Source organism: Lissotriton helveticus, chromosome 5_1, assembly GCF_964261635.1.
Source record: "Lissotriton helveticus chromosome 5_1, aLisHel1.1, whole genome shotgun sequence".
NCBI classification, from domain to species: domain Eukaryota; kingdom Metazoa; phylum Chordata; class Amphibia; order Caudata; family Salamandridae; genus Lissotriton; species Lissotriton helveticus.
The window spans coordinates 1,937,366,412-1,937,654,769 of NC_136065.1; the positions used below are offsets into that span (position 1 = coordinate 1,937,366,412).

Consider the following 288,358-nt stretch of genomic DNA (forward strand, 5'->3'; position numbering starts at 1 on the left):
ATATATATATATTTTTTTTTTGTAATTCAATAGTGAAGCAATTGTAGATTAATAGTTATGATAAAAGACTCACTTATTTATGCAGCCACTTATATACATGTTACCATAGAATAATGTAACTATCAGTTATATGTAAAAAAAAATTCGCAGAACTAATGAATATCTATATTTAAAACAAATATTATTCTACACGTTTATACAAAGCAATACACATATATAGGTACAAATAAATGCTTATGTACAGAGAGATATGCTGTATATTTCTGTTTGCGTATGGTGCTTATGTGGGGAAGAGCCAATTGTTGAGTAGTTTTCCGAACGTAAGGCAGTTATCCGTGGATCTTACGTTGGGGAGGTGCGGGGGTAAAGAGTTCCATAGTTTGGCTGCTTGAATAGAGAAGGATGTGCCACCCATGTTTTTTACTTGTATCTTGTGATTTTGAGGTGAGGTGCCACTCTAGAGTGGAGATTCCTTTGTTGAATATGTTTAATGATTGTATTCCTGATGAAGAGTGGTCCCGTTCCATGTATTGCTTTGTGGGTGATACAAAGCAGTTTGAACGTGGATCTTCTGAAAACCAGTATACAATGCAGGGCTTTCAAGGCAGGGGAGATGTGGTCTTGTGGTTTTATATGTAAGAGTATTCTGACAGAAGAGTTCTGAATCCGTTGTAGTCTTTTCATGGTTGTTAAAGGAGATCCGTGGTAGAGGCTATTGGCGTAATCGAGTTTGGACAGAACAAGGGAGATGGTAGCTTGGACCTTGTGTGGAAATCCCAAATGGGGGAAGATTTATTTCAGAGTTTTTATAGTAACAAAGCTTGGTCTTGCTAGTTTGTCCACTTTGGCATTCATCGATAGCTTGGAGTCCATGGTCATTCAAAGGTCTTACTTCTTTCAATACTTTAGGCAGTGTTCCCAGATAATCAGGCCAGGCGGCGAGCTGGTCATAATGTTTCCAATCACCACACATCAGTATTTCTGTTTAGGAAGCATTGAATTTCAGATGGCTCCATGTCATCCATTGATTCATGGCTCTGAGACAACTGAAAATTGGTGAGTTTTCAATGTCTTTGGGGCATTCCAGTTGAAGGAGTATTTGAATGTCATCTGCATAGTTCTAGCACGTGAGGTGAAATTGATTGATAAGTGCCGGTGATGACTTCATGTTGATGCTGAAAAGCATGGGAGAGATGAATTAGCCTTGAGGGACCACTGCTTTTGTGGAGTACGGCTTGGATGAGAAAGATGGGGTATGGATGACATTAGTTCTGTTGCGAATGCAGGATGCGATCCAGTCTAGGGCAGTCACCTATATGGCGGCTTCGTAGAGTCTTTCTATTGAATGTCATGGTCAACCATGTCAAAGGCAGGAGAGAGGTCCAAGAGAAGTAGCGCAGCAACCCTGTTGCGGTCAGATGTGTTCCTCAGTTCATCCCCGATGGCAAGGGGGGCAAAATCTGTGCCTCTTCCTGGATCGAATCCTGTTTGGAAGTCTGAAAGTATGGCATTCTCTTCAATGGATTGTGACATCTGGGCTAGCGCTGCTCTTTCCATTCAGTTTGCAGAGGAAAGGTCAATTTGTAATTGGTCTGTAGTTGTCAGGGTTCAGTGGGTCCAAGTTTGTTTTCTTCGATAATGGGCATATGTATGACTTTTTAATTTCTGCTGGAAAAATTCCAGTAGTTAAGAAGTTGTTGATGATTCCTCATACTAGAGTGGCAGCAGAGGTTGTTAGAAGAATTGTCTTGAAGGTTTGTAGTGGACACAGGTCAGAAGGGCTGCCAGCAGGTCTGCTTGCTTTGACCAGGTCCATAAATTCATTGTGTGAAATGTGTTGGAAGGAACGGAGAGGCTGGGTTAGAGTATTCTTGTTTTGTAGAAGGGTCAGTGCTGCTGCTTTGTCTTTGTTATGAGTCCAACATGTCTGCTTTGGCCGTGTTATAATTTGCCAGTTTGTCTGTGATATCTTGAGTAACGGGATGAGCTCCTTCTACGCAATTTGATTTACAAAATTCATTGAGTATTTTATAGAATTCTTTATTTGCACATTTAGCATTTTGAATTCTGTTTGAATAGTATCTTTTCTTAGCTTTTTTGATAGCTGACTTGTATAATCTGTTAATTTTCTGCAGGCGAAGTTTGTCTTGATTGGCATTTGTTTTGAGCCCGGCACATTGCAGCTATCTAATTTGTTGTTTTAGGTCTTTTATCTCTATGTAGTTCTCCAAGCTGCTTGTTTTCTTTTGTGTTGTTTTTAGTAGTATCAGGATATCAAAAGCTTCCTGTAGCCACTCATAGTTTTTTTAACAGAATGTATTGTTTCTAGATCTATACTGGATGTTAGATGTGTTTCTAAGTGTTCCAAATTGAGTTTGTTCCACAGTCAATAGGTGGACGCATGTAAGGTGGTTTTAGGTGCGTCGGTTAGTGTTGTTTTATGTTGGAAAGCAAGCAAATGGTTGTCTGACCATGTGACCGGAGTTATGGGTTGAAAGGTAACTAGTTTGGTATACATCCTCCCACCACAGGCCCCGGAGAAGTGCATTCTCATCATATCCATGTGGCTCACCTGCCAACTGGGGAGGGGGTTCGGGGGGGGGGGGGAATGATCGGGCATCCCTGTTGGGTTCTCCTATTTACGAGACAGCAGGACCATGAGCTTCCCCACCTTGTTTTGTGACTGTTTCATACAGTCCACCCTGCTATGCCCACCCAAAACGTATTCCTCACCTCTTGTTGGGTGTGTGCTCTCAAGTTTGCCCTTAGCTTCTCAATCTTGTGTGCCAGTCCTTGGGAGAGAGAAGCCACATATTCGTCCTCCCATTGTGTCAATGTGGATTTATTATCCCTGGTGTCCTTGTTCCTCTTTTATTTTTCACCAGACACATGTACAATAAGTTGGTCCCTCATGACTGCCTTGTAAGCCTCCCAAAGGACTACCTCCGAGTCTGATGTTCCCTGGTTATCCTTAAAGTAGGTAATCATGAGAGCAGTCACTAGATTCTTGGTGTTCCAGTGAGTCTGCTCCCACAGATTGAGTCTCCATTCCCCCTTCACTCCCGGGGTGTTTGTTTGTATATATGTTATTATGGGACAGTAGTCTGGGATGCCCTTCGGCAGAAATGTTGTATGTGTGAAGCGCCCCTGCTGATGACACAGCACCAGTAGGTAGTCCAATCTGGACATGGATGGCATCATGTTAGCTGCAAAGGAGGGCTGGTGTTCCCCTGGGTGTTCCTCCCGCCACAAGTCGGCCAACCCCAATGCTTTCAGGAACGGAGAGAGATGGTCTGTTAGGAGGTTCTCCCCTGTAGCTGTCACCCTGTCCAACCCCCCTTGTTCCATCAGATCAAGATCTCCTCAGATGACTAGTAGGGTCTCCGGAAGCCTCGCTATCCAGCTTTCAAGTTTATTCAACCCAATCCATTGATTGCAGACTCCTGGGAAAATAACACAATGCAAACACCAGCTCTTCCCCGTTGCACCGCCCCCTCACTGCGTGGCGTCCTAGGTCATCCACTCAGGACCTGTTGAACTGTAGTAGGAGCGATGCACAAGCCAGGATTCCCACTGCCCAGTAGCCCCTAGAGAACCCTGTGTGAGCCACTAGTTTGTACCCGCCTCAGTTCATAAACCCGCCGCAGTTACCAACCAGATGGGTTTTGTGTAGAAGAATTATAGCAGGGTCTTGTCTGAATAGATATTTTCACACTATCCCCCTCTTGAGTTTACTGCCCAGGCTATTCACATTCCAGGAGAGTATTTTCAGGGTTAACCCCTGGGTTACCTGATTAGGTGCATGTCCCGTCATTACAGAAATAACACCGAGCTGAGTCTCTCAGCCTATTTGAATGTGGCTCCTGAACAACACACCTCAAGCAAACATCCCAACACCACCTCACCTTGAGCTGCAGATTGAAAATCACCAGCCACTCCAAAGCCCGAAGGGTCTGGCACCCCAAAAACATACACCTGTGCATCTTTTTAGCAACCATTAGCAGCGTATCCAGTCATAGTGCCAAGGCAGGGGAGCATGACCCAAAGGAGTAATTACAAACATCAGATAAATAGCCCATCACCGTGGCAGGAACCCTGACCCATCGTAGCAGGGGGCTATCAAAGGCTATCAGCCCTTCAGCCCGGTGTGTGCGCTGTTATCGGGGTGACGATCTGGCAGGGGGGTAGGTCTCTCCCTTTAGGTCTCTGCTGGAGTCTTCTGATTTTTACGTGATCCTCTGAATCCTTCGTTAGGTCAAGCCATTGGTTAGCAGAGTTCAGGGAGTGGTGGTGCTGGATGTCTGCAACCACCTTGGCTCTCTCCGTCTTTGCCTGGTCCTTTGAGAGGACAGCATGCAGTTGCTGGCGAGGCCTCCGCTTTGACTTCTGCCAGCCCATGATGGTATAGTCCTGATAAATACTCACTGTATCTCTGCCGAGTTTGCATGGGGCGTGTGCACAGGCTACTTGTAAGATACTGACCTGGTCTCGGAAGTCCAAAAGCCTCGCCACCACTGTACAGTGCGGCCCATGGTGTAGCCGGTTTGCCCATCACTTGGTAGGCCCTTTCAACAGTAAATAGGGTAGATGCTTTGTCCCCCAGCACCATCAGTAGTAACCAGTTTTTCAGAAACAGCTCAATACTGAGAACCTCCACACGTTCTGCGAGCCGCACTAGTTGTACATTATAGTGAAGAGACCTTCCTTTGGCATCCTCCATGCGATCTAGTAGGTGGTCGATAGATTTCTGCACATAGCTCAGTTTGTCATCAGTGTCTGAATTTGCAAGTTGTAGTTGGACTAGCTAGGATTCCATTTCTGCCACTTACTCCACCAGCGTTTTGGTGTCTGCTACTAAGGAGTCCCAGGTGAAGGGCCACCTCATCAATTTTGCTTTGGGTTTCCAACACTGATGTTGTGTTACATGTAGCCTCCAAGATTGCTGCGGTGTAGGCCGCCAACCCCTGATCCTCCACTGCCTGAGCGCGGCCATCGGCCTCCAATCAGGGATGGAGGAAAAGGGTAGTGTGGGTGGGGTGCGTGTGGGTGGGGTGGGTGCGAGTGAGTGATGGTTCTTCTCTGTGACTTCAACTACACCATGACAAGGCGGGCTGTCTCCAGTGTCCACTAGGGATTATCAGCGTCCCTACCTTCCAATCCTTCACCACTGCGGTCTCTTCCATGCCGTATAGGCCACCTTATATGAGGTTACCCCCGCCCCCTGGAAATCCACACCCTGCCCCCCCCCCCCCCCCCATCCCCCCCAACAACTCGGCCGGAGGAGCCACCCACTTAGCCCCCTGCAGACCTGAGCGACAGAGCAGGTCAAACACCAAGCAGACAGTCACAGATCCCCGCAGAAAAGAGCACCGCCGGCTCACCTCAGCCTTTGGGTAAGCTGCAGTCTGCATCAGTCTCCCCTAGGGCAGTGCACACGCCGCTTCGCTCCCCCTCCCACTTCAGGGTGTGATGTGGCAGTCAAGTTTCCCTCCTATGCACTGGAGGGACGCAGTATGTTCTCTCTCGGCAGCCTAGTCAAACCACTAGTCGTCTATGCTGCTGGCCCGATCACAACCGCTTATGGAGGCTTTGTGTGTCACCAACCACTCCTCAGGAGCACTCTCTCTGGGGCCCCCACGTCAATCCCCTAACTCGAGGGATTCAGCCCTTGTATTTTCAGGCCCCACCGCCCACTTTGTTGAGTTACACAGTCTTCCTGGCAGGCCGCAGCGTCTGCTGCCATTTTGGCCTGCATCGGCCGTTGCCGAGTTTATGGTCACCGCATCGCCAGGCGCCATGCCGCATCAGGTCTGCCTCTAGGGACTGGGGCCCTCCCACAGCAAGTGTTCTCCCCTAGTTATGGTGTTGAGACCTCAGGATAAAGGACTACGTAGGGCCTGCCACCAGAGCTCTAGGTGAGTGCAACCTGTTCCATGCGTGTCTAGGGGTACATGTTTTGATTGGGCAGAAGTTATCTACTTCCACTTTAGAAGTGATTACTCTCTGCAGCTCTGATCATTTTATTTATTTATTCAGCCGCCTAAGCTTGAACTTTCAGAGACACACACATGACACTGGAATGCCATTAACGTGTTGTAGATAACTAGATATTATGTAGTTTTTCTCTGGCGGCAGCACATTTGGGATTAGAGCAGTCATTAACCTACATGGATGTTTAGGTCTGGCTTGATTGCAACTATCACCGGACCTTTTAACCTACACCAATAATTCTCTTTACGTCTACTGAAATTCATATCTATTCGCATGCTATTTATTTGTAATGCTTCACATTACCGTACACCATTCCTTTAAAGCCAGACTAATTGGCACTTATAATGCTTGTTAAGGATGTCAGTACATGTGTTCCAAGGTGGTGGTTCATGCACACCAAGGTATGGAAACGAAATTCAAATATTCCTTTGAAGCTTCGATAGGGTGAAGCATGCAGATTGGGTATCGCTCTCTGATCCACGGGCATCAGTGAAGATATTCTGGATACGAGCCACCACAGGGGTGTCGTCCCCCAAATGCACAGCGTTGCGTCCAACAGAATGGAGTAATCTAAATTTGATAAAAACAGATTGATTAAATTCCACTTCTCGGAATTGAGCTATTGTCATAAATTCAGCATAAGTCTTTTGTTACATGTTGTCAACAAAAAAGGAAATCCTAAGATGAGGCAAATGGTTGCATCAGACGCTGCTGCATGAACTGTTCCAACCTGCCGAAAACACCGGTTTTAACATTCCCTTGATGAAGGGCCCCTTTCAGCCTGAAATGCATTGGGATGACTAATAATTTGGGAGCAACCAATTGCCTCATCTAAAGATTTACTTTTTTGTCAACAACATGTAAACAAAAGACTTATCATGCTGAATTTTTGACGATTGAATAAATTCCACTTCGGAGAATTGATCAATCTGTTTTTTACCTTTGATCAAATTTGGACTACTTCATTGTGTTGGATGCCATGCTCTGCATTTGGGGGATGCTGTCCCTTGGGTGGCGCTTATACAGTACATGTGTTCCGCCACAAGGTTGAAATGCCCTTTGCGCTGCTAGTATTGATATGTCCTAAGTTTACTTGCTATGTTTGCAGTCAGTATTGAAGTCATGCAATGCTCACTGCAAACGTAAACTCTTCAAGTGAAACAGCCATCACACTAGGTACAACAGCAAACACAGATGGGATGGAAGAGCAATTATTTACCAAACTCAGCCCTTCAGGTGATTCTGACCAGAATTTGGCGCCCCGACCTTTTGGATAGGGGCCACACTGTCCATAGTTAAACAGCAGAAAGGGCAGGCCATACAGCTCATGGTGATGTTGTGGAAAGGATTATCATTCAAATCTGAACTAGGAACAGTGTTGTTTTAGTTCCAACAATGCTGAAACAAGTAACAAAAACAAACTGAAAATGTAAATAGTGTTTATAATCCAGATTAGGTTTAACTACCACTTGGTAGTACTTACCAGGGGTAAAACTAGTGTGCATGCTCATTGTACAGAGCTCAGCAAATCCTCCTTCCATATTAAAGGGAGTTTATGCCTGTGGACATAAACTCATACAGCGACGCAAGAATCCAGTTGGGCTCTGTTCCCCATTTACTACAATAAAAACAAGCATGTGCTTAACCCAAATATGTTGAACATCCTTACTTTTATGAATTTCCACAAACATCCTACTCTTCCCGCACCATAAGGAGAAGCTCACATCTGCTGGGAAATGTTTATATAAGCACCCTTTCGACATTGGATACAAAATACAAATCTGTGGTTTCAACATTATAGAAAATGTTGGAAAGCCAAAGGATACCATTTGTGATGGCCCTGTGACCTGTATTTTACAGACATGGCATTTTTTAAATGTAAAAGCCAGAGGAAAAAAACACAGTTGGGATAAATGTCAAAAGCAGATTTTTCACTCACTGCAATATAATATCTAAACAGCAAATACAAGAAGAAATCATTCTAAAATATAATCTAAACTATTCCTCAGCATTTATTAATGCAGAGGCAGACTTACTAGGGAGGACTTTACACAAACTCCTATTCAAGTACCAGATATTGGCCCTTTCATATTCTCAAAACAAATAGTTTATATTTTTGACTGAGGAAGGTGGCAAGCCTGATGTCATAAACCGTGTAGCTGGACCGACACAAACGTTGTCTACGGCCAGCCAACACTCAAACATCAACAAACGGACATTTGCAGGAGCCTACAACAAAAGAACGGGCAGACAGACCCCCAAAGCATTGCATACTGCTAAAGCGAAATTAGACAAATGTATCCTTTTTTTAGGAACTCTGAAATTACTGCCCCCAAACTAGCCTACTCAGAAGCTTTTCCAAAGTTTTCTGCAGCAATGAGAGTGGTACACAAATTCCCTATGATACAAGAAATCGCAAAGCGCATGTTTTTTACTTTGTTGGGTCTGTTTTATTGATAAATTAAAGTGAACGGCAACAGCATCTATCAGGAGACCTCACACATTTAACAGAACCAGACAGGATACAGTAATGTCCAGTAACACGTATTGGTTGTGGAAAACATGCTGGCACAGCTTAGATTCACAGCATTACTGTTCACCAGGCAGAGTGCTCTCCCATCTTATGTATAACCTACTATGTCGAGCAGCAATATCAGGTTAAAACTTTACAACTGCAATAAAAAGTACTTCAAGGGGGCGGTGGGTCAAGTCCAGACAGCACAAGTGGGTGACAGGTGTGGAGATAGAACAGAGGAAGCGTTGAAACGACCAACTCACTGCAGAACACTGCGATTTAGGAGAACTTCCCACTGTTTCTGGAACTACAACATGGGGATGACCAATTCCCCACCACCAAAAAGTGAATATACAGTGCAAACTACAGTATGCATCAGCACCTAGTCGAGCCCCAGAGAAGCAAGTCAAGGTGACTGTAAACAAACAAGCAAATGATCCGTTACAGCATTCCCACGTGCTGGAGGGATCACAAGTCTACCGTCACAGCAACAGTAAGTTCCCAGGATCCCACAAGGAGCACAGATCTCTCTCCAGGGACTTATCTCCGTCAGAATCATTGCAGGCAATATGCTGAACAGAGAACGGACTTGGTTAGGTCACCTCGCACTGTGGTCCCACGCACAGGCAATTATCCTGCCCTCCAGCTTGCAAACAAAGCACACATCTCAAGTAGCTTCCTGTGCATTTTCTTCTAGGTCATGGTCAGCCATGGAGAAGATGAATCTGGGCTTTCCGGTTGGTCTTCTCCTATCTTGATGTCATATGGCTCCAGGTGGCAGTTTTTACAGGCGGCATCTCCAAGACCAAAACACCTATAAAAAGAGAAGTGATTTTTAGCAGCTGATTTCTGCAACAACCCTTTTAGCTGTACAAATAGTAGAGAGAATCAGGGTGGCATGTCTCAATGCAGCCCTCAGAGGTTTATTTGCCGACGAAAGTGGAAAGGCGGCTCGCCTTGCCCTTGACACCCTCCTGTTCCAAGTAAATATGTTAAGTCTTGCTGTGGGGAGGTGCTATTTTCAGCTAAATATAGCATGATCCCTGGTGAACAGCTACAGTTTTATGCAACCTTGTTCGTTGTATCACCCCTCTTTTCCCACTGGTTTCTACCAACTACTACCATTCATACAACGCCAATCCATTGAATGCCAATCTTACACAGAACACACCTTTGAAATCGGATCTATTCAGTTAGCCCTAATTACCTGCAACCCATCCCTCACATAAAACATATCTCTGATTAAACAGCGCCTACTAGAAGCTCGGTCAAAATACCAACAACAAAATATTGTTCTGCAAAAATACCAACTACCACAATATTGTGAAAGAACGTCCAAATTAGTAAAAGTGTACGTGTATATTCACTGAAAAAAAACAAAGGTTACAGGGACGTTTTAGTTCAGAATTAGCATTTAAAAAAAACCTTAAAAATGTACACAAAAAACAAAGGGTATGGGGATGTTATACTTAGGTTCTCAATTTACATGTATAAAACATAGAAATTCTGCTGTTAATTTTTATTTCAAGTAACTATAACTTACGCCCTAAGGTAACTATATCTCGCACCCCCGCAATGCAGTTTTCGCATCATTTTATCAATTTTACCTTTTCTTCTCCTTTCCCCCCTTCTCCTATCTCGATCTACAGCCTCCCCAACCTCTCTTAAATCGTTGTCTTCTTTAACTCATGCCTCGCTTTCTCCTTCATATCTATATTTTGTAGTCACTTCTCTCATGTCCTTCCGCCTGTCCTCTCCAACATCCTTATTTCTGCCCACTTACCATCTTTTGCTTGTTATTTGTTTACACTCACATTTCTATTTGTTCCCTCTTTTTTTCCTCTCCTTGCTACATTCCCCGTTTGTTTTTCCCCTTTCATCTGTTCATAATTTTTGATATAACCTACCTTCTCATATTCTTCTTCACCCAACTACTTCACCATCCTTCCTGTTCTTTTTTCTTCTCGATATCTCCTTCCTCCCTCTCACCCCGTTACCATTATTTTTGTCCATCGTCATTTTCCTTTCTTTTCCCATGACTGCTCTCTTCATTCAGCCTTTCTCATCTTTGTTCTTCCTCGCTTGCTATTTTGCTGTTTGCATATGTTCTTTCCTTTGTATTCCTTAGTTTATTTTCAGACATTCTCTACAACTTCTAGAAATTGCATGTGTGACACTGCCCAGTGCTACGTTACGTTACTGTTAAAGGGTCTTGATATAGAGCAACGACTCATTCCTGAAGAGGTATCCGGGCGCCCCACTGAGTCTGGACAGGGCAACCAGTTAAAATAACTAGGTCTTCAAGAGTTTTTAAAAGCTTTTGAAGACTGAACAAGATTGAATGTGAAGAGGAATCTTGTTCCAATGGGGGGCAAGGTAAGCAAAGGACCGGCCACCATATCTTGATGTATGAATACAGCGGGGCACAGTAGCAGTTTATCCTTAGATCTAAAGTTTCTGCTAGGGCAGTAGTAGGTAAGTTTCTCCTATAGATAAGATGGGCCTTGCTAACCAAAGATTTGTGAATGAGACAAAGAAGTTTGAACAAGGATTGTTTTCTTACTGATTTGAACGACCTGCAAATTAGAGAGGAGTGACACATTGGGCGCTACCAGCATGGCATTCCACTAGTCCAGACGACTTATAACGGCTTGAATACGAGCTCTCCTGGACCTTAACAGTAGAAACTTAAATACAGGAGCATAATGCAAAAGAAGACATCACAAGCAGACATAACTCGTTCCCTCACAGATAGGTTCTTGTCAACAAAAACACCAAGATTTGTAACTGCCGTCCTGGGCAAGGGGCTGAATCTAACTCAGAAGGCCACCAATCATCTGACTAGTAGGCCTGTGTCTTATCAAAAAGCAAGATCTCTGTCTTGTCTCTGTTGAGCTGTAGACAATTCAGTGTCATCCATGTAGCAATTTTCCTCAACCAGTCGGTAAACCTATTTTTGACATTTTCGATGTTATGTTATGTTATGTTAAGTGATTTTGTATAGCGCATGGCTACCCCAGCAACGGGGCGTCCCAGCGCTCGCGGACATATGTGATATGGCAGACACGTATAGAGAGAGTAGAGAGATGGAGGGTAACCGATGCTAGGGCTGATTAGATGGAAGAAAATAGCCAGGTTTTGATTAATTTGCGGAAAAGCTGATGATTCGTAGTAGACCGTGCCTGTAATGGAATAGAATTCCAGAGTAAAGGAGCCTTGTGCTTGAATGAGCGTCCTCCCGCTCTGCTCCTGCGAACCCTAGTGGTGCAGGAAAGATAAAGATCTGCAGACCAGAGAGTACGCATAGGGGTGTAGAAAGTGCAGAGTCCCTGCAGTATTTGGGGGCCATGTCCATAGAGAATTTTATGAGCAAGGCAGAGGGTTTTAAATTGGATTCTCTCTTTTACAGGCAACCAATGCAACCGGGCTAGAGCATGTGAGACAGAGCAGTATTTCGGCAGGGCAAGCAGAGTGCGAGCTGCCGCATTCTGAGCCCTCTGCAGTCTTTTAATGACCGTCAGATTGGAGCCTAGCAGGAGGATGTTGCAATAGTCCAGATGTGAAAGGACCATGGATTGTACTATTATCTGCCGGGTGGAAGGCTCAAAGAATCCCAGGATAGGCTTAAGGGAGCGTAAACGCCCATAGCAGATACTTGCCACTCTTTTTGCATGGGAGGCTAGAGCATTGTCCAACAGGACCCCTAGATATTTTACTTCCTGTTTCGGGGTCGGGGACAGGCCTAATGGAGGGGGCCACCAGTGCTCATCCCACTTCTGTGGATCCCGACCGATTATGAGCACCTCAGTTTTAGATGCATTGAGTTGAAGGCAATTCTCTGACAGCCAGCTGGCGATGGCCATTAGATCTTCACCAAATTTAGCTCGGTCTGACTCAGCATTGTTGGAAAAGGTGAAAATAAGCTGTGTGTCGTCAGCATATGATGTTAATTTAATTTCCCGTTCTCTGGCTAACATAGCCAAGGGGCGGACATACACATTCAACAGCGTAGGGCTGAGAGCTGACCCCTGAGGGACCCCACAGCTGAGGGGGAACCTGCTGGACGAGTACAGAGGGCCGTGCACCTGGAAGGAGCAGTCAGATAGGAATGACGCAAACCAATCCAGGGCGACGCCCCCGAACCCAAGACGTTTGAGCAAAATCTCTGTGGGGACCGTGTCGAAGGCCGCACTCAGATCCAGCAGGATAAGGGCAGAAGTATTTCCCAGATCTTGTACCACCCTCAGCTGTTCAGTGACTGCCTGGAGGGCAGACTCCGTGCTGTGATTAGTTCTAAAGCCATTTTGGGATTTGGCCAGAATATCATAAGTCTCCAAGTACCTGGTCAGGGCAGCGTTCACGTGGGATTCCGTCACCTTGGCCAGATACGGCAGTAGAGAGATAGGCCTATAGCTGTCCGGCCGTGAGGGGTTCAAGGTGTTTTTTTTAACAAGGGGACCACCTTGGCATGCTTCCAGGAGCTGGGAACCGTGGCTAATTGGAGAGGTCGGTTAATCAGCTCCCGTCCCTCCAGCAGAATGGAGTCATGATATAGTCTGAACGCCTCAGGTTTGACCAGGTCATCTGGTGACCCGGACTTCACTTTAGCGGCCAGAAGCTCTAGATCGATCTGAGAGAGTAGTGGAAAAGATAGAAGAGAGTGGGAGAGTACGGATGAAACTGTGGTTTCACCGGGGGCGGGGCCGATACGCTAGAGTTTAAGGCGTTGTAGATGCCTTTGACTTTTTCTACAAAAAAGCAAGCTAGCTCTTCGCACTGTGCATTGGAGACTATTGCATTTTCAGTTGCCTCAGGGATTTTGGACAGATCCTTTATCAGGGAAAAGATGGTTTTCGAACGGTTAGTGCTGGAATTAATCAGATTAGTGTAGTGAATGGCTTTAGCCTTTTTTATCTGCTTATAATAGGCTTTGGTGGCAGATCTGTAGTTGGCTTTTGCTAAAGGGTCATATAAACGCCTCCACTTGCGTTCGAGGACTTTACAGTGTTTCTATTCACTTGCTAGTGCCTCAGAGTACCATGAGTGGGCCTGTTCACGTTTGGGCCTTGACATTTTCTTGGGAATGAAGTGATCCAGTGAGTCAACAATCCATTCCCTATAGACTTCATCAGCCTCCTCCAGATTGCTAGGCCATTCCGGACGTGAGGCTTTAAGTCTGGATTCGAATAGGGCACCGTCAAGTTTGTGCCAAGGACGTCTCCAATGAGGGGTGGGGGGGGGGGAAGCCTTAGCCTAGGGCCAGCTGGTATCCTGATAGAAATATGGATGAGAAAGTGGTCCGACCAGCTTAGAGGAAGGGGAGTGTAGACAGTAATGTCCTGGATGTTGGAAAAGACGGGATCCAGCAGGTGACCTGCTGAATGCGAGGGCCCCTTGACCAGCTGAGCTAGTTGGCAAGCCTCCAGGTCACCCAGGAAGTTCAGTATAACCGGGGAGTCGAGACACTCAAGATGAAGGTTTAAGTCCCCCAGAACACTAAGGTTGGCTGACTGAAGGATTAAGGTCGAGATAGTCGAGGCCAGGGATTCTTGAAAAGTGCTTGCCGGCCCAGGGGGGCGGTATATCAGAAGGCCTGTGAGAGTAAAAGTGTCAGAGATCCTGATCTTAAATAGAGCACTTTCGCAGTCAGCGATATTAGCAGGGGAAAGGGTACAGGAGAAACTTGATTTAAGGATTACAGCCAGTCCCCCACCCCTCCCCTTAAGCCTATTCTGAACACGAATAGAATAGCCTGGGGGAAGGGCCAGTGCTGGAATGACCCCTGACTCATCAACTAACCAAGTCTCAGTTAGACATAAAACGTCAGGAGTTTGGTCCGCAAGAAGTTCAAAGGCGTCTTCATAATGCTTGACCAAAGACCTGCAGTTTAGGCCAAAGACCTGCAGTTTAGGCTGAAAATCTTCAGATTTTCAATTTTTTCTGGTATGAGGGTAGGGACTGGGGGGGTTTTGGGGACCTCAGTGGCCTCAAAACCGCAATGCTTACACCACAAACTTAAGGTACCAGGGTGCCAGAGATGGGTTATGCAGACACCCTTGCCGCGGAGGGTGAGTAGCTCCTCTCGCATGTAAGGGGCCATTTACTATGCTTACCAACCAGTACTCCTGGCGTCAGGCGACGGCCCGGCGCGGACGGGCGCAGACGGGCTCGAGCCTTCGGCGATCCGCCGGCTACCAGCCGCGCGTGTCCGCTGTGCGGGAGAATGTGGAGCTGACTAAATAGGCACCGTCCCCGCCTCTGGCGGAAGTGTGACACCCTCAGGGGGCGTGCCAAAGTCGGAAACCGCCCTCCACAGCAAACGGCACTTGCCGCGGTGGAACCGGGCGCCGACCTGAAGTTGAGCAGGTAAGAGCAAGAGGAATTTAAAATACAAAAAAGAGTCATAGTTTAAAATTACAGGCACACTTCTCAAGCAGCACCGCAGCGCCTAGTGAATCAAGCGCGTCTGCTGCGCGGGAGAATGTGGAGCTGACTAAATAGGCACCGTCCCCGCCTCTGGCGGAAGTGTGACACCCTCAGGGGGCGTGCCAAAGTCGGAAACCGCCCTCCACAGCAAACGGCACTTGCTGCGGTGGAACGGGGCGCCGACCTGAAGTTGAGCAGGTAAGAGCAAGAGGAATTTAAAATACAAACACGAGTCACAGTTTAAAATTACAGGCACACTTCTCAAGCAGCACCGCAAGCGCCTAGTCAAACAAGCGCGTCCGTGCGTTATGCCCAAAAGAGATGATGATTTGGGTGTTGCCTGCATAGGATATTATTTCAAAGCCACATGGCTTAACTATCTGGGCAAGAGGCATCACACAGATGTTAAAAAGAGTGGGGCTCAAGGAAATCATTTGGGTCCTGTTATCCAAACAAATCTTTAATTCAGTCTAGGGTCTTCCCTATCTCAGAGTCTTTGAAGCAAAATGGAATGAGAGACCGTGGCCAAAGCAGTTGACAGGCTGAGTAGGACCAGTAGCCAGCATATAAATATAGCATGATGGAATCAACTACAGCCACCAGTGCTGTTCCCTTGCTTTGGAAACTCTTCTAAATAGGAGAGTTGTTTATTCATAAGAGCTTCTCGAACCTTGCCTAGAAAAGGGAGAAGCGAAATGGATAGTTGGTAGGCTCTTTAGGGTCAACATTAGGTTTCTTTAAAATAGGTGAGACCTGTGCAGATTTCCACTCCAGTGGCATTATAGCTGAGTTCAGTGAGACATTGAACAAAGATGTGCTGGTGGGTGTAAGTCTGAAAGAGCAGCCACTATATGAGGGCGACAAGGATCAGAGGGGGATCCCGAATTGAGTTTGATCAGCTTCTCCGGTGCTTGTTCATGTGTAAGAGACTCAAAGTTCTCAAGCAAGGCTAGAGAATTTCGGGGACAGAGGTTCTTGGTAAATAAACCATTAGGTGAATTGCGTTGTGAAAGTTCTGATAAATGTTCACGATTTTCCCCTTAAAGTGGTCCACAGAGTGTCACGCAAAGCTTGAGAAGCTGGGATGACAGGCGAGAGGCTTACTGGATTGATTTAGCACCTTAAACAGTTCTTTAGAGAGTTTCCAACTTGGTCCATCCTGCTAATCGTGTAGTCTTAGTGCTTCTATAATTTTCCTATTGTAGAACCCTAGGGCTAATGTTTATGCCTTTTTGTCAGAGGCGGATTTTGTGACTATGCCATCTCCTTTCCAGTCTACTACAGATAGTTTTTTTCTAATCTCAGTTCTGTTGAGTATCATGGAGTATGGTGTCTGAAGGCATTTGGAAGAGCTCTGTTAAAAGGGGTAACTATGTCTAAAGCCTGAGAGAAAGAATCCTGGAACTTAGCTAAGGTAGACTTTATGCCCTGAGAATAGTTTATTTCAGGAGCTAATTTTGATGCAGTCCGGAGTTACTCGCTTCCAGGGACTCACAGTTCTGCCTGGCCTCTTATAATTGTTGGAGACACCCTTAACAGCGAACTGAAAGCTGATAAAGTCATTATCAGTCCATATTTCCATATTAGGGCTGTGGTGGGGCGGGGGGGGGGGGGGCGGGGGGGGGGGATGCGAAAATGCAAGAAGTTAGTTAACACTAGGTCCAGGGTGTAGCCAGCTATATGAATAGGGCCAACTACTTTCTGGTGTAATCCTAACATTTCAAGATTATTGAGCAAGTGAGATACCTCCGTATCTGAGGCAATTTCTGCATGATAGTTAAAATCGCGCACCAGAAGGAAATTGTCTGTGGCAAGTACATGTGGTGCTAGATGTTCTATGAGCCTATGGCTAAATTCTTTCTTAGAACTGGAGGGTGATAAACTATCACATCCCTCCAAAAGTCACTATGAGTAGTCTCCATCTTAAAAGTACATAGCTCCAGCAAGTCAGACAGAAAATCTATTAACTCAACTTTCAGGGAGTCCCTGAAAGAAAGGCAATATCCACTCAGCCTCCCAACTGGAGTTCTCTAACAGTCTAGCCAGCCTATATTCTTCATGGAACGCCATTGGGATACCAGGAAAGGCAAAAGGGTGAAGCCAAGTTTATGTAATGAAACAGATGTCTGATTGTTGGGAAGAAAGAAAATGCCATAGCTTGGTCATGAGTTTAGACCTCGCATTATGGTAAAGGCCTTTTAGAGTAGGGGGTTCGCTGGAGAATTCAGAGTCTTTTCCCACAGCAAGGCTAAGTTGGGCCCTCCCTTCACACCACATGCCAACATCAACGGATTGGTAACAGAAGAAAAACCGCAGTCAATACATGTGAACGAGCCCTTCAAACAAAGGGGGAATTGAGAGGTACAAAAAAAATTAGTGACTCTATGTGATATTGCCAAGTCATTAAACTTTTTGAGCTCATCATTGGAGTAGCAAATCATGGGGAAGAAACTTGCCTTTAGTGAGAGTTGCAGGGGTCCTGGTGACGTTCAGGCACAGATGGGTTTGCCTTTATTGAGCCCGCACAAGGCTTGCGTTAAGTAAGGAGCCGATTCCAAAAGCTGCACACACTGAATGGCAAACAGACCTAAAATGGTGGCCGCTGTGGTCCACCCAAAGTAGCAAATGTAATGTATTTTGCTCCCTCCGCACAAACTGTGTTGACTGGTGAGTTAAAGGAAGAAGTGAAGTAAAATAGCCTGCAGTAAGCCCTAGTTTCGCCAGAAAGAGATCTTCTGTGCCACCACCCCTACATAAAGTGTTTCAGCGTGCACCCAAGAGCATCAGAGTGAAAAAGTAAATAAAAATATAAAAGTCAATAAAAACGGGTTAATAGTTAAATTAACAACACAGCTAAAATTAAGTAGTAATGCGAGATAATGAGGTCCTGCATAGTCCTATAATACCCTAGTTTTATAACACCCATAGTATTCCACCTAGGTGCTGGCAGGAGCTGACCTGCTTTATAACTAAATAACTGACATTTCAGTCATCAGATTAGAAAGACGCTCAGGTCATGACGAGCCCCACTACACAGCATTTCAAATAGGCTTGCTACGTTTCTGTGAATGCCATTGCCTTCCTGTGGCCTGTCCTCCTCTCCATGAGAGCTTGGCCCTTGAGACAATTGCAAGAAAATCTAAGCAGGTGACCTCTTCATTAAATTACACAAGTTGCAGGGCAGTCTGTGTCCTCCCCTTGCCTCTCAGGGCCCTAGAGGGACAAGTCACCAGTAATAGCTATTCCCTGCTGTCATCCTCTGTCTGGCGTCAGTCTCATCATTGTGCCGCTCTCTCATTTTTTCTTCTTAAATTCCACCATTACTACTGGCCACATACATTCGGCTCACAACAGCTGCTCCTGAGGACATCCCACTGTAACTAACACATCGCAAATCCCACCTTCGCAACTGGCCAATATGCACTGCACTGCAAAGGTTCTGACCAGAACTAAAACACATACCCCAGAGAGCACCCTGTAGCTACCTACACCCACCAACCCCAACCTCTGCGCTCCACTCACACAAGCTCACAAAATCTCCATAGAACAATACAACCAGAAACTATTGCTCAATATCAGCTCACCATATACAATAGCATCCACCTTCATACCTACCCATGAGCAATAACACTGAAACAGCAAACCCAACATCATAACACTTCATTTCACCATACTTCACACCACCAAGTCTTCTCAATCCCAATACAAATCATAACTCTTTTCCTCATATCAAGTCTATCCATCAAATACCAAATGGCCCAACCACAACACCTCAAACTTCACCGTGATGTGCACCCTAGAAGGCTCATCTGATACTTTATACCCAATCACCCCAAACTCAAATAATGAAATGGTTTCTTACCTGTAGGAGTAGTTTTGCAGCTTGAAGAATGTTCTGGATTCATATGCTCTGCATTATTCAGCTGTCTAGTTGTTGGTTCCGGAATTCTCCGTTCTGTTAACACCTTTTCTCTTTTTGGTCTCGCCTAGGCAGCGATGTCTCTTCGAGACATGCTGTATTCAGAATATGGGCTTTAAGCTCCACCTATGTTCCGCCCATGTTTTTAATTGGCTCCTTTGACTATATTTTGAAAATGCATTCTGTTCTTCAGTTAATGTCTTTAGTAGTCCCTCCTTAGTACCTCCTTTTCTCCTGTTGAACCTTCCCATAAGGAGTGTCTCTGTTACATGTGTTGTTACTCAGGATCTGCTATTTACACTTTGTGAGCATTATTTTGTTAATGTACTTTTTCTGAGCTGCTGTTACAGACACAACATGCTCTTTTGCTTCCAGAAAGAATAGTCCACATGTTTTCCTGGCTGTGCGTGGTGTTTATTCTCCCTGTGCCATCCCCTCCCACAACACTGCTTGCCCCTATCACACTGCTTGCCTGCCCCCACCAACCCTCTGAGGTTGCTGCTTTTTTCTTTTCCTGTTTTTTTGTCAAGTTTAAGCACAATGTAGTTTGTTAAGCTTTTATGCTTTTACTACCGAGTTTCATTTAAAATGGCACAGCTGCCTCCGTGGTGCAGCCGCAGCGCCCCACTGTCCCACCGACATGTTTATTGAGTGAATCGAACATCCGATCACGGCCTTTACCTGGTACTCGGTTGCAATGTGCCCCTCCCCCATGGTAGGAAACATTATAGGACCACCCACTGCCACCTTGGCAGTAGCTTAGATCGCGCCTGCCCGCTCATATTTGTCAGCTGCAGCCACATCAGCCTCAGCCCTGGGAGCCACTAGTAACAGCAGCCGCCCCCTATTTTGCCAACAACAGGCAGCTCTCTGAATGTTGTTTTGGCTCTGAATCGTTTCAAATCGAGACTTGGCAAAGACTGTTTCTGTGTCCTTGAAGTGTTTTGCTTCCACTATTAGCGCCAACCACAGACCTACAGGTTACAACTTACAAGCAGCGTTTTTCTAATTATTCTGCTCGTTCTGGACGCATGGCAGGTATCCCACCAGATTCATGGCAGCCGCCCAACGTGGTGTTAGAAACCAGGTGAGATTACCACCATCATGCTGCTTAACGTTATAAAATACCCATGAGTAAAATGATCAGGTGACTCCTGTTCTCTTGGACTCTACATGTCCATACCCTGCATTTCCCTTTACATAATAGAGCATTCCTGTGTCCTTGATGACTGCAGAGTATCAATTTCGAATGGAAATCCAGAATTTCTTTAGACTGTATCCCATTTGAATGCAATAGGTCATGCATTACTGAACGTTTGAGCAATTGGTGTTGCAAATAATAATGTTTGTTAAAAAAATGTTTTTTTTAACCCCTTCCATGCTCATGACGGAACGGTTCCGTCATGAGCGTCGGTTGAGCTGTGCTCATGACGGAACCGTTCCGTCATGAGCCCATAGGCTCATCAGAACCTTCAGCACAGCGCGAAAATTCGCGCCGCGCTGAAGTGGTTAAAAATATCCCAGCAGTAGCATCAGTAAAGGTGCAGTACCTTATATGGCTAATATGTTGTCTGGTTACAACTCCACAGGGACACCTAGTAACAGTCTGTGTTACTGCACCCTTTTCTTACTTCATTGACTTTATTTTATTACTTATGCTACTGCTGGGATATTTTTTAACAAAAAACCTAACAAACATCATTTACAATGTCAATAGCTCAAACTTTCAGTATTGCGAGGCCTATTACATTGCAAATGCTTGTTTTGTTGTTGTTGGGAGCTGACTGTCCCACCATTTAGTGACTAATCCTGCTTCTCCTGATTTTATATGCCCTTCAATAGTAGCTTCCACGCGTAGTTGCCATTTTAAGACCTTTTTTTTTTAATCGCATGAGCTTCTGGTTCTTTGTTTACTTCTGCTCCCTCATCTCTCGGAGAAGCGGGTGGGTCGCCTTTGAACCTAGAAATTCTTCAAGCTGCTAAACTTCTCCTACAGGTAAGAAACCATATCATTTTGCAACGTGAATCTTTTCTAAATTCACAAGCTGTGCATGGATTTTGTGGCTTTTTTTATACTTGTGGAGGCTGGGTTGGAGATGAGTTTGAGAATAAATGTTTTAGTATTCTCGGTCCCATTTGTAGGTCAAGCCTGGGCAGCGCATGCGGCTCTGCGAGGCATGCTGTATTTGAGTGTGGACTTGAAGCTCCGCCCACTCCACGCCCATATTTTTCATTGGCTTGTGTCATTGTCCTTTGTAAATACTGGCTTCGGAGTCCCTAATAGGATTGCTAGTCCCTCCTTAGAATGCCTTGGCTTCATTTGCAACCTCCCATGAGGACAGTTGTTATACGGTATGTCTTCTTTAGTCTGTAAGCACTATTTTCTTTAATGCATTTCTCCTGCTGCAGGCATGACATACTTTCCTGCAACTTTCAGCGCTTCATGTGTGCTTTCACTTTCCAAGCGGAATGGGACAATCGCTGCTGAGTTCTCGCATTTACAAGAGTTTGAGCTATTGCCATTGTAAATGACAATGTGTTTTATTTATGTGTTAATTATAAAAACAGATAAATAAAAGGCATTGTCATTTACAATGCCAACACCTTAAACTCTCGCAAATTCAGGAGCCTATTGCATTGCAAATGCTTGTTCTTCCTTATGCATCTGTAGGTCGATACAGAAGTGATTTGTGTACGTGTTCACTGATGACAAAATGTCTACCATGCATATGTCACATAACAAGATATTTGCCAGGAAGGCTATTGTAGCTCGTTTCTTACGTGTTCAATGTGCTCTTGGTTTGATCAGTAGTTGAATTCCAGCCGCTGAGTGACACATCTGTATTGTCTGCGTAATCCACCTTGCACTGGTGTTTTTAGTAACTGGTTTTGCTTTATTATTCTCTGCGAAAGACACAAAAAGTTGTTTTCCTTTCCTTACTGACTGTTTACTCCAAATAGTACATTAATGCTCTTCTTGCGTCAAGTGTATGTAGTGTTCTTTCAGCCTGAGTCTTTGGCTGCTGGAAGAAAGTAAGCATTTGGATTGTTTGGTTAATGTGAAAGGGCCTTTAGTAGGAAATATGGGTCAGCATCATGACTATTCTGTCTTTGTGTATTTGCATGTATGGTTCTTGGATGGTGAGTACTTGTAACTCACTAACTCTTTGGAGATGTCATTGCGTTCAAAAATGCAGTTTTTAGTGTGACAAATTTAAAGAAGGCCTTGTATAGTGGTTTAAAGGGCTTCTTCATGAGTTGGGTTAACACTACATTTAAGTTCCATGTATGTTTTGGTACACTTCTTGGAGGGCTGTTCTTTTTGCCCCTTGTAGAAATATTTTGATTACAGGATTTCTATGTCCTCAGCTGCTAAGCTCAGCGAGGTTGGTTCTAGGTGGAGAATCATCCCCTTTTGCATGAAGAGCAGGTCTTGCAACATTGGTAACTTCAGCACACTGTCGTGAGCTATCTCTATTAGCTCTGAAAACCAGGTTTGTCTCGCCCACTGTGGGACGATATGTATTAATCCAGAACACGGCGGCTCGCCTGGTTCTGAATGCTTCTCCGAGAACGGCTTCCAAACCTCTCCTGAATCGCTCACATTGGCTTCCAATCCGACAGAGGGTCAAATTTAAAATATGCTGTCTGATCCACAAATGTCTGAATACACAGGGACCAATTTATCTAGAACGGAAATTCACTCCTTATGTGCCAGTACGATCCCTTAGATCTAGTAATAATCTCCTTCTTGTGATCCCTCACATAAAAAAAGTAAGACACGGAGGGAGAGCCTTGTCTACTACTGGCCCTAAGCTGTGGAACAAGTTACCTCTGGCATTAAGACAATGTAAAGAACATCTGACATTCCGTAAACTTTTAAAAACCGTTCTTTTTAAAAATGAAGTCTAGTTCATTCCCGCATTATCAATGTGTTGCTGATTTCTGGTCAAAAAAGCGCAGAGATACTCCTGTGGGAGTGATTCAAGCGCTATATAAACTCATAAATAAATAAATAAATAAAGGTCATTTGTGACTGTCTGCATTTGTTGATCACTAGTGATAACAATGGGATCAGGTTGAAAGGCGTAAGCAAAGCTCCCTGACCAGTCTATTGACAGAACATTCCCCAGGCAGTGATGGTGTGGATGTCTGGACGCGAAGGATCTGCATTTGTGTGCTCTGGTGTTGTGAAAAGGTCTATTTCTGGTGCTCCCCATTTTCTGAAGTTCTTTTCCAGTACTATTTGATTCCGTTACCACTCGTGAGAGGTGGATGCTGATCTGCTCAGCTTGTCCGCTTCTACATTGTCTTTCCCTGGAAGATGTGTTACTGTTATATTTGTTTCTGGATGACCCACTTCCAGATTTCTTGTGCCTGTCCTGAAAGTGAAAAAGCTTTTTTCCTGTGCTTGTTGAGATAAAAGGTTGTTGTAATGTCTGTTTGAATTAGTAATAATTTTCCCCACAGCTATTTCTAAATAGCTTTTAAGGCTAGGAACACTGTTTAGCTCCAGTACGTATATTTATGTGTTGTACTGCTTCCTGTACACCCCAGATTCCTCTGATTTTGAGTCTTTCCATATGTGCTCCCCATCCCATATGCGGGGCATCCGTGGTAATGGTTACTGTTGGAGTTGGTGACATGAAGGGGCTTCCACTTGTTATATTTGTTCTGTTCCACCACGCTATCTCCTGCTGTACTTTCGTCCCAACTCTCCGTGGCTCGGGATCGTTGACTTTGGACCCATTTTTTAATTGGTGTCATATGTTGCCGTGCATATGGCGTTAGAGGTAAGCAGGAGGTCATTTTTCCAAGTATTTTCTCCACAGGCTCACTGTCAGAGACTGACCCTTCTTGTACTGGTGAGTTTCGTTCAGCAACAATAGTATTCTCTTCTCCCAAGGCTATGCTTTTGCTTCAGTTGAGTTGATCCTCGCTGCCAGAAAGAGCTTTTCCTGTTCTGGTTTGGGTGACAAATTATCTTAGTTTATGGAATACCCCAGTTTGTGGAGTGTTGATATGACCATATTTATGTAATTTCTGCATTTATGTAGTGAGTTTCCTTTTACCAGCCAGTCATCTAGGTAGGGACATACGTGTATCTTTTGCCTCCTAAGATGTTCCACACCAGCTACAAAGCACTTTGTAAACACTCTGGGTGCTGATTGCATTCTGAATGTCAGCAATTTGAGTTGATAGTGTGTTTTATCTACAACAAAACCGAGAATTGTCTATGTGATTCGTTGGGATGTGTACATATGCATCTTTTAGATCTATTGTTGCCAGATAGTCTCCTTGCTGCAGCTGCGGAATGACCTACTGTAGCATTGTCATTTTGAACTTTTGCATCTTAATGAAATTGTTTAAGAAACAGAGGTACTGTATAGGTCATAGAGATCAGTCTTGCTTTGGTATCAGAAAACATGTCAAGTAGTTTCCCTGGTTGAGCTCCTTTTGGGCAATCTTTCTATTGCCTTCCTTTGTAGAAATTATTTTATCTTTTGTAGTAGTCGTGTTTTTTTCTGTCTTGTGTGGACAGATTTTTTTGGTCCCTTTGTTCGTGGGTATTTGACCAGTACTATACAATAGCAGTGTTTGATAATATTGAGTATCCATTTGTTTGAGGTGATCTTCCTCCACTCCTGGAAGAAGTCCCATATCCTCCCCCCCAACAGGTGTTGTGCGTGAAAGGGGATGTTTGTCTTTTGAGTCACTTACTAGTTGGAGCTGATGCTCCTTTTGGCTGTGATCTGCTCCTTGCTCATCCCCAAAAGGGTTGACGGAGTGGATGTGGTACTGCCATTGTTCAGTAGGCATTTACGTCTGGCTTGCACCTTAAAAACTCTGGTGTGTGGTGGTATCTTTGAAGCTCCCTCTATCTACTGGTCTCCTTGTAAGTGCAGTTCCTCACCTTAAATGTCCCTTAAACTGCAGAGCTAGGATCGATTTGGATGTATCATTGTCTTTTTTAAGCTGCTGCAGGGTTTCATAAACTGCCCTGCCAAAAAAGTTGTTTTCTATTGAATGGGGTGTTAATGGTGTATGCTTGGACATCATTTGTGAAGCAAGACACCCTTAGACAGGCATGTCTTGTAAGGGTGGTCACTGCCATCATCTGTCCACTTGCTGCATCTGCAGCATCTAGTGCAGATTTAAAGTAAGCAGGTGTTGGCAATATTTTCCCCTCCTCTGCAAGGGTCACTGCTCTTCTCTGGTACTGCTCAGGCAGATTTTTCATCAGCCTTGCCATCTCCTCCCAGTGCAGAGATGCATATCTGTTGAGCGGGATATTAGAATTGGCTATGCCCCACTGAGTCGTAGCTCCCCTCTCAAACTTCCTCCTCACCATGTCCACCTACTTACTTTCTTTATCCGGAGATGATCCAGAGGCTGTGGGGACATTTGCCCTCTTTTTTGCCATGGTGGCAATAATAGAGTCTGCCGGTACTGTCCCTGAAATATAATGAGGGTTCTGTGCCCTTGGGTGTTACTGACCTGAATGTTGCAGCTTCCTTCAAGGCCTTGTCTTCCCTGGTTCAGTATTCTAGGGACCATTGGTTGACACCGACTTCTACTTTTGGAAGTTAGTAATACCTCTAATAGAAATCATGATTGAGATTTCAGTTACATGGCGATGTCATCTTGAGGCCTTAACGGATATGTTTCTATCCCATCCTCTGTGGAGTCAGTATCCAGGTCCTGCCATTGAGTTTCGAGATATTCTGAACATTCGGTATCCTAGAAAATGCCCTGGGATACTCGATACTCTTTCTCGAAGATCTCTTGTTCTCCCTCCTGTGGTTCTGGGGTAGTTGGGGGGGCTCTAGTTCTTCTGAGTCCCTGTCCCTTTGTGTCTGGTCCGTCTTAGTTTTCAGAGGAGTTCTGAATTATCAGAGAGAGATGTCCAACTCCTTTTTCTTTTGCAGGTTCACAGCATTTTGTCTTCAAGACGCCTGCTCTTGGATTTGATCTTGGCCGTGAGTTCTTCGGAGTCGAGTGTAAGTGTCACTATTCTTTTCTATCTCACGGCAGCTTCCGTCTGGGTGTCACTATGCCCTTTTTTCGCCATCTCTTGACTTCTGTGGTCTTTAGCCGCCGTTGTCCGTCTACGGTGTCCTTGCTATGGAACCCCAAGGTTTTTTTTCGGATTCTGCTTGCCTTCGGTCAGAGAAATTTTTGACACTAAGGCAGCTTTCTGTTTTAAGTTGGTTGATCTAGACTCGCTCCCAATCGGTTTTTTCGACTTTGTCTGTGAACATTTCTCTTTTGGTTTTCGAAGTACGTTTTCTGATATCTCTCCTTCAGTTATGTTGTCTTCATCCTCACTCAACAACCCCAGATCTGTCAGTGACAGTGTCTCCTTCTGTTCTTGCATGGTGTAGTGTGCTTGCCCCGGTTTGCCTCTCGCCTTTAAGGTAGTCAGTTTAATGTCCGTGCAGGCCTCACAGTTGTCGCTTCTGTGGTCTATCGCAAGGCAAATGTTGCACATCTGGTGTTTATCTCTTTGTGCAAACTTGTGATGGCACTTGGGGCAGAATTGAAATGGTGTGTTTTTCATGTCACATGGAACAGGGGGCACCCTGCTCAGACATTCTCTGGTCTTCCCTTGATGTGAAGTCTTGATAACTTTAAATTGGTACCCGTTTTAGTAGTTTTCTATGGAAGTACGGCATCTTCCTCAACAAACTTTTGAGTAAATCATCTTCTTTTCGGTGGCTGGAGAGCCTTCAGCAATGCTTCCAGACACAATGGCGGAAAAACAGAAAGCTTACAGGGAGGGGCGTACAATGTCAGGAGAGGTGGAATTAAGCACCAAATGGTTGGACAGTCAACGCCATCAAAACAAAATAAACAACAAAAAAGAAAGTGAAAAGGCACTAACACAAAGGAGAATTCCGGACCCAAACACTAGATGGTGGAATGATGCACAGCATAGGAATCCAGAAAAGATTCAAGCTGCAAACTAGAACTAATCAATGTTGTGCATACCCACACATACACAGTTCTCAATGATGACACCTAAAAACAACACACCACTCCACCTGACTGCTTACCAACCCTGTAAATACTCCCTACATTCAACTCTAAACCACCCACACCCTAAATCAATAACCACCGCTTCTAAACTACAGCTAGAAGTTCCAATTGGTGTAGGAATGCCACATGGGAGAAAACTCTTGGATGAATAACAAGGATAGGCCAAAGTCTGTTAAAGCTTCAAAAGAATTGTTGGCAAATGCTAAACTTAGTAACATAATATAATACCATGATGGACTATTTCCAGTGTCAAACATTCCAGGGATAAGTGATGAGATGGGTGAAAAGGACTGACCCTTTCAATAAGAAGATGTAGGGCATTACAGCAATGAGTGAACCAAAGAGAATATGTGGACCTGGGGTCCTTATCCACCATCATTTAAGCACAGTCACATGAATAAGCAAGTGTACAACAGCCTTTGGTAAACAGCTCGACCAATTACCAGTAACCAGACCCTACTACGAGCCAGAAAGAAACAAAATAGTACCCCAACAACTTATTTTAACCCCCCTTGCAGCTTGCATTGGAAACTTCCACTGCATCATTTCCTAGGGTGTGCTGAACTCAGTATCTAGTTCTATGAATGGGACTTAGTCCAGACACTGCTCCATGCCCACTGCTTTGTGAGGCCCAGTGTCCACTCTTCAGAACCTTTGAAGTGATTTACTGTTATATATTTAACTCCCCACATAATACTACTGAGCTAAGAATTTACTCTTGCACTCTCCTTACCGGCTGATGGTCCACACTCTTCACAATGCAATATTCCCATAGTGCTGCTGGGCCCAGACACTGGACTCTTGCACTCTCTTTACCTAGTGATGGGAATTGCTCTTGGTACGCCACCCTTTCTCTAGCGCTGTTAGGCCCCAAACCTGAACTCCTTTTCCCTTCTTATTTACCAATGGAACATGTTCTTGACACTACACCATTCCCAATGTACAACGGGGGACACAGCCAATGCTGCCTACTTCCATTAGATCCGATTAACTTCTGAGGCTGCTGAACATAGATGCATTTGCCCTACCTTATTTTCTAAGGTGACCGCATATGGCCTCTGTGTCTTCACTCCCACACCCTCTGAGATGACAATCTTTCAGCTTTGTATCTTGTCTCCCAACACTACTAAGCCCACAGCTTAGGCACTCCACACCATCTTGTCACGCTGAGGCTCTTGATAATGCACACTACCCTTAGGACTACTGAGCCACCCTTATGCCAGGGTTCCCCAATTTCATGTACCTGCTGAGATGGCTCGTTCTGGACATAGTCTCCTCTTCCTCCTGCACCCAACCCTGGTTGGATATGGCATAGCCGAGTATGACATCAATCACCGGAGGGCCACGGCCTTGGACACAAGCCTCGATTTCTGGCAGTGAGAGCTGACTTTGAAGAAAGAGGTGTAGCTGACTGTCGGACAGCAGTACCATGCTGTGTACAGTTCTGTGGAGGCAAAAACGTGATAAATACCTATTTTCAGTCAAGCTAAATCATGCTGTTCACTGTCCTCCGCATCATAAGCTGGTTGACCATGGTAACCTAAGATTGCCCTCTGAAATCATCCCCTTACTGTTATTCAGGTCAGTATATTGGGTCACTTGGGTTTTTATGGCATTACAAAATTATATTGGCATTGAGTGGTTACATGTAAAGGAAAGAGAGAGCTTAGTTAATGAGGGATGATAAAGTACAGCAACAAAACAATACATATCTGCATAATACAGGGGTGGAAGCAAAAGATCCGTGGACATAAATCATTTCAGTTTTGAGTTACATTAAGCAATGGAGGGCCCTGCAACAACAGATAGCAATGACAGATTTGAAGAGGATGATGAAGGGCACAAAGAAGACAAATAATTGTAGATAGCCTGCACTGAGGTTTTAAACTATGCCACACAAAGATGATTGCACAGGGGGAGGTAGTGTAATCGGGAAAGAATGTTGGGAGCTAAAGGCTAAACTTTTCCAACATAACTTACTTCCTCACCATGCTGTCTTCCTTGTTGTGATTTGAAATGCTCTCCCGCTACCTTTCTCCTCTTGATACCGTCCCATCTTCCATTTTTACTTCTACCTTTAAACTCTAAATGACTAAAGCGCCCCTTTCTCCAATTTTTCTATATGGGGACTGAAATTCTAAAAGCATCAGCCACAAACACAGTAATGAAACAAGAAACAAGTTCTATTCCACAAAGTTAAAACCTAAATATCAAAGAAAACTCCAATCAGAACATTTGACTGCCTATCACTATACAATATCTCAAAGCAGGCCAGCTGCCATGGTCAGGGGCAAAGCAAATTATGGATGTGAGCCAGTAGGCTCTGTTCTTGGGAGTCTGAATGCTTCAGACATCCAGCATATTTGTTACAGGTCGTCCACACCACTTGCTACTGTACCCAATGATACATTAATTGTAGTCCCCGCTGAACAGCAATGGTTGGGTGATGCCCAGGTTCTCAATATCAATTGGAGAACTCTAACCTCTGGGAAAATAAAAGTAAGAGTAGGAAAAGGAAGGAGAAGAAACAGTGGGTATTTGTCATTGTTTGGCATATAAGCCCCAAACCACTTTTAAAGACAAATATTATATGCAAGGGAGCAGGTTAGAAAACAAGATGAGACTACTCCATTAGCTCATTGTCTGTATTTTCAGTGGGACAAAGGGCTTATCGACTGGATGGTTCTGCAGACATCTGGAAGCCTTCTGAAACATATTTTAGTCCCACAATCTTTCAGTGTAGCTTTGCTTAAACTGGCCCACAGTCATTTATGGGGAGGTGTTAGACTTGGCATCTTTAGGCGTGTTTCCCCTGAGTTTTTGCTTTCTGACCTCCCGGTTTTTGCTGGCGTAGTGTTTCTGCGCACTTTTCTCACTGCTGATCAGTGGTAAAGTGCAAGTGTTCCTGTGGTAAATTGTGTTATGGACTGCGGTTTCTGTGATTGGATATTTGATTTACTTGTTAGTCCCTAGTAAAAGTGCACTGAGTGTGCCTGGGTCTGTGAATCAAATGCTACTAGTGGGCCTGCAGCACTGATTGTGCCACCCACGTGAGTAGCCCTGAAAAGGTAACTCAGACCCGCCATTGTGGAGTTTGCGTGCAGTTTGTAACTGCCATGCCGACTTGGCCAGTGCACACACTTGCCAGTCCCTCACCTTCCCCTTTTCTTACATTTCAGCCACCCCTAAGGTAGACCTAAGGTACCCCTGTGGGCTGGGTGCAGTGTATGTGAAAGGTAAGACATGCCTGGTGTGTGTGGAATATCCTGATAGCGAATTAAGGCCAATTTCGTTTTTCGCTATTGCAAGGCTACTTGTACCCCATAGGACAGAATGGGGAGTTTGTTTCTAACATCTTATAAACATCACTGGCAGGGGGAATTTGGTAGGAAAATAAAGTTTATTATGCCTGAACTCTGAATCTAAAGATGTATCTTTTAGTGAAGGTGATTTTTACATTCTGTGTTTGGTAATACCACTTTTAGAAAGTAGGTATTTTCTTGCTCAGTCATCCCGTGTGTCTCTGCCTCTGTTGGAATGTGGATTGCCTGTCTGGGTTTTGGGTGACAGAAGGCTGGGGAGCAGGAGTGACTCCAGATAGTCTAGGTGGGTCAGGAAAGGGCAGAATAGGCCTGGCCTGCAATTGGGGAAGGGGAGGAGATTTACTTGCACTTCAAAGGGCTTTATCTGCCTCTGACCATGCCGTCTCCCCCTCCTGCCAGGAAGTCACACCAGAGAAGGCAGAACTGGTTTTGGCTGGGCACAGACACTCTCTGCCTAAGAGATCAAAGGATTTTGGGATATACATATTGGGGCCCAGACCCCTAAACTTTAGAACTCCTTTGGATCAAGAAGACTGCCAAGAAGAAAAGCTGGAGAAGCTGTGAGGAGGAACTACCACTTTGATGTATTGGCCTACAGAGGCTGCTTCTGTCTTGGGCAGTGAAAGGACTGGACTGAACTTTCTGCAATCTACTTTTGTGACTTTCTCCAAGGGCTTGAGGTAGAGCTTGCCTCCTGTTCAAGAAGCCACAGGAACAGCAAAGACTTCAAGCTCTTCTGCCCTCAGCACTGGGGACCGTGTGTTTTGTGCTGTAACAGAGGGAAAAGCAACCTGACGCCGTCTACGACACCGCTGCCGACTTCTTGTCCTGAAGGTAATGCAGAGGGCCTGCCGAAACGCCGCACCGCGACCCTGGTATTACCGACGACGCCTGCTGACGCCGCCATCGAACCGCTGCTCGCAACACGAACTGTTGGCACTGCACTCCGCATCCCCTCGCTTCACGATGACGCCTTGGCCTCCCCGACGACGCTCCACGCAGAAATCAACGCCACTGCTTGCACCATGTTTTCGAGGGCACCGCTCGTAAAGTTACACAACGCACTACCCAAATCCCGCAGCGCAGCCTTGGCCTACCAATGCCGGCGCCATCTACTCCAGACAACAGCGCTCCAGCAACGACACTGCTTGGACCGCGACCTGCCAGCACCGCAGCGAGCACCGTATTCACTTCGCACCGCGACCCTGGTCTCACTGGCGACGCCATCTGACACCGACGAGCCGCTGCTCTTGCCGCGGCTTGAGGGTACCTCACGCTGCACTTCGCCCGCAGCACCCGAAGTCTGCCGACGCCAGCGCTCCTGATTTACACAGAGCGGAGTTCGATCTGCAACGCGTGTGACTTCGAGGACCCAGACAACTCCTGCACCGACCTTCGGAACCGACGTCTGCGGACGCCATGCTTTCGGAAGCTCAACAAGATGTCGCTGACGCCCTGCATTTCTAAAAGGTACTGTTTGTGGGCCTTCCCGACACCGTAGCTGGCCCCGACACCGCGGTCAGCCAGAACTGTTTGGATTTGTTTGTTCACAATGCCGTGATAGCCCCAGACGGAGCTATCGACTTCAAGGAGCTGTTTTTCAAGGTTATTTTGATAACTGAAGATTTCGAAGTACTGTATTGTGGACTTTTATTGTTTTTGGTCTTGTCTTAAGTATATAAAAGTTTGGGATAATTTTCTAAACTGGTGTGGTGTCCTTTTGTAGTGCTTACACTGTATTACTGTTGGTTATGTGCACATGCTTTACACACTGCTTCTACAATAAGCCCGACTGCTCGCGCCAAGCTACCAAGAGGGTGAGCAGGGGTTATTTTAGGAGTGTAACTCCCTTATCCTGACTAGAGTGGTGGTTTCTACCTGGCTTTGGCACATGCCCTAGCCTACCAAAAATACCATTTCTAAAAGAAGGCATTTAGGAATCAATAAAGCGAGCAATTTTACAGAGTTACTTTTGACCAGCCATTTACCTAGAAACCGCCTGATATTGTTGTCAAAGCCCTGAATGTCAGCTGACCAATCCTGGCTATATCTCTCCAACCACTATCCTTAATCACTGAAGCATTCCAGCACATTAGAACAGATCTTTTAGGCCCCCCTGAGCCTTCTGGACATGGCCATAGGTATGTACTGTGAATAGTGGATTACGCACCAGGTACTCCAAGGTGTTTCCATTAAGGGGCACCCCAGCTGATCACATTTTCTGAAGTTTTACTCACTTTCTTTGACCAAGTAGGTCTGCCAAAAGCGATAGTCACCAACAAGGGAACTAATTCTACATCCTGTTTGATCTCCCAGGTCTGTGAGCATCTGGATATCCCTCACATAAGAACATCAGTATATCTCTGCAGACTTACGGCTTGGCAGAAAGGTATAACATGACCATAAAACAAATGGTGAGGACAATTTGTAAGAAAGGAGTCAAATGAGTGGGATACAGTTCTTCCATGGTTTTGTTCTCCATACATAGCATTTCTCAGGCCTTTATAAGGTTTCCCCTATTTGAATTACTCTTTGGGAGACAAAGGCAGACCAGCTTAGATTTTGCCCTGAAGAAGGACGACCAGACCCCACTATCTATGGTAGAGTACATACTAGCTCTACCAATAAGAGATGAGCAACAGAATATGTGTGGTAAGCGCATGAAGCTCAGTAAAGGCAATATAACAAATGGGCCAAGCTTTGTACCCTAAAGGTAGGCATGAAGGCCTAGCTGCCACTGCCCACATATGAAAATACACTCTTGGCAGTTGACAGAGTGGGTGCTCACACCTGCAAGTAAGCTCATCTAGACATGAAACACTCCACATGATTATCACATTATCTAAAGGAGTGGGAATCCCTAGTACCGAATATTCTTAGGAGCATAGCTAACAACCCTACCACCTTAGAGAAAGACATGCATCCCATATTGGATCCAGGTTGTTGGGAGAAATTAGTTGCAAAAGAAGAAGTAAAAGTGGATGAATGGCTGCCCTTAAAACAGCTAATACAATGGGTAGGTAGTTTGTCCCTGACCACACTGGTCATAAAATGGAGATGCTCATCTGGGACCTGTGTGAAAGTACAAATCTACTGTACTTGCAAGGGATACAGAGAGGCTCTGAGTAGAGAGACTGAGACTATGTTGCCCTTGAATGCCACTGAACCATCAAGAAGTGAATTATTTTCTCCCACTGTGCTTGTCCAAAAGCCTGAGCGTTCTATTCACCTTTTAGTTCAGAGAAGTCTCTGCCTTTTGAAGCCATGCCTCAGGCGAATAACTTTATTGAACGACTGGAAGATGCTTGCTATATTTGCACCACTGATCTCAACAAAGGGCACTGGCAGGTGCCTGTATTTATGAAAAATAAGTAGGCAGTGTTCTCTTCACCTCCAGCACTTTTCAAGTTGTGTGTTGTTTTGTTTGGACTTGATAGGATGCCTTCCATGTTTCAGCTATTAATTGGTGCTGTACTGGCTTCTCATCAAGCCTTTGTGGTTGCATACCAGGACATTAGTATCTTTAGTCCGGAATGGTAGACCCACTAGTCTTATTTATAGGTGGTCTGCCTTTCCTTATTGGAAGCAGCTCTGAAGGTGAACCTTGCAAAATGTTATATTGCAGCAACTCAGGTGTAATATTTAGGACAGAAGATTGATAAAAGTGCTGTTGAGCTTCAGATTTATAAATAAGAGCCTCTGGACTCGATTCATCATCTGCGGATTAAGGAGGACTGCTCCCACCTTGGTTTTGTTGGCTACTATCAGAGATTTGTCCCTTACTTCTCTAATACAGCTGAACTCCTCAGCGCCCTGTTGCACAAGTGCATTTCAAATCACTTTCCAGTGGGATCTTCCCAGGAAGCAGACTTTATGGCATTAAAGGGGGCCCTGACCTCTAGACCCATGTCGATCTGTCCCAAATTCAATTGTCGAATTTCTTTTTCAGTCTGATGACTCGTACGTGGGTCTGGGTACTTCTGTGGTCCAGGACTTTGAGGATGGTCTTCAACTAATCCTATGTATTAATTGGAAGCTCCTGTCCCATGAGGAGTGGAACCGGTTTATTATTTGCTCAGGTGCTATATTTTAGCTCAGGACAGGTCATGCTACTCTGAATTGGCTGGCTCATAATAAGGACTCTACCATTTGTATTCTGTGCGGGTCTCTGGCCACGCTATCTTTTAACTTTTTGTATCCCACCTTCTGGAAAGTTTTTGTGTAGTCCTTCAATTTTCTCTCCTGTCTCTTGCTTTTATCCCAACCCAATTGTGAGGGATCAGGGGCAGCGTATGTGAGTCTATGAGCTCAATTTTAGGGAGTGAAGACCCCCTTCATGATGACCATTCCATAGGAGCGTGTACTAGTCACCTTCTATATCTTTTTTAGACACCTCGACTTGTCGGACCACTATCTCCTAGCGGTCTTTCCATTTGGTTGTTTCGTATTGTCCTCCCCATTTGCAGGTCATGGATGAGTGCATCAGTAAGCACCCTTCCACTTGAAATGTTACACCTTGGCAGATGGACAGCAGTAACTGAACCCATCTACCATATCGAGTGGTTGGGTAACTTACTAACTTGTGACCTTACCGGTCTTTAACCACCTCTCTCTTTCCGTCAAGCCCTTTGGCACACTATACACTGACCCTATCCGGGACCAGTAATGTTAGCAGCCCCACTTCCAATATGGCCGCCCTGTTCTCCGTGACATTTACCACGCTTACACCCATGTGTTACTTCCGTTTAGACCACCGACATGGAGGTCATGCGGAATGCAACAAAGTGAGTCGATGGTCTAGTGCACCAGCCGATCCCGCAGTTTAGCCACGTCCCTTCACTTCCAGTGGCCGGGAACATAACTTAGCCACGAGTAGGATGGCAGTTACCTTCTGGTCCCGGCAGTGTTTGGTGTAGGTTCGTCGACGGTCTCACTTGAGAGCACGTGAGTATTGATGCCTGCACAGAGTACAAGCATTCTTTAATCCTTGACTCCCTCTTTTGGGTGTGTTTTGTCTGGTGTACCACGAGACAACAAACACACTGGGCACGAATATGATGGGTTTGACTTCTTAGTGACATTAGCAGATGGATGATGTGATTACCGAGATGCCACGATGCAAACACAATGGGCGCCAGTATTTAAGCGCAGTTTGTCGCTACGCTGGGGACAGTGAGATCGTATCGCACTTATGGCATACCGTTGGGGTTGCCCTTGTGCATCCCGTTTTGGATCCGCAATTCAGCCTGACTACCGCATCCCTGGGTGATGGATTGGGATCCAATTACTTCCTCTCTGATTGCGTACCCCTTGTACTCCCACCTCCTTTAGGACACTATAAAACAAGGTGTCTTTACATGCCGGGAGTCGATGTATTGAGTCAGTAACCCAAGAGGGGTGAGTTCTCTATTTCTCTAGCTACCATAGGGGTACGGGTGCCTTAACCGTTTTTACCCATATCCCCTTGCCATCTCCTTGCACGACCATTTCACAAGTGCGTGATGCATGTCTTTAGACACCATTATTGTTTCACCATTGTAATATCATATGCACAGCGTATGGTGAAATTTAGCAATGGACTGGCATTTTGAAATTTTACAGCGTCCACTTCCACCTAACCACTGGGTTTTGTCTTATTAGGTTGTTTGTTTATTGAGTTTTATACAGCGCTGGCTAGACCCGGAGGTATCAGAGCGCTTTACATGAGGAATAACAGCGAGTTACATGTACAATAATTTAAAACATTTTACACAGAAATTACAAAATAATTGACAAATCCTACGAGGCAGAGTAGAATGTGAGTATAAGAATAGGAGAGAGGGGGAAAGGAACCTGAGGGGGGAATGGAGTAAGGCAGTCTAGCAAAAATAGAAAAACATTCCGTACAAAAGAAGCCAGTTTCAATAAAATTGTCTTGATCGGACTTCTATTCCTGTTTTAATCCTCACATGGTCTATCGACCTACATTCCACACATCTACCGTAGTAGGTCCCTCACACCCACGGCACCAAACGGCATGAAATACAAGATCTTCGCCAAGGAGCCCCTCATAGGGTGCCCGTCAGGTATTGCATTGCCGACCTGATGAGGAGCATGCACTATGATGAAGCATGACACCCAGCTGTCTGAGTGTGTGAGGGCACTAGTTCCGAAAGGAGTAATTCCCCCTTTTTCCTCCCGCCATATATTGGACATTGTCCCACATATAGCCAACCTCTTATTCCTCTTTCTTTGGTTACTGTTAGGAACTGCATACTGTCTTTCTAGTTTGATTACTTATGGGCATGTATGTTGGACCTGTGTAAAAGCCCTAAGTCCCCCTCTCTTGGTTACATACAATGCTTCTAGCATCACATTTGTTTGTCACAAGTGGCCCACAGCACTTACTATTGTACCCTACAGCAACTGGAGTCGCAACCTAGTGTTTTTTGGTGGATCATGAAAATCTAAGCATTAAATAAAGATGCCTTTACATTTTGTATATATCTTGTCATATCTGCTGCGTTTCAGTGACAGGGGTCAAATGTCATGCTATGGCTTCTGTTATACTACTGCTTATGTTTTTAAACCTGTGAATTGATGCTTACAAACTCTTTTTTGATTTTGGAGTCAGAGGAAAAAAGGTAATGTGAATTATGTGACAATCTTGCTGAAGTACAGAGAGTCTGACAAGAAAGGCTTTAGGATGTCATTTTTTGTACATCACCACAAAATGTAAATACTTGTAGATAAACTGTACATATGCAGCAGTTCGGAAAGAAATTCTGAAGTGTGATGAAAGCAAAGATTTTAATAGGATCAAAACAAATCTAGAGACTTCCTTGGTGGTGCGCGAATGAAAAATATTCACTGAAACACAATTTCCATATATTTTCATTTGCGTGTGATATAGTATCAGTAAAACCGTATATCTGTGCAAATTTAGTGAAAATTTCAATGGAAAATGTCCTCTCTGTCAATTACAGTGCGCTACCACATGATTAGATTAATAATTTGCCTGCCTCATGTCTATCAAAGCTAGGTGGGTTGCAAAGGTTTGTCATGCTAAAACGTGGGTCATGGTTCTAAAAAGTTTGGGAAACATTGCCCTACAGTACATTAGTGGTAGCTCCGGTGGAATGTAGGGCAAATAGTTATGGTTGGTTAAAGGCTACTGGGATCGCAAGGGTTCCTCAGTTCCCTTTTAATTCTCCCACCATTATCTGCCCATCAGTTACCATATCCCTGCCATGCTTATGACACTGTTTCTTGGTCTCCTCTCCCTTGGGCTTTCACAAGTCTGATACAGACAGACCTGAAAATTTCATGGATGCCTCTTATGTAAGGTGCCGGCAAAGAGTGGGGTCTACAAACCAGGGGCTTTCATGTCACAGAAGCAAGGGAAAATGCCAGAAAGGGCGGAGGATCCCTCCTTCTTGTAGTGGGCATAATGACCACAGGAAACTAGCCAATGAGGAGGCAGGAACACTCACAGGGTTGTGATCTTGCAGAGACAAATAAGTTACTTACCCTCAGTATGGCCTTACCTGGTAGAGACTCCATCTAGCGGCAGATTCCTTACCTTAGAATATTTCCCAGACATCAGACTGGATATGGAAATTTGTTTGCATTCCCCTTACACTCTGGTAGGTTGCGTTGTTTGACAATGAGTGGTGTTGTTGGTGACGTCTGCGTGGAAGAGACTTGTGCAGTACCTATATAGGCGCCACCCCAGTGCGCTGACCTTAGTTTTTGACTGTTTTTCTGCTCCAGAAGCACAGAGCCAAAATGAATAGTGTGCAAGGTGAGGTATTGAAGGATCTCTGCCGAACGGGGAAGATGGGAGGGTCAGCTGTGAATCTGAAGCAAGATAGAGTATCTACCAGATAAAGCATTACTGAAGATAAGTAACTTGTTAATCTGATACAGACTTCTAGCTGCAGATTCCTTACCTCACAATAGATACCAATAGATACCAAAGCAATCTCTCTCCAGAGGTTGGTGGGTGGACAATGTTACACTAAGAAGTTCTGGACAACCAAAAGGCAAAATGACATTCACACCGGACCTGCACGTCTTGACAGTAGTGTTTGTCAAACATGTGCAGCGATGCCCAAGTGGCTGCCTGATAGATATCTAGAACTGGGACCCCTCTCGCCAATGCAGTGGTCGCAGCTTTAGCTCTGGTAAAAAGAGCTCTTAAGCCATCAGGGGGGCTGCTTGTTAGCCATTGCATAGTGCATTTTAAATACAAACAACAATCAACAAGGAGACAGTTCTTTTGTGAAGTATTTTGCCTTTCTTCACACCCATAAAACCACTAAAGAATTGATGTTTCACCAAGAAGCCTTTGGTGCGATAGATATGAAAAGACAGTACTTTTTTCAGGTTCAGATGGTGGAATCTTTCCTATTCCTTGGTAGGGTAAGGGTGAGCAAAGAAAGAAAGCTGGGTGATAGACTGCCAGACGTGAAAAGGTTTATCTACCATTGGCAAAAAGAATGCTTGGGTTCTAAGAACCAGCTTGTCTACGAAGAGTAATGCGGGAAACAAAGTGCCTCCAACTCGCTAACCATCCTGGCATGGACGTCAATTCACCAAAATCCCAGGGGTAGCGGAAGTGACATCATACATCATATACCCTTTGACCTTAATGAGGTCACAGGAAGTGACATGACATGTCTAACTAATGAAACCTGACAGTCACCATGAGCTCATCATAATATGCCAGTGCCAGAATTCCCCAAATACTGCTTCTCTTGCACTATGGATGTTTCTTATGTCAAAGGCCGAGTTTAATGTTGTGGACTACACTTTGTAATGAATGGCCCATGACATTGCCACAGTTGTCTTCCCATATGTCAAGAATGTATTCCAATGTGCCATCACCAGCCATTTGCCACAGGTGCTACCAACGCCAAGGATTTCCTCCAGTAGGCCAGCGCTGGCATTTTTCCATGGGTGCCCCATGCCAAAATGTACCTACAGTGTGCCAGTACTAGCATTTTGCTGAGGGTATACCATATGCAAGTACTGCCTCCAGTATGTCAGTGTCAACATTTTGCCGTGGGTGCTTCTACACGCCAAGAAGAATGCCAGGTCCAACAGTGGACTTGCAAGCAAAAAACCACAGGTTCACTTACATTTACTTACTCATTCTCTCATTAGAACTCGGTTGCACTAATTTATTTTCACTGACTGTCTTGCACTTGCTCTCACCCTGAATCACTCATTCACACTTATACTGACTGACTTATACTTACTCACTGATTTTGACGCACATCCACGATCTCACATGCTCACACGTATACGCGCTCTCATACAAACTCACTGTCAATAACATGTATGCACACAACATACATTTAAAGCAATTTTCTTTTTCTTACCTCAGATGCCAGTGAAGGTCCAGATCTTGCTGCTCCACTTTTTATTACACCAATAGTGAATAATAAATTATTATTCACTATTGATGTAATAAAAAGGAGCAGAAAACAAGGTTAGAGTCTGACTCTGATAATGCGAGACTAAATGGCGTCCATGCCTCCAGGCAGGTGTGATCACCACAAGAAAGACAGTTTTGATGGTCTGCAGTCTTCGAGGGCAGCTGTGCATCAGTTAAAGTAGTGAGCATGTGAGGAGGGTAAGGTCTAAATTCAGGTCCCACTAGGGCATAATGAAGGGCACAGGAGAAAACGTGTTGCAAACCTCTAAGGAAACACGTGACAACAGGTGACTTGAACAGAGAAAGTTTTTCCGGCAACCACAGGAAGGCAGAAATAGAAGAAAGGTACCCTTAACCATACCCAAAGCAAAGCCTTTCCAGACTAAGGACAGAACAAACAGCAGAACTTCAGACAAGGGTGCAGACAAAGGATCAACAGATATGGTTGCACACCAAGCCAGAAGTGTGTCTCATTGTCAGGCTTAAATCTTTTTTGTGGAGGGATGTCTGGCTGTCAAGATGACATCAAACACTTCGGGAGGGAGGTCAAACACTTAACTGTCTCTGCTCAATCTCTACGCATGTAGGTGGAGAGTGGACAGGTTTGGGTGCAGAACACTGCCCTGTTGCTGCTACAAGAGATCACCCAAAAGGGGCAACCTGATAAGAGGACAGATGCTCATGCTGAAGAGTTTGGGATACCAGACTCTCCTTGCCCAGTCCAGGGCCACTAAGCTAACTATGGCCAGGTCATTCTTGATCATGCTCTCAACAGTTAGCTGTCGAGATAGAGGGAAGACTAGAATCCGTAACCTCCACAGATGTGCTGCAACCACTGTCATCACCTTGGTGAACACCTGAGGGGCGCTGATAAGCCAAAGGGGAGCAAAGCAAATTGAAAGTGCTCACGCCCTACTGTGAACTGCAGGTACAATCTGTGGGCAGGCAGGACATATATATAGAAGCTTCCTGCAAGTCCAACACTACCATCCAGTCTCCAGGGACAATCAAGTGCAGATAAGACCTGAGCCAAGGTGAGTATTTGATTTTTCCTTCTCCAGGAAGTAGCTCAGAGGGCGTAGATATCCATCCGTCCTCAGCATCAGAAAGTAGGGGGGAATAGCAACCACGACCTACTTCTGAGGCCGGTACCCTCTTGATGACTCCTTTGGCTAGAAGAGCCAATACATCCTGTCGCAAGAGATGGTATTCCATTAGCCGATTGGAGGGCAGTGGCAGGGTCTGTTGGAAAGGGAAGGCATTGCCCTACTGGACAATTTGAAGCGCACACTTGTACGAAGTTATTTCCTGTCCGTCTCACTAAACATTTGTGGAGCAGTGAGCGGTGTGCTCGAATGGCATCTATCCCGTGTAAACGGAGGCAACTTGGTATTTCGAGATTGCCCACTTTACACATTGCAGAATAATAATTTTACAACATATAAGCCAGATCAGAAGGGTTTGGGCATTTTAACAGCACACAAGAGCCCCAGGGACCACTATCAATATAGTGGTGCTGATTTATTGTCTTCTTCATAGGCTCCTAAGGTCTAGCTCCCAGGGGACAGGCATAGCCATGCTCCTGATTGGAGCTCGCTCCATAAGGGCAGGACTGGCAGCCTCACTGCACCTTCAATGGCAGCGAGCAGCGTGGATGAGTGGCATCTATCCCTTGAAAACGTGAGTAGTTTGGTGTTGCGAGGGCACATGTATTGAGGGCCGTATACGCCTGCACAGGGTGCTACTTCCTAGAAGCACCCCGGTACATATGTGGCAACAACTGATTTTGGGATATGTGGAGGCAGGATCAACCAGTAACCCGTGTGTTTCATCATTTTCGTTGCCTACCTTAACACTGACGTCCTCCCCCTGTAAGTCCCTTTATAGGTAAGTGGATTCGTATTCTTTATAGGAGAAAATGTCGGTTGTTTTCATTTCTGATATTTATTCCCGCTTTGCCTTGGGGTGGGAGCACCGTTCAGGGTCCTGGTAGGTCCCCTGTTGACCCGGTTACTCAGTAGTGAATTTGCTTCCACTAAGGTTGTACAGTCAGGCAGTTAGAGGATCGCCATTACCCTCTTGTTCGGTTTCGTTTTAGGCATCTTCCCTGGACTTCTGGTGGCCATTAGCTAACTTTAAACTCAGGCGGGCCCCACCTACCCTTCGGTAGGTAATTGTGCTATGTATTCCTTGGGATAATTTTGTTTATTATTTGTTCACCTTTTATTTTTTGTTTTACTGTGTCACGGACTTTACGGGGATTTTTCCTTCTGTCCCCAACTCTATTTTGTTGAGTTTTTCTTCTCTATTTAGTACATTAGTCCCCATTCTGTGCACATGGCCTATTTTTTCTCTCGGTCTTGGTGGTGGTGCTCCAGCAGCGTATTGAAGTTCTGATTATTGTCTTGTATTTCTGACATTGTTTTCATTGTCCCAACAGAGACTGTATTCATTCACTATTTCCAGTCGCAAGAAACAGCCCTACGATGCCCTGGTTTCTTCTTTTCAAAAGATTTAATATTGTTGAAATATTTGAAGTAATCCAATTAACCCAATTAATTGTATATATGATATTGTTTTCCTTGCGCCCTGACGAAGGAACTGTGGATTATTGTCCTTTCCGAAACGCGCGTCGGCGCTTTCTTTTGCTTGCTTATTTTATGTCTTTCTCCCTTTTGCTTGTAACTCTGTTTGTCATGATTGTTTTGTTCCTTTATTATGATGTATGGTGTTGTGGTTGCTTGAGAGGATTCCTGCGAGTATGAGTATGATTGAGGGCTGTATGATGTTGATTTAATTGAATTATTTTGTACATATTTGTATATATCTTGTATGAAATTGTTGCTATCTATGGATCACTAAAAATAAAAATCATATGTTTTTCTAAAGAAACATGCTTGTGTAGGACTATGATGCTATATATAAAGTAATGGATGTTTCACCTATAGACTGATAATGTTCTAGGAGAGGTTCTTTGTTTTTTTATGGCAGGATCAACCAGGTCAGAGTGTGTCATTTACATACAAAGGTTCAGTATCATAATGTGGACCGAATATGAATAGCAACACAAACCTCTCCCTAAACAATTTATTTAAAGGTAGTACATCCAAAATAGAAATATAATTGCCCCACAAAAACTGATTTTCGAATGTTTATTATGAAAAGATATAAATCATTTAAATATTTTCATTTTTTATAAAAATCATACATGTCTCTTATAGAGGACCCCCACCAGCGTGATTTCAGACACATGCAACAAATAATACATTGTGAAACCACATAACACAAAAACAACAATAGAACAATGCACAAGGACAATCATAACACACAAATGTGAACAGACAACATTATACAAATGACAATATTATACAAAATGAACTCAATATGAAACATCAAGGGAAGAAGCGCAGACGCGCGTTTCGGAGTGGACTGTTAACAAACAGATCCTTCATCAGGGCGCAGTAGATACACTTTCTTCAGTAGCCAAAGACAATCTGTATATCGTGCATATTTTACATATACATAAAGGGGGCTCTGTGTCGGAACACATTAATAATCTTTATGGGCAGTTTTCTGGATAAGAAGCAGAATGGATTCCACAAAAAGTGCGAAGACAAGGTTTGACCTACTTCAGACGGATGCAGAGACTTGTCTTTGCATTTTTTGGAGGACGTTACCGCACTCCCCCTGGGCCTGCTTGATATCTAGTTCCATTTTTGGAACTTGGAATTATCCACTGTGACGCTGAGCCCTGATTGGTATGCAATATATCGGGTGCCTCATGACCTGTGATTCTTACCTGCCTCTTATGCTTACTGTGGGCCCAGTGATATCGAAGGAGTATATTTGATTGAGGACCATGTGGTGGCTTATTTATCCATCATACTCCAATTGAACTTCTAATGAGCCCAAAGGTGATCCTTTCAACTCTATACACGGATATCCGTGTATTCCATGGTACTTACATGAAGACCCGTACAAGTCATTTTGGGATTCATCTTTTTGTGGAATCCATTCTGCTTCTTATCCAGAAAATTGCCTATAAAGATTATTAACCCCTTGGCCGCGGCGCTAATTCCGCCGCGGCCATGGGGGGATGAGAGGGGAGGGCGCGTGGCGCCGTCATGCTTGTGACGGAACCACTCCGTCACGAGCGCGCTGTGCTTATAACGGAGTGGTTCCGTCACGGCTCCGCCCACTCACTAATTCGCCCGCACAGGCGTGGAATCAGTGCCGCGTGGGCGGAGCGGCTGCGGCGTGACGGAACCACTCCGTCATAAGCACAGTGCGCCCGTGGCTCGTGACGGAGTGGTTCCGTCACAAGCATGGATGGAGTTAAGGTATACCGACACAGAGCCCCCTGCATTATGTATATGTACAATATGCACGATATACAGATTGTCTACGACTACTGAATGAGTTGTATCTACTGAGCCCTGATGAAGTAACTGTTGGTTAACAGTCCACTCCAAAACGATTGTCGGCGCTTCTTCCCTTGATCTTTCATATGGAGTTCATTTTGTATAATATTGTCATTTGTATATTGTTGTCTGTTCACATTTGTGTGCCATGATTGTCCTTGTGCATTGTTCTATTGTTGTTTTTATGTTATGTGGTTTCACAATGTATTATTTGTTGCAGGTGTCTGAAATCATGCTGGCGGGGCTCCTCTATAAGAAACATGTATAATTTTTATAAAAAATGAAAATATTTAAATGATTTATATCTTTTCATAATCAAAATTTGAATATCCGTTTTTGTGGGATAATTGTATTTCTAATTTGGATGTACTACCTTTAAATACATTTTTTAGGGAGAGGTTTTTGTTGCTATTCATGTTCTGTTTCCTGCCCTCTTCTCCCTAGATTTAGTTATTCAGGGACCCTTTAGTGTATTTTCAGTATCATAATGTGCCCACATCGAACAGAGGGGTGATCCGATTCTAACTACGAGCATAAATGAGTAGCATTTGAACTATTGAAACTATGCGCATATACTCTGGTTTGCCATAGTGCTCACATTCTATCATTAATGCACACGCCTGTTATATGCTCAAGAAGGACCTGTCGAACAACTAGCATGGGCCAGTGGATCCACCTCCCACCTTTGAACCCAAGGAGATCATGTCTGGTGTCCCCCAGGGCACATCCCCCAACCCCATGATCTTCATCACATATATGACCCCACTGGTCAACATCATCAGATCCCAATGTCTCAATCTAATTTCCTATGCAGACGACACCCAATTCATCCTCTCACTCACCGACAACCCTACCACCACCAGAACCAACTTCCACAGATGCATAACAAACCTCGCCGACTGGATGAACAACAACTGCCTGCAGCTAAACACAGAAAAGATAGAAATTACTGATCTTTGGCAACAGCAACTCATGGAATGAATCCTAGTGGCCATTACACCTAGGAACCACACCCACTCCCTCCAACACTGCCAGAAACCTCGGACTCATCATTGACAAAAAGCTCACAGTGAAACCACAGATTACTGCCATCTCCTCCGCCTGTTTCTTCATTCTATGCATGCTACATAAGATCCTCAAGTGGCTACCCCTACACACGGGATGCACCGTGACACAAGCCCTCATCACAAGACAACTTGACTACGGCAATTCCCTCTACGTAGGAATCGCTGTACACCTTCTACAGAGACTTCAGACCATACAGAACACTGCATCCAGACTCATCCTCGGTCTTCCCTGAAGAACCCACATCACACCCCACCTCAGGAAACTCCACTGGCTCCCCGTACAGAAGAGATGCCATTCAAGCTACTGACCCACGCACACAAGGCTCCACACACCCAGGCTACTGACCCACGCACACAAGGCTCTACACAACCAAGGACCCGCTATATTAACCACTGCCTGAACTTTCACAAACCATCAAAAAGACTACGCTTCACCTCCCTTTCACTTGCCTATACTCCCCGCATCTACTGCAGCAGAAGTGGAGGACGCTCCTTCTCCCACATTGCACCAAAGACCTGGAACAGCCTCCCAACACATCTCCGGATCTTCACGTCACTTCCTTAATTCCATATGGCCTTCAAGACCTGGCAGTTCGAATAAGCCTCCGGGACCTGCATGAGCCTGGTAACCCTATCGGGTGATTTGCAGCGTTTTATCAATCCTGATTGATTGATATACATGGTATGGTATGGTATGAAATGACTAATGCCGAATTGCTGTGTTGACGGTTGTGAATTACATGTTTTTACTCTACACAACAGTGTGTGACTACAAGGAGATGCTCAGGCTCGTACCCCAGTTAGAGAAAAATTCTTATTGAAACTTGCTAAGCCTTATACTTTGCATTCCACAAACTATTCTTTTGCCCCTCACGCTTTGGGTGGTGTGTATGTGGTGATGGTATGCTCGTTAAAACAGTAAGTTGTGGACAGCACTAGATTTTGCATATGAATATTTTGAAAGGGTATAGTCAGACACAAGAAGTATTGAACCAGAAACACATTGGTTCTGACTTTTGCGTGGCTGTATGGCACTTGGTTATACTGTGGTTTTATTTATACAATTTCTAGTGTCATTTCAAGATCACCCCGAGTGTGATTTGCATAGGAGTGACAAGTAAGGTCACTGCATGTTGGATAAATGTATCCCTGCCTACTTAATGAGGTCTAAATATAAGGGGTGGAAAGGTATGTGGGATCTTTAGTCCTGAGGAAGGCTGAAAGAACCAGTTGGGCAACAGACAGCGTCCGAAACATATCAACAATATAGCAGATAGTAGATTTGAAGGGGCACTAATACCTCTACTTCATCACCTTTACTGATTTTTAATCCCATTCAGGGAACCCAATATTAAAGAGAATTAAGGATGTCCAGAGGTAGTTTTACTAACATGCTGTTATGTAGAGTAGATCCCTCTTTATCTGTGTATTGTCTCCCCCATTTCCCTTTGAACCATCCCCGGAGTTGGTCTGCGTAGGGATTTTGTAGCAAGCATCATGATGAAGTATGCCACTAATAGTGGGTAAGGGCATTTTTAAAGAACCATGCATTTGTCCCATATGATATTCTTCATTTGATAGAGTATTTAATGTCCTCCTTTTCCCTTTATGTGTGAAGTTATTTCCCATCAGTGGTGCAGATGGAACAGAATTCTGCCACTTGTCAGGTGCCCGTGGTGGAACAATAAACTAAAGAGGCCTTTGAGTTGCGTTTGCCGGGGGAACAGATTGGGTAGGTTCCCACGAGATCTGTAGGAGCTGCTGCCACGAAAGGATTGAAACCTGCTGGCTGTGTTGGCTGGGGGGAAATGGGTGTGGCTGATGGCTCCTATAGTAACCTCGGGAGGGGTGAAAGGTGTACTGCGCCTGTTGTAGGGTCATGGTTAGCCCCTACTGTCCTTAAATCTTTCCAGAGCCAAATCCGCCTTGTCACTGAAAAAGCTAGTCCCATCGACAGGCATGTCCATAAGGGAGGTTGATATGTAACAATCTAGGCAATCATAGAAAACAGATCAATTCTCAGTAATAATAGAATCAAGGAAATTAAGCTACAACAATATAGAAAAAGTTACAGTATTTTATTGATAATTAGACATGAAATCATATTTCAAGACCTTTAAAATTCATGTTAAAATTTCTACAATTAGAGAAGTGACATAATAATGAAAACAATTAACATATTAAAACATTCTTTTTGTTAAACCACAAGTTAAAGGGGAATAAGTGGCAGGTTGGTATCCTTTATTTGTACTGAAAATTACAAAAGATGGAATAAGTAAACCTTGTAGATGTAAGGATCAGATTACAGATATCTTATTGTTTTACATGTCTATTATTAATTTATACCTAGGATATCCAAATGACTTCGTAGTTTCTGTTCATGTAGATAGATATTATCTGTTCACCGATGTGAATTTTTCTGTTGTAATAGATAGGAATATTTATTAAAATTTCATGGTATATAAAGGTCTTATAAGTTGCGCAATTATAGATATATGGAGGGTTCAGGAAACTGTTGTATTTTATTTGGTTATCTGTTACCCTGCAGCAAATTATTGAGAATAAGTAATTTGACAGTTTACCTGATAAAGTAAAAAGATTTTGAGGTTACTCCCGCCGTCCGGAACCTTTAAATTATTTGGGTCAGTTAAGGATGTCTTGACCAAACTTGAAAACAATGAGATTCCACCTGATATGGGGATCTTGCTTAAAGGAGACTTTCTTTTGCACTAAAATCAAAGATCATTTAAAAAGTATTAAATTAAGGAAAGGAGATTTTTACATAAGTCTTTATTAGATGCAGGCAAGTAAATAGAGTTAGTATCTCCAGATTATTCAATATTTTTACCTTGTACTTTGGTTTTGGCACAGATGTAGTTTTGTGGCAAAGATGTAGTTTTTAAAATAACTCCCTGTCTGAAAAAAAGGGAAGAAGAGAAAGGGGCTATAACTGCTCTGTTAAAAAAAGGGGGGGGGGGGAAAGCAAAAGGAGACTGCTATCATTGCATCCGCTCGTCAAAACACTTACCCAAAAAGATATGACAGGGCTCCAAACTTCCGGCGGCGGGACAGCGGGTTTTCACGTTCTACGCGGTGATGGAGATATTCGAGAGTGCCCGGAGTTGTCTTTAAATAGTGTGTGGGGCGGGTGAAATTGCGGTCAGGTGGGAGAATTGCTGAAAGCAAGAGGGGACTATATCTACCCTGAAGGTAGAGAGCGGACTTGTCAAATACAGGAAGAAGTGGATTAGTACTTCCTGTTAGAGTAGAGAAGAACGGACTGATCAAATGAAATAGAAAGGGGACTTACACCTCGATGGAAACAGTATGATGTGCTTCCCAATAGATATGATAAGTAAGAGGTCATATTCAAGGTTTAGACAAGCCCTCATTATGCGAAGCAAATTCATTGAAAGAGGATATCCCCACCGACTGGTACGACATTCATATAAACGCGCCCGTTATTATGACCGAGACTGTCTACTTCAACCAAAAAAAAACAAACCGAATGAACAGGTTGTCTGTATTACTAAACACTCTACAATAGATGCAAAAATTAAAAGAGTGATAAATTCCAACTGGCACATCCTGAATAGCAACTGCTCCACTGAACAAAAAACAGATAACCAAATAAAATACAACAGTTTCCTGAACCCTCCATATATCTATAATTGCGCAACTTATAAGACCTTTATATACCATGAAATTTTAATAAATATTCCTATCTATTACAACAGAAAAATTCACATCGGTGAACAGATAATATCTATCTACATGAACAGAAACTACGAAGTCATTTGGATATCCTAGGTATAAATTAATAATAGACATGTAAAACAATAAGATATCTGTAATCTGATCCTTACATCTACAAGGTTTACTTATTCCATCTTTTGTAATTTTCAGTACAAATAAAGGATACCAACCTGCCACTTATTCCCCTTTAACTTGTGGTTTAACAAAAAGAATGTTTTAATATGTTAATTGTTTTCATTATTATGTCACTTCTCTAATTGTAGAAATTTTAACATGAATTTTAAAGGTCTTGAAATATGATTTCATGTCTAATTATCAATAAAATACTGTAACTTTTTCTATATTGTTGTAGCTTAATTTCCTTGATTCTATTATTACTGAGAATTGATCTGTTTTCTATGATTGCCTAGATTGTTACATATCAACCTTTGTTTATCCCTGGTCTAGGAATCTGATTCTTACTCTATACAGGGGGTCCTTGTTACATATACACTAATTTTCCCACAGCTTGTCTGTGCAGGGCTATTCTTGTCTGTTCTTTTATGAATTTATTGTACTTCATTTCCTTGCTTCACTCATCAATTTAGTAATTAGCCTCTTTCAGTGCCTCCGTCAATTAACCACTATCCCCGTAAGGCATAAAAACCATGGCACTCCAAAAGACATTTGGCTTCACAGACGAAGAGTTTGAGATGCTTGTTGGTACGTCGAGTTCCTTCCACAACAGCTCAAATGAATCAAGCCATCACAATGAAGATTCCAAGAAATTATTAGAACTAAAAAAGAAACTTACACGCATTGAGGCCCATGGTGAATTTATGCTGGCATATTTACGCCTCGGCATTATTCCTATGGGTCTCCGTGTCAAAAACATTCCGGGTCTCTTCGTTCACTACCAGGCATTCCTTGACAAATGGAGTCGTATTGCCAGTAGATGTTCGAGAGACTTGATGATGCTAATTGTCGCAACAGCGAAAGATTTGGCAATAGAAGTGAGATCTGAAATCGAGGATCTCGAGGACAAAATCAAAAAGATGGGAAACATTGAAGATGCTATTAAAAAGATTGCAGATTGCAACAAAGAGCTTGAGTCATTTTCAAGTTATCTTGACAAAAGAAAAAATGACAAACTAATGAAAGATAAACGGTTCGCTACCCTTGAGAATATCTACCCTTACTTAAAACCTGATTTTTATAAACAAAACCACTACACAGCTGAGAGTAGAAATGAACAACAGAGAGTTAACACGTTCTCACAAAGCTCAGATTCGGAAAATGATAATGAGGGGTATTATGAACCTGAACAAAACTATAATCAAACACAGAATAGAGGGACCCCGAGACAACCTTTTTTAGGGAACCGAGGGATGGGGCGGGGCCGTCCCAGAGTCCACTTTCAAGGACAAACGAGGGGGAACTACAAACCCCAACACCATCAACAGCAACAGGAAGATCCCCATTTTATACGCGAAACCAGAAGCAGGCAGTACTGGAAACAAGGGATATAATTCCAATTTTCAATCTCTCTAAATTTGAACTAGATACCTCCAGTATTACACTATTATCAAAGGGTTTGTCTTATGTGCCTCATTCCACACCTAACTTATTTGAACTCCATTGCGACATCATCTCATTTTTTCGTAAAATCCGACTAAAAAAGTTTTTTGAAACTATAACTAACAATGAAGAAGAAACAGTACTTATTAAACCTTTAAACCTGCCCTCCACCTTTAGTCCTTCATTAGAGCAACTAGGACCAGAGGTCGCAACCTTCGAATTGGTGGTATTGAAAAAGCTAGACCAAGCACTGAAATTCATCCCTAAACCCATATATAATTTAAATAAAGAGGAACATCAATCCCTGCTAACTATTGCCTCTAATAAAGACCTTACGATCAAAAATTGTGACAAAGGAGGTGGTATTGTTATTTTAGATACCAACTCATATGAACTAAATATGCTGAAAATGTTGAGTGACAGAGAATTTTATTGTCCCGTCCATACATACTCCACACTAAATCTATCTAAAAAAATTAGGTCTATGACCAATAAAGCACTAGAAGATGGAGTAATAAACATAAAGGAATTTGAATTTCTCAATTTTAACTCAGGCAAAATTGCATGCATCTATGGACTTCCTAAAATCCATAAGAATCTTAATGACCCTCCCTACCGCCCAATAGTTTCAACTATAGGCACTGCTACGGAACCTCTGTCAAAATACGTAGATAACTACCTACGCCCATTTATACCAAGAATTGAATCATATGTGCGAGACACAGGTGATATGATTAAAAAGACAGAGGGACTAGCCTTTAATTCCACCCATGACCTCCTTGTGACTATGGATGTAGAATCTCTCTACAGTAACATCCCAATAACAGAAGCACTGAGAACTACTGCGTGGTTCATTGACTTGCACAATATCCCTTGTCCAAAAACATTTCTTTTGGACTGCTTGGAAATGGTATTAACAGAAAACATCTTTGAATTTGGATCTAATACTTACCGCCAAATCAAAGGTGTAAGTATGGGTGCTTCGGTAGCTCCTTCAATTGCCAATATATTTATGGCGGCGTTCGAAAAGAGATATGTCCAAAATGAGATGGCCCCCTTCTTCGAGTCTGTCTCCCATTGGTCCAGATACATAGATGACATTTTCTTTGTCTGGACCGATGGGAGGGAAACTTTGGAGGAGTTTATGTTATGGATTAATGCAGCTGATCCCAATCTGCATTTTACCTCAAACATTAGTTGTGACAAAATAGAATTCTTAGATATAGAAATTATGAACGCAGATGGTATTTTGAAGGTTGACCTGCATGTTAAGCCTACGGCGAGAAACACCCTGCTCCACTACAGCAGTTTTCACCCCAGGTCGCAAAAGGACAGCATCCCCTTCTCGCAATTCTTGCGAGTTAGGCGCAACTGCAGCAATTTAGCTGACTTTGACCGACAAGCCCTCATTATGCGAAGCAAATTAATTGAAAGAGGATATCCCCACCGACTGGTACGACATTCATATAAACGCGCCCGTTATTATGACCGAGACTGTCTACTTCAACCAAAAACCCCCAAACCGAATGAACAGGTTGTCTGTATTACTAAACACTCTACAATAGATGCAAAAATTAAAAGAGTGATAAATTCCAACTGGCACATCCTGAATAGCAACTGCTCCACTGAACAAAAATTGGCAAAACCACTATTTGCCTATAAAAGAAACAAGAATATAAAAGAACACATTGTCCATTCACGTTTCAAAAATTTAACAACTGAAGGAAATTCGACTCAAAGGTCGATTATAACAAATAACCCCATCAAAGGAACTTTTCCTTGCTCTTCCTGCTCTTCCTGCACTAAAATCTTGAGAGGAGAGGAATTTACTCATAATGGACACAAAACACTTGCTAAAGAAATGTGTAACTGCAGATCGTCGAACGTCATCTACTTTATACAATGTCCCTGTCTCTTAGGATATATAGGCGAAACTTCGCGTATGATTCAAACACGCCTCAATGAACACCGCTCTGCAATTCGGACAAAGAAAATTGCTGCCCCAATGGTCAAACATTTCTTAGACAAAGGCCATAAAGCAGAAGACTTTACATGGCGTATTCTCGAAAAAATTCATACCCCAGACACTCAGGGAGGATCAGCCATCAGAAAGAAAAGGGAGGTGTTTTGGATTTTTGTCTTTGACACCTTCCGGAGAGGAATGAACAGCGAAATTCCTTGGGAGCACGCTATATGTTAAAATATCGAGTTACATGTCACCGGTTCCCTCTCCTGATTCATTGGTACTTCCCTTTTTATAATTAATAGGTATTGTAAGTCTTATCCAGACTGCCTCGAAAAAATATCTATTTAGGCAAAATATCTGTGATATCATATATGACACAGTCTCCTTTCCATCCATTGGTAATACACAGTCATTTTGCCACTATTACCTATATTGGCCCTAAAATACCACTTAGGAATTTAAACATATGTGGGATCCCCAAGGCGCGACAGTCCATCACTCATCTTGTGGAAACAAATAGTGAGCCCCTTTTATTTGACTCTACAGGTAGTTTTGTAAAAATATTTTTGTCAATAGTATGATTTTATCCCTTTTTACAATCTATAAATTTTATAATTCATTTTTGATTGTATTTTTCTAGTTTTATTTTCATCAACTGTTATTAGTCTCATTTTAACCTCATTATGAAATACATTAACAAACCCTAAATATATAACATAATACCCACTAAGAATAACATCTGGCTGTTATCACTATTGTCAGAGTCTAATTTCTATCTTGCTGGACTTTAAAGATAGTCTTATTTACTTTAACAGGAAGTACTATCATATCACTTCCTTAAATCGAAATACATTAACAAATCTGGAATATGACCTCCTACTAATAATATTTATTCCTTAAATTGAAATACATTTCTAAACCTTGAATATGACCTCTTACTTATCATATCTATTGGGAAGCACATCATACTGTTTCCATCGAGGTGTAAGTCCCCTTTCTATTTCATTTGATCAGTCCGTTCTTCTCTACTCTAACAGGAAGTACTAATCCACTTCTTCCTGTATTTGACAAGTCCGCTCTCTACCTTCAGGGTAGATATAGTCCCCTCTTGCTTTCAGCAATTCTCCCACCTGACCGCAATTTCACCCGCCCCACACACTATTTAAAGACAACTCCGGGCACTCTCGAATATCTCCATCACCGCGTAGAACGTGAAAACCCGCTGTCCCGCCGCCGGAAGTTTGGAGCCCTGTCATATCTTTTTGGGTAAGTGTTTTGACGAGCGGATGCAATGATAGCAGTCTCCTTTTGCTCCCCCCCACCCTTTTTTTTTAACAGAGCAGTTATAGCCCCTTTCTCTTCTTCCCTTTTTTTCAGACAGGGAGTTATTTTAAAAACTACATCTTTGCCACAAAACTACATCTGTGCCAAAACCAAAGTACAAGGTAAAAATATTGAATAATCTGGAGATACTAACTCTATTTACTTGCCTGCATCTAATAAAGACTTATGTAAAAATATCTCCTTTCCTTAATATAATACTTTTTAAATGATCTTTGATTTTAGTGCAAAAGAAAGTCTCCTTTAAGCAAGATCCCCATATCAGGTGGAATCTCATTGTTTTCAAGTTTGGTCAAGACATCCTTAACTGACCCAAATAATTTAAAGGTTCCGGACGGCGGGAGTAACCTCAAAATCTTTTTACTTTATCAGGTAAACTGTCAAATTACTTATTCTCAATAATTTGCTGCAGGGTAACAGATAACCAAATAAAATACAACAGTTTCCTGAACCCTCCATATATCTATAATTGCGCAACTTATAAGACCTTTATATACCATGAAATTTTAATAAATATTCCTATCTATTACAACAGAAAAATTCACATCGGTGAACAGATAATATCTATCTACATGAACAGAAACTACGAAGTCATTTGGATATCCCTAGGTATAAATTAATAATAGACATGTAAAACAATAAGATATCTGTAATCTGATCCTTACATCTACAAGGTTTACTTATTCCATCTTTTGTAATTTTCAGTACAAATAAAGGATATCGACGCTGTCTCTGTTTTCTCCCAAGCAATTGGTCTACACTCCCAAAAAAATCTTGACCATGTAAGTGCCTCAAAACTAACAATTCTTTGTTGCTACTAGTAATAACATATTGAGCTCCTAGGAAGCGCTTGCTCTGTATTTCCATTCAATTACAAAATTGGTGCACCTTTCCCCAATTTGGTATCCCTCACCATTACTCATGGGTCATTGCACCTTTGGAGATAAATGACAATGGCTAGTGTCGCAAGGAAATGAAAATGTGAATATGAATGTACCATGATATGTTATACGTCCAGTAATTTGACAAGGTTTTAGGCTACAAAAGAAATTGTTAAAATTGTATTTCATGATTTTTTAATCTAGTATTGCTGGTAATTTCTCTCCTTGTGTATTAATTTTATTTTGTAGAATTATTCGTGGCTGCTCCAGAAGAAGGCGCTGGTCGCCGAAACGCGCGTAGAGTACCAACCTGCCACTTATTCCCCTTTAACTTGTGGTTTAACAAAAAGAATGTTTTAATATGTTAATTGTTTTCATTATTATGTCACTTCTCTAATTGTAGAAATTTTAACATGAATTTTAAAGGTCTTGAAATATGATTTCATGTCTAATTATCAATAAAATACTGTAACTTGTTCTATATTGTTGTAGCTTAATTTCCTTGATTCTATTATTACTGAGAATTGATCTGTTTTCTATGATTGCCTAGATTGTTACATATCAACCTTTGTTTATCCCTGGTCTAGGAATCTGATTCTTACTCTATACAGGGGGTCCTTGTTACATATACACTAAATGTCCATAAGGGAGGCCTGGGCATCCCCAGAAAACCCAGTATTTCTCAGCCAGGCGCGGCGTCTAAGCGCCACAGTTAAACCAATAGCTCTACCTAGCGAGTCGGTCTTATCCAATCCGTATCTTATTGTGAACTTCGCCGCATCTCTCCCGTGAACAATAGCTTGGGAGAGTATGCACCGGGCCTCATCAGAGACCATTGGCAGCACTTGCACAACCTTATCCCACACTTTGTGGGAATAAAGGCCCAATACGAGCATTGTAATCACATACCGCTGTGCCAGGCTGATGGAAGAGGAAATTCTCTTAACGAAAGCATCCAGCTTCTTGGATTCCCTATAAGGTGGAATGGCAAGGAACATGCTGGGATTGTTCTGAGAAGTTAAGCCCTGGACCACCAAGCTCTTAGGGGTGGGTTAATGGGAGAGGAAGGTTAGGTTCCCAGGAGCGGGCCAATGGTCCTGTGCACAGGAGTGCGTGTGCAGGACTTGGCGCTGGTCCCAAGTAGGGCATCAGTAAGAGATTCATTAAAGGCGATTAAGGGTTCTGATGAAAATACTGGTCTTAAACTTGATCATGGGCAGCAGCAGGTCTAGGACCTCAACCGATGTCAGGGGCACTATTGTAAAACAAAGAAAATTTTCTCTGTAGGCACTGTAGGACGACAGAGGAGTCAATGTTAGAGAGGGAGCTACCCTTTTGACAGGAAAAGGATTGGGTCAACAATATAATGAAAGCAAAAAACTCCTTCTCCTGAGTTTGGCAGTTGATAAATAGTTGTTCCTTATGTTGAATAAATATGATGTACATGTAGACTTGTGTATTTATGCCCACTGGCATTTTTTATAAAAAATTGGAGTTTTTATTTGAGCTGGCCAACAGCAAAGACGAATGTGCATAAAATTGAAATTGTTTTGTAATAATGTGTCATTATTATTTTTAAATTCTTTTTAAATAAATGTATGACACTTTTAATCTTTGTGTTTGCAATATTTTCACGCTAATTTTTGGTCTGATACATAGTACGGTGTAAATTTGGTAACCCACGCAACAATCTAGTCCCCCCCCCTACCCCCCCCCCATTGATGCAAATGCCCTCTTGGGCATTTAGGACGACAGAGGAGGCCAATGCCTGGTGAGGTGTCCAGACCACTGTCATCAGCCAAGTCCTCGTACCAGGTTTCATTGAACATGGTCTCTGCTACGGGGTCATAGAGATCCTTAGATCCCCTCCAATCACATCCCTCAGAGGGCCCCTCAGGTAAATAGGGGTCCATCTCCCATTCAGGTTCATGGTCTGGCACTCAGCACAGGCCACAGAGTTGTGGTCCCTCTCCAGGCACCACAGACACTCAAAGGCGAGGGTCCATCACCGACATTTGTCGATGACAGGCTCCACAAGGCTTGTTCCCAGTCTGTTTCTTCAGGGACATCTCTGAAAGAAAGTTGGAAAAGATTGGCACACTAGACTAGAAATTCAGCAAAAAAATGACTGACGGGAGCAAGTCAGGATCCGCACTCTTGGTGTGGTAAAGAAGGAACTGTTGTCCGTGTGTTGCGGTGGCGCCTATATAGGCACTGCGCAAGTCACTTCCAGGGCGGACAACATCATGCAGAGCGAACAACGCAGCCTACCGGCGAGTAAGAGGGATTACTGAAGAATTTCTGGATTCAGTCTGAGAAGTAGGGAGGGTTTCAAGGTAATGAATCTGTGGCTGGAAGTGTATTAGAAGGGCCAAGCCAGAAGCATGACAGAGCAATGTGGAAGTTTACAGGGCCAAGCTCAATTCGAAGTACAATGGTTAGAAAATGGTTGACTGGGGTGTGAGCTCTGATCAACCAGCGACCACGAACCTAGTCAGGGTAAGGCACAAGCAACCTCACATTAAACTGTGCTCAACCCCCTGGTATTTTGGCAGCCAGACTTAACTTAGAGGCAATGTGGAAAGTTTCAGCAACACTTCAAACAGTAAAAGAGTGAAAACACCACACAAAAAAATCCCAAACCAGGTTAGAAAAATAGATCTAAATTTAATAAAACAAGAACAAAACAACAAAAATCCTATCAGTAGAAACAGAGTTGTGAGTTTTACAGACTAAACTGTAAAATAGCGCATAAAAGCATAAAGAGCCAACCCCTGTTATCTGGTTGCGTTGGACTGGGTCAAAGTCAAAAGTTCAAGCCAACCGCAATGGAGCATGGGTCGGATGCAGTCCCAGATTAGTCCAGCAGAAGTTTAACCTTCTCAAGTTTTGTGCCATGAGTCCCATTCGCATTGGAGAGGGTGACATGGAGCAAGGAGAGCTTCGTGGGTGGTAGACGGCAATGTGCAAAGAGCAGGCCAGGTGTCAGAGTTGGGCAGGCTAGAGCTTCACTTTAGTGGTCCTTCGCGGGCTGTCAATGCTGCTGTGAGAAGAGACGGGCTGGAAGGCGGCTTGCGCTGATATTTGGTGCGAGTGGTGTGGTTTTGGTGCAAAGGGGCCCGTTCATGGTCACAAGCTTGAGAGCCACACTAAGGGTTCATGCCCTGAGTAACACCTTTGGTGGTCAGGAATGCGCTGAAGATGGGTCAAGGAGCTGATGAAAAGCCTTTGATGTCCCTGAGGCTCATTTTAGGAGGCCAGCAGAATGGCACTTTGAAACACTCTGGGGTCCAGGGTACAAGATGAAGTTGCAGGTCCAGTACTTCTTCCCCAGGCAAAATGGCAGCAGGTCAGCACAGAAGGGCAGCAGTTCCTTTAGAGTGGCAGCGTTTGTAGCAGCACAGCAGTCTGTCTTTCTGGTAAAGTATCCACAGGTCCAGAAGTGTACTGAAGTGGTGGTGTCCGAGTTCCTTCTTTTATACACAGTAGTGCCTTTGAAGTCAGAAGAAGCTTTTAGATGCATGCCTATGAAGTGCACAAATACCCTGCCGTCCTGGCCCTGGCTCTAGACTCATTACAGGGGGTATGCAGACTTTTGTGTGGAGACAGGACACAGTCTATTCAGGTACAAAAGTGAGGCTGAGCCCAGCTTCTCCCTCCCAACCAACCAGGGATGGTCCATCCAGTCACACCTAAGCTCCCATTGTGTGTGACTGTCTAGGAAGGAAGCACAACGCCAAACTGCCAACTACACTCAGTCATGTGATCAGAGACAGGCTGCAGGTACCAACTGGCTAAGGCAAGAAAATGACAACTTTCTAAAAATGGGATTTTCAGTACTGCAATTTAAAAACCATCTTCATCACAAGTTAAGATTTTAAATTGTGATTCCAGGGACACCAGACAAACTGGTGATCTCTTCCCATTTGAAATTACACTTCTAAAATGTAATAAGGTAACCCCAATGTTATCCTATGAGAAAGATAGGCCTTGCAGTAGAGACAAACTAATTTAAGAGTTTTTCACTACCATGGCACACAAAAAAGCACAAGTACATGTCCAACTTTTGAAATACACTTCCCCCAGCCCTGGGGTTGTCCAGGGCCTACCCTAGAGGTATTTTATATGTATTGAAAAAGGTTTATTTGCCACGTTGAAATGGCTATTTAAAACAGCACACACACGCTCTGTAATGGCAGGCCTCAAACATGTTTGAAGGGTTACTTACATGGGTGCCACAATCAGTGCTGCAGGCCCCCTAGTAGCATTTAATTAACAGGCCCTGGGCACATGTAGTGCACTTTGCTATGGATTTATAAGTAAGTTAAATAATCCAACTGGGTATAAGCAAACATTACCATGCTTTAAGCAGAGAGCACAATCCCTTTAGCACTTGTTGGTAGTGGCAAAGTGCATAGGGTTCTAATGCAGCAGCAACATGAGGTCTAAAGGCAAAAGCTTAGGGGGAAACCCTGCCAAGCATGCCAGATGTAACACCAACATTACAGGACACCCTTCTAATGTTGCCTCACTATTCTTTGCAGGTAAGTCGGGGGATTAAAGGGAAAGGGTGGAGTAAGGTCTTCCTGTAGCGGGAGGTTGGGTTGGGAAACTGGCCCCTCACCCTAAGACTTCATAAAACCCTGTTCCTTTTGGGAGAAAAAGCCACCAGAGAGATATGGCTTAAAGTCCTCCTATCTAGATTAAACACATAGCTACAAGGCACTGTGAATGGAACAGGCTGCACCACCAGCCACTCCTGACACAAAAGGATTGTTGGCTAGGGTAAGACTGTCAAATCCCTTTATGAAGGAATAAACGGCAACTCATGGGAAAAGACACTCTCAGAATTGGCCATTTTAGGATCGAGAGACTTCCTCCAGGGTATGTGACATACAAATCAGTGTCATCAGTCAGACCCTCCAGCATTTTGCGATTCACAAAATAAGCGCAAAATCAGCTGAACAGCGCAATGACTGCGATATTGACCTTTTTGGCCGTGAAAAAGGTCGCCGGTAGGCAACAAAAAGTTGGTGACATATTATTGGCTGTACGGGCACATGTCACAATGTGGCACCGTACAGCCGTAACAGCTGCACGTTTACTCCTGCGGCAATAAGATTCTATCATGTTGTGCCCTAGCTTCATTCACCGGCCAGAGGGCCAGCCACGCAATGTTATCATGCGTGCGCTGGCCCTCTGCATAACCATGCAGTGCAGAATATGCTCTCGTAACATTTTTGCAGAATTGACAAATTCCTTTCTCCTTGCAACTGTTTTTAAATCAATGTGAGCATGTTTCTTGTTTTTTTCTTTACCGCTTTCCGTGCATTCTTTTTCTTTCACAGAGCTATAATGAAATAACAAGCGAGTTAACGCCCCAGTGAGGCACAATTAGACACCACCAGATGTCTTGCAGAGTTACCTGCAATAACGGGCAAACACGCACTTGTGCCCACAATCCTCATATAATGGTTGACCAGGTCCACCTGGGCGATAAGCATTTTTTTGGGTTTTATTTATTTTCACTTGAAAATCAAAACTAGGTTTACCCCCCTTTCACAGCTGCACAAGTGGAGAAATCGATAATTTGAAAGAAAATTCTTAAGGTATTATTGGGGGTTTGATTTCCCCTTCTTCTGAAGCAGGATGAGATCGAGTGTTTTTGGCGAGTCATTTCACTGCAATCAACGGAGAAGGCAATATCTTTCCAGTTTATGGGGTAGGATGTTGCTTGTTTGACTGGTAAAGATGAGTTCAAAGGTGACAACCTCTAAATAAATGAGGGTGAATTGAGAGGATTGATTTAGAAAACACATCTCAATTTTCTTTGCAAAAGAACCTCTAGCTTTTCATCCAAATACCACTGCTGCTGGTCGAGAAATTCTGCTTTGTTCAATCATCAGCAGCATCACATTACAAATAGTTTGCGGATTCTGTTTGAAAAACAGTAATACCTCTCTGAAGTAGCTAGGTGACATGTTGACAGTACATAAGTCTCTCTTGCCTTTTCTCTCATTCTCTTTATAGCATATATATACAACAGTGAGCAAGGGCGGCCACGCCCGAAACGCGTCTGTTCGATGTTCTATGATTTGCACCCCCGCACTTTATGATTAAATAAACAATGATGATCTGAAGACTGGGCTTGGAACTTCATTTTGCGTCTGTGCACTGGAGAAAGTGCTTGGGAGGTCTCTTTTGCACCGAAACCAGTTGGAGGCACATATACATACATACATATATATATATATATATATATACATACATATATATATATATATATATATATATACATACATATATATATATATATATATATATTAATATATATATACATATGTATATATATACATATATACATATATATACATATATACACATATATACATACATATATATACATATATACATATATATACACATATACACACATATATATACACATATACATATATATATATATATATCCTACTGGCGATAGCCAGTAGGTATATATAGTTAGGACCTAGCTACCATAGGATATCCGCAACATTCTATTGGGAATAACTTTGGCGCCGGTTGAGGAATTTGCGTGTAATTTTCCAAAATTTTGGCCAGCACCGCTGCGCTCCTTCCTTGAAAGTTTCTGGGGGATTCGTGAAGTGGGGGCTGAGAAAAAAGGGGGGTCCCAAAACGTGTTTTCCCCATGTTAATTTCCATAGGACGTTCTGACATGGCTACAGCCCGAACCGCTGAACGGAATTACACGAAACTTGGCAAAATTGTAGGGACTGGTACGCAGAAGTGCCTTTGCTATATTTGGTGAAAATTGCTCCAGTGGTTTTTATGAAAATTAACTTCAAAAACACATATATATTTGGGCGGAGCCTAACCACACATCTCATCGTGAGATCTGATTGGCTGTCAGCACTTCATCCAAGAAGTGTTGGCAGCCATCTTGGGACCAATATACATGATAGCACCTCATTACAAAGCATTGTAGTTAATAGAGGGTTTTAGGACTTTAGTTACATTATAAATCATTTGTTGATGGTACCGTACTCATTTTAGGAATTGTGGTGTGTTCTAAGGTGATTTTACCATGTGAAAAAGCTTTCTGCTGGGATATCATGAATCATGTTTGAAAGAAAACTATTATCTCATGCTTTTCCCACAGTGGTTTGAAAGGGGATCTACAAGCTAAACTGAAAGCATATTTTCTGTAAATTCACATTATCTTTCTCAGTCATGTGAGCATGAAGTCTGACATTCTCAGTAAAACATGTACATCCAACAAGGACAGAGACTCTCAGTTGATTCCTTTGTGTTCTACTCAGCCTCCTAGAGTGTTCTAAAGAACAACTAGAGTGCTAACAGTCCTACTTATTACCAAGGTATGGCACACCTGAAGCCATCTTGATTGGAATAAAGTGGTAACTCTTAAAACATTTAATTTAAAAAGGAACAAAATGAGGAGGTATATTTTGCCATAGAAAGTATGATTAGTGCTGCAGAAAGAAAGATTAGGGCACATTTTGAGTGACTTCCCAAATCCTCTTCTATTTCATTAAAAAATTCTGACATGCAGTCTCCCAAGATGGCCACCAGAGACAAAAGAGCCCAAATGTAGCCCAAATATCACCCAGATGTAGCCCAAGTATAGCCCAATGACAGAATGTCCCAGAGTGTTCTAAAGAACAACTAGAGCGCTAACAGTCTTACTTATGACAAAAGTATGGCACACCAGAAGCCATCTTGATTGGAATAAAGTGGTAAGTCTGCCAACATTTATTTTTAAAAAGGAACAAAATGAGGGGGTTCATTTTGCCATAGAAAGTATGATTAGCAGCAGACTTCCCTGGTGAGCAGTAGCTTTACTACAGTGATCTAATGAGCAGCTAGAGTGCTAACATTCAGAATTTATGGCAAATGTGTGACACATCTGAATGCCTTCTTGATGGAACCAAAGTAAACAAGCATTGAAAATGCAATAGATCTCGCCCTCGTTTAAGTTAAAGCCATTCTGTTTGTAATGAGGTGGCTTTTTAGCTTTGCTTTTATTAGTGTTTTTAAAACTTTCATGTAAATAACATGCATATGTATGCATATATGTATATGTATGCATGCATTTATATTTGTATTTATATAGATATGCAAATTATATATGTATGTATATATATATATATACACATACATAAATGCATATGCATATATATGTATATATATATATGTGTATATGTGTGGGTGTAGAGAGAGGTAGAGAGGTAGAGGTAGAGAGATAGAGACTAGTAGAGAGAGAAGTAGAGAGATAGAGACTAGTAGAGAGAGAAGTAGAGAGAGGTAGAGAGGTAGAGAGAAGAGAGTGAGTAATAGAGTAGAGAGTGAGTAGTAGAGAGTAGTAGAGAGCAGCAGAGAGAGTAGCAGAGAGTGAGTAGTAGAAAGTAGTAGAGTGAATAGTAGAGTGAGTAGTAGAGAGTGAGTAGTAGAGAGTGAGTAGTAGAGAGTAAGTAGTAGAATGAGTAGTAGAGAGCAGGAGAAAGTGAGTAGTAGAGAGTAGTAAAGAGTGAGTAGTAGAGAGTGAGTAGCAGAGAGAGAGTAGTAGAGAGTGAGTTGTAGAGTGAGTAGTAGAGTGAGTAGTAGAGAGAGAGTAGTAGAGAGTGAGTAGTGGAGAGTGAGTAGTAGAGAGAGAGTAGTAGAGAGTGAGTAGTAGAGAGTGAGAAGTAGAGAGTGAGTAGTAATTCACTTTGAAATTCACTGAAAAAACCATAGGTTTCAGGCCTTATATAGTTAGGAATTAGCATTTAAAAAACCTTTAACATTCACTCAAAAAACTATAAGTTTTAGGGGTGTTATAGTTAGCTGGACATTTCACTCATACAAAACCATTGAAATTGCTCCTATATAGTTAGTTGTACTAACTATATTTCGCGCACCCGCAATCCACTGCTGATGATGTCACATATTACATCATTCATGACATGGTCAGTGACATCACTGATGACATCTCAAATGACATCATCCACGTGACAATCACATACACATTTTCATGTACTAGTAAAATCTTTCATCACTCTTTGTAAAATAAAGAGTATCATATTTGAATCCATTGTTACAGCAATACAAGTATCTAAAAACCCACTCAGTGATTTTAGATGTATACACACATCTAATCACTTACCTGTAGATTCACTCATACATGCTGTCAATGAACAATAGAACACTATCAAAAATACTTATACACCTAAATCGACATTACACACCAGCACACATCCTATTCACATATGAAGTCATCCTACTCACGTATGCAAACAATGGATCATACTTACATATTTACTTAGCTACACACTTATACAAACACAACTTAATCTATTCATTTAGATAGTAAGTCATACTTAGTGAATTATAAAATCATTATTACAAGTATAAAGTTATCCATACAGTCACTCACACAATCATTGAGTCTTATGTATACTTATTAATATACAACAACTGACACATACACTGCCTTTTATTTTTCTAGTTTGTTGGACATTTAACCATTGAGAAATATATTTGCTCATCACCACACCCATAAAGATATTCACTCACCCAAACAACTGTTAGAACATGTAGTTTTAACTTCATATATCTAGTGAATCAACTATTCACACATCTTTGGGCAGTCACACACCCCCCACCGAACCACACACACATTCACTCTCCCATACAAATACTCAGTTAACTAATCAATAACTAATACAGACTTTCACATAGCTAGTAACCAACTGGAGAACCAGTTTACACAACAACTGACAAAGTGATACAGATATTCAAACAGTTTAGTCACTAACCACTATATTTAGGGAGACACTATAAATTGGTCAAGTAAACAGTCAATTACACTGCTACTAAATCCTCCATCCAAATATTTATTTTTATATATCCACACATTCTTCAATGCAAATTGCTATATATATAATGCATATTTAAATAACGAAGCAAACCACATTCACTGGATGATGTCATCAGTGATGTCATCAGTGATGTCATTTGAGATGTCATCAGTGATGTCACTGACCATGTCATGAATGATGTAATATGGGACATCATCAGCAGTGGATTGTGGGTGCGCGAAATATAGTTAGTACACTTAACTATATAGGAGCAATTTCAATGGTTTTGTATGAGTGAAATGTCCAGCTAACTATAACACCCCTAAAACGTATAGTTTTTTGAGTGAATTTTAAAGGTTTTTTAAATGCTAATTCCTAACTATATAAGGCCTGAAACCTATGGTTTTTTCAGTGAATATGTATATATATGTATATATGTATATTAACTGTAGAACTCAGGGCGGGTGCTTTTCTCCGCTTTACAGGAGGATGAAAACATGTAGAAATTCCAAGGCTGCAAAAATGCGGAGCACTCTCGGAATTTTGTTTATATACGGTGATGCAATCTGGAAGAACTCCAATATAGGGCCTGACTGGACAATTTGTAACACCCATTTGTCTGATATTATATTCTTCCATGTAGGAGCAAAAAGGGACACCCTCCCTTTTCTCCCCAGCTTCTGAGGACTAGACAAAAAAGGGGGGACGAGCTGGGAGTCAGGGTCTTTTCTGATTATCATTGGTTCGTACTTGTGAGGAACCTTGTGAGGAATCCCTCTTCTTTTCTGCAGACTTCCCATAAGTTTGCCTTTTGTTTAAATTAAAGGAGTATCCTTGATCCTATCCAGACTGTCTTTGAGGATAATAAGGGTGTCCTTGACTTTCATTGTTATCTCCGTGAGCCATGAAAAGTAGAAGTCCCAAATATGCGACACTGTGTCAGCCCTAACACCTTTGCTGTATCCGTGTTGGTTTTAAGGCCTTTCAGAACTTCATAAACATGTTTACCAAAAGAGTTAGCCCATCAAAAGCCATATCTAAGATTTTAGATAGGACATTAGTACGGAAGTCTGTGGATTTTAACCAGCCTTGCCTCCTTAGTACAATCTCTGCTGCCAACTAGCAAAAACCTGTATTTGGAGCATACATTGCTGCATAAATAACTAAAGAAAAGGTTAGTTCTCCTGCCGTTAGGATAGTTCTTGACATTTGTCTCTTATCCTCAAGGATAAGATCCAGTAATGGAGCTATGTCATACCACATATGGCAAATCCTAACAACCTAGAATCACCAGGGCATTGGCCGTCTTTATTGAGGTTGCTGTCATAGAGGAAATTCTCATAGCCAGATTGTCAATACATTTGCTATCCTTGTGTGGCGGACGAGATGCTGGTGTTATTGGAGTCTTGGTTCTTCTCTGAGGTGCTGAAGCAATAACTGAATCCAGTCTAGTCTGACCAGTGAGGCAAGCCAGAACTGAATCCGGGGCTCGGTATCTCTTTTCCAGAAGAGGTATCACAGCTGAAACGGTAGCAGGTGTCTTCATTAATTTCAGACCTCCTGATCAGACACAATCAAGAATAGGTATGGAATTAACGAATTTCCAAGGTTGCTCTTTAAATTCATTTAGAAAATATGGGTGATCTACAAAGGTCATTAGTAGGTTGAATTTCTCGCTGCTCTTTCAATCAACAAAAGAAATTCAGAGATATCATCTGTAGCATCTAGTGGAATTGAGCCATCGATTCCACTTGGGACAATAACATCTCGACCATCATCATTCCTTCCATCACCGTCTGGTGGTAGCTCACCTTCCTTTCCTATTACATCAGAATAGGTAGAACCATCAGAGTAAATATCATCCATGTCTTCTCCATGGACCGATCTTTTGGCGTTGGAGGGGGTAGCAGTGATGGCAGCCTGTGAGGTTAAACTGGTAAAGGAACAGGTTGAGGAGGCAGGAGGATGGGAGCAGCAGGTAATCCCATGTTAGGCTTATTAGAGGGCTGCTGCAGCATTAGTTTAGGAAAAGTATCCATCATTTGTTGCAACCTTGATATCATGGCAATTGGGACTTGGACCACATCTGGCTCTCCGTAATATTTAAGTGGATTCTGCCTTAAATCCATTCAAGTACTTTCAGACTTGTACTTCTGTTGACACACATATTCCCTGAAGGACTCCTCATCATCCACTGCGTCCTCTTAAAAACCTGGGATTTATCTCACAGCCAACTGCGGTGGGATGTAAGCTGTCATTGATGCATAATCATTACAATTGGGGGTGGGGTCGCACACTACTCACACACCAGCGGGATCGCCCCAAAGGACTGTGGTAAGTGTAGTTCGTGTTCCGCGATGCATCTCCTTTCGATTCTCTGCTATCTTCGCTATCTTCGCCATCCCTGGACACGTGTTTCGGGGTATTTACCCCATATCAGCAGGGATTAGGCCGTGTTCTGGGGTTGCCGGTGGCTGACAAATATTGCCAGGTTTAGTACCACTCAGGCGCGCAGGCGCGGGGTCCCAGGCTCGTCAGCCAACTGCTCGAGGGATCTTTAACATTACAATTGGGGGTGGGGTCGCACACTACTCACACACCAGCGGGATCGCCCCTAAGGACTGTGGTAAGTGTAGTTCGTGTTCCGCGATGCATCTTCTTTCAATTCTCTGCTATCTTCGCCATCCCTGGACACGTGTTTCGGGGTATTTACCCCTCATCAGCAGGGATTAGGCCGTGTTCTGGGGTTGCCGGTGGCTGCCAAATATTGCCAGGTTTAGTACCACTCAGGCGCGCAGGTGCGGGGTCCCAGGCTCGTCAGCCAACTGCTCGAGGGAGCTTTAACATTACAAGTGGGCATAATCACTAGCCTCTACTTCTTGATCTGACTGCAATAATTGTATTGGAGGCACATCCGTTATCCTTAAAGGTGAAAAAAAGTTTTCAACCACATTATTGACTTGGTGGTTCCCAACAGTGATGCCATTGACAGTATGTTCATAGTCATCAACTGTATGGTCGTCGACGGTAAGGACACCGTTGTGGTCGTCGCCGATGGTCTTATCGCCGTAGACGGAATGCTCGACGTAGACGATGGTGTCATCGCCGACAGTATCTTCATCGCCGACGAAGGAGCTAAGATCCTTAATGTCAACAACAAGGTTTCTTTTGAAGATCTCTTCTTTTTTGTCACAGGTGAATCTCTGTAGCACATACATTCTGGTTTATCGGCAGAAGAAGTGGCTGCAAGCATTGTACCAAATAGATCTTGCTTAGGAAAATGTAACAGTCTACTCTTGTGCACTGCTTTCATGGAAGCACTTGGGGGGGCACGTTTCACAGAATCTTCCCCTGAAAACGGTGCCTCTCCTTTAGAAGGAGGAATATTCTCTTTATTAATAAGAAATAATTCCAACCTCCTTTCTACATCCTTAAGAGTCTCTGTGGAGAAAGACTTACAGATCTTGTATTCTGCTAACTTATGCTTAGGATAAAGACAATAAATCCGCAGAGAGTGTGGGTCAACACTGTAAACTGAATTGCTGCCAGAAGATGAACAGGTTTTAAAAAACAGAGATCTCTTCTTTATGTCAGCCATGGTTACTGTTGCCTGTCAGACCAAAAGGTCTCCCTGATCCAGAGATTGTAACAATCTTCTCTAAACACAACTCACAGTACACTAGTACTGAAGATAGGGCTGGTTCAAATCCAATGCAGACCAAAATGGACACAATTTCAGGTTCACTAAAAGGTTAGAGCAGAACTCTGATAGAGGACTTCCTCACACATGACGCGTGGAAGAAGTTTTAGCTATGGTGGCCTCGAGGGGAGTAGAAGTGCTTAAGCTTCCACCTCACTGACTGAAGTTTGGGTTCTTTCAGATGAGGTGGATGTGCTACTAAATAAAGTATGTACTTTCAGGCCAATGGACATTTGAAACGACATACTGTTTGTTATATATTTTACACTGTATACTGCTATTTTAAAGTACCGAGATTCCCAGCCTGACGATGGGGAATGATCCAAGCACGTGAATACAAAAAAGATCCAATGTTGGAGAAGCTACTCAAGCCTTTATGGTGAATGTCTCTATGCAAAACAATTGTAGTTTAGAAACATGATACTCTGAACACACTTTCACGAAACACTTGTGTATACCTAAAGTCACATGAAGCAGTACTGAGAAATGTATATGCATCCAGTACCTCTTCTAACCCTCTTTTACAAAGAAGGTAATACAGCTAAATAGTCTGTGAAGAACGTAGATTTAGAAGAGATTTCATGCTGCAAATTAAACCAGTTGGTTACCTGTAAAAAACATTTTCATCTTAAACTCTTCTAAATTCACATGCAACTCTCCCAGCTCCCCATCGTAAAAAACAAATCTAAGATGGCGGGTATGCACTGAGGTGTTGTGAGCTTACGGTTTACATTATACTCTGGCTCAGCCTATGTCAATGCCCGCTCACAATAGAAACGTTTTGAGAACAAACACCACCAGACTCAACCAGAATAAGGCAGATTTGCGGAAAGCATGTGAATCTAGAAGAGTTGCAAGCTACAAAACCATTATTGCAGGTAACTAGTTTCATATGGAGTAAGTTTTAAACTTTAAAATTGTACACTAATTTCCCTAAATGTACCAATTTTATCCAAAAGTTTAAAAGCTGTTTTATTTAATATTTAATAAAGTTAATAATAAAGTTACAGAACGTTTGCTTTGAGGGTATGTATGCCTCTGACTTCATGAATTTAACTTGTTCAATGTAAGCTGAAGTTATATCACAAAATAAATGTTATGAAATAATTAAATTACCTCAATTAAGAATATCAAAAATACCATCTCGAACAAGTCACAAAGGGCAGTCACTCAGTAACACAAAGCAGAGAATGCCATAACTCCCAGGTGCAAGGAGATCGTGCTGATTCTGCTTTATGAGTGAATCGAGTTCTGCAACATTTACATATGCTTAATTGAAGTTATCTTGTCTCTAACGGGTTTAATTTTGTTACAGAAGGGAGGTGATTGTAAACATGGAATACGAATCTATTCATACATTACATTCTACAAGATAGCTCGTTCTAACACGAGCCTTAAAGCAACACACAAGAAGTAAATAAAAGTACAACATAACACATCCCCCCCCCATACAATAATAATCAAAGAGTTCCAAAGAAGGAAAACAACAAAATAAAGGAAAAGAAAATTGAATTAATTCTTAATAAATTACTTAACGTAGTCCTTTAACCAATATGGCAATATACGCGTCCTATTGGAAACTTTAACAGCAGGTAATGTAGGTGTTTCAACTACATCACTATTAACACTATTTTCATACACACAACTGGTGTTAATAGAGCTGGGTCCTTGTTCAGCATTACAAGGTTCATGCAAAGATTCATTGACTTGACATCCAGGAGAAACTGGAGAACCAGTTACCACCTCTCCCTCTCTTAATTGAGGAAGGGAAACACTAGGTGAAAGATGGGACTGCAATTCGCTGCCTTGAAAATAATCTTCCACCCAATCAAAGTCAGTATGTTTGTCCTTCACTACCTCACTCTCCCCATGATTTTGAACAATATCTAAAGCTACATCTTTCAAATTCCATACTTTGCCATCACTTAACCTGACTGAATTCCTAAGAATTTCGAGAACCTGTTTAGGCGAATCAAATTTATTCTCCCCTTTCAAAACCTTGTAAGGTTTTTTAATCCTGACCCAATCTCCAGTCTTTACAATGACATCTTTCACACTATGGCGCTGATCATAGTAAGTCTTACTCTTGTCATGTACCAATTCTAAATTCCTTTTGACTTCAACCGGTGACCACTGTTGTACACTGTCTTTAAATAACCAGCTAGGATTAACCTTACCCCTGGGTAACCTGCCTCTCATCATTACAAAGGGAGAAACTCCTGTGCAATTATTCAAAGTCACTTTGTAAGACCAGACAGCTTTCTGTATTTCTACTTTCCAATCTAGTCCCTTGTAATTTGCAGCTTGTAAAATACCTTTAATCACCCTGTTGAAGCGTTCAACAGTTCCATTCCCGCTGGGATTATACAATGAGGTCGTTTTGTGTGTAATACCACATTTCACAAAATAATCTTTCGCAATTCTAGACATGAATTGTACACCATTGTCTGTCAAGATATTAACCGGTAAACCTTCCGTTACAAAAATCTTATCTAAAAATTTCAACACGGCTAGAGTATCTACTTTGTCCACGAACTTAACCACAGGCCACTTGGTAAACAGATCAATAGCAACTAACCCATATTCCTTCGGGTCTCCTACCGGACCAAATATGTCTACAGCAATGGTTTCCCAAGGCATGCTAGGAATGAGTCCGTCACTCATAGCTGGTCTCAAAGTCCTCAGAGATTTGTCTGCAGAACTGCAAACAGGGCAACTTCTGACAAAATTTTCTATCTCACTGTCAATCTTGGGCCACCAAAACAAACTTTTTACCGCCAACTTAGTCCTTACTATACCGAAATGTCCTTCGTGACATAACTGTAGGATATTTCTTCTCAACCCAGAAGGTGGGACAATTCTATCTCCTCTCAATAAAACTTCCTTCTCCATAGATAACTCAGATCGTATCTCCCAGAACAACTTCACAGAGCCAGATAACAACTTTTCTTTTGGCCAACCTTGACAAATGAATTTTGAGACTTCTATTAATACCTTATCTGCATTATGTTCTCTTATCCAATCCTCCCTGCTAATTGCTGGGAACCCAGAATCATGTATAAACGCCACACTAATGTTCCCCCAGGGATCGTCAACGCATTCTTCCAGAGGGGAAGGAAGTCTTGACAGACAGTCAGCAACAACATTGTCTTTCCCCGGTACGAATGTGATATTGTAAATGTATTCTTTCATGCGCATAGAAATTCTCGCCAACCTAGCAGAAGCAGTAGCAGTGCCATCAGTGGATAAAATGTGTACTAACGGTTTATGATCCGTCCTGATGTGAACCATTTTCCCCCAAACAAATGCACGAAAGTGTTCCAAAGCCCAGGCGCAAGCCAAGGCTTCCCTCTCAATTATAGGGTATCTGCTTTCAGCTGGTGACAAGGCCCTGGATGCAAATAAGATGATTCTGTCTTTACCTTTGTCATCCACTTGTGACAACACTGCGCCCAACCCTTTATCGCTTGCATCAGTAGTCAGGCAACAGTCCAAATTAGGGTCAAAACTAGATAAAGCATTCACTTTCTGCAACTCCCATTTGATTTCAGTAAACTCTTTCTCACATTCTCTAGACCATTCAAATTTCACATTTTTCTTCAGCAAGGACCTGATGTTATATACTTTAGAAGCGAAGTTCTTAATGAACTTGGCGCAATACTCAGCCATACCTAAAAAGGATTTAATCTCTTCTTTAGAATCAGGTGCAGGTGAGTTAACAATACTTTCTATCAGTGAAGTTTTTGGTCTGACACCCTCCTCACTAATTATATGGCCCAGATATGAAACACTCCTTTCGCCAAACTTGCATTTAGACAGCTCAACTGTCAACCCAGCTGAAGTAAGTGTGTTAAAAACTTTCCACAGTTTCTTGTCATGATCTTCCTTGTCATTGCCTGCAATCAGAACATCGTCCTGAAAGAAACAAATGCCAACCATATCACCAAATAACTTGTGCATTAAGCGTTGGAACACTGCAGCAGCCGATGCAAGGCCGAATGGCATCCTAATAAATTGAAAACAGCCAAATGGTGTAATGAAGGCTGTTAGATGCCTAGACTCAGGTTCCAAAACTACTTGGTGGTAGGCAGCGGAAAGGTCTACTGTGGAAAACCAGGTCGCTCCCCTCAAGGAGGAAACCATCTCGTTAATTTTCGGCAAGGGAAAACGTTCAATCACAATATTCTGATTAAGGTGGCGTAAATCAATACACAAACGGATTTTACCATTAGATTTTCTTGCTACTACTACTGGACTAATCCACTCCGATGAGTTCACTTCCTCGATAACACCTTTGGCTAATAGGCCCTGAATTTCTTTCTTTACTTCGTCTCTTATTAATAAGGGAATAGGTCTAACCTTATGCACTTTGGGTTGTGCATTCCCTTTGAGCACGATTCTATGCTCAAAACCCTTAAGTTTGCCTAACTGTCCACTCACCACACTGGAGAATTTTCTCTTCACTATATCCTCCAATTTGCTACTCTCATCTACCACTAGTACCTTTTCTTTGCTATTAGGATCTAAAATGATATGGAGATTCTTTTGGTCATACCACCCCAGGACAGAAGGTCCTTTTTTAGATATGTATAACTTGCCCCTTGTCACCCTACCTTTAAAAATGAAAGTGAGCCATCTAAAACCCAAAAGGTCAATCTTACCTCCTGTATAACTCACCGGGTTAACATCTGAGGCATTTAACTTATTCCCTATTTTCTGTGTGAAGTTCTTTTTCCATATCTCTTCGTTGATAATTGTATATGGAGACCCTGAATCTGCATACACTTTAACTTTTATACCACCAAAAGAGACTTCACATATAGGTTTGCCCTCCATAGCTTCATCAGTAATGTTCAACATGTAGTTACCTTCCTCAGTAATGTTTAACATGTAATTTCCTCTTACATTTTTTACACAACTCTCCTCATCCTCACTACTCTCGTTCACGCACTCGTCCTCATTCCAAATGCATTTGACATTAGTGCGCCTACGGCACATTTTGCTAAAATGGCCAATAAGACCACAAATACTACACTTTTTCCGTAGGGCAGGGCACGATTTGTAGTAAGCCATATGTTCTTTGCTGCCACACCGGTAACACCTTTTATCCTCCATCTTATTGTCCATCCCTTGACCCTTGAAGGATTGACCAAAATTTCTATTCGGAATTTGCTTATTCTGATATTTAGGTGTTCCTTGGATTTTGAAAACAGCAGATGATGCCTTGTCCAAATCTTTAGTGGTATCTTTAACAATTGTGGCACATCTCCCCGACATTTCCGATTTCCTCATTATTGCAAGTACATCATCAAGAGGTGCGTCGCCATTCACCCATAGGCGGTCTTGAATTGGAGAATTTTCATTGTGCATAACCAGCTGATCTCGAATAAGTTCATCATGTAAGTCTCTGAACTTACAGTCAATTGCAAGTTTTTTAAGGTCATCAACCCATTCATCCACTAATTCATCCTTCTTCTGTTTTCTTTGGAAAAATTTGTGTCTTACTACACCTATGCATACTTTAGGCGCAAAATACCTGTCCATATCTGCAATGGCATTGTCAAATTCACTTGAATCAGCATCAGCTAACTTCTGCATACGTGAATATGTCTTTAATCCTTTAGGACCCAGAGAATGTAAAAGTATTCTTTTCTTTTGTTCTGGTTTCATTTTAGTATTTTCATCAATTGCACAGATGTAATTATTAAAATACTCCTTCCATTCCACCCACTTCATGTCTGGTTGTGAACCAGTAGCCCAAAAAGGTTGTGGGGGGCTAATAACAAAACTTTGTTGAGCCATTACCTCTTCACTTTCACTTTGGGTTTGATCCCCAGAATCCATAAATATAGTACTTATATATATAGTACTTATAGAGTATGTGAAAGGGTTTAATCAAAAATACCCTATTTTGCAATAAATATATTTTGTTATTAATACAAAACGAGTGCCCTGACAATCTCACCTGTTTACTTTTACCCTCTTCAAATGAAGTAATTTGTCCACAATTACTCGTCAAAAGCTCAGCATCGCTTCGTCAAAGTTCGTTTTCGTTTTGTTATTGTGGTAAATTTTCCTTGCGTCTCGGTGGAGGAAACGCTAAAAATTCCCCGACCAATTCAAGATGGCCGCCACGTAGGGTCACGCAGCGTGATCTGGCGTGATTATGTCATCACGCGGTCAAGGAGAATGCGTGAGTGACGTATGGCAAGCAGTGGTCGCGCGTCAGGAGACTGTTAAGAATTCGGCTCCCGATTGAAAGATGCCGGCATGCGCAACCAATGGAAGTTCCAAGCCAAGTAAGTCCCAGCCACAACAAACGATAAACAAACTTACAGTTCCTTGGATGTCCCGACACTTCGATGATTCGGATGAAGGGAGAAACAATAGATTATGCTTCCCCTTTTTTTTTTTTTTTTTGATGGTGAAAAAAAAAATTTCCACGAGGTTGTAGGCTTTAAGGTGCCAAATCCCATCCAATCGTCGCCAATTGTAAAGTATCAAAGAAGGCAGGTTTCCTTTCCAAAGGAGTTTATTCCAAGTACAGGGTAAAACAGGTGGAGTCAGGCAGCACAGCTGTTCAGTCGCTCAGGCAGGCTACAACTGTCCCCACATGGAATACGAATCTATTCATACATTACATTCTACAAGATAGCTCGTTCTAACACGAGCCTTAAAGCAACACACAAGAAGTAAATAAAAGTACAACATAACAGTGATTTAAATGGAAATACAGATTTACGAAGAATCATACTATTTGCGTTCAAGTGGGAGACTATAGTTGTATAAGTAAGGCATCCTGGCTGTCTCCACAGTTGAACATTCAGTCAGTAGCCCACGTCTCCTGCCCAGGTGCCCTTTTAAAAAATTAACTGGAATCGGGTAACTCACTGTTCCAAGAACTGTTGGAGGCCCTGGCGGCGCTTCTCGATAAAGTCCTCATTGTTCCCCAAGAAGAAGGTGCCTTTTCCTGGAAGCGGCGGCACTGGCCTAAAGGCAAACAGGAGAGTAAATGGGTGAGGCCAGACAACAGAAAAATCCCAATACTAACGAGAAAAACATCCTAGCTGGGCTGAAGTGAAAGCAAAAACAAATTGAAGAATGCAAGAATTAGAAAGAAATAGATGCAACCCCCTACCTGCCACAATCCCCGTGATCAATTCAGCATGCAAACAAGAAATCAAGTAGAGAGGATCACTTACACTAAACCTGCATTTTTCTGCAGCTGCTTCCTCAACCACACAAACTCTCGGTAACGCCGCCGGACACAGGAAGTCTTGGCAGTGAATGCCTTGCTGTTGGTCTGAAACACGTGTATCAGGGTTAGTTTGTTTTCTCTGGATTCATCCTTGTAACATATACTCTGTATCCATGTGTCTTTTGCTCTTTATGTGTAGTGTGTAGGTGTAGTTTGTACACAACGGAAATGATAAATGACAACTCATATGTGCTTCACCACTGCTGAGACGGACCCCCCTTATTCTAAGTTTTATACTGTACCCCACCTCCCCTCCTGACAGGGTGTTCAACTGCTGACACTGTATCAGACACATCTTCGTTTCATGACCTTTTCTGAGACTGGCACTGTATAATCATGTGCCAAAGGAGTGCCAACAAATCCGTATCATCTGCTCATCCAGCTGCTGACACTGCATTGTCCTGTGATGTTTTTACTTTAGTTACTGAGGAAACCAAAATGATGACCAGTGGACGTTTGAGCTAATCTCTTCCACTGGCTGTTATTGTGTGTATTTTTTTGTGCAGTGTGCACTTCAGCAAAAAACACCATTATGCAAATCAGTGAGTGTTGTCACAATCCCTTCAGATGCTGTCAGCATTGCCTAGTACTGTATCCCCTCCACGTATACCAACGTTGCCTTTCCCCTCCAAATTTACCAACATTACTGTGTACTTTTCTTCACCTCTGCTCTCATCTGTTGATTGTATGTTATACTATGCCTGTTGATGTTTATCCTGCCCTGTCTTGCACTCTCCTGGACTGCCAACACTGCATCAATCTGTATCCCTGCCAAAATGCATCTACTCATGTACCCCACATGCTGCAGACAATTGTTTGGTTCAGGTTTCCCAGCTACTTGGATCATCTGGTCTCACAACCCTGCTCATAGTCTTTGGCCACCAACAGCTGATATTATATCACTATCAATAATACCAGAGAATGCCGACAAGATCACCCCAGTGATGCTCAGGGTACTGCCACAGAGTTGTCATCAGCACCTCCTCGCTCACATTTCCTGCCTCAGTACCCTTCCTAATGTCTAACCTGCAGACACCGCCTCAAGATGTGGCTCTCAGATGATGGTGCTACCTCGATGAGCACCCAGTTGCTTCATCGTGTACCTCTCAGCTGCTGACAGTCTTGTCCTGTGCACCCCAAGCTGCGATCAGCGCATTATCCGCTACATCCACACCACTGCCTTGCCCTGTACCTCTGGATATGACCACTGCTGTGTCTTGACTTTACACCCTCGGCTTCTGACACAGTCTTGTTCTGACCCTCCCTTCCCCTCCTATCTTCCATTTTCTTACACTTCACCATCCTAGTGCACACCTCTGCCCCCAGACTCCTTGGGGCAGTGGTCTCAGAGGGATATAGACCGGCATAGCATTTGTTACTTACATGGAGGAATATTTTATAATCCAAGTAAGAGTTCCATGATCCTTCATTCTGTACCCGCGGGTCCTGTACACGCACAGTGATAAACTCCTAATATAGGGATGGAAGGTAGACATTAGAGGGCTATTCCTTGGATAGCGAATAAACTTACAAAAGGTATCTGCAAGAGTTGAGTCAGTCTGTAAAAATATGAAAATATACTGGCTCGAACACAGCCACTTACGCTGGAACAATAACTCAAGGAGCATTACACGAGCATACCACAACCCAGTCTGAGACTTGTATTGTAAACACGTGTATAACCAAGCATATCAGACTAGGACAGACAGAAAACGGGTCCATTTGTCCTACCGAGTATAATCAGCAGCTTTGAAAATATTTAACAATTCAAAATTGCAGATACGTTTATTTATCCCTCCTAAAAATTCAATTGAATACATGATAACAAGCATTCTATGTGCAGTCTGGTCTTCATAAAAGTGTAAAACTACCCACAGTGAGAGAGACTTCGAGGGGCTTTGGATCTCGCCACCCCCCCACTTTCACACTTAAAGTGGGGGGCAAAAACATTACTAATGGCCCACTGACACTTTACTTTCTTTCACTAAAAACACAGCTCTGTTTTTCGGCATGATATTGGTCTTGTTTCTTTAGGGGCGCAGTAAATGATGCCCTAGCCACAGCCTGTATCCAATCTACCCTCCTCCGAAATCTGATGTAGATGCTCCCCATCCCCCAGGGGCTTTAAATCTATTAATTTGGGTAACTACAGACGTGGCAAGGCGGGGATGCTTTTTTCTGAAGTGAAAACTTTTGATAAATCTGCCTGTCCTAGATGGAAGAAGGGGTCACCCAGGCAGTATTTACACAGAAAAGAGAAGCAGCTCTATAACAGATTATGTCTTTCTTTTTTTGTTGAAATCTGTTTATTAACTTTTTTTGTTTTAGGCAGAACCATACAAACATTGTACATGACATGAGCTTGATGTTGAACCAGTTATTCGTTGTACACAACATAGAACAAAAGTGTGTGAAATTGATACCCACGGGTTTGCAGATAATAATATATACGGAGTGCATAGGAAAAATGCTTCAAGAGTTGTCCATACCTGTACCATACAAGGCTGTCACATATCAGATGTTATCTGTGTGTAGCCACTACAAATGCATGTTTTTATTTCTGATGTGGGTCATGAACACTCATAGTGAAAGAAAATATCACCACTTTTCCTACTACCGATCACCTCTAAAAATGTTTGGAAAAACTGTGTGATGAGGAGCCCTGCGCGGATAAGAGCTGTAATTCTGACTGAAGATTATTTATAATGTTGATCAGGGTATAAAAATAATTGTAGGCATACTATAATCTAGCTTGATACAAGAGAAGATTGGAAAAATCTCACCCTTCTTGGCAGGGTACTTTGACTGTTTCTTTTGATTGAACTGCTGGCACTTTGATTCTGCCTATTGAGACTTCATTAAACGAGTTCTTACTGCATGAATTCCCCATTAAATGTGAATGGAGATTAAGGGCCACATGCATCAAAGGAAAAACCGGTCGCAAAGGGGCAGATTCTCAGAATGCCCCTTTGCGACCGATATTTTTGCATTTGGGATCCATCATCTCAAATTCAAAAATCGCTATTTAAGGAATTGCAAAATTTGCGATTACTTAAATTGCAACTGCATTTAAGGAATCGCAAATTGTGATGCCTCAAATGTAATGCATGATGCCATTGAAAATAGCAATTTCGCTATTAGGGGACGCAAATTACCATCAAATGAAACTTGATGGTAATTTGCAAAAACTTTGAAAAATGCACTATGGGTGTCCTTATGGCACCCTTGATATTGCATGTGCAATTTGCGAGTATCTATTGGGTACCCGCAAAATGCGCATGCAGAGGCCCATAGGAATGAATGGGAGCAATTCCTTAGTTGCGACTTGCAATTTGCGAGTCGCAATTGAGGAATTTGAAGGAATCACAATTTTATTTGCAATTCCTACATGCAAAGGCAATAGCGATTCTTTAATCGCGAATCCTTAAAAATCGCAATTAAAAAATTGCTATTGGCTTATTTGATGCATGTGCACCTAAGACTCCCAACGTGTGACTGTAGTTGTATGTAAATGCGCCGTATTTATTTTTTCAGCGGCTGAATACACAACCTGCCTTTTTGTATAAAGATATCTCAGCTGAGCATTGGGGAGAGGGTGTGGGTTGAACTTTTGCACAAATCAGGACGGCTGTAGCACAGAGCTGAAGATGTATGTACATGGGCAGAGAGGACTTAGTAAAAAAATGTGTAGACTTCAAAGTGCAACATGGTGAGGGGGTGGTGACTTGAATAGAAATACAACTCGAGTCGGTTTTATAAAATTGAGGTCTGTTCTCAAGAGAGGAGCATATGACCACAAGTCACTCTACAAGTTTAGGTGCTGCCTTGCTTAAAGCGGAGGGAATACAAGTGGGCTTTACTGAGAGCACCCTCTCTTCATCAATTACGGGTGTGTTATTTTGAAGGCCCCGAACCGATCACTCATCAGACTGGGTTATAGACTTGAATTGTCTGATGTAGACAGGGGAGGGAGGGTTTGAGCATTGAGATGAGAGCAGGCACATGTCCACCTACCGCACATCAAGGAGAAATGCCAGTAATCTTCACCTGCTATGAAGACTTAACAAGAAATGCTTGGAATCTTCACATGCAGGGGGATTATCAGCCTGGGAGAACGTGGTCCAAAAATATTGAGGAGCACTCACTGGACCTATGACTCTGTGGTCAGCACCCGTACTGAACTTGAATCTTGGAGGGGGCACCATTTGCTCACTTGTACTGGGAAAGCAGGGTTACAATCAAATGCTATAAAGCACGTTTAGGGGGATTTAGAACTCTCTCTGCCCTGGAGACTTTAGCCAGAAACACCCCCAGATAACTTCTGTGGAAATTGTAAGCTGTGCTCGACGGCACAAGGTGGGCTATTATACATCCCCTTTGGCCTGACTGAAGACAAAAGGCAGCCTGGAGCTGGGAGTCATGCTGTGCTCCTGGAGTGGGTGGAAGCCTCTCACGGCTACTTGTGACTAGTGTTCTGTACTTTCATGGCCTGTACATGCAGAACTGAGACACGTACAGTGAGTGGAACTGTTAACTTTGAAATTCTTTGTTTTAGCGACTGCATTTTGTTCTGGTTTCACTAAGAATTCTTTTTTACATGTTGTGTTGGTACTCCTTATATCTCACGAGAATGGTCTAAAGTACAAAATCCAAAAAGAAGGGGGACACAGGGAGCTACATGAAGGTCCAGTGACTTGTGATCCCGAAAAGTACTTTACAACCAAAGAGAGTCACTGTTCCTATCAGAGAGAAGCAAAGACAGAAAGCTGTTTTTGTTCGACTACTGTGGTTGATGGGGACAGTGTGTCCTGTTCTTGATGCCCTCACACACCCAGAAGGATGTCATGCTTCATCATTGGGCTATGGCTCCTTGTTGGGCCGGCGCTGCAATGACCTACGGGCCTCCACAAGGGTCACTTTTTCAGAGACCTTTTAGATAAAGCCGTAAAGATGAGTGGGGGTGAGTGGCAGTGGTGTCCTAATGTGGGATTAAAAAAATGACTGGATGGGTCCTTGGAGAATTTATTAAAAGAAAAAAGAAAAAAAAAAAAAAAAAAGAGTCCCTCTGTCATTAATAAAAACCAAAAAGGTGGTGCTGCTGTGAGAGATGTAATGGCCCTCTGTAGCTAGGTTTGTGACACACCCCTAGTGGGTGTGTTTCTTAGGTCGACATATTTCGCACAATATAAAGGTCACAGGAGGAGATCCCATCCGCTTCTTCAGGACCAGAAAACCATGTAGTGATAAATAGATAAATCTGATATGAGGCCTTTAGTGATTAATCAAGTGCCACTAAGAAAGTAAGGAAGAAGTATTGCAAATTAAGCTGTAAGAAATCCCCATGAGAATAGGCTGTGGGTCCCTCGAGGCAGTTCCTCATAGGAAAGGGAGCCCGTACACCTACCCGACCTCACGCCCTCTATGGTCTAAAGTAGCCTTCTATCTCACTCATGCACTATTATGGTGGTAGAGAAGGCTGCTTTAGAGAAACAATGTTTGCCCGGCTAGGAGCTAGATTTGCATGGTGTGTGGGGGTGTGGGGGAGAATTTGCTCCTCCAAGTAACCCCGGTTCCTACAGAACATATACAGGACTGAACAACCAAGTAGCAAGATGTTTGTACTTTATTAATTGCAGCCTAAATGGACAAGTTACTTCGGTAACGCCTTATCTGGTAGAGACATGATCTATCCGCAGATTCGTTACCTTTGAACTTCCAGGAGCCTGGCTGGATCCGGAATATTTTTCTCAACAGTACCCCTGCGTGCCGGTAGATGGCGTTGGTCGACTGCGTGTGACGTCGTCGTGACGTCCGCGTAGTCTATAACCGCGACTCCGGCATGCTAACGTCAGTACTTTTCACGACTTTCCACGACAGAAGCGCGAAGCCATGAAGTGACTGTCCATCGTGTGTTAAAAAAATGAACAACTCAGCCCTGAATAGGAACGTCCCTGACACTTAAAACCAATTCTGCAGTATGGGGCGTATGGTTGGATCAGTAAGGAATCTGCGGCTAGATCATGTCTCTATCAGAGAAGGCGTTACCAAAGGTAAGTAACTTGTTCATCTGATAGAGACATCTAGCCGCAGATTCCTTACCTTTGAACAGATACCCAAGCAATACCATCCCCAGAGGAGGGACTGCAGAATGACTTAAATCAGAAAATCCTGTAAAACAGAGCAGCCTAACAGTCCTTCTCAGCAGTAGGCAGTAGTGTCTGGCCAACGTGTGCAGATATGCCCATGTGGCAGCTTGAAATATATCAGAGACTGGAACACCACACTGGAGGTGGTCGCCTTTACCCTGGAGGAATGGGCCCTAAGCCCTACAGGGGGATCCTTCTTTGCGAAGCCACAACACATTTTAATTCAGAGGCTGACCCATCAGGATACAGTCCTCTTCTGGGCAACACAACCTTTCTTTGCACCCACAAATCCAATAAAGAGTTGGTCATCCACCCGGAACTCTTTGGTTCGATCAAGGTAGAATGATAACACACTTTTTGGGTCCAGATGATGGAGACGTTCTTCTTCCTTGGAAGGATGTGGGGTGCATAGAAGGTGGGAAGAGTAAACAACTGTCCTAGATAGAAGTGTGTTACCTCCTTAGGCAGAAAGGATGCCCTGATCCGGAGTACTACCTTGTCCGGGAGGATCCTCAGGTAAGAAGGCTGAGAGGACAGTGCCTGCAGTTCACTCACTCTCCTGGCAGAGTTTATAGCCACCAAAACAGCTGTCTTGATGGTGAGAAACCCCAGAGGACAGTTATGCAGTGGCTCAAATGGTGTTCACTTCAGGAAAGTGAGCACCAAATTAAGGTCCCACTGTGGCATGATGAAGGGAGAAGGAGGAAACAAATGGGTTAACCCCTTCAAAAACCTCTGCACTAAAGGCGATTTGAATAGGGCTGATCAGGCAGCCGAAGAAATGAAGAAAGGGCTGAAAAGTAGCTCTTTAAAGTGCGCAGAGCAGAGCCCTGCTGGGCAAAAGAAAGTATAAACAGAAGGACTTGAGATAAGGGGTCAATAGACTAGTCTGTACAATATTTACAATACAGATTTTGTGATGGGAAGCCTGGCTGCGAAGATAACCTCGCAGACTTCGGGAGGGAGGTCAAAAGCAGTCAGCTGTCGTTGCTCTCCCCTGCTGCTGTGACAGAAGATCCTCCCGAAGAGGCAGCTTTACTGAAGGATCGATGCTCATGCCTAGAAGCTTGGGATCCCAAACTCTCCGTGCCCACTCCATGCACAGGAATAACTTGTGCCCGGTCGCTACGGATCTTCTTGAGCACTCTGGACAGGAGTGGTATAGGCGGAAAGGCATATAGGAGGCCAGAGCTCCACTCGAGATGAAAAGTGTAGCCTAGCGAGCGCCGCCTTGGAAACTCTAACGCGCAAAACTGCTGACATTGCGCGTTCTCTTTGGAGGTGAACAGATCTAACTAAGGCTCTCCCCACTGCTGAAAGAGAGCCTGTGCCATCTCGGGATGGAGACACCATTTGTGATCCACAAGGCACCTTCGGCTGAGCTCGTCCGCCCTGACATTCAGAGAACTGGCCAGGTGTTAAACCACCAGGGATGTTCCAGCCAAGTACAGAGACGCAGGGCCTCTTGACAAAGGGTCCACAACCCCACCCGCCCTGTTTTTTTCAGTACCATATGGCGGTAGTGTTGTCTGTGAACACCTGTATGAGCCTTGCCTTTATTGATGGCAAAAAGGCTTTCAGTGCCAGCCGGATCGCCCAAATCTCCAACAGGTTGATATGAGGTTTGGCTTCCGCCGGAGACCAGAATCCCTGATCTCGCCTCCACCAGATGGCCACCCCATCCCAGAAGGGACGCATACGTCACTACAATGAAATCTGGATGGGGAAGGGAGCGAGATCTACCCTTGCACCAATCGTGGTGCGTTAGTCACCACTGTAGGTCATTCGCAGTGTCCTCTGAAATCTAAACCAGGTCGGTGAGATTTCCTCGATGCTGCGCTTCAGGTCCCCCTGCAGAGCCCACATGTGCCACCATGAATGGGTCACTAGCAGTATGCAGGAGGCCACGAGGCCCAACTGCCCCAGAGTCATTCTCACCAGAATCCAGGCTGAAACATCGTATCATAGCCTGAATTTCCTGGACTCGCCGTTCGGGAGAGAGGCCCGAAACTGCACCTTGTCCAGGACTGCCCAATGAAAAGGAGTGTCTGAGGGAGAGTCAGGGGTGACTTCGGCAGGTTGATAGTGAACCCCAGCGAATGCAGGTGGTTTGCCGTAGCCTGGAGGTGGGAGTCAACTGCTTGGGACGATCAAGCCTTCAACAACCAGTCGTCGAGATAGGGGAGTACTGGAACCCCTGATCTCCGCAGGTGATCTGCGACCACCGCCATCACCTTTGTGAACACCCGAGGGGCGCTGGTGAGGCCAAAGGGGAGCACCACAAATTGAAGGTACTCTTGACCCACCGTTAACCGCAGGTAGCGACGTTGGGCCGGCAGGTTGGGATATGAAAATAGGCATACTGCAAGTCCAGTGCTACCATCCAGTCACCTGGGTCCAAGGCAGACAGGACCTGAGCAAAGGTGAGCATCTTGAATGTTTCCTTCTTGAGGAAGCGATTGAGGGCTCGGAGGTCTAGGATAGGACGAAGGCATCTGTCCTTCTTTGTGACCAGGAAGTAACGGGAATAGCAACCACTGCCTACTTTGGGACCGGGAACCCTCTCTATAGCTTCCTTGTCCAAGAGAGTTGAGACTTCCTCGCGCAGGAAGAAGAGGTGATCCTCTGTCAGCCGATCGTACACTGGAGGCATAGATGGAGGGGTAGTCTCGAAGGGGGGGGGGGGGGGAGTAGCCCCTTCGGACTATTTTTAAAACCCACCTGTACGAGGTTATGTTTTGCCCGGTGGTGGAGATGATGGTGTATTCTGCCACCGACCGGCCAAGAGTGATCCTGGGGGATCGACTAGGAAGGTTTTGTGGTGGAGAAGGGGGATGGCGGCTTGGCTCGACTTCAAGGTGTCCCGATTCACGAGGCTGGGATGAGCCACGCCCACGGCCCCACAGAGGTTGCTGGACTTGCTGGGCCCTCTGGCCGGGATATTGTTTGTGCGGTTGATAGCTCCTTCCGAAGCCACGAAAGGAGGAAATATTGGATGAAGCCCTGGTGCAGTAGTGAGACCCAAAGACTTGGCAGTAGCCCGTGAGTCTTTAAAGCGCTCAAGAGCAGCATCTGCCTTGTCTCCAAGGAGACGAGAGCCATCTATGGGCATGTCCATGAGGTTATAGCCAGGGCATCCCCTGAAAAAACAGACGCTCTCAGCAAGGCATGGCGACGAATTGCCACTGTCATGAAAATCGCTCTACCCAGCAAGTCCGTCGTGTCCAAGCCACATCTGATGGCAAACTTAGCTGCGTCCCTCCCGTCTGATATAGCTTGGGAGAGTAGATCCCGGTGCTCCTCCGAGACTCTGGGCAGCACCTGCGCTACCGTATCCCATATGGAATGTGAATAATGGCCCAAGAGGCATGCAGTGTTCACCAACTGCAATGCTAGGCTGGCGGAAGAAAATGTTTTCTTACTGAAGTTTTCCAGCCTCTTGGATTCCCGGTGCGGGGGTGCGGAAGGGAATGCGTCACCAAGCTTTGAGGGTTGGGGTGGAGGGTGAGGAAAAGTGGGTCGCCCGGTGCAGGGCGATGGCGGCGGGCAATCGCTGTATTCACAGGAGCCCCTGTGCTGGGTATGGACTATGTCCCCAGAAGGACGTCTGTCAAGGCCTCATTGAAAGGCAGTAGCGGTTCTGAACTTGAGACCCCAGACTGCAGTAAACGGGTCCACCCGGAGACCGTGGTGCTGGGTCGGAGCTGTCGGCATGGGAAGCACGGGGCTTATTCATCTGCCGGGCCAGCGGGGCCCGAAGGTGCCCCGGCTGAGTCAGGCAGTCCAAATATGACGCACATGTCATCATAAAACTCTTTCATTTGGGCAGGGGTCGCTGCTAGCCCCGCAAAGGAAGGGAGACGCGGAGCCGACCCATGCTCCCGCTCCGCGGAGCAGGGCCTCGAACGCCGGGGTTCCTCCGCCTCGGCACGACATGGCCAGGGCAAAGTCAAAGCACGCTTCGACTTCTTGTGCTTTTTGTGGTACCTCTTAACTGACTTCGACGAAGAGGATTTTGATTCACCAGAACGGTGCTTGGACCTTCCTCTCGACCGAGGCCTAGACTGGTATTGAGACCGACGAGGCAACCTCCGCGGTGCAGGATGCCGGGCAGTGAGAAGATTTAGGGACTGCTACCTCAAAGCCTTCGGCGCCCTGGCCCGGAAGTCGGAGTACGACTTGGAGTTTTGGTTGCACTCCAAGCACCAAAGATAGGCCTCTTTTTGTGAACAGATTTGGTTTAGGAGCATGGACACTGGTCCTTTATTGGCTCCTTGGTCCCCCCCTCACTTTTGTTGAATTGATTATGCACGGCTGTACGGCCGCGGGACCTACCCTATTTCCTTCCCTTTTCAAGTGGGCACACGAGACGGGTCCTTGGGGTCGTTGGGTGCTGACTTTATGTTAAGCCTTGAATTGGTAACTTCGGATAATTCCGGGGGATTCATTCTTTGCATTAAAATACGTGAGGACTTACAATACTGTCCTTGGTGTTAGGCAATTTGGCTGTATTCTCTTAGTCCCCATTTTATGGCCTAAGCGTCAACTATATGTTGATGGTTGTGAATTTGGAAACATCCATATAGATTTAAGTTAATTTTCAAGGGGTGATCCAGTCACGACATCAGGACATGTCACAAACGGGAAATTCCTACATAGATTGAAGTTAATTTTCGAGGTGTGGTCCAATCATGATACTAGGACCTGTCTCATACGGGAAGGCCTGAACTAGTGAGGAGTAACTTAAACCGGATTAATTTTGTAGACTTGTGTGAACTCTTAATCATTACCGGCATTGTTATTTTCCTTGACTATGAAGCCAGTGTGCAGAAGCGAGGGAGCAGTGTGCAAGGCTAATACGCATGCGCCGCTGCTGCGTTGTTTCGCACATGCGCAGTTTAACACTTCCTTGTGAGGCTTCACCGTAAAGAGTTACCGCCTCTCTTTTTTCCACCCCCCACCCAATCCATTTATTTAAACTCTGCATTTCACCGCCTTTATTTCATTCTCGGCGAGCGTTTGGACAGGGGTAGGTGTACTAGAGGCTACACCCGCATTACTTAGTAAGTGCCATTTCAATTAATTCCATCTTACTTCACCGGTACTTTTTCCGTTGTGCTTATGTACCTGGTTTGTGTCTATTGCTTCCACAGCCCGACTTTTCGCGGGCGTCCATTCCCTTGACCACTGGAGGAGAGCTTTAATTAATATTTGGTAAGCACTGTGATGTGAACTACCCACCTCACGGTTTGGTACTTTTCACCAATTTTCAACATTGGCAGATTTCTGCCCTATAGTTGTTATACGTTTAATCAACCTTATACAGCCAAGGTTAGTTGCCTTTTAACACCATTATATGCGTTATTTTGAGCCTAAGGGCTCCTTGAACTAGCAGCTCCCGATCTACTGTGGACCAGTCTTGTGTGCCCGCGTAATCTTCCTATTTGAAGCGCTGTGTACACATAAGTGACACTTTGTGATGCATCAAGTTGTTGCTGACGCTCACATGCGGCTTACTTTCCTTTTTCTCTTTCTAGGTATCATCCAGGAGCAGCTTCAATGTAACAGCTACAACCACATAGTGGGGACACAGGTCTCCTGTTCCGCCCTGGATGAGATAAGAGGGTTCTCATTTTAACTTTTATGTATTTTACTCACGTGCACTTCACTTTGTTTTTGGTCCTGACGAAGCGCCAATGACCTACGGGCGATAGAGGCGCGAAACATGTTGACCTTGGCTAGTGACACCCAGGCATAGTGGGCCTTGTGGGGTCAGTCATTTTTAAGCAGTACTTTTAACTGCCAAGGGTTACCTAGACAATCTTGTCGCTGCTTCCATACCCTTGATTTTATCACACTATCATGTTTGCACGTAATTGATTTACCCTCCCTTACCCTTCCCCACACACCTGCATGCAACATCCGGCTAATCCTCTAAAACATCTCAGATAAAGTGACCCTTCGGGTACCCGTAGAGAATTGCAGCGCCGGCCCTACGAGGAGCAAAATTGCACGATGATGAAGCATGACATCCTCCGGGGTGTGTGAGGGCAGCAGAGGATGTAGTATGTCTTTCCCTCTCCCATCAGGGTATTTTTTACCTAGGATTACTTTTCCCCATTCTTCCCTGTTTTTAATGTATGGGTGACTATTTGCACTCAGATACGTGGGTGACTTTTGCACCCTGGTATAGGAACTTTGTCCTCTTTTTGTGAACAGACGCGGAGCCGACCCATGCTCCCACTCCGCGGAGCAGGGCCTCGAACGCCGGGGTTCCTCCGCCTCGGCACGACATGGCCAGGGCCAAGTCAAAGCACGCTTCGACTTCTTGTGCTTTTTGTGGTACCTCTTAACTGACTTCGACGAAGAGGATTTTGATTCACCAGAACGGTGCTTGGACCTTCCTCTCGACCGAGGCCTAGACTGGTATTGAGACTGACGAGGCGACCTCCGCGGTGCAGGATGCCGGGCAGTGAGAAGATTTAGGGACTGCTACCTCAAAGCCTTCGGCGCCCTGGCCCAGAAGTCGGAGTACGACTTGGAGTTGTGGTTGCACTCCAAGCACCAAAAATAGGCCAAATGGGGGTCCGTGACCAACATGGCGTGATGACAGTATTAAAAAAACGACAGGGCATACATAGCTCTCTTCAACGGATCGGCGCTGATGGCGCAGAAAGAAAAGAAATTATGTCAGCGCGTCAGAGTGGCGGTTATATTGACGACGCGGACGTCTGACAACGTCCTGCGTAGTTGACCGATGCCATCTACCGGCACTCAGGGGTACTGCTGATAAAAATCTTCCGGATCCACCTGACGCCTAGAAGTTCAAAGGTAAGGAATCTTTGGCTAGATGTTACTATCAGATAAAGATGGATGCAACCGAACACTGTTTGGTTGCACTCCTATTCTTTACCATGTGAGAAAGTATTCCGAACAGAATGCATGGTCTCATGGTAAAGAGCTCAGGTGCCGTTCATCCCTCCACCCGGTAATAGGCACCTCATGGTGCCTACCACCAGGTGCAGGGATCAATAGGGGCACCATAGGTGAACCCTAGGCCGCCATCTGGCGGCCTTGCACTCATAGGGGCCCTGATTGGGGTTCCCAAATTTGGATTCCCACAGCCTTTCTCTGTCGGAAACACCGGCACAGAAAGGCTGTGGGAATCCACCATCGTAATCCCTCGGCCGGAAAGAACGGATCGAGGGATTGATGGAGGATTTCCAAATGTCAACCGGGCTCTCCGAGCCAGTTGCAAGCCATTCGGAAATCTTGTTCGGATTCCTTTCCAACCGACCCTATCAAAATGGGCCGGTCAGAAACTAATCCAAACAGCCGATTCCAATGCGGTCGGAATGGCTCCGACAGACAGTCGGAGCCGTTTCCGACCGCATCGGAATTGGCCCTTAGTAGTTCAGTGCACGGACTACTATGGCAATCAGGGCTTTTTGAGACTAAAAAATATTTTTGCATTTAGTGAATGTTTTTTATATATACATATGAGTGAGAGCCCAGTAGCTCCCCCCAACAATAGTTTTATAAAAAGCCATGAGAAAGCCAAACAACCAGCACCAAGCTAAAAAGCTGGCAGTCAATTCCAGACCTATTCGCTCTGCCAATGCTTTTTACTATTTCAGCAAAGTTGCCATATTAATACTGAAAAAGTCCTTGTAGGAGGAGTTGACTAGTGATTTTCAATCACTAGTCTAGCCTAGATGTTTGAACTATGCTTTACAAGTTTTAGGTCTGTCTAAAAGGGAAATACTAGGTAAGCTTACTTATGCAAAGTTAAAATACTGGTTTAAAAAATACTTTAGGAGTAAGGAGTTATGACCATGATGTGCCATACGTCTCCTAGAAAGATTAGATAGAACTGTTGTAAGATAAAATAAAGCTTTTAGAAATTTGAAAGTTATTGATTTTCTTAAGATTTTGTTTGGCCAATAGTATTTTCTAAGGAATTTTACCAATGTATAAACTGGTTAGAAATCTTCTTGTGTATGTCAATGAGTATAATATTATGACGGAAAAAAATACATTTAAAATTCAAATATGTTTTCATCAAACCCTGTTGTCCTACAGGGCCCGTATTTCAAATTATAGATAGTGAGAACATGTGTCTACTCCAGCATCCTTCAGCTCTAGCCTTTGTGGAAATATTTCATACACCACAGAAACGACAGGTGAATGTTGTGGCTATTCATTTTAATGAATAATGTCTACATGCCTACTTTTAATAGTCCCACTGTTAGCTGAGAATTACCTAAATGAAAAAGACTGTCAGTTTATACATGTCCATCAACCAGAGACAGACAGATGTCTCATCGGGATGTTCAATCACAGATGTGTCTGAATGAATAAATACAATTCACCTTAAATGCCATCACTGGTGTGGTGAATACTTATTGCGAAGAGGGATTTTGTGCTTCTAGATCATCCCCAAGACCACCACCAAAGCAAACCCCTGATAATTATGTAAAAGATCGACACTAACCTCAGGCTCTAGGCTCTGTAGCATGCTGTGAAGGTTTCAATGGAGTGAAGCATCTGAACAGAAGAAAAGAGGGTCTTGTGAGAAAAGTATGCATTGCTATGACAAGGAAAGTACACTCTTAATATTCTATACTTGTGCATGGCCATCATCTAGTCACCACAACCCAAAAGAAGACACATCTAACCGCATGTGACAAATAACACACAAATACACTTTTCACGTTATCTAATAAACAAACCAAAAAAAAGTATGCCAATACACCAAAGCCTAGTGTGAATAATTAAGTGCACCTTTACAACTTCCTTTTTTAGGTCTCGCCTGTCAATGCGCATGCGCATTGAGCAGAGCGAGACTATGGGGGCTTAAACAAAGCTTACCTACACTGGCGATTTGATGAAGTGCATGTGCACTTTTAACTCAATGCGCAAGCGCAATTAGTTAAAATGCGCGTGCACAGCATCAAATCGTCAGCTTAGTGCCGCCAGCAGCTCTTCCCGCTCCGCCCCCTGCTGCATCAAAGGCTTGGCGCTGTGCCTCAGCCCAGCCATTCTCCTCCCCTAATTACCCCCTGCGGCATCAAAGGCTTTTTCACGGCCGGCCGGCCGTGCTTTCAGTTCACGGCCGGCCGGCCGTGTCTCCTTTTCTTTTTTTTTTTTTCATTAATTGAATGTCTTCCAGCAAGCTCTCCTCATCCGTAGCTTTAGGTGTGATGACAGCATTTCCTTATAAGATTACTGCTCTCTTGGGAATATATGAGGGCAGGAAGCCTTCTGAATTCGGCTGATCATTATCAGAGAGTGTTTTGGTGAAAATACGGGACTTTTCTTATGCGTGCTGCTACAAAAAGAGCTCAGCTCTCCTTAGCTACGGGAAAGCTGTTTGGCTTACTTCTGCTCGCTCAGCCAGCAATTGTGCCATGTGGTGTGTTTTTAGCTTTACTAGCTCATTGGTGTGTACTGGCTTGCCACTTTGCTGGAATAAAGTACCGGCCATAACGCTGAATACGACTTTCTTTTAATTAGTTCACCAGTTTGCTGCCAAGTGAATTTGAGAGTAATAATGGCAATCATGTTTGAAACTGCATAACGTGAGCGGAATAAGCTTGCAAGCCGCAATCACCCCACATCCACCACATCCACCACCACATCCACCACCACCTCCACATCCACCACCACCTCCACATCCACCACCACCGCATCCACCACCACATCCACCCTCACCCTCACCCTCACTCACCCTCAACCCCTCACTCACCCTCACTCACTCACCCTCACTCACCCTCACTCACTCACCCTCACTCACCCTCAACCCCTCACTCACCCTCAACCCCTCACCCTCACCCTCACTCACCCTCACTCACCCTCACCCTCACCCTCACTCACCCTCAACCCCTCACCCTCACTCACCCTCAACCCCTCACTCACCCTCACCCACCCTCACCCCCTCACTCACCCTCAACCCCTCACCCACCCTCAACCCCTCACTCTCACTCACCCTCAACCCCTCACTCACCCTCACTCAACCCCTCACCCTCCCTCACTCACCCTCAACCCCTCACTCACCCTCACTCACCCTCAACCCCTCACCCTCACTCACCCTCAACCCCTCACTCACCCTCAACCCCTCACCCTCACTCACCCTCACTCACCCTCAACCCCTCACCTTCACTCACCCTCAACCCCTCACCCTCACTCACCCTCAACCTCACTCACCCTCACCCTCACTCACCCTCAACCTCACTCACCCTCACCCTCACTCACCCTCACCCTCACTCACCCTCACTCACCCTCAACCCCTCACCCTCAACCCCTCACCCTCAACCCCTCACCCTCACTCACCCTCAACCCCTCACCCTCACCCTCAACCCCTCACCCTCACTCACCCTCAACCCCTCACCCTCAACCCCTCACTCACCCTCACTCTCACTCACCCTCAACCCCTCACCCTCACTCACCCTCAACCCCTCACCCTCACCCTCACTCACCCTCACCCTCACTCACCCTCAACCCCTCACCCTCACTCACCCTCAACCCCTCACCCTCACTCACCCTCACCCTCACCCTCTCACCCTCAACCCCTCACCCTCAACCCCTCACCCTCACTCACCCTCAACCCCTCACTCACCCTCAACCCCTCACCCTCAACCCCTCACCCTCACCACACATATTGTGTTACAATAGGTGTCACATTTGCGAAAGATAAAACTATTGGCATTGTAAATAACAAAGCTATTAATTTTGCTATTTTCAAAACAAGCACATAAATAAAAAATGTGTCCTTTACAATACCAATAGCTCAAACTTTCCTAATGCGAGACCTATTGCATTGCTGTGCTTTTCTCCCCTGCTGCACTCTCCTGCTCTCTAGAGATGTGGCCTAACGACCAGAGCTGCCATCTAAGTCACGTAAATACAAAACATGTTGCATTCCAAATGCTATAGGTGTCACATTCGCGAAAGTTATAACTATTGGCATTGTAAATGACAAAGCCATCAATTTATCAATTTTAAAAACCAACAAATAAATAAAATATGTCATTTACAAGACCAATAACTCCAACTTTTCTAATGCGAGACCTATTGCATTTGCAATGCTTGTTTCTATTAGATAATCTGCCTCAGCAAGGTTACATAAATACATTAGATAGAGACAACTTCATTAGTTTGATTATAAATAGAATTAATCAACAGGAGATCGGCATGGGTTAATAATACATTACGGGCATTAAAGCAATACCGCTTGGACATAAAACCCAGCAACTATGATTTATTTAAACAAAGATACCCAGATCGAAAACAGCCCCAAAATCCTTCTCCCTTTAACTTTAGCCCTCTTGCCCTTTCGTTCATTAATTGCTTTTTCTAAATCGTAAACATATAGGAAGCGCCCCTTCCATTGCTGAAAGGTCAGGGGTGAAGGATCAAGCCGAGGCCACACAGAGCTTAAAAATGTAATAACTTGAAAGATTAGATCAACCCCAACACCTATATTTAATTCATCCACACCCAACAACATAAGCTGAAGTGATGGGGGTATATTCACTTTGAGGACTTCACCTAAAAAACCTAGGATTTCTAGGCCTACTGTTTTTAGGATGGGGCAAGAGGAGAGCATGTGGACCAGTTCTGCATTGGATGCGCATCTTCTAGGGCAGCGAGTCCCAGCCACCCCGCCCCATTTAGCAATTTTAGCTGATGCTGTTACAAATCAAAGATTGTTTTATAATGTTGTGTTCGCAGGTTTGAAAAACTGAAACTTGGCCCTCCCAGCTCAAGTGATTTCAAGAAGCCAGAATCCGACAGGTGTAGCCTTGACTACCATTGTCCCCTACTGCAGAACACATTTGGTGATGTTTCTTTTTGGGAGTACTTCTTTGGCATGTCTTCCCCCAGAAGTGAGGGGGGGGGGGGCAGAAGAGGTGGCGCCTGGGGTGAAAATAACCTGTGCTCTGTAGTAAGTATATACAAGCGGATGCTGTACTTCTTGGATTAAAGTGGGACACTAGGTGTTTCATTACAGCTACCAAAATGTAGAGTATGTACAAAGCATGGTGTGCATCAGTCTCTGCAGGGCTGCTGAGGATCACATATGGGCAGGTCAGAATGATTTCATCTGCCTCACCTACTGAATAAATATAGGTCAGTGGGTGAGTGGGACATAATGACATAAAAAGAAGAGGTCTATGAATAACACAGGGAGAGCATCAATCCAAAAGGGCTGCCAAGGATCACATCTGCTGTTCACTGTGAAAGCAAACATCTTTTTATCGTATTTCTCTTTGTTTAATGCAATCACTGTAGAGAGGTTGTGTGAAATCAGACAGAAACAGAACTGAGTCCAGCTTAGTGCACTGGGAAATATTGACTTCTGTATTATAGTGCTACAAAGTAACAGCCTACGACTAAAAGAACTGTCAATACTCACATTGTTTAAAATTGTATAATACAATATAAGACAGCCACAAACTGTGCAGACATTTAGAGTTCAATAAAAAGCTAGTGTTACAGTCCATTTCAAGGGCTTTGCAGCAGTTTTCAAAATATTTTTAGAACTTCTCATTGCTCAAAAGGGTGTAATTTCTTATATTTTTCGTGTTTTATGCACTTCATTGCTTGCTTTTACTCGCAAGAATAGGTCATGCTAAGTGTTACACATTTGAATTTGAATGTCACTCATACCCGCACTTAAGCCATGAAAAATGTCACACAAGCAATTTGAAAACTTGGCAGCTATGGTCATAATGAATATGCACTTATCATAATGCTACAGCGGCCCAGCTTATGTTGTGTATGTGCACATGCCATGACACTGTGTCACCGCTGCATTATGATGCATTACTGCATGTGTGTGCGTATGCATAAATAGGTATTTTTGTAGACAGAGATCAGAATAAGAAATAGCCATTTTTTAGGTCTCGCCTACGCAGCGCGCATGCGCTAATTAGGAGGAGACCTTTAGGAATCGATTCACTTTTCTTGCCAAAAACGTGCACGCTTTGTATTACTTTCAATGGCAACGCGTGCACGTTTGGCGAATCCTATGCGGGAGCGAGATATGGAAACCATCTGTTTGTAATTAACTTTTTAAAAAATGGTGCCCCTGCTCGCTCCCACAAGGGAAACAGGCGCAGGCCCCCTCTTCTCTCCCCTCCATCTGCTGCCGCCTCCTCTCCACGTCAAACTTGTTTTGTTGGTTTCTGTCCATCTTGTTTACTGTTGATTTAACAGATAGAGAGTCGCTCTCTCGCCTACTTTCTAACATGGCTGGTCTCCGCCAGCTCGGAACTACAAACTGACAACACCAGGTTGTTATGGTATACCTTTAACGGCCATCATGCAGTGGTAAGTCTTGAACTGTGGACAACGCTATCACAAAGAGATCTAAAACTATGTTGCAGAAAGGCATCCAATTGATATACCCTTACAGAATCCGTAAAAAATATGACAACGTGTAGCAATAAAGCATTTTTTCCTACTTTAACTGGAACGTCTATAAAGATCAATATTGTCTTTTGTAAAAGAAACTGACTAAAAACATACTGGCGGGTTTACTCGAAAAGCGCTTAATCCGTCAGTCTTTGTCGACTGTCTTCGGCCGCAAACAGCACTTTGAAGCAGTAATGTTGGAACTGTTAGTCCCTCTTCAGTTTCTATGGCAGGCTGGCCCTCTGCTTCCTGGTTCTCACACTGCATTTCTATGGACACCAGTGTCTCGGTAGACACAGTGACGTTGCTCCGAACTGAATTGTAAGCAATCTTCTCGAAAACAGAGCTGCAGGAAGAGAAGGGTGCTACGTTGCAGAACCGTTGCGCAGACTGGCATCCTAGTCACCGCTTTCATATGCGACTGAGTTCTGTGCTCAGCTCAGTTTGCAGATGCGCATTGTGCTGAATCAAGTTGAAATATGAATGGATTTCCTGCTTCTTTGGCTGAGGATGGAAGCGACGAGACAAAGGTGCTTGCTGCGGGTCTCGAACTACCCGCCCCTGGTCCCAGAGCGGGGCAGATGTGTTGTCTGCGGGAGGAGAACGCTGCTGTCGTGTTGCAGGGAACGCAAGTTTTAGCAAGAGGATCCAGAAGAGCACGGCACAGAAGGTCAAGATAGAGCTGGACAAGAGCGTGAGTGCACAGATTTTCACTGCAGCTATTTGCGCAAAACCAGAGCGCTGCCACCAGACACTGAACGTACTGGTTGTCTAGCAGCTACCCAACACACTTCACAAGTACTACCAACAACCACTGCAGTTTAGCCTCCTTCTTCTAAAGCCCATCCCAAAAACGGTACTCTGACTACCCCAGCAACACCGAACATCTACTGCAAAATGTCACTCCCATTTATGATTCAGCAACCAAAAAGTGTTGTTCGTCATACACTCTGTGCCCAAGTAACTACTACTTCCCGACTTAGACAAATGCTGGCAAACTGCATTGGTTTCCAACCCAAAGCCACCAAGTGCCATCCACCGCACCAGCCTGTTCACAGTGCTAGCCAATAAGTAGTGGTTAATGGACATCCAGCAACTACAGCCCTTCCACAACACAGTGATCAGTTAATGCATGCCTTTCAACCAGTTACTTACAATTTACAAGTGCCGTAAGTCAGAACCAACATATATTACCCTACCTATAATCACACCTACATCTGCTAACACTCAACCCTGAACACACCACAACAATCAAATACTGCCCAACCCACAAGCAACGGGGAACTTTGCATAATGTACTTTATATATGACTAAAAGATACATTTCATTCGGCAATGCAAACTTGTAATGGAATGTATAATGTGCTGCATAGCGAAACACTTATAAGGTCCCAAAGGCGAGACCTATTTGGCTATGCCAATGCTTGTTTTACCAGCAGCAGCAGCAAAAATTATTGACAAAGCCAATAGTTCTGCATTGGCAAAGCCAGAAGGCGTGGCGTATTGGTTTTGACAATGCTTTAAATAGTACTTTAACAACCCCCCTGTCTTGCATTATTGCCACTTACATTAGATAACCACGACCGCTCATTCCTCACGTTATCCCACCTCCCTTCGGTCCTTTCGTTATATAATTTCTTTGCCTACATTACATTATTTATCGGTCCCTGCGTCCGATGTCAACTCCTTAGGTATGGAAGCTCTATTTATCATTCGAAATCAATTGGGTTATCCACCTTAACTGTCGTAATGCATCACCGTTTGCCAGGTTCCCAAATAATATCCTTTTCCCGCGGTTTCTTACATTATTTTAGTCTCTCGAGCCTGGTATGTTACATCTTGCTTACGCAGAGCTGCTTTGGCTTGGGCGTCTGGTCACTCACTGCGCATGCGCGTTTGACGAGCATATGCACTTCCGGGTCAAGAGAAGCCAAGTACTTCATGGTATGGTATGCGGTGTTTGGAACAAAAACCGGATTCGTAGCGCGTCTAAGGAATGACCTGAACTGAAGAGGCTCGCGTGAAGGCAACTGGTTGCTCGCAGTGCTGAATAGAGCCTTCTGAATCCATGTCGGATAGGGGCAGTGGCTTGTAATCTTACGACGGAGATAATTCCTGAATCACAGTACGCACTTCGAGGCAAAACGGTCACATTTGATACAGTAGATATATCTGCAATTTAGAACGAGGTCGGTTACTCGGTCGTCGGATTATGTAGATGGGTGAGAAAACACTGTAATGGCATATGTAGAGGTGCAGTCTTAGCTAAAGATCACTTTGTATTGGGGACGCTCAGTAACTTCGGAATGGACTACCACACTTACATTTGCAAGGGGCCGTGTACGCCTTAGAAATGTTTGGGTAGCCATGTGGACCGAAATGGCCCTTTACTCTGATTGGGTGATACGTTTTGATGACTTGCCGGAAACATCTCTTCTGTTTCCTGGTACACCGTGCGTGCTGTGATGGGAGGTGTGGCCACCGCTGTGTCTTCGTTTCCGTGGTAACGGCGCGCAGCCTTCACCTCGCTACTTCAGTGCAGGCAAGCGCGGGGAGCCATGGGAGGTGTAGTCTTCACAGACCATGGAGCAGCCGAATCGCGCATGCGCAGTACTGAGTGTTCGGTGGCGGCTATAGACGGTTTTACTCGGGCTCTATTGTTCTGAGAGGCGGGAGCGGGGACCCAGCAGAACCACCCCCCCTTCTTCAGTCCCATCGAACCGGACCCAGTCACCGCTGCCCGGCCAGGGCCCAGCACCGACGCCGAAAATTGCTCTCCAGGGGTGCGAGGCTGCGGGTAAGGGTCATGGAAGGGGAAAAGTAAATAGGAGAGGGGGCTCTGAGTTGATGTCCGAAAACGAGGGGTGAAAAGCGCATCCTGAAATGCAAGGGGTGGGGAGCTAAGCTGTAAAATGGGGGAGTAGTTGAGCCCACTAATGGAAAAGGAGAGCCCCCCACCGTTCCCCGAAAATGGCAATTGCATTGAAGGCAGGACCTCGCCCATACCACAGTTATAACAAGAGGCTCCTCGGTCAGACTTAAATCGTTGCTTTCCAGTAAGAGAGAGGCAATGTTGATGAACCGGCCTCCACCCACGAGAATGTCAGCCACCGGGCATACTATTACAACTTGACTATATAGTGACTTGCAAGCACAGCCCCCCCCCCCCCCCAAAAAAAAATTACATCACATTCACAGGTGTAGCGTACTGCCACGCCCCCTACCTAAAGGGACATATAGGATAGAGACACTCCACACAATCGCAGTGATAACATAATTTGAGTAAAGCTGGGGTGTCTGTGAGGCACTCTTTCTCACCTTGTTAACCGCCTCGACCTATGGCATATGAGCACAACTCTGGTCAGTCATGCATTACTCCTAAACATTACCCCCCTCGACCCCGTAAGCCTCACCTCAAGTGCACACTCCTCCAACCGAATGCTACCAGTCTGCTGAAGCGTTCTTCCTCAGTGGTATATGCGTCAGCGCTATACTTTCGTAATTACAATACAAATTGAGTTCTTGAATACTGATACATAGCCTACTCTGTAAGTGACATCAAATAGACAGTCCCTTACTAAGGGGAAATCTATATTTCCGACACTCCACCTTTTTTTTTCCTCAGTATCTACAGAAGTGACAGTCCCGTCCCAGAAAACCTGGAATAAGGACCTCGCTGCCCACAGTGTGGCCTTGAATACTGTAAGCAGATCTTGCCCAGGCAGACCTACGATATCAACCCGCTGCTGGCCCAGTGACAGATATAAAATAATGCCCCCCCCCCCCATTCTGTGAGAAAGAACTTGAATTCTGACTTATTGCTGCTGATAGATAGCCCTAGAACAGTTGCACAGCTCCTGCCCCAGGGAATACCCAGGATAATGATATTATGCTACCTTTACAGAGTCCAAGATTAGCGGCTTAATGTTTTCCCAGAAGTAGTGGCCCCGCTTCTGCTTAGAGGGAGACCTTGCATAGTAATAACCCATCTTCCCAGAGATTTCAGTTCTTAGCAGACTTCCTGCCCCGCAGCAGGCATCATATACTGATTCCCTGCCCCGCTCCAGAGACGTTATCAGAATTTTGACACATCCCTTGCTCAGAGAGTGAAACCTAGAATACCGACATGCAGTAGAGCATAACTGCCTTTCTAGAGAAAGTCCTACTATACTGACACACACCCTTCCCAGTGACATCCATGATATGTTGACACATAACCCCATGATATCACCAAAGATGCACTTGAAAATATCCTGGAAAACCTGGAGGATATCCCAGGTCAGCTGCCTTCGACACGGTCTGCCACCGCACCCTATCAGCGGGACTCCACGACGCCGGAATTTAAGAGAAGGCCCTGACCTGGACCACATCCTTCCTCTCCGGCAGAACCCAGAGCGTCTGCCTCCCACCCTTCCGCTCAAAAACCAGAGATCACCTGCGCCGTCCCACAGGGATCCTCCCATAGCCCAACGCTGTTCAACATCTACATGACACCTCTTGCCCACGTCGCACGACAGCACAACCTCAACATCATCTCCTACGCCGACGACACCCAGCTGATCATATCTGATCATATCCGTCACCGAAGACCCCCACACTGCTAAAGCCAGCCTCCACAGAGGAATGAAGGCCGTCGCCGACTGCATGAAGGACCGCAGACTGAAGCTGAATTCAGACAAAACGGAGGTCCTCATCCTCGGACCCACCCCATCAGCCTGGGACGACTCCTGGTGGCCCACATCGCTAGGCACAGCCCCGGAACCCACCGACCAACCACGCAACCTGGGGTTCATCCTCGACTCCACCCTCTCCATGACCAAGCAAGTCAACGCCGTCTCCGCGTCCTGCTTCAACACCCTCCGAATGCTCCGCAGGATCTTCAAATGGATACCTCTCGACACAAGAAAAACAGTCACCCAGGCCCTCATCACCAACAGACTCGACTACGGAAACGCCCTCTACTCAGGAACAACCACCAAGCTCCTGAGACGACTACAACAAATCCAGAACGCCTCGGCACAACTAATCCTCGATGTCCCCTGACGCAGCCACATCACACCCCACCTGACTGAGAGGCCTGCACTGGCTCCCAGTCAACAGGAGGATCAACTTCAAACTCCTCATCCACGCATACAAAGCGCTACACAACACCGGACCAACATACCTCAACAACCGACTCCGCTTCCACACCCACACCCGTAACGTCCGCTCTGCCACCCTCGCCACAGTTCCTCGTATCGGAAAAACACTGGCGGCGGCAGATCCTTCTCCTACCTCGCCACCAAGACCTGGAACGCTCTCTCTACCAGCCTACGACAGACCCAGGACCTGCTGGCCTTCAGAAGACATCTCAAGACCTGGCTCTTCGATCAGTAACAGCCAACCCCCCCCCCGACGACGCCTTGAGACCCTCACTGGTATGTAGCGCGCTGTACAAATGCTTGATTGATTGAACGGTAGTCTCAGAAAAAGAGACATCAAGCATTTGCAGAGGCCATCCGGAGAGGTGGTGCGCCTGGGCCAACCGGTACCTGGGAGCATCTTTAAGGAGGATTAGGAATTCTGGACCCCTTGTATGCATGGGCTGTTTCACGAATGCATGTCACTATTGGTCATCTCGGATTCATGGAAATGCTCCATCTTGCATCCAGTACATAAAAAGTGAGACCACACCGACCAGCTGACCGATGGCCCTATTTGAAATAGATGGTGAGGCCTTTGTTAAATTGCTCTTCCATGAGCTGGAGGCCTGGATCAACGAGAATAACATTAGACTGGGTTCAGGCCAACTCCTCTATCATGGATAACATTATTGCTTTTGTCTACCTGGGTGCAAAGGCAATTGAAACAACAATGCCCCCACCTTTTGCCTGCTTTGTTAATTACAGTGGTGCATTTGACGGCATTGATCTAAACATCCTTTGGTCAAAACTCTGTACGTGGGGGCTACCCAGAAAATTACTCCCGACTCACAGCTCTGTATACGGATACATGGGTCTGAACTAAGATCACCCAGAACCACGTTAGAGCAATCACTTATACAAACCAGGAGCTAAAGCAGGTATGCATTATTGCTCCCACCTTGTTTTACTTATATACTGCAGATTTAGATGTGGAACTGCTGAAAGGGAACATCTTCCCGCCCAAGTTAGTCCGTACTAGACTTCCCATTATGCAGTACACGGATGACCTGGTTCTATTGGACCAAATTTGAATTCGGATGAAAGGGGCCCTGGACATACTCCTTCAATATAACGATAAGAACGCCTTACATGCAAATGCCACGTAAACCAAGGTCCTTGTATTCGGTCAAAGCCCCAAGAAACCTCAGCTGGACTGGCATCTGGGCCCACCAAGCAAAAACACCACCAGCAAATACAACAACCTGGGTGTCTGGCTGTCAGATGCAGGCAGATTCACCATGCAGGCCAGGGCTCTGGCAGACAAAACTGCAAAGACAACATATGCATTTAGCAAACTACATCATAAGTTACAAACCGATTTGGCTGAGGGGATTTGAAGAGTACTGCGGGTGAAATTGTTACCAACTATAATATATGGGCACCTGCCTTTCCCAGGCATGGTCACTGAGCCACTAGAGCCCTGTCACACAGCAGCTGATATATCAATATATTCAATATCCCCAAATCTACCCAGCGCATATTGATGCGGTTAGAGTTCAATCTCGTGAAAATGGGTATGGAGTGTAAATAAGATGTAATTAAGCATTCTCATAGCGTGTCCAAAGCGGATCAAGAGTTCACGAGAGGTGCACTGAATGTGTTCTTCCAGGACCAAAAGAGCAGCTGGCCAAGGTGTTTGGGCAGCCTCAAACTCCTATTGAACCGGTCTTCAGTGGGCCTTTCAGAACTACTCACAACAACAGGTCTCCTGAAAAGGACTGTAAACGTGCAAGGTAAGCACATATTAAGGGAGCAGGACATAGAACAAATCAGAAACATCCCGGGCACAGTGGGTCCCGCCATATTGCATGAAGTCACTTCTTGCCAACCATATCTCAAGGCAGCTCTGCGCAGACAAGCCTAAAGAACCTTTTGCTGACCAGGCTCCTAACTGAAAATAGGTCCCACTGGAAGAAAATTCTAGCTGGCCATGGGCAATGCATGCTGTACCAATTTCACTCTGAATCGCCAACGCACATTGTCTGCTGCTGCCCTGCATTGCTCCATCAGAGGCAATTCTACCTGAGAACTATTTTTTTGCAAAACGGGATAAGGAGGCTCTGGCACACATCTACACTACAGCTGTCCCAGTGGACCTAGTTTAGAGTGGGAAGGTCTTCGCTGAGGTTGGAATGCGCCTGCATGGCATATGCCCAGAGGGGGACAGACAATCAAAAACACTCTGCGCTATTGTAGGAATATCAAGTTAGCTATCATAACCCAGGTTAATCTTTTGTGAAAGTACATGGAAAGAGCTTGTATATCATGGCACTGTGCACTTTATATTCCACATGCTCACAATGCGTTTGACCATCTGGTCTTCTCATGCGGAAGGAGTTCGAAATGACTTTCTTTGAAAATTTGTTGCAGTACGTGGAAAAAGCTTGCATATCTGGGCTATTTGCACTTTATTGTTCTGCATGCTCACAATGCTTCATACTATCTGGCCCTTGCACGTGGAAGACTACCTCTTCAGGGCACCTTGCGACTTATCGAAAGGCATGTTTACAAAGTGCTTTCTAATTAGCATGTGGCACTTTAGCGTCCAGTTCGTCAAACCATGTAGGTGCCTGACCTAAAATGGTTGTATAATCTGGTTTTAGAATGTGAAAGAACTTTCTGTAAGGGCACACTGCACTTTATTGTACTACAGTGCACCCTGCTCCAGCACGTGGAACTTCACTGAATAGTTTGTTAGTATTTGGTGATGTTAGCCTACAGAGCAGAGTTCTTGGCTGCCTGTAGCATCATTTATGCATTGTTGCTCTCAAAGCATTTATTTTATTTATTGAGTTTGTAAAGCGCTACAGCTACCCAAGCGGGTTTCCCGGCGCTGATTGTCACAAGTAACCTGACACCCAAGAAAAGTAAGAATCGACTGGTTGAAGAGCCAGGTTTTAACAGCTCTTCGAAAGCAAACATAATTGACCTCAGCACGGACAGCCAGCGGGAGGGAGTTCCACAGTCTGGGTCCCAAGTTGGCAAATGCACCGCCCCCCATTCTGGACAACCTATACTTAGCAGCTCAGAATAAGTGTTGAGAGGAAGAACGGAGCAAACGGGAAGGAGAATAGGGCTTAACAAGCGACTGAAGATAGAGGGGAGCCACACCCATCTTAATCTTGTGCATGTAGCATAGCGCCTTGAACTTTATACGGCTTTCCACACGGAGCCAATGAAGTTCCCTCAGGCGTTCAGTAATGTGGTCAGATTTACGACATCCACAAAGGAGTCGCGCGGCCGCATTTTGTACCAATTGGAGACGGCGGGTGACCGCCTTGGTGGACCCCAGATAGAGTACGTTGCCATAGTCCAATCTGGAGGTCACCAAGGCGTCAACCACAGATCTCTGGGTGTCCGAGGGGAGCATCCCAAAAATTTTTCCAAGCCACCGTAAGATGGTGAAACAGGTGGCAGACACTCTGTTGGCTTGGTCCCTCATAGATAGCCCCCTATCAATAATCACTCCATGGTTACGTACATACGCAGACGGAACTGGCAGTGCACCCATAGCTGAAGGCCAGTGACACGGACTCCAAAGGTCAGGTTTATTGCCCAAAACCTCAGTCTTCCCACCATTTAATTTAAGGACATTCCTATTCATCCAGTTAGCTATATCGCTAAGTCCAATTTCCAGGGGAGAAGGCAAGGTAGGGTCAGTTTGGGATAGGGAAAAAACAATCTGTGAATCATCAGCATAAGTAAATAAATTAAAACCGTCTCTTTGAGCAATATAAGCTAAAGGAGTGACATAGAGATTAAACAAAAGAGGACTAAGAATGGAACCCTGGGGTACACCGTGTGGGGATAGATAAACTTTAGAAGTGGAAGGGTGAGAAAAATTTTGTAAAGTCCGGTCTTTAAGAAAAGACGAGAACCAATCCAGAGCCTTGCCACCAATACCAAGGTGTGCGAGGGATCTGATGAGTATACTGTGTGATATAGTATCAAATGCTGCACTGAGATCGAGCAATATCAGTGCAGCAGTTTCCCCTCGATCCAGATGTAAACGTAGATTTTCTGTCACACCTAAAAGAGTGGTCTCCGTAGAGAATCCCGGGCGAAAGCCAGACTGAGAGGGATGTAGGAAATTAAGCGCCACATACTGAGATAGATGCGTGTGGATATGTCTCTCCAAAACATTGGAAAAAATAGGCAACAGAGAGATGGGACGATAGTTTGAAGAAACATTAGGGTCCATGGTGGGCTTTTTCAGGAGTGGTGTCACCATTGCATGTTTCCAACAGCTTGGGACAGTTGCCGTATTTAGGGAGTGGTTTAGCAGGGTGCAAATAATAGAAAGCAGGGGGGTTCCAAAGATCGTAGAATGGAAACAGGTACCGGGTCCAACGGCGAGCCCGACTTAACTTTACCCAAAATCTCTGAAAGAGTAGAGGGGAGAAGGTCTGGCCAGGACAAAAGTGAAGCTGAAGTCGGAGTGTGAAGAATCACTTCGGCAGCAGCGGGGAGCAAGTTGGCAGAGGTGTTACTGATGTTACCAGCTCCCTGCGCAGTAATGTCCAGATGGATATTCTCAATCTTGGAGATGAAATACTGAGCGAGCTCGTCACATTTATCATTGGATAAGGGAGGAAGTATGGCCGTAGTTTTAGAGCCAGCAAGCTCCTTGACAACACTAAACAGTGTTTTAGATTTATTAGAAGCTTCGGAAATCATCTTATTCACATAGCTAGCCCTAGTCTGGGCACAGGCTTTGTGGTATTGCTTCAGTTCAGTTTTATAGATGAGACAAGCAGAGGGGGAATAATCTCTTCTCCAAAGCATCTTGGTTGGGCATTTTGTAGCAAGTAGTTATGCGTATTAGGGCACTTTTCCCACACCGCTATGCACATAGTGGTGGGCCCGCCTGTCCATGCTCCACCCTAGCAAGCATTTTAACAGTCTGTTTTATTATCTATTTTTAAATTACTCGAAAGGCTAGTTTTAATACTTGTATCCTTGAGGGCACCGGCAGTTTCATTTACGGTGGACTCAACCACTCTTGTCAATTGGCGTATGTTCCTACTGTTAACCATAGGTCCCCAAAACGGCAAGAAACCCTTAAAGAAGTCTCCCACTTCTTGTCCAGCGATGTCTTCCTGATCAAAGACACCTCTAACAACTCACGTTCTGTGGTAATCTGCAGCAGCAGTGTACGTAGGGGGCAACAAATACGCCACATAACATGTGCCTGAAAAATCAGGGGCCAACCGTGTATATGCTCTGTTGAAGCAGACAAAATACGTGCCCTTAGCTGCTAAAAACGGTGGGGAAGATTGAGACGCAGAAACGTACATCTGAGTACATACACTCTTCCCTAACTGAGCTCTCGAATTCTTGCCATTACCTTGCAAACAAAAATTACCTCGGTGGGGTACGATCCAAATCGGAGGTGACCTCTTCCGTCTCTACTTCTCACCCAGACTAATACTATATCCGGTTGCATTCCAACCAACATATGCTAGTAACGATGGGTGTACGAGCCGTACCCCATGTACGATGGTACCCATTGTACATGGGGTATGGCTCGTACACCCATTGTACATGGGGTACGGCTCGTACACCCATCGTACATGGGGTACGGCTCGTACACCCCATGATCGCAGGGGTACGGTGCGTATCCCTGCAATCATGAGGGGTACGCCCCGTACCGGGGGAAAGGGGGGGTCATTCCGTACCTGTTTCGACACGAACTCTGCTTTTACGGCTGTTTTCAGCTCCCGTAGAAAAAGGGTCGTACGCTGTGTACCCGACACGTATCGTACTTGCTGGGTCGTAAAAACCAGCCGCGAACCGTACAGATGTCGCGTACAGCAGGTTCCGAGGGAGAATCGTACGGAGATTAGAGTTGTACGGTCTCTGTACGACTCGTACGGAGTACGGCTCCTGGTACGAATTGTACTTCGTCGTACGTACGGGGGACGTTGCAGGGTACGATTCGTACGGGAAAAACGCTCCGAACGGCTATTCGGATTGGTTTTTCCCGAATCTGAATCGGCCCCAATGTGTCTTTAATTCACTGTTAAGCTGTGTCTGTGAACATAGGAGAAGGGCACTCTCTAAATAATTGTTCTTTGAAAAGTGCAACATCGCACCTTTGTGGAAGTGTTTTCTAACATCTGAATAATGGGTGCAAAACGCTTGTTTTTGAGAAAGAAAAGGTGACTGTGAGGAAAATGAGGGTTTGCCAAAAACGTACATTTTCTAAGTTTAATCTTTCTTTGCCCTCATTCATTACTAAACCCTCTATTTACAACTCACATTTCTGCAGCAGCAATTTAGACAAGCAGCAGGAGGGAGGATTGTTGGTGCTAATTAAAGCTGGGTGGGGGGGTCAATGTTATACTTAAAGTGTCAATTTAAGAAGCAGGAGGGAGAAGAGGGAGTGGGCAAAATTGTAAAGGGGTTGCAGATTGCAGAAAAGCATGTCCTGTTTGCGTTTGGAGAAAGTAATTTAAGAAAATAGTGCTCAGAGTGCCAGTCCTCATGGGCGGTTACAAAAGGAGATAAGGAGATACTAAGGAAGGACTACAAAGCCTATTGATGAATCAAAAGCCATCATTTACAAAGGACAGGAAGAGGAGCCAATTGTAAAGGTGGGCGGAGGTTAGTGCCCATATACCAAATAATGCATGTCTCGAAGAGACCACGCAAGCGCTGCCTAGCCGAGACGTAAAAAACAAGCACTGACAATGCCAATAGGTCTGGCTTATAACTGAAGTGCCTCTCTTCATACACTCAAGTTTAGGCATGCATTAAGTCAACCAACAAGCATTTTATCATTCATCCTTGGACTCAAACATCCATTCTTTCACCCACTGACTAACTCTTGCATTCACCCATTTAACCCACCACCATAACAGACACACAAATTGACCAGGCATATGGAAAATGCATTCAAAGAATAAACGTAGAAAAAATAATGCAACAGCCTAAACTTGATTAGACATCTACTTTCAATTCAAAAATACAATTCAACCTAGCAGTGGGTGGTCGTCTCGCAATAATAGTCTACATTGTGTCTTTGTTTTAAAGTAACCACACAGCTGCCACATTTTGAAGCAACTTGCCCATCTTGGAGCGAAAAAGTAACGATACGCTATGAACTATACCATTCCAAGATGTTCGCACAGTAAGCAGTGCAGTAGGTGGCCATCTTCGAATGCTAAAGTGTATAGTCTATCACTATTGTACTGATCCAAGATGGTCAACGTAATGCTTCTGAAATCGATGGCTATTTTGGAATGGTAAAACAGTAATTTGCTATGAACAATACCATTCCAAGATAGTAACCTAGTTTAAAAATTTTGACCACACAGGCTGCATGTAGCACAGTGCGGATGAAGAGACCAGCCTGGTAGTACTGTCGAATGAGCTGCAGGATGCTGTGGGAAAAAAGGAAAGAAATGCAAGAGGACCTGTTAACTGTAAACATAGAAAATTAGTGACTGGTCACCAAATAAAAACACTGAAACACTCTCATTTTCAGGTAGATGTGGACTTGTGATGAGTCAAAATACTGCTGTTCAAAAGGCAATAGAGCCAGTGGCAGACACAGGCTAAAATGCAATATGTTCTATTGGGAGAAGCAGGATGTAAATTACTTACAAACAATAGAAGAGGGCGGATCAAAAGACCCTCTACGAATTTATAATTGTAGAGGTTTTTATTTTTATTATTTCTAGGAGCAGACGCACAATGCCCTCTGAAGAGTCAAGCAATGATTATCACAGTACAGACCTTCTACCCCCAAGGTTTGTCAAAGAAAGTAACCTGTACCAAATTCCTTGCTGACTCCAGTAGTCTGAGATTCCATGTAAGAAAATGTTTGTCTAGAGCATGGGTACTCACAAACTTTCTCTCGGGGGCCGAATTTACAGTGTGGTTTGTGGCCGAGGGCCGCACCGGTGGGGGTGGGGTCATTTGGGGGCGGGGTCATTGGGGGCAGGGCTAGAGGGGGTAAAAAAAATCACTGCTGTTTCAAAACATTACTAGACAATGCTGTATAAAGAAATACCTAGGCTTATGGCCATTGTAGTCATGAATGGGTATCTATAAGGGTCATTAATGTACATTTAAGCCAGCAAGAAGGACTCACGCCTGGGAAGAACATGGACGCTAACATGCTGAAGGGGAATAGGGGGGGTGAGAATTCGTAAATTCTGTGATGTTAAAGGGCGCGCTTTATAGCTGCCATAAACGGCACATTCAACCTGGAGTATTTTCACTAATAGGAAATGCAGATTTGTGTTGGTTACTCCAGCAGGCATTACATGGGGGCGCAGAAAAACGCAATAGGAGCTAAATGACAAATGGGTGTGGTACACATCAAGTGCCTTCTGTGGGCTACAATGCAAGTACTGTCCTCGCCACACACAGGGTTAACTGGGTTGTGCGGTAAAGCAGTCAACAGACAATAAGGTACACTTCATAGTACTTGCAACCACAAACCCTCGAGGATGGCATCATACTCATCATAAATCCTTATGATAAATGCAAATGTCGGAAAATTGGTAAAAAAAAGGGCGTTTGCATGTTCTCAACAAAAATAGAAAAGGAAGTGGGACAGGAAGCTGGAGTGGAGGTGGGGATGAAAGGACAAATAAACATACAGTTTCTATTATTCAGTGTCGCTCCTTAGTCAACATCCCCTTAGTTATGTTTGTGACCCCTTGTGTGCCTTCACCTGATAAGACTTTTAGAGAGGTCTTCTGCACTTGGTATGTATTCTTGAATGGAAAAGTATACCTCTGAGTATTTTTCAAATGTTCATTAAATTATCTTATGTATACCCACTCTGCTGCCTGAAAAGGAAGCTGTACATCACATAACTGTCTGCCTGCCCCGGATCTTTACATGGCATCATACTCCTCATAAATGCTTATGGTAAATGCAAATGTCAGAAAATTGGTAAAAAAGAGCGTTTGCATGTTCTCAACAAAAATAATCCCCCACAAACGTACATCTCTTACCCCTGACACCTACAACTAAACAGTACAGCTGGGACTTAACAAAATTAGAGCTTGCCGGAGAGATCACACAAGGAAGGGAGAGGGGGGCAGCTTTAGAGGAGGACAGCGCGGCACCCCAGCCAGGACCAGGGCACGTAGATAACAAAAGGCAAGACAAAAAGGTACGAATAACAAACGGCAGCATTACACTATGCTGCCGGCCCAAACGCACAGCTTTAAAGAGTCCATGCACGGCTTTTCCATTTTTTTCATTTTTAACACGTTTATTCAACATTTATCTAAATTCTTCAACTTCACTTTCTTAATCACGATAACACTGTCCAGAAGCAATATGGGCTTCTGGACAGTGTTATCGTGATTAAGAAAGTGAAGTTGAAGAACTTGGATAAATGTTGAATAAACGTGTTAAAAATGAAAAAAATGGGAAAGCCGTATATGGACTCTTTAAAGCTGTGCGTTTGGGCCGGCAGCATAGTGTAATGCTGCCGTTTGTTATTCTTATTTGCACACGTGCAGCGAGGCACATTTAACCTAGTCTGCACGCCAAATGGAAACAAATTGAGAAATAATAATTAAACGTACAAACAATGATGTGCAACTGCGACTTATTTGCGCAAAGACAAAAAGGTAGCCATACATTACAAAAGGTAAAAGTGACATATGCCCGCAGTTACACTTACTTGAAGGCTTTCGGCTGCAGTGAAGATTCTCCGGGGCTGGGGGCTGCGAGGACGTCAGTGAAGATTCTCCGGGTCTGCAAAGAAGTCAATGGCGATTCTCCGGGGCTGGGGGCTGCGGGCTGCGGGCTGCAAGGACTTCGTCACCACGGACACAGGAAGCTTCTAAACAGGTCTTTTAAAAGTCCGCTGTAAAAGCACTAGTTACAGCTGACTTTTAAAGGGCCTGTGCTTCGCGCCGGTGCCGGGTGTGACGTCACAGAGGCCTAGTCCAATCCGAGGCAAGCATAAGCAAAGAAGATGGCCGCAGGAGCAAACGTTGTGAATACGTATTCACAACGTACGCGCCAGCGGCCTTCTTCTTTGTTTAACTGTAAACTTTACCCATGAAGGACTTTTATGGCTACGAGGTCCGCGGGCCGCCAATTAAGTCTGGGCGGGCCGCCAGCGGCCCGCGGGCCGTACTATGAGTACCCCTGGTCTAGAGGCTTAGTACAGTGCACCACCAATCTACCCTTTAAAGCTTATTGACATATTAGTTTCCTTCGATCTCTTATTTAATATTTCTTTCTTTGCCTTATGTCATTGACTACATGAAGGTTATCCATCAGTGTACAATATCTTGTATCAGCTGGCACTTTTTATTTCCGCTTCCTGTATATTGCTTGTGATAATTATTCTTGTTTTTCATATTGCTGTATTTGCCATGTTTTTTGCCAAGCTGATAAATAACGTCAAAACTTATATTTCTGTACACCGCATAGCGTATATTATTTTTTCTATTTTCTTATAAAAAGCACCTAATAAAATTATTTGAAATCAAGCAAGCTTATTGACTTAAGTATATGATTTTCATAACAAATAAGTCAGACCTACTGTCTTTGGTGTCATTTTTCATAATAATCAGGTGTGTGGCATTTGACTTAACCTTTCCTAATGACACCCTTTTTCTTTGGCTCATCATAACAAACTCATTTGTACTGTATGAAGCATATGCTTTCTTACTATGTAACCATTAACTACACTGTCATCAAATATATACAAAATTTGAGTTGGCATAACAGTATACAACCCCTCTAAGACGGCCTAACAAGGAATATCACAGTGCAAATCTTATTCACAATCTTTTGTCAGGGAGGTAAACTGCACCAGACACCTTGTCTATTATAGTAATTTATGATAATATACATAACTCTATGCCTTTCTAAAAGCTTTAACACAGTGTAATAACAATCCACTCTTACAGGACTAGTGGCTTTAGCATTTCTTTCTACAATAAATAAGGCAGGTATACTGTCTCGACTAACGATTCACAGTAAATAAATCCGTCCTATGGCATCTAACGGAACTTTTCCAAATGAACAGGTCAGGCCTATATCCCCAGGGCTCGAAAAATCATAAAAAGGTTTACTAGACCTGCAGTTATGGTAACCTTAATAATCAACTCGACCTGACTGTTATGTACTTGACCCGTGAACTGGTCTCAAATTGTTTGAGCCCAGGCAAATATTTTGTCTTATGGAACCGCCTTTTTCTGTATTATCAAATAAGAGAGCACCTTCAAATATACAAGTTTACTATTTCTGCTGTACAAAAAAACTATTTTTATTAACTAGACTAAATGTTTGATCCTTGTATAACAAGAATCACGCCCATATATGGGGTACACATGATTCCTGTCTTGCCTCTTAGTTCGCTAATAGCATTGTCATCTGGGCAGGGGCAGTAATAATTGCCAGTTCATGGCTAAAAACTCACTTTTTATTTATTTATATATATATATATATACCAAAGCATTATGTGGTAGTGCATTGTCATTTACAGATAGCTTATTTTCCATTGTAGTGGCCACAAAACGTTCCCACTAACATGTAGTTATACTGATAATAACACACAGATATTTTTAGAAAATGGTTTTCGGCAAAAATATTTAACATTTGCACATCACCATGTTAAGCCTTCTAATTTGTTTTGATCCAATAAAAAAATATTTTCACCACAGAATTACAAAAATGGGTGTTCATGACTAGTGAAATATGTTCACTTAGCTGTTTCATTGTAGTGTTAGAAAAACGCCTGACCTCTTACAGCCTTTCATTTAACATGCTTGTCACAGTTCAATTGTTACACAGTTCACTTTACACAATCCTCTAACTTAAGTCACAGAAAAAAAATAAATGTAATAAGATAAGCTGACTTTTGACTTCTGACTCTGAAAGCCAGCAAGTGTGACAAGATAACAAGATGTTATAGCATTTTTATTGCTCTTTCACTTTTTTGAGCATTAAAGATGCCTTTAAGTCTCGTTATGTTGTCACATATGCTCTGCTTTCAGAGACTGAGGTCAAAAGTCAGTTTGTCTTCCCTGAAGTTAGAGGATTTTCAACTTGCCAGAAAGGGCCAGTAGTCACTAAAAAAATAGCTCCTCTTGAATAAATCTTACTCGACAATGCAAGTGGATTTTCTGAGCTCTGAATCCTATAACTTTGGCTTGTCACCATTATCCATAGGCCTGCTATAGTGAGCATATGCGTTGTCTCCTTGCAGGCAAAAGGCAAACCGCTAAATTACAAATCCAGATGAAATTACAATTGGAAAAAATATATACGCCACCTCACAAGAAGGCTTAATTTGGATTATCACAGCGCAAATTGTCTACTCTGATGGTATATCCAAGGGGGAAACACCACCAAACCCCTTTCTTACCTAGTTAATCTGTGAGATTCCATGTAACCATACCAACTACAGCCTTGAGCACAATGTGATAAGTCTACTCATAGATTCCTGTTGACTTTAATAAGTACATTTTTATTAACACAAACTTTATTCCATTTACAGTATGCATACAATACGATATTCGCATATCATAGTTATGGGATAAAAATAGGTACCATAAAGTTGTTCTAGATACCTACAGTTTGACTTCCGATATAGTGGACTTTGTTAACCAAGAAAATAAAAATAGAACTACAGAGATTCTCCAACATCCCTTTACTCCCACCAAAGAACAGTGGGTGATCTTGAAGTAAATAAAGTTATATTTGAAGAGGGTATGTGTGCATCCTGGTGTGGTCTCGTAAGTATATGTTAGGATGTGGCCTTCTCACCCTGTGATCCCTCATAGAGGCTACTTTGAAATAGAGAATGAAAGAATAAACTGAAAGTGTGTATAAGACATCTGTATAACAAACCATTCTAGGGTGAAAACTAGAGTCTCATCATGCCTCTCCCCCACTCAGGCCTCGGACGTCTACACTCAGAATTGTTCCATTAATGTGTTCATATCTAATGAGGTGGGTTTCTTGCTTAAACCCCTATATTCTTCCTGCCTTAATGCTTGGCAGGCCCCGTTGTAAAACCTCTTCAAGCCATGTATCTACTCCGGGAGCTTTCCTGCGTTTGGTAAGCAGTCTCTTGGACAGTAGTAGCGTGAGGCCTGTAAAGCGTTGCATCACTTTAGAATTTTTGGGAAGAGGAGATAACCCCAATATGCAGTGCTCTAGCGTGTTCCAGTGGTGTAGACCAGTTAATGCTGCTGAAACCCCACCCCAGTACCCAATCGGAGAATAGCAAGTCCAGAGCATGTGTATCAATTCAGTGTCCGGGGCACGCCAAGGGTGCTGCTGGGAACATTGTGTGAATTTTGTGTGGAGATAAATATGACCTCTGTGATACAGAAATTGAAGACATTTGAATCTAGTATTATGTGAGATTTTCTTAGGGTATTCTAATAGCCAGGACCACTCGCTCGCTAGTCAAGTCAGCTTCCCATTGTGCTTTCAGGGATGTGATTGGTATCATGAGGTGGTCCTGTAGGCCTCGATGAAGTCATCGTATTAAGTGTCTCCCATGTCCCATTGTGTGTAGTGCTTGGAGCAATTCATAATTAATAGGTTCTATATCATCCAGCTCCCAATGTTTGCCTACATAACGGAGAACACTATCATGAGTCAGAAACAAAGATTTAGGCAGGCCATGAGTTCGTACAAAGTCTGCATTGGACATGCGGGTGCAATCTATAAACAGTGAACCAACCGTCATCACCCTGGCCTGTTGCCATGGAGTCCACCTATGTGCCGTTAATGTGCCTCGGGATGAGTGGGCCACAGAGTGGGATATTTGGCGTGTATGGCACTCGTGTGTTGGAGGATTTCAGCACCATTTTCCAGTAGGTTAAGGCTATACGTAATAAGAGTGGATCACTGTGTAGTGCTGAGGACTTGGAACATATGAGTCTATGTAATAACCCTTGATGTAGTTGTGCGGTTGTGTATCCTATTTCGTTATGCCCAGACAGCCAGTATGATAACCACTGTGTTTGCCCGGCTATACAGTATGCTTGGAAGTCTGGAGACCCCAAACCTCCCCAGAATGTCGTTAATTGCAATTACGACACCCTTTCGCCCAAATGAGGTCAATCAAAATGGTGTTCAAAAGTTTAAATACCAATGTCAGAAATACCATTGGTAGATTCACAAAGTGATGCAGTAAACGTGGTTACATCACCATTTTTGCCCGTGCCAATCGGCCTGCTCTCGATAGAGGTAATGTGACCCAAAAGGACATCTGAGATCTCAGCTTGTTAATCATGCGTACAGGGTTACCCTCCTATAGGTCTTGTTTTTCGCTGTATACCTGAATCCCAAGGTAGTGAAAGGTACTAGGCACTAATTTGGAGCATAGATGCAGAATAGGCATTAAAGAAGGAGTAAATGCAAGTCTTGTTTGCATTAATTTGTAGCGCTGACAGTTGACCAAACTGAAAGAGCAATTGGGTTTATTCTACAGTGTTATTCGGGATATCTTTGAGGTAATGACACATGCCTTCAGTGTATAGGGACACAGGTTGCACAACCTGATCTAATGGGATCTCTTTGTGGTCTGATATTTGACGGATTCACTGTGCGATGGGCTCTTCCACCAGCACGAAAAGTAGTGGGGACAGGGGGTAACCCTGACTGGTACCTTGGGATACCTGGTATGATTTGAAGATATGGGGACCAGCTTTGGATCTGGCTATAGGTAATGAATATAGTAGTTTCACCAACCGCATTAAAGCTGGGAGGATCCTGTATCCCTCCAGGGCTGAAAGCATTTAATCCCATCTTAGAGATTCAAAGGCATGTCTGATATCTAGGGAGAGGCAGCCAGCATATGTTAATGGTTTCGAACTACATCCATTATTCCAAAACAGGTGTCTTATATTGAAAAAGGTATTGCTACGAGCAACATACCTGCTTTGATCCGTGTGTATCAGTTGTGCGAGGAGCGATAGTAGGCGGCGGGCCACGATTTTGAGAATTTTATATTCAGTGTTAAGGATTGACAGTGGCCTATACAAGGCCAATCCAGTAGGTGGCTTACTGGGTTTTAAAAGGGACATCACAAGTGCCTCCCTTGTAGTGAGGAGTAGCATGCCAACATCAAGGGATGAATTATATAGTTTTTCCAGTTGCGTCACCAGTTGTGTGGCAAAGGAGAAGTAAAATTCTATCAGGAGTTTGTCAGAGCCTGGCATTTTATTACAAGCCAATTCCTTGATGGCACCCCAAAACTCATTAGTCTTGATAGGAGCCACAAGTTCCTCCCTCTCAGGTGCGTATCTTGATGTAGAAAGTCAGAGCTTCACTGCGTCAGGGGACGATGGACCTGTGTATAGATCAGTGTAGTAGTCTTGGACCGCTATGTTGATCTCTAACTGCATTGCCATTGGGCCCGTGTTGGTGTAGCAAGTGATAAAATGGGCATAGGGATGTTTATTTATTTGTTTCGGTGTTTTATATAGCGCAAACTTGACCCAAAGGTATCGGAGCGCTTTACATGAGCACCAATTGCCTTACAGACTGACAAATTCATTTTTGTTAGGCACAGGGGGATTAAGTGATTTGCCCAGATTCACAGGATGTTAAGCGTCTTTGCTGAGACTCTAACCCGGTTCCCCGGTGTTGAGGTCGAGTGCTCTAGCTGAAAGGCCACATCCTTATGGTTCCAGTCTAATTAAACCAGCTAGGAGGGTGCCTGTGTGCATTCTTTGAGTATAGGCTGTCTGGTCAATCAGAAGCAGACGTACTAGAAGTTCAGCATGTGTGATTCTGGCTTCCCGCAACTCATCTACTTTTTCCCCATTCTCAATTACCTCCACTTCCAGGGGGCCCAGCTCATCATCTAGGCATGTGAGTTCCCTTGTGACCTCATGTTTAGCGCCCATCACTGCGCCAATCGAGGTGCTGCGCACTACCACTGTAAAAGCTTCTCATTCCAGCAATGGCGATGAAGCCTTATAAGTGTTTTCAGATAAACATGTGGCAATGGTTGTGGCTAACATTTCTTGAAACACGTCATCCAATAGTTGTGGCTGTAGGCGCATGGTTGGTATTGGAGCAGGAATCCGACCTCATGAAACCGTGATCTCAAGAGGGTTGTGATATAATACCTTTTTGCTGAGACACATGGCATGTGTGATGGAGGAGTGAAGGTGTTGTGGACAGAGGAATCTGTCCAGGCCAGAGTGTAGGGTATGAGGGTACACATAAAAGGAGCATTCACGTAAATCCACATTATGGTCACGCCCTCCATCAGACAAACCACATCCGTCCACCCAACCCTTTAGCCTGCCACTGAACCCGCACCAGGGAGGGGTGGGTGTGAGCGATCCAGGCTTGTGTCTAATACTGCATAAAAGTCCCTACCCAGAAGCCAGGGATAATGAGACCAGTCCCCTAATGCAGTTGACAGGTGGGCCAGGAATTCGACTTGGTCCTTACTAGGTGCATATACACAGCCTAGTACAATCGCTACCCTGTCCAGTGTGTCCCTTAGTAAGACATAATGACCTTGAGAGTCGACCTTGGATTCAAGCACGTCAAATGGAACCCCTGCCCGCAACCAGACCACCACATCCCTAGCGAAGCCAGAGTAGGATGTGTGGAATAGTTGTCCTTTCCATCTTTTAAGCAGTTTGTGAGCTTCGGAGGACACCAAATGGGTCTCCTGGAGGAATATTATCTGTGTGTGGAGTCTGTGCAGCTGAGTTAATATTTTATGCCTTTTATGTATTAACTCCATACCCCTAACATTCAGGTAATAATGTTATAATCTTTGGTCCCAGTCGACATGAGGGATTTGAAAAGTTCATGGTGTACATATTAACTGGTAGCATTCCGGACCCCTCTGCACAAGATCGTTAAATGATCACCTCAAACAATTAGAAAATTACCACAATACTCAGTCCAGTGATTCTCCATCGTTTGACCAAACCTTAAGACAAGTAAGAAAAATGTGAACTGTGAAATACCATGTGTATTCGCCATAGGGGCAAGTAGCATTCACCCAGCAAGGGGGTCTAGGTGGGCTTAGAGCGTATATGGAGAACCACAAGTCAACAGGATCCAGGACCCCAGCAAGTGAAGCATCCAGGTGCAAAGTTGCAACTAAAACAAAAGTAGTAATATGGAGAAACAGACCTGCTATATTACTTCCAACAATACAGAAGGAAGAGTCCTGCATGGTGTAGGCACTGGCCGGGTGCGTCATTACCCCAGTTACCGCCGGAGATCATCATACAGGCATAACTCCATCTATAAGAGTTTCATGAGCGGGCATGCGTGTGTTAGAGATATTCCCGGCGTTCACCTCAAGAGGTCATTGCTCATCTGGGGAGTGATTGATGGAAACAGTGCCATGTTGCCAGTTGAGTGTGAGTTGTATATATTATTCTGTGAGGAGCTGGAGCTGATGGGTGGCCGGGCAGTCTTTAGCGCCGACACTGAACGGATCACTGCTATTTGGCCCTCCAGGGCCTGTTGTGGAGAGGGGGTTCCCCTGGCTCTGTCCTGAGTAGTGAACCCTTGCTGTGGCCATCTTGGTGCACCCTGGGATCATGGCGGGGTTTTGCCCCAGAGGTCACGCCTAGCGGAGTCCGGAAAATGATGTCGCAACCATTCCCAAGCACTTTCTGGGTTATCAAAAAACTTGGACAGTTGATCGTGTATTAAGTTTTGCTGGGAATAAAAGACCATAAGTGAGGCTGGCAGTACGTAGGTGTCTTTTTACTTCCTGAAAGGAGGCACACTTATGCTGTACAGCAATTGTGTAATCCGTGAATATGGAGATCCTCAAGTCATTGATGAGAATAGGTGCTTTTTCTCAAGCCACTTTTAGTAGCACATCCTGGTCCCTGAACTTGAGGATTTTGTCTACACTCGGTCGTGCAGATGCGCTGGGAGGCGGCTTTCTCGTGGGGACTCAGTGTGCTCTTTCGACGGTGAACATGTCAGAGAGACCAGTAGGGGCCACCTCCCTTCTGAGCCAGTCCTCAATGTATTGTGCTGCTCGGGGACTCTCCGTTGCTTCAGCGAACCCACGATCCATACATTGTTTTGACAGGACCTCCCTTTTGGATCTTCAGCTCGTTCTTGGAGGTGCTTTACCAGTAGGCACTGTTGCAAAATCTGTGCATTATGATCCTTGTTGCTTGGGGGTCGAGCGGCCAGCGTTTACTTTTTATTTTTGACCCTGTCTGCAAACTTATTGTGGTCATCCTTTAGTAGGCTAATACCTGTGGTGATTACGCCCAGTTGCTGTGCAATGGCTGCTCAGGAATCACGAATTTCCTGAAGTTCAACATCCAATTTGTCCATGGGAAGTGTTGGTGACACATTGCTATCACTCAAAGAGTGAGTTGGTGAGCATTCAGAGGGTGAGGAGACCGACTGATATTGGCAAGGAATGAAGACAAACGAAATGATGAACCCATGGGGATCCGCAGAGTGTGTACTAGACAGGGGGAAGCAGTAATACACCTTACAGGTAACGCAGCACAAGGGTTGACAACCATTAGGCTCAGCTGCACTCCAAGTATCGCCTTGCACACGCCTGTGCCAGACTTTGTGTCAGCCCTCCAGTCGGTGGTCAATAGGAGCCTCACTTCACACCAACAAGCAGGTAGTTGTCGTGCTCTCCCATTAATGGCCTGCCGGGGTCCATGTGGGGAACTAGTGGACTGCCCCTCCACAACACATAGAGCGTTTTGACAGTCAGCTGGCTCACTCTCCCCTCCCCACCACAGGCGCCTTCAAATTATCTCGCCAAGTAGGGAAGGGGGAAATGTATTTATTGTAGTCTCATACAGGAGGGACAGAGGGCACCAGGCAGGCAACCAGAGCCCTCAGGATTTTCCTCCACCTCAGGCGCACCAAGGGCCTGCAAACACAACCTCAGGGCTGCTCCTCATCTGGAGTCCTGGCAGCTGTACAGTCAGGTAGGTTGGCCCTCTTGAGGCAGCTGAGATGCTCTACACGTGGTCGCCCACGTTTTACTCCGCCTTGTCGGCAGTGTGGCATCAATGGGGGAAATCTAGCCACCTGCCCAGGGGCTCACGGGGAACCCAGGACTGCTACCAGACCACTAGAGCACACCAACGGTCCAGTCTCCAGTTGCTGCCCGAGATATCCCCATGTCCAGGGCAGTGCACCTCAGCAATTGGCTGGCCCACAACAGGCCATCCGGTGCAAAGGGAGTGAGGGCCCTGGGCCTGTATTACCAATCATTCCCCTGGGTGCCCTACTCAGCTCCTCCACTCTATCTGCGCGGCGGTCAGGTGCACCCACGGCCACAGGGAAGCCCAGAGGGCAGAGATCCGCATCGAACCCAGTCTTGGTTGTTATCGGCCCCAGTAGCATGTCCCAGCCAGCAACAGAGACAATGCATGGTAGATATTGTCATAAGCGCTCACCTGCTGCCGCCTCCGAGCTCACTTACGTGCCCGCCTCCCAAGCCTCACCCCTTTGTCCGCCATGTTGCCAGCTTGGCGAAGTGTAGGAGTTTCAGTTGCTCTGGCTATCATACTGCCACCAAAATACGCACCGGGAGCACCAGCTCACACCCTGGCATCACCCCGGGGCAGATTGTAAGCAGGATGCTGCAGATTTTCAGGATTGAAAGGAGGATATTCGGGTCTGAGAATGTAGAGCTTATGCAGCCACCATCATGGGCAGTTAGCCACGCCCCCCGGCTTTAATAAGTGCGTTTAACAATAAAGTCAGTATTAGTACCTTTGTCATAACTTTTCATAATAAGTTGATCTGAGCTATCTGACATAACTTTTCCCAATGAACCAATCAACCCTACAGCCTTCATCATTGGCATGTCGCCATAACCAACTGAGGTATCTTGTATTGTATTTCAGCAGGCAACCATCAAGTACACTATCATTAAATTACAAATGTATATAAAATTGCAGTTGACAACGCTCCGAAAAGGGCCTGATGAGGATTGTCACATTGCACCCCTCCTAAGAGGGTTATCCAAATATATCAAATGCAGACCTACTACGTGCAGGGTTTATGAGAGAGTCAGAGAGGGAAAACCAGAGTAGGAAACCAACACCGTAATGTTTACCTACTACAGTAATATATGAGGATCCTTATAATGTAATGTCTGTCTTCAAGCTTAAAAACATTGTATTAACCACCCTTAAAGGACCTATTGGTGTGTATGTGTATATATATATATATGCTGCCACTAAAAATAAAATAACTTTCACCTACTTGATCCTGTGGTCTGTCATATATATATATCCCAAGCAAGCTTCTACTGGACTCCACGAGACCCGTGGAGGGTGGCGCGCATGCCGGTAGAGCACCCTGCATAAATCGTAAAAGCAATCCACAAATTAGCGTGCTCTCGGAAAAGAAACTAACATGAAATCATCAGAGTGTCTATATATATTCTATTAATTTGGTTGTAGGTGGAGGCCACTTCAAGGAGAGGGGGCGCCATCACCGGAGACAACCAGCTTCCGTCGTTTACTTCGCACCGAGCATTCTCTCCAAACTATCACTTCGGGCGAAAAAGAGATACGGACCACACCGCTCTGGCAGGTAGATGTTTTATTTAGACCTCCTCTCTGCGACGTAGACCTCCTCTCTGCGACGCGTTTCGAGCACGGTCCGTCTCTATCTTTTTCGCCCGAAGTGAAAGTTTGGAGAGAGTGCTTGGTGCAATATATATATATACATCACAAACAGCCTGCAGGTAGTGTTCTGCGATTGGTACTTACCTGGAGGGGCGGAGCTACGTGTCCAGCAGCAGGAGGAGGCAGGACATTTAAGGACAAACAGATGCCTGAACCTTGCACATACCCCTGGCGCTGAGGAAGGCAAATTCAACGCCGAAATGCATTCGCCATTGTGGGTGTTTTCTGCTGAATAAAGAAGCCTTCGCTATTTCCCCTGGTGTGGCCTCTCTTCTTTCTACGGAGGAGTTCTTGGTGATATATATATATATATATATATATCTCCTAATATAATAAAGAGAGAGCCCAAACCTTTGAGGCGGGTAAACTCCAGAACCACAGCGCCAATCGGAACACCCAATACAGCATTGCAAACAACAGTATCAGCAGATGGACATAGGCTATACAGCAGCCCAAAATATGCATTAGAAGGGAAAAAGAACGTTTTGTGCAAAGTAGTCCCGTTGCGTGCGTTGTGCTGTCGGCAAAACACTGCGGGATTATACCACTTGCGAGAAGCGTTCTGTGTGGGACTAGCGTTCCAATACGAGTGGGCGTGTCCTTCAGCATTGTTGGGGGCGTTGGACGTTGACACGATGTTGTGCGTCTAAGTGGCGTAGGCTGGAGCGGACAAACACGTTCGGGGATGGAGCGAACACACACGCGTCGGCTGGAGCGGACACAGTTCGCATATTGCAGTGGCGTCGGCTACAGCGGACAAACACATTCGCGGCTGGAGCGTGTTAAGGTTTTAAAATAAAAACACGTTCGCAGCTAAAGCGTGTTAAGGTTTTGAAATACAGTATTATTACCTACCTGAACCATTGAAGACATTCTGCTTTCATGCCCAGACAACGTCGGGACGGGCTGCTAGTATATTTATATTTTGCTAACTGCATTTTTGTATATATTTGTAATTTTGTGACCACACACACACATATATTTATATTTATATATATATATATATATATATATATATATATATATATATATACATATATATTCATGTGTGTGGTCACAAAATTACAAATATATACAAAAATGCAGTTAGCAAAATAATATACAGCCTTACCTGAAGTGAAGTGGCATAACAAGAATGCTTAAAATAGCCATTTTCTTCCCCTAGCGTTGTCAGAGGAAGTAACCAAAACCGTGCACATGTATGAGTGATTGAGGTTTCCTGTTACAAAACACCTGCTCACAAGTTTAACATAATATAATGACAAGTCATCCCTACAATCCTATTAGCTTTAACATATGGTTTTCATAATAAATAAGTCGGTCCCCTACTGCCTCTGTTGTAATTTTTCAAAATAAACATCTAAAGCAATACATCACTGTTGCAGGTGAAGGACACAATTCCTGCCCAATCAAAATGTTTACTCCTTCAAATCATCATCTCGGCAGAACCCGAAGCCCTTCTCTCAGTAGTGCTTCATAAAGCGATACTTTTCTGTTGCTCATTTAAGGTCTGGCGACAGCTGTCCTGTCACGCCATACCTAAAATGGAGGTTAATTAAACAAAGAGAGAGTTGTAGAAGGTTGTAACAGGATCCACAACTGGTATTTCAGCATTACAAGAATGGGAGAATACGTTTGGTAGGACAAATTGGGGCAGAGGCTATGAACGTTGTTTGTAAGTAAAGGAGAGTGAACTCCTGTTTTACATCATACAAGTCGTTTTGAGAACTATGGGACAATAAGAAGATTTGGTGAAGTTAGTGGAGCACATGGGCTTCCCAGCTATAAAGGTCGTTCATTTTAGGGATTTTAAAAAGTAAGAGGGTTGACCATTGCAATTTCACTGTACTTGTGTGATTTAATGGGAAACAATTTTCAGTTCAACATAAGTTTACCCACTAGACCTTTCCATTCTAAAACCATTTGTGTGAACAGCAAATATATATATATATATATATATATATATATATATTTACTAACTTCTGATAAAGTCCTCAAGGGAAATATGCCGCCAAAACCGTTAATCACATACAAAAGATGTCCATCCTTGGCAGACCATCTGGTCCACAGCCATTTTAAACCAGTGATCAAACCTGTCAAAATTTCCAAATCGGTGGGGTTCTTCCCTTGTTTGAAATGCAAGGCATGTAAATTTAGTGAAAAAACATCTGAATACCCAAATCGCACAGGCGATAATAAACCCAATTTGAAAATAAAACAGCTGCTCAACTGCAACTCGGAGTACACTGTGTACTGTCTAACCTGTCCATGCAAACTACGATATATTGGTAGCACCATCAAACCCGCGAAACTTAGGGTCCTTGAACATATGCGGGCCATTACCAATAATGACAAGGCATACCCGGTAGCCCGCCACTTTGCTTTATACCATCAGAGCAAGTGGGAAAAATTAAGCTACTATTGCATGGATCAGGCCCCCAAATCAGAACGGGGAGGTGATAGGGAAAAGGCCCTGCGCATCTTAGAATCTAAACACATTATCAATTTGAAAACGATAGCTCCTTGGGGTTTGAATAATAATGAAGAACTGTGGGTTCATTTGTAATCATCATGGGGTCAATAATGGGAAACAAACCATAATCAAAGGATTAGAACTGAGTAACAGCGTTATTTCCCGTTTGACATCCAATGCCTTGTGTTTGGTCTGTATTTTTTATTTTGCACTGTTAAATTAAACGCCCATTCAGGGCTAAATACCACAAAGAGGATAACTTGGGAGAGGAATGGTTCAGAAACACCCAAAGTTTATCCCAATCAAAGTTACTGCATTAACTGAATGAATGGAAAAAAGTAATGAATTATTCTAATAATGTTACTTGTTTTTAAATGAGCACTATGCACTTTCACACTAATCACCACGATAAAGTAAGCAAAGCAACGCTATTTGCCCACTACAAAATGGCGACTACAATGTATCTAAAAAAAGATGTCCTTCGTTTATGTCAATGAAGAGGGTAGACAACCAATGTCTTTAAAATGGTGATTTATACTACACAGTAATGTTACACTGACGAAGCCTGTGAAGGCGAAACGCGCCTGTAAGGGGTGAGGGGGGTTTGGTGATTAAAAATTCTGCAACTGGATACCAGCGTGCCGGCCTTTCTTTTTCGGAGACTCTATGGGATACGAAAAGTGTGCAGTGATATATATATATATATATATAAACAATTTGAAACTTTGAGTTCAATGTAATTTCACACATCCAAATACAAAGCTATATTTCGAAAGCTTTCATACAATCTCACTCATTGGAACTTATTTGTCTGACATGCATCCATATTTTTCATTTTTCACTCATCCATTTTACTACTATGATCTCCATAAACCATTTCCAGAGATTCTTTCCCTACTCAATCTCTCGCTATACTCATCACAAACCTCACCTAACAGACTCACATGTCCACGGCTCAAATGTACTAACATTTGGCTCTTTATGCAATAATCTAGATCTTCCCCATGACTACGCGTCTTGGCTGTAGGACTCGCCAGCGCCGGGACACCTCACCTGAGGTAGCTGTTCGCGCTTTATTAAGTATCTGTATTATTATTATTATTATTTTACTATACGTTTTTGGGTTCCGTAGTAGGGTGATACTCACCAAAAAGCGCGTTGACACCTCGCCAGAGGTAGTCAGCGCTATATAAAAGCAATTACAATACAATACACTGTACATCTGTCCTGAACCCATTCATGTTGCCCAACCCATTGCTCCCATACAGACATCATTTACTTTCCTTCGTGTCCACAGATATTTAAAATACAATCAGACCACAGCCCTTGCCCAAAGGAGAGGGGGGTGGGGGGGGGATCTCAAGTGCTGACACTAAACCTAGAATTGCAATACTGAAACATGCTCGTCCATAACCATGTTTAGACCAGTGCAGCCCAGCCTATGCAAATAATATTATAACAGACATAATCTGTATAGAAAACGTCTTGGATTGCTGACACGTGGCCTGCAGAAATAGGTTCAACACATCATGTTCAGAAATCCTAAAAACTGACATCCCTCCTTTAAAGAGTATGCGGACACTCTAGAATACAGACTCCCTCACCTAGAGAGATCCCTCAAACACTGAAGCGCACCATCTCTAGAGGGACCTAGAAAAGTTTCATACCCAGCCCCTAAGACACCTAAAAGAGTGGCACACTCAAATGATGCTTGCAATACTAACCCACATTCCCAGACTATCAAATACTGACCCAACTAAAGAGATCTGAAGTACAGCTACAAGTGTTGCACAGAGCTGGAGAGACTCGTAATTCCGAGAAATCCCTCCCCCACAAAAAATAACATCTTGCAACAACCTGTTGGTGGGGATAAATGTAACCAGAGAGGGTGCTTGAACTCTGACATACACCTTGTCCAGAGGCCATCACCTCCACGTGTGCACAGAAGGAGATATTTTATCCTATCTCCATCCTTCTCGATTTGTGCTAAAATAGAGATGTAGACTATGCTTATGAAACCTGAATTCAGATAGCCATAGAATAACTGATGCTTCATCCCTTGCTCAGAGGCCGCTGTAGAAAACGGACACGTCCAAGTCCATAGAGAACTAAAATATGTAAATGACCAGGCCCAAAGAGAGCACTACGGTATAGACACTGCTGTTCCCAGAGGAAGCCTTACAGAATAGACACTCCTGTGGGCAGAGAGCCCAGTCTACTGGCACACCACTGCCTGGAGGAAGAGCCATACCTCAGACTCTGCCCCTGCCAAGGGAGAGTCTTTGAATAATGATGCACTCTGTTTCCAAAGAGAGCTTTAACCCCTTGCATGCTGCTGCGATTCTGCACCTGTGCGGCAAAATCGCAAGTGGGCGGGTTCATGACGGCCCCCAGCCGTCATCAGCACACGAGCGCCGTAGTGCATGACGGATGGGGGCCGTCATCAGCATGCAAGGGGTTAAAATACACACCTCCTAAACCAACCTGAACTTTAAGATACTCAGAATCTACACCCTGCGCAACCAGATGCCTGGTATGCTGACAATTTACATCCTACTATTGGCAGATAACATTGGTTCTTAACCTGTGGTTCAGGAACACCTGAGGGTCTGCAAAGCCTACTCAGGAGGCCTGTGACTTCTTAGAAAATTAAATAATATTAACAGATTAATAAGGTATATAGATGCAGAATGAAACTCGAATATTTTAAAACCTTCTGAACATGTTAATGGCGTAAAATTGTGTTGGTATCCTCAAATAGGGTTGTGGGAGCAGTGCAAATGCAGCAAACAAAGTATAGTATGGACAATGAACGACCTCAATTGAATTTAGAAAAACTACAACCTTCTCATTAAAATATTATTTTGAACATGTTTGTCAGTTAAAAAAAATGTGTAATCATTTGTGCATTTATTTGATGAAGGCTTATTTTTTGTGTATTGTTTTGTGGTTCAGACCATCGAAACTGCTTAGGCCGGGGTCCCTTGGCTTCCACCATTGACTCTGCGGGACCCAGATTCCAATAATTTATTGGGGGTCGCTGGATTGCAGCAATGAGTAAGTGGGGGTCCACAGAAGCCAAAAGGTTAGAAAGCCCTGGCTTACATCACTTACCACTCACCCTCCAAAGAGGCTTTGTATTCTAATCCTCTGCTTCACGAAAGAGGTCTGATACTGACATATCTCCTCCTGTAGTACGAACCCCAGATCACCGATACCACCCTTCTCAGAGAGATGCTGCAGTGGTCATGCTCAAACTCTGGTATGTCCACTGCCAAGGGAAATTGAAAACGGTGTTGCACACTCCTATCCTTAGACACTGAGAATGGCGGTCTCTCTCGTCTCTCAGGGAGAGAACTCTAGCTTCACACCCTCCTGCTCCCTATACCCATTTAATCTTCTTGCCGTTTTTCCTCTTTAAAACAGCGACTAAAATTTAAAGCATACACCCACCCGTACGTCATGAGAGCCAATAATCTGGAACTGATAACGTTTAGAAAAAGTTAAATTCAAAGAAGAACTGGCATTCCAAAGTTTTATGTAGCAGTAACTTCACGTCTGCATGGATTATTCTTTGTTCCAGACTGCCAGGTTAGGGAGCTGAGAGGCTTTCTGTTGGGAAACCCTCGCTGTACATCATGCACTGTAATGGACATTATGTTGTCGTCTTATGAAGAACTTTGGAGCAAAAAAAATGATTGAGGGCAAAAGAAAAAAGTAACCGAGTCCCCTGGACTCCACTAAGAGAAGTGGGGTCACTGGAGGAGAGGTGGTCGAGCAACTCCAGATAGAGTATGCAAACCCCAGAGAAGTTCAAATGGAAAGAATGCCACCATATTAGGTTTTTGCTCACATGTAGACATTATTTTCAGGTATTATTTGATATTATTTCCTATCCACCTTAACTGATCATTCCACTGATGTTTCAAACTGGTATGAGTCTCTCTTGCTCACCCTGCACTAACCAAACAATCTAACTGTGCTGCTTGCTAATTTTTACTGGAGTCGAGCACTGGTCAAAATAAAATAAATAAACAACATACTATTCTATGTATCAAGAGATTAATAATGTGTTCCATCTCATCATCCCTTTGCGCAATTAAAGGGAAAAATTTACAAAATAAATTTAGCTTCACTTATGAACAGCTTATTGCCTGCCTAGTTATGTTAAAATACTAATATTGCCAAAATTCAGCAAACTCACATCACCTCTACAAATTTCACGGAAAAGTCTAGCATGGTGACTGAGCTGCAAGAACTATGATGGTTTTCCCCTCCCTTTTTAAATACACAAATCCAGTATTTGTAAAGCGCGCAGCTACCCAGAGGCATCCCGGCGCTGGGGGCCGTCGGGAAGGTTAAGCAAGCTATTGCCCACAGTCACATGGTGCTGGGCTGACCTGCCGCCGGTGCCGAGGATCGAACCGTGATCCCCAGCGGAAGGTGTCAGTCGCCCTGGCCGCATCGCCACACCTCTTCCCGAATCTTCCGACTGCCTTTACAAGAATCAAGACCATGGGCCTGATTTAGATCTTAGTGGGTGGGTTACTCCGTCACTCTTGGCTTACCTATTGTTGTGGTTGGCCACTCTACTGGACACTTTACTATGACCCTGCACAGTTGCCTCTTCGACCCGGTGAAGTGGAGACTCCCACTCTGTCCATACGTCTTCTAAAGATGCTCTAAATTTGCATGGATTGGTTACTTATTTTTGTGTCTACCAACTCTTTTCTCACAGTTGTCCCAAGTCTTGCATTGTTGTCTTGCACGGTTAGTTACTCTTTTTAACTACTACTTCTCTAATAATTGTTTTTGATTCATGTTAGTATGATGGGTTTGTATACACTTCTTATCCCCACCCACTTTTACAGTTGCAAGTGATCTGCTAATCTCCTCATTTACCTTACATTTTCCTCCTGTAAGTTGCGCTCGGGAGTGTGGGCAGTATTACCTAGCTCTCCACTTCTCTTATAGTTGCTTCAGTCTTCTGATATCATTGGTACTCATCCTTTAGTTATACTCAATTTTGTTACTTCTGATTGACTTGTATGGTTCTGCGCTATGCCTTCTTTTCTATTGCCAGTCCATTTTGATCCATAGTCATTTTTAGGTCTCACTCAGGCAGCACTTGTGCTGTCTCTTTGAGACATGCAGTATTCAGGATATCGGCTTTAAGCTCCACCCATGTTCTGCCCATGTTTTTAATTGGCTTCTTTCACTGTCTTCTCCAAATGCTTTTGTTTCTTTGGTCAATATCTTTACTAGTCACTCCTTAGTACTGCCTTTCTTCTGTTATACCCTCCCATAAGGACAGCCCCTGTTACATGTGTTGTTACTCAGGATCTGTTATTTACAGTTTGTGAGTGCTATTTTTTTAATTACTTTATCGAAGCAAAGCGGCTTTTCATGCTGCGTTTTCCCCTTTAACAATGGCGGCCGCGTGTTTTCAGTTTTCTTATGAGCGGCTTGTCAAACATTTGTAAGCACGCTGGCACATCGCGATTGATCTCGAACAATGGCGGTGCATCTCTGGTTTCCAATACTTTTTTTTTTTGGTCCCGCCATGAAACTGCAGGATAATATACATTATTCTACTCTAAATTTAAGTCTCTCTGTCCTCTGTCCTTTTTAAGAGCGCATGCCGGAAGGGCATCCATGTCACTTCACATTCTGTAAATCTTTGCAAGTTCCGCTCCCGGAATGTAGTGCCCAAAATGGGGCAGGACCACGGGCTGTTACTAGGTGTCCTTGTGGAGTTGTTAGGGTCCTCTATTAGCCACTTAAGGTACTGCAGCCTTAATGCAATCTTTCTCTTTATAAGTGCATTAAGGGTGCAGTACCGTAAAAGGCTAATAGAGGTGCCTTTACAACTCCACAGGGTTACCTAGTTACATCCCATGGCACTGCAATTTTAAGTTGCTTCATGCCTTTTCATTTATTATTTATGCTACTGGTAGTATATATTTTTTTTATAAAATGAAAAACTAACAAACATTGACATTTGCAACGCCAATAGCCCAAACATTCACTAATGCGAGAAGTATTGCATTGCAAATGCTTGTTTTATCTTTCTGTGCTGTGAGCTGATTGTTGGTTACAGTATGCAGTGTTAGTACTTTGACCATGTCCTCCTCTCGTTCCTATATTGCAGTGCCGCTTATGACCGCTACCATGGCAACCACTGTGGGCAAAAAGCAAAACAAGAAGAAAGTGCAAGAGGTGCTGGAGGAAGAAGAGGAGGAGTATGTAGTGGAGAAAGTCCTCGACCGAAGAGTGGTGAAGGGGAAAGTCGAGTATCTCCTGAAATGGAAGGGGTTCTCAGAGTGAGTTTCATCTCATTCTCCTGTCACTGTAGAGGGTGTGATGCCTGTGACATCTTTTACAATCAATCAATCCAATACTTTTTATTTCGGCAATGTACCGTACAAGAGCTGCTCAATAAAAATACAAGAGCCACAGGAAGTTGAAATCAACAGATAAGATTCATACATGGGCCTCGCAAGTACATAATACAATAATACCAAGATTAAAAAGTAGTTGAAGGGTAAATAATAAATTCATAGGTTATACAATCCCATTAAGGTGCCAATTTAGTCCAGAACAAATTATTATCTGTTTCTTATCATCCAGGCATGAAACAGAAATCTGGACAGCGCAAATACCAGATGTAGGGTTGTCGGATTGAAGGATCATGCAAGCTTCCTAATTCCTTATGGTGCCTAATTCCCTACAAATAGATATCCGCCATTTTACGTGTGGATGTTTGTAGGCTGAGCAGAAGAATATCATATGGGGTACATACTCCATCTATAGCCGCACATATGACACCCCTGATCTATACTTAAAACTATTGAGGGGGAGGTTTCCTGGCCCGAACTGGACATAAAGTTTTTTTGCTAAATTCGACTCTATGTCATGACAGAAATTTTCCAGATGGTAATTATCCCCTCCCTCGCCTTGCCAGCATATGTCCAAGTCATTGTAAATCATCACAGTGGGTGTCGGTCCGATAACCTCAATCCTCCAAATTAAATAATTGTCGGCTGCCAAGTACCTCATTTTTTCACGTAAATATGAACAATAGGTTTCAACAAAACAGACTCAGTCATGTGATTGAGCACTCATCTTTTTTATTATTATGCATTGCGGAGGGGTACTCGCCAAAACACGTCTGTTTAAATAAATGGAATTATCTGCCCATGAGTGCTCAGAGTCTGTTTAGTTGAAACCTATTGTTCATATCTGCGTCAGCCACCCATTTATTATCAGAGGCACCCGTCTGTGATTCGGCATGTACCTGGTGGATATTTTGTTGGACATTGTATTTGGTCAGTGCCTGAACCGCCAGCATTAGAACAAAGGAGGTACTGGCAGTCAACCAGGATCGCAAATTATTTAATTTGGGGGATTGAGGCCATCGGACCGACACCCGCTGTGATGAGGTACAATGACTTTGATATATGCTGGCAAGGTGAGTTATGTATCCCAGGTGTACCATCTCTTGATTTTTTTGGGGGAAAATTTATTTTTATTGCAGATATATTGGTACACATTTATGCTTATCAACAATTGTAGACGCAACTTTGTTATCCGTAAATCATCGCCTTTCAAGTTACACAGCCATTTATTTAGCCCACAACCCGGAGGTCGGGCGGCAATCCTCAAAGTTGTATTACATGCACATATGTCTCAGCAATATAACCCTGTTTGATTAACAAAAGGAGTCGTGCAACTGCTTTTCTTTCGCCCCCCCAGAATCCCAACAAGCAAACATAAACTTCCCCGGAGCTATCACTAAAACCACTACTCCGCTGTTTCCATTGGCTCCCCTTCCCCTCCCAGTACCCTCCCCCTATATAGAAATGGTGGTGTGGGCGCATCTCAATTCGCTTGCTGTATTGCTATTGAGTCATCGCTGGGTCAGCAAAACTACAACATAGTAGTAATAATCAAGTGGATGTGGAACCTACTCTTCCTCTTCTGTCATCTGTTGGTCCTTTAGGGAGTGTACCAAGGTCTCCCAGGACCGAGCCACCTCCAGTGCCTTATCCTGACCTGATCGGGTGGCCTGCTGGAGCCTCACCACACTCTCGCAACTAGCCCATTTACAGAACTCTCTCTTCCACCGCTCAAAAGACGGGCCCTCCTTCGCCTTCCAGTGCCAAGTAATTTCGCGTTTTGCCAGCAAAAGCCCCAAGTCAATAAATTTGCTGGTTACCTTGGTCTTGGCCGTGTGTGGGAACCAATGTAGCAAGCAGGCTGCCATATCGTACTCTATTTGCCTGTCCGTGATCGCGTTCAAAAGCTCCCCCACTTCCTCCCAGTAGCCCTCCATGCGCGGGCAATGCCATAGCATGTGTTCTAGTTCCACATCCTCCTCCGACATCTAGGGCATGCCGCATCTTGGACCTAGAAATACTTCCGGACCCTCCCCGGCGTCAGATAGGCCCTATGCAACACAAAGTACTGGATTAGTTGGAAACGGGCGTTTCGTGTCCCCTTCCATGCCCGTTTAAGGATTTGGTCCCAAGTGGCATCCGGTATCTGCCGACCTATGCTTTCTTCCCATTTCGCTTTAAGATCAGCCAGGGGACGCATACCTGCCCGGAGCAGTCGGGATTGGAGGCAGGTCACCGCCTTGACCGTTCCCGCCGCCATCACTATGTATTGACAAGCAAGGTTTTCCACCGGCTCCATTTTTCCCGTTTTCCAGTGCTTTTGAATTGCCATTGTGAGCGCAGCATGGAGCAAGAAGTCCCCCTCCGGGAGCCCAAAAGTTTCCTGCAGCACTGTGAAAGGCACTAATTCCTGGTTCACATACAGGTCTCCCACCATCTGGACCCCCAGCTGTTCCCAGTCCGCCAGCAGAGACCAATCCCCACCATGTGGTAGTGCTGTCAGCATACCCAGCGGTATCTCCGGCGCGTACGGGTGCTGTGTCCCCACTCTTCGCTGCATCCTGTTCCAGCAAAGTCTGAGGGTCCGTTCCTCCCCCGTCAAATCCCGCAGGTCCAGTTTTTGCTGCAGAACTATGTAGGCTTGCACATGACGAGGGATTCCCCGTCCCCAACTACCTTCCGGGCCCCGGTATTCCCGCTATATTTTGCGTCAAGACCTGCAGTTGGGCCGCCAAATAATAGAGTTCAAAGTCCGGCACCGCTAAGCCACCTTTCGATCTAGGCCTCATCAGTGTCGCCAGCGCTATGCGCCGCCTACCATTGCCCCAAATGAAACCCCCCACCAGCGACCTCCGGTCCCTAAAGACTCTCGTTGGGATCCAGATCGGCAGTGTACGGAAATAGTACAGAAGTCTGGGGAGTGCCATCATTTTAAGCAGTGCAACTCTGCCCATGACCGACAGCGGGAGCGTTGCCCAGAACTCCATAGATTTTTACAGTGCCCTAACACACCGGCTTATGTTACCTTCTAGCAAATCTTGGTCCACATGATAGATCCGGACCCCTAGGTAGGTGATGCACGCTGGTTCCCACCTAATGGCACCCAGCTCAGCAGGCGGGGGGAGACTCCGTCGCACCGGAAAGAGGCATGTCTTGGACCAGTTCACCGAAGACCGGAAACCCTCCCAAAACTGGAAAACAGAGAGGTCGCTCCCTCTAGGTCCTCACCGACCTCCTGGAGAAACAAGAGCAGATCATCAGCGTATAATGAGATGTATTGTTGGTCTCCCCGATGAACCAGCCCATTGTACAATCGCCCTAGTCTTGCCTGTGCCGCCAAGGGCTCTATCGCCAATGCAAATAACTGGGGCGATAACGAGCATCCCTGTCTCGTGCCTCTCTGAATTGAATATTGACCCGAGATCACCTCGCCCAGTTTAACCCTCGCTGCGGCCAAAGAGTACAGTTGACAAAAACGTTGCCCAATCCGAATCTATCCAAGACTTTACAAAGGAAGGGCCACTCCAGGCTGTCAAACGCTTTCTCGATGTCCACAGAGAGCACCGCCGCGGAGCTCCCATCTGACTGATTATCCGCCATGACTCTAATAAGTCGGCGAATGTTCGAAGCTGTGCACCTCGTGGGGATAAAGCCCGCCTGGTCCACGTGAATCAGAGACGTCATGTGTGGTAATAACCGGGATGCCAAGATGCGGCTCAGGATTTTGTAATCCACCGACAACATGGATAAGGGCCGATACGAGGCTAGGTCCGCCTCCGACCATCCCGGTTTCAAGAGTGGGATTATCAGGGCCTCACGCATCGATCCCGGCAGGCGCCCCTCTGCCACCGCTTCCTTGTAAACCTCCAGCAAGACGGGGGCCAGAACATCAATGTATTGAGCGTAGAACTCGATGGGCAGCCCATCTGGTCCCGGCGTCTTGTTCCGGGCCATTTGTTTAAATGCCCCGCGTATTTCAGCTAAAGTGATATCCAGACCCAGCTCATCCGCATCGACTGCCTCCAATCGCGGCAGGAGGAGTCCCTCTAGATATTCATCTATGTCCTCAGTTGCGTTCCCCCTCCTGCTGCTATATAGAGCTTCATAATAAGTGGCAAAACGAGATAGCACCAACTCCTGTGAATGGGTCAGGGTGCCGTCGTCCAGTTCTATCCGCATAACCAGCCCACTCCGTTGTATCGGGTTAGCCAGCCTAGCCAACAGCGTGCCAACTTTGTCTCCCTCCGCATGTACTCTCGCCAGGTACCCCTCTGATCAAAACATCGTAGCCGTTCCGAGATACCCCCTTTGATCAAAACATCGTAGCCGTTCCGTTTCAGCTGCCACTTTCTCCTTGGCTTCCAACAATTGCCCCTGCAGGGACGGCAACTCGGGCCTCCTCCGCTCCAGTTCCCTCAGGGCCTCTTCCGCCCTTGTCATGTCAGCCACCATCGATTTCCTAGCTCCCACATATTTACTGATGCATAGCCCCTGACAACTACCTTTAAGGCATCCCATTCCAACCCCCTTGAACTTGCTGTACCCCTGTTTCCCCGAAAATAGTCATCAATACTCTCACCTACTTCCGTCCTAAACACCTGATCTTCCAGTGTCTCAGGGCGTAAACGCCATGTCGGTATCGCTGTCCTCACCCTTTGCCAATCCAGCGACAGCAATAGTGGATTGTGGTCAGAGATAGTTCGAGCAAGGTACTCGGTACGTGCCACCATATGTGCTATCAGGGGGGAGCACAACACAGCATCAATGCGCACGTGTAGGTCATGCACAGAGGAGAAGAACAAATAGTCTCTATCATGAGGGTGTTGAGCCCTCCACACATCAATGAGTCTCCAGTGATCTTACCAATCGGATCTAGTTTTAGCTAAGGTCCGAACTGGTGTCGCTGCCAGTGGAGGGTGCGACCTATCCAGGTCCACATTCAAGATAGCATTAAAATCCCCTCCCACAATTGCTGGACCAGCTAATAGGGGCGCCAGCGCTCCTGATAATGTAGCTAGGAAGCGAGCTTGCTCAGTATTCGGGGCATATATGCTGCACAACACAACATCCCTTCCGTACAACCTGCCCTCTACCGCTACATATCGGCCTTCTCGATGCAGTACCTGTCTAGTGACCTGGAATGGGACTACGGCCCGGATCCAAATGAGCACCCCCCTAGCAAACCTAGAATAAGCTGTACTGTAGACCTGGCCCCTCCACCTCCGTTGTAAAGCCTGGCCCTCCACCTTGGTAAGATGTGTCTCCTGCAACAAGGCTATGTGCACCCCCCTCCGCAATAAATAAGCATGGACCTTATGTCGTATAGTCATGGTATGCAGGCCTCTCACATTCCAAGTGATGCATTTCCGTTCACGTAACGTCCCCATTACTGTAGCTTCGCTTCTCCCTCCTCAGCACAATAACCGCGCCCACACCAGTATTAACCCCCATAAACTCAACACCCCAAACAGCACTCCCAGCCCACCCCCCCAGGACAGGACCCAAGTCGTCAGACCCCATCCAAACAATCACAACAAACTTAGCACACTACCCTGTAGTAGTCACTACAGGCTGCCTTAAGGGCAATAGGGATGCGAGTCAGCCCCGACGGGCAGCAGCCCCGGCCCCAGCCTCCCAGCCCACAACCCACAGCAGCAGCATGTTTAGTTATAACAAACTGATACGTTACCAGGGGCACCATCCCCTCAGAATGCAGTCCAAAGGCATAACATGGTAGAGAATGTCTACAGGTCATCCGCCGACCTCGGTGTCACCTCCGGACCCATAGTACTGTCTGCATCTGACAATTCAGCCCCCGATTGTCTCTTGTCCTCATCCGAGTCGGAGCCCCTGTTCGATTCCCCTCTCTGCGATCCCGTCAACGCCGCCGCCAGTGCGCCCTGCTTATCAGCCGCCAGTTGCGTCCGCAGAAGGGCCTGTTGATTTTTATTCAGCTTCCGGATGCGTTGCGATTTGCGTGGCCTTGGCGGTTTCGGTTGATCCCGATCTCCTCTGCCCCTGCGGTCAGTCCCTGCTCTGTATGATTCCAGCCACATCCAGGCGTCGTCAGGGGTCAGGAAGAAGTGGGTCGATCCATCCAGAATGACTCGCAGTTTAGCTGGGAACAACAGAGAGTATTGGATCCCCTCATCCCTGAGTTCCTTCTTGACGGGTAGGAAGGAGGCCCTATGACGTTGCACATCTTGCGTATAGTCTGGGAAGAGCGTGACCGTGCCGTTCTCCACCTTGAAGGGCCCCTTTGTGCGTGCGTTCTGGATCAATAAATCCCTATCTTTAAAGTGAAGGACTCTAGCGACCACGGGACGAGGCGGATGGCCCAGCGCCGGCGGCCTGGCCGGGACCCTGTGCACCCGTTCGAGCGTGAAAAAGGGGGAAAGGCCCTCCGGGGCAACCTGCGTGCGGAACCAGTCCTCCAGGTAAGCCATCATGTCCGTCCCCTCCACTTTTTCAGGCAATCCGACCACTCTCACGTTATTCCGTCAGTTTCGACATTCCGCATCTTCGGTCCTCTTCTCCAGCGTGACCAGACGCTGCAAGGCATCCTCCAATTTGCGTTCCACTGTCACCACTGCTGGCTTCAAGTCCTGAATCACCAGTTCCATCTCTTTCACCCTATCTACCAGCTTCGCGTGGTCGGCTTTCAAGAGCCCAAGCCCTGTCGCAACTTGCGAGATATCATTATGCAAGGACTCCTTTGATGCCGCAATCGCCTCTAGAATTTTGTCCAATCGTTCGTTCAGCCTCCGTTCTACCCCTGTGCGTTCATCGCTTCCCCCGCCATCCTGGGAATCCGTTTGTGCCCCAGCTTACTCCGCTTTAGTTTTTGGCTTCATTATGGTCCAGAGAGATCGCTCGACTCGCTTAGAAGAGCCGCCCGCACCACAGGGAGCACCCAAGGAGCGTCCGGGCCGGAATAGCCAGCAGCGTCCTTCAATCCACGCTAGTTCGCACCGTTCAGTGCTCATCAGCAGTTCAAAGCTCCAGGCCGGTCGCGCACCCTGCCCCAAGCGTCCTCAGTGGCCGCACCCCGGGTCAACTCTAGGGGCAAAAGACCTCCAGATATCGGCTGTCCGCTCCCGCTCCGTTGGCAATGTGCCCAGCTCTCAATGGATATCTCGTGCTCCTCCCAGCTACTAATGGACACCTTCACTCCTCATCAGCGCTACGCCGTCTCCCCCCACCAGCGTTCAAGCGAATGGGGGGCGCTGCAGGCTCAGTGCTCCACCCGATCTGCAGAACCAGGTCCGTTATCATTTGTTAACTGAGAGCCTTATTCACAACACCTACTGTCCAGTACGCACAGCCTGGATCCTAGGAGGCAGCCCCCACCTCCCACTCGCCACCAAGCAGTCCACCATACCAGTCCTCAGGATGCATGAGACATGGGAGGCCAGTGATGCAGCAATCAACGCAAAGCAGATTCCACCCGCGCTCCCCAGCCATCCATTCCTCCATTCATCCCCAGCGCTCCTCGGGACAAGGCAGGTCGCTCCGCGGTGAGGGCGCTCTGCTACCTTACTCAGTATTCACCCCAGGAAGTCCGCCCTCGGTGTCGTTGTAATGCCGTAGTCCTGCCCCGGCAGGCATTCACGTAGGACCGGGCGGAGGTCCGGAGCCCACTTCTCCCAGGGTCCCTTTACAGACACAGAGGCCAGTTATGCGTCTCTCGCAGCCCCACTCTGGCCGCAGATCGGGCAATCAGTTCCCCTGCAGGGTGTCCGGGTTCACCAGGCGCCGGAAGGCAGCAATCAGCACCCCACGGCCCGCACCTCGCATGCACTGTCCAGCGGGTCAGGACTCCACAGAGCAGCAGCCGGTCAGGTCTTTCGCTCTACGGATCTTCTGGACCCTCCGCTGAACGCCAAGGCAATCGTCCCCTCGGCTGCACGCCCTGCACATCAGCGGCTTCAAGGGGCCGCAGCGACAGCCGCCATCTTAGGATGCACCAGGGGTCACTTCCAGGGTCGCCGAGCCCAGATCGTACCGATCAGTAGTGCCAGCTCTCCGGTCTCTGGTACGTAGTCACCAGTGTCGTCATGTACTTCCGCACCACAATCGCTCCGGCAAAGTCGGTGCTCCAGGCGTCCCAGTGATGTTCACGGATTGGCGATGGCGGCCGCCGCCATTTTACAAGTTTGTAGCATTGACCGCTGCTCCGCCGTCCAGCCCAAACGTCGTCACGGAGCACTCCGCTGCCGCGAAAACAGTCGCGGGATGTGCCCCCGGCAGTCCTATAACCGGATCAGCGTCTGTGGCAGCTTTCAGGAGTCTCAGTCAGGATGAAATACGGGGTCAGGCGCGGAGCTATCTGCTCACGCCACCGTCCCCATCGGTGCCTAAGCCACACCCCCTGTGTACCATCTCTTGATGTGCAATAATATGACGCCTGGGATCTGTGGCAGCCCATTTGGGACAGATATTTGGTAGGAGGACTTGATTGTGCCTGTTTGCGTAAGATAACATGACTAAATACCTGCAGTGTTTTATTCATTTTGAGGAAATATGATTCACTGAAGATCGGTAATTATAGTTTTATTGTGAGCACACTGGTATCTCGATTTGGATTATTTGAGAAATTTATCATGCAAATATGACGGCTGGAAATTAAGTATAGAGAATATGATTGCCACATTCTAATTTTCCAGCAGGAACTCCTCATGTGACTTAAAACCTAGTTTCCATAGAAAAAGCGCCGTTTGACGAATCTTCGCGAAATTTTCAAAACTAATGGGGTGCTCCAGTCAGCTCCTGTCTTGAAAGTTTCGGGGTGATTCGTCGAGCCGGTGCCGAGAAAAAAGGGGGGTCCCAGAACGCGTTTTCCCCATGTTAATTTCCATATGAAAAATTGGAGCAGGTTACAGCCCGAACTGCTGAATGGAATTACACCAAATTTGGCAAAAAGGTAGCCCTTGGTTCGGAAAGAGACCTTTTTTTTAAAATGGTGTAATCTGTTCAGCAGGTTCTGAGAAATTAAAAAAAGAAAAATATCGATATCTGAGCACAGAGGAGGCACGAGCTTCACTCTGATTGGCTGCCAACACTACAAACCAGGAATTGTTGGCAGCCATCTTGTGACTCGGTAACCGAGTCACAAGAAAAGAGTAAATAAAAGGTAAAAAATAAGAAAAGGGGGCAGGGTAGAAACACCCTGACCCCCTAGGCCTGTTCAGTGTGTCCCACAAGGACCCCTAGGTCCCAAAAAAGCATTTCGGCCAAATTTGCACTGGGGTTGCAAATCCGGCTGCGGGAAAAAAAAACGTGTTTCGTTATTGGTAAGCCCCCGGGTGGGCCAGGTCCCGGGGGCATACCCGAATTATATTGCGGGGGCCCACAGGGGGCCCCCGTAGCTCCAGTGACCGCCACCTCCCCGGGAGTTGGCGTGAGAGTTTAACTGATTGACCAGCTGACGTGCGGTCCTGCACCATGCTGGTAGCGCTGTTGTTTTAATTTTTTCTATCTAACTTCTGCCTCATTTTTAATTACTCGCATTGTGCTGTGGCTACTATTGTGCTCTCTCTTGAGACTCTCCCTACTTTGCTAGCATTGGCTTCAAAACGCCCCGGTCCACCGCAGCCTCCCTTAGCTGTTTGCTGTGGAGGGCGAGTTGAAACCTGACCGCCGAAATTCCCCGCTTCCGGTCGGCCACTTCTAGACGCCATCTTGGTAGTTGTCTGGGCTTCTTGGCTCCACCGGTATTTTACTCGAGATGGTGCGGGAGCACTGAAGGCGCGCCAAAGGCAAGCCCGTCTGCGCCTGTACGCCGCCTCTCGCCAGGAATGCTGGCCGGGGTTCCTTAGGATTGTGCACCTATTCTAGGGAAGAATTACTAGCAGTCAATTCCGCGGCTAAGGTATTCAGTGCGCCTCCATTAAGTCCTCTGGAGGGGCCTTTTTGTTGTTCGTGCTGTAGAAATGTCTCCCCTACGCTATTGCCTCGTCTACCCCCTCCCACCTCTCAGCCCAGGCAGTGGCTAAAAATTCTCCATCTAAATGTTAGGTCATTGGCTAAGCACGATCTAGAAATGTATGACTTGGTCACGGAGGAATCTCCGGATGTGTTTTTTCTGACTGAGACTTGGCTTAACGACGATATGGTGGCTGAACCAAATTTAGCACTGCCTTCTGGGTACGCCATTTGTATGGTTAATAGAGATTCCAGGGGAGGTGGCATTGCGGTGATTTTTAAATCTTGTTACTCATGCCTTTTTATTAAAGAGCTAATTGAGGGCTGTGAATGTGCTTGTTTCAGTATTACCGCGAGTACTCATCTGACCTTATCAGGACTGTTAGTTTATCGCCCGCCGAGGCCCGCCACGAAATATAAAGCTGCCCTATTGGAGGCTATTTGCATGCTCGCTGTGGGTACAGCTAACTTTAGCATTTTGGGCGATTTTAATTTGCACTTTGACTTGGTGCAAGACACTGAAATCTGCAGTCTGCCTGCAGGTCTGGCTGCGTGCCAACTAACGTTTTAACTCCCTCCCAGACTTATCTAAGTCGCTGTGTCGTGGTCTATCTTAATTCAAACGCTATACCATCATAGATCCACCCAAATAAAAATGAAAAAAGTGTGGACCAGGGAGAAAGCACCTCACGGTAGCAACACCAAGAAGACCGCTGGCTGGTACTCGTCAGCAGGTCCACTTATCATCATCGGTTACTTTCTCTCTGCGAGAAAAGAAAAACACGTTTGTGTGTAATTAACAAAAATCTCAAGCCCATGAAATCAAGATCAATATAGAAACATAAATGTGAATGCAATATCTATACATGCTATTGACATGCATGCCCTTTGGACCCCGTGAGGATATGGACAGACAATCCTCACCTCTAAAAGTTGGTGAAGCTAACTAGCTTGAGATAACTTTATTCGATGCCGCTAGCTTCCCAAATTAAAAATGGTTCCCTTCAAACAATGATCAATTATTGTGAGCCAACATGTTTCGTTGCCAAGGAACAGTTCGGTCAACTTTGTAAGGGCTACTGGGGTTCCAAATCAATACTTGATGGGAGGTTCACATCAAACCTATGATGGTATAAAATACAAAAAAGGAGAGAAAAGCGCCAACTGTGAACACACACTTCTCAACAGTGATCTACTCCGTCTTCAGTCATAATACAGTGCAATTCCCGTACCATCTGGTTACGTCCATACTGCATACCTGCAACCATTAAAAAAAGGGGTACACCATGCGCAATGGATCGCGTTTCCCCGCAGTGATTGCCCACAGGTCCTATCACCTGCAAAGAATTTTTGAACAATCATATTTCAACAGTATATAAAATACAACATTGCCAACATGTGCAGCTCTGCATTCTCCTAGCCGCATCACGCGTTTAAAGTCTTGGGCAGGATGTAGCACACTCATAGCCATTAGTATCGTAATGCAAACACGGGTGCTGCGCCGCCATCTATTACCATGTGTTATTCAAAATCTGCAGACTACTCTCTTCAATCAGATCCAATCAAAAATGATAAGCGAGGGCGCCTTACATTCATAATCATGCACCAAATGTACAACATTGCCAGCCATCATAGTCGGAACCATCTCCTGTACCGTGCCATAGTCAGGTAACCAAAAATCTGGCTGTTTAAACGAAGAACATCCCGCATTCAAGCCCAACTAAAATAAAAGCGGTGCAGGAGCTTGCGCGTGTCCGGTCCTCAATTAGGTGAAACACGGGGATAGTCCAAAAGGGTGTCTAAATGCCTGCTCCTTCTCTGCGCAGATCACATCAGTGGCGTGATTCTCGTGGGACGTCCTCAACTTGGCGGCCATCTTGGAACAGTTTAAAAGAACTAAAACCCGTCGGCCATCTTGAAACAGGTTACAGATACTGGCATTTATGGTGTTGCTGTTCATATATATAAACTTAGTAAAACAAATAAGAACCCTACGCGGAGTATGTGATTAACTACACTGAATAACTCCAAGGATAATAAACGTATATACAATTTTAAATGTATTTTTGGCCAACTGTTCATTACAAAGCAGGTCCATCGGATTGAGGCAATGAATTATAATAAGCACGTGCGGCCTCCATGGAGATGATGATAACAACTCCCTCCGCCATCATGTGCATAGTATATATTTCCCCCTCAGTGCAGTTTTAGTAACCATATTTCAAAGTGCGCGGTATAGTACTCAACGGACCAGAGATCACCCGGCATGTGTGGTTATATACTGTCATGTACGATCAGAGGAATCAAAGGCATTGTGCTGGAATCAAACTAGACCATTAAACGCAACTACGGTCTTGTACATTTACTCCACTCAATGGAGTCATTCAGTCCGAGCTTATCTGCTTTCTCGGAAAAGATCCACTTCGCCTCCTTTCTGGCCAGGATGGATTCAATGTTATGGGTCTCGCCCATAACCCTTTCAAGAACAGGTCCCTGGGGTCCTGCTGTTTATCTTGAAAATATTGAACCAGTCGTGTGGTTAATTTCTTGGCCTTCAAAGTACTAAGGTGTTCCTGTTAAATTGGTGTTCGATTCCAGCTAAATGGTCGAAAGGCCGTACTTCTGATGCAAGCCCATGGTATAACGACTCGCTGACCCCTCTACGGAAGGCCTGTATGAAATCAGTGCGTGAGTGGAGAAAGGACTACGACCCAATGAAAAAAACATGCTATTTGACCGCAATTAAACACTATTACAGAACTATCTGTACTGTTCAAGTGGCCTACTATGCCAACGAAATAAAGCTTAGCCTTAACCCTGCCAGATGTATCTTCAAGATCCTTAAAGAGCTTAGGGTTAGAAAAAATTCAGCATCCGTTATCTCATCTGAGCAGCAGTGTGAGGAGCTGGCCACTTTCTTTGTTGAGAAAGTCCATACCATCTATCGGTCCTTCCCACAAGGGTCTTCTTCTCCTCCTATAGCGCTTTGTGGATCCCCGCCACTGCACCCTCTGACGGCTAGCCCCAGTATTTCGCGGGATGAGTTTATTCGGCTGAGTAGAAAAGTTAAATCTGGCTCTCCGGCCGATCCTTTAAAGCCTGTTCAGGTTAGAGATTCACTCTCTCTTTTCCTGGCCCCGCTGTGTCAGATAGGTAAAACCTCTTCTTCCACAGCGGCGGTCGTGGGTATCTCCTATTCTTAAAAAATCATCGCCTGACCCGGCAAAACTGGAAATTTTCGACCAATATGTCTCCTCCCATGGGTGGCTAAGATAACAGAGGCGCATGTCAACAACATACTAATGAGTTTCCTGAGCACCCATAACATCTTGGATCCATCTCAAAATGGCTTCCGCCCTGGTCACAGCACGGAGACTGCTCTCCTGGCTGTGACAGAACATCTGCGGACCATTATTGATTCCGGTCAGACGACGGCACTGATCTTGCTTGATCTGAGTGCCGCCTTTGATACGGTCTTGCATGGGATTCTGTTACAGCGGCTGGAAGAAGATGGGGTGGTTGGTCTGGCTCTAGAATGGTTCAGATAATTTCTGACCGAAAGATCCTTCCGAGTGTCGGCCCCCCGTTTCTCTCTCAGGCGCATCCCATTGACCAGGGGGTGCCTCAGGGCTCTGCACTAAGCCCTATATTGTTTAACTTGTATGTTCAGCCTCTTGCAGCGGCCGCCAGGCACTGGTGCCTCACCATGGTCTTGCATGCAGATGATACGCAGCTGGTGGTGGCCCTGGCAGATGGTTCCACATCGGATGCTTTTAGGTTTAGAAGTGGCCTGGCTGCCATTCCAGAATGGATGACAATACACTGCCTCCAGCTGAACGCAAGCAAAACAGAGGTTCTGTTAGTGGGGGAAGAACTTGAGCTTGTGGAGTGAGCAATGGTGGCCAAACATTCTTGGTAGTACCCCCACCCCTAAGTCAGTGGTTAAGAACCTGGGGGTATAGATAGACTCCTCCCTTAGTTTTCAAGACCATACTAAAAAAGTTGCCGATACCTGCTTTGGCCTCCTTCGGGGTCCTAAGCCCCTTCTGAAGTTCTTTGATCCACCTACGCTCCAGCTGATTGTTCAGTCTGCTATTCTATCCAGACTAGACTATGCTAGTTCTCTCTTGCTGGGGGCTAATCAGGCTGAAGTTCTGCGGTCGCAGCGTATTCAGAACACTGCCGCCAGAGCCTTGCTGGGACTTCCGCGGACCTGCCCCTCTGCGGGCGCTATCCGGAGATTTCAGTGGCTACCTATGGCTAAGCGCATTCAATTTAAGATGCTGTGTCGATCCTTTAAGATCTTGAAGCTTGCCTCGCCCAGTCTGCTATCTAATTTGCTAACCCCGTATGTTCCTAGCCTCCAGCTGTGCTGTTTGGGGCAGCACCTGGTTAGTGTTCCCTGTGTGAAACGTCTTCAGGCCGGGGGTCGTTTCTTCCGCTGCTTGGCAGCCAAGTTATGGAATTCCTTGCCTCTTCAGATCCGTAGGATGGAACATCTGCTGGACTTTAGGAAAGCAATTAAAACCTTCCTCTTTCCTTTAGCCTAGTCTTTTCGGCCTTCTTTCCTGTTCTTGGTGGTTTACTGTTTTGGATCCTAGGTCCGTTATTCTGATGCTGGCAGCGCCGGGACGCCTCTTTGCTGGGGCAGCTGTACGCTATACAAATCTAGGTAACATAACATTTTTAAAACAAATAAGTGTGTGTGGGGCTCAAGCCCCCCACACACCCTGGGGACCACCACCTTCCCGGGGCTTTATTAATTAAATGTGCGGGGCACACGGCCCCCCAGGAGCTCCGGGGACCGCCACCTCCCCACGGCTCTGTTTATTATTTTTTATTTTTAAATGTAGGTGGGGGGCTCGAGCCTCCCACACGCCCCGGGGACCAGCACCTCCCTGGGGCACCAAATATTCAAATTTGGGGGTCCGTAACTGACCCCCGGCCCCAGGGACCACCACCTCCCCGGGGCTTTCCAAACATCGGGAGGGGGTCGCACGGCCCCCCCTCCTGGAACCCTTGATGGCACTGGGTACCACCACACCCCAGGGCCGGCTCCTGCAATTTGCCTGGGTGCCCACACGCGGGACATTGCTGTTTGTTATGGCAGGGCAGGAGCACGCCATAACAAGCAAAGCAGAATTGCAAGTTAGCCGCACCCCTTGCTCAAAAGCAATGCCGGCTCCCGCAGGAGGCAGGTAGCCGGCAGGGACCATGGGGGCTTCCCCACGGTCCCCAACTTAGAGGCCAGGCCTGTGGGATGGGGTCCCTGAGGCCAGAAGTGGCCTGGGAGGGGGGCCACGCGCCCTCTCTCCCTTATAATTAAAAAAACACAGAAAGGTCGGCCTCGGGAGATGGGGTCCCAGGGGCCATAATTGGTCTGAGGAGGGGGGCATGCGGCCCCCCTCCCAAAAATAAATAAAATAAAAAGACTGTCCAGCCCCCGGGGGATGGGGTCCCCGGGGCCATAATTTTACACCACTCTGCAACGCAGCTTCTTGTGCACTGCTCGTGGGGCGATGAGGTCCTCTTGTGTCCTGAAGACCTAAGGACACAAGTGGACTTCATCCTCCTAGTGCCAGAAGTCGTGTTTGCAGCGTGGTGTAAAAAGGGGTGTGGCCTCTGAACACCTCTGCAACGCACCTCTGTGGCGCTTACTGGCGGTACCTGGTGTGCTAGTTGGCCCCAGAGACCCTCAGGATTCAAGGGGACTTAATCCCTTAACTTACAAAGCGCCAGGGGGCGCGTTTGCACCGTGGTGCAGGGAAGAGGCGGGGACTGATATAACAAGTTAGCAATCTTGCTGAGTGGGACTTACTGAAGGTAATAAAAGGGGTAGTTGGCCCCCAAAGTTGACGTTGGAGGCAAACTACCCCTCCTGTTATCTCCAGTAAATCCCACACAGTGGGATTGCTAAAAGGTGTTTGGAGGCCAGGCTCACCTTTCTCCACCACTCTGAAAACAAGACTGCTATGTTATAGTTAGAAATTAGCATTTAAAAAACCTTTGAAATTCACTGAAAAAAACAGCTTTCAGGGACATTAGTGTGAGAAATTAGCATTTAAAAAAATGTTGAAATTCACTGAAAAAACTATTGGTTTCAGGCACGTTATAGTTAGAAATTAGCATTTAAAAAATCCTTAGAAATTCACCCAAAAAAACATAGGTTTCAGGGACATTATAGTTAGTTGGACTTTTCACTCGTACAAAACCAGAGAAATTCGGCTGTTAAAGTTAGTTCGACTAACTATAACTCGCACCTCCGCAATGCACTGCTAATGACGTCACATATTACATAATTCAGACATTGTCAGTGACATCACTGATGACATCACTTATGAAATCTCAATGACATCATCCACGTGAAAATCTTATGCACCTCCTCACACCCTAATATAACCTTTGATGCACCCACTGTAAAATACAGACTACCATTTTCGAAACCATAGACCCACCAATACCAGTTACTACATACGCACTCACTGATTACTAGGTCTTCACTCACATCCACTCATTCACCCATACAGTCACTCATACAGTACTCATCAATACAACACCATCATATGCACTCATACACCTATACAGACCACCACCATTTATCCAGAGTTACTCACATACCTAGTCAGTCATGCAAAGAATCTATCATACTTCTATTTACTCACCTATACAGATATACACACACCACATCACTTATTCATTCAGATACTAATGCATACTTACTCTCTTATGCAATCACTGATACTAGTACACACTCATCCATACAGCCACTTTCACAATCACTGACTCTCACGTATAGTCATTTATATACTCCAACTCTCACATACACTGCCTTTTACATATGTAGTTACTTGGACATGTACCACTGAGACATCCATTCACTCACCAACACACCCATACACACACCCACCTACCCATACAGCTGTTTCCACATGCACTCTTGAACCCATACACCCAGTGAATCAACCACTCACACATCTATGCACAGTCGCACACCTCCCACCCACACACACACACACACACACAGGCACCCATACAAATACTCAGGCAACCAATCAATAACCCATATAGACACTCATATAGCTACTGACCAACCCATGCAGCAGCTTACACAACAGACAGATATTCACACAGTGTAGTCACTAACCCATGCATTCTGTAAGACACATTTAATCACTCACTTATACAGTCAGTCACGCACCTACTAAATCCTCCATCCAGACGCTTATACACCCACTCATTCTTCAATACACCTTGGCATATATCTAAAACATATTTAAACTTTATAGAAACACACAGTCACTGGATGATGTCATCAGTGAAGTCATCAGTGATGTCATTTGAGATGTCATCAGTGATGTCACTGACCGTGTCATGAATTATGTAATATGTGACGTCATCAGCAGTGCATTGAAGGGGCATGAGTTTTAGTTAGCTGAATTAACTAGAACGGCCGAATTTATCTGGTTTTGTACGCGTGAAATGTCCACCTAACTAGAACGTCCCTGAAACCTATGGTCTTTTCAGTGAATTTCTAAGGTTTTTTTAAATGCTAATTTCTAATTATAACATGCCTGAAACCTATGGTTTTTTCAGTGGAAAAAAAATAAAATATATATATATAATATATACACACACACACACACACAAATTATTTGCAATATACAAGGTTGTATATCATTCTGAAATATTCTTGCTTTATTGATATATTCTGTGGTTTCAAAAGTCAAAATGCATCAACCCCCACTAACAATTACTACAAATACAAACGTTGAAACGTTTCAGTTCCTGCTATATCTGTAATCCAGCATACTGGGGGACACCACTCTATTTTACAAAATAATGATCAGTCACTTAGAAGTTTAAAGGAGTATTGTCGCTTGCCTAAGAATGATACACTGTCCAGAAAATTATACGAGCTTGCCCCTAGGAATTTTGTTCCCAAAGGCCATTACATGTTTGCACTGTATATTCATTTTTTTAAAACGCTTATTGTGCCCTAATATGTTATCCACCCTCCCAAAATAAGTCCAGCTTTCCTCATATTTCTGAAAACCAACATATTTGTTATTTATTTGCACTAAACAGCTGCCTCCATCTCGCTCCAAAATAATCTAAAATTGTCCCCAAAATTATTGACAATTTACTATAAAAAATGTTGTTGGCAATTTACTATAAAATATGTGGTTTAGTAGACTACTGTATATTTGTGTGTAAAGACGTAGTGACTTCATCCTCCTGTGTACCAGTTGTGTCCCTTAAATTGACGTTTCTATGACTTTGAGAATATGTGCATTTGTTACCAATGGTTTGTAAATTGGTCTCTAAACTTTCGAATATGCCTCCAGGCAACCTGTTCTTCTGCACTCCTAAAATAATGTGAATTGGTTCTGAATACGCTGGAGTTACTGTCCCAATGTGCTTCAGAGTTTTCTCCAGTAAAGCTATATTTTTCACCAAAAACCTTACAGTTTAGCACCATAAATGCTATGGTAGCAATACCTGTATGCTTGTATGTCCCCGTTTTTTTTTGTTCCTGAATATATGTAGTCTTTGTCCGAAATGATTATGTTAGTTGTGCAGAGTACTGCAGACATTTCAGCAAAGATGTTCAGATTTATCACAATAAGCTCACTATTCCCCACATGGAATCTCCTCATTTGTTTGCAATCCCGCTGTATAGATATCAACAATATGTCTGTATAATATCCCCAAAATATTATTGTTTTTTTTTGTTCATAATGTTGTACGTTTGCCTTAAGAGGTTGTGTATTCGTGCCACGACATGGAGTGGATTTGTCTCCAAATTTATTCAGCTATATCCCTATGCATGCTGCAAATTTGTGTCACAATAGTATGCAGATGTTTCCCTAAAGGTGCTGCTAGAATGACTCTCAAAACGGCGTTAATTGATCCACCGAGGTACTGTGAATTTGTCCCAATATTTGTTTTTAACTTGCTTTGATTTCATCCCTAATTGCAAAATAAATTTGTCACTTAAGCAGACAGATTTAACCCTCTTCTTCTAATTCTCCTCTCAAGATAGAGTAATTGTGGCTATGAAGACACTGTAAACCATTTTACTAGAATTCATCGAGTGTGGCCCAAGGAATTTTTTATGTTTTCGGATTTGCTGTGGATTCATGCCATCAAGTGGAGTGGATTCGTCTCTAAACATATGTGATCTAAATTTGTCACTTTAAATTACAGTTTGATCTCTAAACATGCTGTTAGAGTAACCCTAAAAAATGCTGGTATTTGACCCTCCAATATAATGCAAATTTGTCCCCATATTTCTTTTAATCGTGCTTTTATTCTATCCCTAAATAAAACAGAATTTTGTTGTCTAAGCTGACACAATTTAACTCTGTTCTCCTAATTCTCCTCTCAAGCTTTGGCAAGGGTGGCTTTGGAAACCTTTCAACATTTTTACTAGAATTCAACCTGCATGTCCTTAGGAATTTTGTTTGTTCTCGAACATGCTGTCAAAATATTTTGCTAGATGCTTGTGCCCAAAATACTGCCAGCTTTTACTCCTTCCATCTGCTTCAAGTCTGGCCCAAATCTGAGCTGTCTCCACAACAGTGCTGTTAGCCTTTCCAGGGGAGTATTGTTAAGATGTATACAAAATGATTTGTATGTCCCCAAAAGGCTTGTTATGTATCCTATTAATCTTTTAAATCTGCTCCTAAAATATTGTAACAAGGTCCTCAAATTTCACCAAATCTAAGTGTTCTAAAGGCATTTTGCTTATCAACAAAAACGCAACATGAATATGTATCCAAAAGTTATTGAAAAACGTGCTAAATTGTTGTCTGAAGTAGTGCCTCAGAAAATACTGGGCTTTGTTTAAATCTGATGCTCTTGTTTGTATGTTTCCAAAATGTTTGAGTAAAGTCACTTTATGTAAAAATTCAGCTTTGTTCAAGTTTGAACTCACTCTTATTATTGGCCATAAGTGAGTTTGAAAGAGCTACAAATACTTAAGGCGCAAGGCTTTTAGTCTTTCTAAAAGGCACAATCAACCTCATTAGGAACGCCTGGGTAAGTCTGAATTTTTCAAATGTGAGTTGAGAGAAACTGCACGTTGACCTTGTGGTTTGTGCCAGCTCAGATTTCTCCCTCTTTTACCTGTAGGAATTTGTGCATGGAAAACGTGATTTCACCAGTTGGTAAGCATGCAAAGCTTGGAATTAGTAAACTCTCAAATATTGTAGCAGAGAAGGTATTTTACTTTTGCCTTTTTACCAACTGCAATTTGTAGGCACCTTATGGTGGTCAAAATGCTTTGATCTTTGCAGGAGCTGCGTTGCCAATTTTACTATCTAGTTTCAATTATTTCTTCCTTTGACATAATGACATCCTTTTAAATCCATACAATTCTGCTTCACACCTGTTACTCTGATATCTTTTTGACTTTAAAAGAGTTTTTGCAACTTCTCATGCCCCAGTATCAAAGTCACAGCAGATAATTCACCACAAGTGGGGTGGTCTGTGAGAGTTCAGGTACCAAACATGTGAAATGCTAATTTCTTATTGGAAATGACTCCAACCTGTAGCAAATCAGTTATTTTTTTTGATTGTCGCATGAAAAAAACTAATTCCAGGTAGTTGGGTAAGAACTCGAAGGCATGCCATGCCTTTTTTTGAATCTGCGTGCCCATTATCACATTTATTTTAATCTTGTGGGCTCTCAGTGTTTAGCCAAGATCTTGTGGGTAAGGGTTTTACTTGGGGCAAGTAACTGGGCATGGATTTTAGAGAGTTCCATAGTATTGAGACTAACACTGACTTTGGTTACAGCGAGGACAACACATGGGAGCCGGAGGAGAACCTTGATTGCCCTGACCTCATTGCTGAGTTCTTGCAGTCTCAGAAATCAGCCCACGAAACTGACAAATCAGACAGCAGCAAGCGCAAGGCGGAGTCTGACAGCGAACTGGGTGACGAGAGTAAGCCAAAGAAGAAGAAAGAGGAGGTGAGACTGGCATGGTGAGACTTGGGAGCACTGCAGTGCTCTCCAATGGCATCCAACAAACAGGTGATCACTGCATCCTGGGAGGTTGACTTAAGGGAGGCTAGTGTCTAAGTGGGAGCTTGACCTAGGGCAAACAGGTACATCTATCCCCAAAAAATACCCCAAGAGATGCTGTAGTCTACTTGAAGGAGTTTGACCTGAAGAGCGCATGGACTCCTACTCCAACGCCTTTCTCTTGGATAGGCTATTTACTGTTTACATCCAGGAACCTTACCTAAGAAAGGCTGGTCTCCTCTTCCCAGAACCCTACCCTAACGAAATCAGTTGTCCACACCAGGTAGTGTGGCCCAAGGAAGTCTGATGTGCCTTTCAAACGGCCTATCCTGAAGGCAGATATTGTCCACAACCAGGAGTCTGCCTCTGTACTGCTCGTCTTTCTGTCCGTTACAACATTGTATGGGATGCTAGTGTCCATATCCCAAAGTTTGACTAGAGGGATGTCTTTCTGTCTCAGGAGAATGATACAAAATAGGCTGATAACCATGCCTAAGCAAGGCTAGTGTGTCTCCCATGAGGCTGGCTTTGGGGTATTTGGTGTCCGCACCCAGGCAGTGCTGTAAGGGAGGCTGGGGCTTGACCTATGGGAAGCTGACATTCCTTCACAAGGAGTCTGGCGCAAAGTAGGTTGATGTCTGTGCCCTAGGAAAATAACCTGAATTAAATGGTGTCTTGCCCCCACAATCATGCCTACAGGGGAAGACCTTATCTGCATTCAGGAGCCTTATCAAAGACTGGCGTATGCGCCCAGGAGGATAAGCAAAGCAAGGCCAGCGTCACTCCTGCAGGAATCGAATCTTAGGGAGACTGTACTCCTTGCCCCCAAAACCTATCCTAAGGGGGATTATTGGCCATGTCTATTAATCTGACCCAAGTGAGGTTGGTTTTCCTGACAACGGATGTCCCATCTAATGGAGTCTGGCCCATAGCCATGCTCCTGGCCCAAAGTGTTGTTGCCAACAGGAGCCTGATTTAGTGGAAGCTAGTGCCAACATCTAGGATCTTGGCTTAGGGAAGGAGTGTGTCCAGACCCATAAGTAGAGTCCAAAAGAACTGATAGCCATGCCCAAAAAGTATGGCCTAATAGAAGCAATTTAATGCAGCACATGTAGAAGCCTAGCAAAAGGGGGAAATTAGGTTCAGGCATCAAACTCTATAATTCAAATATGAGGAATGCCGATGTCCGTACCCACAGGAGCCTGGGGTCCCAAGTTTTGGAAAGCCTTGACTAAGATGAAGTGCCCATGCACTGAACCTAACATATGGAAGATTGACGTGCCTTTCCTTTAGAGCTAACCTAGGGAAGGCTAAGATTCGCACCTTTAGCGGCCTGCCATGCATGTGGTATTGTTCTTACCCACATGGACCTGTTTTGAGAGAGTCTATGCAAAATTCCCAGGCACCTTACTTAAAGAGGACTTTACAGAGCCTCCATTGATCAGACCTGGGGTACTTTGTTGTTGACACCTCTGGCAGAAAACCCTACTGAAACGTGTACCCCTCTGACAAGAACCCAAGTTAGAAAATTCTGCTGTCACTGCCTCACATGCTAAATGTATGGATTGCTGCTTTACGTAGCCACGGTAGTGTGTTTCAGTGGAGGTGTCCTTCCCTGCAAAGGAGCCTGGCTTAAGGAATGTTGGTGTTTACACTGTAGGAGACAGGGTGGCTGATAGACTCATCCTGTGTATGTTCCTGCAAGCCATGCGGACCCTGTTACCTACAGTTGAGATGCTTGACACACGAAAGGCTGATGTGACAGCGTTCAGGGCTGATCTAAAGAAAGCAGTGAGCCTGGCAAACGTGTGCCTGGTCTGGGGCCATAAAAGCCACATCCTTTCATAACTTTAGCTAAGGATGGCCCTACCCTACTGCTGCAGCCTAAGTGTTGGTAGCTGTTGCCTCTGTCCACGCAGATGTACCCAGTCAAGACTGGTTGATTTACCTACCTCTGGGTGTTAGTGGGGGGGCTGGCCAGTGTCCTGATTACCACATCTCTCATCTAAGGAAGTCTGCTGTCCATGCCCCAAGAAACCTGATCTGTAGGATGTTAACGTCCCTATTTGGTGTGATGGGTTTAACTGAAGTAGATGTGTACACTACTTTAACCTTTTATGGTTGAGACTGTTATCCCTTTGCCTGTACTAAATTCAAGGAGGCGAATGCCAATCATTCATGAGCCTGGCCTTCATCTATCATTGTCCTCCAGAACCAACTATAAAGGTCACTGTACCTAGTAGCTGTCCCCAAAGAACATGGATATCCTTACCTAGAGTCCTAATCTAGAAGAAAATATGCCCCTATTGATAGAAAGCTAACGTAAGTGGGGTTGTTCTTGTTCTGAATTCGTACCCAAAAGAGACGGTCCATTTCACTAGAAACCTCCCCACTGGGTGGCTGGTAATTCATTTCTAGAAGTATAGCCTTACTGAGGGTCATGTTTGTACATTAGAAGCCTAACCTAAGAAATGTGGGTAACCTGACACAATTCTGACCTAAGCCAGAAAATCTAACCTAAGGGTTCCCAATTCCTGGGACCTTAAAGTGACTTACAGAGTCAGTAGCTCCTATTTGTAGAAGCCTCACATAACAAAGACTCCTGTTCTTACCCTTACAGATCTACAACAACCTATTTGCCTAGCCCCAGAGGTCCAATTTAGCCTAAGGCAGGCAAATATTCTGGTCTTACAACTGTAATGTAAGGTGGGTTGGTGACCCTAGTCTTGAAAGTGTAATTTGAGGGAGGCTACTGCTTACACATTGCTGGAAGATTCCCCTGTACATTTTCCGAGGGTGGTTGGTTCCCATACTCCAATGGCCTGGCCAGCTGGAGGCTGAATTACCTTTCCTCAGACCCTGTAGCGAGGGAGGCCACTGTGCATGTCTGAATAGCCTAACCTAAGGGAGGCTGATGTCTCCGCCCTCAGGAGCCTGATCCAAGGAACAACACCACTGAAGCAGAGAAACTGGAAGGCAGCAAACGCAAGGCGGATTCTGACAGCGAGGTCGGCGAGGAGAGTAAGCCAAAGAAGAAGAAAGAAGAGGTGAGACCGAGCCTGGCGCAGGGAAATCGGGGTGTTCTGTAGTGTTCTCCATTTACGCCAGACCGAGAGATCACTTCAGCCAATGATTCTGATGTAGTAGAGACTGGTGTTCAATCCAGAGAGCCTCCTCCATCATGGGAGACTAGTTTTTAGATCAAGAGCCTAACCTGAAGTAAACTGTTGCATATACAAACCTCACCCAAGCGAGATTGGTGTACACTTAGCGCTCCTAACTGAGAGAGCTTGGTGCTTCTGACCCATGAGCATCACCTTAAGGAGACAATTGTCCACATCTTGTAGCCTGATTTAAAGAGGGCTTGTCTCTTTGATCCCACTAAAACTGGAGGTTATCACTGTAATTGGAGCTGTAAAGGTTGAAGAATGTGATGAAGTCTAAGAAAACGTGTTCAATAAAAGGTGCAGCTTGTGCATCCTTGAGGAATGTTGGCATTGCAGATGACTGAAAATTAAAAAAAGAAGACCGGAATAGAGAAGAGTTTGTGGCCACTTAGATAGATGGGATTGGATCCAGTCCAGCACTGTCACGTGAATTCTGAGGCCAGCCATACTCTGTAATAAAGTGTGTTGTACTAGCGAGATGCCTAAGGGCAATTGTTCGCGCTTAATTAAATGTCATAAATAAATAAATAAACTGTAGACTGAGTTAGAGTAGCAGCAGGGTGGTGACTTGTTTTTTAGTTGGTGATTTCAAGCTGTTCCAGCTTGCGATGAAGAAATATTTTGTGCTGTGGCCGGGCATGATCATATTTTGTTGTCTGCGAGTGTTATTTTTGCTGAAAGAATGATAGAGATGGTTGAATGCTGTGTTTTCAATGAGTTTTTGTTAAGAAGAGTTTATTAGTTATGGAGCTGAAGTTTTAAGGCCTTGATTTTTGAGGATGTGTTTGACGTGGGAGGCCGTTAGGCTGCTGGTAGATTGGCCAGCAATGAAAGAGTTGTCGGTGCTCTGAGCGGGTATGCTTCTGAAGTATTTATTTATTTTATTTGAAAGGTTTTATATGGCGCTGGCTAGACCCGGAGTTATCCGATCACTTTACATGAGCATTAAACAGTTACAGTAAAAGAAAGATTGTTCAATAGGATATAACACAAATAGGCAAAGATTGGAACATATTAAATTGACAGATGGGCCCAAAAACTATTTACATGAATATAAGTTGTCAAGTAGAGCTATTATTACATGGTAACAAAACTAAATAGGCAAATAGGCAACAAAGCTATTTAGATGCGTATATAGGCTATCTAGAAGACACATTTTCCACAATTACAGGAGAACAGAAAAACGCTCATTGTTGAATAAAGGGGAACAGAATTTGTAGGCTGGTTGGCGGGAAATGAATAAACCGTTTAATATAAGTGGGTGAGAACAAATTTGGGGGAATGAGGAAATCTCGTCGGAGGGAGATAAGAGGAGGAGCAGGGAGAGGGGGTAATGGGTGGAGGGAGGGCTTTAGAGGGTGAAAAATCAAAAAGGAAAGGATGGGGAAAGAGGTAAGAGTCCAGAGGAATGAAGAGTGGAAGCAGAGCGGGGAAGTTGAAAGTAGGGTCAAAGGCGAGGATTAAGGACCCCAATGGTTGATGAGACGATGGGATTTGAGGTCTTTTTTTTAGCTGAGGTAGGAGGGGTTACAGCCCAAGTCCCAAGGGAGAGCATTTCATATGTTGGGGGCATTCCTGGAGAAGGCACAAGATTGAGTTATTGTCTTTTTTTACTGGGGGGGGACGAGGAGGAGAGTGTTAGTTCTTCTCATCTGTCAGGAGCAGCCCGCTTTCTTGAGTTTGTTTGAGAGGTACAGCGGGGTTTGTTGATGGAGGGCTTTGTCAGTTATGCTATTATCACTCAAAATGACACAGTGACGATCGACCACATTCTCCCAGTGGACTGGTCCCACCACCACAACATCCTATTCCATATCAACCAAAATGCTCTGCTCCAGCCCACTCCTCATGACCACCCCAAATGGCCAGAAATCTAGTGCAGATTTCCCTAGCGGACCTAGAGGAACGGATAAGCTCGCTCCACCCCAGCTCCTCTGATCACCTCTCCTCAACCGATCTCACCTCGCACTACATCTCAAATATGACCTCCATTCTGGATCAATTAGCGCCCCTGAAATAAAAATAAAAACCTGAGCATGCCATCTAGATCATGGTTTAACATTGACATCAGCTCCGAAAGGAGACAACTAAGAGCCACACAGAGACTTTGGAGAAGCAATCCCTCCGACATCCTCCGCGAGCAACTCAAAGCAGCTCGCTGGAAGTATAAAAAACACATCATGAACGAAAAAAACAAATTCTTCTGCTCCGCGCTGGATAACGCTATAAACAGGCCCAGAGAGCTCTTTAACATCATTAGACAACAAACAAACAAAGCCGCTACCCTCTCAGTATAAGCCTGCAAAGAGCTCTGCGACAACTTTGCAGATTTCTTTGAGGAAAAGATCAACAAGATTGAGCTCTCACTAGACATCAACATCACTCCCCTAAGCAAGATCATCTCGCCTGCGTCCAAGAACATCACAGCAAAGCCCCCTTCGAAAGCCTGGAAATCTTTCGTTCCTATACTGGAAGCTGAGATAGTCAACCTGATCTCCACATCCAAGCCCTCCTCACACGCTCTAGATCCTCTTCCTCCACAACTGAACAACATGCTTAAATCCTCCCTTGATCCGCTCTGGTGCAAGATCATAAACAGCTCCCTGAGATCCGGAGTCGTCTCGAACTGTCTCAAATTCGGGCAAGTCAAGCCACTGTTAAAAAAAAGCAGGCTTAGACATAAAAGATCTGAACAATTGCAGACCAGTTTCTAATTTACCGCTCCTATCCAAAATCCTATAACGATGCGTGCTCCTGCAACTAACTCAATACCTGGAGAGCATCAACCTCCTTGACGCTCACCAATCTGGTTTCAGGAAGGGCTGCAGCACGGAAACTGCGACCCTCGACATCATTGACGACATCCACAAATCACTGGATGCGGACAAATGCTGCCTGCTCATTCTCCTAGACCTATTGGCAGCCTTCGATACGGTCGACCACAAACTCCTCATTAAGGCACTTCAAGAAAGGGCAGGTCTAGAAGAGATGGTCCTTCAATGGTTCTCCTCCTTCCTCCACAGTCGCACCCAAAGAGTAAAAATCAAAAACTTTGCATCCGACATACACCCTGTCAGCAGGGGAGTTCCCCAAGGTTCTGTGCTCTCCCGCAACTTTTCAACATCTACATGGAACCACTCATAACCCTACTCAGAAAAGCCAATATCCCCTTCCACTTGTATGCGGACGACACACAGATCTATCTGGAAACCACCTCCAGTGATGACATTCAGAGACTTAATGATACGCTCAGAGAAATCCAACATTGGCTGTCGAGTAACCACCTAAAACTTAATCAAGACACGACTGAAATACTCCTCATCTCAAACAAAGCAGAGAATCCCCAAATTATGGACTGGCTAAATGCAATCGATGCACTCAACTGAAACATAACCTTGGCTTTACTCTAGACCCGAAACTGAACATGACCAAACACATTAAAAACTACGCCAACAGCGCCTTCCTCAACCTGAAGCTACTAAACAAAATAAAACCTTTCATCCCCCCCAAGGATCTTAAACTAGCGACCCAATCACTGGTTTTATCTAGATTAGATTACGGGATCGCAGCCCTCTCAGGCTCGTCAAAGGCACACCTTGCTCCCCTCAGAACAAAGCTAAATGCGGCAATGGAAGAGTCTTGAGCCGCAGAGGTGCTGATGGCTACTCTCTGGAGGGAGCGCGACCCAAGACTATGTCACTCAGCGAAGGCCCCTCATGGCGACACTGCCCCTTGGTTATTTAACCTGCCGAATCTCATTGTTCATGTTTGATACTTTCATTGTGTTTTGTTATTTGTACTTGCGGTCTTTGCCATGCGACTGATGTAAAGCGCTCCGATACCCTCGGGTCTGGCCAGCGCTATATAAAACTCATAAAATAAAATCTTGTAGGTGGCTCTTCCTTCAACAGGTAGCCAATTAAGGGCTTTGAGGGCTGGGGAGATGTGGTCAAAACGTTTACAGACAGTAATTAGCCTAGCCGCTAGGTTAAGCACAGTTCGAAGGGGGGCTAGGTGTACTTTGGGAGTTCCAGTGAGGATGACGTTGCCATAGTCAATCATAGAGAGGAGTTGTGACTGGACAACCCATTTAAAGTCATCAGATGGAATGAAGGGTTTGATTTTCTTAAGATGACGGAGAGTGAAGAGGGCTCCTTTTGCCGAGTTTTTTATGTGGTCATTGAGAGTGAGGTTTTTGTCAATAGTGAAACCGAGTGATTTCACAGAGTTAGATAAAGAGAGCGAGCAGTTGAGGGCATTAAGGTCAGAAAGCCAGCCTTGCATTGGGAGCTGGTTGTTTTTGGGAGAGAAGATCATGATTTCAGTTTTATTAGGGTTGAGTTTGAGATGGTTGGAGAAGAACCAGGATTGAATCTTGCTCAAGGAATTGTTTAGCTGTAGTACATCAGTGTGGGAACTAATCTTATAGGAATGTAGGGTGTCATCAGCATAGAGGTGATAGTTGATTCCTGCTTGTTTCAGAATAAGGGTGAGGGGTTCCATAAAGAGGTTGAAGAGAGAGGGGGAGAGAATAGAGGCCTGAGAAACGCCTTAGGAGACAGGAGTAGGGTTAGAGAGGCAGTTCTTGATTTTAATTTGTTGTGTTCTGGGTTGGAGGTAGGAGAAGAACCATTCGAGGACCAGACCATGAAGGCCGAAGCGAGTTTTAAGTGAGTTTAGTAAGGAAGAATGGTTAACTGTATCGAAGGCAGCCGAGAGGTCGAGGAGGATAAGTAGGCAGGACTCACCATTGTCAAGGGGCCTGTGGATGTCGTCGACAATATTTTGCATTGCGGTTTCTGTGCTGCCTCCTTTTCTAAAGCCGGATTGGAAGGAGTCAAATAAGTTGGGATTGTAGATGTGATTATCCAATTATCGGAGTACGCATTTTTCAAGGGCTTTAGTTAGAAGTGGGAGGTTTGAAATAAGGCAGAGATCGTTTGGGTCAGCAGAAGGGTTTTTAAGAATGAGGGTGATTTGTCCGAGCTGGAGAGAGTCCGGGACACATCCTGAGGTAAAGGAGTTGTAGATGATAGTAGTCCAGTAAGGGGCAATGATGTGTTTTAAGGTTTGTACAAGTTTAGAAGGGAAAGGGTCTTTGGTGTGAGAAGACTGCGTAAGTTTAGAAATGAACTTAAGGACTTCTTGTTCAGACACAGGGTAGAAATTATGCCAGGAGGCATTGTTTTTCCGTTGTAGGTAGGTAAGGCTTGCTTCTTTAAAAGTTGTCGCGGGTCGGTGAGAGCAGGGATTCGGAGGTAGGGGCAGGGTCAATAAAGAAGGAAAATCTGTAGCAACATCAATGGTAGGTTGGGGAGTGGGCGGGGCCTGAGTTTGATGGAAGGATTGATCGATTTTGGCAATTTTTTCTGAGAGGAAGTTGGCAATTTCCTCGCATCTCTCAGTAGAGGCCATCAACTCAGTGGGAGCAGAAGATGTTTGTTTCCTAACAATGTCAAACAGTTCTCTAGGCTTATTTTTGGAGCGATCAAGTTGTGCTCGAAAGAAGGTTGCCTTTTCATTAAAAATATGTTTCTTGTAGGTTGATCTAGCGGATCTGAGGAGGGCAAGATGGGCAGGAGAGGGGTGTTGTCTCCAAGTTCTTTCGGTCAGTCTAAGAGAACGTCTTTCGTTGTTGAGATCAGAGTTGAACCAAGATTTGGAAGGAATTTTTCTTTGTTTTTTTAGTTTAGGAGGAGCTATTTGGTCCAAGACGTCATTAACGGTCTTATTGAAATGGTCTGTGAGTTCATTGGCATTTTGGGAGAGTGGGATTTGACTAAGATTTAGCTCTAGGAGGTTAATGAGGCGCATAAAGGTGGGGTCCTCAACATTGTTCCAATGAATGACAAAATCTCCTAAGAAGAGGTTATTAGAGTCGGAGTGTGAGGATTGTGTTAGAAAGTCTGATAATTCGTCAGCCAAGAGCAGAGGATCACCTGGAGGGTGGTAGATGTTATGTAGACGGATCGGGGAGAGCCCTGTGCAGTGAGTTCAGCGCCAAGGTGTTCAAAGGTTATGTGGTCAATGTCCTTTAAAAGGGAGACTTGAAGTTCATTTTTGTAGTTTATAGCTAGACAACCTCCTTTTCTGTCGGGTCTGTCTTTCCTAATGATGGAAAATCCAGTGGGGGTGGAGGGGTGGGTAAGTCAAGAAAAGGTGTTGAATGATTGTTAAGACAGGATGGGTTCAGAAATTTCCGTCGCATGCCGGACAGCTGATCGGCAGTGCACAAGCATGCAATGGAGGGGATTGGGGTTGGCTTTGGAGGGATTGCAGGAGTGTATGGCGGTACGTTGTGCAGGGGGTCTGTGGGAGATGGGTGAGGAAGGGATTCTGTTGGTTCCCACAATCACTCTGATGTTGGCATATGGGAGTGGGTGATCAGTAATCAAAGGTTAGGTAGTTAGGAGTTGCAAAGGTTTATGAGATCAGTAGTGGACAGATGGCTCATAGCGCGGAGAGGTCTATGTGATCGGTTGCATAGCGGTGTAGTTCTCCAACGGTTATAACGGGAGAAGTTTTGGGAGCAAGAGTAGAGGGAATCGTGATTAAGGAAGGACAAGGATTTAGGTCGCTGTAATCTTCTCTGAGTTGTCAGTTCAGTTGTTAGGGTTGAGATTATGTTCAATGTTAGTGAGTGTCTGAGTTAAAAGATTAAGGGGGGTTCAGTTGCAAAGGAGGGGGGATGAAGTGGGTTCCTTATTGGTCGGGGAGGGGAGTCTGATGAGTGGAGGGGGGTAGAGGCCGGGGGGGGATGAGTAAGCAGAGTGGTACGGCAGATTGGCAAAGGGTGAAGCATGAAAAGTCGTTGGGTCAGTCAAGGTAGATGGTGAAGATAAGTGGGCGTGAGGGTTGTAGTGATAAGCCCCTTCAGGTTGAGGGGGGGAAATGTAGTTAGGAGAGGGAGAGATTGGACGGGGGTGGGAGTAGGACAATACAGGTTGTGGAGTTCGGGAAGGAGTGCGGTTGGAGTTAGGGAAGGTGGTTGAGAGGGTTGGTCGTTGGAGGGAGTGAGATTTGGCATAACGGCGTGGGCGGTTGAGACGTGATGGGGAGGGTGGGTTAAACCCAGAGGAGTAGGAGACAACATGAGGGCGGCAGACAGTTGGGAATAGGAATGGTTTGCAACAGGTTTGGAGAGTTGGTAGGTCAAGGTACTGAAGTGGCACTCAAAGAGAGGTTAAGATGGTATTCAGAGGCAGACTTTAGGGGCAAGGAGGGACTGTGGTAGGTATCAACAATAAATGTTTCAGGGTATCGAGTCAATTTATGTTTAAAAAATTTCTTTGCATGTTTAGAGAGGTTTGAAAGGTATACGATGGTCCATGAGTTGGGGCTATGTCTGGAGAGAGCACGATAGGGTGGAGTGAGGAGGTGAAGAGGGGGAGCATGATAAGGTAGTGAGCTGAAGAGTAGGAGGGCTGAAAGGAGGGGAGGAAAGATGAGAAGAAGGAGAGAGGAGAACAAATCTGGTGGGTAAATGGTGGAAGAAAGTGTAGAGTCGATATTGGGGGATGGGAGGTGAGTTAGTCAGAGAAAAATAAACGGTAAGCAGAGAAATTAGACTGGGGGAGCATCAATAATGTGAAGCATGGATATGTTAGGCAAACGTTTTGGGGGATAGGTAGAAGGAGCTGGGGGATAAGGAAGTAAGATGGGGTGAATACTGCAGGGGGATAAATTAGGGAGAAAAGAGTCAAAGTGAGGAGGAAAGAGGGGGTACTAAGTCAATATATGAAACAGTGGAGGAGTTACACGGAAAGAGAACAAAGAAATTGCATTGTAAGGGTAACTTAGAGGTTTACTGGTGCAGCCTTGAAAGTTAAATTTTAAAATACCTGGGGTGAATTGCCTGGGAGTAATTTGAAACATATTCAGATGACACAGATTATTGACTCAGAACATCATAGAACAGGACCATTAGTGTCAGGCACAAGGGGGAGTGATCAAAGTAGAGAAGACCATGCCCGGGAAGAAGGGCTGAGGACAAAATAACTACCTAAGAGCTTGCTTCGAAAAGGTCTATTAAATCGTCTGTGAAGAGAGGACTGAAAGAATTTAATCTGGGGTAAATTTCAGTTAGAAGTCTTGAAAAGTAAGAACAGTCACCTGGTTGTGCAGTAGCTGCTTGGTCTTTAGCATTGGAAATTAGGTGTATTCTGGACCGGTATCAGTGATTTTGTAGAGCTCTCTGGATGGGCAGGTTGTGTTGGCAAGGAAGAGGCACCTGTTTTCTTTCTTTATGGTGGCTGTGCATAATCTGCACTAGTTTGAAGCTGACTTTGCGTTATTGTTATATTGTTTCTTCCAAAATCAGCCAAGTGCACTGTTTTCAGCTATACTGCCTTTAGTTCGTTAGTGAACGTGTCTTGTATTGGTTTTCTGGGAGAGGGGAGGTTTTGAGTGCTATCAAAATGTCAACATAGGAAGTTTGCCAGACATTGAACATCTGCACGGATGTCGTCGAGACATTTGCAGGCAATCTAAAAGTCATAGTTGCACAGCCTGAGTGGAGGTTTCCCTAGGTTTTACCTGTAACTTAAAGTTTTAGACTATCAGTATTTTCCAGATGGTTAGTTACGTGGCCGAGCTGGAAACTGATAACATGGCGATGACATCACGTTAAAGGGATGGTAGCCCTGGGTGGGCAAGCATTACAATTTGAATGTATTTGGAAGAAGTGAGTCAACTTGTTGCAATCTAGCACATGATAAAACTGGTTTTCCAGTCCGTATGTTGAAGTTGCCAAAGATGCATAGGTTGGTTTGGTTTAGTAGATAGAGGGCAGTGGAGTCACGAAAAGGCTTCCTTGACGGCTGAATGGCAAGAGGGAGGATTATAGATGTACAGCAATGACCAAGAGACTGTATAACAAGATAAGCACCTGGTGAATATGGATTCATAGTCTTTGCCTTGGCGCTCTGGGAAGCTGGTAGTTCCTTAGATCTCTTTTTACTCTGATGCCATGTTCTTGGTGGTTCCATTTGTGCTTATTATTTTGGTAACCTGGGGAACAGCTTAGTTGTGGGTTGTTACACTATCTTCTCGTAGCCATATTTTGAGCTTTGAAGAGTGTAGCCAGACCAGAGTTTGTGATTTGGTCATTGGTCAGTTGGTTCTTCTCAATGGGAGAATAAGCCTCAACCGGCCAAGGCTAAAAGCACTTCTTGGTGTTGAGAATGGTAGAGCATGCATCGGTTCCTGCAGTAGAGGAGACATGCACGATCTGGTCAGCACAGGATTTGTAGCACATTACTATTAGGACATCTGCAAAGTCTGAATTGGTTTGCAAGTGAAAGTGAGTTACACAGTTACCTCCTTTTTATGTGCTTCCCTCTTTTCAGTATAGACTGATGAGGAGATAGGTGACTGAAATCAGTCAAATCAGTTTACATTAGAGAAAACATTTGTTTTTCGCTAGTGTTGGAGGTGTATTTAATCCGGAAACTTCAGTAACTCTAGATTTAAGCCCCCATTTTCACCGCAACCAGCAAGGCAACCGTATCCTAAGATGTGACAGCAGTTCAGGCATATTCACACATAGCAAAGGCATTGTAGAACCTACCACAAACCTCTTGACTATATCCATTTACCACCCCCACGTAACCCACATGTTCTCACTAGGCTGCAGAGATTTCTGGAATGGAGAAAATTGCCTACAAAGTAGATAGTGAAAATGTTAGTACTTGATAACCGCATTGCCTGAACGTCCCACTTCTAGTGCAAAAATGCTCCTTTTTCTCTTGTTCTTTACAACCAGAGACTTAATAAAAAATGCCCATTAGAAAGTTACTCATCCAGGTATTTTTGTTGCAGAAAAGCACCAGGAGGGCTCGACTGATACTCTGGTTGTGTGTCTCAGTCTAATCCTTAATAAGAAAAATTACTCATAAGACATAGTTGAAGGAAGTGCCTTCCCCACTGAAACACTAAGCTTTCCTCCCAAGTACTGTCATTCACAATGGGAGATCAACACTTTAGTTTAATGTACTTCCACCGATTGTTTACAATGTGTCTGCCAATGGTACAGTGGTAAAAGCTCACAAAAAGATCATAGCATTCATCCATATCTGTATGTATTGCCTGTAATCTCCACATGTGCCGATTGAGTGTTGAGAGTCCATGTGTTTTCAGCAGGTATTGTTCATGTTTATCGTTTGGAAGATGGTCTCCATTGTTTCTAAGTCACTGTCTCTAAAAACACGTAAGGATAACCTCCCTTCCTCCCTAAAACCTGAAAGCAAAACTGCTCAAAAGAGTTAGCAATCCTTTACACGTGGCTTCCCATCCAATTGCAGGTTTTAAAAAGTGAGAAATGTCCTTTCCCATTGGGATAGAAACTATAACCGTAAATATCCTACTCCCAAATCCCCGCCCTATATGTACTGCCCGTGGCATCCAGTCTCAGTTCTGTGGAATATCTTGTATCCATTTTCCTTACGGTGAAGGTGCCTTTGTATTGGTGGACTGAGAAAGCCATTTTGGAAGATTCTGTTAGTGGTCCCCTAAAGCCCCCTTTACAGGTTGTAAAGCACCATTTCAGGATAGCGAGCATATTAATAAACCTTGTTATGAAAGGGCCCTTGACGATTTACAGCCTAAAACAATGTGTTGGCGGGTCAGACCAGTCAGGCTGGCTCTCAGTTCTTTGTTTCTTACTGTAGTGAAGCACCGGAGAGTGTGTTACAGGCACACATTTCAAGAGTAGTCGGAGGGAGGCCCTAGATCTTATGACCAGTGCATGGTAGTAGGATTCTTTAGGAAGACAAACACATTCTAATGACCATACACCACTTCCCAAGTTTACGTACCTAAGGACTTAATGCTCTAATCCAAGGTGAGTCCAGATAGGGAAACAAAAGAGGGGGTCATCAGTAAGATATTTTTTTGATCACAGGTTTTAGAGAAATCTGTATGCCACATCGGTAAATGTCCAAGCTAGCACCTGTTTGCAGGTATTTGTAGCTTGAATTTTTGGGGTAATAATTTCTGAAAAGTGGTCTTCAAGATTTCCCTATGTATTTTTGTTGGCCTACAAAACATTTCAATAAGGGCACGGTCGTATGCCCCCCCATTCACATGTTATACATTTAATATAAAAACTATTTGTTTTTGTTACTTACTTTACAATTTTACAATTTTTTTCATTCTCCTCCTTTGCTTCTGACCAAAGTTGTTGCTGTTTAAATCTAGGCTTTAGCATTGTTCTGTAAGCACCCATCTTATTCAATAGCTGGAGGGGTATTTAGCTCCTAGAAGTAAAGGAAAAGAGCCTGTTAAATCTAATGGAAGCTACTACACTATACTCTGAATTTTTTTGCAATTTCCACGAAGACCTTGCTCAGTCACGTAGAGGTTGAGCGAGTCCGTGTTTTTTTGGAAAACTCGAAAAACATTGCAGTAAAACCAGATGCGTCATATAGCTTAGTTTTCACGAATGTTAGAATTTCACGTTTTTGTTTGATAGTAAGCATGATACACATAAGTTTGTGTTTTTTATTTCTTTGCATTGTTTTGAAATGCAGCTGGGCTTTGTATAGCTGTGTGATTGAGATCAAATAGATATTGTACCGGCTGATTTTATGTCTTAAGAACATTTATTTTGTGACACATTTTATTAGGCCCTATTTAAGGGATATAACTCTTACTGGCTGAATGGTGTCAGATACCACTGGCCAGATATTTATTTTGATCTTCTTCCTTAAGATAGGCGCCATGTGTTGTTTTGGGAACCTGTTCATGTCCTCGTTTCGGCAGCTCATTTTTGAGGCAATGTTTAAATGGCATTCTACAGTAATTGTTCTAACAGACTTCTGTTTTCTCTAAAAGTTTGGATTTTTGCACTTCTTTTAATGCTTACTATCGTCTATTTTTTTATTTCCCATCCCTTACGAGGCTGAACGATTTCTGCATAGTTTTGAGGTAAAGTGTGCAATGTCCCATTTCCTGAATGTTTTATTAAACATCAAAGATGTTTTGATAGGTCATTGCTCTGTTTAAACAGGCAACGTCTCTGGAGTTTTTAAAGTGCTGTGACTGCATGAGTAGCTATCCCTTGAGAGTTCTCTTTGGATCAGTGTGCATGTTTGACAAGTATTACTGCTTAAATTCTAACACTCGTGATTTTAAGGTGGTACAGGCACTCCTTAATCCTTTTTTGTTAAATAGTGCACTCAACGTTCTGGGTACCCTGGTCTCTCTATTTGAATCTCTGAAGGACAACCTTTCAGAGAACGATAATCACCAATCTGTAACAGACTAGGTATATTTCTACTATTCACAAATGAAGCAACTTAGTTTGTGGTCATAGGTCTTCATAACATACTTGATGGAAACTTAACTGAATTAAGGTACAGAAGAGCATTCTGTGAGTAATGGGCGATGTGTGGAGTTTTTCCCCCGAGGTAATTTAATCTAGGCTTGTGCATGTGAGTAGGATGCCCATTCTAAAGTACTATGTAACCAGCAAGTACCTTTTTACATCGTATTCTAGCAGACAGCACAGCTGTTTGGTTTGCTAACGACATCTTGGGAACATTCCGAAAGCATCTCTGGGAATGCATTCTACCCATTGCGCACAATTGGCTTTGTGGTTAGTAAGTCACGTTTGCTTGCTTTCTATTTGCTGGCTTTTTTTGTTTTCGGCTGTACAGCTTAGTTCGTCCCGTGCCATCCCTTTGCCTAAATCCTATTTACTGCATTCTTCCACCAGTTCTGAATTTCTGTAAACAGGCCTTTAAATCTTGTTCTTATTTTGTCACATTTGCTTGCATTCAAAGACCGAGGTCAAATGTCAGTCTCTCGTTTTCAGTGAGCTTGGTATTTACTTTTCTTTCAAAGTAGAGGATTTATGTAGCAATCATTCTGGCTAACTGGGTGTGCTGTACAATGTTGTTATTTTGTTTTCAAGCACAAAATAATATAAGCTCAAATAAAGCACCTTTTTTTGGTAAGTTGATCAAAACAAATCAATACACTAGGTGTTGACAATTCCACACATTATCGTGTGCTGTATACTTTTATCTGTAAAACTGTGTGTCTGTGCAAATTAATGATCATTTCAATTAAAATTGTGTTGTCTGTAATGGTGGTGCGCCACCACACCATGCATACACCAATTTACTATGCACCACTCCACACCACTGCACATTACCCTACACCACTCTGTGTCACTGCACTATACTCTGCAGCACTCCACTTAACACTGTCTCTGCACTGTTCTCTGCACCACTCCACTCTACCCCGTTCTACTCTACCATGTACCACTGCACTCTTTGCTAGTCCGCTCTTAGCCACTCTAAATCTACTCTGCACCACTGCACTCTACGACACTCTATGCCGCTGCACTCTACACCACTTCACTCTATTCTGAAATAAACTATGTCATTGCACTCTAATCCCTCCATTCCACTCTGCACAAATTCCACTCTTCGCCACTGCAATTTACCCTGCCCCACTCCACCCCCCTCTATTTTGTGCCGCCACATTCTACACAAATGCCCTCTACAACACTTTACTCAAATCCAATACACTCTACGCCAGTCTACTGTTCACTCTACACCACTGCTCTCAACTCCAAAGCACTCTACGTCACTATACTCTTCATCACTGCACTCTGACACTTCTCTGCGCGACTGTACTCTACACCATTGCACTCTATGTTACTACACTCTGCTATGCACCCTACACCTTCCAACTCTGCTCCACTCTACTCTATGCCAGTGCAATCTCCCCCACTCTACTATGCACCCACTGTACTCTACTCTGCACCCATTATACTCTACTCTACGCCACTCTACTGCACTCTACACCAAAGCACTCTCCGCCACTGTACTCCACCTCACTGTGCAACACTACTCTGCACCACTGCATTCTATGCCACTCTACTCTGCACCACTGCATTCTGTGCCACTCTACTTTGCACCACTGCACTCTGTGCTGCTGAACTCTATGCCACTGCATGCTACTCTGCACCACTCTACTTCACTCTACACCACTTTACTCTATGCCACTCTTCTCTATACCACTTCACTCTACGACACTACTCTGCAACACTGCACTCTATGCTATTTTTCTGTGCCACTTTACTCTATGCTACTGCACTCTACTTTGCACCACTCTACTCTACACCATGCCACTCTACTGCACTCTACGCCACTACACTCTGCTGTACACCACTGCACTCTGTGATACTGCACTCTACGCCACTTCACTCTACGCCTCCCTACGTTGCACCACTCTACTCTACACCACGCCACTCTACACCACTACACTCTGCTGTACACCACTGCACTCTGTGATACTGCACTCTACGCCACTTCACTCTACGCCTCCCTATAGTGCCGTTGCGCAGAGGGCTTCTGGGAGCAGCAGACACTTCCGGTTAGGGTCAGCGCGCTAGTCTATCGCGCCCCCATTAGTATTTAGATCCATGATCAGGCGCACGCACAGTGGACGCACGCAGCGGGCGCGCCAAAGGCAAGACCGTCTACGCCCGGACCGGGCCTAGCCTCTCTCCCCCCCCCCCCCCCCCCCTGGTTCAGACCTCAAGAAACTACTCTATTCAGGCACTGAGCTTTTAAATTTACGCCCAGTAACACCTGCCACTATGTGTCATCGCATGGTGTTAGATGCCGCATCTAGTGGCCCTTGTTCTGCCTGTCCCAATTGTAATTTTAAACCATTCACTCAACCCAATCCGACGGCTTCTAAGGTCCATCCTAAGTACGAAAATATTACTACGGCACTTATAAATGCACGCTCATTAGTTAAACATAAATATGAAATAGCAGACTTTTAACAGATCATAGCACTGATATTCTCTTTGTAACCAAAACATGGACAGATCCCTCATAAGAACCCGACCTCACAGTTGCTACCCCTGAGGGCTATACAGCCTTAAGACAAGATAGATCCTATAAAAAAGGCGGTGGGCTGGCGATAATTCATCGCAGTGAACTTACAACCAAAATAGATCGCATACCCTCCCTGACTTGTGAAGCAATGTATTTCTCCATTCTGCTCACCCCTTCCGAAAATTGTAAGGGTATTCTACTCTTATCGACCACCAGGGTCCAGGACTGAGTTTCTTTCCTCACTAAGTAACCTGTTGGAACCTTTGGCAGCCAAATCCACCCTCGCAATTTTAGGTGATTTTAATTTTCACCTTGAAAACCATGCGGATAATGACACCAACACATTACTCTCGGAATTGGAAGCAATAGGCCTTTCACAGCGAGTCTTGAACTCTACGCATGTAGCCGGCCACACCTTAGATGGTCTCTTTTCTAATTCTCAAGTGATCTCCTTAAAGAGTATTCTCCCTTTGGTTTGGACTGACCATCATGCAGTTATATTTAACATCCAAATTGATAGGAAACCTACGCCTAGCATCCAGTCAAACACACCTGTTGTAATTAAAGCCTGGAAAAGCATAGACCCTCAGTTCCTTAAAGCACATCTTTCTTCAACTCAATATGTGGCTATTAGCAGCTGGATGGCCAGCAATTGCCTTAAGCTGAAAAACAGAGGTGATGACATTTGGAAAATTGTCACCCATGTGGTCCCCCGCCTGGTGGCCTTCCTCATTGGGTCCCCCTCCACTCCCAGCGACCAAAGTCAGGAATCTGGGAGTCATATGTGAGGACAGGCTGACTTTCGTTCCTCATGCCAACTCTGGTTGCAACTTCATTCCACAAGTTACGTATGATAAAAAAGATTCTACCATTTCTCCCCTTGAATGCGGGAAAAACACTGGTAAGTACTCTAGTCATGTCCACCATCGACTATTGTAATGGGCTCCTTATGAATGTCCAAAGCAAGGTCATTCATGAACTTCAATCAGTCCAGAACGCAGCCAGAATGCTATCAGGAATCCCCAAATACAAGCCGATTTCTCATGTCATTCGGCAGTACCACTGGCTCCCTGTAAGAAACCGCATAAAGTTCAAGGCCCTATGTATAGCTTATAAAGCCTTTTGCAATTCTGGACCTTTGTTTCTAAACTAGGAGCTAGCAGCCTTTACCCCTAATCGGGCGTTACTTTCATCTACCGCATATCTGCTCAAGGTTCCATGCACTAAAACTGCTTTGTGGGGTGATAAGCGCTTCATCGTTGCCACAGCAAAATTCTGGAACTCTCTACCAATTGAGATCAGATCCAGCCAGTCTTTTCTGGCGTTTAGGAAAATGACAAAAACATGGCTGTTCAACCAATAAGTCTCTCTGCTATCTGGCATATACCCGCTGTCCTAGCGCCGAGACACCCACGGGTATTTGAGCGCTTTATAAATCTCATAAATAAATACTCTGCACCACTCTACTCTGCTAGTTCATTCTGCCCCACTCTGCTATGCACACACTGCACTCTAATCTGCACCACTCAATTCTGAGCCACTTTAGTGCACTTTATGCCAGTGCACTCTACTCCACTAATTTGTGCCACTCTACTCTGCATCACTCCACTCTAAATCTATTCCGCACCTTTGCAGTCCACACCACTGCACTTTACACCACTCTCCTCTTTGCCCCTGCGCTCTACCCCACTTTACTCTACACTTCTGCACTCTACCTTGCACCACTCCACTCTACCCTGCACCACTCCACTCTACGCCATTTCACTCTACTCTGAAACAATCTACACCACACCACTGCACTCTGCACCAGTGAATTCTACGGCACTCTACTCCAGTCTGTGCCACTCCACTCTACACCATCGCACTCTACGCCACTGCAATCTACTCTGCACTACTCTACGTCACTGCACTCTACTCCAATGGGCTCTACACCACTTTACTCAAAACCAATGCACGCTATGCCAATCCACTCTGCACCACTTTACTTTTCACCTCTTCGTGTTAGTCCGCTCTACAACGCTACACGTCAATCTACTCTGCCGCTCTATGCAATTAAACTCTACTCTGTTTCACTCTATGCCACTCTACGACACTACTCCACTCTGCACCACCGCATGCAACATTTAATCCACTCTATGACACTCCACTGACACTTTGTGCCACTTGACTCTACAATACTGTACTTCACTCTATGCCATTCCACTCTGCTACACTACTTCAGTCTGACAATCTACTCGGCTGTACGTCGCTTTACTCTTCAACACTCTATTCCACTCTGTGGACACTCATAATGCCACTCACTCTGCCCTACACCATTCCATGATACTCTATGCTCCACTATACAATACTCTACTCCACTCTGATACTCCACTCTACGTCCTACCACTCCACTCCACCACACTGTACACTAATCCTCTCTATGCCACTCCATAGTAACCCAGGGCAAAGCACTATGCTACGCTCACGTAGTTTGCGCAACTGCGCACTATACGAACTGCATGTAGCACAGTGCAAACATGCATAGGGTAGCATAGTGCAGCTGTCATTTATTTTTTTGCTTGCTCGCGGTCCTCAATGTCAAGTTGGTGACCGCGAGCAAGCAAAATGACATCCTCGCGAGACTTTTTCCTTGTTCGCGATCAGCAACATCAAGTTGCCGATCGCGAGCATGGAAAATAAACCTCCGGGCGATATTCCCAACGCGGGGAGGTCAGGTTTCTTATTGCGAGTAGTCACGCATGCTCGCGACCGCTCGCGATGAGAAACTACCAGTCCACGTTGAGAAAGCTGCAGCTTGAGTAAAAATCTACTCGAGCGGCAGAAAAGTACAGCTCGCACTGTGCAAGATGCCGTTTTCAATGATTGCACAGTGCCGGATGCTTGTCCGCACTGTGCAGTCATTGAAAACGACATCTTGCACAGTGCGAACATGCTACTACGAAGTACGCGTAGCTCGCATAGTGTGAAGTGCACTTTGCGTAACTACTCGAAGCGCTACTTCGCGAACTACGCCCACCCTTACACTATAGCACTCCACTCCACTTTACGACACTCCACTCTCCTTTAACCCACTAACATTTAGCAATGCTGAACAGCAGCTACACTAGTGTACAACATGGCTAAAACATATTGGCAAAACAAGCAGCTCTTGCATAAGCGAAACCTATTGGCTTTGCTAATGCTTGTTGCAACATGCAAGTGTGGATCCCCATGCAAAGCACTCTTCTGCAATTCTGAATACTGTAGCCTGTTTTTATTTCAAGGCTTTAGTTTAAATTTCAGGCATGCTTGAATCACCCATGATCAATTTCCCTGAAACCCACAATGTAAAGGAACACACACTTTTCCTCAGATTAATCTTTTCACTGTCTGGTCTGCAGTTGGTTCCAATAAATTTGGCGTGAGGGAGGTTGCTTTCTCTGTTCTAAGAATCTTGACTAACAATGATGGAGTCAAAGCACATTGACAATAACCAAAGGTGAGCTGGTGCCCAAATGGAAGCCTGTCCTATATAGGATAGTGTCCTTGGCCCAAGCCAGACTGCTTTCCGTATTGGATTGGTATCCATGGCCACAGATACTGCCCTGACTGGTCCCGTTTCCCAGGGGTACTGCAGCACCTATTCCCAAACGGACTGGTCACCATTCCCCAGAGCCTAACCTGAGAAGGATCCCTGCTTTGTGTTTCTGGCCCGTGGCAGGCTTGTGATACAGATCTAGCTTCAATACTAAGTATGGCTTATGTTCCAGTCCCTTAGAGTCTGATCTGCAGATACAGCAGTAGTTTTGTTCCCAAAGCCTTATCTAAATTAGGGTGCTGCTTCCTGTCTCCGGAATCTGGCGAAGAAGGCATACATTCTTATCCCCAAGAGGCCAACCATAAGTGAGACTAGTAACCACAACACTAAGTCTGTTTCCTAGGAGGCTGAGATCCTCATGCCTGAGGGATCAACCTAATGGGAGGTGCTTTACTTGATCCAGGAGCCTATCGTAGGGTAAGGCGGTGTAACTGCCATCAATATCTTGACCTAAGGAGGCTGCTGGACTCTTACCACTGGTAGCTATCATAAGAGGAACTGGTTCCTTTACCTTTGAGCCTAATATACCTGTGTCTTTAAGTGGACACAAGGGAGGTTGAATGGCCCTTCCCCATGAACCATCTCAATATAAAGTATTTAACTCGGTAATTCCCATTCATTCCTATGGGCCTCCAGGCCCATAGGAATGAATGGGAATTACCCAATCGGTAAATACCCAATCGTACCGATTCGGTACTACTTACCGAATTTTTTCCTACATAGCATTTACCGATTCTAAAATACCGAATCGGTAGTTACTTTATGAAGATAAATCAGAAGTGTCGTTGGTGGCAGATGTTTGGCAATCATTTTTGAGAACTAGGACATATTTTTAATCTTCAAAGTTTGACAAAAATATTTGGAGAGAAAAGCAAGACAAAAAGGAAGTCAAGTCAAGAGTAAGTTTATTATGACCATAGTCTTTAAACAGATACAAGGGACAGTATCACAAGTTTAAAATATTCACATAAATACGATAAAACATTATAAAATTGATCCGATATTAAATTAGACTCTTACGTACCCTTATGCTGGTACCCACGCCAATAGAGTTGCATTTAAAATAAAACTTGGCATTTACAATTAAAACCCAAATAGTTTCCCTTATTTAAGAATAATTTCATTGAATTAAGATTCATACAATCCTACAAGTTATTCCTGTTTTCTTAAGTCATTCAGTACCACTTTTATGTATTTCCCAAGGGCAATTGCAATCTCAATAGTGGGAATTTCAGATAATAGGTCAGCTGCCTGTGCCCTAGTTCTTATATCATATTTTAGGAACACGGGGCGCAGCCACCGTTTCCGCTGTTCCAATAGTGTCAAGCAGTCGAGTAGGATATGTAACAGGTCTCCTTTACATCCCAGGTTACACCTGCAGCACCCTTTCTGATCTAACATTTTCGATTTCAGGTCTTTATTTGTTAATCATGGGTTGAGTCCAATCCGCAGCCTTAAAATCTCCTGCCTAAAGCCACGGTTGGGCAGGATGTCTAGGTAAGGAAACCAATTTTCGTTTGCCCAAGAGCTCATCATGTGTGTTACTGATTTCTTTTTTGCTAAGTAACCCATATCAATCATTCCAGATGTTTCCTTCCCCTTTAGTTTCAACTCGCTCCTAGTACAAAGTAATTGTTGCGTTTCCTGGGTCACCTCTACCTTTAATCTTTTACAGATTTCGGTCAATCTTTCCCTACATGCTTTTGCCCATTTTAGGTCACTCTTTTGGATTTCATTCCTGCACCATTGTGCTACTTTTTGCCCATCTGGATCTTCAAAACGTTTCCAAAGTCTAATTATTGCCATTTGTATTTGTATCTCCCAAGACTTTGTGCCTATTTCTCTTCTTATAGCTTGTATCATAGATGATCGAGGGAGCGAAAGGAGACCTTTAAGGCATTTCCCCTCCACCAAGCCCCAGGCTCCCTTACTGCTCAAATAAAGGATTTCTGCTCCATACAGGACTGGGGGGGGGGGGGGGGGGAGGGGGATCATTGCCTCAAAGGCTCTTAGCATTGGGCGGTGAGACATCTCTCCATAATCCCTATTAAACATTTTTAGGCCACATATTGAAGTGTGTGCTTTTGCTTTTTGTATTTCCAGATGCGTGTACCAGTTTAGTCTCTTGTCAAACCATATCCCTAGGTAGCGATATTCATTAACCGTCTCCAGTTTAAGCTCACCTAGGTACCAGTTAAATCTGCTTATTTTTTTCCCAAAACATAGGATTTTTGTTTTGTCTAGGTTGACAGTTAGAAATTTGCTGGCACAGTATGCGTTGAAGGCATTAAGCTTTCTTTGGAGGCCTCTCTCGGTCTGGTCTACTATTACCAGATCGTCAGCATATAGTAGGCAGGGCACCTTGTTTCCATCCATTCTGGGGCTTGCACTGCCCTCCACCTCAAGAATGGCCGGGAGGTCTGATAGGAATATTGAGAATAACTGTGGGGCTAGGACACAGCCCTGTCTTAAACCGTTATCTATGGGTATTTTTTGTGTCAATGATCCCACCGTATCCTTGATAACTTGCGCCCAATTCCCACTGTGTAGTTCCATTATTATGGTCAGAAGATCTCTGGGGATATTTACCTTCAATAGTGTTTCCCATAGGCATACCCGATCGACTGAATCGAAGGCTGCTCGGAAGTCAACAAAACAACAGCATAACTTGCCATTTTGTTCCGTTGACTTCTTTGCCATAGCCCACAATGCAAATCCATGGTCTATCGTGGAGTGTCCCTCCCTAAATCCTCCCTGTTCTATGGGGACAATTTGGCACTCCTTTACCCATGCGTTAAGATGTTTCAATACAATTTTTGAAAAAACTTTCTCTCCTATATCTAGGAGGTTAATCAAACGGTAATTTTGTGGTGCCTCCATACTTCCTTTCTTGTGGATTGGCCTGATTATTGCGCCCTTCCAATTAGGTGGCATTAAGCCTTCTGTTAATATTATATGGAACATCTGCGCAAAAAATCTTGCCCACCACTTTACCTCTGACTTCAATATTATTGCAGGCAGATTGTCTGGTCCTGCCGCACGGGTTAGCTTCAATTCTCTTATTGTTTGTTCTACTTGATTTGCATTAAATTTAGATTTAGACAAAAAGGAAGACGTGGAAACAGAAACAAAATGAAGTAGGATGGAGAAAAGGACCTTGAAGCGTGAGATAAAGATGCAGGAAGAGCAGGGTGGTAGAAGAGGCATTAGGTGGAACCAGAAATAGAAATGTGTGGTATTCAGAAGTGTCGAAGCCAGAATACTGAGAACCTCTAGACCTGTGCACTTTGCTCCATTTTACGTATGAAACACTGCAGAAAATTAGCCACATTGAGGAGCGATAACCCATGACAACCAGTTAGCCACTTCCAAGAGTATGCTTAACTCCTTGCACGCTGATGACGAGCTGGGCTCGTCATGAGGTAGCCTCCTGCTACGCTGATGACGAGCTGGGCTCGTCACGTAACATGCGGTTTCGCAAAAGTCAGCGTACGAGCGGAATTCCGCCCGCACGCATGCGGTTAATGGAATGTGGTATCACATGCAGATCTGAACTGGGTGTGCCTTGTGGTCACATGCAATAAGCCTAACCCAAGGGATCAATGTGCCCACACCTTCGAACCAAAACCTCTACACCAAGATCCCATCACCAAAGAAAACTGGGGTCCCTTCATCCAGGAGATAGTTGCCACATGATTCTCACCCTTTTAAGGCTAGCACCTCTGAACTCAAGAGAACGTTGTTCTTACCCTCAGGACCATGACTCGAGCTGATATCCGTGATCTACAGGAGTCTGAATTTCTTTCCCCCAAGGGTGTTAAAATTAAAAATGCAGTTATTTTATTCCTGTGGGATCCCGGTACAAACTTCTGCCTCTGGGGAGGGGGCTTGTGTGCACAATAAACAAGCATGGCTTGTCGGAGACTATTGCTGTCATCCACATTAAAATGACAAATGAAATAATGCAATCCTTAGCCTGAAAATCCCAGCGTTTGTAAGAAAGATTTCCACACCAAATGTGCCTAATCTAAGAAAGATATGTCTCTCTTCCTCCAGGAACCTAATGTTAATGTTAACTAGACTTGTATAGCGCAACAGCTGCCTCAGCGAAGAGGCGTCCCGGCGCTGAAAGCAGTGTAACATAGATTCTAAGAATTTGGCATCCCGGCGCAAAAGTAGTGAACCTCGCGGGTAAGAACTAGGCCACGGGGAAAAGGTAACCTAAGTGAAACACGTGTCCACGTTGCTTGACCATGCCATGAAAAGCTTTGTTGGCCTACCTCGAAGACCTTAAAAAAAAAACAGACCTGCTTGTATTCTGCTAGGATGCCTCACAATGCTTAATTTGTAAAATTATAAGTACTGGGGTCCAAATGTTTGCACAGAAGCTTGTGGTGCAGAATACCAAGGCTGCATAATTGTTGGAAGGGGCAATCTCCGAGGGCCAGGTTGTGCTCACCCAGACACCCCAAGATCCACCTCTCCCACAGAACTTGCCGAGTCTTGATTGTGAGGTCCTCGCCGGGGAGGCCTTTGGGTTTGGGATCGTACACACTGAGCTCACACCACACTACGAACAGACACCACACCGTTGGGTTTTAGGCACAAGTTCTTTATATAAGCAAGTAATGAAGGAAGCACTCTTATATACACAGTGGCAACAGGACCACAAAGTCTCTGAGGATTCGGGAAGGGGGAAGCGGGACAGTCTTTTAGTCTCTGGGTCAGTACGAGGCGTACCCCACGCACAGCTCTCAATCCTCGAGCCGGGGGGTACGGGATGGTGGTCGTACTGGCTGCCTCACCTTCGTCGAGTCGGCCCGGTCGTGATGGTGGTCTCGATGGTCCAGCCGGACCAGAGTACTCCTCGAGCCGCGACGAGGTCAGCAGGGCTCGATCGGGAGAGGTTCGTGAGAGCCGCGACAGCGTCAGCAGGGCTCGGATGGTCTTAGAGGTCGAGCCGCGACAGCGTCAGCAGGGCTCCGGTGGTCTTTAGAGATCGAGCCGCGACAGCGTCAGCAGGGCTCCGGTGGTTCAGTTCCTTAAGGCGAAGAAGGAGCCGCGACAGCGTCAGCAGGGCTCAGAGGTTCCAGGTGAGTCTTCTTAGGGTCAGCCGCGATCAGATCAGCAGGCTTCAGGTCCAAGATACAACTTCCCGCTAGTTGTCAGGCGGGCCCAGTTATAGTCCTTTGGCTCTTTGATCTCCGGACCCTCGCAGGCAGAGGTCTCCGGCCCTGGGGGCTGGTCGTTGGCGAGGTCCGGCGGTTGGCTCTTTGATCCCTTTGAAAGATGGGTCCGGGAATTCCCAGACGCCCAGCGGGTCTGGAGCCAGCCCTCGGGGAGGCCAGAGGGGTGATCGAAACTGGCCCACAGGGGAGGGCCAAAGGTGCGACAGAAACCAGCCCCTCAGGGGAGGCCGGAGGTGCCATCAAAACTCCCTGGCTTATCTCACTCGGGGAGCCCTTTACCCCCCAGCCGGGACTGGCGCGCCTTTGGAGTCTGGGCTTCGCTGGGGCCGGGGTCACGCTAGGCCTAGGGAGACAGGGATGTCGGGAAGGGAAGGTGGCGTCCGGGCCTTGTGGGGCAGGCATGGTTAGGCGCGAGGAGCCGGGCGAGGAGCGGGAAAGGCAGGCCTGGTCAAGGTTCTCGGGGGATCTAGGTGTCCCTGGGTAGGACGACCAGGCTCGGGTTGCAGGCTACACTAACGGGGTGGCTGCGCAGGGGACTCAGGGTACAGGCCTACGCTCACAGGGTGTGGAGGGACAGAGGTGAACCACGCCACGAGGCCGGGTCCAACAATAATCTTGAATCCCAAGAAGATTAATTGGAAATACTGACACTTGGGATGAAAATGTGTAGCACAGATTAATCCATGTTGTTCAGAATTACGGGTAACATCCAACATATACGCAAAAGGTCAGGGGCTTAAGTTTTAACAGAAATTTAGTATTGATCTAAGTTCATAATTATTTCAAGATATTGTTGAACATATAAAACAGCAGAAATATGGACAAGACACAGGATTAAACAAATTCCGTACTTTAGTATAACGTCTAATTATGGTAACTTGAATGTCTTGTGTAGTGTCGGAGCACAGCTGCCTGCTGGCGGTGTCTGCTGTTTGTAAGGCTCTTTTCAGGTGTATGTTGGCTTAGGTTTTGGCTTCCTGAATCCCCACCTTCCCTATCTGTTTGTATTGCTCTGGGAGTGCTGCCTCAATTCCCCCATTACTCACTGCTGATGTTCATACCTATTGAGCAGCGCTTTCGATTTAGTAATATGCCATTGAGTGGACTCTAACATTTCCATCTTGCATCCCACCATATCCAATTTCTTACTTTCCCTGTAAGGTGGAGTCCCCATGGCGGCTGAAGCTTTCACTCTCATGCTGTGGTGACTACAATGGAGACAGCTGTCTCATTCCCTTGATGTAGGTGAGATACTGGTAGGAGTACTTATACTTTTCTCCATCTATAGCATCTTGGTTGTAGCAGGGACCTACTTCACCTCCTATAGTACTACAAAAGTGTCCGCTTCTCTTTTCCTAAGTCGTTGTACACTGTAGTGTCTTTATGATGGGGGCATTGAGGGAAAAGTGAAGCACATGAACTACTCCATAGCATTAAATCTGTATTTCAACCAGGCTGTAGTATTGAATCTGCAATCCTTGAGGTGTCAGATTTTATCAAGATGTACCTAGCTCAAGGTCAATGAGCCGCCTTAGTCGTGGTAGACTTCTCAGCGGCATTTGACATGTGTCTGATTCCATTCTTATGGAATGATTAGGTAATGTAGGAGTTTGTGGTTTAGCACTGTGTTGGCTCCATTCATTTCTATGTGACCGATGCAAGGTGGTCTTTCTCTTCTACTAAGCCTCTGAAACATTGTGTTCCGCTGGGCTTGTCTTATTTAATGTATATACGAATACACTTCCAAGAGTCATATGGTATTAATGTGGTGTCATATTGTGATGATAAGCAGCTCATGTTTTTCTTTAAAACCAATGATGAGATTTAAAAGCTTTCTAAGCCTGTGTCACCAGAGTGGCGAACTGTATGTAAAAGAGCAGTTTGAAGCAGAATTTGAAAATTTGGAGACAAATAAAATCCTGAAGAATGGCCCACACAAATCTCGCTAGACTTTTGTCCACTCATTGATCACTGCTAGGCTGGTTTATGTCCATGCATCATACCCAGCCTTGCCTCTTTGCCTGGTTTGCTGGCTCCAGGTCATACAAAATGCTGCATTCAGGCTAATACTTGACATTCCCTGTCAGCATTCAATTGCTCCACATCTGAAGAGGTTGTATTGGCTTCCTGTACAAAAGTGAATCCATTTTAAATGCCTGATGCAGATTTATAAAGCTTTTCATAACAAACGCTCTAGCTATCTGATGGATTCTTATTTATTATCACCTAAACTGAGCACTCGGGTCTTCAAACATGCTCCTGCTAAATATTCCAAAGGTCGAGAAAAGAAGGACGTTCCTTCTGTTTCCTTGCTTCCAAATCCTGGAATGAACTGCCTTTCTCTCTTAGAACTATTCCGTATGAATTAAGTATTGACTCCTTCGTCAGGGGGTCACTGTCCATATCTTGCTACCCCTCCTCAAGTTTTCAGTGCCTGAAATGGCACCTATTCAAACTGGCTCTCCCTAGTTTCTCCATGTTCAAAGATCTTCTCCCCTTGTTCTTCTTTGGGCTCTGGTGTGATTGGAGGCTCTAGTTCTATTAGTACTTCCTCTCTAGGTTTTTACCCTTTGTGGTTTGAGGAATTCGAAAAGCTTTAATGAAGCCATGTAACTCCTCCTCCTTCTTAATGAGGGCCTCTATTTCTGCCTCGAGGAGCGTTTCTTTCCTTTAATATCAATAACTTTTTGTTCCTGCTTTGAACCTTTTTTTTAAACATCTACGATTGCATTTTGGAGTCTAGGCTGGTTCTGAGAGAAACCCATGGGTTTCTTTGCAGTTGTGCTTTCCCTCAAAGGTCGTTGTTTGAGGTGTCTAGATAACCTTTAAGGACTTTGAGTCCTAGGGTTTCTTCTTGGCCCTACTCTGCCCCTAACAATGATTTCTTTTGTTGATATAATTCAGCACTGTCTTTGGCGTCTTCTCTCATTCGGCGTCCGAGCCGTCCCCTTGGTCCAGCTGAGTTTCTTGCTTTCCTCGTCGCTCGACAGACTAATGTCTTTTGTGATGCCTGATTGTACTGCAAATAACGGTGGCATGGTGTAGTGTGCCCGCCTCTGATTTACTCTTGTCTACATGGTCTTCGAGTGAAATTCAGGGTAAGCGGTGCACCCCTTCAAACCATGGTCTTGCGATAAGTACACCCAGATATTTCTCCTGTGGAATTTTCCCGTAGGAGTCTTCACCATTGATAAACCTGTTGTATTTGTTATAAAAGAAACTTGTAGGATTTCCTCATGTTTCTCCTCGCATCTGTCCTTATTCCTTCTTTATCGCTGTAGAAATGTTTCATGTGCTATGCATTATACTACACTAAATAAAGAGCACTCACCCATTTACCACTATTGTAAGTTTACCAAGTGAACCCATTTCACCAGGGTGCAATGTCCTATTTCATGCTTTCCTTTTACAGGTGTTTATTTCATGTGTTCTGTTTCATTGGATAGCTAAAGTGCACTATTACTGCAACTCCCTGGACCTACTAAGACCAGAAAATGGAGTAAGGCCATGGAGTTCTATAATAACCTTGCACTTTTGGGACCCTCTCTGCCTGCAGTGCTTCGAATATTTAGTTTGTGTTTATTTTTTAATTCAAGGGCTTGGACTTCGGATCTCCTTAACTCAAAAAAATACATTTTGATCAAAGAATGTCTTAGGAAAGTGGTGAAATTGAGCCTCATTATTTAATCAGGGGCATCATTTGTTGCCAGCTTCATCTTTGAATGTAGCCCCTCACCAATTGAGACCGAAAATTCTTGCTGCCAGAATTCTTGCACTGCTCTCGGTGACACTCGTAGAGAAGATCTTGTGCCTGATGGCACTTATCGGAGAGTGCTTTCTTGTGTTCTTCAAGCTGGAACCTTACACCATGCTCAGCCTTCTGGGGCCATTGAAACAGCATGCACGTATCAGAGAACCTTCTGTAATTTCTTGGTGCTTGCCACTTTGCGTGTAACGATCAAAGTAGTGAATGTTATATTACTGTCCCCAATTTATACTTCTTATTTCCATCAGACAAGGCTCTACAGTACCTCACAATATTGCAAGAGGACAGCATTACACAATTCTGAGAACTAGTTTATCGCCAGATGTTCTGTTGATCCCATGAGCCTTGATAAATATCTAAAAGCTATCAATAACTGTCTCCCTCCCAGTCTGTCAAAGTTGACACTCCTCATCTGTTTCGCATCCAACTGTGGTGCTGCAGACTTGTGACTTATTAGCTGTTCTTCAAACAGTAGCACATCAGGTCTTTTAAATCCCAGTCTTTCAACATAATGGAGAATAATAACCCTCTTTCTTAGTCTAGACTGTTTTACGCCTACAATGCAGAACCACACATTGCAGCTGTGACAGAAAGCTCAGTGGTTACCCAGGGACAAGGTGTGGTGGTCAGTCAGACTTTGGTGCTTTCATATACCTACACCACGCCTCATGCAACTGCCAAATCCAGTTCTGCAACTTCCAGCAGTGCACACTCCTTTGCTTCGTTACTTCAGACTTCTAAAGCTTTAAGTGAGTTGACAACCAATGCCTACTTTTCTACAGGTGCCATGTCGTCCCTGAACCTCCTCTATTTAGTCAACTACGTCTGTGACCCAATTGAGAGTCTCTCTCTCTCTCTCTCTCTCTTCCCCTCCCCCCAATCCCTTCCCCTCCTCGGTGATTGAATGTCTTTAGTGGCAGATTAACTGCTTACAATGTGTGAGCAAAGGCACTTAGTTGCACACTCTAGTCAAACAAGGTGTCAATTATTTAATTTCATACCGTTTTTTACTTGATAGTTGCTACCATGTTGGCCACAGTTCTGGGCAATATGTTGTCAACATATTACTCAATTATTTGTTAATGTTCTTTCTTTTCTGATCAGAATTATTGTGCAAATTAAATAACTGTAACTCAATAGACTTTGGACTGAATATTTTAACTCTTCTGAATTAAACATCTTGGCCACCAACTACAAATGAGTGTCTACACCTCTATTCATTAACCAAAAGAATACTGACTTCCATTCCAGTTCAGAGTAGTTTCTGTCACAAGCTACTTGGGTTTGAATAACGTCTAATTCATCTATGGTGCCTTACAAAGAAGGACCGTATAATAAATTCACCGTTTTACAAGAGGATTCGGTGTATTACTTTCTTGTGAACCTGCATGATCTTGAGTAGTCTCCGCTGTTCTGTAGGAAGTGCAGAGCTTCTCTTCTCCGTTGTGACATCCTTTCATGGAGGCTTAAATTCACAGACAACAGAAACTGGAACATTTCAGTAATCAGCCAATGAACAAACTATCTTGCCTAGGGGTATTCTTCAAGTTTAGAAGGCACTGCACCCTTTTCAAAACTGCTTGCTCGTGAGTTTGGAAAAAGTGAAGCAAACTAACACCCTCATTTTGTTTATCAATCCAGCACTGAGATGGATGTTGGTGGGTACTGTTGCTAGAAGTAAAGTCAAGCTAAAATTCACAGCTGGTTCACCATAGAGTTGAATCGTCCTTTGATGGCAAGTCCTCTTTCATCTTGCTACAGATGACATTTTGAAGCACCATAAAACAGTGTGTTCAACTGAAAGATCTCGCCGGACTGTAAATGTATTCTTTACATTAGATTTAACTACTTTCTGGTTTACTGGTACAATTCATTGTAAAGTGATTAACGTTTATCCCCAAAAAATAAAAGCCAGACCATTTTTCTGCCAATCGAAGGTAACAAATGATCATTCCAATTCACAAGAATGTATCTACTCCAATCCCTCATAAAGCACTCGAAAACTAAACTGTCTTTGTTATGCTTTCACGCTAAAGACTATATTAAACATCAGCTACAGTCATTCAACAAAGTGATTGAGACTCTTCGGTTCTCTCAGTAATGAGAAGGTGTTTCGACTTCTAATTCTCTGCCTTCCACACTTGTAACCCCCTGCCTTCCACACTTGTAACCCACACCTTTTGTCTACAATGTTTCAAGGCGAATTTCGGGCATTCAAGATTTCTGAATCTGAGAGCAATATAGCGTCAAAGAAAGTATCAGGATTTTATTCAGGATTAATCATCTTATAAAAAAAACTTGTGTTCTAAATCTTTTACTCTTCTGGTGGACCTCTCCAAGATGGTCACACTATCTCAAATATTTTAATTCCTGCTACAGGGGGACTGGTTGGTGGACTAGAATCTTGAAGACGAACAGCTTTGCAAACTCCTGAAGTATGTTGTTTGGGGGCGATGTGTGGCAAAACATTATCAAGCTCCTACTTTTTGTCTGATTTAGGTCATGGACACAGTCTTGCTATTTGTTGGAGGAGAGAGAACTAGTGTTCAGTCCTACCTTGATGACTGGCTGCTATCGCCCACCTCTGTTAATCAAATGGAACTCTTTAAAAGATTTTAAACATCCTTTTCAACCTAGGTCTTGCATTGAATAGGTTTTTTCAGGTAATTTTGACTTTCTTTGACACATAGAGCGACACAACCTTTGTTTGCCACCAAAAAGTGTGTTACTAATGAAACAGAGCAGATTGTCTTAAATAGTTGGTGGTCCCCAAGCTTCTGGCATGTGTGATGTCTACCACATCCTACAGATGATTATTTCGAAGTACATTTTGTAGGTAAATGGGACCAAGAGTTGGACAGTCTTTCAGTAGACAACCTTGTCAGTGATAAACTGCAGAAATAGTATATAATGATGTGAATAAAAGTGAAATCAAAAGTGAAACCTACTTGAAGTCGAGACTCCTTTCCCTTGCTGCCGGGTGCGCTGCCCCACCTATGGAGAAGCAGACGGATCGTCAGAAAATGGGCGGAGACAAGAGAAAATGAGATAGAGATAACTGATTGGGGAAAATGAAGGGTTGAGGGGAGGAGACACATTGAAACTAACAAAAGACTACATTCCACAGGAAGGAAACCGAACAGAGGGGGTCAAAAAGGCAGAGAAAGTTGACATGGGGCAGAGGAGACTGGGACGAGAACAGCGGAGACGAACAGACCGACGCAGAGAACTTCTGCGGAGAAGGGAGGGGAAGACCGCACACAGAGGAACAACGTGGGCTTCGTATGGCACAAGACTTGAACTGAGGAACCGACAAGGAGGCCGCCTCGACCGACCGCAAGAATGACAAGTAGTGCGAGAATTGGTGGATGCTTCCAGTGATAGCAAGAAAGCCCACCACAACTCAGGAGAGGAGTGGCAGACTGGGTAAGTGACTGGGACCTCAAATTAAGTGCCATGGAGAGAGAAATAGCAGAATGCATCATTTTTTGTTTCTGGGCTGTACTTTTCACTGTGTCAGGGCTGGAAGGAGGTAAGCTGGAATGGGTGGAGCAAGAGATAAAGTGAAAAGGAGAAATAACCACTCTACATTATTTGTTACCTAGTGACACTTCCCTTGGGACAGAAGGGATACGGGACCAAAGAAAAAGGAGCTCATGATCTTGGTTGACTGAGGACACATTGGCACCATCTCTTGCAGCTCCCCTTGACTAAATGAGTACACACGGGAGAAGTAAACTTCTAAGTAAAGAACAGAGGATTCTTATTCCTGCCGCATACTTACCTGTGTGTTACGGTTTTCTCTCAAGGGTGCTGGCAGCATCAGTATCCACATCCTAAAGTACGAGGATGAAAAGAAAAGGTACCCATTACTGCTATCAAACTGGAAGATTTGCGTGGTTGTCCTAGAATACTCAGATGACCTGGATAATTTGTTCCCACCTTATTCCACCCTTTTCCTCCTCATTGAACTTTTTTACTCTCTCTCTTTAAAATCTTTACATTTTAATAATCATTCAAAAATTTGACAAGCCTCCAAAGCCATATTTTGCGACCATATGTCCACAAATATGTACTTATTGCAGCCCTAGTGTACATATTTCCTCTCTTCAACTGCTTCGGCTCTAATAACCTGCCATCACTCTAGGACATTGAACTCCATGAAGTGGGTGTGTAACATCAAGGTTTGGTGTCTAGCCAACCCTACACATACCTTCCTCCTTAAATAATAATTAAAACAACAAAAAAAAACGGTATAATTAACTACTTACTGATGTTTCTGTATATGGCTAATCTAACTGAAATCAACCTGAAGTTGTTGATAATTACCTTTAACATTTACATACATGATGCATGTAAACATGCAAGTACACAGCCTGTACTAAGTACTATTCACTCACATATATAATCTGATGAATTTATGGGTTTGGATATTACACCCCCATCTACTTCTTTCAAAATCACTTGATTGACTGGTAGCACAATCCAGCATGGTTGTCGGAATACTTCTATCAACATCTTCTGCAATATTATAGTCTAACCAGTCTTATCTGTTGCCCTTATTTACAATACAGTTTTCTTCCATCCTACATCTTGACAACCTTCCCAAGTGTCATACCTTTCCATCACTCAATCATGCTAAATTACAGATCTGATAGAGACTACTAGCTGCAGATTACTTAACGTAGATTTATCCCCTGGCGTGAGACTGGATCCGGAATTTTTTTTCCACAGCATTCCTGCGCGCCGGGGAGACGGCATCACACGACTCCGCCCTGACGTCCGCGTACGTGGCGTCAGCGAGGTCACATAAGTCCCACACCGGCGCGCATATGGCAGTTTTTTCCTTTTCCGCGTGCAACGCGGATCCGGTTTGTGTTCCTTTTTCGGTTCTGCATATTTCTGGGAACAGTGTGCGAATGCCTTCGGGCTTTAAGACGTGCTCGTCTTGCGCTCGCCAGATGTCATCAACGGATCCTCACCCGATCTGCATGTGGTGGGGGAGCACCACGATTCTATAGATTGTGAGGCATGTCAGCAGATGAAACTGAAGTCCAGGAGCGCCGGTTGAAACTCCTTTCGGCGCGCATGTCTAGGTTGGCATTGTCACTGCATCCGTCCCCCGGCGATGGGTTCAAAAACCTCCGTCTTCGACATCGTCCTTCTCCCAGGCCGCAAGAGCGTCGCTCACCTGTCGGTAAGTGTCGCAGTTTGTTCTCCGAAGGCTGGTTCCTGGTCTATCGGGGGCGTGGGCCCTCCACGGGTGGTGTGGCCCCCGTGCGTCGTCACCCTATGCGCCGTTCCCCGGCGCGTGGGCGACTAGAGTCCAGATGGAGGCCTATGCGGCAGCCTTACTGGCCTTGTTGGCTTCATCTTCTCCTCCTTCCCCTCCTGGGACATCTGCGGATCCCTTGCCGCGTGTGGGGATTTCTGCGTCGTCGCCGGTGGCTCCAGCCCCGGCGCCGACTAGTTTGGATCCAGGTTCGGACGATGTGGTGCCGGTGGGGTGCAGTCCTTCGGGGTTCCCTCCTTCGGACCACAGCGTCTCTGCCTCGCGGCAAACCCCAGCGGGGGTCCCTGTGTTGTCGTGGGAGGTCACCGGGGCTCGGGGCGTGTCCCTGAGTCCCCCTCGGTCCTCAAGGCAGGCGGCGTCCTTGTTCGAGACAGAGGTGACGCCGCTCAGGCGCTGGCGGCTGCTGGCACTGACGGCGCCATGGGGGCTGGCAGGGGGTCGGGCGTGTCCCCAGGCCCTCTCATCCCTCCACGCAGGCGTCTGCCTCGTCGGAGGTCGGGTCGACGCCTTTACGGCGCCATTCCTTCACCGCCCCGATTCCGGCCCAGCCCCGGTCTCCTGCACCGCGCGTGGCGGAGGCCGTTTCAGCGCCGGACGACGTTGACCTGCCTCAGGTCGCGGACTCTACGGCGCCAGGCCAGCATCGGGTCGTTGACTCGTCTTTGCATGCCTCCTCTTCACCAAAGGTTCGGCGCTTGCTGGTTTCATCCTCACCAGAGACGGGTCAAAGCATTGTGGCTTTTTCCCCCGATGTCGTCTACGGACGGCTCTTCACCGTTGCCAAGGTCTTCGTCAGAGGCACCACAGGTCCCCCACTCCTCGGCCCCCCTTCCTCCTTTCCGGACTTGGCCTTTCCTTCCTCTGGTTGGACTGGGAGACGGCCGCCTTAGCGTGCATTCGTCGCCCACAGAAGAGCTGCTTTCTCCACCGCGGGGCCCTACGGAGGCGGGTGCTGCCTTCGCTCACTCTGTTTCCACGGCTGCGGGAATTTTGCGCATGGGTGATCCGGCTGCCCATTTCCCCACGGATCACCTTCTGGAGGTCCTCCATCAGGGCTCTGGTGGTAGGGAGCGGTGCTTCCCTTCGAGGCTTCGCTCCATTCTTCTCTTTTGGGGGCTTAGGGCCGTCTCGCCACGGGGGACCCGTTGCCCCAACGCCTTCTGCACCGCCACCAACATGCACGGAGTGATCCTGTGTGTCTTTCCCTCCACCCCTCTACCAGGAGCCCTCTAGGCGAGCATGATCGAGAACAAGAAACCCGAAACAAGGTGGAGCATGTGACGTGCACAGCGCGTGCAGCAGCACGTAATTGATAGTATGTGAACATGTCTAAGACGTTGGCTCTGCACCGTCTGTCACCTGCTGCAGTGAGACAAACGCACCACCAGGATAAATGGAGCCCAGGGTTGTAAGTTGCCGTTTACGCATTCTAGTGCAGGTGCCAGGGTCCTGAGTGAAGGGGATGGAGGTGTGTCCAAACAGCTGCACAGTAGGGGGCGAAAAAAGAAATAATAACTTTGGGTCCATGCAGCCGAAGCATCTCCTTGTAAAAAAATCTGTCCCATGTCCGTAGCAGAGGGCAATTTCTTCACAGGGCAGTAAAATGAGCCATTTTAGAAAAAGATTCAACAGTCACCATAATGACTATTTTCTTCAGGTGGAGGTCGGGTTACAATGAAGTCAGTAGAGATGGTATGCCAGGGCTCAGGTGGCACATGCAACTGATGAAGAAGCCCAGAACGTTGAGAGCGAGGAGTCTTGTTTTGGGCGTAAATAGGGCAAGAACTGAAATAACGATCAGGGTGCTCTAGAACCCAAAGCCACCAGGACGAACGGAGTATGAGTAGATTTAACACCGCTGGCCTTTAGCCAGAAAGTCATGACACATCCTAAGAACTTCAAGCTTCAGTGGTTTCGGTGGAATGAATAAGGACTTGCTTTTGAACACTAAATCGCATTTTTTTGTGAATTATTCTTGCAAAGTTTTCCATTCTTTCCTAGTACTTTGGAATAGTCAGTTTGCATTTTCTTGAGAAAATACTATGTTACACCAATAACTATTTGAGAAGAACGACTATACCAGCCAAAGGTTGATGGAGACCCTGGATATCTGCATGAAAGGCAATCCCCTAGAGTATTCTTAATGCCAGTAATATGAGGTAATAATAAAGTCGTACTGATTGAGCAAGTAGGCCCACTGAGCCTGGTCACTATTTCTGCACTGCACGTTTCTTAGACATTGAAGGTTAAGATGATCCGATTAAATTTCGAAGGGTTCAGAGTCCTCTATCAAAAAATGTCTCCATTAGGAACAGGCCATTTGCATGGGCAGAAGTTCCCTTTCCAGAATAGAGTAAAATCTTTCAGAGTCGTATAGTATATGAAATAAATAGAAAATAGGATGTTCTAAGCCGTCATCTTCTTGAGGATGTAGAAGTACAGCACCAAAGGCTTGTTCGGAGTAGTCCGCTTCAACTATACATTTTTTTTGTTGGATCTGGAATGTCGAAGAATTGGACCATGTGTTAAGGCTTGTTTTAATTTAAAAAAGGCTTCTTCGGCTTGAACATCCCATTGAAAACTTTGACAGAGCATATCATCCTTTAGGATTTGGGTGATATCACTAGATAGTTGGTCAAAGTCTCCGATAAATTACCAGTAGAAATAGCAAACCCGTGGAAGCACTGGATCTCTTTGCCATTGGAAGGGGTTGGCCAGTTTAGGATGGCGGAGACTTCACTCTGATCAGTAGAAATTGCTGTGCTGTTTAGATGAAAAACTAAGTACTCCACCTCAGGCTGATCGACATTTCACTTTTCTAGTTTTGACAAAGTCTATTTAACACCTGACTAACATGCCAATGGTATGAAAGAGGCTCATTAGAAAAAATCAGAATGTCATCAAGATAGACAACATCAGATTGCTTAAACATGTCAGAAAAAAGATGATCCATCTATCTAAGCAATGTGTAGCTGTAGACACACATACTGTGCTTACTCCTGCCATCTAGTGTTGGTCTCAGACATGTGCATCTTGTTTTTGTTGGAAGAAGTCTTTTCTAGTCACGAGACGTGGTGACTCCACCTTTTGTTGGCAATGCGCATGGCCATTGGCTCCATACAAGATACTGAGTAGGGAAGAGGGTCCAAGGGACATTTAAAGACCCGCACGGATAAATCCCCTGTCAATACATAATAACAACCAAAAATCCGTGGGTCTAAAAAACTAAAAGTGTGTTTTTATCAAAGTTGAAAACAAGAAATAAATAACACTAGACAGGAGTCAGTACCAGAAGGATAGAAGTATCTCAGAAAAAAGTAGATTCCCGTCAGTCACCAAGGTGATATTTGTCATCCTTTGGGAATCTCAACCGTACCCTCTAGATGGAAGAGAGAAGGTACTCACAGATCTAGTGATACAATCTGTGAATGAAACATGATATGGTGCATGTGATAGTGCAGTGTAATAATTAAAATTTGATGACCAAAAGGAAAAATATGTTTATTAGATATCCTTTGGTCTCAAAAATAAAAGAAGTGCATAGACGCCCTTAAAAGATGTGTGGGCGCCCTGTTGCGGTCGACATGTTTCAGCCAAACTAAGGCTTTCTTCAGGACCAGATTGTAACAACTACTGCACTTATAGTGAGAAGTAAATAAAAATAAATACAACCTTATATCTCCATAGCCAGAGTATTTTTCTCCACCACCTGGTTCAGGCTTGTATATGGGAGCTTCAGTTCACCGCTACTTGGTGTTCTCACTGGGCCTTCGGCACTGTCCCTTTTTGATCTGCCTGGTGTACTTTGACACTGTTTTTTCGTGGTCGATAAATTCTCAGCGGGGTTCTATCCATACGACTCCTATCACCTTCAACAGTCCAGAATGTCCATGTGATGTAAAGGGCTCATTCCCTGTTCTGCCCACACACTAACTATCCCAGGACAGACTTGCACAAAGTTTGTAACCTGTGCCTGTCCCCTGACCACCAAAATGAATCCTATGCTGCGTGTCTTGTGTTCCATGACAGGAATACCCTTCGGAACCGTCGAGCATGTCGCATTGCTTCAGCTTCAGAAGATGTCTGCTCGGTCACACTCTGATTTGAAAGCTTCGGAGCCTAAACTCATTTTGGGGCATCCTGGATGCTGACCCTCTTCCTGCAGAGGCTACAGGAACATCAAGGCGCCTGCCAGCAGAGGATCCACATCCAGCCAGGCATGAACAGGATCACCGCTAAGCCTGTTCTGCCAACCAAGGATCGCCACAAAATGAGTCTGGCTTTCAAGGAGGTCTTCAACCCTGTCTTGGAGCCAACGCCCGGACAGAGGCACCTCTCCACTGCTGCACACAAATTCCCAAGGCACAGGGGATGTGTCCCCTCCCGACCAGGAGAACAGGAAAATAGATGGTGCTGGCAAGCATGTGACAGCGCAGTCCGCCATACAGTGGCTCATCTCCAACTCCGTCGGCTTACTCTCCTGGTATGATCGCGACTTGGAGACCAGATGGAGGATCCTATCCAACATCTCCCAGAGCAATATTGCAAGCGGGGGCATGAGCTGGTAACAGATGGGAAGATTATCTTCAATACCAACATCCGGTGCGCTCTGGATACCACAGACCTGGCTGCTTGCAGCATTAATTCTGATTTCCTTCACCACCACGATGCATGGCTATGTGTTTCCATTTAAAACAGGAGGTAGAGCAACACCTTCTTAATATGCCCTTCGATGACAAGCATCTATTCAGCATTTAAGTCAATGTGATGCTCATAAAGATCAAGGACATTGATACAGCGAAGGCTATGGGCACCCTTAAAGACTCCCACTGCTCGCGGTTCCCTTCGCTGTCCACGTTACCACAGCGCAGCCATGACAGTTGCCACCACCTACACCAGACAAAGCAGCAGACCCCTTCATGGGGTTACTCCAGAGGAGGGTATAGAGGGGGCTACAAGAGGCAAAAAGGCATCTCCTAAAGGAGCCACTGCCCTAAAACGGTGACACTTTTCTTTCCCCAGACCATCCAACTACTGTTGGGGCCAGGTTGCAGAGGTTTCTGCCTCACTGGGAGGCAATTACTTCTGACCGCTGGGTTCTAGACATCATAAGGGAGGGGTATTGTTTAGAACTCACCCAACACCACCCAGCATCCCCCCATGCCGCACAAGTTGTTCACAGAACACCAGCATCCGAGAGAAGATGCACGCTCTACTTGCCAGAGAGGCCACAGAGCCTGTGCCCGCACTGCATCACGCCAAAGGGGTGTATTCCTTGTACTTTCTCATTCCCAAGAAGATGGCTCCCTAGAGCCTATACTCAACCTCCGATCCCTCAACAAGTCACGTCTGTTAGAATATTTTCACATGGTCAAACTTCATGATGTCATCCCTCTGTTGCAGTAAGGCAGTTTTATGACTGCCCTCGATTTGAATGATGCCTACTTCCATATTCCCATCCACCCCGCCTATCCAAGATTCCTGTGGCTTGTGGTGGGTGGACAACTTTATCAGTTCAAGGTGCTACTTTTCGGGATCACAACAGCCCAAAAGTCTTCTACAAAAGTTCTAGCCGTTGTAGCCACTAACCTCTGGCAGGCTGACATGCATGTGTGTGCTCTTACCTAGACGACTGGCTGATCAAGGGCACCATGCTGAAGAAATGTCTGGCAGACAATCATAGACCTTCCCAGTTTAGGCTTCGCGCTAAATATAGCCAGATCTCACCTTCAGCCCTTCCAAGTACAACCCTTCCTTTGGCAACTCTAGACTCAAGGGTGAGGAAAGCTTACCCAAGCTTGGCCAGGGTCAACACTTTCCAAAATCTAATTCCTCTTTTTCAGCCAGATCGCCAGGTAACGGTCAGGATAGTAATGCGTTTGTTAGGCATGATGGTGTACTGCTTTGCAATAGCTTCCTCATGCAATGTTACTCAGGCGCCCCTTACAGTAGTGCCTAGCAGCACAGTAGTCTTAGGCAGAGGGAATGTGGGAGGATCTCGTGTTGATTTGGAGCCTTACACATCGCTCTCTGTAGTGATGGAATGAACAACCTGTTGCAGGATGCCCTTTCTAGACCCAATTCTACAGGAGACCATTACCACGGATAGCTCGCTCTCCAGATGGAGAGTGTATCTGCAAGATAACACAATCCAAGTCTTGTGGACACCCACGTAGCAGGGCATCCACATCAACCACCTGGAATTGCTGGCTATTTAGTTTGCTCTTCGAGCATTCTTTCCACTAATTCACAACATGGTTGTTTTAGTCTGCATGGACAACACCACAGCCATGTTTTACCTACAAAAGCAAGGGGGCATGTACTCGCCCCAGCTGTCTGTTCTAGCCCAGAGCATCTGGAGGAAGCGATAAATCACACAGTGCATTTAGTCTTCGAGTACATTCAGGATCAACGACAGGGTACATTCAATGACTTGGACGTCCTGCTCAGCAGGACATATCAGCAAGTCCACAAGTGGGAACTCCACCCCCAGACCCTATTCATTTATTTCCTTCGGTGGGGGGTTTCTCACATAGACCTGTTTGCCACTGCCAAAAAGGCAAACTGCCCAAACTTTGGTGCCAAGGTTACTACACTCACGCTCCATAGACTATGCACTATGGATGAACTGGTCAGGGATATTTGCCTACATTTTTCCACCTCTCTTGCTCTTACAGTTCGTAATTCTTAAGCTGAGTCAGACATTCTTTACCCTCATCCTAATAGGCCCTACCTGGGCATGCCAGCCTTGGTACTCCACTGGGGGGGTGAATATTTGACAATGTTCAGCATTCCGTTTATCATCTTTTTGGGCTGCAATTTTCGCCCTAAGTGTAATGGTTATGCCCAATCATGGGTCCCGCGCTCTGTATGTCACCGGATTCAAGCCAGCCTGGCTGATGAGGGTTGATAACCTGAAACTGGTCCCAGGATGCTCGATTTCGGTCGAGGAAGGACCTTGCCTGGCAGTTCAGGTTTGAATGTTCTTATGGGGAGCAGGGTCAAGACTTATTGCATATGGCGGGGTCCAAGCTGGAATGGCGTGGAGAATTAAAAAAACAATGAATTTAGGCCCAGATCTGTGTTCAACAATGTTCAGTATTCTGTCCATCCTCTTTTTGTGTGACAACGTATCACAATGTTACCAATTGTTTGCCCAAAGGATCTGAGCGAAGTTAGCATGGTAGTGATGGGTCTCGTGTGAAGTGTGCCAGCCAATTATATGTTGTCAAAGCAAAGGTGCTGGCTCCAATATTGTGCACTGCACTAGATGAGTAACTTAGCTTTTTTCCCTCCTGTGTCATCCTTCCTTGGCAGGCCATATGCCAGGAAGTTTGAGGGCTACTGCAGAAATGGAACTTTGGCCCACAAAGGTGGGCACTATCAGTGCCTCTGCCAGAAATAAGCAAATGGTCTTTCTGCCCACCTCTCAGTTCCCACTTGTTTCCAAGTTGTTGCCGCCAATGAGCACTCAGTAGTGGTGGGCCAGCCAAAGCAAGACCACCGCTGAATGATGTTAGAAAGGCTGCCTTCTGATGCCCTTGTTTTCTGCCCTGGACCGCCATGCAAGCTATGGTATTTCTGGGCAGGATAAAAAACAGTGTTTACAATGTACTGAAAAAAAACTCTCAGCAAGACAGAAACATTCATTGTTTTTCAGAAGCAACCCCCTTTTTGGGAGAATGTTTTTGAAAAAGAAACAAATTGCTGACTGGCTAGTCATGCTGGCTGGAATTCAGAATGTTTGCAAAAAGTGCTTCCTTCGTTTCAGCGGAAACACTTGACTCTAGTTATATGGTATTTCTATAGTTCAAACCTAGCCAAAAGGCAGAAGAGCTCTGTACAGGATCATAAACAACACAGAATCAATGGGCGATAGGAGAGGTAGCCCATTTTTTGGACTGCTAATGCATTGTAATGTATGTTCTTTAAAGAAGTATCCTTGAAACTTTTCTTACATTGGAGCAATGTAGGGGACAGTCATCATTGATGTGAAGATATTCCTGAGACTGGGTGCATAGATGGAAAATAGCTGCTGCCTTGTTTGTTCTTTTTTACACTTCTTAGTCTACTGCCTGATGGAGTGCTGGCTGCTCGTGTGCCAATGTCATAGTTATGGACGAGCTGCATGACCTCCGTACGCATACGAAGCGTGAGGGCAGCTTCAGGATGTGAAGCCGGGTTGGTAGTCTAGCTTAGGTGGTCGGAAGCGGACATCACAGCGCTTCCGGGTTGACGCGCATAACAGCCGGCAGTTCCCGCTGCTTCAACGTTTTGGATTAACACTGTTGCCACCATTGGACGAGACGAAGAGACCGAGCACGTCCTTCTTCAGGTATTTGGAGATCTGGAATGCCTGCTGTTCCTTCGTTGCCGTGCTGGTGCCCAAGGTTGACACGTGCAGGAGCGCTGTTCTTTGGTTGCCAATTTCAAGCAAAGTGCGGCTGCTCTTAGCATTTCGCAGTTACGATACTGTCAGGACTTGCAGGCATTCTCCTTGCCTGTTCGTCCTCGTTGAAGCCTTATTCCTTGGTTTCTCTGAAATCTACGCACAGGAGTGTGTTAGGATATTTACATACTGTTCTTCTTTAATATTTGCGCATGAGCGCTGGTTTTTGATTTTGGTCTTCACGCGCAGGAGCGCTGGTACCTTGTTTTGGGCTACTTAAAAGCAGAAGCGTTTCCACTTGCACTCCCTGGTGCACTGAAGTACTTAACTGTTTCCTGGTATATGTGCAGGAGCGCTTGTTCTTTTGCTGTCTTTGTTGATGACTTCCTTGGCGTACTGTCCTATATGTGTTTAGTAGTCCTTAAGGCAGAAGGGGGTTGGTGTGCATTAGAGGTAACAGCTGTTCCCCTATACTTCCATTCCAGACTGAGTGCCTTGAGGGATTCCAGGGACGTAGCAAGACCCTCAGTTTGGTTTACAGGAAGACCTCTTTTTCCCATCTCTGGCTTCTACCCCCGGTCCCATCTCCATCCTGGTCAGTATACACGCATCTACTAGGGTAAAGTGGGAGACAGCGGTGGTAGTTCATGTCGCCTCTGCGAGATCGCCTCACAAGTATAAGGTAAGACTTGTGGGACTCTGACAGCCAAGAACCAGCAGAGATGGTGAGCTTGTCTGCAAAATAAACTGGGGTGCTATTCATTATGGCTTTGCAAGCGATGCACCTAGTTTTGAAGGTGATGGGTGCAGGCAAGGGGCGCCAATGGAGTTTCATCCGGTTAGTGGTGATGTGATCATATTTCTTCGGACCGTGGACGAGACTTGCTGCGTTGTCTAGGTCGCCCTTGGCACCATCCACATGCAAGAGTATAAGGGTTTGAATACAAGTTCTGAAGTCACTTTCTGGAAGAAATGGTTTCACTTTCTGTAGAAGAGGTGCTGGACATCCAGGTCTGGTGGATGTGCAGGCATTGTTTGAGTCATTGAATGTCTGAAGCTGAGATTTAAAAAAACAAATTGTATCATTGGCATTGGTGAATCTTGATGCTCTTATCTGTTTAGGGTTTGGTATAGGAGTAGTGTGAAAGAAAAGGTGTGGGCAAGAGTTTAGATTGAAATGAGGCATACACATGGGATTTGAGACATGTAAAGGGAAAGCCCTCATGTTAAGGTATGCAAAATAATTGAGGTTGGGTTAATTATAGAATTGGAGTTTGAGATAGGTAAAGGAAAAGCTCTTATGCCAGAGTTTAGAAACATAGAAAATTGAGGTTGGGTTAGGTATATAGCCTTAGGACCTGATTAAGAGTTGCGGGTTCAATTCAATTCTTCTTTATTCGGCCTTCTGAAGACAGGTCATAAAAGTTAAACCTAATAACAAAACACATTAAGATCAAACTCAACACAAACAATTACAATAACATTTTCCATTTTAAAAAGTACGACCACAGACAAAAACAGTAATTTGATTGTAACTAAAGTGACTGTGCAGATAAACTTGATCCGAAAATAGCAGCAAATTATCATGCAGTGGCATTAAATGTTAAAATCAGTCATAAAAAAACGAGTTAGCAGCAGTAATAGACGCTTTAGCAGCAATACAAATACAATATATACAGAAACTATTAAAGTGCATTAATATTAAAACAATGCACTTTAATAGTTTCTGTGTATATTGTAGTTGCTGGTTATATTTGGCCCCTCATAACTATCGGATGTGTTAAATACCTCAAGCTTGGTTAAATTTCAGCAGCTCCAACCTGGTAAAATTTTACAGAGAAATGTGTACGATATTTACTGTACCATGCAGATTGTGGTGTATTCAACACCAACATCCGCATGATGTTCCCCATGAACTCGTAATAGGGGCTATTTATCACACCCGATATAAAACAAACCCCTGGGTATCGTTATTTACCAGGTGCGATAAATAACACCTTTACTTGAAATCAGGCCCTTACGGTTTGAGATGGGTAAAGGGATTCTTAGTATGGGGCGTTGGGTCCCCTCAGAAGGGTTACATTCAGTTAGTTTTTTATTTTTGTACTTTACATTTGAAGTATATAATTTCTTACATAGCGTTCCTCACTATGTTCTTGACTAAAGGTGTTTTAATAATTTTTTTAACTTTCAAACTAGATTGGCGAACTATTTTAAAAAATAACCTCGCATGTTTTTATAAATCACTGTATCATTGACGTGTATTTTATCAGGGATTTTTTAATTAGTCGCGTACTATGCTATAATTGTACCTTATGTCATTAACAAACTGTCGGTCTTGTTGTTTCAGACCTTGAATGAAGCAATGAATTACTTGCTTCCAATTACCTCATCTCCCTTATCAGAGCGGGTGACTGGAAGTTTGAGTTTTTAACAAAATATATTTCTGATTAAAGATTTCACAATTTGACAGAGGTATATGCTATTTTCTATTTAATGCTTAGTCAAGCCATAATTGGCAGTCGCATACACTACTAAAAACATTACTTTCACTACTTTTTCAAAAAGATTCTCGCAGTCAAAATGATCTCCATTTATCTACAAATTATCTCCATTTATCTACAACTAATCCTCATGTAACGCAACTGGTGCTATGTAAAGCGCTCTGATACCCGATTCGGGTCAAGTTCACGCTATATGAAACTCCGTTAAAAAAAAAACTAGGCAACATTATCACAGTGTCTGTGAGGGAGGGATTGGAAAGCAATGCATAGAAAAAGGGTCTTGGTTGTGTAATTATCGAAGAGATTTCATATGATTCATTAGATGTGTGGGGCATTTACCTTCCTGAGATGTACTTTCCTCAAACATTACAAGTTAAAGACGAAGTGCCTAAGAAGAGAAGGCATAGGCTCAAGGCTTATATAGCACAGTGCATGCAACATCAATAGAGGAGTAAATGGGCTTATTGTGTATTTTTCTTTTATTTGTGATACTTGTAGGTAGAGAAACCACGTGGCTTTTCAAGAGGCTTGGACCCAGAGCGGATCATCGGCGCCACAGACTCCAGTGGGGAGCTTATGTTCCTTATGAAATGGTGAGCCTTCTGCTGCTTTACTTAGCTGCCATCACCTTTGTAAATAGCAATGATATCCTACCGTGCCTCTGCATCCCGGCATGGTTCTCTTCTTGTATGTGCTCCTCACCCCGTGAACAATGGCTCTATTTTATCCTTTCTTTTTAAGGGTCCAACCAATGCTTGTTTCAGTCTTCTCTACTTCCTATTGCTCATGTGTTTTTGTGTTTCGCCTTTGTGTGGTTGGACCATGAAGGCTGGTTGTCTTCTGTGTGTTGCGAGATTTATATCTATTTACACTCTCATGTGCCAGTTGTGAGAATCGCTTGACTCCTACAAACTCTGAAAAACCACCTGCCATGCAAAGCTGTTGCACGGAGCTGTAACGAAACAATTTTATGGTACGGCAACAAAATGTAAATTGGTTTTCCAGCCAGATCGTAGCATGGAGCACGTCTTCACTCTGATGAAGTGAGACTTGTCTAGTGAACTTCAATATATGACAGAATGCACTAAAGTTTTATACCCAAAGTTACAGTTAGTTTTCTTTGAATGCTGAATTTTTGTTGTGCAACCCGGTATCGTGCTCTGTCCATTCGTGTACGATAAATGTCGGAAAAAAGCAGAACCTCTTCAGGTATCCCAGGCCCGGGATGCACAACCAGAGAACAACATTTCAGTTTGCTGAAACAGTCTTAACTCAACTTTAGCTAGGCTATCCTTGTTTAATCCTCTTTTTTCCCTTTTTCTTCCAAATAACAAGTTCAGGCAACAGTTCAACGAAATGCCAATCCAGGCTTTCCTCTCAAAAGCACATGGCAGTTCACCATCACCATTAGTTAACGGAGCAAATATATACCCAATGTGTTTCAGGCCACTGCCCTTCGTCTGGGGTAACTACAGTACAAAAAGACTCAGCAGAATAAACATTCTTTTGCAATTGATTAAATGATGTTCCTTATATTACCACATGCCAAATGATAACCCATGAATTTATAATGTAAAAACCCAACTGAAAAAGGGATTGGCATAAACAAATGAAACTGAACAGATCACAAACTAAACTAAAAAATATTAAATTCGATATCCTCAATTCGTAATCTGTGCCTACATTTATAAAAAAAAAATCTTGAGACAATCAGCCTATGCCTATACTCATGTAACATGTGACATACCATGTCACATTCGCTTTGTTTATTGAATGTTCATCGATGGACTGCCAAAGTTTGATGTTTCCGTCCTCTGTAGGCAAATGTAGTTATTTGAAGTACGGGCGTCGGCGGATTGTGTGATCTGTATTCCATTGTAGAAATGGCAAGTTAATGTTCAAGATACATTAAAGACTATGCCACTATTAGTGTTCCACTTAGAGAATTGACTAGTAAAGGAAGAACGTTCAGAAGGGATGTATTTTATGAACATTCATTTAACAAAATCAGAGAGAACATATCTTCAGCTGCAAATGTAAAATATTTTGGCCCAAAGCCAAGTACGGAGTTAATAGTAGATGTTTGTCCTGTAGGTCTAGGTTATATTCTTGTGCAGTAAAAGCCAGAAAGAGAAACCCCTCCATATGTAATATCACATTCTAATAAAAGTGTATCTGATGTAGAAAAGAAATATTTTCAACCTGAAAAGGAAACTTTAGTTGTGGTATGGGCATGTGAACATTATCACACTATATTATATGGCCAATCTTCCAGTGATTCTGCCGAAGGAACATGATGAAATTGTGAAGAGAGATAAAGAAATTAAAGAGAAAATGAAATGCTATGCAGATCGGAACAAGAATATCAAATGACAGGCTTAGTGTTGGTAAAACAACAACAAATGAGAAAGTTACAATCTAGAATTCATCCATCTCCATTGAAACTAACAGGAATACATGGATCAGCAGTTGCAGCACAAGATGATATTAGGACACTAACAAGGGGGGTATCAGACAGCTGAGCAAAGAAATAATCTACAACAAATTTGTAAGCAGATGTGATCTGGTGCTATACGAAGAAGAATGTGATAAATCAATTATTTATCTACAAGAAGTTGAAAAAAAAACACAAAGTCAAATTGATCATTGTTAATTTGATTGTAACCTGTATTTATTTAGTGCAGTGCAGTGTTGTTTTCTTGCGAAGAGATGAGCTTGTTTGGTAAATATTACACTTAGGCCCTCATTAAGAGTGACTTGTAATTCCCATTTTGTCCACTTAATAGTGGGAGTTTTGCGGGAAACTCTGCCCCTTGTTGTTTTTCCCTGAACTTATTTATTATGTGAAAAGCATGCAGAATATATCCGGAGAAAATACTTCACAGTGAGGGAAAAGGTGCAATCCAGTGTTTTCTATAGTTACTCTGAATTCCAAGGTTCAAAACTTCTAATGGTGTAGGTATAATGTACCTGGTATTACCATACCCTCGGTAATTCTGGGTATGTTATTACTGCATAGTTATTCATGTGAGCAGTAATAATTAGCCCCTTAATAAGAAATGTTAAGAATAGCCTGAAGGATGTTCGTGAATACGTAGAATTTAAAAGTAAACAAATACTTAAATTTGAAATATTACAATCAAACAACACATCCAAATTGAACTGTTACTGGGGTCCTAGAAGGGTAACCTTGCAGGCACATGGCTACTGGTGGGAGACTCAAGCTACCAGTTACTGCTCATTGGGTCAACTTTTTTTATTTCTGTTTTGGAATTGATGTACTCAGCCCAGGTGGTTTTAGCTCGGGAGGTTCTAGCGAAGGCTTCTTTATGGATTTCCTGATATGAATTGAGACAATTAAATGATTTTTGCTTTGTTGACATGTATTCCATGTTTTATTTGAGACAAAAGGGGACTCATAGTTTGTGGGATAAGTTCATCTCGAGCCTTTCATTTATCCTAATTCTTCTGTCTCCTCGGTCTTAGGCTGGTTTTGTGTCGTTTGCATTTTGACATCCATGTGAGCCACTTGACATAAGGTTCACTCCCTTCAGGTCCTACTCTGCTCAACCTTCCATCCCAGGGTTTCTAGCCAGACGTGCTGGTAAAGGGCAGAACGTTTATGGGCGAATTCCTCTTTGACCTTAGCATGTTCCAGGGCTAGAAGCAGTACCCTTTTAAAAAAGAAAAAAAAACATTGTTGTTGCCATTTTTAGTGTTATTCATAACCAAACATGTAGAGCAGTTAGAACATGAAATCAGTGCAAAAACATATGAAGGACCTCTCCTTTGACGTAGGCAAACCGGGCAGGGAGGTGGTGGAGGATGAGGAAAGTTGCTCCACGTCAACAGGATGAAAGAATGGAGGGCGAGTGTGAAGGAGGAGTCTCAATGTTGAGTGTCAGTAAAACCAGTATCCTTGAACGGTTTTGTCTTTTTCTTCTCCTTGATACTCAACGTCTCCCCCATCTTTTCTGTAACATGAATACATTCCTTCCACAGAATCTGACTTCTCCCTCCGTATTAGTTTCCTTAACTTCACCCACATTTAGGGGTTGGGATAGCACCTCTTCTGTGATCTCCATAGTCCATATATACCTTGGCTCAGTGTGCAGTGTCCAGTCCTAGGATTTGTTTTATGCTGTTCTTGTATGTAGTTCTACAGTATGACTGGTTGTATAATCTTCAACCCACTATTCCTGCATGAACTTATCGAGTATTGTCAGACTTGCATAAACATCCCGTCATGGCTTGGCTTCTATTACTTTGAGTGGTCTCAGATTTCTCCAGTTGCTTAACTGTGCCGCGATGGTTTAGCCTTCACAACTTCCTGGGTGGACACCATATAGAAATTTCCTGTTGGTTCATAATGCAGCCACCGTGATATCATAACATAACGTGTATTTGTAAAGCGCATGTTCACCCGTAGGTATCTTGGCTCTGAATAACAGATGTTTATTGTTACTCAACTCAATGGCACTCATTTTATCAACCTCAGATGGGTGAAAGGCTGAGTGGGCCCACTGGGATTTGAACCTGTGGCCATGAGGTCGAACACAGGCCCCTGTAGTGGACGCATTAGTCCACTGAGCTGCTAGACCCGGTGATGAGCTAGTGCAATGATTAATAAGATCCCAAGTGAGGAATCTATTGGAAGATTATATATCCACCAGAACAATTTTTACCCAAGATCCGTAAGGCTTTCTGTGGCAGCAAAAGTCTTGTTCATGCCTCAGCTTTGCTGTGGAATCAAATGCCACTGTATCTTAGGTCTCAGCCAAACCTGATTAGTTCCAGAAAACAGTTAAAAACCTGGCTTCTTTCTTCTCTATGCTAGCATTCTTTTCTGATCACTGTCATCTCTATTCTTTGCTGCTCAGCTGCTAGCGCCAAGACGACCTCTGGCATTTGCCACACTTTATTAATTTAATCTAATCTAATGCCCTTGTTTTCCTCCCGCAGGAAAGACTCCGATGAGGCTGACTTGGTTCCTGCTAAAGAAGCAAACCTTAAATGTCCACAAGTTGTCATCTCGTTCTATGAGGAAAGACTGACGTGGCACTCCTACCCTTCAGAAGACGAAGAGAAAAAAGAAGACAAGAACTAAGCATCGGTGTGAACATGTGACATGGACACTGCACGTGTGCCCGATACAAGGGGATTCTTTGAAGATCCATTATCATTTCTGAACCCCGAGACTGAAGAATCTGCGTGGTTCCAGACCCTGCACTTTCTTGTACATGGTGCCAACCTCTCCCAAGGCAGGGCAGTCCTATGGCACAGGAAGGTGTACAGGATGTTGGCGAGAAAAAGCTGCTCTTAAAGTAGAGTAGGTCCAAGCCTTCTGTGAAGGAAAGCAACATCCAATGTGATCATTTCTGGGGTCCCAGGGTGATACTGCAGCCTTCAAAGGGCCAGTGATCCACTTCCCATAGTGCTCAACTCTTGGCATTGCCAGAGTAGCATGTATGTAGTATGTGGCTTATCACCAGCATCCATGTGTGTGCGTGTGTGTGTGTATGAGTGAGGGAGAGACCTTGTGTATGTGCTCATCTCTCATGGGTTGAGGATGACCCAATTGCATTGTCTGAAATCAGTTTTGTAAAGTAAATTGTTGCCATATGACATTTCCATGTGCACTTTTCGGCAGGACTTGAAGAGTTTTTTTTTTAATTGTTCCTCTAACTTCAAACAGATGTGTTAAGATAGAGGTAACACAGTGTGGACAGGGGCACATAGAGCTTAGTTACAATTTTTAATGGCACAAATTGGTTAACTGCATGCCTTTTCACCGAACTCTGACTTTACATTCCTTGCGTGGCCAACTGTCCCTGTCCAGAGTTTCAGTGGCCGTGATGTCCAGTCGACAACCTCCATTTTTATGCTCCGTTTTTTGTGAGACTATGGAGGGTCCCTAGTGTGTCCTGCCTATTACCTGCAGGGCACAGCTCATTGATCTGTTTTTATTTTGTAACATATTTTTTTAAAACTAGGAATGACGTAAAAGAGGAAATATTTAATGTTCTTAAATTCTGCACTCCTTCCAGTCCCCCACACCCCCTTTTCTTCTATGACGCCTCATGTTCCTGCCTTATCTTGGCACATGGGATCAGCTGTAATTAGCCCTCATATCTTTGTACAGAATCCTTTCCATTTTTATGCATGTTGTGTAGGATTTTGTGAAAACGTGGTTTACTTGTATAGTAAATGTTGAATATAACTTCGTACAAGGCTCTTTTCTGTCTGTTGGCTGTCTTAATAAAATGTTTAGATTTCTAATTCTTACATGGTTAGTTGGGAAAATCTTTGCTGACTGGGTTGGATGCAGGTAAGTGTTGGTCTGGTATGAGAACCAAAAAAGGTACCCTTGGTCCATAAGTTGGATGTCTCCTATAAAGAGGATTCTTCATCTCTAGGGGAAAATGATTGATGCTTAGTTAGAAAGAGTATGTTACGCTAACATTTCATTTAACCGCTTCGATGCGGTGCACATTTCCCGCTGTGTGGGTGAATTCCACACGTGCGCACATCGGACGGCCCCCAGCCATCCCAGGCCCACCGTGACGCATGGAAAAGGTTAAATGTACCTCAGCAAGCACTCAGGGTGTCCACAGGTTTTGTAGTTCAAACTCTTAGGGGCATGGGAAGTGTGTTATATAGTTGGGGATCTGAAATGGTAAAGACACAGTCTCCAGTCCTTTCTTTTTAAAAGTGCAGAATTACATAATTCATGCCACCAGTGGGATGTAAAATGTGTTTAGGTTCATAAGCAAAAGTTTCTAATGAAATCATTTTTTTAATAAATAACTGCCAAACAAAGGCATTTATATTCTGGAAGGTTGTGGCTGTGTACCCAATCAGAAGATGTGCACAACAGAACTAATATCCTATAGCCTTTTGGCTATGGCTTGATGTTCTGCAGAGTGAGTTTGTTGCACACTTTGGAAAATTAGAGGTGCATACAAGGATAAACACTTAACATGGTCCATATTTTCAAAAACAATAGCTTCCTTAATATGACCTCTGGAATTAGCGAGATAGGTAAAGCAGCATTGTCAATCAGGGCGCGGATCTTCTTCCACAGTGGACCTGGGACATAGTTTCTAAGTCTGCTATTGTCACTTATTATATGTATACATTCCACAATGCTTCCATCCTGCTTCTTCATTAACGTATGAGGCAAAACAAGAGCAAGACAAAACAAGAGATGAGTTTCGTTATTTATTGCTGAAAAGTTAGTAAAACTTGCTAAACAGTATTGTTTTAAGCTTCTTTTTGAATAGAAAACTATTTTGACAATCCTTGATGTAAGGTAGGGTATTCCCATGTTGGCCCTTTATATGGTGCATGATCGAAGACTTAGTCTGGCTCTTGGGTCTATCAGTTTCATCTCTCAGGTATATTTTAGAACTCGAACTGGAATATATCTGCTAAAGCATGCACTTCAGTACTAGGGACCATTGTAGTTTGCTTGATATGCTCCAAATATAGTGCCTTAACTCCAAACATATGTTAACAAATAATCTAGCTAGTGCAGTGCAATGTATGTTTTTCAAATTGTTAGTGCAATAAGGGAAAAAATGTTGATTAAAAAAAAGCATATTTTAATATATCTGATTGAAGAGATGTAAGAGAGAAAGCTTGATGAAAGAGTAACGCATATCAGTATGTCACACTTAAGGAGACCCTACTTTAGTGGTGGATGAGCTACTGGGATCGTCACTGTTAATTTAAAGTGTTGGGGATTGCTTATCTTCAGGCATTTCCAAAAATGGATTGGAGATTTTTCTTCTGGCTTCTATGATTCTTGAAGTAGCTCCCAGGGTTCTGAAAAACTAAGAAGTAAAAAGAGGTAAGTGCGAGCGCGGCTGGATGTTCACAGCCACAAAGTACAATGCCAGAGTCAAGCAAGCCTTTGTCACTCTCTGTAAATTATTTTAAATGCTGTCAGCTTCCACCATTCCTAAAGAAGTAGCCCGTGTAATTGCAGTAAATTGCAGCCTACAACATTCCTGGTATAGTGTATCATCTTAAGTTTTTTGTTAAAATGTATTAACTCTTCTATACATTTTGTAGTGTTGGGCGGTTCTTGAACAGTACAATCTTTTCCTTATATGGATTTGCATAGTTGAGTCATAGGAGTCCGTTTCCAGACCGGTAGAGCCTCTAATGGTGCCTGGTCTTTCCCAGCCAACACCCACCCATATGCATGAAATTAATGGACTGTATGCTCAGGAGTAGACTATCGTGCACAGGACATTAGTGTGTCTGTCTTTGGTATGGGGAGCAGTCTTGGCTACTTGTGGGGTCCCCTCCACATAGGTATCTACTCTTGTGATCATCACCATAGTAGGGGAAGTCAGAGTGTTCTATGTATTGAAGTCCCCAGTTTTATTTGCAGCCGATTCCAGAAGTTCGAATTGTGTGGCCTTCTCTAGTACCTTTGTGATTGTTCAGTTTTGCATGTACTCCGCCTTTGTGGATTTCTCCACGATATGCTGTATTGGGGTTGGATCTGGCAGTCTTCCACAACGCTCATATAAGTGAGTTCATGAAAGTGTCTGCTTAGTGGTTGTGGCTTTCCTTACAGCTGAACCCACTAGGTGGGGTTGTTCCATGTGAACATCTAGATTTCCGAAATATTGACAATAATTAGAAAGACTCAAAATATCTACAGAAGAAAAATTTGACCTCTTGCAAATTCCTAAATACACTCAAAATCATGTTCTACCTGTTGTAGACTCCTGTTATAGCGTGTTGTGGAACAATTGTGTGTTGAATGGTATTCATGAATGTTTACATGTTTGTTTTTCCTTCCATTTTTTCAGTCTACATTTCCGAGGCTGTTATCTATATGTTTACATGCTCTCCTTCGGGCATTCATGCACCAATCTCAACTTCACTGTAAGTGTGTTCAGTAGTTCATGTGCTCCATTGTGATTGCTCTGTGATGGAAGCTCGCTGTTGAGTTGGGTCTGGCGAACAATCCCTAAGACACCTCTATTTGTGAAGGGATTATTGTGTTGTAAACTTGGGGCCTCATTACAATGTGGAGCGGAAAGCCTTCTTGGCTGACTCAGTTGGTTTACAATCTGCCCGACCGATTACGATGTTTGCGGTTGAAAAGGAAACCGTGCAGTTATTCAGAATCGGTTCCGACTGGCCCTTGGAGTATCCGTGTCATTCGGACCCGCGTCATGTACCTCCACGAACAGCGTTTCCGACCGATTATGATGTCGATTTCCAACAGCCTTTCAGAGTCAGCCTGTCCGACACAAAAAGGCTGTCGGAAAGTGACTATGAGGCCCCTAGCCGGGCCCCCTTCATCGTGCAACCTCTGGTTGGGGGTAGAGGGGGTATCTAAGGGACCCCGTGTAAAACCCTGCACTGTCTGGCAGGCACAATGGGGTGCCTGCGACAGGGTGCAGGGTATTCCGCAGACACCCCATTTCCCCATAGGAGCCTGTGTGGTCAGGCGGAACACGAGCTCCCATAGGGAACAATGGAACTCCGACCGAATACTGTTCGGTCGCATCGTAATCGGTCTTGCGAAACCCTGCCCACGAGTCGGTTGGTTCCCGAATCCTAGACGGTGTCGGGCAGAAAGTTTCCGCCCGACATCGTAATAAGGTCTTTAATGTCTACCTTATATCTGTGTGATGGGAATATAGGTACATGTGGGCTGAAAATATCTTCACTCCGCCAGGCTTTCAGTCCATGTCAACATGCCTCAGTATTTATTCAACTTCATCAAGTTTATGTAAGTTGTAAAGCATAAAAATTCACAATCCTGACACAAATAACATTAATAGTCAAATACAAGTTTAAAAGGAAGGTGCAATCATCCACACATAAATGTTAAATAATACATGTATGTATAATGCATTCAATTGGCTATTATGAATTCATCCTCTCGGTGAACTCTATACAGTCTCCAACTCCATAGTTTCTAACTAGCCCATAAGATCTTAAATGGAGCCATAGAGTAATGCCTTACTTATCCAATATGTGAACACTGTGTGTAATAATATCATTTCATCACACTCTTAAAACTAGCTACAAGAAATTGTCAGTTTATGAAGGATCTCCATATCCTTAGTAATAGGAACTGGATAATTATTGGGCAATACCATCTTTGTTAAACATGGAACTGGATCAGCATTGGGTAATACCACTTTTGTTAAACATGGCGATTGGCTGTTCCCTCATTATCCTCCTATACTACACACACAAGAATAAATAAGTTACTTACCTTTAATTACAGGTATCAGTGTTGGAATCTTTCATATAATTTCCTGCCATTGAGATAGGAGCCTCACTGTCAACATTAAACTGCGGTACGAATCCTTAACTTGCCTTAAATGTTTTAAGCATGGTCACTTTATTAGGACGTTCATCTTATTAGAAAAGAGCCAGACTCCTGATATTGAGACTAACAAACCTCCAATTTCAAGCATGAGTGTGAAAGGATATCCAGGATAGGTGAGGCTCTGCCTCGGCTGGGGGAAGGCTGAATGTGGAGAACCAGTTACAGATTCACATGCTTGCGTCAGAAGAGCAAGCAGTATAGTTGAACCATGAACATGCAAGGTAGTGGAAGGAAGGAAGAAGAATGCCGCTGTCCCTATAGAATCGCAGAAAGGTATCCTTGATGACGAAAGTCTGTACCTCACTGACTCTTTGTGGAAGTGAGCAGCGAAGAAGAGCAACTTTCCAAGAAGTATATTTGATGTCACACCGGTGTTTAGGCTTAAAAGGACTCTTCAGCAGCTGTGCCAGAATAGTGTTCAGTATTCACCTGGCCAGTAGACACAGAATTAGAAGGAATGTCCTAAACCGTTCGTTGACAAATGTTTGACAATTCTGCTGGAAACATAAACGTCAGAATTTATAAACAGCTGAGAGGTGCACTCTGATGTAAATGTGTATGAGACCAGACTGGAAAAGGTGCGGTAAATAGGGTAGTATTTAATGAGGGAGAGCTAAAAGTGGGTATGTACCCTTTGAAGTGCACCAAACATAGTATCTTTCCCAATTTGTTCTAAAGTGATTGTCCAATTCCCTCTGGCATGGGAAATAATTTCTTGACTTTCTGCAGGCATGTCTAGATGGGAGAATCCATTATGCTTACAAACAAAGCTGACAAGCTGAAATAGATGAGTCGTGGTGCAAGATGTGGCCTCTGCAGAATAGACTCCAGTGCCTGCCCAGTGGAATGGTGAGCCTGAAAGAGGTGGAGGAGGTCTGTGAAACAATACCATGCTGTGACTAGAAAGATTAGTCTATGCCAGTGGTGTCTAACCTGTGGTCTAGGGACTCCTGGTGAAGCTCAACTGCTAGGAAAATGAAATAATATGAACAGATTGACAAAGTGTATATGAATGAACAAGCAATATTTAAAACTTTTCTATAAATATGAAGGAATTTAAACGTTGAGGCTAAAATGTAGTTGGTATCCTCAGATAGATACATGGGACAGTGCAAGTGTATGAAACAGGTTGCCTGAACTGAATTTAGAAAAGCCCCAACCTTCCCATTACAATTAAAATATTTTTATTATATTTATTTGCACATTAAATTAAATATTTAATCATTTGTGTATTGTTTGAGGTTCAAATCATCAAAATTGCTTAGGCCAGGGTACCCGTCTTCGAGTACTGACCCATTGGAGTCCCCGGATTCCAATAAGTGTGAATGGTGTTCCCCAGATTCAAGTAAAGATTAAGTGGGGGTCCACAGAAGTCAAAAGGTTAAGAACCACTGCTGTATACATCACCCTCTTCATTTTGTGATTTTCCTCGGGGGTAGAGGATGGGTCAAAAAAGTATACACTAAAGTCCCTAACCATGTGATTGAGCATACATTCTCCCCATGATCCCGGCTGCACATGTCAGCTGGCAAAGAACTAGCATTTGCTTACCTTTGTCGTGTAGATATTCACCTTGACTTTGCTTCGTCAAAGAAATCCGTTGGTTTTTTTTTGGGGGGGGGGTTTGTTTTTTTAAAATTCTTTGTATTAAAGTGAAAAACATAAAAGCTATTACAAATACCTTGCTTTACGGAACATAATACAATTATACCAACATAGAATACATCAATGGGTGTTCCCCAGGGCAAAAACGATGTTATGAGTAGTTGCTGTCGTGGGGTCGCATTAAAACAGGAGAGACGTTCTTTTCAGATCAACCAGCATTAAACACAGACCCCACCACCCCGAGAGACCGAAGCGTTACAGACAGGATATTTCCAAGTGGCAGGAGTACGGAAAGCAAGAGAGCTAAAAGTGAAGCTACGACCGCAACAATCATGCAAAACTAACACACGATACATTCTACAAGTCAATGCGAGAAATATCACGCCTGGGACCCATCCACCCATCGAACAGGCTTACCCCATAGAAAGGCACCGGACATCAGGATATTAATAGGATATTGAACACAGAAACAAACAAAGACAATACAAAACACCCCAACCCCCCACCCTGCACCCCTGCATATGGCTTTCGCCTAACCCCAACTAGCAGTGTGCCTGTCGCCCCATCTAACTAGGTTCTAAAAGTAGAAAAAGAAGTGTGGAGGAGGATATCTTCATATAGGCTCCCAGTCTCCCCTCCCCTCCGCCAGAAACAAGCAACCCCCGTGGATTAGGTAAAAATTTTTTAAAAAGAACATCAACAAAACAGACCGGGGAAGCCGTAAACACTGCCCAACTTTCCGTGATCATAATGATGAAAAATCCCGCATTTATTGAAGCCACAATCTTAAACCCAGTCCGTTAATCTCATCCCTGGCCCTTCCGATCTTTCATGCGAACCCTTTCCATACAAACCACCGCTTTAACAGGAGAGTCAAGGAGCACCAAGAGTTCGGAAAAGTTCAGTCTGGAAAGAGTCAAAAGTATTAAGCCCCTGTGGTTTCCTCCATCCCCGACGATCTCCCTCGCCCAGTCCGATTCCCGATGTCGTTTCCTTCTCGACCACGATACATCAGTCAGGGAGGGGAAAGATGGCGTTGTGATCCAGAAACAAGTACCAACAGTATCCAGGGACGGAGAACCAACAGGTCCTCCCTTGATCGGCAGCGATGTTAAAGATGGCGATCTTCCCAAGGCCACAGGCTCATTTTTGTTGGTAGACACACTGACCAGGGACTTCATTATTTCTTTCTGCACGGGGCCCATATTCGTTGGCATGATAGTCACCGTGGGGATCATAGCTCGCAGTTGATCTCGCAATGGAGCTGGGTCCGGTCTCATTCTTATCGTCACTAGTGGACTGGCGATCATTTTGTGGACTATAAGTTCCACTTGTTGATGTAGTGCCCCGATGGCGGCCAAGACGGTCTTCAGTGACGGCTCAGACTCCGTCCGAATCTTCCCCTCTCGATCAGCTCTGAACATAGTCACTTTCCCTAGAGAGTCTCTCCGGGGGAACCGACAAGAACGAATCGGACGGCTACAGAGGGTGACTTATCAATTATCACGGCAGCACTCCGTCAGTCCGCTACCGCGAGCGAGGACTCCGACCCAGCGAACCCGGCGGCGGCAAACCGGGTCCCCGGGACAGAGACCCCCGCCCACAGCCCTGGACGTGCTTTGTCACCGCTCCGGTGGTATATCTACCAAGTGACCGCCATCGAAATCGGGCAAACACAAGTTCCACAGCGAGAGACCGGACCCCACCAGTGTCCCACGGCCGATGTTGATCAACTGAATCCCGGCTCGGTCAGTACTCGAGGCCCCGGCTCACGATATAGGTTAGGCCGTAGATTGAAACACGACGTATCTCCGTCATTCAGGCAGGTAAAATTCTCCGGACTTCACCATCAGACTCTGTACCGGTTCAAACACATGACGGGTGGGCGGAAATTCAGGATATTAGACAGGATCTTCCAGCTGGAGAAGGAGGTCGGCGGAGCCGGGAGCCTACGCGGCCATCTTGGTTGCTAGCGTAGCTCCTCCAAGAAATCCTTTGTTTAATGAGTATTGGTTCAGTTGCCAGTCATGACACTCGCTGGATGTGGGCTGAGCATTTATGTTTCTTTGTTGTCTATTTTCAACTATATTGAACCCTTAGTAAAGCGCTCTGTTACCCTTCTAGGGTCAAGTTAGTGCTATGTAAAGCGCTATAAATATATAAATTCCTGCTCAATAGTTTCTAACTCTTGGCAATTGTTCAGCTGCTAGAGATATCACATGCTTTATTGCTTTATGGCGCAGTTTCAGAGTAGTTCTGCTTCTGTGGAGCCTATCGGGGATTTCGTTCAGAACTGTTTGTTCACTTAGAACATAGCACTTCTATTTTTCATACAAATCTGCACTGACATCTCCTTGATCCTTGTCAGGTAGGAATGTAGATCATGAGTCTTGGGAAAATTATCCCAGAATGCCTATTGCACTCTGTCTCTGAATGGCAAAGATATCTTAATTTACTATTTATAATGTCATGATCATATATTTCCAAAAGTGGAAACATGTATAAATGATGTGACTTGGGAACAGAAATAATTAAAAATATCTTTGACGAAACAAGTAGTATCATAACAACTTTGAAGGATTAAAATCAGAAGCTTTTTTCACCAAAAGAAGTGTTCAAGTTATCTCTTTCTAAGTGGAAATGTATGATCATTGCATTGCTATTAAGCAATAGACTGCAGCAGGCATTCTGGAATCGATATCCACAGACTCATGATGTTCCCGAAATGCCATGGTTAGGGTACTTAGCCTGTGTACCCAAAAAAACATTCAAGGATAAACAAAACAAAAAATAGAGAAGAATCGTAAGAGCTGCAATAACATCGGAGTGCTACCAGCTATAGCACTTGGCCAGGAAGGCGTGTGGCCCACTTCTGATGGTTGTCCACTACAAGACAGTGATGGGCAGATCTGTCTTCTGTTGTGACAAATGGGCTTTCATGGATTGTTTTGCACTGTAGCTGCAAGTCAACATCCACAGCTGTTTGGATTCTCTAGGGATACCAAAGCCGAGCTTCTCAAATTCGGGCAGGATGAGGTTCCAATTATTGAAGAAGACTGTGATGATCAATCAGGCGTTTGTTAAGCGCAACTATTCACCCGTAAGGGTCTCGAGGTGCTGGGGGGGGCAGGTTCTAGTCCATCAAGGAGGGGGTCTGTCGAAGAGCCAGGTTTCAAGATTTCTTGCGTAGATGCGAAGCAATGTTGTCTGCATGAGGTGGAGTGGAAGGGCGTTCCAGGCTTTGGCCGCGGAGGAAGGAGAAGGAGCGGCCTCCCGATCTGGTTCTTCTGGTGCGATGGACCACAGCATAGGAGAGCTGGGCTGATCGTAGGGTCCTTTGCGGTGCGTGAAATTTGAGTCGGCTGTTCAGGTATGCTGGTCCGGTGTCTTGGAAGACCTTGTGTGCATGGGTGAACATCTTGAAGGTGACTCTTGCCTCAATGGGGAGCCAGTGGAGTGTGCACAGGTGCTGGGAGATGTGGCAGTGTCTTGGCAGGTTGAGGACCAATCTTGCGGCGGCATTCTGGATGTTCTGTAGCTTGTGTGTGAGATTTTTGTTTATTCCGGCGTAGAGTGCGTTGCCGTAGTCGAGTCTGCTGGTGACATATGCGTGAGCTACGGTCTTTCTGTGTTCGAGGGGGATCCATTTGAAGGTCTTACGTAGGAGGCGGAGGGTGTGGAAACAGGAGGACGAGACGGAGTGGGTCTGGCGGTCCAGTTTGAGCTTGGAGTCCCGGATGATTCCCAGGTATTGTGCTTGGTCTGTGGGGGTGGGCTGGTTTCCAGTGGCGGGGGTCCACCAGGTGTTGTTCCAGGTGTCGGGTTTTGGGCCCATGATGAGTACTTCCGCCTTGTCGGTGTTTAGTTGTAGGCAGCTAGTTTAGTTGAAGTCAGCTGTGATGCTAAACCATTCCTGCCCTGTTCATTTCCCAGAGGTCGAATCTTGAGGCAGCAGAAAGGCAAGAAAGGGATGCAGGATAACATCATCCCTTGAAGTCACTTGATGAGCTTCCAGACCTGGTGGTCCAAAGCCTGCAGACAAACAATGCCGCTCCTTTCCACTTTGTGTTTTAGGAATTAAATGCACTGTGCCAGGATGAGTGACGATTTCTCCACGTTCATAGGGAGGCCTAACTATTGAACAGCTGTAGGCACACCCTTTCCGATGCTCTCTAAGTGAAGCAATACCAGTCATCAAGATATAGGAAGAATCAATGATCTTGTCTTCCCAGGTTGACTTGTCCCAGGACCATACATTTCATATACAACCTTGCAGCAAATTTGAGGCCAAACTGTTGAATTGTATTGCCAGCCAACCAGTTCAATTCCTAGAAATGTTTGATATTTGGTGTTGATGTGAATATTAAAATATGCATTATGCAAAGATATGATTACTTACATATTGCTGTTGGCATCACGCAAGTCAGAACAAATAACAAAGTATGCACTCTCATCATAATGATTCATATCCTCATTTTCACAATGAAAAAGATAATCAGCTCTAGCATTTTTAGATCTAGGAATGTGCTCAATAAAGTTTTTTTCTAAAAGCTTTGTGCTAAATCTAGCTATCCTTGACATCATTTTTTTCCTGGACTCTCCACCTAGAATATTATTTAGAAAGAGATGAGCTGTACTAAGCTCAAACTCCCTTCCCCTCACAAACGAGCAAAATTTACTGGCAGCCATTATTCATGCGAGTAATTCTCTTGCCTTGACAGAATAAGATTTCTCTGGTTCTCTCGGACCCTAGAAGCAAAACCAATCCGGTCCATCCATCTGGCTCCTAAGCCTTTATCTCTAGCATCAACTGTGATACAAGATTTAGGACTGGAGTTCATTTTTGTTCTCTGGAGGTTTAGCTTGAGTGATGGTATTTACCAAATTAGGTATAGGAAAAATTCCCTTTCTAGAAATGCAGTGCCATAAATAATACATTTGTTGCTTACAAAACTCAGATTTGTCTGGACTGAGTATTGCATCAACTTTTTCAGTGCTAAGAACATTCTCAAGAACTAGATCTTGTCTCATTTTATCAGGTCCAAATATTGGGAGATCATCTTGGAGTGTGACAATGCCCTGTACTTTCTTAAACAGATTAGAAACTAATGTTTTGAAGAAAAAAAACAGTGCCACTGAGGCTAGGCCATCGGCATACAGCAGTACTGGAAAAACCATCAGGGGTGCTAAAGGCTGTACGATGGTGGCACTGTTTAATCTGGTGATAATCAGATCTCATATTGAGTTTATAAAAGGCCTTGGCATTGGTCAGTTTATTCAATATATCCTCTGTAAGAAAGTGGGTATTAGTTGCGAAGGATATCAGTCCTTCACAAGTAATAAGTCCGCAACCTTCACTTTGTCCCATTGTAGCACTCCGCTCTCTCACTGTAGCGAAGCAAAGCAGTTCAAGGCCTACTCTGGGGAGGTGGTGTTGGAGTGGGCTAGTAGCCCAGCTTGCTGGCACACAACAAACCAGTCAATAAATCATTGTCCATTCAGTGTTGCTTCTTATAAAAAGGAAACATATTCATTATAGGTATTCTACACAAAACTAACTACACCTTAATTTGCAAATATCTATAAGTAGGCTGATAGAAGTACCTAATACTTCACACTCCAGCAGGCCCTTGAGTCTTAGATCACAGTATCATCATCATATACTAGACACAGTATAAGGGGGTGCTATTTTTATAATGCAGTCCTTCTGGCCTTGTCAGGATGTCATTATATAAACCAGGTGGGGGAGGGTCTAAGGGATAGTTTAACGACCCAGCAATACTAGTATCCCAATAACAATATACACAACACAAGATAGTAAGGGGTCAGAGCATGAATTCTAACTGAGTTAAATCTCTACAAGATGACTGGAACGGGAAAGAAAGAACTAATGGTGTGCAAAGTGAATCACACCTAGGGTCTCCTGTTTCTCCAAGAGGATTCCCATCAGTCACCACTCGGATCCGCCCTTCATCATCTGGGATCCTTCACCCTCTGAGTTACAGATGTATAGACCCACAGTGGATTGGCAAATGTCAAAAAGCCTAATCCTACTTGTGGTGTACACTAGAAGGGGAACATTAAGTTTGAGGTGGTAACCGGAAGCAGTGCTAGAAAAAGGGCTATAAAGTGAAGTGCACAGGGGAATAGTGATTGTAAAATTAGGTAAAGAAGTGAAAAGGTAATTTATTAGGGTTCACTTCATTCCTAAATGTTAAAAGAGATGAGTGCATAGTGGTCTAAACAAATAACCACTGTTGGAAAAGGTAGGTCGACATGTTTCTGCAGACTAATGAGATCCACATAGTATCTGGCTGCTTCTTCAGGACCATAAACGCTACTGCTTATACAAAAAATAAGTGGGAGAAGGGAAGAACTGAACAGATATCACCTGAAATGTAGCGATACCATCCTTCTCCTGACTGTTTTAGTTCAAATGCCAAGAGTAGATCCATTCGCAATGACACACATGTAGAGAAAAAAGAAAGAAATACAACGTTTTGAGTACAAAACACAGTGTAAGTACACATTATTTTGACACAAGTTGGTCATTATCATTGTTTGCCAGATGTAGTAGCCTGTATGTGCATATAACACATCTCTATCTATAACAACAAGTTTATAGTTACTCACTTACCGAACTGGCAGGAGAGAAAAGCCCACCTCACCTGGCTACAGCGCAGGTAAAGCGGGGCACCGCTCTAAAGTAGCAGAAAACATAAATGAAATGAAAAGGAAAATATTAGGACATAAGTGTTATCACGCTATTCCAGCAGAAAACCTAAGCCACAAACCAAGGTCATGCTTTGCTCAATTATTACCGGGTCATGATGTTAGAAACGTTTGAATTTCTTTTAAAAAAACGTTTCGATCTCTGCAACCACCACCGGTGATTATTAAATTGTGTTACAGAATTTTGTGGGAGTGGAAGGAAAAATATCCTCTCATCGTTCTCGTAAAATCATACACATCAGACATCCCATGAAGGTATGTGACACTCGCAGCCGAAGAGAGATCGCACTCCACGAGTACTAAAATTCACGAAGCACTGAGCACGCAGTATTGGAAAGCAAGTGCAGCCCTCTAAACTACGAGGGAAACTGAGTGAGCAATAAATCTCATACTCTCTCTCCGGAGCAATGACACCAGCACGTCTCTGAGCGTTACGGAGATTCTTATTAACGAGGAAAAATGAGAGAGACACACAGTCTGCGCCTACCTGTCCGTCGGTACCCCGGGCGTCCCTCTGGGCTGTCGTGGGAGGTACCGACGCGGCGCTCGGCTTGTTATTTTATTGCCGGCGCTGACAGTAGGCGCTGCAGTTGGATGACGTCAGTCTGTGTGCGCTCTACAGGGAATCATGGGGATTGGAGTTCTATCCCAATTCACTCTTTTACTGTGATCGTCATAAGCAAATAGTATATATTGATAATATACTTCTTTTGACTGTGCGCTATGTGTAACATTTGCTTATGACGATCACAGTAAAAGAGTGAATTGGGATAGAACTCCAATCCCGATGATTCCCTGTAGAGCGCACACAGACTGACGTCATCCAACTGCAGCGCCTACTGTCAGCGCCGGAAATAAAATAAGCCGAGCGCCGCGTCGGTACCTCCCACGACAGCCCAGAGGGACGCCCGGGGTACCGACGGACAGGTAGGCGCAGACTGTGTGTCTCTCTCATTTTTCCTCGTTAATAAGAATCTCCGTAACGCTCAGAGACGTGCTGGTGTCATTGCTCCGGAGAGAGAGTATGAGATTTATTGCTCACTCAGGGGCATATTACCAACAACTAGCGATAATTTTTGTCTCTAACTTGTTTAGAGACAAAAATTATCGCCGCACATCGGCGATTTTTATCGCAGATAAACCTTGCTATTAGCAAGGTTTATCGCAAATGCGATAAAAAACGGCCGCAATGCATGAATATCGCTGAAAAGTCAGCGATATTCATGCATTATCGAGCAAATGCTCTCAGCCATGTTATCCACCTCCCATTGGATAACATGGTGAAGAACTGCTCAGGGCAGGTGTTAGCTTTTGGAGATATTTGCGCTTAGCGCGAATATCTCCAAAAGTTGGTAATAGGAGATAGCGATGTTAGCGACTGTTTCCAGTCGCTAACATCTTGGCACGCCCACTTTGCATGTCATTAGTGATAAATATCACTGACATGCAAAGCGGGGCCCAAGATGGTCGCTATCTCCTATTAGCTGTCACTAACTGGTGTTAGCGACAGCTTGGTAATAGGGAGATAATTTTATCTCCGCTTTCTTGGCTTTTAAAGCCAAAAAAGCGGAGATAAACCCCTTGATAATATACCCCTCAGTTTCCCTCGTAGTTTAGAGGGCTGCACTTGCTTTCCAATACTGCGTGCTCAGTGCTTCGTGAATTTTAGTACTCGTGGAGTGCGATCTCTCTTCGGCTGCGAGTGTCACATACCTTCATGGGATGTCTGATGTGTATGATTTTACGAGAACGATGAGAGGATATTTTTCCTTCCACTCCCACAAAATTCTGTAACACAATTTAATAATCACCGGTGGTAGTTGCAGAGATCGAAACGTTTTTTTTACAAAAATTCTAACGTTTCTAACATCATGACCCGGTAATAATTGAGCAAAGCCTGACCTTGGTTTGTGGCTTAGGTTTTCTGCTGGAATAGCGTGATAACACTTATGTCCTAATATTTTCCTTTTCATTTCATTTATGTTTTCTGCTACTTTAGAGCGGTGCCCCGCTTTACCTGCGCTGTAGCCAGGTGAGGTGGGCTTTTCTCTCCTGCCAGTTCGGTAAGTGAGTAACTATAAACTTGTTGTTATAGATAGAGATGTGTTATATGCACATACAGGCTACTACATCTGGCAAACAATGATAATGACCAACTTGTGTCAGAATAATGTGTACTTACACTGTGTTTTGTACTCAAAACGTTGTATTTCTTTCTTTTTTCTCAACATGTGTGTCATTGCGAATGGATCTACTCTTGGCATTTGAACTAAAACAGTCAGGAGAAGGATGGTATCGCTACATTTCAGGTGATATCTGTTCAGTTCTTCCCTTCTCCCACTTATTTTTTGTATAAGCAGTAGCGTTTATGGTCCTGAAGAAGCAGCCAGATACTATGTGGATCTCATTAGTCTTTAGAAACATGTCGACCTACCTTTTCCAACAGTGGTTATTTGTTTAGACCACTACGCACTCATCTCTTTTAACATTTAGGAATGAAGTGAACCCTAATAAATTACCTTTTCACTTCTTTACCTAATTTTACAATCACTATTCCACTGTGCACTTCACTTTATAGCCCTTTTTCTAGCACTGCTTCCGGTTACCACCTCAAACTTAATGTTCCCCTTCTAGTGTACACCACAAGTAGGATTAGGCTTTTTGACATTTGCCAATCCACTGTGGGTCTATACATCTGTAACTCAGAGGGTGAAGGATCCCAGATGATGAAGGGCGGATCTGAGTGGTGACTGATGGGAATCCTCTTGGAGAAACAGGAGACCCTAGGTGTGATTCACTTTGCACACCATTAGTTCTTTCTTTCCCGTTCCAGTCAACTTGTAGAGATTTAACTCAGTTAGAATTCTTGTCAGGATGTCACCACATCAATAAAAAGCAGAAATAGTCCATACAAAACAACTGCATATCATTAAAATCCCTATGGATGGCAAAATCTTCCAGTTACCTTCATCAAAACAAATAACATTGTGTGGTGTGGCCGGGAGCCGCATGGAGACTACTACCTAATCGTGGAGCTGAGCGGGATCAGAGGCGGGGTGCGACGGGTGAGTGGCACAGTCTGGGAATTCCTCTTACTCTGACTGACTACGCCCTCCCTCCCCCGACCGTAGGAGAACCGTGAGAGTGCAAAAGCTCTCACTGCTGATGCTGCAGGAGTTGAGTGACAAACTGGCATTGGTGCATATTCAGTATGGTGAGAGTAAAAATTCAGGACAAAGGGTCAAAATTCAGAACAAAAATTCGGAACAAAAGGTACATCTTACAGACACATCAAAGGAGTTCACGTATATGGGTACGTAAATAGACAACCAACATAAGTACAAGTCAAAATAAGTTTATATTAGGTTACGACAATCGTGGTTTTTTGGTATGCATGCAGCATTGAGCAACTCTGCAGGTATTTTTGTGATATTTCATATCATAATTTATGTATATGGTTAATGCACTGGGTTGTCCCATGTTATAGATGAGAGCCAAGCAGGGCAAATACTGTCTGTGATTATTGAACATTGTTTTGAGAGGCCACTCTCTGGCTCAGAATCCGAGATTGACTCCACTAAAAGATTCTGATAGTTGTGGGGAGAAAATACTGGCTGCATGCTGGAGTCTACACAGGGCATCATGTGGAGTGAACTTACTTGTGAAAAGAGGGCAGCCTGTGACTGCACAGAGTGGCACATTATCATTCTTTATGTGATAATTAGGCTGACCTACAGAATGATAATGGGCCGATAGCAGACTGTGCCAAGTCGGGGAGGGGCTGTTGCAGGCCTTTGATCACAGCAGGAGCATGAGCTGGCCACTGCAGTGAGAGTTACAGCACTCTCAGGCTGCTTGCAGGAGGCAGCGTGCTCCATTGTCTGAAATGACAGACAAAAGGCATCTGTGAAAGAAATCCTTATGGACAACGGGCGTGAGGCCCAAATAACGTGAAATTTACAAATGGTTGGTCAACCTATGCGGGAGGCATGAAGGCACAGGACACGGACGTAGGCCGGCGGCTGTTGATTGCAGACTAGGACCCCGGTGGACACCTGGGACTAGGCAAATCTGACGGTGTGGCTGGACGACCTATACCCTGCTGCGCCAGGGGGGAGGAGAGGAACTGAGCCCTTCTCTTGTTTCTGCCCTAGTAGAGCCCTCATTGTGGAGGGGGTACTGTAGACCTTCCCTAGAGCCTGGTGGGGCTGGACTGCAGGTTTGGATGCAGGCGGCTTGTGAGACCGTGATGGCTCTGCAGCCATGACTACCAGCACGGGATGCCTGGACCCCAGGAGACAATTAGAACCCACAGGTACGGAGTGGTGGTGGGAGTGCTCGTGCCCGGGGTGCTGTGGGGGAGGCGCCGTGGGATTGGAGGTTGCTACCACCCGGCCGATCATGCTCATGGATGTGACCTCTGGTCCCAGAGTGGATTACGAGGGAACTGGGTGGGGGCCACCTCTCCCTTTTACCGGGCGGAAAAGGCAGTACCCGCCAGTGGCGGCTCAAGTAAGGCCCAGGTGGATTCACAGAGGCCACCTATTAGAAACCTGACAAAGGAGAACTGCATTTCACAGAGCAATTGCAATATACTGGGGCACCAAAGACCCAACAAATGTAGCGAACGCAATGGTCCGACCAAAAACCACCAGGGCCTACACTGGGAGGGCACTCCAAGCACAGAGAGTGGGGAATATGGACAAACGTCCCTGCCAATGGACAAGGACTTGGTGACACACACTGTCGAAACTGGGAGCACTAAGGGAAACCAAGACGGCCCTGGAACAAAAAATCAACATAGTGGCACAAGACGTGAACCTCCTGCAGGCCAACAACCGGAAATTGGTGGACAGTGTCGGACGCTGAATCTACTCAAACCCAGGTTCGGCCCAAGGTGACGGAGACGACTGCCTGCATGCGGTCATTGGAGACGGAGGTTTCTTGTCAGAAAAGGTGAATGATGCAGAGGGCCACTTCTGCCACAATAACATTCAACAGGTGGGGATCCCAGAGAGACTCAAAGGCTCAAGCACACAACTGTACATGGAGGATTGGCTCTCCTTGGTAGTCCTTCGAGGGCAAACCTTGAAATGGTTTACAGTGGAGTGGGGGTACAGGGTCCTTGAAGACCGCCGCCCCTGCCCCCTGTCATGTCCCATGGTGAATAGACCATTGAACTTTCGAGACAGACGCCATCCTACAGGCAGCACAAGCACATGGCCCATGGACGGTAGAGGGAGCAAAGGTCAACATAATTCTGGATCACAATACAATTGTGGAGAGGGAGGCCATCCTGGCAGTAAAACAACATCTTCTGACATTAGCTATCTGCTACGCCCTTCTCTACTAGAAAAAATTTGCATTATGGCCCAGGTTGATATCATCTACAGGGGTAGAGGAAGTCTGGGACTGATTGGAGAGACAAAATCGCCTCCCCACCACCCCGGTGGTGGAGAGAGGTTCTAGGCACCGCAATGGTAGTAATGGTAGTAATGCAAGAAACAACAACTAACGGCTAGGGCGCTCGACCTCGGACCTGGGGACCTGGGTTCGAGTCTCGGTAACGACGCCAAAACATCCTGTGATTCTGGGCAAATCACTTAATCTCCCCGTGCCTAAAATGAATGTGTGTCCGTCCTCATGTAACATAACTGGTGCTATGTAAAGCGCTCTGATACCTGATTCGGTTCGGGTCTAGTTCGCGCTATATAAAACTCTGCAAAAAAAAAAAAAACACAAAATGAGACCACAATGGACACTCATGGCTCCAACCAAGGAGCAAGCGATTTCAGAGAGAGCAAGGGGGATGGCAGACCGACTAAAAAACTCCCTGGAGACCCCGCAATAAATGGAATCAACAATCGCCTCTAAGGCCTCCGAGGAATTAATTTGAGGTTATCCGCTGCTGCACCCGCGGACCCGTTGCATCTCTGTGAAGTACGAATTACCTGGGACTCGTCCCCGTGAGCATGGGGAGAACCAAACAGGGGCTTGACCCTCATACTTAGCTTGTGGGCAGGTTAGGCATTGGCTCCCTAATCTTGACCCAGAGTAAAAACGTACCAACTGTAGATGAAGACACTCTGAACCTTTGACTTTGTTTCGCAACGGAAATACCATGCATTGGGTGGTGTCTTGTTCAGAGACGATGGCATGGTAAGGTAGGGAGAGAGGGGAGTTGGGGCAATGTTAGGGTTAGCGTTGACCTGTTTGCAATTACTCCAAAGTACACAGGAAGAGGGAGGCTGACAACTCACTTGGGAGAACCCTCCCCCTCTCCCACCCACAACAGGGGAATCCGCATACAACACTGATGACACACTCAGATTGCTCACATGGGACGTTAATGGGCTGGAAAGGAAAATCAAGCACCAAGATCTACATCAGGACCCTAGTCTGAGTAAAGTACTGTGTCGGGAGGGACTCACTGTAGCATGCAGCAGCAGCATGAGAAATATGTCTCGGTAGACAATCATGTCTTCACCTATTTATCAAACCTTGAATACTGTTCTAAATAATGTTTGGTCATTGTTTACCTTCATAAGATGTATTTGCAACAAAGATTGTAGTGTTATTCTGATGCATCAGCTGCAATACTATGGCCAACACTGTCTAGGGTCGCCTAAACAATTTGCAAACAAGTGAAAAGGGGTGTCAAAAGACGATGCACAATGTGTTAAGGGTACATGCGTAGATTTGTCCAAAGGAGATGCGAAAACCACCCCATTTCACCATAGAGACAAAGTAGACACAGCAGGGGCATAATACAGTCCCCACAGCCCTGTGGGGGGCCCCAAGGTCCAGGGGCCCCCTCAGCACAGCACTCTGGCTGCAGAGCTCCTGATTGAGCCCGGAGCGGGCACTATCAAGTGCCTTGCAGGGAGGCCCCTTCGAGTTTCGTTACGCCAGTGAGACACAGACTAGCCACCCTATTGTGCCAAACCAAGAATAACAATCACAGAGCAATTACAACAAGCACTGTTGAAATAACATTGTTAAAAGGATAGCAATGCCCTGTTTGTACCTAGGAGAAACTTGAAAATAATTTTAAATCTTAGGAGAATTTCTAAAGATTTGACTATTATTACCTATTAACCACACACCATAGCTACCACTACCTCATGGTGGAACAACTTCCCAGCCAGTTAATCTCCATGCCAAAGGCACTTAGTAAGAAGGCTCTGGCATTCCTACACCTCACCTTCCTCCATTAAAACGTGTGGCCCTCCTACAGTCTTCCGCCCCTGCCTACTCCTCCATCATCCTTACTAACATGCAGTGTCACCCCACCACCTTTCCCCTAGCCACACACTACCTCCCCCCTCTGTCTCTCTAGATACCCAGCTGGTTTGCCTCAGTGGCCATGGACAGCAATAGATGGATAGATAGATAGATAGATAGATAGATAGATAGATAGATAGATAGATAGATAGATAGATAGATAGATAGATAGATTAGATATATATAGACGCCCCCATCATACATACCTCCTCCATACACACTGCATCTTCATGCATTTCTAAAGATGGTAAAAATGGTGGATCTAGGCACCACCCCATGCTACACAGCCTTAAAGGGCACCACGGTTACTTAATTCTACCAGTCAGTTGCAGCTAGCCTGCATCCTGTCTTAATAAATCTACAGCCGCCCTCTATTCTTGGAGCAGCCTCATTGCTTTTTTTAATTAAACTGCTGGAGCTAATCCGATTGCTAACCCGGTTTTAATTCAATTGCATTGGATTAGCTCCCTCATGCCAAAGTTAACCCTATTACTAGTTTCATTGAACTGCAATAGGTCGAGATCCACAATTGGTATTTTAATTCAAAAGGAACAAGTTGGCTCTTTTATTGGAAATAAACCAATTGAAATGTTAATGCACCTGCCACAGGTCATCTCAAAATAAAACCCGTAAATAAAGCACTTCCTCTTATTATTCAAGGGTAGTTGACGCAGCTGCAGTTTTAATTCAGCTGTAGCAGCATTGCCTGTAACTCGTTTGCTACAGAAGCGAAGGTGCAGTTTAATTAGAATTGCTATTTGCTTGTAGCCATTAATGGAGAATGACCGCGAGACTGCAGTTAGCACCTTCTGCAAACAAAATTACCTGAAAATCACAGACTCTTGTTGCCCGGGGCCTTTCAGTGCCGCGCTACAAGGTCGTAAACTTAAAGTCCAGTGTAGATGCTGGGATCCGCCACCTTAAGAGCAGGCGTATTTCCAGGGACCACTGCCTACACTTAAAAAGCAAAACTGAAAAGTTTCATTTTTAGTTTTTAAATGCATCCCGTTTTCCATTAAGCAAGACGGTCTGCGGTTAAAAATGAAAAGATTGTTTTTATTGAAAAGCAATTACAGACATGGGGTGGTCTGCTGACCCAAGAATGCCGCAATCCCTGTCATGGCGGGGATTCCTAATGGACCGCAAATTGCGCCCTACCTCATTGATATTCATGCCATAGGTCGATTTGTGACCTACTTGGAATCGCTGTTTCGAAATTTAAAATGCGAAATATTAGGAATACCAATTTACTAATTCGGTGATAATTGCAATTAGGAAATCTGTTTTCCTAATATTGCTACATCTGGCTCTTAGATTGCTGCTACGATTGCGCTGGGACTACGAATTTTCACGCACAGTGTCTCAGCCTAAAGAAATGAAAGCAAATTACTTATGATTAGGAAGTGTTCCAACAACTGAAGCTGCTGACCTTCAGTCTGGGGAACCACTTTTGAAACTTCGAATTCTGGCCAATCCTGTGATTCTGGGCACCACTTAACCTCCAAGCGTCTAAAACGTTGTCATGTAAAGTGCTGTAATGCCTTTGAGGGCAAGTTTGCTGCTGCCTACTCCATTGGCCGGCCTATACATTACCCCCTTTAACTTGTGCGTATTAATAATTTAACTGTTACACCTTTCCTGTCTTAGAGGTTATATTTGTGCCGAGAATGCTCGTTTGTTGAGGTAACATTGCGATGTTGGATGTTCCAAAGGATTCAGTGGCCACAATGGGCCTTATTGGGCAGCCACAAAGACTGTCTGCCATTCAATTACAGTCTCATTCAGTGTCTGCTGTATTGGTTTACAAGGTGATTATTGATTCTTTGCGCAGAGGGTACAGTGTACATATGTTAGTGTTGTTAATTCTAATTTATAGATCCCGGCAGGAGGCCGGCATAGTTTTGCTGTACTCTTCAGAAATCAGAGGTTACCCAGGCATCCATCGCCACGCCGGATGAGAACGCAAACCAACCCTGGCAATTAATTTTGACCCAAACTCTCCCCAGGGTGCACTCAAATATGAAGATTCATTAACGTTCAAACTGAGAGGGATAGCGCAAGTTTTGGGATATACCTTCATCCTCACACTCAGGAGGGTTAACCAGGTTGCACCTACCCACCGTTTTACCTAGTTTACCTCAACTTTACCAGGTGTGTGATTGCCCTAAATCTATTGGATATCTTAATTAATTTGGACCGGCACGTTGGGGCGGTGCCGGTGGGACACACTGCTGCTGCTTTTGTTAAAGGGGGGCAATATTGCAGCACTGGATAAACACCTGGTGGCCGCTAAGTCCAGTCCATCCCCCTTTTCTATTGACACACGTGTTTCATGAGCCAAATCTGTTCATCATTTTTATTGAGTGTATGATGCCTGAGGGATGTTAAGGACCACTACCATTGAGATACACTCAAGTTACTACTATCTGGACCAGACATTTATATTGACACACAAGAGTAGGAATGACCTCACTACCAAGAGCAAGGAACCACTGCGACCGATCACTACAGGGAACTTGGTGCCACAATCATGTCAGACAGGATTCCCAGGCATGGGGCAAACTAAATATAAATCACCAGCACAGTGTCAGGGGGAAGTTAAATTCTCAATTTGAAACAGTCTAATAATAATAAGTGTACTACTTAGTAAATAAACACCTTTACAATCCAGCATATATAAAACAATAAAACGGTCAGGTCGTGCATGTGAGAGAAGTTAAGCAACAACAAACAGATATGAACATGGTTCAATTGGGATTTCAAATCGATCTGAACCATGTCCTGTGTGTAACCTTATGAAGTGTCAGTGCTTTCATATAACTATTAAAACATGCAAGAGAAGTTAGAACAAGACGAGAATCCATAAAACTGCGTAATTAATTTTAATAAAATCATGTTATAAATTGTTGTACTATGTAAAATGCAGAAACTTAAAAAGGCTTTCATATTTAAGACACAGTCCACGTATAGACGAACGCTTTTCAGCCTTCCAGGTCACGCTGTTTCAGCATCTGAGAGAATACTGACCTGAACCTGGCAAACCTGATCTTCAGCCCTGAGTTTTGTGAGCTGCTCTGACCGCCTGTCGACAGGTCTGCACGGTTAAAAGGATAAACTGCAGTCTGAGCAGCCGCCTGTGCTATTCAAGTAACACAGGGCTCTTGGAGATAGCATGGAGCAGGGTTTCCTGCCCTTTGTTGCAAAGTCTGCATTGTGTCTCTAACGGCTGAGTGCCACTAGGCATGCATGGCAGTCCAAGAATGTTATGTATTTGATACTTTCCTCCCAGGTAAGGCTGCTCACCTGGATGATTGAGCTAATTTCTGTGTGCCTAGGTTTAAACTTTCCAGAGTGGGTGGTAGATCGTTTTCCTATCTAGGTCCATCCATCTGGAACACACTACCCTCTCACATTCGTAAAGAAGATAATTTTTCGCGCTTTCATAAAAATGTCAAAACCTGGTTGTTTGATCAGTAACATCTATGTAAAGGTCCTAATCTGCTGTATGCTCCGTCTTGGCGCCGGGAAACCCTTTTTGGGTAGCTGCACGCCTTATAAGCTTAACAAATAAATAAATAAATAATAAATTGATTATATGAGGACAAGATCAGGCAGACTTGGGATCACCGCAACAGAGTTACTTTGTCGGCCATTGTACCCAGGACCCGGACACTGGTGTTTGCCATGTTCTTTAACTCGTTTTGAGTTGTTCCCAGACTCCATACCTCACAGAGGCAAAGACCATCCAAGCATGTGTCCATGCATTGGGCAAGGGCGGTTTTTCCACTGGAGTTCTTTAATTCATTCCATGTTATACTGTTCAGTGTATCAGAATGTGCCAACCTGATTTTGTGGTACAGCTTGCTGAATGCATTTTGGCCTGGGTGGGGGGAGTCTGTTTTTGGGAGGTGAGGAACGCCTGTGTAGATTTTTGCTATCAGGGTATCTAACAATTTCAGCAAATTGTTACCCACAGAAGGCCTAAACCAAAGGTGCTTCCTGGTCCCATGCTTTTTAATTTGTTTATATCTGACCTCACAGGAGAGTTAGATAAAGTCAATTTGCACCCCTTACCCCGCCAACCCTCCCCCCCCCCAATTCTCCGGAACAAATCCTTACCTAACCTGTTCTATGCACATTATCTGTTCCTGCTGAGCTGGACCCGAGTGGGTTTGCAGAGATTAATTAACACCCTCTTAGAATATACAAATTAAAATAAACTGCAGGTGAACCTGGAAAAAAACTAAATCATAATTTTGGGGTGGAGACAAAAGAAACCAGGTACGTGGCAAATCTAACATTGAAAAGGTTTTGGAAAACAAATATCTAGGGGTTTGGCTAGATGCAAATGGGTACAAAAGGGGGTGGTGATGGAGGGAGCATCCGAACCAATCAAACACTCACACCCAGTCAAAAGATCTGGGTTTAATCCATCACCGTTCTTTAGCCCACTCTGCCACTCCAGTTCAGACTTGGCCATATGCAAATCAGTCTGATCCTTTGCCTCATGGGAACAGTCCAGCCCGAACTGCCAAGCCATGCCTTCCCTGGACCGGAAACAAGATTCCTAGGACCGGTTTCTGACATTTCAGCCATCTTCAGCCAGGCTTGCTTGAATCCAGTGGCAAAGTGAGCAAGGGACTCACGTCTGAGCATACCCTGCCAACTTATGGCGAACAAAGCAGTACAAGAGGGGTTGGTGATGGACGGAGCATCAGAACCAATCAAACACTCACACCCAGTCAAAAGATCTGGGTTTAATCCATCACCGTTCTTTAGCCCACTCTGCCACCCCAGTTCAGACATGTCCATATGCAAATCAGTCTGACCCTGTGCCTCATGGGAACAGTCCAGCCCAAACTGCCAAGCCATGCCTTCCCTGGACCGGAAACAAGCTTCCTAGGACCGGTTTCTGGCATAGATGCAAATGGGTCTTAGATGAAGCAAAAAGTCCTCAAACGAAAATAAGACTCATGCCCTGCAGGCTGCCCTGTCAACCCTTGGAGAAAAGCTGTGGGGTATAGGCATGGTCCCAATATTGCAGGTCATAAAGATGAAGGGCCTACCAGTTCTGACTTGTGCTGGGCAGTCCAACTAACATATGGGCTCTTTCCACCTCTAGCATGTATTTATTTATTTATCCAGACGATATAATACATTCAATTGTGAAATAGAGTTTGGTAGAGTAAAAGGCCACCAATGGGGCCCTTGATGGTAATGTAAGCTACCAACAAAATTTGGTACAATCTACACGCCGCTCTACTCCAGTCACAAGGTCAGCCGCCAATGCAGGTGGAGGAGGTGGCTCCCGGGAAAACACGGCAGTGGAATAGGTCATATGCGATACAGCCATTGGGAGAACCTAGAAATGATGGCGAGTGATCACTTACACCAGGAAACATTCAGCTGGAAGGAAGTGTACAAATAGGGAGCAGTACACCATATAGTAGGCCTGGACGAAGCAAAGGTGAGCACAGCCACTGGAAGTGGATATCCACCCACAGTGCCTGTCTGAGGCAAATCTACTGCAAGTGGACAGCCGCCAGGCATGCCCGATCACCCAAAGACGAATTACACATAGTCGCTATAGGAGTGCATCTGTTGAAATAGAGCCACTGGAAGTGAAGAGATCCCGGTGTGCCTGACTGAAACAAGCACAGCTACTGGAAGTGGATGGCCTTCTGGCATGCCTCATTGCCTCGATGTGAAATAAAAATGACTGCAATAATAGTGCGACTCTTGAAGTACAACCACCAGAAGTGAAGGGTCCCCGCTGTGGCTTACAGAGGCACAACTACTGGAAGTCGAAAGCCACCTAGCATGCCTGATTGACTGAAGCGAATAAAACAGATTCTGTAAGATGGTAAAGGTTGAGGCACAGCCACCGGAAGTGAAGGTTCACGTGGTATGCCTTACTGAGGAATGGATCCCCGGAGTCAATTCAATTCAATAAGCCTTATTCGGTTGAGATAAAATCGACCATAAAAGCACATGTTAAAACATAATTAAATCTGTAGAAATCATTATATCAATGGAATACATTCTTGACATTAGGACACATTTAAAACATCATACTTTTCCTTAGATTAATTGATTTTAAAATATAAGTTGCAGTATAAAAACAGATATCGGGCTCTGTAAGATGGTAAAGGTTGAGGCACAGCCACCGGAAGTGAAGGTTCACCTGGCATGCCAGACTGAGGCATGGATCCCCGGAGTCAAGTTGATGGCCACCAAGCATGCCTGATTAACTGAATGAGAATTAAATGGGAAACAGCATTTACAATGTGGCGCAAACAATGCCCTGCCGTTACAAGACAGGTGTTATAATGAATGTGTCTTTTCCATGCATTTCTTTACCACGCATCTTGTTACAACGACACACCTTAGGAAAAGAGGCGTTGGACTTTAAAGTCTAATGCTTTCCCTACTGTTGGCCAGACTGGAGTTGAAATAGTAAATTATACCGCTCCAAAGGCCAGCGCTTTTCCTAAGGCATGTTATTATAACGATATGTGTGGTTAAGGAATGTGTTGTAAAGACGCATTTGTTGTAAAGACTGCAGAGTAACAGCATGCGTGGTAAAGGCATGCGTTATTCCGACATAGAACTAAATTAAACAGGGCTGCTGTATGGCCTGGGTGTGCCTGACTGACTGACGCATGGCTGCCGGAAGTGGGTGGTCACCCGGCATGTCTGATTGACTGAAGGTAATGAAACTTGGTTTCTGTAAGAAATTGAACACTGCAGCAGGGTTACCAGAAGTGAAGATTTAATTGGAGGTCCTGACGGACTGTGGCACAGCACCCAGAATTTGAATGCCACCCAGTATGCCTGATCCATTGGCATGTTACTAGCATATGGCCACAGGGTGGGGGAAATGATATAAAATTGCCACTTTGAATGTATTGCATTGTAATTGCATTTTTATAGCGCTTATTACACCTGACGAGGCGTTGAAGTGCTTTTTTGGCGAGCAGCACACTACTGCGAACCTATATGGGATTAGTGGTGAATTAGTATATTGAGATCTGAAAGTAATTTAAGTGGTGGATATGTTAGTCGGTTATTTGGAATGAGAAGAATAGCAGAGGGATAGAAGAGGGAAAAAGGTTTGCATTTATATAGTGCTTGAAAGCCCTGATGGGGCATTGAAGCATTTTTTTCGATGAGTAGCGCGCTACAACGGAATCCATAACGGATTAGTGGTGAATTAGTGTAGTGAAATAGAAAAGTAATTTGAGATGGTGTGCGAGCATATTTGAACAGAGTGAGCGGTTGCTACTTACCAGTAATTTTGATATCATCATGGTAAGGAGTATTCCCTGAGGAAGAAGCTGTCAGGAAACTGAGCTCAAAGTGAAACTGTGACGGATGACTTGTAAATGAAATCAGCCAATAACCGTTGGCTTTATTCTAGCAAACTAGCAAGTCTTGTCTCCATTATTAGGATTGGGAGGTCAGGGCTGGAAAAATCCACTCGCATTTGCAAGGTAAATTTAATGAGGGCAAGCTATTTTTAGGTCCTACTCACCCTTTCTAGCGAGTAGGAATACAAACTAACCTTTGTCCTCTGTCTCACAAAGTGATTGAGCAATAAAGATGCCTTTAAATCTTCTTATCTTGTCACATTTGCTCCAATTTCAGAGACGGAGGTCAAGTAAGTTGCAGTTAGGTCGAGGAGATTTTTCAAAGTATTAGACCTGCAGGACTAGTACCATTTTTAGGATTTTTTGAGCCCTGGAGGTGGGTGGGTGTCCGGGTTGGGGTACCACCGCTAGGACGCCAACAAGCAAGTTGGTGTCCTGCAGCTGAGTTGATTGCTCTCAGTTATTTTCAGCGATCTTCAGAGGCCATGCTACCCCATACCGCCTCATCTATTATTTCACCCATGCATCAAGACGCCTAAAGCCCAGTACTTTATCTGTAACAGAATACACGTGGGGCCCCAAGGTGTGCGCAGGAGTGCGCGGGCAGAGCTATTCAATGTGGTGGTGTTGCATGCCAAGGATACTGGTTTCGAGTCCATCACACACTCCTTGCCTCTACATCTCATTTTCATAGGATTGACACCATTCTTACAAAAACACCTGGCTTTTCTTTTCGCTTTGCTGTTCTAGAGCAGCCGATAGCTGACTGGGGAAAAAACAGAATTTGTGTAAAATTGTCTGGATTCTTTTGACTTGGCAGTAAGCCCTCTATTTTTAGGCTTACACACTATTGTAGCTTGATGATGTACACATGTGTTTACATCACACCTTTTTCCCCAATGCTGGTCAGTAGGCTGAACCTTGATTACTCACCAGTCATTATATTTACATTAAATATTACTCTTCCTCACCACAGTCCTACACCCCTCCCATCATCCTTGTTAGGTCCATAATTTGGGCTTGAAGGACTTGCTATGAATAGGATGTAATTAAGGGCAACTTGCCTTCTTATAGCAAGGCTCCCCCAAGAGTGCAACTATGCTCAGCTTTCATTCTATCTGCATGTTCATATGTCTGTATACACAAGTTAAAACCTTAGGCAGATATTCTCAAGAACGTAAGATAATTACCGCAAAATTAGCTTAACGCACCTCTTCACATCGCAGTCTATCGCGGGAAAATAACTCTGTGTTAACGTTGTATTCCCAACATGGTGGTACCATGCGATAGTCCCATGCCAACGTGTCAAATGACCGCGTAAAAATTAACGTCCCGCCGAAAAAATACAAACGCGAAAATAGTAGCGATGAGGCCAATCGCGATACAAAATCAGCGAAAACCAGCAACAGACCTCCAATTCCCACGCGGCATGCGGGAAAAAACACTATAAAAGTAGAAAAAAAACATACAAACAAAAGCCAAAAAACCCCAAAGCACAATGGAGATAGCCGGAGCAAGTACAGAGGACAACCAGAACCCCACAAGCCCCACGAACGACCAGCCTGGGAGTTCAGGGGCAGGGAAGGGCAAGGACAAGAAGAGTAGGAAGAAGCGGTTCAGTCCACAGGAAAACAGGATCCTGATAACGGAGGTGGTAGAACACCATCAACTACAGTTCGTCACTTCCACGGTGTCATTGGCAACAAAAAATTGAATATGGCAGTCCATCATGGAATAGGTGAATGCAGTCGGAGTGCTGAAGAGGACAATGGAAGAGATCAAGAGGCGCTGGAATGATGTGAAGCGCAAAACCAAACAGAAACTCGCCAACAACCAGAAGGCAGCAATGCAGACTGGAGGTGGGAGTCCAGCGCCACAGGAGGACCTAGACGAGAAGGAGGAAATGGTGTCCACAGTCATCAGTGGGCAGACGGTGGCAGGAGTTGGGGGATCGGACACTGCTCAACATGACCAGACACTACAGCACCAGGGTGAGTAACGACCAGGGACTGCGAAGACGGGGGAGATGGGCACAATGGCACACATGCACAATTAAGTAGAGCACATCTGTGGACAAACCATGCCCAGACCCCCAACTCCCACTGTGAGACCAATGTACCCAAGTATGCAACATCTCAGCACTGTATAAGCACACCGCATGAAAGGGATAAGGGGCAGCTAAATCAGAACTGCAGGGGTGACTACCCCAAAATGCGGCACACACACATAACATGCATAGCACATCAACATTGACAACGATGTGGTGCAAACCACAACACATCCACAATAGAACAGAGGACACAACTGGTGCCCCTAGTCTGTAGAAACTGGCCAACCACATATGGCACTGCAGGGAAATTTGAGTTGCCAATGTACAAGTACAGACACACATCCGTGATGTTGTCGAAATGTTCACCGTTCCGCATCAGATAGGCAGCTCCTCCCAAACAGTCACAATATACATTGTCATGTAGTCTGTATGTAAATGTGTCAAATGCGTCAACATACATGTGAACACAATGTTAAAATGTGTCTCCCGTTCACATTGCGTTGATTATGAAGAGGACTGCCACACCTTTGACTCAGACGCCCTCCAACAGCTCGTGGAGAGCCTCCGCACCCCACCACCAGGAGCAGGGCAGCCCAGCTGCTACGAGGAGACCCCACACCCTGCACAGACCACACAGAAGGCAGCACCCACCACCACGGCTGCCTCCCAGGACCCCCACAAAGAACACATGGCCTTCCAATGCCTTGTGTTGGGGTGCCAGGAGAAGCTGGCTGAACAGGTGCAGGTGGGGTTCGACCGCATGGCAGCCAAACTCGACGCCATACGTGGGTGTCTAAGTCCCATCAGGGACCACTCACAGTTACTAAAGGACACCCACAGTCCGCTCCATGCTCTCCAACAGCCATTGGCTGACATCGCTGGAGTCGTGATTTGGAGACAAGAATGACTGTCTAGTCAGAGTGGGTCCAGCAATGTCAGCCGTGAGTTGGGACACATGCGGAGGTTAATGGAGACCATGGAGCGGATGCAGGTTGAAAGAGTGGCTGCCACGGCAGCACACCAGCGAGAGGTAGCTGGGTTCCTCAACACCCTAAATACCCTCCTCATGGCATTGCTGCCACAAGGCCTGGCGCTGATGCATCCTGCTGCTACCACTACATCCAAATCTCCGCCCCCTGAAGTGTCAGTGCCCCACAGTGCAGCAGACATTCCACCTCTGGCCCCTGAGGGTCACTGCCACACAGTGCTGGAGACAGAACACCACCACCCACATGTGAGGCACATGAAACAGCAGAGGACGAAGATGCGGAAGAATCTACCTTCGTGGTCAGAAGGACGCAGTAGCAGTCATCTCCGACACATGGCCTGTTTCTGCTTGGATCTGCCCTCTGCATCATCACCTTCAACTGTCCCCCGATACACTCTGCGACACTCACCTTGGACATCGACATGGACTGCCACATTCTGTTTGGTCACCAATGACACAGCAATCAGACTGCGGACTGAGCTCTTCCCCTTCCGTTGCACTTGTCATTCCCTGAAGGACTCTGGCTGGCCCTCCACGGGCCAACAATGTAAAGTGGGGTTTGCATGGCCCTGTACTGCTCCAGCTACAACACTCCACTGAATGTGCATTAAACATTCTTATTCACACAGATGTGTCATGTCTCTGATCTTTCAAGTGTGGAAGTATGGATGAATGTAGGGTCAGTGATTCCCCCTTACGTCCATGTCGCTCATGTTGTGGGACTTGGGTCACAGGGTGACACATTGCTGATTGCGGTCCGGGTGGCACTGGCACTACAACAGGGACACACGCATTAGTTACTTCCTTCTCCAGCCCAGGACGGAACCACACCCAGAGCCCGGGGTCATTGTTCACACCCTTACGCTGGACTGGCATACGCCAGGCCAGCCCACTCCGCTTACACTCACAAGGGGGTAGGGGGGACAACGCTAAATGTACCAGGTCTTCCCTGTGGTGATCTGCTGATCACAGGTCTAGGTGTCAGCATGCCACAGCCACTCCCTCACGGGGGGTTTACACCCACACCACACCCATCCAGCATACGCGTCACAAGACATGCGACCTTGCCAATAAAAAGGGCCGGGCGCACGTGCTGGACGCCATTTCCACTACCTATCTAAGTGCATCTGTGTGGTTATTATCTATGCATCTGGGCCTAGGGCCCTGCCACTTCACATTCCCCAGTGCCGGAGGTGACATGATGGTGTCCGAACCACGGGACTCAATCATAAAGGATCCTTGTTTCGCGGGGCACAGACTTGGTGGCACCGGATACACTGCAGCCTGCACAGGCACACTGCCACGAGACAGTGACTTTCGGTGCACTGAGGTAGGGGCGCCTTAGGTGCTGAGCGGGTGTGCAGCCAGCGATGATGCCCCGTCCTAGAGGTCCGGAGTGGTGAGGATTTGTGTGAGCCCTGCTGGACCACAGTGTAGGCCTGAGCCAGCGGGCAGTGCTGGCCTAGCGGCACATGGCGTAGCCTCGTGATTCACAGTTAGTGGCACATAAAGTGCTGAGCGGGTGTGCAGCCTGCGATGATGCTGTGTGCATTGATATGATCTCTGCCATAGCGAAATCAAGACCCAGAATCACGTGTGTGACCTGATGGCCCGCGGCGCTGCATGATGTGAAGGGTGCCATGCCCCCGCACATGGTGGGCCCTCTTGGAGAGACGCAGGTGGCGGAAGGTGAGCAGTGAGGCCTGGGTCCGCAGTGTCGGCACTCTCCCTCTCCCTCTCTTCTTTTCACTGTCTCTCTCCCTCTCTTTCTCTCTCTCCCTCTCCCTCTCTTTCCTTCTTTCTCTCTCACTCTCCCTCTTTCTCTATCTCTCCCCCTCTCTTTCCCTCTCTCTCTCTCCCTCTCTTTCTCTCTCTCTCCCTTTCTTTCTCTCTCTATCTCTTTCGCTCACTCTTGCTGTTCTTTGATGAGCCCAGGACACACATTCTTATCTAGTATTTTGTCTTGCAGGCTGTGACCTACAGATTGTCCTGAGAAGACCCACCATGACTCTTCATAATAGTTGTTTTGAGTTTTCTTGAATAAAATGTTTTGTTTGGTGATTCAAATATGAATGAGTGATTCTGCTTTTTCTGAACACACATGCATGTTGATTGTTGTCATTGTTCGACGTCAGGCGAATTGTTTTGTGCAAGATTTCGTGGCTTTGAGGTAACATATCTTTGTCCATGGGGGGAGGAGGGCGCGTGCCCCGGGGAGTGGAGGGGTGTGCCTAGGGGTGATGGCGGTGGGTGTTGTTGCCCTCTTGGGGCCCTGGGATGCATGTTCAGTGGCTCCAACGCATCTGTTGTTCTTCAGGTGTGGCTCTGGGCTGGGCTCTCTTTTCTGGTGCAGGGTGTCGTCCGACTTTACACCAGGTCAGAGCTGGTGTTAAATTCCTGCTGCTAATGCGCCTTATCTCCTGTTTTGTGATCTTATCGCCAACTGGCTGGTCATTGAGAATATTGCGGAGTGGTGTTGTCGTAGCTTTTTGCACAGAAATGCCTACTCTGCATATCATTAGCGTTAGTTGTTGGGGTCACCTGTGGCGATGTTTTTTGCGGCTGCTAGGGCAGGTAAACTGGTGATATTGGCTGTTAGCACTAGCTTGTGAATTGGGCAATAAATTCATCGCCACTTTTGCTGCGATAAAGTGCTGATAACTCAGCGATAAATCCTTGAAAATATGCCCCTTACATGTTAAGACGGACAAGGAAAAGCTGGTTCAAGGAGGATTACTAGTACGTAATCTGGGCATATGTCGAACTCCTTATACAGGACAAAAAGCACAGGAAACAACTTGCCTTACAGTTACAATCTATGACTAAGAGACTTAACTGGAGTTTGGAGGATGAGATACTTAGTCAAAATGTTACAGATGTCCCATCGGTTGTATTACAAATGCCATAGGTTATAATGCAGTTGTGAAACGGTGGACAGGACATCCACCAGGTTTATGGCAGAGTATCCTGTCCACCAAGCTCTAAATAAGCCCTACATCAAAGTGTCTGTCTTTCCAGAGATCCAACCTCAACTGAAAATGTGGATTGCCTTCCTGCTTCATACCAAATTCCAATAGATCACAACCTGTGAAGAGGGTTCGGGGGCGGATATCTCCCTTTGCAAAGTCCTGGCCTCCTCCCATTACAGCCATAACCGGTTAATCCCAGGGTTCTCCCTCAATTCCCATAGAAAATCTTCTATGCTTGTTGTTTTACTCCTTCGCTCATTCACCCAGGCCTACAGTGGAGGTGTGTCTATTGTTTTGTGCACTGTTTGCCAAATGGAAGTCTTGGAATGGTACACAAGTACGCTATCGCTTGTTTGCAGGTGTGGTGCAAGCCTTCGGCACAATGGATCAAGGGGTGCTTCTTGCACCCCTAGCAGAGGTAGGAGGTGTGTGATGAGACCCAAGTTCTTTTGGTTTCATTTTCCAATTAAAGATGTGAAGTCCAACAGGGCTCACCCTTCACCCAGTTGTGTTCTATGTGTACTTCCTCATCTTGGCTCGATTCTGGGGACTGGTATTTCAGGCTTTTTCTGACGACACTCAGCTCCTGGAAAGATTACCACTGAGAGCACACATATGATAATCTTCAAGATACAGGGGCATATTTATTAACAAATCACGCAGTGCATCATCTTGCTGCACTGCATGATAGGGAAAGCGCGTGACTGTGCTGTACTTAACATTGTATGGCACATTCCTGTCATTTCCCAGCGCTGGCTCACAATGTGCTGCCTAAACCCAACGCAGGCAAACCTTGAAAGGGTGCCTGCATTGTAGGCAGGATTATTTTTGGGCACGAAAGGGCACCTTCCTGCACAAAAACAGTCCTCAGAATGCAGGACACATAGAAAGAGGAAACAAATATGAGAAATAAAGATAGTTCTCCTTGTTGTGCCTCTGATGGGGAGGCGTACAGTCCTCATGCATTCTCAGGTCTACCACTCTTGGAAAATCTGGGAATTTGTCAAAATACATGGGTGGGAACACCCACGCTCCACCCATGTAGCACTCTCACCACACAGTGTAAAAGCAGGGCCTCTAGATTACTCAGGCCATGCAGTGTGGCCTTGCGTGGCTTGATAAATCTCATTGTAGGGTTTGCGCCACCCAGCATCGCCTTGAGGCTCAAAACCTATGATAAATATGCCCCTTAATTCATTTGTTTAGTGTTTTATATAGTGAAAAAAATCCCTTAACTTGAATAACAAAGCACTTTGTAGCGATGTTGATTCATTAACAGGAAAGGCAGGAGCAGATACAATCTTTAAATAATTGTTTTTGTAGTAATTGCAATCAGGGCAGGACTTGGAATCAAAAGCAGTCCTGGGCACATTTTTAATGCCTAACCATTGCAAAGGGAGTTTTGGTTTGTAACACGTACTTCTACAAATCATTGTAGGACAGATTTACTAACATTTTGCTTTTTTGGCGCAGCCACGACGCAAATGCATTAGTGAGGAGTTTCATGGGTGGAGCATTGACGTTCACATGCATTCATCCATGGAGTTTGGTGCATTTCCAGATTTATTAAAGCCAGTAAACATGGGAATGCATCAAAAAGTTATGACTGTGAATTTCATCTTGTTACTTCCTTGTTCAATGTGTGCTGCACTCTGCAGCATGCATAGAAAGAGGAAAGTTCCTTTAAGGATTGTTTTTGTGCTAGGATGTATCCCTTCCGGCACAAAAACAATCCTGCCTGTAAGGCAGACACCCTTGCACCATGGTGCAAGTGTGACTGCATTGGCGGTAGGCTGCACACGGTGCCCTAGCGCTAGGAGACAGTAAAAATGCGCCATGCCTGTAGATATGGTGCATTTTTACTCTCTTCCTTTCACTCAACGCAGCAACCTTGCTTGATGCCCTGCATTGGGTGAAATATGTCCCGGTGTGTGAATGTTTCGTTACTCACTCTAATGTGGCTGTTATTCATTGGTATTAAAATAACACTGTTTGTAAATTAACACAGGGGCATATTCTCAAGAACGTGTGATAACCATCACAAAAGTAACTTAACGCAACTTCCAACATCGCAGTCTATCGCGGGAAATTTACACAGTGTTAACGAAGCATTCTCAATACGGTGGTACCATGCAATAGTCTCCAGATAACGCGTCAAATGATCGCGTTAAAATCAACTCCATGCCGCAAAAATGCGAAACGCAAAAGTAAAAAAATCGTGCGATGAGGCCAATCACAGTACAAAAAGCAGCAAAAATCAGCGACAGGCCTGCAAATCCCACACGTCTGGCGGGAAAATGCACTATAAAAGCTACAGAAACAACACACCAGAAACAATCCAAAGCGCGTAGCAACATGGATGCACCCTGACCGAGCGCAGAGGCCAACGCGAACCCCACTACCCCCACAGACCACCAGCAAGGAACAAACGGGTGGGGGAAGGCAAAGGAGAAGAGGAAGACAGGGTGCAGTCCACAGCAAAACCAGATCTGCATCACGGAGGTGATAGAACACTACCATGAACCCTTCGATCAAAAGCTACGGACATCATCTGCGGCGTCCCCCTGGGCTCATCCCTCAGCCCGACGCTGTTCAACATCTACATGGCCCCCCTCGCACAGGTGGCCCGCCAGCACGACCTCAACATCATCTCCTACGTCGACGACACCCAGCTCATCCTCTCCCACAACAAGGACCCGCACACCGCCAAAACCAACCTCCAGGAGGGAATAAAGGCCATCATCGAATGGATGAGGAGAAACCATCTGAAGCTGAACTCGGACAAGACGGAGTTACTCATCCTCGGACCCACCCCCTCAGCCTGGGACGACTCCTGATGGCCAACCACACTGGGAACAGCACCAACACCCACTGACCATGCACTCAACCTAGGATTCATCCTCGACTCCTCCCTCTCCATGGCTAAACAGGTCAACGCCGTCTCCTCCTCCTGTTACAGCACCCTCCACATGCTCCACAGGATCTACAAGTGGATCCCGACCGAAACAAGAAGAACGGTGACACAGGCCCTCGTCAGCAGCAGACTTGACTACGGCAACGCACTCTACGCAAGAATCCCAACCAAACACCTACGACGACTACAACGCAACCAAAACGCCTCTGCCCGACTGATCGACAACGTCCCCCGCCACAGTCACATCACCCCCCACCTGAGAGACCTACACTGGCTCCCCGTCGACAAGAGGATCACCTTCAAGCTCCTCACCCACGCACACAAAGCAATCCACAACGCTGGACCAGTCTACCTTAACAGCAGACTCAGCTTCTACACCCCCACCCGCCAGCTCCGCTCCGCCAGCCTCACCCTCGCCGCTGTCCCCCACATCCAACAAACGACCTCCGGCGGCAGATCCTTCTCCTACCTCGTTGCCATAACCTGGAACACCCTCCCTAACCACATAAGGCAGACCCAAGACCTACTCGCCTTCAGAAGACTCCTCAAGACCTGGCTCTTCGAGCAGTAGCAGCACCCCCCCTCCCCTCAGCGCCTTGAGACCCTCACGGGTAAGTAGCGTGCTCTACAAGTACTCTGATTGAATGATTGATTGATTGATTGAACCCACCCACAATTAGACCACCGGGAATGCAGTCAGAGTGTCGAGGAGGCCAATGGAGGAGGCCAAGAGGCGCTGGCGTGATGTGATAATCTAAACCAGGCACAAACCCACTGCCAACAGGAAGTCAGCAACGGCGACATGAAGTGGGTGTCCTGTGCCACAGGAGGAGCTGGAGGAAATGGAGGCAACAGTCATCAGTGTGGAGACAGTGCAAGGAGTAGGGATTATGGACACAGCTCGAGAGGACCTGACAAACATCAACAGGGTGAGTATTGGCCAGGGACTGGGGGACGGGGAGAGATGGGCACAATGGCACACATGCACGATGTGTAGCACACTGCACACACACAATGACCCTGGATCATGTACCTGATCCCCATGGCACACTCCAGCATGCACACATAGCAAGAACAGCACACCCACATTGACGACAATGTGGTACAATGCACAAACCCGACACTGCATAACAGAGGACACAACTGGCTCCGCACACGCGCAGAAACAGGCCTACTGCATCTGACAGAGCTGGAAACCGTGAAATGGAAATGTACGTGTACAACCTCATATCCGTCATGTAGTCCAAATGTACACGGTCCCGCATCTAAATCCTGCACCTCCCAAAGAGTCAAAATGTACACTGACATAGTCTGCATGTAAACAAGAACAATGCGGCAACATACATGTCAACACAATGTCAACATGCATATCCCCTTCACATTGCAGAGGGACACACAACACCTCCAGCAGAGCACAGACACCTTTGACACCGACGCCCTACAACAGCCCATGGACGTCCCACGCAACCCACCACCAGGTCCAGGTCCAGGGCAGCCAAGCTACTGAGAGGAGAAAACAGACCCTGCAACAGACCACACAGCAGTAAGCACCCGCAAGCATGGCTGGCTCACAACACTACACTGACCCACATATGGCACCCCAATGCCAGGTGTCAGAATGCCAAAAGGAGGTGGGCAAACAGGTGCTAGTGGGGTTCTAACCCATGGAAGGCGAACCAGATCACATACGTGGGTGTCTATTAACCCTCAGGGACCGCCTATACCCCACAAAGGAGACCCACACTGCCATAGAGCCACATGCAGATGCACATTCCCAGTACAGAAACACGCCCAGGGTCACACAAATATCAGTTACACACATACGTTGGCTCTGTGTATGACGGCCCAGTCCACTCCCCTTACGAATTGAGTGGGTGACGACAAAGCTACATGTCCAAGCTCCAACACGCTGCCTGCGGTGACATGTCTGCGTCCGCTGTACACAGCACAATGTAATGTTGTAAAGCTCCGGGCCCTCATGCATACAAGACCACAGGGACACATGCAGATAATATGTTGAACTGGCTACGGGCACGAGCGTCCAGCCCCTTTATTGGCAGGGCCACATGTAAAGTGGCGCCTGTGCTGCATGTGTGTGGGGTGAGTGTAAGCCAGCCCGCACGGAGTGCTTGGTGCTGCAACAACTTGAACAGTGGACACCAGTGCAATGGAAACAGAAAACACCTGCATAACTGAGTCAACTGCTGAGCAAGATGGAGGGAGCAGGATCAAGTACAGAGGTCACCCAACATACATACAAACAGAAGTGTCCGTGAGTTGCAGTGCACTGGGGTTGGGGCACTAGAGCTGAGCGCGCTCATGTGATGAAAATGACTAGGATTGTGTCCTTTTGGGATATTTCTGATGCAGATGCAGTGGGGTGTGTTAGACCTGCATCATCTTCCTCATCAACGTCCCAGGTCTCCCACACTGCCTGAGGTGACATTTCTGCGCAACCTCTCCACAGCACAAAACTCAATCACTAACGGTCCATTGGTTGCGGTGCACAGAGTCAGTGGGGCCTGGAGTGCTGAGCAGGGGATCAAAAGCGGTACAAAAGGGGGTGGTGATGGACGGAGCATCTGAACCAATCAAACACTCACACCCAGTCAAAAGATCTGGGTTTAATCCATCACCATTCTTTAGCCCACTCTGCCACCCCAGTTCAGACATGGCTATATGCAAATCAGTCTGACCCTGTGCCTCATGGGAACAGTCCAGCCCGAACTGCCAAGCCATGCCTTCCCTGGACCGGAAACAAGCTTACGAGGACCGGTTTCTGGCATCACAGCCGTCTTCAGCCCGGCTTGCTTGAATCCAGTGGCAAAGTGAGCAAGGGACTCACGTCTGAGCATACCCTGCCACACTTATGGCGGCCAAAAGCGGTACAAAAGGGGGTGGTGATGGACGGAGCATCTGAACCAATCAAACACTCACACCTAGTCAAAAGATCTGGGTTTTATCCATCACCATTCTTTAGCCCACTCTGCCACCCCATTTCAGACATGGCTATATGCAAATCAGTCTGACCCTGTGACTCATGGGAACAGTCCAGCCCGAACTGCCAAGCCATGCCTTCCCTGGACCGGAAACAAGCTTACGAGGACCGGTTTCTGGCATCACAGCCGTCTTCAGCCCGGCTTGCTTGAATCCAGTGGCAAAGTGAGCAAGGGACTCACGTCTGAGCATACCCTGCCACACTTATGGCGGCCAAAAGCGGTACAAAAGGGGGTGGTGATGGACGGAGCATCTGAACCAATCAAACACTCACACCTAGTCAAAAGATCTGGGTTTAATCCATCACCATTCTTTAGCCCACTCTGCCACCCCAGTTCAGACATGGCTATATGCAAATCAGTCTGACCCTGTGCCTCATGGGAACAGTCCAGCCTGAACTGCCAAGCCATGCTTTCCCTGGACCGGAAACAAGCTTACGAGGACCGGTTTCTGGCATCACAGCCGTCTTCAGCCCGGCTTGCTTGAATCCAGTGGCAAAGTGAGCAAGGGACTCACGTCTGAGCATACCCTGCCACACTTATGGCGGCCAAAAGCGGTACAAAAGGGGGTCAAGGCAGATGATGGCATCTGTGCAAGGTCTGTGCAACTCTGTTAGTCTGCCAGTACCACTGTTTCGACTCTGGTAGATGGTGGTTGATTTGGCCCTGGCGATGGTGGCGTGTGCCTCCTGCGGTGAAGCGGCATCTGGGCCAATCAGGACTGGATTTGATGTGTGAGCACTGGTGGTCCGCAGTTGAGGCTGGAGGCAGCGGACAGCACAGGGCCAAATACACATGGCTTTGGTGACCCCATGACCACTGTCACAGAGGTCATCCAATATTCATTCAGACAGAGTCCCTGACTTGAGGTGCACAAAGTTAGTGGCCCCGGATGCACAGCGGCCGGCACCGGCACACCACCACGGGACGGTGACTCGCGATCCACTGATGTAGGGCCACGCAGACTGAGCGGGTCCTCATTGATGTCGAAGGTGAATGTGCTGGAGGGTTGCAGGGGACAGTGGAAGGTATCCTCCAGGGCATGATGCAGAGGGCAGAAGCAACCGGAAGCAGCAAATGGAGGAGTGGAGTGCTACTGCCTAGTTGCCACCACCAATTCAGTAACAGCTACATGAGTATAAAAACTACCCCCTAGTCCATAGACTCCGACACCACCAATTTTCAACCAGAGAGTGCCCATGAATGTCAGGGAACAGACTTAGTGGCACCGGGGCTGAGAGGGGATGCAGTCTGCGATGATGCAGTATAATGATATGTACTCGGCCATTGCTAAATCAAAACTCACTCCCAAATGTGTGACCTTGCAGTGTAGGACGGAGGCAGTGGTCAGCAGTGGCCCGCAGCCAAGTGTCGTTGGCTCGCGATGCACAGAGTTAGTGACACCAGGGCAGTTGTCGGTAGTGTTCGATCACCTCCATAACGATGATACTTTTTCCCTCCGGACTGCAACGCGTCATCCTCTTACACCTCTCCTTGCGTGCAATGATATGTACTCTGCCATTGAAAAATCGATGCTCAGTTCCTATTGTGTGACCTATTTGGGCGCAGCGTGGGCCAAGGGCAGTAGTCTGCGTGGGCCCACAGAAACTTGCGGTTGTGATGCACTACTAAGACCTGGTGGCACCACATCGAAGGGAGTATAGTGACATCAAATCAGCCAAAAATATTATTCTCTGCCATAGTGTAATCAAGATTCAGTTCCAAATGTGTGACCTACTAGTCCGCTGTGTATGCCGGTGGAGTGTGTCAATGAGAAAGGAGTACTGCAGGCCTGTGTCACGGAGGCCGTGATGGTCAGAGAAGGCTGCGAAGGCCACGGGCCTCGGGCTTGGAGCCTGCACTGGCACGTTGTGGGCCCGCTTCGACACACGCCGTTGTCGGCAGGTGAGGAGTGAGGCCTGGGTGCGCAGGGGCGGGCAAGTAGAGTACGGGAACCAGCGGCCTGTGGTGCAGCAGGCGCACAGGATCCCAGGCAACACCGCTCACGGCAACGGCGTCGGCCTCGTGGCGGGCTGAGGGGTGCCGCCCTGGCAGAGACGTTGGGCATTCCGGAAGAGGACCATACCCAGAGTTACGTGCCTTTTATTCACACCCCTATGCTGGCCTGGCATACGCCGGGCCAGCCCACTCCACTCACGCTTACAGGGGGGGACGTAACATGCTACATTTCAGCGATCTTCCCCAGTGGCTGGGGTGACATGGTTGCGTCCACTGTCCACCACACTTCATACACCAGCAGTGTATTTCAACATGGATATGTGTGTGGTCTGCATACTGCAGTCTTGCCATCACATCCATGCCACACTTGGCAATGGGTGCATTCTCATTCATTGGTCACTTGGCTCCTTTACACATGCCCGGTTTCCGCCTCTCACCACATTCAGCTATTGTGTGGCTGAGGTGCCATGACGTTGATTGCTGGCCCAGGTTCCCACAGTAAGTTGTGCTGTCAACTCTGGTGGGTGGGCATGTTGTTTGGTATGTTGTATGTGAGTTTGTGACGTGTGCATTCCCAGAGTTGTGTATTGCATCATTGTGGATTTGAGCTATATGGAGTGTTCATTTGGTACTTACCAACAAGCAGTGCATTTCCTTAGGTGCCATCCTGGAAGTGCCGGTTGATGGACTGTCGGAAGATGTAGGAATCATGCACACTGCTGGCTGGTTGTCAGTGACATTGGTTGTGATTTCCCGGGGGACTGCTATTGCCTGCACATTGATAGGATGCGTGTGCTTCCTGTTGCGGTTATTGTGTTCAGTGTTGCCAGGGGGCACCAGTAGGACACGTGTGCAGTCAATTGCACCCACAACATGCGGGAACTTCTATGGCGGGCGTAGATGTCTTGCTTGGTCTCCAGCTGTAACTGCGCAGTGTGGGGTAGGATAGGTACTGGGGTACCAAGCTGGTGATGGCATCCAGGACAGTTTTGAGTAGCTTTGATGTAGCTCCTCCGACTCGGGCAGTTGTTGGTTGGTAAGTACCAGAGGCCAACAGGTGCAGCATGGCCAGTAGCTTTGTCTGCGGTGGGATGTTGGTTGTCCCTTTGGGCCTGTAGTGGGCAATGGCATTCTCTGGTGTTGGTGCGTTTTCAGGGGGTCGCTGTCTTTGCCTGTGCTGCCTCAGTGTTGGTCTGGGGGGGTTGGCAGCAGTCCAGGGTGTAGTCCTGGAGGGGGTGGCGGTGGGTGTTGTGGTCCTCTTGGGTGTCCGACCTGCATGAACAGTGGCTCCATGGCATCTGTTGCCCTTCAGGTGTAGCTCTGGGCTGGGCTCCCTTTTGTGGTACATGCTGTGGTCTGACTTTACCCCAGGTCAGAGCAGGTGTTAATTTCCTGCTGCTAACGCACCTTATCAACTGTTTTGTGATCTTATCGTCGATCTGGCTGGTCGTTGAAAATGTTGCGGAGTGGTGTTGTTGTGGCTTTTGGCACAGGAACGCCTACTCTGCATCTCATTAACGATAGTTGCCGGGGTCATCTGTGGTGATGTTTTTGTCGGCTGCTATCGCAGGTAAACTGGTGATATCGGCTGTTTGCACCAGCTTCTGAATAGGTTGATAATTTTATCGCAACTTGGGCTGCAATAAAGTGCCGATAACGCAGCGATAGTTCCTTGAGAATATGCCCCACAGTGTTTTCCTGCCACAAGTTGTTCCTTCACGCAGAGCAGCCTGTATGGTATTGTTTGTGCGCACAGCTGGGCGGCTCTCAGACACAAAGACCTGTTGGCCTCCAGGTGTGCCTAGCAAGAGAAGGAATGCACTGCCATTCCCTCTGGAGGTAGATAGCCTGGGTGTGTTGCTAAAGCTTGTACTGAAATGAGAATAATTATCACACCTCATTAGGTGGCCACAGACCTCACCTCCTTCTGCTCAACATTGTGGCACGCACACACGTACATTTTAGAAAGTCCGTATTTTTAAACAAATAATTGTGACAATGCAATGTGAACGCAAATAGGTCTGCTGCTGAAAGAAAGTGCTTTTTGTGTCACTGAGAGGTTTACGCACACAGTAAGTCATCATACATGCACTCTGGATGACTGAATGTGTATTTGTAGAGGTCAACTGTCACTCAAAAGAGAGCCTCCTGGCGCTGTGCTAAACTACTACAGGCTCCTCAAGATGAGCTAGTAGAATTAAAAGGACTACAAAGTGAGTCACTCGGAAGAGCCACATTTTAAGTTCTTTTTTTAAAGTTGCTGTAGATCCACTGAAGCGCACACTGCTGGTAAACAGGTTCTTTGCTTTGGAACCTAAAACTACAAATAACTTTCCACCTCGAGATTTCAATCGGAATGAGGACAGTATCAGAAAGTTCTCAGAGGATGATCTGAGAGTTCATTGAGGCAGGTAGAGACCAGTCAATAAGGTATTTGAGTTCAGAGCGTTTAAAAGATCTATAAACGAGCAGACATATTTTAAAGAGAATCCTTTTATGAACTGAAAGTCAGTCCAGCTTAAGTGCGGGAGAAGCAGAACTCCACCTAGGAAGTTGTAAAACCAGTCTGGCGGTTGTACTCTGTACTATTTGGCATTTATGAATGAGGTGTTTTGTGCAGGCAGCAAAAATCTTAATACAATTGTCCAATCTCTAAGAAATTAGAGCAAAGGCTACAGGTTTCCTGGCTGCCAAGAACAGCATTTAGAAGAATTGTTTCACAGATTTGATGAGATTAAAACACATGTCTTCGACTACCGAGCCTTGTGGGAGGAAAGATAGGTAAGTATCGATTTGATCCCAAGATTTTTTGCAACCGTTACAGTGGCTGGGGGAAGGAACAGAATGTGGCCACCATTTTGTGGGGGAGAAACAATTGTATTTGCCAAAGAAGAGTTTCTCCGTCTTGTTAAAATTGCACTTAAAATGGTTGTCTTGCATCCACAAAATAATATCAACCAGGCAGTTCTGAAAGTTAGTTTCTGTATTAAGTGAGTTTTTATCTAAAGACACAATTAGCTGGTTGTCATCAGCATATGATGTGGTGGCAATTCCCTATGAGGCATTAGTGATATAAGGGGAGTCATGTAACTATTAAAAAGAATTGGGCTCAAAGAAGAGCCCGGAGGCACACCCATCATAATTTATTTTTCTGATGACAAAATTTGTCCAAGAGATACTGATTGCCTTCTTTTGGTCAAGAAGGATTTTAACTCGGCTAAGGTAGTGTGAGAAATTCCGATATTCTGGAGCCGCTGCAATAAAATGCATGGGAGATAGTGTTAAATACACCGGACAGGTCTAATAGTATCAGCACAACATTATTTCCAGAATCCACAGTCATTTTGAATGTTTCTGAGACTTCAAGGAGTGCTGACTCGGTGGAATGTTTCGACCTAAATTCCAATTGTCGGGTGTGGAGTAAATCGGCATTCTCAAGGAAGATCATAAGTTGTTCATTGAGAATCTTTTCCAAAATGTTGCTAAGCATTGGAGGGAGATGCTCCTTAAATTGGACAGAATAGTTAGATCTGGCAAATGTTTTTTTGTAGAGGCTTGGCAATTGCTAATTTCCACTCAGAGGGAACTACTGCTTTCATTAGTAAAGTGTTTAGGATGTGATTGATAATGGGATTTACCACATCTGTGGCTGCATGTAATCGGGATGGAGGGCAAGGATTGAGATCCTGATTTACATGTCATGATGGCTTGACAAGAGTGTACTAGCGAGATCTCTTGATATTGGGTTGGTCCTACTTTGGGGATAGAATTAGAATTACAAACAGCTGTGGGCGTAACTTTTAATAAGTCAAAACTTTAAATTGGACTAAAACCCTGTTGGATGGTAGATATCTTGTCTTTAAAAAAAGCTACAATTTGGTCACAAAGAGTCTGGAACGGAGGAATATCTCAAGCAAGTGCATTTGTTTGGAGAAATGTTTTTGAAACATTAAGGATAGCTTATGAATCAAACTGGCCCTCTACAATTTTGAGAGTGTAGTTGCTTTTTTTTGCTTCCTTGATCGATTTATGATATGTTTTTTGGGCAGCCCTAAATTGATCAAGATCATGTTGTTTATAGGCTAGCCGTCATCTTCATTCTAGTGATTTACAGTGGCGCTTTAGATTTTATTGCTCCCCACTTGCAGATCTTAAGGTTCATGCTAATCTGATGTTTGTGTGAGTTATGTCTGGTGTTGGCCCGTTTAAATAAGATTAGACTGTGATCTGACAAGGGTTGAAAAGTAGAGTCTGTGACCGATAGCCATGGGTGATTTGAGCAGATCCCGTCAAGGGTGTGGCCCAATATATATATATATATATGTGTCACTCATCTTCGCACTCATGCATCCATTCATCCATCCACTGGCTCGCTCTTACATTCACCCTCTTACACAACCACAAAAAAACACACACACTCAAAGGCTTATGCAAGATAAATTAAATGACTACAACTGGATCAAACATTGGCAAAGCCTATGAGAGCTATTGGCTTTCGCAATGACTTGTATCCTTGCTGCATTGCAGTGCGGCTGATGTGCAACATGGCTAAGACACATTTTTAAATATGCGATATGATGTCACCAGCACTGTCTGTGTCATATTGTTGCATTTTAAGTTGGTTTTTAATTTAAAAAATACTAAGTGGGTGAATGCTCTTTTGATATAACAGAGCACCTGGCAGCAAATGACAGCTGCAGCTCCCTATAAAAAAGTGCACCAGAAAACCCCTGAAATGCCTGCTTGGGGTGGGAGAGCTCCAGAGGAGGAGTGGCGAGGAAAGGGGGTGGGGAAGTCGTGGGATGTAGATTAAAATAAACAAGCATTGGCATAGCCAATAGGTCTTGCCTTTGGGACCTTATAAGTATTTAATTATGCAGTACAATATCCTTGGTGCAACATCAACAGTTGCATGGCTAAACACATAAGGTCCGATGTTATCTTTTTCACATTTCATAGAGGGGGCCTCATTGCCTGAGCGAGCGCCAGGAGAGGTGAGGCCTGATCCCAAGATTTTTCTGGGTGAGTTGAATTGGTATACCATATGGATATCATACCAGACGGCTGATAAAATATATTGCTTACAGTATAAGTCTAGTGGCTATTTACTTGTTTCTACAGTGGCGTCCTTATATATTGTCTGTGTCTGTATGTATATACATGTTTATTTTACAGGAAAAGAATCCAACCACAGAGACATCACTCCTACACCTTGGAACTCAACACATGGTAGGATGTATCTTTGTGTTACATATATATAATTTTACACATTATATTGCAGTAGTGCTTTGAATCTGGTCCTGAAGAAAGCCACTGGTATAGCTATAGACCGTGGATGGCTGAAACATGTCTATCTCCTTAACCATCACAAGATAGTTACCATTTTTTTATACTATCCAACACTAGTTTTAACCTTGACATTATGATGACCCCATAATAAAGTTGTTCCTTGGCATCATAATAGTTAATTTTAGCTTCACATTTATGTCTTGTTTTTTCACACTTACAACACTGCAAATTATCCTCAGCACCATTGAATCTTTGAATCTTTTGTCTTTGGCCTTTCACATCACTGGTGGATTTATACTGGGATATCTCACGATAACAACCAGTGAGATACCTAAAACAGATACCAGTTGTTTCATAAAATCCCAGATGATGATGCTCCGCCATCGGGTGGGCTGATGGGTTTCTTTTCCACTTTTTGTACAACAACACATACAAAACACAGGATGTGCCACTACGGATCCTTCTTCTTAGCCCCGAGCTACCAGACCATTAGTATCCATTTTTGTTATTAGTATAGTTAGAGTGGGGGTTAGGATACTAAGGGGTATTTATTCTCACTCTCCTTGGACCCTCGTTCAAGCTTAGTGTTACATATATTAGAGCAGATACGGCTGCGGGTCCTTTATACCACAACAATCCAAGATTAGTTGTTTTTTCGCTCACCTTGGCAAACCAAAAACCAAAAACTAAACCCCCCCCTTTTTTTGCATTTAGGATGGCTGACTTTGCAGGCCTCGCGTTTGATGATGACACATTATTGTCCATTCTCACTGAGTATCCAAGTCTTCTAGATACATTACCAACTACCGGACCTAGCCCTCCGGATGATTGGAACTCAGTTCTAAATCTCAAGAAAACTCATTCGCGCACATGCATACATGGACAAGTCATGGCCGAATACCTGCACGGCAAATGCGCACCCACGGGTCTGATAGTAACTAATGCTCCCAAACTGTTTCTGACAGACAAGACCTTTATGAAAGACTGGTCCTTAATCGCGTGGCGATGCACCCGCAACTGGCTTATTTTAATTATCACAACAGCCAACAGGGTGGCGGACGTCATCCTCATTGAAATCCAAGTCTTCGAGGGTCAGATCAAGACCACACTATCTAGTAAACTTTTCACTAAGAACGTGGATGAGACTAACACATCCAACAAAGAGTACAAAGACTCTATTTTATTTACAAAGATAGAGAAATTCAAAAAGGATTTGGCACGTTTCTCTCTGGAAAATATGTATCCTTACACCAGCGCAACCTACACACCCCCTGAATTCAACAAAAAGGGTAGACGCTATGGGTCAAATTATTCTACATCTTCATCTGACCAAGGGTCAAGTGACTCTGATGCCGGACAAAACAATACACCACAGGGGAGGGGTAGGGGCCAACAAACCAGATTTAATAGCAGGAGAGGCACACAGGGCAATTTCTACCAACAAGGCCCTTGGTGGTCACCTGCTCCTTGGGGCTATCCTCAACCCCAGTACCCACATACAATGCCACACTTTCCGCCCCAGCCACAGTTCTTTGACAACCAAACGTTTTTAGGACAGGGCCGTGGCCGGAGCAGAGGCAGACGGAGAGGTCCGCCCCAGGTGCACTGGGAGGACGAACAGACATTTCCGAACACACGCAGCAGGCGGGGACAACAAATACAACAACAACAAGCAGGGACAAGCACAGAAGGGAAGATCTCGTAGTCAATCTGAGCTCCCGCGCCCTACTGAGACTGAGCACTCAGTTTTAAATAAAGGGCTAGGATTTGTTCCCACGAACAACGGAGACCCCTTTCAGCTACGCTGTGAACTCGAAAAATTCTTCCGGAAAGTACGCCTTCATTTCATTTTTTTCGAATAGTGTTAAGGACAATGAAGGAGAAGTGAGGGACAGCAATACAGGACTAAAAAGACAGTCCACTTTCACCCCAATCTTTCAACAAGTACCCCCTATGGTAGGTGCTTTTGAGAAGGCGGTAGCTCATGACATCATGTCTCTCAATACCTCGGAACCTAAGATGTTTCAGAATCTATCTGGGATCGACAAAGCGGCAGTTGACACCCTATCCAAGGATGTGACCATTACTATTAAACCGGCGGGGCCACAGTTATTATTGACACCACTGCCTACCGCACTGAGTGCCTCAGGCAGCTGAATGACACCAATTCATATCGGCTCCTCACCACTGAAACCACGGGCAGATTGGCCACAGAGATAAATCACATGGTAGAAGAAGCCAGTGCAGAAGGGTGGATCACGCCTAAGGAAGCACAGTTCCTGATCACCCTGCACCCAGTAACCCCGTATTTTTACATCTAACCAAAGATTCATAAGGCAGCAAGACCCCCACCAGGGCGCCCAATTATATCGGGGATCGGATCCTTACTTGAACCTTTGTCCACCTTTGTGGATTTTTTCCTGAGACCCCTTGTCAAATGGATGCCAACATATCTTCAGGACACCAAAGATGTCCTCAGGGTGCTTCCTGAGGTGGAGATCAACATTGAGACTGACTTCTTAGTCAGTTTTGATGTTGAATCTCTCTACACCTGCATCCCTCAGGAAGAAACCCTACAAGCAACCAAGGGCTTACTTGAAACCCGAGATCTTGACAGCATAACACCCGTGAACTTCATAATGGAGTGTGCAGGAATAGCCATGACAGAGAACTTTTTTAAGTTTGAAGACTCAAATTTCCTCCGAGTCTCGGGGACTTCGATGGGGAGTGTTTTTGCCCCCAGTTTGGCAAATCTGTACGTCCACCTTTTTGAGACAGAATGTGTTCTTGACCACAGCAACCCATTTTTCCACCACGTGTTGCTGTGGAAAAGATACATTGATGATATTCTGGTCATCTGGCGTGGAGATGCTGCCTCCATTCTTGAGTTCCAAACCTGGCTAAATACAAGGAACCGGTATCTGAAATTCACGGTGGAATATAGCTAGGCTTTCCTGTTTTCAGTTTCTATTTTTGGTAAATTCTGGTGGGTTTTTTTCAGTGTTTTCCAGTGATTTCAATACCTTAGAAAAACAGTTATTTTCAGTGGTTACTTGTTTTTTGCGCCATAAAAACTGCAGAAACCGTGTTTTACCGGTGTTTATGGAACCCTGTGCTTTCATTATTGCTTGCTTTCATCACTGATGCATGGTAAATAGACAGTGTACCTCCCTGGTTTATGCTCTAATAAATAGTATATGTGTTCCAGTGCCAAGAACAGGAACATGTGGTTTCAATACATAGTAATATAGATGTGCCATGTCCTCCCCGTATAAAAACTAGTAGTAACATTAATACCAGGCAGTTCCCACCACCGTTTTTGCAAAGTCACATCCTACCAACGCAAAAGAAATTATTTCTAAAATCTGTGCTCAGTCCAAATGTAAGGTTATCTGGCCAGCGTGGAAGCAAGACATGGCTGTGTCATGACCCCCTAAGCAGGGGGCGCTGGAGGAATGGGGCTACGAGCTATTGCCTCCTTTTAATCAAAGGTGCTGTGAGGTAGGACTAGAGTAAGGACAAGGCACATGTGTTTCAGAAATAAAAGTTAGATGCCGCACCTGGAGCCTAACATGTATTCTACACTTAAAGGAAACATATTCATTGCATACATGCCAACATTTGAGGACAGGGACGTGGGAGATTAAAAAAAATAATAATAATAGGGAGAATAAAAATTCCCCATTGATTTCTTCTGTAGAAAATGCTATTTCAGGCGGGAGACAGCTAAAATAAAGCCATTTTTTGGCTTGAAAAATCGGTAGTCTTCCGCCTGAATCAGGTCTATTGGCATGTATGTCATTGACGCATATTTTTATGCTCTTAGAGATGTGTGGTCCTATTGTTCCTTTCTAAAAGACAGATCTGTGATTGAGAAACACTATAAATGTAGGTATATATGGTAGGAAACCGCAGCGAGAACGTACTATTCAGGGGCATCAAGGGAGGACACATTTCGTTTAAAATTTGTTTTAGCTCACTAAGTCCACTACAAAAGCAGTTTTACTGGAAAGTATATTCTGTGCACAATTTAGCTCACAGGATTAACGAACCCTAATCCCACCACATGGCTGCCCTCCCTCCCACCCCATTGAGTCTGTTACTGTTCTCCTACATTTATTGTTTTAAGGTGCTTCCCTTTCTCTCCATGTTCCAGAAACATATATTTTTCCTAAAACTCTGCCCCTTTGCTTACTTAGTAAACAAAATTTGGTAGTATATTTTCTGGCAGGCAGTACGCCTGAGGTGACCGGGGTTCCAATGTTTGTTAAAAAAGCTAGCAATTTTTATATTCTATTGCTAGCCCTCAAGGTTGTTGGAAAGTATGTTGTTGTAAGAATACTGTGCATAATGACGTTTTATGATCCGCAATTCATGATATCACCTCGTGTAAAATGAAACAATTCTTTAAAACAAATTCCTCATATATCATGCCTATAAGCCGAGAATGAACACGTGTTGCTGGGGGCAGGTGTTGCTCCGGCTCTCGAGCCATTCACACCCATGTGTTGGACCGCCCAGCAGCAGCGTTTTCCAAACCCCTCCCCTCCCCGTCAGGCCATAGTGGGTGGGGGGAGGAAGAAGTATACATGGGGTCCAGGTATTGACAGCCCCGATGTCTAAGGCTTCGGTGGAGGGAGTGTGCCTTTGCTTGAACCTCCCTGTGATGTGACAGAATCCCAGCGCCTGCTCTGCATCCTGTGATTCTGGGCAACTCACGTAATCTTTAAAGGCCTACAATAAAACTAAACTTTATGTTGTATGTAATCGAACACATGTAAATCACTCTAGGGCCTTGAGCCGATATCACACTACATAAATCTACATAAAATATCTAGCTAGATATGCTACTTTGACATTTCAGAATGCTCTGTAGGTTTAATTTTCTTGCTATTTTCGGTTTAAAAAAAAGATTCTTTTTTATATAGCGCAAATTCCGCCTAAGGTATTGGAGATGTGATGTAAACTACTGTGCGCCCGTCACGTTCAGTGGTCCCTGAGCTTTCTTGGTGCCAGGCATGGCAAGTTCATCCTTATTAGATATTAAACTCGCTTTCTGTCAAATCTAACCACCATCGGATTGCCATTAGATATTTGCCTCCCCAAACAGCAGTGTTTAAAATATTGCTTTTAATAAAACCTTTTTTTGGTAGAGGTGCGCTCTGTAGAACGGAGAATGTAGCGTGACCAACTGCCACACCCAGGCTGTAGTTGTACTTTACTGAGACTTGAATTGACAGGCTGTGCACCAGCCCAAAGAGACCGATATCAATCAGACAAAGGATTATGGGATCTTGAGAAAGCCTCAAGTCGTGCATCTGGTCCTCTAAGAAGTAGCTTTACTTGCAAGCTTTGAGAAGCGCAGGCTCCTGACCCGAACAAAGAGACCCAACGCCAAAGAGGCAGCCCTCTAGAGTGACGAACAAAACCCTGGACATGAAATTGAAGGAGGACTTCTATAAACCTCAATATTCATTTTAACTTCGCTTTTCTGCCCAGAAACCGATAATGATCACATGTTGCCTAATTGCTTGATGTTTTTAGGGCCTTAGTGAACCAGCCCACAGAACCCTTTTGCTCTCCTTCTCTGAAGTGAGGGAGTGGGGAGGGCGGAGTACAGCAGCGTCCATTGGGCCATCGTCACCTTAGTCACCCCTCCCCTCCCCCTGAGGCAGGCTGGGTGTTGCTCCGTCTCTTGAGCCATTCACACCTCGGCCCCCCATGTGTCGGACAGTCAGACCGCCCAGCAGCAGTGTTTTCCAACACCCCCTCTCCTCCCCTTCAGGCTGTCACATGCAGGCCATGGTGGATGGGGAAGGAAGAAGTATGCATGGGCCTCACTGGAGGCCAGGCATTGTCACCTCGGCCCAAGTGTTAGGCTTCAGTGGAGGGAGTGTGCCTTTGCTTGGGCCTGCCTCTCTTTGATGTGACAGAATCCCAGCGCCTGCTCAGCATCCTGTGATTCTGGGCAACTCACGTAATCTTCAAAGGCCTACAATAAAACTAAACTTTGTCTTGTATTTAATCCTCACACATGTATATCACTCTAGTGACTTTGGGCAAAGATCACACTATATAAAATTACACAAAAAATCTTGCCAGGTTTAGTACACATTTTCATGTTAGGGCATTATACCGCTGATCAATCTGGTAGAAAAAAACGGCCATGCATAAAGGCACGATCCGGGAATGCGAGCAATTTTTTCTGGAGTGCCCGGCCCCAACTGTGATCCCAATTCAGCCCTGACCCCAGCTCTGCATTTGCCATTGCAGCCAGCTAAGATGTTGCTGCCGGGTGAGCCACCTTTCCACATCGTAAAAAACAAGCAGACCGCACTGGTCAACGTGTTAGAAAGTCGTCAGAAAATCAACGAAGCAGCAACATGAAGCATACACAAAAAGTACATAAATGCTCTGCTGCCTTTCAGGGCATATGGCGGCAGATACTTCCCTCTCTAAAGGGGGCGCTCAGCAGATTTTGGGGCAGAGGGGACGTACAGGGTGAGGGTGGGAGTGAGCATTTACTTCAGATTTATTTTTCCAGTACAGTTCTGTTTTGTAGTGCATTGGCTCCCTCAAGTGGTCGCGCTGTGCAATAAATGTGAAAAATCAGTGACACTCGGTTTAAACCGGGTCCACTGATTTTCTGTCGGTATGGTATTGTCGGGCATATTCGGTTTTAACCGAATTCCGGACAGCCTAAATATAGCCAATCGGAACTCCCATTTTTAGACTTGCTAATTTATCCTACAGAGGGGAGACTAGGGAGCAAGCTCTATAGTAAACCAATGTCAAGAAACTTGTTGCTTTCCTTCAATAGTTACCATCCCAGATCTCTCCGGGAGAACTTGCCTTTTGGTCAGTTTCTGCGAGTCCGACGAAACTGCTCAGACAAACTAGACTTTGAAACCTATTCGAGCGACCTGTCTATGAAACTGAAACAACGAGACTACCCAAATCATCTTGTACGGAAAGCTCGCAAGAGAGCTTCAAACAACCATCAAGAAGCACTACTGGGTCCCCCAGTCACCAAGCCTCCTCTAGACAGTCTCACTCTTGTTACAACATTCAGTACCCTATCCTCTCAGGTACAAAAGTCAGTTCGGAGAAACTGGCGCATCCTGAATACAGCAGGAAGGACTATCCCCCTCCCACTTGTTTCCTTTAAAAGAGGACAGAGTTTACGGGATGGTTTGGTACACACGAGACCTAGACAACAGCTCCAGGAGCCAGCCAATACACTTTGGGGCCTTCCATCTGTCCAGGGCCACTACCCATGTGGCTCCTGTACCACCTGCCCGCAAACACAGAAGACACTGCCAGTGGACATAGGGACTGATAGACCTTGCCTACTAAAGAAACATACAAATTGCAATAGCGACAAGGTGATCTATATGGTCACGTGCCCTTGCTCATTAAGATATGTGGGTATGACGACCAGGAAAGTCAAGTTAAGAATCAATGCACATAAGAGCACCATAAGATGCAACAAACAAGCGACGCGCCTCACTAGCCATTTCTTGATTAAGAAACACAAGGCCGAAGAGATGAAGTGGGTAGTCGTTGAACAGCCGTTCATTCCCCAGCATATCAGCGATGTTACACGTTATCTGTTCATCAGAGAGCAGAAATGGGTCTTCAAGCTGAAGAGCGACACGGAAGGCTTGAACGATGACATCCCATGGGTGATGATTTGATCTTTTTTCCCCCCCCATTTTGACTTTAAAGCTTGATGTTGATCGAACTTTCTGACCCTAAACCATGTTGTATCAACTAACATGTTTCATACACTGACCTTTTCTTTTATATAAATGATTGCTAAGGGATCTAGGGCCAGATGTAGGTAAATGTCATTTACCGATTCTTAAATACCGAATTTTACCGATTCGGTATTCAAAAATCGGTAAATGAGATGTAGGTCAAAAATCGGTATTTATTACCGAATCGGTAAAAGTCGGTATCCGACTTTCTGTAATTACCGAATCGGCAAATACCGAATCGGTAATTACCGATTCGGTAATGGCCATACAACCCTATGGGCCAAAAGGCCATAGGAATGCATTGAAAATACCGATTCGGTAAATACCGAATCGGTAAATACCGAATCGGGAAGCAAGCAAAAGTGAAACTAATGAAAACAGCCAATCAGGTGCTACCACCCTCCCCCTCCCAACCAGGAAGTGGCTACCCAGGCAGCTGCAACTCATTAGAAGGTTCTGGAGAGGCAGTCAGAGCTGAGCAGAGAGACAGAGCAGCAGGGAGAGATTTGTTTGCAGTGAAAGAGAGTAATAATGGCAAGCAGCACAGAGAGCCAGAAGGCTGACAGAAAACGAAAATTAAAGTTCAGCAGCATGGAGCTGCAGGTACTGGTGGAGGAAGTGGTGAGGGTCCACAAACAGCTTTATGGCAGGCTGTCCCTCACAGTAGCAGAGTCAGCCAAAAGAAACGGTGGCTTGCCATAGGGGAGAAGGTGAATGCTGTGGGTGTGACCAGCAGGAGCCAAGAGGACCTGAAGAAAAGATTTTACGACCTCAGGAGCCTCACCAAAAAAAAAATGGCAGAGATCCACAAGCAGGCTGGTGTGACCGGTGGAGGCAGGAACCCTGCGCCCCCCCTGACTGACCTTGAGGATGGTTGGTGGCCTCAACCATCGAGCCTGACAGTGTTGTGGGAGTAGGAGATGTGGACAGCTCAGCCAGAGCTACTACAAAAGGTAAGAGGCTTGCGCAGCATGACACCCCAAAGCAAACTGATTCCCTTTAGCCTTTGTGTACAGGCCAACCCCAGTCCAGTACTGCTAGCACTATACATGAGCAATGCATTATGGGAAATGTAGTCAGCAAATGTAGGACCACATGTAAGTGCACTGAAAACAGCAAGGCATTGAAAGGCAATCAGAGTAATGAAAGTGAAATGTGCAATGCATTTATTGTAGTGACTGTAAGACAATAGCACTCAGTGTACATACGCTTCTTTATACCTAGGGCCAACATCAGGCAGTGGACCATCTGCATCACAGGGCCGGGCACCGCAGATGCCTCGCAGGAGGACGAAGACGCCACTACCATCTCCCATGAGGATGACACTGTTCGTCCCCTTGTGTTTCCCCACTCCCCACACCTTTCCCAATTTCCCACATTCGTGTTCTCACCTGAGAACTCCCCATCACGGTCCCTGACAACACCTGCTACCTCACCAGCCAGGAGGAGAAATGTGGCCCCACTGAGAGTCATGGCGGGAGGTGAGGGTGAGGCCCCAGCAACCATAGTAGTCACTCCTACTGCACAGGTGTGCACCCATCAGTCCAGCAGCACTCGCCGCCGCCAACGCACTCCCAGCAGTGCAGGTCCACCTGGAGAGGGCACTGTGTTCCGTGGCCTTGAGGGGAGCATGCAGGGGAAAGCGATTCAGGCCTGCCACCGGCAATTTCGAATCCTAAATCAGCAAATGGGAGACATGGCCAAGGGCATCAGTGATTTAGTGGAAACCAACAGGGAGGTTGCAAAGACCAACAGTGACATAGCGTCAGGAATGCTTCACATGACCACCGCCATCAACCAGCTGTGCGTAAAAATGGATACCCAGGAGCACACAAGGCGCAGGGATGCGCGTGTGCACAACAGGGCTATGAACCGGGTGGCCACAGCATCATCCCAGCAATGCCGTAGGGGCGCCAACATGCAGGAGAGCCTCACGCAAAACACCGTGGAGGTAACCAGGGGCATGGGCAGGATCACCAGTGCCCTGGAGGCCATGATCATCTCCCATACTGCTGTGAATCCTGCCCTGGACGTGGCTGAGGCAGACGACAGCAGCAGCCCGGCTAGCGCAGTTGTTGAGCCACGCCGGAGCACCAGGCGCTCCGCTGAGCCTGCAGGCCATGCTGAAGGGAGTGAGCAACATCCCAGTGGCTCTGCAAAGCGCGCCCGCAAATGACATTGACAGTGTGGGTGAGGCAACCTGGGACATTAGCAGTCCCCACGTTCAAATACTTAATTTTTGTTCCACATCAGTGCATTAACGTTGTGGCAACATTAAAAATCGTTTTTCACATTCACAACCTGTCTGTGTCTCTTTACTCACTCAGAAATAGTTGTCTGTAATCTCCTCATGTCTGTATCTGCCATCACTTGGTGTTGACACTCCAGCAGGTTGGGGTTCTGGCACAGCATTGTCGTCATCATGATCCTCGTAGTCTGACAACTCCACCTCAGTGCCCTTCTTCACTGCAAGGTTGTGTAACATGGCACAGGCAGCAATTATCTTACAGCAGGTGATGGGGGTATACTGCCTTGCACCTCCACTCTTGTGCAAGCATCTGAATCTGCTTTTCCAAATGCCAAAGGTCCGTTCGACTACATTCCTTGTGCTTTTGTGGGCCCGGTTATACCTCCTCTGCCTGGGTGTTGAGGCGTTGAGGTAGGGGGTCAGTATGAATGAGCGGAGGGCATATGCACTGTCTCCTGGAATGAAAAGGGAATACATTACTCACATGCATACATGTACTTCTTACTGCAATTGGTATGATGGGGGTCTGACACTGTGTCTCACCTAGGAGGTATCCTTCACCAAATTCTCCTGCAGCCAGCCGTGCATAGATGCCGCTGTTTTGAAATATGTAGGAGTCGTGGGTACTCCCAGGGTATTTTGCCACTAGGTCAGTGATGGCGCACTTTGCATTGCAAATCACCTGCACATTGATGGTGTGCGTTGACTTCCTATTCCTGTAGATGTATTCCGTGGCAGCAGGGGGACAAATGGGGATATGCGTGCCATCAATGCAGCCGATGATATGGGGAAATCTAGCCATCTGGTAGAAGTCAGATTTGGTTTGAACCAGTTCAGCATGGGTGGCAGGAAAAGAAATGTAATGCTCCATCCTCTGCAACATGGCGTCAAGGAATTTGTGAAAAAACCTTGACAGGCTGCTCTGGGTCACCCCACCTACCGCAGCAACCACACTCTGGTAGCTCCCAGAGGCAAGCAGGTGTAGGCTGCACAGCACCTGCACATGGGGAGGAGTAGCGTGTGCCCTTGGGGTAGTGTGCTCCAACAGTGGGTGGAGGTCCCTGATGAGGTCAGTGATGGTGTCTGGGGCCAACCTGTACCTCTGGAGTATCTCTGCCTCTGTGAGCATGAACAGGGTTATCCTCTGCCTGTAGACCTGCTCCTCTCTCTGCCATTCCCTCTCCCCCTCCTCCTGTAGCCGTAGCCGTCTTGCAATGACATAAAATGCCGCCATTGTGCAAGAAGAATTGCATTGTGGGTCCATTTTTATAGGTTGCACCTGTTTACCACCTGATTCCAATCCATGGTAAATACCAACTCTTAAATACCGAATTTCAAGCAAATTCGGTATTTCAGAGCTTCCCTACATCTCAATATCCATTTTTTCCACTTCTTATTTACCGATTCGGTAATTTACCGATTCGGTAATTTTACCGATTTGGTAAATATTACCGATTCGGTAAATTTACCGAATCGCAAATGTAGGAGAGTAGGGTCTGCAATCCTATGATCACCCAGATTTTTGCTTTTTGCTGCACTGGTTTACGACTTTCCCTGGCTGTGGGCCTGCTAATCAGACCCACAGCCTAGCTGTTCTCTCTATCCAAATTGTACTCAGGTACTGAATTGGCACTGGGCCCTCTCCAAGTCCCTGTACCCAGGGCTGAGGTGTACCCAGAAGTCTCCCAGGGGCTGAAGCATGTATTATGCCACCCCTGGGCTGACTAACTAAACTGACACAACTGGCTGCACGACAGCTGGGGCAAGGTGGTGTACTCACCCTTTGCTTTAGATATAGTATACCTATATCTAACCCTAAAATGGACACACAGATCTCCTATCAGTCACTCCTATGGCAGGCCTTAACAATCCTGAAGGCAGAGTGCTTGGAATCGTGTGAGATGGTGCTCTGGCATGAGCTGAGCCTGTCTGCGGCTTTCGGGATCCATCCCTTAGCCGTTTCCATGATATCGCATACCATATACTCTTAAGTGCATTATAATCCTCGAGGTTATATGCCAACTCTGGTATCGCTTTATCAAAACATGTCGAGTAAGGTGTCATACGAATTGGAATACTAACCCCTCGCCAATTCTGGCGACGGGGTTAGCATTCCACCCTTCTAGAGGGACACGACATGTATGTAACCCCTAACCCCGGTTAAAGTCAAACAGAGCCTCAGCTCCACAAAATGGATGCTGCCACCGAGACACAAGTCTGCCCTCCTGCTGCTGGGAGTCCTCCCAGAGCAGGAGATAAGGACAAAGGGTTTCCTGCCAGGGGCGGTGCCAGCACCGTCCCAGACAGGGTTTTGTGTATTGTAGGTAGGCAGGGCTTCAGAGGAAGGTGACTGCACGTGGCACCCCGGTGCTCACTGTGCATAGGCTGGCTTAAACCAGTTCCAGGGACTCTCCAGACCCTGTGCTGGGGAAAAGCCCGCCAAGGAAGTGGGTGTAACCACCCCCCTCCTGGTCCCACCCCTAGGGCAGGACTTAGTCGCGTGCCAGCCCCTTTTTACAGGATAAAGGTAGGAACTGGCCCCCTTCCAAAACAGATCATCTTTGAATCCTGAAACTACTTTCCACGAAAGGAACTCAAGACTTCTTCCTAAGATTTCTCCCTTGTGACTAAGGAGTAGTCACCCTGCATCCGCAGGCACCATCTTAAGAACACTGCGGTCTGCTGCAAGTCTCTCCTCCGGATCAAGACTGCCCAGCTCGACGAGAACCGGCTTCCCTGGCACCTCTGACCTCTACCTACATCATCAGTCACGCTGAGATTCGTGGGTGTGACGAGACCTCGAGGGACCGGCCATCTTCAAGACTGCACGACTTCTGCACAGCAAGCCCGCCGAGTAATTTCCTGGTGAGTGCTTTGGGGTCCGAGAAGCCCCGACCCTGAGCAGCTCCAGCGCCGAAGTGCAGCCTCCCAGCATCTCCACGATCTGCGTGGGGCCCTTCTGCTTTTTGCTGCTCACCGCGTTGTTTGGCTACTAGCCCGCTGGCTTGTGGCCTTCTGAACGACGCCCGACAACATCACTGCTGCTAGTCTGGTTGCTCCAGACTGGCCCTTGCTTCCCTCCATCGGAGAAGTACCCTGGACCCTCCTGGTCCGGCTAAGACGCCATTTTAGGTCCACCGCGTGGGCCTTGCATTTGCCAAGACTTGTTGCCCAATCCTGGGTCCAGCGACGTCGACAGCAAGAACCTTCGTGGGACAGCTCGCACCTCCATCCTGGTCGCCGACAACGCCTCCTGGTCCGAGAGACTGCAGAGCCCAGCAGCGCCCACTCACCTGACTGCGGTGACTTCGCCCGGTGCCATCCTGGTGCCCACTTAATCACTGGCTAGTGATTCAAGAACTTGGTCCCCTCTGCTTTCAGGTTTTCTTCTTCCTTGATCCAGGCTTGGATCCATCGAACTTTTCTTCACTGGTCGCCTGCCAGCAACTTCCTTCTTCCAGGCTCCTGGTCCGGCAACGAGATTCCCGACGTCTTTTCAGACCTATGCAGCTGCAGCCCCTGGGCTAGGTAACTTCGGCACTTCGGTGTCCCAGCATAGCCTCACTATCCTAGGGTCAGGATCCACTGTCGTTTTCTCCCTACCAGGTCGGGTTCGCCCGTGAACACTAACTCTGCCTTTACTAGCTTCCATAGACTTTGTCCCGCATCCCGCGTGAGAGTGCACACTCTGCACCCGAGTCCCCTAGGTCTCCTAGAAGTAATCTAACGATTCCCTAGTCAAGTCCTAGCGATTCCAAAGCCTATTAGTACTGTACTTACCTGCTAGTAATTTCGCATTCCACTTTTAAAGTATATGGTTTTTCGTGCCCCTCGGGCATTTGTGTATAACGTGCTAACTTAAGTATTTTCATAAGAGTTTTGTTGTGTGCTTAGCACCCTGTCCTCATAAAGAGTACAGGGTTGTTGTGATTCTAATAAATACATTGTTTATTTTCATAACACTTGTGTGGTGTCCTTTCACTGGGTGTTCAAGGGGTAATGTGATGGTAAAACTGTGGAAAAGTAAATTTTGCCATGTTCTGTGTCTCTACGTGTCATCCATCATATGTTATGTGTGCATGATTAAATATGCATATGTATTCCCCATGTTCGATTAATGACGCAATTACAGTTGTGTCCACCTCTAGTATGCCAGTTTCCAGTCCTCGTGAATACTACGAATATCAGGCCTATGTAAAGCTACGTTGCCACGTTTCTCAGTGTGCACGTTATTTCATTGAAAGTCCCCGTTTCCAGGCCTCAAAAGGGCCTGGACACTAGATTCAGCTCCTGTCTCCTGAAGCCTCGCTGAGGAGCGATGCAGCCCCCACCTGTATCCTCGACCCTTCACTTACTTCCTGCCTCGCAGTGCCCGGTGCAGCCTGGCTCTGCCTCTGAGTCTGCCAAGACTATGTTATGATTCCAGTTATCAGTTCAGCCCTCCTTCCCTGCATTCCTAAAGCTACTGAATCGCATCAATAGTTTCCGTCATTGTCTAGCCTTCAGGGCTCCATGTTAGAGAATACTGTATTTAATGGTCATTTAATATTCTTCATCACGCACTACATGTAGAATAATGCATGCTCCAGTCTTAGAGTCTGTTAGCCTTTCCCCTCTTGACTTCTAGTTTATATCAACATGTTCCCTAAACATCAGATACTAGATAGGGTTTAGGTACATGTCGCTCCGACCCTCCAGACTTCAGTCTCTGCTCCTAGCACAGAGTTCATAGCCCCCAGCTTCTCCTAGTAATACGTCATTGCCAGTTTGCGCGCACCACTAGGTTAGAGGTCCCGGCTCCTCAGGTAGCCCCCTCCATGGTTTCCGCCCCATTCATGACATATCCTGTTACGTCTGCACCACATGTCTATGTATACGCCCAGTTACACCTACTTTTGCCTTTATCTTTCGCGACTGCTACGCGTCACGCCTTCTGCTCCACCCACTGCTACGCCTACTGCAATGTAATGCTATGTGTTTGCGTTATGTATATATGCTCATGTATTGTTATTAAAAGTCAGCGCGCTCATCCCAGATCCAGCCCCAGCAGCTGCTGGGCCCTGTCATCCTATTCCTATGCAGGTTGTCCTGTTCCTGTCCTTATGCTGTAATAAACCTGCAAAACTCCCACTACCTCGAATCTTGACTCTTATTTATTGAGCTATCTGTTATGATATATGTCTAGTCAAAAAGAGAGGTATTATTTATTTATTTACCACATAATGGCGCCCGAATAGGGACTTGCCCTTTCCCCACGCGTCGGTGAAGCCACGCCGACCCCCTGACCCTCTGCAGTCGTGACGGAACTCTTCTGCGCAGTGGCAGATATTTCTGCTCAAGTATCCCTCAGGCCCACGGAGGAGACGGAGGAGGCGGTCCAGCATCCAGACGAGACGGTGGAGGAACGCGGCGAGTCCCGACCAGAGCCCAAGCCGAGAGTCCAAGGTCCGAGGTATCCGGAGGTCCACCCGTAACTGAAGTCCGAAGTCCGAAGTTCGTCGTCCGTCGTCGTAGCAGTCCATTCCAGTCTGAGGCCTTCCGTTCTTGCTGCCCGGTGAGTACCGTTACTGGGGTGGTATCTAGACAGGGTCAATTTAAATTGACTCTGGTCTGTGGGTTGGTGGTACACAGTCCCACAAACGAAGTGCCCACTTCGGTGGATGCGGGTCCTGACGTGTCTCTTTACGAGACCGGTAAGTTTCGTACTGTTTCAGCAGTGCATCTAGTTTCTGTTCTAGTCAGTTTCTGTTCTCGAGAAAATTTATGTGTTCTGTTCTCAATATTTCCAGGTAGTATTCTGTTCGAACTGTTATTTTAAATGTTTTTCATGTATTTCAATGTCGTGGTATGAATGGGGAATAAGTATCGTGTTCATTGTGTATTGTATTGTGTCTAGATTACAGTTCAGTCATGCCCATATTTTCCAAGTTACGTCAGTTAAAAACTAGAAAGGGTCTGCTGGAAGCAGCAGTTCCCGTCCCGCCCAGGGACAGTCCAGGTCACTTTATGTATCAGAAACATGGCATAAGCGCCATATTGTATCTAGATTTATGGGTAGAGTATACCAAACAGTTAGAAGAAAAGTATAGATGGCCCGTATCGGGTACATGGGATGCCGAGTGCATCATGCGAGTAGAAGAAGCATTATGGAAAAAGAAAGCCAGACAGTCACAGAAAGATGCCATCGAGTTATGGCGCAAAGAAGCTCATAAAAGAACTGAAAAAGAAATCAGAAAGTCAGAATTAAGTAGAGAATCCCAAGAGCGAGCCCAAGAAAAAGAATTAATCGAGATAGGTGAACAAGTCAAAACTGAACAGAGAGACAGACAGAGGAATGCCCTTATTAAGGGTATGTACCCTCTTCTTGCCGAGGGCTTGCCAAAAGCGACCCCGGAGGCATCCAGTAATTTTCCGTCACCATTAGTTCCGACCAAGCTACGTCACAAACCGACCGCAGCTGATATTTTTATTTCGTCCTATCTGGACGACACAGTCCCTGAATATGCAAATCCTGTTCGCGCTCCGCCAGTCCCAGTAAATCAGGCACATCCTGCTTCTCCAGACACCGGGGCACCCCATGCAGTACCTGCTACGGTACCCCCGGTCCAGCCAGCATTTTAATTTCCCGCTCCGCCACGAAGAATATCAGTCGACGATTCTAGTCTAGGGGCCGCAGGAGGAGGTCCTCCTCAAACCCCGCCGCCACGCAAGCGTTTATCAGCACTCGAATTACATGCTCAAGCATCACAGCGTACTCCCAAGAGTAATAAGTCTGTCGCAGAAATCAGGCAAGCCCTTGGCGAATGTGCCTATGACCCAGTCCCAGGCGAGAATAATATGGTTTTATATTCAGTACGCGTAAGGAGGGTGACCGAGTATCTAGTCACCCTACCCAATATGAAAGAAGATCTAGACAGAATATATCGTTTCATCCGTACAGGGGATGATCCAGAAAGTATTAGTGATGCCATGTCTCAAAGGAAAGCTGAGATCCAGCGTATGATATTAAAGTTTTTAATTAACTGTCTAATAAGAGAACAAGATTACCCGTCTAAAGATCAGGCCGAAATGAAAATCCTGACAAAGTGGAGTGATAATATAGCCGAGGGTAAGCACAATACCATTAGTGCCATGGAGAGTATGTACAAGAAAATCCGTAGAGAAATAATAAAGATACATGAACAACGTAAAGCAGCACAAGTAAGCGAGAAAGAAAGTAACTCTGATACTGAAGAGGTAGAGGACGAGAATACCGCCAGGATAGCGTATGTAGGAAAATCTAGATTTCCAGATCGCCATTTACGCCTAGAACACAAGTCAATTTTCCATCATTCAGCACCAGAACAAGGTTCCCTAGAACAAGTATTCCAAGCTACCGATCACATTCTGAAATCACGAATCGGTTACAGTGAATTAAGTACCATGCATGAGCAGGAACTAGCCCGATCAGCAGTCCGATGGATTACTGATTCTACCACTTTTCCAGACGAAATAGTGGCACAAATGTTTCTGAAATTGCCCCCAGCCGAGCAACGACTGGTGGGTATGTATATGATCCAGCACCTCATTACTTTGTATGAGGGTCAGCACTCTGATCCAGGTCCATTACATGATGTCCTGAACGAGTTACTCCAGTATAGATGGAGAGGTTTAGGTACCGATTTAATTAGTGTCATTCTAGAACAGCGTCACAAATATAGAACGTTTCTGAACCCGCATTTTGTTCATGTCTCACCCCCAGAAAGTAAACCCTTTTACATAGAAAGACAGAACCCGTTACGAGAAGTGCATCCAGTTAAGACAGAGGACGGTGAAATGCAACGAGTGTTTGTTTACACCCCGATTACAAAGATGGAACTCCTCGAAATGAAGAAATTAATTCCCTGTCATGACAAAGATCCAGCAGGGTTCCATAGAGAATTAAAAGACATGCTCCGTATGGGAGAATACACTTACCCAGATATCATTAAAATGTTAAAGGTCCTGTTGCCCGCAGGGGTGTATGAAAAGCTAAAGGAAAAAGAATGGGAGGTGGGAGAGAAAAAGATCGATTGGGCAGTTCTAGAAGCCGAAGACAAGGCACGAGTACCAGGTACCGGTCTTGGAGATAAATGTAAAGAATTACCAGAATTATTGATTCAAGTTTTACCCAGATTATTAACAACGAAAAAGGAAGACTGGGATGCAATCTCAGCCTGTAAACAGAAACAAGAAGAAGACATTAGTGATTTTTATTCTAGGTTTGAAAAATGCTTTAGCATCAATAGTGGCCTCAAGACAAGTAGCGAGTCATACCCTCATCTCTTTGTTACTAAATTAGTCGAGAATTCAAGTCCACAAGTTAAAAATCGAGTTTTGAAAGTCGAAAGTACCTGGCAAGCTAATACCCCGTCCCAGATGCTCCAGATGCTTCAGTATCACCAGAATAGAATCAGGGAAGAGCAAGAACACGAGAGAAAACGTATGAAAGACACGAAAATGAAAGTATTAGTTGCACAATCCGTTCCTCAAGACAGTCAGAAGAGGGGTCCGAATCAAGCCAGTCATCCTGCGGCTCCCGTTAAAGGGAACTGCAATTATTGTAAACAGCCAGGTCATTTTATAAATGAGTGTGCAGTTCTGAAACACAACATAGCTACCGGTAAAACAAAAGAAAGACCACGTCCGCCTAGACAAGAGCAAGTTTCACAGACTCCTCAGCCACAGAATGCACAACAGACAGTTACAGTACCGCAGCCTATTGCTGCAACCCAGCATGTCACACAGCAGATGTACCAGTATGCACAGTCTGAGTATCCAGAGTACCAGCAGTATTCATGAAACAGCCTAGAGAGGGAGGTAGGCTTGCCTCTCATCGAGATACCTGTAGATCAAGAAGGTCCCTATGTTCATAGTCAAGTATTAGGGAAAGACAGAAAGTTCTTAATTGATACAGGGGCAAGTAGGACCACAATTAGTCACGCCGAAGTTCCAGGGGCTCCGCTCTCAGGCTCAAGAAATGTTTCCCTTGGATTTTCAGGAAAACCTATCGTAAATGAGATTTCAAAGCCAGTTACTCTAGAAGTAGGTCCATTGTCCCGTACTACTGATCTGTTACTTACTAAGTCATGTCCAGAAAATCTATTAGGTATTAAAACACTGAAAGAGTTAGGTGCAGTTATATGCTGTTCCCCAGAGGGAATACGATTGTTCCTACGTGACTTTAAGGGTCACTATGTATTACGAGATTTTGATTCAAGACTGTCTAATGTTCCACAGCATTTATGGGCGCAAGGTCCAACTGATGTAGGTTATATGCAAATCACACCTTATCGTGTGACTCTCAAACCAGGTGTAGTGTTACCACGAATCAGACAGTACAGATTGCCACCCGAGGCTGTAGCAGCCTTATCCAAAATTATTGACGAGCTCATCGCTCAAGGAGTGGTTGTAGAAACTGACTCCAACGTATGCAATTCTCCGATCATTCCAGTTATGAAACATACTGATCCAAATGCACCCCCAGTATATCGATTAGTGATCGACCTACGAGAGCTTAATAAATGTATTATTCCGCAGTACCCAGTTGTCCCAGACATCTCTTCCCTATTGACAGCCATTGATTCCGAAGCCATGTTCTTCACTGTCATAGACCTCAAGAACGCATTTTTCAGTGTTCCTATTCATCCAGATAGCCAGTTCCTTTTCGGATTTTGTTTAAATGGAAGGAGCTATATGTTCACACGCGCTCCTCAAGGTTTCACGGAAAGTCCTAGTATTTACAGTCAAGCACTTAAGAGACAACTAGACAACATTCACATGCCAACTGACACTGCCCTGCTCCAGTATGTCGATGATCTCCTGATCACAGCCCGTTCTGAACGTGCTTGCGAGCGAGCATCCCTTACAGTTTTGTATTTCCTAGCCGAGATGGGGCACAAGGTGTCCCCTTCTAAGCTTCAATTCTGTGTCCAGCAAGTGGTCTACTTAGGACACTTACTGTCCAAGAGGGGTAGGCAGTTGACACCAGACCGTATCCAGTTAATAGCGAGTCTTCCTCAGCCCAAGACCCAGAAGGAGGTACATGCCTTTATCGGCCTTACTTCTTACTGCAGACAATGGATTCCTCAGTATGCATTTCTAGCCAAACCACTGATACAGTTAACGACACAGGAGGCAGCCGCATCGACTGTTCTCCCTTGGACATCTGAACATACACTCAGTTTCAATGAGTTAAAGAAAGCTTTATGCCAAGCTCCAGTTCTAGCTACACCGAACTACAGTAAGCCTTTTACACTTTTCGTTACTGAACGTGAAGGTACAGCATTATCTGTTCTCACACAAGATCAAGCAGGACAAAACAAGCCCTGTGCTTATTTTTCGAGCACATTAGATCCAGTCGCCCAGGCGTTGCCTGCGTGCCTCAAGTCAGTTGCAGCCACAGCACTAGCTATCAGACAAAGTGATTCCATAGTCTTAGGACACTTCTTGACAGTACAAGTTCCACACTCCGTAGAAGTTCTTCTGAACCGAACACAGACTCAGCACTTGACAATTGCACGTCTAACAGGTTATGAATTGACACTGTTCCAGCCACACATAGAAATCAGACGCTGCAACGTCCTGAACCCTGCTACACTGTTACCATCAGCTAAATCAAATCCTGACCCACATGACTGTGTGGAAGTAGTTAACATTACGACGAAGCCAAGACAAGATCTGACAGATATTCCATTACCAGACCCTGACCTGACACTTTATGTGGATGGTTCATGTATGAGAACTAGTACAGGAGAACTAGTCGCCGCGTATGCAGTGACTACTGACACTGACGTTATTAAAACACACCGTATTGACACTCTGTCCGCTCAAGCAGCAGAGCTAGTTGCTCTGACACAAGCCTGCATACACGCCAAGAACCTGAAAGTTAATGTTTACACAGATTCACGTTACGCATTTGGAGTTGTACACGACTTTGGAGTGCTCTGGCAGGAGAGAGGTTTCATGACTTCTCATGGAACCAAGATTCAGCATGGTCTCCTTATCCAAGCTCTATTAGATGCAATACATTTACCGACATCCATTGCCATCATGAAGTGCAAGGCACACACGAAAGTCACTGACATTATTTCCCAAGGTAATGATCTAGCAGACCGCACAGCCAAGCTTACAGCACAGACTCCAGACATTCCAGTTAATCAGACACATACTCCAGATCCAACTACATGTATGACAGTTAAGGACCCTACTCAAGATGTCATAGATATCCAGTTACATGCTACTCCCGATGAAATCAAGAAATGGTCCGAACATGGAGGGGTCCAGACAGATCAAGGATGGGTAACGAAGGGTAGAACCACATGGTTTCTCCCCGACTCTATGGTTCAAGTCATTATCAATACCGCACATAGTCCAGCACATTTAGGAGAAAAAGCTATGTTAGATAGTATCCAGAACATTTGGTTCAACAAGCATTTACGAGCTGCAGCTAAGCAGAAAGTCCGTACCTGTATGATATGTTGTCAGTTCAATCCAGGTAAAAGTGTCCCGGTGGAACAAGGTGGTTTCCAGCCCCCTGACCACCCTTTTGAAGTCCTCCAGATGGATTATATTCAGATGGAGCGATGTCGAGGTTTCAAGTATGTCCTTGTAGTTGTATGCGCTTTGTCCAGGTGGACAGAAGCATATCCAGTCCCAGATTACACAGCCGCGACCACTGCCAAGCAGTTGGTTCGTGAGTTCTTCCCCCGTTATGGACTCCCTAGAGTCATATATTCTGACAACGGCCAGCCATTCTCATCCGAACTCATGAAGCATGTTTCCCTTTTGCTAGGGTACCAGTGGAAGTTCCATTGTGTACGCCATCCTGAAGCAGCCGGTCTCGTTGAGAGACATAACCAGACTCTGAAAATCCGTATTGCAAAAGTGTGTAAAGAGAAGGGTGTGGACTGGCTAGTAGCTCTGCCAGTCGCTTTATTTTATATGCGCATGGTCGCACATTCCAGATCAGGTCTGTCCCCGTATGAGGTCATTTTCGGCCGCCCCCCAAATATGTGGGGTACTCCTAGACCCCGAAGTATTACCGATGTTTCAAGTAATATGCTGACAGATTATCTAGCTTCCTTGATGTCTGCCCTCAACTCATGTCGTTCACAGGTTGCCGCCGCATTTCCAGACAATACCGAGGTGGCACCGCATGAAATCGTTCCAGGATCCATGGTGATGGTCCGCAACTTTGACAGATCAAGTCCGCTGGAGCCTCGTTGGAAAGAGCCCCGACAGGTCCTCCTCACCACCCGTACAGCCGTGAAGTTGGAAGGACGCAAGGGCTGGGTGCACCTTTCTCATGTCAAACTTTTTAATGGACTGAAACCCGTCTTAAAGAACATTTCCCAGGATTTGAAGGATTGCCAAAGCATTGTTCTCAAGGACTGTCCCGCAAATGACATTGATTCAAAACCTCCCCTGTTAGAGAAAACTCCGCAGCAGGAGTATAAACAGAAACTCCGGTCTAGTAAAATGAAGTCAGCCAGTTTGATTGTCTAAGTCCTCCCCTAGGTGAAACGGTTAGACTGTTTCTGACATGTATAAAATAGACCCCCATAGTGAGAGAGTCAGTCAAAACTCAATCCGATGTATCGTTTTTCTATGTTTCATATTATTTCTCAGCCTTATGATTTCCTGCACCAGTTATGCATTTTACCTATGTTTCCCAGTTCTTCATGTAAATAAGTCTGCTAATGCTACAGTAGAGCACACGTTTAGTGATCTGCCCCCTCATTAACTCTCTTACCGCCTCGCTATGCGTAATAACTCATTTATCCGCATGTTACATTACTCACACCAGACCAGCAATGCCACTAATTGTTGGGTATGTGGTCGACTCCCCCCTTTCCAGACACCGAAGGGAGTTCTGCCACTTTTTCCTTATCCTTTTTCACATAATGGTTCGTGTGGGGCATGGTCCACGTTAACGTCATCCTCAACAGATATGTCTTTTCTTAACAGTACATGTTTCCCAGACAAGCAAGGTCTCCCCCACAGAACAGGTTTAGATCTAGAAAATGAAGTGTATAATTTAGGTAATTATTCTTCGAATTTTATGGTCCTGAATGTTCAGTCTGATACTACTCCAGACTTACCTGTTATTTCAGTACTACCAGTAAAAGGCGAATTATGTGTCCGAAATTATGGTTCTGTACATGTAGGACATAGTGAATGTACTACTATTGTCAAGTATAGTGACAGTGGGAAATCTATCTTTAAAGCTTCACGTCATTCTTATTTTATTTGTGGTCAAACTGCATATGTTCGTCTGCCCCTCGATTGGGAGGGAACCTGTTACATTGCCTTCCTACTGCCACCAGTTTTCCTAGCCCCACCTGATTATCATAGAAATACACATCTAGTACACGTTAGACATAGAAGGGAGTCCCCAATTGTCGATTATACTGAAACTGCTCTAGAACAGTATACAGATTTCAACAGAGGTTTCTTTTTCTTTATAGGACCTATCCAGAATAGTAAACTAATCCGTAGGTTAACCAGAACCCTTGAAGCTGTAATAAATGAGACTGCCTCTGCTCTAGGTAACTTAACTGAAGAGCAATCTGCTATGAGATTTGTCGTTTTGCAAAATCGTCTCGTCCTTGACGTCATACTGGCCGATAGGGGCGGGGCCTGTAGAGTCATCGGATCTAGTTGCTGCATTTTCATTCCAAATAACGCGCCGTCTGTTTATTCAGCTATAACCAGACTCCATAAAATTGCCCATCTGATACACCAAGATCCAGGCACCTGGACATGGTCCGGTTGGTTCTGGAATATAATTTCCGCATGGGGATGGAAAATATTGTCCTTTCTAGGTATTGCAGTAGCGATCATATTCAGCTGCTGCCTCTGTATACAATGTGGCCCTGCGATTTGCGGCATTTGTGCTACCTCTTGTATTCCTAATCCCAAGCCCAGTTCTAAATCCCGTTCCAAGAGGATTCAAGATGAGCAAATGATACTGTATGAAATGATAGATGGTATCATGAATATTGATGTTTCCTGATGGAAACGTAGTGACAAGGAGGGAATGTGGAAAAGTAAATTTTGCCATGTTCTGTGTCTCTACGTGTCATCCATCATATGTTATGTGTGCATGATTAAATATGCATATGTATTCCCCATGTTCGATTAATGACGCAATTACAGTTGTGTCCACCTCTAGTATGCCAGTTTCCAGTCCTCGTGAATACTACGAATATCAGGCCTATGTAAAGCTACGTTGCCACGTTTCTCAGTGTGCACGTTATTTCATTGAAAGTCCCCGTTTCCAGGCCTCAAAAGGGCCTGGACACTAGATTCAGCTCCTGTCTCCTGAAGCCTCGCTGAGGAGCGATGCAGCCCCCACCTGTATCCTCGACCCTTCACTTACTTCCTGCCTCGCAGTGCCCGGTGCAGCCTGGCTCTGCCTCTGAGTCTGCCAAGACTATGTTATGATTCCAGTTATCAGTTCAGCCCTCCTTCCCTGCATTCCTAAAGCTACTGAATCGCATCAATAGTTTCCGTCATTGTCTAGCCTTCAGGGCTCCATGTTAGAGAATACTGTATTTAATGGTCATTTAATATTCTTCATCACGCACTACATGTAGAATAATGCATGCTCCAGTCTTAGAGTCTGTTAGCCTTTCCCCTCTTGACTTCTAGTTTATATCAACATGTTCCCTAAACATCAGATACTAGATAGGGTTTAGGTACATGTCGCTCCGACCCTCCAGACTTCAGTCTCTGCTCCTAGCACAGAGTTCATAGCCCCCAGCTTCTCCTAGTAATACGTCATTGCCAGTTTGCGCGCACCACTAGGTTAGAGGTCCCGGCTCCTCAGGTAGCCCCCTCCATGGTTTCCGCCCCATTCATGACATATCCTGTTACGTCTGCACCACATGTCTATGTATACGCCCAGTTACACCTACTTTTGCCTTTATCTTTCGCGACTGCTACGCGTCACGCCTTCTGCTCCACCCACTGCTACGCCTACTGCAATGTAATGCTATGTGTTTGCGTTATGTATATATGCTCATGTATTGTTATTAAAAGTCAGCGCGCTCATCCCAGATCCAGCCCCAGCAGCTGCTGGGCCCTGTCATCCTATTCCTATGCAGGTTGTCCTGTTCCTGTCCTTATGCTGTAATAAACCTGCAAAACTCCCACTACCTCGAATCTTGACTCTTATTTATTGAGCTATCTGTTATGATATATGTCTAGTCAAAAAGAGAGGTATTATTTATTTATTTACCACAAAACAGCTGGCTTAACACGCCCTCTAGAGTCTTAGCCTTAGACTGCTCGTATCCATGCTACTAGGATAGCTGGTCTATAAGGTTGACTTACAACCAATCATCAATAAGGGTTGTTTGGACTGATATATAGTGATCACTAGAATAGTGAACACTGCACATCAGGCCAACTTCTCACATTGGTGAGCAGCGGTTGGGATTTGAGCTTGCTGTTGTTTTACCACACATGCCCTAAGAATATCTTGTGAAAGATCACATAAGGACTAAAGGTACATATAACTTAGCTTAGAATACTCTGAGTTCTACTGAACCAGCTGTTGTAGCTCCTAGGGCCTAGCACACCCTAAACTACAACTCTAGCAAGGGATCAGTAGGCAAACATATAGTGTTTGTAAGTGCACCACTTACACCTCACTAGAAAAGCATGTCTACCCAGGGAGATTCTACTGAGACTCCCCTGGTCAGTGTTGACCCTCCACAGGTCACTTCAAGATATGCAGCTCTCAGTTTCCAGGAGATGAGACAGATCTGTGTCTCCAGAAAACTGAAGCAGGGGTCTAACCCCACCATTCCCTTTCTGATAGGTCTCCTAGAGACATATGATGCCAGAAAGCTTTCTCAGTTACATGAGAACATGCCAGCCTTAGAGAGAACCTCTGGGGATCCAGACCTCCCCAACACTGCTACTGCAGTTGAGGAGGAGGAGGATCAGGAGGAACTCTCTGGGGATGAGGTAGACAAAGGTCTTGAGGTAGTCAGAAGGCTAACCAGGACCAACTTAGACTTACTTGGGCTAGGATCTGGGGGACCCCCAGTACTAACCCGAAGTGGGCCTAACCTTGGAGTTAGGAGAGATAGATCTCTTTCTAGGGACTCCAATAGATCTCTGCACTCTAATGCCTCTTCTCAGGGGAGAAGGAATCCTCCACAAAGGAGATTTACTTCCCCTCAGAGAAGGGAGCATGAAGCTAGGATGAGACAAGCTGAACTGAGGATTGAAAGGGAAGAAATTGCCCTGGCCAAAGAGAAGCTTGCCCTGGCAAGAGAGCAGCAGATGAGTGGGTTAGCTCCCACTGGTGGCAGCAATCTCCCAAGAGATAGAGAGAAGGGTTTAGATACTAAACACCTGACTAAAATAGTGCCCCCCTTTAAGCAAGGGGATGATATCCAGAAATGGATGGCTGCTCTGGAGAGGGCCTGCACTGTGCAGTGCATTCCCCAGAGTCAGTGGGCAGCTATACTGTGGCTCTCCTTTGATGGTAAAGGTAGAGATAAGCTCCTCACTACAAGAGTAGAGGATGCTAACAATTACCAGGTCCTGAAGAATACACTGGTTGATGGGTTTGGTTTAACCACTGAGCAGTACAGGTTGCTGTTCAGAGACACCCAGAAAACTCAGTCTCAGGACTGGTCTGACTTTGTGGATTGTGCCACTAAGGCTTTGGAGGGCTGGTTGCTGGGTAGCAAGGTTACAGATTACACAGGATTGTATAATCTAATGATGAGAGAACAAATTTTAAACAATTGTCAGAACCAGTTGTTGCACCAGCACCTTGTTGATTCAGATCTGATCTCTCCCCAAGAATTGGGAAAGAAGGCAGACAAATGGGTCCGGACAAGGATCAAGCAGAACCAGAACCAGGGTGGTCAGAAGAAAGCAGACCAGAAGGGTAATGTTAAGAATGAGCAAAATGACCAGAAGTCTTCACCAGGTCCCCAACAAACCAAAGAGGGTGGGGGTCAGGCTTCCCTGAAGAAGAAGACTCAAGAAGGCCAGTCGAAAAGGTGGTGCCAGTACTGTAAAAGTAAATCTCACTGGTTTAGTGAGTGCACCAAAAGAGGAGGACAAACTCCTGCCACTACAGCCCCTAAGGCAACTGCACCCCCTAGTACAGTCAGTAGTGGTAGTGTACCTCCCAAGGCATTAGTTGGGTTAACCTTGGGTACTGAGGGGTCTGACAACTTAGTTGGCACACTCACTCAGGCTGTCCTTGTCTGTACAGGGGATATGGATATGTCCCCTGAAATAAGTCCCAATACTTTGGGCAAATACAGGCAGACACCTTTGATAAATGGCAAAATGGCTCAGGCCTATAGGGACACTTGTGCCAGTGTCACCATGGTGACACCTAACTTTGTGGACCCTGGACAGATCATGCCAGGTACTGATTTCCTGGTGACCAATGCCAGCAATGTCACTACTAGTCATAGTGTGGCAATTGTGGCTTTCTCCTGGGGTGGAGTGAAGGGACAAAAGAAAGTTGTAGTCAGTTCAGACCTCCCAGTTGATTGTTTGTTGGGCAATGATTTGGAGTCATCACAATGGTCAGAAGTGGAGCAGAGGATTCACGTGGAAATGTTAGGCTTGCCAGCACATGTGCTTGCTGTGACTAGGTCACAGGCCAGAAGATGCCCCACTGAACAGGTGCTGGATCCTGAAATGATGGACCAGACACCTTCCAAGAAGAAGAGCAGTAAGGGTACGGCTTTGCCTTCCCCCTTGCCCCAGGTTGAGGATCAAGTCTCTGAGGAGGCTGATCTGGAAGAGCTGAGGGAAACTGAGCCTAAAGAGCTTGAACTTGATCAAGTTGAGTTTCTGGGCTCAGGGGGACCCTCCAGAGCAGACCTGGGGAAGGAACAGTTGAGCTGCCCTTCCCTTGAACCCCTCAGACAGCAGGCTGCTGCTGAGGCTGCAGGGAATGCCACAGGTGCCCACAGGGTATACTGGGAAGATGGACTCCTGTACTCTGAGTCAAGAGACCCCAAGCCTGGTGCAACCAGGAGGCTGGTCATCCCCTTGTCTCTGAGAGGTTTCCTTCTCACCTTGGCCCATGAGATTCCCCTTGCAGGTCACTTAGGTCAGACAAAGACTTGGGACAGGCTTGTCTCACACTTTCACTGGCCCCATATGAATGAGAATACCAAGGAGTTTTGTCGCTCCTGTGTCACTTGCCAAGCCAGTGGTAAGTCAGGTGGCACAACAAAGGCCCCCCTCATACCACTACCTGTGGTGGGGGTTCCCTTTGAAAGAGTGGGGATTGACATTGTTGGTCCAATGGAACCCCAGACAGCATCAGGGCACAAGTTTATACTGGTGGTAGTGGATCATGCCACCAGGTATCCTGAAGCTATTCCCCTTAGGACCACTACAGCACCTGTAGTGGCAAGAGCCCTAGTTGGAGTGTTCTCCAGAGTGGGTTTCCCTAAGGAGGTCGTTTCTGACAGAGGTACAAACTTCATGTCAGGATATCTGACTGCAATGTGGAAGGAGTGTGGTGTGAACTACAAGTTCACCACACCCTACCACCCACAATGCAATGGGCTTGTTGAGAGATTCAACAGGACCCTGAAAGGGATGATTCATGGACTACCTGAAACTCTTAGGAGAAGATGGGATGTCCTGATCCCCTGCCTCTTGTTTGCTTACAGAGAGGTCCCACAGAAGGGGGTTGGCTACAGCCCTTTTGAGCTTCTGTATGGGCATCCTGTAAGAGGACCCCTGTGTTTGGTGAAGGAAGGATGGGAGAGACCTCTCAAAAAGCCTGCAACCAACATAGTGGACTATGTACTTGGTCTCCTCTCCAGGATGGCTGAGTATATGGAAAAGGCATCTAAAAACCTTGAGGCCAGCCAAGAACTTCAAAAAGCTTGGCATGACCAAAAGGCTGTTCTGACTGTGTACCAGCCAGGACAGAAGGTGTGGGTGCTGGAGCCAGTGGCCCCAGCAGCTCTGAAAGACAAATGGTCTGGGCCCCACACCATCATTGAGCAAAAGGGAGAGGTTACCTACCTGGTGGACCTTGGAACTCCCAGGAGCCCTCTCAGAGTGCTCCATGTTAACAGGCTCAAGGCATATGTTGACAGGAAGGACATGAGCTTGCTCATGGCCACAGATGAGGGACAGGAGGAAGAGAGTGACCCTCTCCCAGACCTGCTCACTCAGAATCCTGATGATGGATCAGTTGATGGTGTTGTCTTTTGTGGCAGCCTCACTGAACATCAGCAACAGGATTGCAGGCAAGTTCTGCAATCCTACAGACATATGTTCTCTCTGACACCCAGCCAAACTGATTGGTGTACCCATGATGTTGACACTGGAGACAGTCTGCCTGTCAAGAGTAAAATCTACAGACAGCCTGATCATGTTAGAGACTGCATCAAAACTGAAGTGCAGAAAATGTTGGAGCTGGGAGTCATTGAGCCCTCAGATAGCCCTTGGGCTAGCCCAGTAGTTCTAGTGCCAAAGCCTCACACCCTGGGTGGTAAGAAAGAGATGAGGTTTTGCGTAGACTACAGAGGCCTCAATGCAGTCACTAAGACTGATGCCCACCTAATACCAAGAGCAGATGAACTTATAGATAAATTGGCTTCTGCCAACTTCTTAAGTACATTTGATTTGACAGCTGGGTATTGGCAAATCAGGTTAGCTGAGGAGGCCAAACCCAAGACAGCATTTTCTACCCCTGGAGGGCATTATCAATTTGTGGTAATGCCTTTTGGACTGAAAAATGCACCTGCCACCTTCCAAAGGTTGGTGAATCAAGTCCTCACTGGGCTGGATGACTTCTGTGCAGCATATCTAGACGATATTGCTGTCTTTAGCTCCACCTGGGAGGATCACCTGGTCCACCTGAGGAAAGTGTTAGAGGCCCTGCAAAAGGCAGGCCTCACTATCAAGGCCACAAAGTGCCAGATAGGGCAGACACAGGTTGTATACCTGGGCCACCTTGTAGGTGGAGGCCAGGTTCAGCCACTGGAGAGTAAGATACAGGCCATCAAGGACTGGACTCCTCCAATCACCCAGACTCAGGTTCGAGCTTTCTTGGGCCTGACTGGGTACTATAGGAAGTTTGTCAGAAATTATGGGTCCATAGTGACCCCTCTTAATGACCTGACAAGCAAGAAGATGCCAAAGAAAGTTCAGTGGACAGCAAGCTGTCAGAAAGCATTCAATGACCTAAAGCAGGCCATGTGCACAGCACCTATCCTAAAGAGTCCAGATTACTCCAAGCCATTCATTGTCCAAACAGATGCTTCTGAGTTGGGTGTGGGGGCTGTTCTGTCTCAACTGAATTTTGATGGTAATGATCAGCCTATTGCTTTCATTAGTAGAAGGTTGACACCCAGAGAGAAAAATTGGTCAGCTATTGAGAGGGAGGCCTTTGCTGTGGTCTGGGCCCTGAAGAAGCTGAGGGCCTACTTGTTTGGCACTCACTTCACCATTCAGACAGACCATAAGCCCCTCTTGTGGCTAAATCAGATGAAGGGTGAAAACCCCAAACTGCTTAGGTGGTCCATTTCCCTACAGGGGATGGATTTTACAGTGGAGCATAGACCTGGTACTGATCACAGCAATGCTGATGGGCTCTCCAGGTATTTCCACTTAGAGCAAGAAGACTCACCTGGTCAAGGTTAGTTTATTGTCCCAAAGTTTGGGGGGGGGTCATGTAGGAGAGTAGGGTCTGCAATCCTATGATCACCCAGATTTTTGCTTTTTGCTGCACTGGTTTACGACTTTCCCTGGCTGTGGGCCTGCTAATCAGACCCACAGCCTAGCTGTTCTCTCTATCCAAATTGTACTCAGGTACTGAATTGGCACTGGGCCCTCTCCAAGTCCCTGTACCCAGGGCTGAGGTGTACCCAGAAGTCTCCCAGGGGCTGAAGCATGTATTATGCCACCCCTGGGCTGACTAACTAAACTGACACAACTGGCTGCACGACAGCTGGGGCAAGGTGGTGTACTCACCCTTTGCTTTAGATATAGTATACCTATATCTAACCCTAAAATGGACACACAGATCTCCTATCAGTCACTCCTATGGCAGGCCTTAACAATCCTGAAGGCAGAGTGCTTGGAATCGTGTGAGATGGTGCTCTGGCATGAGCTGAGCCTGTCTGCGGCTTTCGGGATCCATCCCGTAGCCGTTTCCATGATATCGCATACCATATACTCTTAAGTGCATTATAATCCTCGCGGTTATATGCCAACTCTGGTATCGCTTTATCAAAACATGTCGAGTAAGGTGTCATACGAATTGGAATACTAACCCCTCGCCAATTCTGGCGACGGGGTTAGCATTCCACCCTTCTAGAGGGACACGACATGTATGTAACCCCTAACCCCGGTTAAAGTCAAACAGAGCCTCAGCTCCACAAAATGGATGCTGCCACCGAGACACAAGTCTGCCCTCCTGCTGCTGGGAGTCCTCCCAGAGCAGGAGATAAGGACAAAGGGTTTCCTGCCAGGGGCGGTGCCAGCACCGTCCCAGACAGGGTTTTGTGTATTGTAGGTAGGCAGGGCTTCAGAGGAAGGTGACTGCACGTGGCACCCCGGTGCTCACTGTGCATAGGCTTGCTTAAACCAGTTCCAGGGACACTCCAGACCCTGTGCTGGGGAAAAGCCCGCCAAGGAAGTGGGTGTAACCACCCCCCTCCTGGTCCCACCCCTAGGGCAGGACTTAGTCGCATGCCAGCCCCTTTTTACAGGATAAAGGTAGGAACTGGCCCCCTTCCAAAACAGATCATCTTTGAATCCTGAAACTACTTTCCACGAAAGGAACTCAAGACTTCTTCCTAAGATTTCTCCCTTGTGACTAAGGAGTAGTCACCCTGCATCCGCAGGCACCATCTTAAGAACACTGCGGTCTGCTGCAAGTCTCTCCTCCGGATCAAGACTGCCCAGCTCGACGAGAACCGGCTTCCCTGGCACCTCTGACCTCTACCTACATCATCAGTCACGCTGAGATTCGTGGGTGTGACGAGACCTCGAGGGACCGGCCATCTTCAAGACTGCACGACTTCTGCACAGCAAGCCCGCCGAGTAATTTCCTGGTGAGTGCTTTGGGGTCCGAGAAGCCCCGACCCTGAGCAGCTCCAGCGCCGAAGTGCAGCCTCCCAGCATCTCCACGATCTGCGTGGGGCCTTTCTGCTTTTTGCTGCTCACCGCGTTGTTTGGCTACTAGCCCGCTGGCTTGTGGCCTTCTGAACGACGCCCGACGACATCACTGCTGCTAGTCTGGTTGCTCCAGACTGGCCCTTGCTTCCCTCCATCGGAGAAGTACCCTGGACCCTCCTGGTCCGGCTAAGACGCCATTTTAGGTCCACCGCGTGGGCCTTGCATTTGCCAAGACTTGTTGCCCAATCCTGGGTCCAGCGACGTCGACAGCAAGAACCTTCGTGGGACAGCTCGCACCTCCATCCTGGTCGCCGACAACGCCTCCTGGTCCGAGAGACTGCAGAGCCCAGCAGCGCCCACTCACCTGACTGCGGTGACTTCGCCCGGTGCCATCCTGGTGCCCACTTAATCACTGGCTAGTGATTCAAGAACTTGGTCCCCTCTGCTTTCAGGTTTTCTTCTTCCTTGATCCAGGCTTGGATCCATCGAACTTTTCTTCACTGGTCGCCTGCCAGCAACTTCCTTCTTCCAGGCTCCTGGTCCGGCAACGAGATTCCCGACGTCTTTTCAGACCTATGCAGCTGCAGCCCCTGGGCTAGGTAACTTCGGCACTTCGGTGTCCCAGCATAGCCTCACTATCCTAGGGTCAGGATCCACTGTCGTTTTCTCCCTACCAGGTCGGGTTCGCCCGTGAACACTAACTCTGCCTTTACTAGCTTCCATAGACTTTGTCCCGCATCCCGCGTGAGAGTGCACACTCTGCACCCGAGTCCCCTAGGTCTCCTAGAAGTAATCTAACGATTCCCTAGTCAAGTCCTAGCGATTCCAAAGCCTATTAGTACTGTACTTACCTGCTAGTAATTTCGCATTCCACTTTTAAAGTATATGGTTTTTCGTGCCCCTCGGGCATTTGTGTATAACGTGCTAACTTAAGTATTTTCATAAGAGTTTTGTTGTGTGCGTAGCACCCTGTCCTCATAAAGAGTACAGGGTTGTTGTGATTCTAATAAATACATTGTTTATTTTCATAACACTTGTGTGGTGTCCTTTCACTGGGTGTTCAAGGGGTAATGTGATGGTAAAACAGCTGGCTTAACACGCCCTCTAGAGTCTTAGCCTTAGACTGCTCGTATCCATGCTACTAGGATAGCTGGTCTATAAGGTTGACTTACAACCAATCATCAATAAGGGTTGTTTGGACTGATATATAGTGATCACTAGAATAGTGAACACTGCACATCAGGCCAACTTCTCACAGCAAACCTTTGCGATTCAAAAAATTTACCGATTCGGTAATATTTCCGATTCGGTATTTTACCGATTCGGTAACTTTACCGATTCGGATGATTTTCGATCTCTTACATGCCAAATGCTAAATACCGGTCGGTAACGGCCGAAAATACAGATTTGCGGCCGTTACCGATCGGTAAAGGCCTTCCTACATCTGGCCCCTAGTGAGAGAAGATGATACAAGCACTTCCTATTCAGGTCCTGGATCCCCGTATTGCCACATTGTATACAACCTCTACCCGGTTTTTCTACTCCACAATCGGGTTTTTCTTTCCAGGCTCTTTTCCCATGTTGCTGCCAACAATCCTAAACATCAACAGTTCAGGGATTGTCTGCTAATAGGACCCTAATACATATATATGAAACTATATATACAAAAACATATGTATTCCCTTCTACTACAACAACTGTAACTGAATAAAGGGGTCGCAACTGAACAGATCTCACCGAGCGATGCTAGCAGTTACTATGTGCACGCGCGATATTCCAAAGTGAATCACGCTTATTATCGATGTCGTAGAGGCGGTCCTACTTTCTGGGCCGGCACACTTTCCGTGAATCTCTGCACGATCCTGTGAGATACGTATACACACAGGATCGCTGTCAAGTGTGCTAGTCTGAAATAAAGACACTCCTAAACGCCGTGATGAGAACAATAAAGTCCACCATCTTCAATTTTGCATATTCACGCAACAGTGGTTCCCGTGATACTTCTTGCCTGATTGGCCAATCAAGCAAGATACGCGTGACCATTAAGTTGTTATTAAGCAACTCGGACCAGTGTTCTTTTAGTTCCGATATATAGATACAGACACATGACACAGCGAATCATATCATGAGCGATGATGAGTACAACAAAGTCTATTGCTCCATCTTCAATCTTGTATGCTTGTATGCTTACGCAACAGTGGCTCCTTTGACACATCTTGCCCGATTGCTTAGTCTGGCTAGTTACGAGCGACCAATGAGTTTTAGTCAATTAATGCGGACCAGCTCTCTTTCTGGTCCAACATACAGATATACATACATTGTGCTAGCATACTACATTACGATCGAACCAGAAACACTGCCAGTTTCCGGTTCTCCAAACAGTTTCCTTTCTGGTCCACAAGCATTCTGGGGGCGAGGCGGAAACAGGATATAAAAGACGGCCGTCCTGTTCCGTTCGGTACCTCCCCCTCAGCTCAGGACGAAGCCTGGGGTACCGACGGACAGGTACAGCGGCAGGATACAAAGATGGCGCATCGAGGGATCTTTTAAGAGTGTAGAAAATTCCTCTATTTTTGCTTTTTAGACACTGGAAGCCTTCCAGAAGAGACGGCGCTCTGACCACCGCTTTCTCTGGGGCTTTGACTCTTGCGACGAGAGCACTATCTATATACAATAGCGCTAGGTCGCAATACCAACTTATGCCCTTCTACACAGAGGCATTTAACTGAAATCTATACAATACAACCCAGAAGTATTTGGTTTTTCAGACATTTGAAGCCTTTCATATGAGAGGGCGTTCTGATCACCTCTTTCTCAGGGGCTCTGACTTGCTGCAATTTTACCTTTTCTTGTGGCGAGAGCACTGTCTATATATAATGGAGCCAGGTCCCAATACCAACTTATGCCCTTCCACATAGAGGCATCTATTTATAATTTAAACAATACAATCCAGAAGTCCAATGATATAAAGGAACACTACTACACAGTCATTACTCAATATACGACGGTCTGTCATAGACTGCCCCTCCTTATTTTGCAAATCAAATAGTACCAAGGTTGATTGATAAATGTGATAAGAATGTTGGGATAATACTTGGTCCGATGTTATCTTTTTCACATTTCATAGAGCAGGGCCTCATTGCCTGAGCGAGCGCCAGGAGAAGTGAGGCCTGATCGCAAGATTTTTCTGGGTGAGTTGAATTGGTATATCATATAGATATCATACCAGACGGCTGATAAAATATATTGCTTACAGTATAAGTCTGGTGGGTATTCACTTGTTTCTACAGTGGCGTCCTTACATATTGTCTGTGTCTGTATGTATATACATGTTTATTTTACAGAAAAAGAATCCAACCACAGAGACATCACTCCTACACCTTGGAACTCAACACATGGTAGGATGTATCTTTGTGTTACATATATATATAATTTTACACATTATATTGCAGTAGTGTTTTGAATCTGGTCCTGAAGAAAGCCACTGGTATACCTATCGACCGTGGATGGCTGAAACATGTCGACCTCCTTAACCATCACAAGATAGTTACCATTTTTTCATACTATCCAACACTAGTTTTAACCTTGACATTATGATGACCCCATAATAAAGTTGTTCCTTGGCATCATAATAGTTAATTTTAGCTTCACACTTATGTCTTGTTTTTTCACACTTAAAAAACTGCAAATTATCCTCAGCACCACTGAATCTTTGAATCTTTGTCTTTGGCCTTTCACATCACTGGTGAATCTATACTGGGATATCTCACGATAACAACCAGAGAAATACCTAAAACAGATACCAGTTGTTTCATAAAATCCCAGATGATGATGCTCCGCCATCGGGTGGACTGATGGGTTTCTTTTCCACTTTTTGTACAACAACACATACAAAACACAGGATGTGCCACTACGGATCCTTCTTCTTAGCCCCAAGCTACCAGACCATTAGTACCCATTTTTGTTATTAGTATAGTTAGAGTGGGGGTTAGGATACTAAGGGGGCTTTAATCTCACTCCCCTTGGACCCTCGTTCAAGCTTAGTGTTACATAAACACATAAGGTCCCAAAGGCGAGACGTATTGGCTATATCAATGCTTGTTTAGGTAACTTGACACTGCCGACAAGCTCGGGCTCACACCCTGCCCAGCCGCAGCTAGCCCTCTGAAAATATACAAAACAGGGAGGAAATGCAGAAAACACGCAAATGCATTGGGTATTTCACAGGAACTGTTGTAGATTTCCAGCCTCCAGTCGAAATTAGCTCTCTTATGCCCTGTCTCTCTTCTACACGGTGTTTAAAAGGGCCATGAAAGGGGCGCAAAACAGGCGTCTTAGCCAAAAGGGTGAGAAATTCTCGCTTTCAAAAATAGTCAAAAGGGTGCTAGCCCGGCCAGGAGGCGGGAATGCCCGGGTAGGAGCACGGCAGTCAGGAAGGGCCTGGATCTCTTCAGTTTGGTATCATCATGTTCGCGAATTACACATGCCACAAATTCCACGCGAGACAGGGAGTCAGTGAGCACTCACATGACAACTCACAGATCTTACATTTCAGACCCCTCATAAGTACAATGTATGTGAGAAGCTTTCGGGAAGACTAGTACCTTGGGCATCTTGGTGCATCTCTGTGCACCACTAGGTGCATGTCACAAGGCGCGCAAAGAAGCACACAAGTGAACACTTCTCACCGGGTGGCGAGCTCAGGCACCAGTATGCCCACTGTTAACACCATGATGTAAGCACTTGGCGCCCAGAGGCGCGCATCTCCCTCCCCGCTGAGTTGATCACTGCACGGCACCTACCTGGTCCCACAAAACGCTCACCTACAGTTATGAGAACCTCACACGGCACCAGATTATGATGTGCGCATTTATCAAAGTAAACTGTACTCTTAGCACCATGAGGCAGGCATAGTAGCGCTACAAAAAACAAGAAAAATACAAAAAATGGACGCGGCAATGGAAACAAGGATGGGGTCGGAGCGGCAGAAGGAGAGAGAGGGCAGAAAGGGAAGCTAGACAAAATGCACATGTGCTTCAATGTCAATGTATGTCTGTCATCTTTGGGGGGGCGGCCAGATAACATTCTGCAGGGATGCCTCAACAGTTTGTGTTACCCCACCAAGCGCAAAGAGAAAGTGAAAGGAAAGAGAGAAAAAGATAAGAGACGAGAGAGAGGAACAGGCAGAAGAAAGAGACAGATGTGTGAGAGGAGTGGAAGAGGAAGAAAGAGAGAAAGGCGAGTGAGATATCAAGGAAAAAACAAAACACAAAGAGATGGAAGCAAAAGGGACAAGAGAAATACAAAAAACAGACACGGCAACGGAAACAAGGATAGGGTCGGAGCGGCAGAAGGAGAGAGAGGGCAGAAAGAAGATAGAGAAAATGCATTCGATGGAATGGGGGTGAGAAAGGCAGGAACGGAGCAGGCATGTGTGCATGTGTGGGCATTGGTGCGTGCGTGCACAGTCTGCTCTTTTTGGAAGCATATACTCCCTCCCCCCCCGCGCGACACCACTCCCTCCCCCCCCGCGCGACACCACTCCCTCCCCCCCCCGCGCGACACCACTCCCTCCCCCCCGCGCGACACCACTCCCTCCCCCCGCGTGCGCGCGACACCACCCCCTCCCCCCCCGTGTGCGCGCGACACCACCCCCTCCCCCCGCGCGCGCGCGACACCACCCCCTCCCCCCACGCGCGCGCGACACCACCCCCTCCCCCCACGCGCGCGACACCACCCCCTCCCCCCACGCGCGCGACACCACCCCCTCCCCCCGCGCGACACCACCACTCCCTCCCCCCGCGCGACACCACCACTCCCTCCCCCCGCGCGACACCACTCCCTCCCTCCCCCCCGCGCGACACCACTCCCTCCCTCCCCCCGCGCGACACCACTCCCTCCCTCCCCCCCGCGCGACACCACTCCCTCCCTCCCTCCCCCCCCCCACGCGACACCACTCCCTTCTCCCCCCCGCGCGACACCACTCCCTCCCGCGCGACACCACTCCCTTCTCCCCCCGCGCGACACCACTCCCTCCCGCGCGACACCACTCCCTCCCCCCCCGCGCGACACCACTCCCTCCCCCCCCGCGCGACACCACTCCCTCCCCCCCCGCGCGACACCACTCCCTCCCCCCCCCGCGCGACACCACTCCCTCCCCCCCCGCGCGACACCACTCCCTCCCCCCCCCGCGCGACACCACTCCCTCCCCCCCCCGCGCGACACCACTCCCTCCCCCCCCCGCGCGACACCACTCCCTCCCCCCCCCGCGCGACACCACTCCCTCACTCCCC

General features: G+C 45.3%; 2 protein-coding genes and 1 long non-coding RNA gene across 9 annotated transcripts; 2 read left to right on the plus strand and 1 right to left on the minus strand.

Moving 5' to 3' along the window:
- Positions 1-8,418: 8,418 nt before the first annotated feature.
- Positions 8,419-97,343, minus strand: SNX11 (sorting nexin 11). 4 transcript variants are annotated; one of them, XM_078645561.1, is made up of 7 exons: positions 97,325-97,343; positions 90,077-90,129; positions 76,820-76,906; positions 75,381-75,481; positions 75,070-75,168; positions 28,135-28,335; positions 8,419-9,320 (listed from the first exon to the last, which is right to left on the minus strand). In XM_078645561.1, the coding sequence occupies exons 2-7, from the start codon at positions 90,098-90,100 to the stop codon at positions 9,200-9,202; spliced, it is 633 nt and encodes a 210-aa protein (XP_078501687.1). In that variant the 5' UTR covers positions 90,101-90,129; positions 97,325-97,343; the 3' UTR covers positions 8,419-9,199. The 4 variants fall into 4 exon arrangements, with proteins under 4 accessions (XP_078501687.1, XP_078501684.1, XP_078501685.1 ...); XM_078645558.1 differs by lacking the exon at positions 97,325-97,343 and adding an exon at positions 96,805-96,903; XM_078645559.1 differs by lacking the exon at positions 97,325-97,343 and adding an exon at positions 96,737-96,867.
- LOC144756062 (uncharacterized) lies at positions 48,866-55,083 on the plus strand. The gene is made up of 3 exons (XR_013595063.1): positions 48,866-48,933; positions 54,449-54,525; positions 54,874-55,083. It is a non-coding gene; the product is annotated as an uncharacterized LOC144756062 (long non-coding RNA).
- Positions 97,344-97,493: 150 nt separating the features above from the next.
- CBX1 (chromobox 1) lies at positions 97,494-203,661 on the plus strand. Of its 4 annotated transcripts, XM_078645556.1 has the most exons (7): positions 97,518-97,797; positions 129,432-129,603; positions 149,737-149,771; positions 150,403-150,577; positions 153,562-153,678; positions 197,873-197,967; positions 202,337-203,661. In XM_078645556.1, exons 2-7 carry the CDS (start codon positions 129,586-129,588, stop codon positions 202,479-202,481), a joined length of 585 nt encoding a protein of 194 aa, XP_078501682.1. In that variant the 5' UTR covers positions 97,518-97,797; positions 129,432-129,585; the 3' UTR covers positions 202,482-203,661. The 4 variants fall into 4 exon arrangements, with proteins under 4 accessions (XP_078501681.1, XP_078501682.1, XP_078501680.1 ...); XM_078645554.1 differs by lacking the exon at positions 149,737-149,771 and having other exon boundaries at positions 97,526-97,797; XM_078645555.1 differs by lacking the exons at positions 149,737-149,771; positions 197,873-197,967; positions 202,337-203,661 and adding an exon at positions 195,356-197,848 and having other exon boundaries at positions 97,494-97,797.
- Positions 203,662-288,358: the final 84,697 nt, after the last annotated feature.

What these genes read in the sequence shown, in the direction of transcription:
- SNX11 (XM_078645561.1), bottom strand. Translation starts at nt 90,100, where the DNA reads ATGCTACAGAGCCTAGAGCCTGAG. An exon ending in TACAGAGCCTAGAGCCTGAG is followed by an intron (nt 76,907 to 90,076) that starts GTTAGTGTCGAT and finishes TCCCTATATTAG; the next exon opens with GAGTTTATCACTGTGCGTGT. An exon ending in AGAACGAGCCATCTCAGCAG is followed by an intron (nt 9,321 to 28,134) that starts GTACATGAAATT and finishes CTCTTTTTATAG; the next exon opens with GTGTTTTGGTCTTGGAGATG.
- CBX1 (XM_078645554.1), top strand. Translation starts at nt 129,440, where the DNA reads ATGACCGCTACCATGGCAACCACTGTGGGCAAAAAGCAAAACAAGAAG. An exon ending in AAATGGAAGGGGTTCTCAGA is followed by an intron (nt 129,604 to 150,402) that starts GTGAGTTTCATC and finishes CTTTGGTTACAG; the next exon opens with CGAGGACAACACATGGGAGC. An exon ending in CAAAGAAGAAGAAAGAAGAG is followed by an intron (nt 153,679 to 197,872) that starts GTGAGACCGAGC and finishes TGATACTTGTAG; the next exon opens with GTAGAGAAACCACGTGGCTT.